The 282,886-nt window shown below is 46.4% G+C and overlaps 3 protein-coding genes across 6 annotated transcripts; all 3 read right to left on the minus strand.

Moving 5' to 3' along the window:
• Nucleotides 1–10,351: 10,351 nt before the first annotated feature.
• On the minus strand, nucleotides 10,352–47,844 carry pa2g4a (proliferation-associated 2G4, a). Of its 2 annotated transcripts, none has more exons than XM_085972813.1 (13): nucleotides 47,765–47,844; nucleotides 41,778–41,906; nucleotides 39,198–39,303; nucleotides 37,372–37,441; nucleotides 28,950–29,042; nucleotides 25,979–26,042; nucleotides 22,711–22,789; nucleotides 19,297–19,375; nucleotides 17,746–17,879; nucleotides 17,438–17,532; nucleotides 15,948–16,075; nucleotides 14,063–14,122; nucleotides 10,352–11,659 (listed from the first exon to the last, which is right to left on the minus strand). In XM_085972813.1, the coding sequence occupies exons 2-13, from the start codon at nucleotides 41,893–41,895 to the stop codon at nucleotides 11,594–11,596; spliced, it is 1,092 nt and encodes a 363-aa protein (XP_085828939.1). In that variant the 5' UTR covers nucleotides 41,896–41,906; nucleotides 47,765–47,844; the 3' UTR covers nucleotides 10,352–11,593. The 2 variants fall into 2 exon arrangements, with proteins under 2 accessions (XP_085828939.1, XP_085828938.1); XM_085972812.1 differs by lacking the exon at nucleotides 47,765–47,844 and adding an exon at nucleotides 47,463–47,724.
• A 9,814-nt stretch (nucleotides 47,845–57,658) lies between these two features.
• erbb3a (erb-b2 receptor tyrosine kinase 3a) lies at nucleotides 57,659–232,116 on the minus strand. Of its 2 annotated transcripts, none has more exons than XM_085972814.1 (28): nucleotides 231,660–232,116; nucleotides 149,940–150,091; nucleotides 125,715–125,901; nucleotides 121,179–121,313; nucleotides 117,694–117,759; nucleotides 116,099–116,220; nucleotides 114,713–114,854; nucleotides 112,775–112,888; nucleotides 109,065–109,185; nucleotides 108,027–108,100; nucleotides 107,140–107,230; nucleotides 105,343–105,551; nucleotides 99,648–99,780; nucleotides 95,899–95,989; nucleotides 93,645–93,799; nucleotides 91,952–92,023; nucleotides 86,082–86,223; nucleotides 85,620–85,742; nucleotides 82,828–82,926; nucleotides 76,889–77,074; nucleotides 76,531–76,686; nucleotides 73,709–73,784; nucleotides 68,961–69,107; nucleotides 67,261–67,358; nucleotides 63,347–63,508; nucleotides 61,310–61,372; nucleotides 59,063–59,348; nucleotides 57,659–58,035 (listed from the first exon to the last, which is right to left on the minus strand). In XM_085972814.1, exons 1-28 carry the CDS (start codon nucleotides 231,724–231,726, stop codon nucleotides 57,743–57,745), a joined length of 3,762 nt encoding a protein of 1,253 aa, XP_085828940.1. In that variant the 5' UTR covers nucleotides 231,727–232,116; the 3' UTR covers nucleotides 57,659–57,742. The 2 variants fall into 2 exon arrangements, with proteins under 2 accessions (XP_085828940.1, XP_085828941.1); XM_085972815.1 differs by lacking the exon at nucleotides 91,952–92,023 and adding an exon at nucleotides 92,093–92,137 and having other exon boundaries at nucleotides 231,660–232,114.
• Nucleotides 232,117–245,359: 13,243 nt separating this feature from the next.
• On the minus strand, nucleotides 245,360–248,731 carry rps26 (ribosomal protein S26). 2 transcript variants are annotated; one of them, XM_085972820.1, is made up of 4 exons: nucleotides 248,705–248,731; nucleotides 246,510–246,687; nucleotides 246,212–246,342; nucleotides 245,360–245,456 (listed from the first exon to the last, which is right to left on the minus strand). In XM_085972820.1, exons 1-4 carry the CDS (start codon nucleotides 248,714–248,716, stop codon nucleotides 245,418–245,420), a joined length of 360 nt encoding a protein of 119 aa, XP_085828946.1. In that variant the 5' UTR covers nucleotides 248,717–248,731; the 3' UTR covers nucleotides 245,360–245,417. The 2 variants fall into 2 exon arrangements, with proteins under 2 accessions (XP_085828946.1, XP_085828947.1); XM_085972821.1 differs by lacking the exon at nucleotides 248,705–248,731 and adding an exon at nucleotides 248,076–248,195.
• Between the last annotated feature and the right edge of the window lie 34,155 nt (nucleotides 248,732–282,886).

Consider the following 282,886-nt stretch of genomic DNA (forward strand, 5'->3'; position numbering starts at 1 on the left):
ATTATAAATTGCTGTGTCCACATTTAGAATGGAAACTGCCAAGGTTAGCCTGACACGCTGGAATAGCACCTACTCCAGTGGTGGCACTTCCATTTTTCATCTCCTTGCTGCAGCACAGAGAAACTCCCATGTTCCAACCAGCTCTACGTCTCTGCTTCCCAAACCACCTGTAAGTTTTCTACTGAGCTACAAAGTATCCTACAAAAATCAAAGCAGTATACAAAATAATTACAGAATATATGACTTTAAAATGGGGGCGGAATTACATCTGTGTGCCCTGTGTCCAACTGTGCCAGGCTCCATGAACTCCACTTCACTTGAAGACTACACTCGGCCAATGCGGGACCATTGAACTCAATGGACAACACTGCAAAGGTAATATCAGTTCTTCCTACTTGTTAGAGGTGGCACTGTAACCTCTTGGCCTGTTACAACAAACACAGCTAGAGGGACACATTTCCTCTAACTAACCATGGCCAAAGCTGGGAAATGGATTAGGTAAATATGTTTATTTACTGGTCCAGAAACAGAGGAGGAGACGCACAGGTAAAGAGAGGTAGAGGCAAAGAGGTAGAGACACAGAACAATCTTTATGTTTGCATTGCTCATCTGACCCCTCTCCTGGTGTTGCCAAATGTCATGCTGTCCCCACAGTGCTGCTATAGCCCAGTAATCACCCCCTGCTCTCCCACAGTGCTGGGAGACTCCAGGGGAGCTAAATTCGGTTGATTTGCGCTAACGGGGCGCAAATCAACTAGCGCCCGGGCGCGGCGCCACGAACACCTCCCGCAAAATTCAGCGGGAGGTTAGCGGCGGCGTTAACCGTTAGTGCTGCGCTGCGTCGCCGGTGATGACGTCATCGCCATGCGCAGCACCCCGCTCGCGCCCCGACTGTAATATTGGGTGGCGCCCCCGCGACTTACCGCCGGACGCTACGTCCACCGGAGTCGGGGGGGCCTACCCGCGGCCGGGGCGGCGCTAGTTAAAGGGGAGGTGGCGGGTGGCCATTTTGTTGCTGGCCGCCTGTCAGCACCTGCCCCCGTTGCTGTCCCCGGCCCCCGTGAAGCCCCCCCCGCGGGGTGCCGGCTGCTCTCCGTGAGCAGTGCCGGGCTCGTTTGCCGGCACTCCCGATCCCTGGTGGCCCAGCTGGGCACCGGGACGCGCTGTGCCAGGCCCCTCCCCTTTACTAAGGGCACGTCGTGCCGCGGTTTTGGCTTGCAGCGCCCCAAGAGTCCCTCTCGGGCGCTACCTGGGAAAATCGGCCGTGGGGGGCGCTAACTTTTTCGGGGCGCTACCTCAGTGCTGCCAAACTCCAGGATCCTCTAACCCCAGTGCTACCAATGTCCAAGACCCCCCAGTAATCCCACAACTACCTCCTTTCCAGTGCTGCTAAATGCCGACCCAGCCTGGTACATTGTGTCTACCATGGACTTTAAAAATGTTGAGATAAAATTGAGTACCCAGCTAAAGGAACATACTAGAGTAATTAAGGCCACTGATTTCCAATTTTTATGGAAAAGTGAACAGGATCATGGAAATTTTGAGGATTGTCCTATGAGGAGAGATTGAGTAAAATGGGCCTATATCCTCTGGAGTTTAGAAGAATGAGAGGTGATCTCATTGAAACATGTAAGATTCTGAGGGCGATTGACAGGGTAGATGCTGAGAGGTTGTTTCCCCTGGCTGGAGAGTCTAGAACCAGGGGTCACAGTCTCAAGATAAGGGGTCGGCCTTTTAAGACTGAGATGAGGAGGAATTTCTTCACTCAGGGTTGTGAATCTTTGGAATTCTCTGCCCCAGAGGGCTGTGGATGCTGAGTCTTTGAGTATATTCAAGGCTGAGATCGATAGATTTTTGGACTCTAGGGGAATCAAGGGATATGGAGATCAGGCGGGAAAGTGGAGTTGAGGTTGATGATCAGCCATGATCTTATTGAATGGTGGAGCAGGCTCGAGGGGCCGAATGGCCGACTCCTGCTCCTAATTCTTATGTTATGTTCTTAATTGATCCGGTAAAAATCCCAGAATACCGTGTCGTATAAAAAATGCCATTTCATTTATTCAGTCATTGCTTAGGTCACAGAGTACAGTGTCCAGATTTGGAACCAAATGGATAGCTCCATTAGAGAACAGGCTCAGGTCTAATGGGCCAGGCAGTCTCCTTCCTTGCTGTAAAATTCTATAATTCTACTAATAATAGATTGTGTGCGACATGGCACAAGACCCCTGCTGTTAGAGAACAATGGATCCTCTGACTTATTCTCAGCAACGTCATGGGAGATCCACTAGAATACAATTAAAGTTTTAAATATAATTACAAGTCCTTTATCTAGCGTGTGCCCATCACAGTGGAAATGTCAATCTTAGAGAAAGAATGCTAGCCATATCATCTTAGATTCTTGTACGCTGAAGGCGGAGATTGACAAACAAATTGCAAACCTCCAATTAATCAAGTTACAGAGTGCATTTGAGCAATGGCTTCAAAGGGACAGGCCAGGTTCACGGCTAAAATCATAGCCTTGCACCAGACTCTAGTTGATCCATGTCAACACTACAGATCATCAGCTATCATAGAATTAGACAGAAAATACAGCACAGTAACAGGCCATGGTGTTTATACTTCGCATTCCAACTACCTCATCTCAGCCTTTCAGCATATCTTTCTATTCCCTTTTCTGTCCTGTACTCGTCTAGTTTCCTTTTGAAAGCAACTAAGCTATTCGCCTCAACCACTCCCTGTGGTAGCGAGTTCCACATTCTAACCACTCTCTGGGTAAAGAAGTTTTTCCTTATTTCCCTATTGGATTTATCAGTAACTATCTTGTATTTAAGGCCCCTGGTTTTGGATTCTCCCACAAGTGGAAACATTCTCTCCACATCTGGAAGTGCAAGTTAGAAAAGTAGTCAGCAAAACTAGTAGGGAGCAGAAACAAAGGCCAACAGTAAAGAGGGTCAAAGTGCAGAAAAATATTAAACAGGCAAAGTTGAAGGCACTTTATCTAAATGCACGTAGCATTCGCAACAAGGTGGATGAATTAATGGCACTAATAGAAGTAAATGGGTATGATGTAATTGCCATTACAGAGACATGGTTGCAGGGTAACCAAAGCTGGGAACTGAATGTTCCAGGGTACTCAACATTTAGGAAGGACAGACAAAAAGGAAAAGGAGGTAGCGTAGCGCTGTTACTAAGGGATGAGATCGGTACGGTAGAGATAAAAGATCTTTGCTTGGCAGATCGTGATGTAGAACTGGAATCAGTTTGGGTGGAGCTAAGAAACAGCAAAGGGCGGAAAACATTGGTGGGAGTTGTGTATAGGCCACCAAACAGTCATGGTAATGTAGGGCAAAGTATCAATCAAGAGATTAGAAGTGCATGTAACAAGGGCAATACGGTAATAATGAGGGACTTTAATCTACATATTGACTGGGCAAATCAAATTACCACTAATGGTGTGGAGGACAAATTCTTGAAATGCATGCGAGATGGTTTCCTGGATCAGTATGTGGAGGAACCAACCAGGGAACAGGCTATTCTGGATCTGGTACTGTGTAATGAGAAAGGGCTAATCGATAATCTTGTGGTAAAGGGGCCTTTAGGGACAAGTGATCATAATATGATTGAATTTTACATTAAGTTTGAGAGTGATGTAGTCCAATCTGAAACTAAGGTCTTCAATCTAAACAGAGGAAACTACAAGGGTATGAGGGACAAGTTGGCCATGGTAGATTGGGAGACTACACTAAAAGGTATGAAGGTGGACATACAATGGCTAACATTCAAGGAAATAATGCATAATTTGCAACAAAAATATATTCCTCTAGGACATAAAAACGCAAAAGGAAAAGTGATCCAACCATGGCTAACAAAAGAAATTAAAGCTAGTATTAAGTCAAAGGAGGAAGCTTATAAAGTTGCCAGAAAAAGCAGTCAGCCTGAGGATTGGGATCTTTTTAGAAATCAGCAAAGGGGGACCAAGAAATTGATAAAGAAAGGGAAAATGGAATATGAGCACAAACTAGCAAAAAATATAAAAACGGATTGTAAAAGCTTCCAAAGGTATGTGAAAAGGAAAAGACTGGCGAAGGTAAATGTAGGTCCTTTACAGTCCGACTCCTGCTCCTATTTCTTATGTTCTTATCTACCCTGTCCAAACCCAATCATAATTTTAAAGCCCTCTATCAGGTCATCTCTTTTCTAAAGAAAAAAGCCCCAACTGGTTCAATCTTTCCCGATAGCTGTAATCACAGCGCTCCCCTGTAACCTTGCTCAATGTAGGTTGGATACTGTGCTATTTTATCCCATCTAACATACATTACATTATCGGGGCCACTGGTTTATGGTGATTGAATAAAGATGCAACTTGCATAACTGAGAGTCTTGTGGGAATGTCAGTGGTATTTTCAGGCTTGAATTCCATGACTGTGCATATTTGTAGCTAGTGTGTTGATAATGAAGAGGGGACAAGTATGTAGCGCAATGGAGAACGTGCTGCTACAATTTAGGGGTTGGGGGGGGTGGGTGGGGAAAGCAACGTTGGATCAAAATAAAATGCAAAATAAAGCAAATGGATGGAAATTCTATAGAAAATAAATGTAATTTCAAAAATATGAAATTGAATATTGGAAGGTTGGTGTATAATTGCTAAGATTTATGAATAAACGGAAAGGGAGTTAAAATAAACACATGTACTGACACACCCACTGTCAGACACTCAGCAACAACTAGCAACCTTCCCCTCCACACACAGACACGATCAAAATGGTGTAGTTATATACAAATTATAATCAAATACAATCATAAAATATTTACACAAATGACATACATTACAGCACAGCGAATGGCCCTGGAGTTCAGTAACACTAAGGGCACAGTCCTGGAGTTCAGTAACACTAAGGGCACAGTCCTGGAGTTCAGTAACACTAAGGGCACAGTCCTGGAGTTCAGTAACACTAAGGGCACAGTCCTGGAGTTCAGTAACACTAAGGGCACAGTCTTGGAGTTCAGTAACACTAAGGGCACAGTACTGGAGTTCAGTAACACTAAGGGCACAGTCCTGGAGTTCAGTAACACTAAGGGCACAGTCCTGGAGTTCAGTAACACTAAGGGCACAGTCCTGGAGTTCAGTAACACTAAGGGAGGATCATAAGAGAGGGGGGAAATGTTATTAATGGGGAGTGTTACAAAAGGGAAAAATGTTATTCAAGGAAGAGGCATTATTCAATGGGAAGTTTTATGAAAGGAATTGTGTTATGAAAAAGAGTCTTACAAAAGGTGAGCAATATTACATAGCAATGCACTTTTTGTTAATACCAGCATTATTGGAACTCCTCCCCACCCCCCCAAACAACTCAAACGCAGTTGTTAATGATTCCTCACAAACTCGACATTGCCTCGATGGATGCCGTGTGGACAGTTATAAATGGGCTGTCTCCTTTATGATTCCTTAGATACTGGGTTCTTAGCTCAACTGGGCCCTCTGGTGGAGTCAAGATATTTGTCTCTTCCTTGCTATGTGCAACCAGGGCAGGAGGGAAAAAACTGAAGGCGGGAACCTCTCCTGGAGTACGACAGCTTCTAGAATTAAACACCGAAGGCATCTCACATACTCTGACAGTGAGCACCTTGCTTCAGAGGCAGACTTACTCGTGTGACATTAGAAATCAGCACAACTGACACTAAAAGAGACCTACTGCAATGCCTAGGGATCCATAAACTCACATTATACATGCCTGCCCCACATTGTGGTTCTGTATTATCTTTGAGCACTAATAACTCACTATAATCATGCAATCAACATGCTAGGCTGTGCATCACCCACATCCTTCACCTCACCATTGGCGGCTATGCCTTCAGCCGTCTCGGCCCTAAACCTCTCTCTCCTTTAAGACGCCCCTTAAAGCTTCAGCTGTGGCTCAGTGGGCAGCACCCTTGCCTCTGAGTCAGAAGATTGTGGGTTTAAGTCACACTCCAGAGACTTGAGCACAAAAATCCAGGCTGACGCTCCCAGTGCGGTGCTGAGGGAGTGCTTCAGTCGGAGGTGCCGTCTTTCAGATGAGACATTAAACCGAGGCCCCGTCTGCTCTCTCAGGTGGATGTAAAAAACAAGACTTGCATTTATATAGCGCCTTTCATGACCACTGGACGTCTCAAAGCGCTTTACAGCCAATGAAGTACTTTTGGAGTGTAGTCACTGTTGTAATGTGGGAAACACGGCAGCCAATTAGCGCACAACAAGCTCCCACAAACAGCAATGTGATAATGAGCAGATCATCTGTTTTAGTGATGTTGATTGAGGGATAAATATTGGCCAGGACACCGGGGAGAACTCCCCTGCTCTTCTTCGAAATAGTAAAAGATCCTATGGCACTATTTCGAAGAGGAGCAGGGGTGTTCTCTCTGGTGTCCTGACCAATATTTATCCCTCAACCAACATCACTAAAAAAGATTTATCTGGTCATTATCACATCGCTGTTTGTGGGAGCTTGCTGTGCGCAAATTGGCTGCCGCGTTTCCTACATTCCAACAGTGACTACACCTCAAAAAGTACTTCATTGGTTGTAAAGTGCTTTGAGATGTCCATTGGTCATGAAAGGCGCTATAGAAATGCAAGTTTTTCTTTAAAACTTACCTGACTAAACTTTTTGTCACTTCTCCTTTGGCTCAGTATTCATTTTTGTCTGATTATGCTGCTGTGAAGCACCTTGGGACATCTTACTATGTTGAAAGCTAAATTATAGACTGAAAGATCTGGAGTGCGTAGCCACATAGATAGCTCAAAAAGGACATTCTAAAAATGCAGCTTTGGAGCTGGTACACAAGTCAAAGCGAACCATTTCAATCACCTTGTGCAACTGTTCCAAACTAAGGAGAAACACTTTCACCCACCTCTAGTCAGGCTATTGTTAGCTACATGATCCATATTTTTATGAATAAAATAGAATTGTTATCCAAAAGGTTGTTTTATATTTTTACTGACACCAATAATGTGAGAATCTGACGTTAACAGGACATTATTCGAGAGCTAAACCCTGTTCTCCCTGTTCCTTTACCAACTCTTCTCTGCACTTTACTCGATTCCTGCGCAATACACTAGTTAAGAGAAACGTTTTCTAATGGCTGAAGGGTCGATAATCAGAGGGCACAGATTTAAGGTGATTGGCAAAAGAACCAGAGGCGACATGAGGGAAAACTTTTTTACGCAGCGAGTGGTTAGGATTTGGAATGCGCTGCCTGATAGGGCGGTGGATAGATTCAATCGTGGATTCCAAAAGGGAATTGGATAAATACTTGAAGGAGAAAAAATTGCAGGGATATGGGGAAAGAGCGGGGGGAGTGGGACTAACTGGATTGCTCTTCGAAAGAGCCGGCGCAGACTCAATGGGCCGAATGGCCTCCTTCTGTGCTGTACTATTCTATGATGCTATACACGTTGTCTGTGGGCAGGGTGACTTATTGGTGGTTCAGACATTTTCTGTACACAACTCAGGCCTGGTGGTGTGCGTGATCTCTGCAGGTGAAAGTGTGGGAAAATACCTAAACCACTGATATCAGATTAATAGAGGTCTCGCCTGCCATGGTCTCTCAGCACTTGGCTGTGGGCTCTATTAAGCCACTGTCAAGACAACATACTTGCAATTTTAATGAGAAAATAAGTATTACAATTCCTTTGCTGTTGCTACTTTACTTTGCATACCAAACATTCCTCAGATGAAGATTAATTCTAGAAACCAGTTAATGATGGAAAGTGTTGCGTTTGCCACCACTGGGAAGATCGAGTTTAATGTCATCTGTGGCTCAGCGGGTAGCACTCTTGCCCGAGTCAGAAGGTTGTAGGTTCAAGTCCCACTCGAGAGAGTTGAGCACAAAAATCTAGCCCGATACTCCAGTGCAGTACTGAGGGAGTGCTGCACTGTCAGAGGTGCTGCTAAACGGAGGCCCTGTCTGCTCGCTCAGGTGGACGTAAAAGATCCCATGGCACGATATAAAGAGCAGGGGAGTTCTCCCCGGTGTCCTGGCCAATATTTATCCCTCAATCAACATCACTAAAATAAACAGATTAGCTGGTCATTATCACACTGCTGTTTGTGGGAGCTTGCTGTGCGCAATTGGCTGCCGCATTTTCTACATTACAACAGTGACTACACTTCAAAAGTACTTCATTGGCTGGAAAGCATTTTGGGACGTCCTGAGGTGTTGAAAGGTGCTGTATAAATGCAAGTCTTTCTGTCTACCACTGTTAGTGTACATAGTGTAGTCGTACTTTTATTTGGGTTACAGTCATGAATTTTTCTTCAGCCTAGTAGACTAAATTCAATTTGTTACAAGTTTTCTGTTGAACTTTTAGTTTGCACAGACCCTAAAACAGAGAATGGTGGCAGTCAGCATTTAATGATTCTGGGGGGATGGCTCCTAAATGACTGCTACAATTTTCTATTAAACTCTGAATTGGCATTCGGGGTTTCCCTGGTAGGGAGACATTTAGTCACTGCCCTGGCAGGACTGTTCATCTCATCATCAGTTACTGTCTTGACCAAAATCATACATGAAGCTGGTGCACAATTCACTGACAAAAGGAGCAGTCGTTCTGCATGTGGACCTGCCCAGGATGTGTAGGATCATTGGGCAGGGGCCTTTCCAACATTTCAATCTATGTCGCACACCCAGATGGCCAGAGACTACAATCACACGGGACAGGAATGGTACCCAATTTTTTCGGGGGGGGGGGGGGGGGGGGGGGGGCGGCCCATTCACAGGTTCTCGCACGTACGAAATTTAGCACTGGAAAAGCCGATCCTGGGTATGGATTGCTTTATTGGCACAAACGTCCAAATTCAGATTTGAAGATTGCATGAGTCGGATGCTTTAGTTTGTACAGGCTGTTTTTAAATCAGTGGCGCCCTTCCTCAAGATGGGGTTTTTGCAAACGTCATGGTAGCATTAGGCTTGCCCAACAGCATCCCATTAACCTGAACACATATGCACAGAATTACTCTAAGCTGGAAACAGCAGGTTGGAAAAATGTAGCATCGTCTCTGCTTAAGGTAAAGCAGGTTAAACCACACAGTTATAAGCCAGTTAGTCTAACATAAGTTGCGGGCAAATTCAAAGAATTCATAATTCAGAAATAAATTAGTAAGCATTTAGAGATGCTTGGGGGTAATTAATGGCCGCCAGTGTAGATTTGTTAAAGACAAGTTGTGTTTGACAAATTTAATAGAATTTTTTGAAGTAACTAACTGGATAAATAAAAAGAATGCCACTGATGTACAAGAAACTTTTGATTTACCGGCACCTAAATAACCGGAAATCTCGGTTAACCGGCAAAATTCAGGAGTAGGTTCAGATAAGTTTTACTTCTGCCTTCCTCCATCTGTTGCTGTGCAAGGGTGTGGCTGCAGCTGTTGCTAAGCTACAGAGACGCTTGGAACTTGTGGCCATTGTTCTGAACTTGTTGCTAAGCAACAGGGTTTGTTGCTTTATACGGAGCTCTCAGCTCCGTATCTTTTACTATAGCGCTCGGTGATCCGGAATTTTTGATGAACCGGCACCACGTTGGTGCCGGATAAAAAAAAGTTTCCTGTAGTGCAACTGAGGATATACGGTCAATTAAAGCAATGGATGACATACTGGGTCAATTCACCAAGGATGGGAAACTATGCTTATGAGGCGAGACGAGATACTCAGTCTATTTCCACTATAGCGGAAAAGGCCAAGGGGAGCTTTCATAGAAGAGTTGAAAATTCTGAGGCGTGAATCGAGAAAGAGCATTGCCCACTGGTTTGAGTTAGTGATGAAAGGTCGTGAATTTAAAATTGCTACCAAGAGACAAAAGACTAGGAGAAATTCTGATAATATATAGAGTTGCAACAGACTAACTGCCTCCAGATGCCATGTCTCAACTCAGTATTAAAGCACATCAAACATTCCCTTCTGACCTAGCACAAATTATTCTCCTTAAAATGACACAAAAAACCCTCATTGCAAATGCCTTCAGCTCAGAATTTTTATTTAATGACTTAAAATGTATAGGCTGAATATCAAAAGCAGAGGGTACCCAGCTATGCTGCACGAATAGCGCCAGTTTGCTGCTAACAGCACCACCAGGGTCATCAGGCCAACATACATGAACAAGAAAGCCTGTGAAGGCTGTGTGCAGCAAGAGGTAGTTACTGTACAGTTTGGTACAATCACAATGGCAGCATTACGACGACAGTTGCAATGAACAACATCCTTCAATGGCAGGAACCATATATTATACCATGTCAAACCAAGGGTGCTTTAATGATTGGAAGTCATTGCAGTAGTGATGGGGAGGTGGCAGTGGACATAAAGCAAGACAAACCAAGTGCAGGATTAATATTCAGTTATTTATTTAATCCCCACAGTGACCCAAAACAAATCATGGTATTACATGGAGCTCCTATATCACACAAACACAAAGTCATTGACGGCAAGGGCTAGCACAACAAGAGTCCTTATACCAGCTTCGTACGCACGCTGCATACGTTTTTTTTTTTTTGGTTGTTTTAAATAAAATGGTAGGGGCAGCATTTCCGAAGGTCAACAGAACGATAGCCATTCTTGAAAGACACCAACAAAAAACAGGCAGAACCACACAATTCGTTGTATTATAATATAAATCTGCATCAATTCAGCCTGTGCCCACACGTGCACTTACAATCCTGCAAATCAGATCAGCAAAACTGAAAGATCCCCCTTCCCCTCCAACGAAAAAAAAAATTCCCAGTTCAGAGTGCAGAGACAATGGACGTAGACTCTGAACTGGTCTGGTGTCAATGGTTATTATTTGGCCCACTATTCACAAGAGGGTTAGAATTAAAATTGTATATTTAAAAAGTTGCCCAACCGCCTGGGGATCTCGTTCGGAATAATCTGGGATCGTTAATAATAGTTTCGCAATGTACGTTTCAGTTTATCCTGAGCTGTTTCGAGTCGACGGAAAACTCTACTGGAGAAAAGACCACCAAAATGTGCAGCATGTTTCTTTAGAACCACAATAGGTATTTGGGGAAATTGGCAACAGTTCATAAAACAGGATACAAAAAGGTGGAAACGGACTTCTAATCTATACAGTTCAAAATGGTTTAATTCAGGACCGCACCCCCCCCACCCCCAGGTCTGACCAATCAGCACCAAGTGGCTATAATGCTGTCTCAATGAACAGTAACAGCTGACAAGTTGGGTGACTGTACCAACACCTGAGGAAAGCTACGGCAATGCAAAAGAATGAGGCTTGGGGTTCGAGTCGAGGGGGGAGAATATAAATCTAACAGATACCTTTCAATCTTCAATACCAATTACTCTCACCTCAAAGTATGCTCTCGTTAAAATAGAAAATATAAAACCATACAAATAGCACAAAGTTTTTTTGTTTTTTTTTTATTTTTTGGAAGTAGTCTGCAGTCGTAAATGCGAGTCCTGTGGTCCTCCCTCAGTGTAAGAATATAGGAGCTGGTGAAAAAGGTCCCACGAGCTGCACACTAAACAGCGCTGGGGGGATGGATCTCGCTGTCAGGTACAGACACTAAGTCAAAGGTCAGGTCAGTTCTGGGGCTATGGTTACGAGAGGTCAGTCTTCAGCCTCATTCTCTTCATTGGTGCTGCCAGTGGTGGCAGAGAGTCCAGATTGGGAAGCCTGGAGATGAAAAACATACAAGTGGATTAAATTACCCCTTTGGCCAACACATCCCGTTTATCACTACGAGCCAAGCCTTTTGGCAGAGGGGACTCAAAACTTAAAGCCCATGATCAGAACGTTTCCTGCCCGACGAGGAAGGAGGCATTGCTGGATCTGGTTCTGGGGAATGAGGTGGGTGAAGTGGAGCAAGTATCAGTAGGGGAACTTTTAGGGAACAGTGATCATGGTATCATAAGGTTTAGATTAGCTATGGAAAAAGGACAGGGAGCAAGCTAGAGTAAAAACAGAGGAAGGCCAATTTCAGTGGGCCGGGTAAATTGGAATCAAAGATCGACAGGCAAAACTGTAATCGAACAATGGGCTGCCTTTAAAGAGGAGATGGTTCGGGTACAGTCGAGGTACATTCCCAAGAGGGGGAAAGGTAGGGCAACTAAAGCCAGAGACCCCTGGATGACGAAAGAGGTAGAGAGTAAGATGAAAGAGAAAAAGAACGCATATGACAGATGTCAGGTTGAGAATACAAGTGAGAACCAGGCTGAATATAGAAAGTTCAGAGGGGAAGTGAAAAAGGAAATGAGGGGCAAAGAGGGAGTATGATAATAGACTGGCAGCCAACATAAAAGGTAATCCAAAAGTCTTCTGTAGGCATATAAATAGTAAACGGGTAGTAAGAGGAGGGGTGGGGCCAATTAGGGACCAAAATGAAGACCTACGCATGGAGGCAGAGGGCATGGCTGAGGTACTAAATGAGTAATTTGCATGTCTTCACCAAGGAAGAAGATGCTGCCAAACTCAGTGAAAGGAGGTAGTTGAGATACTGGATGGGATAAAAATTGATAAAGAGGAGGTACTAGGAAGGCTGGCTGTACTTAAAGTAGATAAGTCATCAGGACGAGATGGGATGCATCCTAGGATGCTGAGGGAAGTAAAGGAGGAAATCGCAGAGGTACTGGCCATAATCTTCCAATCCTCCTTAGATACCATGAACAGAGAGACCTGGGGTTGTATGTGCACAAATCGTTGAAGGTGGCAGGGCAAGTTGAGATAGCGGTTAAAAAAGCATATGGGATCCTGGGCTTCATAAATAGAGGCATAGAGTCCAAAAGCAAGGAAGTTATGATGAGCCTTTATAAAACACTGGTCCCACCTCAACTGGAGTATTGTGTCCAACTCTGGGCACTGCACTTTAGGAAGGATGTGAAGGCCTTAGAGAAAGTGCAGGAAAGATTTACAAGAATGGTTCCAGGGATGAGGGACTTTAGGATACTTTGATAGACTGGAGAAGCTGGGGTTGTTCTGCTTAGAGCAGAGAAGGTTGAGAAGAAATTTGATAGAGGTGTTCAAAATCATGAGGGATCTAGACAGAGTAGAGAGAAACTGTTCCCATTGGCGGAAGAGTCGAGAACCAGAGGACACAGATTTAAGGTGATTGGCAGAAGAACCAAAGGCGACATGAGGAAAAACTTTTTTACGCAGCGAGTGTGGTTAGGATCTGGAATGCACTGCCTGAGAGGGTGGTGGAGGCAGATTCAATCGTGGCTTTCAAAAGGGAATTGGATCAGTACCAGAAGGAAAAAAGTTTGCAGGGCTACGGGGAAAGGGCGGGGGAGTGGGACTAGCTGAGGTGCTCTTGCAGAGAGCCGGCACGGGCTCGACGGGCCGAATGGCCGCCTTCTGTGCTGTAACCATTCTATGATTCTATGTCTCAGATCAGGAACGGAGGGGTACCAAATGTGGTAAAAACTAACTTGCTAATGGCGGCATCTTGATATAAACAGAACTTCCTGCATTCCAAAAAAACGACTTGTTCATTTGAATGTTTTGTTACTGAGCTAATTGGTCTGAAAACTTTGCCGTACGAGAGGGGGCTGTGCTTTCTGCGATGGAAAAAAAAAGTGTGTGAATGTGGTCAAGTTTCACAGATGAATGAAGGTTCTTATTCGGAGAGGTGCATTTGTTGCGTCGTCACGCTGCAGTTTAAGAATGTAATTATTGTTAAGTTTAGCTGACTGCAAGGAATCGAATAGATAAAAAACAGAAAGTCTCTTCCATCCAATTATAAAACAAATGTATTAATTGCTTCAGCCTGAATGAACTCTGGTCCATGTGCAAGCTCCACCTAATTGAAGAATGCGTGCAGCAGGACAAGACTACATTTACCCCAGTATGCAGATTATTGCAATTGGGTTTCTTTCTTTTACAAAATAATAGAATCAGCAAGGTTATAAAACGCCGCAAGGGAAGATTAATTCGAAGATACAGCTTCCAGATTGTTGGGAACAAGATCCACTTACAAGAAGTGCAGTGCAGTGAAGCCACCGAGAGAAAGATTGCAAAAGTAGTTGTAATATCAACAAGCTCTGTGTACGGTTCGCTCCATTGTGAAAACATGCTACTTACCACCTTCTTCTTCTTCCTCCTCTTCTGGTTCCTTCGGCTAACAGAACTTTGAAGTAGGGCCTGAAAAGGGCAAAAGGAAATCAACTTCATTGCACACATGGGTAGAAAATCAAAAATGAGAAAGCTATACCATTCTAGATTGCTCCCTGGGATGAGCACGCTGTCCTATGATGAGAGGTTGTGTAGAATGGGCCTATACTCTCTGGAGTTTAGAAGAATGAGAGGTGATCTCATTGAAACATAAGATTCTGAGGGGGATTGACAGGGTAGATGCTGAGAGGTTGTTTCCCCTGGCTGGAGAGTCTAGAACCAGGGGACACAGTCTCAGGATAAGGGGGCGGCCAGTTAGGACTGAGAAGGAGGAATTTCTTCACTCGGGGTTGTGAATATTAGGAATTCTCTACCGCAAAAGGGCTGTGGATGCTGAGTTGTTGAATATATTCAAGGCTGGGGATCGATAGATTTTTGGACTCTAGGGGAATCAAAGGATATGGGGATCGGGCGGGAAAGTGGAGTTGAGGTCGATGATCAGCCATGATCTTATTGAATGGCGGAGCAGACTCGAGGGGCCGTATGGCCGACTCCTGCTCCTAATTCTTATGTTCTTAAGTTCTAACTTCTTGTACATCAAGAATCCTTTAAGTGCAGAGCAAAAATAAAAATAGTTATCATTGGAAATACAGACTTCATCATATAAACTTTATGCAAGAACAAAAGCAGCTAAAATACCCAAGAAACATGTATTAAAATACTGAGAGGGAGGATTCATCATTTAATGTGCATGAAGTTACCCAGGACTCAGCAGCAGCGATAGATTTGACTTGTACACACGTGTTCTCGTTTCTTAAACACAGCCAGCTTGGAAAACAGTTCAGCATAGGTTTATGAAATAGTACTGAGTGAATATAATTGACACCCAGAGACAAGTAGCTTAAAGAAACAAATCTGAAATATTCCCATGAAAGCTTTCCCGATGTGGTTACTGGAGTGTGGCAATGGTGGCTGTGATGTGCTGATTATAGTCTTCCAAAAAAAAAAATTAGGCGACTTTCTATTAGAACAAATTGGGCTTTGTAGGGATTCGAATTGAGTCTAGTATTATTGATATTCATGAACCGATTAGATGCCAATTAGTCACCGCTAGTTTTGAGAGATGCTATTCATACAGCGGTTAACTTTTCTGGTTTCCACATCACATTTGGCAGAATTTCCATAATCGGCTTAAAATTCAGTGCATTCTAAGACTGGGCATTTTAGGATAGAAACAGAAAATGCTGGAGATACTCAGCCGGTCAGGCAGCATCTGTGGAGAGAGAAACAGAGTTAGCGTTTCTGAAACGTTAACTCTGTCTCTCGCTCTCCACAGAGGCTGCCTGAGCTGCTGAGTATTCCCAGCAGTTTCTGTTTCAATCTCGGATTTCCAGCATCCGCAGTATTTTGCTTGGGTATTCTAATTGCAGTTTTTTTTGGACATGGGAAGACGTAGGGCGATAATGCTATCGAGTGTGCCAAATCTTTTCCCGTTAAGCGGCCAAGACAGTGCAGCCCGCAGATATTTCTATAGATGTGGCCAATCAGCACAGGGCCACACGAAGGAAGCCAGTTCGGGCCTGGGAAATGCATCTCCCCGGAGAAAGCCCTTGTATGCCAGCTGTCGACATGGTGCTCCCGGGTTCTGGCAATCCCACCCGCAGGAGACTCGGACTCGGCAACATTGCCGGTTATTGAGGTGTTGTTTTCGGAGTGAGAATTTTGCCGGTTAATACAGAATTCCGGATATTTAGGTGCCGTTTAAACGAGAGTTTCTTATTGTGCAATCTGTTTTTGATTGCAGAAGAAATTTGAAGCAAAGTAGATTTTAAAGAGACTCGTTTCCATGACTTGCCTTTAGGTCAGGATCCTTCACATCCAAGTCAGACTTGTAGAGTTCGGTTTCAAATGTTCCACTGGTGATTCTCATTGGACCATTCGGCATGAGTAGGACTGTGAACTTAAACTGAGCCACAAACTCCCCTAGAGAAGCACAAACACGAAATAGATATCAGGTAAAGAAAGAGCGGCATTTCAAATTCAGATATCAAATTAAGATACAATGTCATTTCAGGTATCAGAGAATCTGATTTAAATGGAAATGCTAAATGTCCCCAATATTTAATTGAACCAAAAGTCTGTTGAGATCAGCGCTCAAGGGTGTTAAAACTATCTTCGTGCTCCTAGTATCCTTTTGTGGAGCGTATGTGGGTGGGGGGGGGGGGGGGGGGGGGGGGGGAGAAAAGAGTGGGGGCAAGGGGGAAGAGAAAAGGCAGAAAAAGGAGACCCCTGCTGGAAAGTGCGTGTGAGGGTGTCAGGCGTGGCTGTGATGTACATTGCAGAGAACAACCTGTTGACATTAATGCTAAAGCAAAATACTGTGGATGCTGGAAATCTGGAAAACAGAAAATGCTGGAAACTCAGCGGGTCAGGCAGTATCTGCGGAGAGAGAAAGAGTTAACGTTTCAGGTCGAGGACCTTTCGTCAGAACTGGAAAAAGTTAGAGATAGAACAGGTTTTAAACAAGTACAGAGGCAGGGAAAGGGTGGAGGGAGAAGAACAAAAGGGAAAATCTGTGATCGGGTGGATGGCAGGAAAGATTGAATGAGAAAAGGGAGGATGGTGCGAGGCAAAAGGGGAAGGTAATGGGACAAGTAAAGAAACAAAAGATGGGTCGAGAGGAGGTGGAAATGGGAATAGCCTGTTGACATTCACTGTCTTAAGATCAACACGTGAATAATGGTCACCTACACAAGGCATCAGAAGGTGCCCAGCACCTGTGGAACCTTACCCAGCAGGTGGCCAGTGGTTTTGGGGGAAGCAGAGAAAATTGGTAGAAAAGAACGGGAAAAATAACCTGACAGCCATGTGTTTCTAGTGCTCAATCTACTATGGCCAGCACTTTATAAAAAGAAAAAAACTTTGGTTCCTTGTAGCTCATAAAAAGTTTGGAAGAGTGTACTATTGTACAGTAGCACGTTTCTGGTTGCCTGGAGTTCCACGTTCTTTTATCATTTCCCCCTCCTCTCCTGAAGGCAGCAAATGTTACTCAATTACAGTTCCAAAGATGTTAGAAAACCGGTGTTACTTCATCCACGTGATGTGACCATCCTTCATGTGAGCCACAACAGCGAGCAGGCGATTTGATTGTGGGAGCAAAATGGCCTCTTACTACAACAGGCAGTCCTTTACTTACTAATCAGCCATGATCTCATTGAATGGCGGAGTAGGCTCGAGGGGCCGAATGGCCTACTCCTATCTTCCATGTTTCTAAACGATCAGGTGAAGCAAAGTTCCACCTTTAATTTACTCATAGGTATAGATAATTCACACAGGGGGTCTTACCTTCCTTCTCGTACAGTACAGTGAATGGCTGAAGGAGTTCATGCTTGGCGCATTCCATAACCCCCATCCTAGCTTTTTTCTCATCCTCAAATGCCCTTTGGAAAGACAAGTCTTAGTTTTACAAGCATTCTAAATGAAGTCTCAATTGTAAAGCTCGCTGTTCAAGGTTGAGAAAACCCAACAATTTAACTTTCTTTAAAAAAAAAAAGGACAAGAGAACTCTGCACATTAAGCTGGGTCAAATTCATTTAATCAATTCAACCCCAGGTTAGATGAAGTAACTGTCACATGCTAGACATCAGACATACCTCAGAGTGAAGGGCATAGCATCAAATCGCCTTTCAACCTCACTAAAAAAGGCACGAGATGTTTTCATTTTTAAACCATATTGCTGCGTTGGGTCCCTCTTGTACACAGTTGTTCTCTGACCAGCATCCTTCGCCTGTAGACATACCATACAGTTAGAAGAGATTTGTTTCATAGATACACACATCCAGAGTTAAAAGACAAATCGACTCGACATCATTTTTTTGCAGATATTTAAAATCTATTCCTTCCTTTGCACTGCTGCAAACTATGCGACCAAATCCACACTTATTTTCATGTGTACTATGCAATTTTTCTTCTCTTTAAGCAAAGGCCACCTGGAGTTTAGGTTGCACTGGGTCAATACATAAATGACTGGTTAGACTGTTTGAAGCTTTTACTACAATTAAACAACACCCCCTGTAGTCAGAAACCAGAAGTGCAAATTAAGCTGTGGCAAGGTCTCCAGACAGGGGATGGTTTGCAAAGTAACATACCCATGGACATTAAAAGAAAATCATAGTACAAGGCTAGGTCTTTGCAAGTGTGTTTGTTGCAGCTCGCTCAAGTGTTTAATCAAAAAGCAGGAAGGGGCAGTAGCCAAATATTAAAACGGTACAAGTTGCATAGAAAATGCAAACAAAATTGCATAAATCATTTTAATCCAGCCATGGTACCAAAAACCATTACAACCTCAGGGAGGACAATGAGGCTTTAATGCAGTGATTAACTCCACAAGTGCTGTTTGTGATCTTTTACTCCTAAAAATTAGAACTGAGGTATTCCTAGAATTGTGCGTCAGGGACCAGGATAACTGGATTCTAATGGCCTTGCTACATTTACAGAAATACTTCGAAGCCTGTGTATTTATCGCACAATACAGGAAACTTTCGTTTAACCGGAGGTTAAATGTCCGGAAAGCTCGATCTACCGGCAAAATTCAGGAGCCGTTTCCTATAAGTTTTTTTTTTACTTCTCGTTGCTTTTTTTTTTCCCCAGTCAGGCTCTGCAAGGTCTAGCTGAAGCTGTTGCTTAGCTACACAGAGACGCTTTTAAGCTGCGGCCGACTGTTTTGGAGCTGTTGCTAAGCAACAGGGTTTGTTGATTCACACGGAGCGCGAAAGCTCCGTATGTTTTAACATTAGCGCTGGTTTGTACGGCAGTTTTGATGGTACGGCACCAGCTCGGTCCAGTCAGTGCCGGATACCAGAAAGTTTCCTATAGTATAGTTTCTATATAAAAAGGTTTTAAATCTCATGAAACAAATGAAGTCATAATTTTGGATAACTAGACTTTAAAATGTAATAATGCAACTTGATGCCCAAATGCAGGAGTATAACAGCCCTCCATGGAGGCTTTTAATTTGGTGGCGAAAAGCTACTGCTACAAGTCCACGCTGTATTACCACTCACTCGTGAGCAAGGTTTGCAACCCCATTTTTCAAGCCATTGATTCAGAGCATTTTCCCTTCATAATTCCAACAGTTAACAAACCTTTCACCCTACCCACAATGAAGAAACAAATTCAAGATCGGTTATGAACCAATTGCTCACCTTGCCTTCTCCGGTACTGATTAACACATCAACAGCATAAACTTCATGAACTTCAAACGCCGTCTTTTCGTGGTCTTTCCTGTACAAAGAAAAAGAACGGAAGAATTAAAAAAAAAAAAAAAAAATTATATATATCCATTGGGACTTGAGCACATCCCTACCACCGGATTGCCCCATGTTTCAGTAGACTGTCTGCTGTGGGTATGTAGATTGAGATGCTCCTTATGATCAGGTTACTCTGGTAGTTTGGAGCAGACCCAACATTGACCTCAAATCCAACCCTCCGAATGCCAATATAAATTCATCAAATCCTGTGGCACAAATCACCTGGTATAAAAGACATCCATGTACAGTTAGAATTGTCAGAGATTTTTAAATGTTTGTGGGGAGAAAGGGGAGCTTTCCTGCAGTGCCCCCAGGAATGTTTACTCACTGTTGCAGGAAGCACTACGTGACCCGGTGCTGGACAATAAAAGTGGGCGACCTAAAAGTTGGGGAACATTTGGGAAGCAGTAACCACAATACAATTTGATTCAGTGCAAGAATAGAAAAAAGAAAAAGTTACGGGACAAGGATTCTTGAATGGAAAAAAAGCAAAATAAAAATGGATAGTTGTCCAGATTAAAACGAAGGAAGAACTGAATAAACAGGAAGACTAGATCACATTTGAAACGAAGAAGCATTTAGCACTAACAGGACAGATCAGAAAGCAAGGCCAAATAATGTAGAAAAGCTACAAAAAGGGAGCTTAGAAAGGCAGAGTCCCAGGTGAGGTTAGCTTAAAAAAAACCAAACAGCAATAAAAAGCCATCTTACAGGCCTATCAGTAAGACGATAGTCACGGTAGGGGTATGACTGCCAAGAGATGGAGAAGGTAAGTCTGTAGTGGAGAATAAGGCAATGGCAGAGATGAGCGTTGCATTTGATACGGTGCCATGTTGCAAAGATAATATCACGTGGAATTAAAAGGGAATGTGACCATATGGAAAGTGGGATGACTGAAGGTACACAAAGCAAAGGGGAGGGCTAAAAGGAAGTGTCTCAGACTAGAAAGATGTGGTCAATGATATTCCACAGGGGTCTGTGTTGGGATCACCTCTCTACTGTATACATAAATGATCTGAACTTAAGAATTAACAAAATATGATTGCACCGAATACAGCAAATTGTGACGAGGATTGCAGGAGGCTATAAATAGGCTAGCAGGATGGGCAGATGCAGCTGAATGTAGAAAATGTCAAGCAATACCTATTTTCACTCAAAATGAAAAGAAAATGCATCCTAAATGGTAACAATTGAAATGGAGTAAAGAAGCACCTCGGGGCTGCAGATACACAGATCTGGTGGCAACACAGGTCATTAAGACAGAAAACAGAACCCTTGGTTTTGTATCTAAAGGCACAGGACACGATCTTGAACTTGTACAAGACCATAGAAGTATTGTGTCGTTTTGGGCACCTCAATATAAAAGCAACTGAAAAGATCCAAAAGAAATAGAAAGACTTGCATTTCTATCGCACCTTTCACCACCTTGGGACGTCCCAAAGTGCTCTACAGCCAATGAAGTACTTTTTGAAGTGTAGTTGCTGTTGTAATGTAGGAAACGTGGCAGACAATTTGCGCACAGCAAGGTTCCACAAACAGCAATGTGATAATGACCAGATAATCTGCTTTAGTGATGTTGATTGAATGATAAATATTGGCCAGGACACCGGGGAGAACTCCCCTGCTCTTCTTCATAATACAGGAAACTTTGTGCTATCCGGAGGTGAGCTATCCGGCAATCTGGAGCCACCGGCAAAAATCAGCAGCCGTTTTTTATTCTTTTTGTTTGTTTTTTTTGCTTTGTTTGAACAGTCAAGCTGTGCAAGGTCTGTAGCTATAGCAACAGCTTCAGCTACAGAGCTTTAGGGCCACACCCGAGTGTTTAGAAGCTGTTGCTAAGCAACAGTGTTTGTTGTCAAATACAGAGATAAGAATCTCCGTATCTCTCAACATTAACTCTGGAGAATACGGCAGTTTTGAGGCAACGGCAGCAGCTCGGTCCCGTGGGTGCCGGATAGCACAAAGTTTCCTGTAGTGCCGTGGGATTTTCTTTGCATCCACCCGAGAGGGCAGACAGTTTAACGTCTCATCCGAAAGACGGCACCTCCCTCAGTACTGCACTGGGAGTGTCAGCCTAGCTTTTCGTGCTCAAATCTCTGGAGTGGGACTTGAACCCACGACCTTCTGACTCGGAATGCTAGCCACTGAGCCACAGCTGACACTCCTAACGTAGCTTCACAAGGAATTAGTTAGAAGAGAGCAGAGTACAGGTTAGGCTCCTTCCACCGCTCCCTGCCACCTCACCCCCCACACCGCCAGAACCAAGACGACCAGGGCGACCTGAAAGAAGTCAAGATAATAAATTGTTAATAAGATAAATATTGATCGATTGTTTCTACTAATCAATGAGACTGGAATGAAAGGGTAAAAGCGAAAAATATTAAATAGAAGAAAATATTTCTTTGCAGATTGTAATTAGAATGTGGAATTAAGAGCCACAAGCTATTGTTGAAGTAGAGTCCTAAGTACTTTCCAGAGGAAATTAAAAAATTGCTTGAAAATTATTAAAAAAGGTATGGGGAGAGAGCAGGAGTGGGATTAGACTTGGTAACTCATTAGGAGAGGGGAAAACAGCAGCACAGATTTAAGGGCTGAATGGCCTGTTTCTATGCTGCAATATTCAAAGATTCTATGCCAGGATCAATTCTGAGCCATGACAGTATATACAGGGTCATCCTCTGTTAAAATAGATTGGCATATCTTTCTTTGAACAGCCATCCCACTGCAGTTAGTAAAGTGCAAATAAGGCAGCCCCACTCGATCACCCTACAAAGATTTAGATGCCAAATTGAGACAACAGGATTGAACACAGACATGATTTTACTCTATTTAAATTGATGAAGGAGCATTCTGAGTTTTTGCTCATGCCCTTGCTGGCTGATGTAAAGTGTCCGTGTCTAAACTGTAACCATCATCCTAAATCATCCAGCGCAGTGCCCACAAGCAACCTTCCACTACCAGAAACTATATTCAAGAAGGAGTTAGATATATTTCTTAAGGCTAAAGGGATATGGGGAGAAAGCAGGGACAGGGTACTGAGTTTGGATGATCAGCCATGATCGCATTAAATGGCGGAGCAGGCTCCGAGGGGCCGAATGGCCTGCTCCTACTCCTATCTTCTTTGTTTCTATGTTTCTCAGCATAGAGCAGGAACTATTTAGGCTAATGTCACTTCTTTTAAAGACCAATTTTTAAAAACGTTTCAATAAAAGTACAAATTAAATGATTAAATAAATTGAATGAAAACCCAATCTTTTAGAGCACAAGTGAAGAAAACCTGCCATGAATAGTCTCCCTGATCAGACTTACTTTTGCTGATCTGTAGGGTTCTGAATGATCGTTTTCTCCCCATCAATAACATGTTGTTTGAGTTGATGTGACAGCATGCCTGGAAGAAAAAAAAATATTGCAACTTAAATTCTGGTTTTGGACCTCGAAAATATAACCTGCATTTGCATAACATCTCACGGTGTCCCCATCACAGAGGCTTTAACTACAATGAATTACTTTCTGAATGTCAGCATTGTAGTTACGTAGGCAACAGCCAAATTATGCACAGCAAGATGCTACGGTCAGGAAATGAGATGAAGGACCAGCTAATTATTGGTGGCATTGTCAGCGTTGACAATCCCACTCCCGAGACTTGAGCACAAAAATCTAGGCTGATACTCCAGTGCAGTGCTGAACTGTCGGAGATGCCGTTAAACCGAGGCCCTGTCTGCTCTCTCAGATGGATATAAAAGATCCCATGGCACTATTCATAGAAGAGCGGCAAAGTGCTCCCTGGTGTCCTGGCCAATGTTTATCCCTCAACCAACATCACTAAAAAGCACATTATCCGGTCATTATCACATTGCTGTTTGTGGGAGCTTGCTGTGCGCAAATTAGCTGCCGCGTTTCCTACATTACAACAGCGACTACACTTCAAAAGTACCTCATTGGCTGTAAAGCACTTTGGGACGTCCTGAGGTTGTGAAAGGCGCAAGTCTTTCTTTCATTAGTTAATGATGGACTATTGGCCAGGACACTGGTCTTTGAAATGGTGCCATGGGATCAATATCCACTTGGACAGACAGACGGGGCTTCGGTTTAACATTTCATCCCAAAAACAGACAATTCAGCGCACTCTCGCCCCAGTGTCAGATTAGCTCAGTTGGTAGCATTCTTGACCAAGTTAAAAGATTACGGGTTCAAACCACACTCCAAGATTTGAGCACAATCTCGGCTGACCCTTGCACTGCATTGGTGCATTGCTGGATGTGTAATCGTTCAGAGGAGACATTAAACTAAGGCCCCAGCTGACTCAAAAGTTCAATCTGCTTCAGGAGTAGCTGAGCGATACAAAGTAGGACTAGACAGACTAGATGCAGGAAGGATGTTCCCGATGGCCGGGGAGTCCAGAACCAGGGGTCACAGTCTAAGGATAAGGGGTAGGCCATTTAGGACTGAAATGAGGAGGAATTTCTTCACCCAGAGAGTGGTGAACCTGTGGAATTCTCTACCACAGAAGGCAATTCATTAAATATATTCAAGAAGGAGTTGAATATATTTCTTAAGGCTAAAGGGATCAAGGGATATGGGGAGAAGGCAGGGACAGGGTGCTGAGTTTGGATGATCAGCCATGATCTCATTGAATGGCGGAGCAGGCTCGAGGGGCCGAATGGCCTACTCCTGCTCCTATGTTTCTATATTTCTAGGAATGTCCCAGGTTCAATCATAGCTAACCTCCGCTGGGGCAAGAGTTGGGTGCTGCAATCGGCCTCAGCACTTCAAATTGAGCGAGGAAAGGCGACAGCCGGGGATCCTGCTCTTGACTGCTATCTAGTGAACCCTGGTGGAAATCTGCATCTCAACAGTTTTGGACTCATCCATGATGTCTGTTGATGCATACCATCAAGGTTTCGACCTGATGAATGACCACTTGGGTGAGGTACGAGAGGGAGCCCCAGTATCCATGGAACCAGGCCCAAAGAGTTGATGCCTCCCAGAGTGGCTGGGGCGGGGGGCTGAGAAAGAGGAGCAAACTGCAAGGGGATTTTTTTTTTTTTTTTTTTTTTTTTTTTTAAATCAAAAATTCAATTTGGGTAAGTGATTTCAGAAAATTGATCTGAATTCTTCAAAAAAACATTTCAGTCTATACCAAGAGTCTCACTATTCCTACTTTAGGAGGTGAACAAAACAGGATTCACATATTTATAATGATCTCAAACTCCTAGCCACCATTATTGAATGGCAAACCTCAATACTACTTTAGCAAAATACTGCGGATGCTGGAAATCTGAAATAACAACAGAAAATGCTGGAAATACTCAGAAGGCCAGGCAGCATCCGTGGAGAGAGAAACAAGAGATAACGTTTCAGGTCTGGGAACCGATGAAGGGTCCCAGACTGAAACGTTAACTCTGTTTCTCTCTCCACGGATGCTGCCTGGCCTTCTGAGTATTTCCAGCATTTTCTGTTGTTATTTCTCAATGCTACTTCATTTAATAGCCATGGTGAATGATACATTATCTTTATTTCCAACATTCCCAGTTAATTAGTTTTAATACTTGCAGCATATGGGAAAAGGAGGCTACAAAGGCACCAATCTTTTTTCTCCCAAATGGAGCGGATTGAACAGATTACTGCTCCTCAATTTGAAAGCAGGTAAATACCAATAATGATTACTTCTCGGACCTCAAAAATCCCTCCATTCAGGAGCCATGTATCGAGACGCTTCAGGCAACAGAAGCAGGATGTGCTGGAGCAACATGGACAGGAGGACCTACCTGCATTGTGTCTATACCACATAACTGTAGGGAATGTTTTTTTGGTCGCCTTTGAGCTGCCAGTAATTTTCTACTTCAGACCGCGAATATGCAGTCTGCTGGAAAGCAGATTCACTGTATGTACCATATCCCTAGTCAAGGGGGGAGGTTGGTGACTGACTAACCAAGCCTGGGTTCACTCAGCCTCCCAATGCTGTGACACAGCGTGAACTCCCCCTGTAGTTAATGAAAAGTGCAACCGGCTCCCTACTAGCCAAGCGGGGATGTGTCTCAGGTTCTTTGGATGTAGTATTCCCTACAGTGAAGGGCTGTTCCAGTTTATAAAACACTTAATACAGGTAGACTACCCTTTATCCGGACTTCCGAAAACCGAAACCCTCTAAAAACCGAAGGTTTTTTCGTTCAGCGTAAGTCGTGCGTACGAACGAAAAAACCTTCGGTTTTTAGAGGGTTCCAGTTTTGGAAGTTCGGATAAAGGGTAAGTCGTGCGCACGACCCCCCGCCGGCCCCGACAACCGCCGACCCCCCCGCCGGCCCCGACAACCGCCGACCCCCCCCCCCCCCCGCGTACCCCGCCGGCCCCGGCCCCGACCCCCGCCGACCCCGACTGACTTACGCTGAGCGTCAGCGTAAGTCGTGCGCACGACCCCCCGCCGACCCACCTTCCGAAATCCGAAATTCTCCTTTATCCGAAACTCGGCTGGTCCCGAGGTTTTCGGATAAAGGATAGTCTACCTGTAGTTGGAAAAAGTGGGATTTGAAGACTGGAAGTAAAACGTTAATTATCTCTTCAGAATTGGTCATCTCACCTTCTATTGGAGTGCAATTAAAGGACTGCGCGATCTTGTTCCAGGCTTCTGTCACTTGAGTGTTCTGAGGTTGAAAAGAAATCAAGAAAACTCCCTTTAATAACAATGCTCCTATAAAAGTCAATAAATAAGTATATTTTTGGCATCAAATAGTAGTTTATTGTGCTCCAAATAAAACCGATTACTTAAAGAAGCAACTTTACAGCACAGAGAAAAAGAAAGACTCAGCCTATTCATTTCAAAAAGTTTTACTGGATAAAAATTGTCAACCCAAATCAAAAGCCGATTTTGAAGTCTTTTAAGCAGAGCCAGTGAAAAGGCGGTGACTTTTTAAACTTCTCCAGTTTCCCCCCAGATATCAAATTCCATCCCCATCTTCCAGGGCCTAAAACTGCTTCCACAACACTCAACACAGCCACCAGTCAAGGGCTAAGCATTAAACTTCCAGAGAACTGCTGCCTCAATTAAGGAGCCTTTTGGTCACAATTAATGTTCCCTCTAATTTTTTTCTGGGTGCGCGGCCCCTTTAACGGGCTGCACAGCCCAATCACATTTCCGCGGCTGCGCGGTTTTTCCATTGTAAAGCCGCGAGCCGGCTGCGCGGGACCTCCAGACCGCCGTGCGGCTTAACGGGAACATTGATCACAATCACTCTTAATCTTCAAGAATTAATCTCCAAAAAGATGTAGCACTTTATTAAAAAAAAAGTGTGGTGGCATTATCTCACCCAAAATGACCAGTTATGCTACAGTCTGATACATAATGCAAAAACCACCACAAAACAAATCAACATTTTCAGCTCCAGTTTTGAGGATATCCATTTACAGGAAACTCTCGATTTACCGGCACCCAAACAACCGGAAATCTCAGTTAACCGGCAAAATTTAGGAGTAGGTTCAGTTAAGTTTTTCGTCATATCAGTGACCGTTTCTTGATTCTTGGCTGTGTAATCGGGGGTTCCTGCACTTGTTGCTAAGCAACAGGGACGTTTGGTCTGTGGCCGGGCTTCTTGCACCTGTTGCTAAGCAACAGGGAAGCCTGGATTTGTTGCTGTGTACGGAGCTCTCGTACCTTTTAACTATAACTCTCTGTAATCCGGACTTTTTGATAAACCGGCAGCACGCCGGTCCCGGATAAAAAAGAGAGTTTCCTGTACTTCTATTCCATTTATTTCATACATTCCACAAAAACTGCTTGATCCATGAATACACTTTGTGACAGAGGAAAGAAAAATAGACCTTGCATTCTTGGAGGAAGTGGCATCCCAAATGGACTATGGTAATCCCCATGACATGTTGTACCTAGCCTTACAGAAGGTATTTGACCATGTTCCACAAAAAGCTCAACGCTGCGGACAGGGCAAATCTGGAGTATGGATAAGAAATTAGCCGAAGGATAGAAAACAACTGGTCCTTGTTAGCCGAGTTAGGTCAGGGTGGGGGAGCAAGGGATCGGCGGCGAGTCCGGTACTATTCCTAATTTACATCAATAACTTGAACAAATTGTTCCTATTTATAGAGGATACCAAATGCTATGGGACAGTGGAATCAGGAGGCAAATCAGAAATGATAGAATGAGTTGGATAAAATATATAAGTGGGCAGAACGGTAGATGATGAAATTTAATACATACTGCACATAGAAAGAAAAAACAGGTACCACGTGCTCCATAAATGGTGTTGAAACAGCTACGGGTGAAGTTTAAAAAGTCCTGCAAATCTTAGCTCAACATCTCAAGGAGGCTGGAACAGACACAGGAGGAAGCAATGCTTCAGCTGTAGGGAGCCTTGGCGAGACCCCACCTGGAGTAACGGAGTTAAATTCTGGGCACCGTACCTCAGGAAGGATATATTTGCCTTGGAGTGGGGGCATTGCAGATTCACCAGAGTGATACCAGGGCTTAAAGGGTTAAATTATGACAGGTTGCACAAACTTGGCTTGTATTCCTTTGAGTTTAGAAGATTGAGGGGTGATCTGAGCGAGGTGTTTATCATTGTAAACGGATTTGATAGGATAGAGAAACTATTTTGTGGGGGAAATCAAGAACAAGGCAACAATTGTGCAGCACGGTGGCATAGTGGTTAGCACTGTTGCCTCACAGCGCCAGGGACCCGGGTTCGAATCCGGCCTCGGGTGACTGTCTGTGTGGAGTTTGCACATTCTCCCCGTGTTTGCGTGGGTTTCCTCCGGGTGCTCCGGTTTCCTCCCACAGTCCAAAGATGTGCGGGTTAGGTTGATTGGCTATGATAAATTGACCCTTAGTGTTAGGGGGATTAAATACGTGGGGTTACGGGGATAGGGTGGGATATGTGTTGGTGTAGGGGTTACGGGGATCGGGTGGGATATGTGTCGGTGCAGGCTCGATGGGCCAAAATGGCCTCTATCTGCACTGTGGGGTTTCTGTGAATTGTAAAATTAGAGCTAGTAGTTATTAGTTACTAATTATTCAGTAGAAATCTGGAACTGCTCCTGTTCCTAATCTGCATCACTTTCATTTCCCCGACATGATTACTCACGTCGTCAATCAATTGGAGAGCGGGACAGCAATCACTGGTCTTTGATGGGCCAGCACAGATGTCTCTGTGGGGTGGAACTGGTCTTCCAATAAGCCCCTCTTCCCTAGCCTCAAACAGTGCTATTATCACTGGTGTCCCATTCAGCAGTCTAGTACAAGCAAAATCTTCACCCCCCTCCACCTCACGCCCCCACAAAGACGACAGCCAGGTCAATATCAGAGCAAGAGGTGAACTCTGGCATAGTTGGGAGTCCAAAGTTCAACTACTGCAACCATCAAGCCACCATCCTCAGGTTAGATGGCTCCAATAAATAATTTCACCTGCAAACTTAAGCTTGTGTTTTTCTTGGGGATAGGCGACAGAAACTTCAATAGACAATTTCAGCAACTACTGTCAATTAGTTTCAATGGGATAAACAATGCTACTTTTAATTTGTCTCCTTTTCCAGTCCCTTACCTGATTGCCTGGCTTCACGAGTCGCAGAGCTGCTTCTGCGCAGTAGTGAGCAGCTTTAATGACATCAGCTTTGCGACCGGATATTGGAGTATCCTGGAAGAGAGAGAGTTTGGAATAAGGAAAAATGACAGGTGAAAGACATTTAAATATTAACCAAGAATTCTTTCCCCCAAACTTGCCCCAGCGCTCTGCCTGGATTAGAACCAGACGACTTCATTCCAACCAGGGTTGCATTAAAGCTGGTCCAGTCCATTGCTGAAGGGAGAGACTAGCTCAAGAACACTAAACACTAGTGAAGCCAGTCTCGGGCTGGCAATCAGTAACTAGTGGTGTTCCGCAGGGGTCAGTGCTGGGACCCCAACTCTTTACAATCTATATCAACGATTTGGAGGAAGGGACCGAGTGCAACATATCCAAGTTTGCCGACGATACAAAGATAGGAAAGCAGTGAGTGAGGAGGACATAAAAAAACCTGCAAAAGGACATAAACAGGCTAAGTGAGTGGGCAGAGATTTGGCAGATGGAATATAATGTTGGAAAGTGTGAGGTTATGCACTTTGGCAGAAAAAAATCAAAGAGCAAGTTATTATCTAAATGGAGAGAAACTGCAAAGTGCTACAGTACAAAGGGATCTGGGGGTTTTGGTGCATGAAACACAAAAAGTTAGTATGCAGGTGATCAGGAAGGCCAATGGAATCTTGGCTTTTATTGCAAGGGGGATGGAATATAAAAACAGGGAAGTCTTGCTGCAGTTATACAGGGTATTGGGGAGGCCACACCTGGAATACTGCGTGCAGTTTTGGTTTCCATATTTAAGAAAAGATATACTTGCTCTCGAGGCGGTTCAGAGAAGGTTCACTCGGTTGATTCCAGAGATGAGGGCGTTGACGTATGAGGAAAGGTTGAGTAGGTTGGGACTCTACTCATTGGAGTTCAGAAGAAGGAGAGGCGATCTTATCGAAACATATAAGATTGTGAGGGGGCTTGATCGGGTGGATGCGGTGAGGATGTTTCCACTGATGGGTGAGACTAGAACTAGGGGGCATAATCTTAGAATAAGGGGCTGCCCTTTCAAAACTGAGGAGATGAGGAGAAACGTCTTCACTCAGGGTAGTAAATCTATGGAATTTGCTACCCCAGAGAGCTGTGGAAGCTGCAACATTAAATAAATTTAAAATGGAGATAGACAGTTTCCTAGCAGATAAGGGAATTAGGGGTTACGGGGAGAGGGCAGGGAAGTGGACGTGAGTCTAGATTCGGATCAGCCATGATCCTATTGAATGGCGGAGCAGGCCCGAGGGGCCGTATGGCCTACTCCTGCTCCTACTTCTTATGTTCTTTATTAGCAAAGTGAAAATCCCCAGCATGGTTCCAACGCACATTTAGACTATATAATTTTTTTTTACCCTACTTAAAAGGAGCTGTATGTTGGAGCCGCACAGCACTGGTAGTAAAATCAATACAATTCCACCAACCCGTTAAATAAAAATAGGTTGGAAAAAAACAAAATGATCTGAAGCAGAGCACTGCTCCAGCCACACGCTCACTATTTGGTCAGTGGTCAAGTCAAGTGAAGTGAACTACATATTCTCACCCATCTGTTGCTGGTCCCATTTCCAAGGCAGTGCACAATAGCCATGGCAATGAACCCATCACGTGTCACAATGTCAAGGGAAGCAATTAACATTTTAATAATTGAGCAATGGGTTCAAAAACAAACTGAACCTGATCCGTGTCCATTAAAGCAGATGTTATGAATCTCAGTGCGAACTTAACCGGGTCAAGGGAAGCAGAACCAGCTGGATTAGCGACATCAATTTCTAAATGAGCAAAGGGGAATGTAAATGTAGGAATGCATACTTACTGCTGCACGTGTCCCACAACATTATGCTTTAAACAGAACTGCAACTGCTCCCAGCAGTATTTTATTTTAATACAGATTAAGTGAGGACAGTCAGATTATGTAGGGTGGGGAATTCCAATAGAGTACAACTGCTCAGTCAGCACCGAGATTCATAGCATCTGCTTTTATGGACACAGATCAGGACCAATGTTCCCTCTAATTTTTTTTCCTCATCTGCGGCTCCTTTAACGGACTGCGCGATCCATTCAAATTTCCGTGCGTGCGTGGTTTTCCCATTTAAAAGCCGGTGTGCTAAGTTATGGCCTGCGCGGGACCTCCAGACCGCTGCGCAGCTTAACGGGAACGTTTATCAGGGCCAGTTTCTTTTTGATACCATCGCTAAGTTATTAAAGTGTTAATTCATTGCGGAGCGTATTGGAGTGCCAACTTCTGGCGCCAAGGGATGGCAGGAATCAGACTGGTACCCATGATCATCACTGCGTTTAGTAACTGATCTTGGCCACACTGTTGTGGAGAAGCTCAGAGGAGGACAAGAGCTTCTTCCCATTTCCCCTCCATTCTTGTGGGAGCAGGCCACTGCTGTTCACCTGCTAATGGATAGTTTCACATCACTACTGGAAGAGGCCTGACAACAGATCATCTGCCCTCCCTGCTCGGAACAAGGCACAGGGTGCGTGTGGGTTTTTTTTTATTTAAAATATACAGGAAACTCTCGTTTAAACGACACCTAAATATCCAGAATTCTCTATTAACCGGCAAAATTCTCACTCCGAAAACACCTCAATAGCCGGCAATTTTGCCGAGTCCAAGTCTCCCGCAGTGGCAGAGTTAGTCAGTGGGGGTAGTTCTCCAGACTGCCACTACTCGGCTTCTTGGCGCTGTCGGAAGTCGGAACACCTCAATACCCCGTAACAGGAGTCCGATTCTCCCGCGCTGCCAGTAGTCTCTTCTGATCCACCATTTTACAGGGGTACTGTGTGTCTCCCACGCTGCTGGTAGTCATTGCATTGCATTACCCTCACCTGCAGTACTGTACTTAATCAAGCATCTTCCACCATCCATGTAACACAACATTCTGTAGGTGAGTACCCAATTACTGTATACTGCACATTTCTTAATTTCTTTATTTTTCTTTGTTAAAAATAGCCTCGGTAGATAACCCTCTCCGTCATCCGGAATTTTTGATCAACCGGCAACACACCGGTCCCGGATACCAAAGAGTTTCCTGTAAAAGGGAGGCTTGTCCTTAAAAAAAAAAAGTAATCCAATACAACATTTTTAAATTTAAGGCAGTAAATGATCACTTCAGCTTGCAGCAATTTGAAATGGGCAAAAATTACACTTACACTGCCAAAAACAAACTCATTAATCTAAGTGGCTTCATTAACCACCAAGCGGAGAACATCCATACCAGGCAGAACGTACCTTCTACAGAAATAGTGTTACAACCTACGACAGAGCGTCGGCGGGTGTTTCAGCGGCAGAGCGGGGCTACAAAAGGCTCCAGAGACCCAGGTAAGGCCTCAGAACGTCGGCGGGTGTTTCAGCGGCAGAGCGGGGCTATAAAAGGCTCCAGAGACCCAGGTAAGGCCTCAAAGCGTCGGCGGGTGTTTCAGCGGCAGAGCGGGGCTACAAAAGGCTCCCGAGACCCAGGTAAGACCTCAGAGCATCGGCGGGTGTTTCAGCGGCAGAGCGGGGCTATAAAAGGCTCCCGAGACCCAGGTAAGGCCTCAGAACGTCGGCGGGTGTTTCAGCGGCAGAGCGGGGCTATAAAAGGCTCCAGAGACCCAGGTAAGGCCTCAGAACGTCGGCGGGTGTTTCAGCGGCAGAGCGGGGCTATAAAAGGCTCCCGAGACCCAGGTAAGGCCTCAGAACGTCGGCGGGTGTTTCAGCGGCAGAGCGGGGCTATAAAAGGCTCCAGAGACCCAGGTAAGGCCTCAAAGCGTCAGCGGGTGTTTCAGCGGCAGAGCGGGGCTATAAAAGGCTCCCGAGACCCAGGTAAGACCTCAGAGCATCGGCGGGTGTTTCAGCGGCAGAGCAGGGCTACAAAAGGCTCCAGAGACCCAGGTAAGGCCTCAAAGCGTCGGCGGGTGTTTCAGCAGCAGAGCGGGGCTACAAAAGGCTCCCGAGACCCAGATAAGGCCTCAGCGCGTCGGCGGGTGTTTCAGCGGCAGAGCGGGGCTATAAAAGGCTCCCGAGACCCAGATAAGGCCTCAGCGCGTCGGCGGGTGTTTCAGCGGCAGAGCGGGGCTATAAAAGGCTCCCGAGACCCAGGTAAGGCCTCAGAGCGTCGGCGGGTGTTTCAGCGGCAGAGCGGGGCTATAAAAGGCTCCCGAGACCCAGGTAAGGCCTCAGAGCGTCGGCGGGTGTTTCAGCGGCAGAGCGGGGCTATAAAAGGCTCGCGAGACCCAGGTAAGGCCTCAGCGCGTCGGTGGGTGTTTCAGCGGCAGAGCAGGGCTATAAAAGGCTCGCGAGACCCAGGTAAGGCCTCAGCGCGTCGGTGGGTGTTTCAGCGGCAGAGCGGGGCTACAAAAGGCTCCCGAGACCCAGGTAAGGCCTCAGCGCGTCGGCGGGTGTTTCAGCGGCAGAGCGGGGCTACAAAAGGCTCCCGAGACCAGTCTCCGAACTCGGAACACAGAGGGAAGGAGAGAGGTAAAAAGAAATCGAAGTGTGACGTCACCAGAAAGCAGGTAAGTGATTGGTTGGTGAGTATTTCTCTCTTTTTAAGCTTAAACTCTGGTTTATAGTTTCTAAGGTGCGATATTCATCATCTAGAATCGGGGCAGAGGGTATTTAAAAATAATATTAATAAATTTAATTAATTACATAGAATGGGCGAGCAGGTGATGTGTTGCTGCTGCAATATGTGGGAGCTGGTGGAGACCATTGATGCTCACGGTAATCACATTTGCAGTAAGTGTTGGCTGCTCGAGGAATTCCGGCTCCGTGTTGAACAGCTGGAGTCCGAGCTTCAAACACTGAGGGGGGGGGGGGGGGGGGGGGGAAGTTACCTGGACTCTGTGTATCAGGAGGTAGTCACGCCAATTAGATTAATTAATTCAGATGTAGTCCGTGGCCAGGGTCAGGATGGTGTGACTAGAAGTGAGGCAGGTACGGGGATCCAGGAGGTAGTGTTGGAGGAGCTGCAGCCCTTGCTCTTGTCCAACAGGTTTGAGGCTCTCACTCCCTGTGAGGATGGGAACGGGGACTGCGGTGAGGATGAGCAACCCGGCCACAGCACCGTGGAGCAGGGGGGGCCATTCAAGTGGGGAGAGTTAAAAGAAATGTTGTAGTGGTAGGGGATAGTATCATTAGGGGGATAGATAGAGTTCTTTGCAGCCGAGAGCAAGAGTCCCAAAGGCTGTGTTGCCTGCCCGGTGCCAGGGTTAAGGACATCTCCTCTGGGCTGGAGAGATACTTGGAGTGGAAGGGGGAGGATCCAGTTGTCGTGGTCCATGTTGGTACCAACGACATAGATAGGACAAGGAAAGAGGTTCTGCTGAGGGAGTTTGAGCAGCTAGGGGCCAAATTAAAAAGCAGAACCACAAGGGTAATAATCTCTGGATTACTACCCGAGCCACGTGCAAATTTGGCTAGGGTAAATAAAATTAGAGAGTTAAATGCGTGGCTCAAAGACTGGTGTGGGAGAAATGGGTTTTGCTTCTTGGGACACTGGCATCAGTACTGGGACAAGAGAGAGCTGTTCCGTTGGGACGGACTTCACTTGGCCAGTGCTGGGACTAGAGTCCTGGCGAATCGAATAACTAGGGCTGTAGAGAGGGCTTTAAACTAATTAGTGGGGGGGAGGTTTTAAGAGAGCGCAAAATAAAAATGACAGCGGAGAAGGCAATAGAGCAAGGTAGCAGTGGGGGAATTAAAAACCAGAGCGTGTCAGGAAGGGACAGAATGTATAATGGTGAAGTAGTAAAGGGGGTAAAAGCAGGAATAAATTGTCAGAAAACATATTTGAAAGTTCTTTATCTGAATGCACGCAGCATTCGTAACAAAATAGACGAGTTGACGGTACAAATAACTACACATGGGTATGATCTGGTGGCCATTACGGAAACATGGCTGCAAGATGATCATGACTGGGAACTAAACATACAAGGGTATTTGACAATTAGGAAGGAAAGGGAGGTGGGGTTGCTATGTTAATCAAGGATGGAATCACTGCAATAGTCAGAAATGATATTGGGTCAAAGGATCAGGATAGTGCAACAGTTTGGGTGGAGATAAGGATTAATAAGGGGAAAAAGTCACTAGTGGGCGTAGTCTATAGGCCTAACAGTTGCAACTCTGTTGGTCGGTGTATAAATCAGGAAATAGTTGGGGCTTGTAATAAGGGAACAGCTATAATCATGGGGGATTTTAACTTTCATATTGACTGGACTAATCAAATTGGGCATGGCAGCCTTGAGGAAGAGTTCATAGAGTGTATTAGGGATGGGTTCAAGGAGATATTTCACATCTTTCAAGATAAATATATTCCACTGAGGAAAAAGGGGAGTAAAAGAAGACAGCCATCCGTGGCTTAGTAAAGTAATAAAGGATAGTATCCGACTGAAAACAAGGGCATATAAAGTAGCCAAATCTAGTGGGAGGATAGAAGATTGGGAAGCATTTAAAAGCCAGCAAACAATAACTAAAAGATTAATTAAAGAAAGGGAAGATAGATTATGAAAATAAACTAGCAAAAAATATAAAAACAGATAGCAAGAGTTGCTACAGCTATATAAAAAGAAAAAGGGTGGCTAAAGTGAACGTTGGTCCCTTAGAGGATGAGACCGGGAATCTAGTGGTGGGGAACATGGAGATGGCAAAGATGCTGAACAAATATTTTATATCAGTCTTTACAGTAGAGGACACTAAAAATATCCCAACACTGGACAAACAGGGGGCAATGCGGGGGGGGGGGGGCTAAACACAATGAAAATCACTAAGGAGATGGTACTCGGTAAAATAATGGGACTTAAGGCGGATAAATCCCCCGGACCTGATGGCCAACATCCTAGGGTCTTGAGAGAAGTGGCGGTAGGGATTGTGGATGCATTGGTGATCATTTTCCAAAACTCCCTGGACTCAGGAAAGGTCCCGGCAGATTGGAAAACTGCTAATGTAACACCCTTATTTAAGAAGGGAAGTAGACAAAAAGCTGGAAACTATAGACCAGTTAGCCTAACATCTGTGGTTGGCAAAATGTTGGAGTCCATTATTAAGGAAACAGTAACAGAGCATTTGGATAAACATAATTTAATAGGACAGAGTCAGCATGGTTTTATGAAGGGGAAGTCATGTTTGACAAATTTGTTCGAATTCTTTGAGGACGTAACATGCAGGGTGGATAAAGGGGAACCAGTGGATGTAGTGCATTTGGACTTCCAAAAGGCATTTGACAAGGTTCCACACAAAAGATTACTGATCAAGATAAAAAAAAAAATCACAGGATTGGGGGTAATATACTGGCATGGGTGGAAGATTGGCTATCTAACAGAAAACAAAGAGTTGGGATAAATGGTTCGTTCTCGGGCTGGCAATCAGTAACCAGTGGTGTTCCGCAGGGGTCAGTGCTGGGACCCCAACTCTTTACAATCTATATTAACGATTTCCAAGTTTGCCGACGATACAAAAGATGGGAGGGAAAGCAGTGAGTGAGGAGGACATAAAAAACCTGCAAAAGGACATAGACAGGCTAAGTGAGTGAGCAGAGATTTGGCAGATGCAATATAATGTTGGAAAGTGTGAGGTTATGCACTTTGGCAGAAAAAATCAAAGAGCAAGTTATTATCTAAATGGAAAGAAACTGCAAAGTGCTACAGTACAAAGGGATCTGGGGGTCCTGGTGCATGAAACACAAAAAATTAGTGTGCAGCAGGTGATCAGGAAGGCCAATGGAATCTTGGCTTTTATTGCAAGGGGGATGGAGTATAAAAACAGGGAAGTCTTGCTGCAGTTATACAGGGTATTGGTGAGGCCACACCTGGAATACTGCGTGCAGTTTTGGTTTCCATATTTAAGAAAAGATATACTTGCTCTCGAGGCGGTTCAGAGAAGGTTCACTCAGTTGATTCCGGAGATGAGGGGGTTGACTTATGAGGAAAGGTTGAGTAGGTTGGGACTCTACTCATTGGAGTTCAGAAGAATGAGAGGCGATCTTATCGAAACATAAAAGATTGTGAGGGGGCTTGATCGGGTGGATGCGGTGAGGATGTTTCCACTGATGGGTGAGACTAGAACTAGGGGGCATAATCTTAGAATAAGGGGCTGCCCTTTCAAAACTGAGATGAGGAGAAACTTCTTCACTCAGGGTAGTAAATCTATGGAATTTGCTACCTCAGAGAGTTGTGGAAGCTGCAACATTAAATAAATTTAAAATGGAGATAGACAGTTTCCTAGCAGATAAGGGAATTAGGGGTTACGGGGAGCGGGCAGGGAAGTGGACGTGAGTCTAGATTCGGATCAGCTATGATCCTATTGAATGGCGGAGCAGGCCCGAGGGGCCGTATGGCCTACTCCTGCTCAGGTTCTTATGTTCTGATGCTCCCAAAATGAACATACCTTATCGACACCAACAATAAAACTGTGTGCCACATTCGCGATGAATCCGTCTACATGGACACCCAAGTCACTGTAAAACAAAACGTGCATATATCTCATCTGCAGCTTGTACACGTTGAATATTGCACCTGCGAGTGGGCTATTCTTTCACAACTTTGAAAGCTCCCCATCCACTATAAACACACGAGTGTCTCAGCTGGTGAAAGCATACAAGCCAACAACATCCCAGGGTCATTCCCGTCAGTCGAGGCAAGGGTAGGGGGAACTACAATTGGCTTCAGCGCTCGTGGATTTGAGGAGGTAGGGAAAGAAAAAAAGTGAAATGAATCAGGCAGTGTTCCCAGCCCTGCTCGGTGGCCAGTGACTGCAGCTGGAAAGTGGGTGTATGAATGTTGAGCAAGAACAGGATCAGAACTCCCTGTTGTTCTTCCAATAGCGTTGTGGAATCTTTTACACCCACCCGAGCACCCAGATTTGATTTAGCATCTCATCAAAACGACAGTATCTCCGATTATGCCGCACTCCCTCAGTTCTGCACTGAAATGCCAGACTAAATTATGTGCTCAAGTCCTGGAGTAGGACTTGAGCCCACAACATTCTGACCCAACAGTGCTACCAACTGAGTCAGGCTGACATTTAAAAGATCTTCCAAAAGATTTATGACTTTCTTTCTTTTGCTCAAACAGTAAATACGGACGACAGGGAAAACTTAACTTGCAAAGATTACGGAGTCCAACTGTACAAATGGAGTAGATGCAGTTACCACTGGAGTTTGTTAAATTTGATTCATTGCACAGTCAGACTCATTAGCTCCTCAAAGCTAGTTCCCCAATGAAACCATAAGCACGCACCGTCTATGTAAAGAAAGACTTGCATTTCTATCGCACCTTTCACAACCACTGGATACCTCAAAGCGCTTGACAGCCAATGAAGTACTTTATGAAGTGTAGTCGCTGTTGCAATGTAGGACATGTGGCAGCCAATTTGCGCACAGCAAGCTCCCACAAACAGTAATGTGATAATGACCAGATAATATACGTTTTAGAAAAACAAATCCAAAATGGTGTGGGGACGAGAGAGAAGGCGGCACTGAAAACAGAGACTGCCTCAAACAAGTTTAGCTATTAAACAACCGTGTTGTACAGGCCAAAAGAGACCCAGGATCAATCTGCAACCTGTTGCAAGATAGCCCGTATCAGCCGCCAGGGGTGCAACAGTTGGCCTCAGCTTAGCCAGGTTAGGGACAAGTGAGCCAAGTTTTCTACTCCTGCTCACTAGCCAGTGAACCCTGCTGGAACATGCACAGATGAATGTCAGTTGAGGATAGGATCAGGCTCTGCTGTGGCACCACCCTTCCCCTATCCCCAAAACCTGAAACTTGCCGTTAAGACTCGTATGCAACCAATGGTTTCTTGGCTTATGTAGAAGAGGGTGACTGAGGGCCATGGAACCGTACCCCAAAGAGAGTCAATGTCTTCAGGCAGGAGGGAAAATTAATGGCAAAAATCACCAATTCACAGCCGGTGTGGTACTGAACCATACAGGCAAGTTTCATCCTTGATCCGAGTTGCTTTAGCCAGCCTGAGCTTCTCTTCTGGGTCAGTGCCCAAGTTAGGATGGTTGGTGGGTGCTAATTTTTCTTGACAGTAGCACCATCTGACTAGAGGACCACCTGAAGTTCTATAAAAACACTATAAACCATTTCTCACTGATGACACTTCCAACTATCCATCTTTCTATCCAATTGAGACAATTTTACATTTTTATGAAAGAGACTTAATATACTAAATCAAAAACATAGTATGCGAGCTTGAAAATGTACTTACATTTTAACAAGATCTTCCTCCTTCAAGATGTAATCAGGGTCACTCTTGAGAGGAGAGTAGTGGCAGACACAGTTGTTCACCGATATACAGGTGGGAAAAGCAATTCCTTTAAATAAAAAGGGGACACATGAGCCATGTGCAGAATTAAATCTCACACAATCTTACAAAGAGACTGCCATTACAGTGTTGACTTTCTGACAACTCCGAGTCACAGGGAGCTCGCGGAGACTAAATTTCGACATTGTTCATTTACTAGAAGATTAAGGGGTGATCAAATTGAGGTGTTTAAGATGATTAAAGTATTCAATAGGGTATTATATTACACAAAAAAAATGTACAGCACAGAAACAGACCCAACTGGTCTATGCCGGTGTTTATGCTCCACACGAGCCTCCTCCCACCCCTCTTCATCTCACCCCTAACAGCATAACCTTCTATTCCTTTCTCCCTCATGTGTTACCTAGGTTCCCCTTAAATGCATCCAAGCTATTCAGATAGAGGGATACTTTTTTTTTAATGCAGGGAGTTGGTGTGATCTGGAATGCACTGCATGAAAGGGCGGTGGACGCAGATTCAATAGTAACTTTCAAAAGGGAATTGGATAAAGAGCAGGGGAGTGGGACTAAACGGACAGCTATTTCAAAGAGCCGGCACAGGCACGATGGGCCGAATGGCCTCCTTCTGTGCTGTATCATTCTATAACTTTATAACGGAAAGTATAAACTGAACAGACAATGGAAAACACCAGGCTATTCAGTTCATTCTACAACATGGCTACTCAGTGATTGTGACTGAAGGTCTTTCTGCCTCATCAGATAGATTACATGTCCCAAGGACAGCGACAGGATGTAAAACAAATCTGGTAGATTATAGCCAGGACCACTAGCTTACTTTGACTGACCCAATCAAATGTCATTTTTAAAATCAGATGGACGTTTACCAGTATTTCAGGGATCACATTTCACAATTACATCCATTTATTACAGGAAACTTTCGATTTACCGGCACCTAAATAACCGGAAATCTCGGTTAACTGGCAAAATTCAGGAGTAGGTTCAGGTAACTTTTATTACTTGCCTTCCTCGATCTGTTGCTGTGCAAGGGTGTGGCTGCAGCTGTTGCTAAGCTACAGAGACACTTGGAGCTTGTGGTCATTGTTCTGAACCTGTTGCTAAGCAACAGGGTTTGTTGCTTTATACGGAGCTCTCCGCTCCGTATCTTTTACTATAGCTTTCGGTTATCCGGAATTGTTGATGAACCGGCACCACGTCGGTCCCGGATAAAAAAAAAAAAAAGTTTCCTGTAGTCTATGCCAGGGAACACAGGCACTTTTACCACCAGTGGGTCTTCAGATTGAAGATTAATCACTGAAGCAAATTTAATGGCTTGGTATCCTTATGTAGAAAATGGGTCAGATTTCTGTGAACACCATGAGTCAGTCTGATGCCTTTACAACGAACCCTTTACCAATCTCGACATCCATTCCATGGATAGTAGAAACGGGCTTAAGCATGTATTGCAGTGGGTCACATAATTCACACAGCAGACTCACAGGCCATAGGCCGTCCTGCGAGCAGGTAACAGCAACAGCTCAGAACAAGCCTAGTTACCATGGCCCAGAAATTCGGGTCTCCACGGGTGAGTACGCACAGGGTACTCGCCCGTAAGCCCAGTGGAAGTGCCGGTTTCCTGCATGCACGTGCGAGGAAACCGGCACTTCCGTTCCCCTGAACGAAGGGGTTCAGAGGTCGAATGCGTGCGCAGGAGAGGCTGTGCATGCGCATCGAACTTACGTTTTTTTTTGCAGGTTTTCCCGGGAGGGTAAGTCTCCAGAAGTTACACATATAAAAAGCAGTCGCAAGGCCTGCTTTTTACAAGGTAAGTGGTGAATTAATTAAAATTAAAACATTTTTTTCCACAGGTTTATTATTTTTAAATACTTTAAAGAAAGTTAAGTTTATTTTTAGCCCCGTTAGAAAATTATTTTTTCAAAAGTTTAAAATAGTTATTTCATGTAATTTATAGTTTATTTTAAAAATGTGATGTTTTTAAAAATTTATTTGCGGTTTTAGTGATGTTTTGGGGCTTATAGTATTTATGGTTTTGACAGCTCTTCCTGTCAATTTTATGAATGAAGCATTCCCTGCTACCATTGGCTCTCCATGGCCCACATGATCCCAGGGAACGCATCGAACTAACTGCGCCCCCGGGATACGCAAACACTGCGCGTCGGCAGTTGGAGCAGGCCCAGGATCGGAATCCCACGCGGGCCCACAGCACAACGGCCGGCGCGCTAGGTAAGTGCAGGTCGGAGGCTTGCACCCGCGGGAAGCCTCCGACCCGAAGTTCTGGGCCCATATGTAATTTATACAATCACAATGACAGCACAACTTCCAGTTTGCTGCAATTTTTCTATCCGAAACTCAAATCCTCCACTGCAACCTTTATACAAGATTTGCTTCAGAGCAAAACTCCGAGAAAATATTACTGCAAAACCACAACAACCTCAAACGTATGCTTTGTTTCACACAACCCACCACGCTGAAATGAAAAGTTGGGATTGAGTGGCGAGTCATTTACCTTTTTTCATTTCTTTCTCCTTCTTGAAGATTTTCCCCGTCTCCTCCATGATCATTTCATCTCCTTTCTCGCACAGGGCCACAGCAGACACTCCCACCGTTGCTGCATCCACCACCATCTTCAAAACACCTACAACAAAAGGATACAGTGGGTCAGCAACAGCAACACTTGAGCACAACGATTCATTAGAGTTAAAGCTTCTATAAGCTAATTCAGCACAGACTGCAGAAATCAAACCCGCGGATCTTCCAGGTATGCATGGCTCAGGTAACAATGCCCAGGAATTTTCAAATTATACTCAGAAACCAGGGATGGGAAGCACGGATCAGGGGCACGAGTAGATAAAGCTTCTTGCCATAGCAAATAACTTCATGACTAATGACTCTCCACTTGTACTCGAGAAGAAATTATGTGTTACAGCTACAGGGAATAACGTTTTCTATGCATGTTAAAGCCACATCAACTAGTTTAAAAGTTGGAAGCCTGAAAAGGTTTGCTCAACTCTTGGCTGTGCTGAAGGAAGAAAAAGAAAGATGTCTGACAATACAGCAGGTTTGAGCATCAGGATAGGCGGTGGTAGAATAAAGGATACACCCTCCACACAAAAATAAACCTGGACCTAGCTATCGGGAATTGGCACACAGAAGAGAGCAAGTTTTAGTTTTAGTTTTTAAATGCTTAGATGGCATGTGACAAATGATGCAACGGGAAAGATTTTTTTTAAAAATTATGTTTTTCGTTTAAAAAAATGTGGCTCATCCGATAGCTAGATACAATTGAGAAGAGCTTAAGCCAGCTGCACCTTCAAAGACAGGCACATGGAAACAAACAACGACGACAGGGAAATGGTGGCAAGGAAGAAAGTTTGGACAAGTCAAACAATGCACCCATTCTGCAGCCAAAACATAAACTTGAATTTTCTTTTTAGCTTATACCTCCCATTTCATACATCCTTTTTTAAAAACAGGTTGGCCACCCAAGTAGCTGATAAATGGATAGATTTATAAAAACGGAGCATTGGTGAGAAAGTGCTGCTCGGTAGCACTTTTGACGGCTTCTTCCGCTCTTCTGATAATTGAGAGCAGGCAGATAGGGCAGCAATTGGCCCTGTTGGATTTGTCCTGCTTTCTGTGGACAGGATATACATGGAGAATTTTCCACATTGTCGGGTGGATGCCAGTGTTGCAGTTGTACTGGAACAGCTTGTTCTGGAGCACAGGCATTCAAGCACTACAGCCGGGATGTTGGCAGGGCCTGCAGCCTTTACTGTTTCTAGTGCGCTCAAGTGAATCGAACTGGCTGAAGACTGGCATGTGTGTGTGTGAGGATAGGGGCCTCGGGAGTAGGTCGAGAAGGATCATCCGCTTGGCACTGCTGACTGAAAACGGTCGCGAACATTTCAGCCTGGTCTTCTGCACTTGCGTACTTGGGCTCTGCCATCGTTGAGGATAGGGAGGCTCATGAAGCCTCCTCCTCCTCCGGTTAGTTGCTTGATTGTCCATTACCATTCAATGCCTGGATTGCAGCAGTGAGAGAGCTGAAATCTGGAACAGTGACATGGGGGCTAACCGTGGGTGCCATCTGACTATATCCAACTGAAATCTGATACTGCAGTTAATACTAGACACAATTTTAAAGAATGGCACCTCTTTATAAAAAAACAATGCAATTCTGCAACACCAAGTTATACCATTGATTCCACACTGCTCTCGGAGCGAAAAGCAGAGCACTGTGCACCCATAAGCTCAAGTATCAGAATAGTGGTGACTTTTTTTTTTTTTTAAACTGTTGGTAGAGAGAACTACACGGTCAGCTCTTTAACATTGAAAATGTAATGGCGGTCTTGCATTCTGCGCGGCAAATTAAAGTTTAAAAAGTTGGTTTCACGCCAGCTGCCGTGCTACTGCAGCCAAATGCAACGCCAAAGCACTGCAAGGTTATCTCGACACAGTTTCAAGCCAAATACTAAATCCCCAAAGTCATACCAGTTTAGCTGCACTTATCCTGCTTTGCAGTAGGATAACTACCGTATCAACTCAAGTTAGTACCGATAGGATGGAAAGAGCAAGAGGTACAAATGTAGGGGAGTATTTCTACCCAAGACAGCAACAGTTTTATTGTAGGTTGCACTTAAAACAGCTTATAATCATGGCGACAGGGTCCACGGTCCCTTGCATCCCAATTTCTTGATCTCCGAGAGTTGCTGATCTAAAGCTAGGTGCTCTCCCCAAGGAAGGGAATGAAACTAAATGCAAGCCCGACATCATCCAGGGCAGCTCTTACAAACCACCTTACAGCTGGATCTCTGCACAGGCCTCTCAACAGACATTCACTTTCTCATTGGTAAGATAATACAACCCAGGGAGAGAAAGTATTTTGCTCGAAGAATTTCACTTCAACTGTTTCTTAGTAATACTACAGAGCACCCAAATTTCACTCTCAAACCATGTAGATCCTGCAATTCTTAGCTTCTATTTAAAGAACAAGTATGTTTGAAAAACAAAATTAGGTTCTAATGACATTTAGAAACAGTCATCTGAACGCCTGGATTGTAACACACATGCATTGATTAAACTCCAATTGTTGCCATATTTATTCCAAAATAAAAGTCTTCCTGAAGCAACTCCAACCCAACGGGTTGAATTACCGCTATGCAAAATAGAGTAAAGAGGCAGTTGAGCAATTTTAGTTTTAAGACACCATAAAAATTTATGGAACAACCTTGGCACATTATTACTTTAATCAGCAAAATGTAATGTTTAGTTACTACAGTACAAACAGCTGCTCAATTACTGAGCACTGTGACTACGTTTTGCCAATTTTCTAGTTCTCCCGCCACCCCGCCCCCGGTACAGTTTCACAAGTATTGGCAGCCCTCCAGCACCGTGCCCAAGTGATTGCTCTTCACGCGAGACTAGACAGTGAACCAGCTAGTTGATCATGGGGCTATCACAGCCAGGGCCAAACCTGTCTGTACCTGGCATTCAGGCATAAACACTTCAAGCAGGGGTCACAGAAGTGACAAATAAAAAAGCTGCTTTTTTGTCCCCTAGAACAGGGGCGCTTCAGCCCATTGGAGCACCTTTACTGCCATACCAATATCAGTTAACACAGATTACATCAGGAATTGGACCTGGAACCTTCTGATCTGTATGGCTCAATTACACAGTGTATTACTAACCCAGCTATCAAGGGAGCTGTCCACAGTGGCTTTAAGTTAAAAATGATTGTTTTTTTCCCCCTCTTCATATCCTCCTCTCCTGAAGGCTGCTGCTGGAATACAATTCCACGGGCACCCTATGGCACCTTGACCAAGTATCCATTATTCATTTGACAACACTCGCATTAGCCAATTTGACCCATCTTCCCTGGTGAGCTTTGCTGGCGAGGAATGGCGAGGGAGGCGGGCTCCTTACAACTGAAACCAATCTGGTCCTTGCTTAATATCCATGCATATGTGCTTCCTGCAAGTCAATGGCTAGTGAGCAAGAGAACCCTGACCAATTTTAGACGCCTTCCAACACCTCAGGCACGATCAGTACTATACAAACGAGGTGTGGAGTCACTTTTACATAGACACTTCTCAGTTCAGATTCTGGAAAACCAGCATCCGTGAACTGGCTTACTGCTTATATATGGCTAAATTTGGCTCCTTTATCCTGGGGGCAGAATCGCAGACCAATAAAACAACTGGGTCTGCAATTTTACCACTGGGATAAGGGTGCCAAATTTATTATACAACACGGGAAAGGAATTCAAGAGAATCAGTCTCCTAGAATACGAACTGCAATAATCTCAACAACTTGCACTTAAACATCACCTCTTTAGAAACAAAAAAATGAACTGTTGTGCGCAAAGAATAAAAGAAAGACAGACTTGCATTTATATAGCGCCTTTCACAGCCACCAGACATCTCAAAGCGCTTTACAGCCAATGAAGTACTTTTGGAGTGTAGTCACTGTTGCAATGTAGGAAACGCAGCAGCCAATTTGCGCACAGCAAGCTCCCACAAACAGCAATGTGATAATGACCAGATAATCTGTTTTAGTGATGTTGATTGAGGAATAAATATTGACCAGGACACCAAGGAGAACTCCCCTGCTCTTCTTCGAAATAGTGCCGCGGGATCTTTTACACCCACCTGAGAGAACAGATGAGCCTCGGTTTAACGTCTCATCTGAAAGACGGCACCTCCGACAGTGCAGTGTTCCCTCAGCACTGCATTGGAGTGTCAGCCTAGATTTATGCGCTGGGTTAGGTGTTACAATACAAAACGGTAAGGCTCCACACTAGTCAGGGTGGCAGGACCATTTCAAGTTATCAGAACTACTGAATTGGGTTACAAATTTGTAACAAACTTCAAGCCTGCGATTTACCTTAGAACACACAAATACATAAATAAAAACCCTTTTGACATTGTCTGAAACATGGCTTAAGTGTGGTCAGTTGATTTTTTTTATTCACAGTATTGTACAGAATGCATTACTTTTGCATACAGATTTTTTTTATTCAAAAGAATTCACAAGGCCACCTTCTTTTATTGGCACCTGGGCCATAAAGTGAGCAATTACACTTAATCAATTCTGACCACAAGTAACTTATACTTTTTTCTCCACTTTCAAATTATTCCGAGTTAACAATTCTGTGATTCCATACAGCCAGTTCCCGTCTCTCCATGTGCTGTGCCATGTCCATGTGCAACTTCAGTTTGGAAGAAGAAACCTCATCAAAAACCCAGACTATGGTCTTCAATTCTAGATCTCCACACAAGTTCTACATAACTGTAGACTTAACATTAGACTGCATAATCTAAAACTATGTTTGGAGCAGTTGGCTGCAAAAGTGTTGAAACACATCTTAGCTATCAATCTGTAAAAAAAAATGTAATTTACAGAACTGAAAGTTCAAATTATTTGTCCTCCACATACAATATATATTTCGAACAAAACATTTTCCACCACTAAGGAAGGTCACTGGTGAATTGGGTGTCTGTGCGGAGCTGGTTGAGCTCAGTGATAGGAGTGCTACAATACGCCTGAACACCGCAGGGCTAGCTGAGGTGCTCACGATAGAGAAACTTGCTGAAAGGGCACACGTGATACCCATGTGGTCGAATAGCCCATGGCCATTCACGATCAAGACTCGCGGGGGTGCTTTGCCCCCAGCAAGGAGTCAGTGCCTTCAACAGGAAATAAAGGGGAATGTATTTTCGGAAAGAAAAACGTATTTTGCATCCACACCTCCTGGCCTCAAACTTTTAACTAACGGTCTTAGAAGCGATATGTGATCGAAATATTAAACAAGTTCGCTTCAGTTTTCTACACTTTAAAAATCGCCTTTAAAAATAGGGCATTTTCAATCCTGCTGATTGATTCCTTATGGGAAAAATCAGTGAAGGCTGACAGAAGGCGCCAGGTTCAGGCTCTTTGGCCCCGTCTCCGCGTGGCCAGACAGACTAAGGCTCCCGAAGGGGCTGCCGTGCTGCACTCTGCCCCAGTCGGTGAGCGGCTGCGTGGCTCAGCAGGAGCCCCAGGTGCCGAGGCCTGCTGCCTGCCCATGTGCCCCACATGGTTACCTCAGAGACCGCCTTCGGAGGTCCGGGGCCTGTCGCTTCAGGCCCGGCGACTGCACGTGCCGTGCCCCGGAGCCGCCACCTCACTGACCCGCCCCGACCCCGGGACTCACGATTAGCGATGTCACCACCCATCTTGTACTTGGTGACCACCAAGTCCTCGGCGATCGTCTGCTCCTGGCTCTCATCGTCCGACATCTTTCCCTCCTGTTACCCACAGTGCCCCGCCGAGCGCCGCCTCTCTCTCCCGGCAGCAGCCCGCGCCGCCAAGCTTCATGGGGGATGTAGTTCGGCGCCGCGGCCGGGCCCGGCTTCTTCGACAGCAACCGCGCCGGCGCCGAACTACATCCTCCAGAAGGCGCCGCGCATGCGGATAGGCGCGCTATACCCCTCTCTCTGCGTCGACTGATTTTACCTCACGCTTTTTGTGAGCTTGAAGTTCCAAGCGGCCGCCGCCACCACCCCCCGACAGTAAACACCCCCCACAGAGGGGCGGTGGATCAAACAAGATTGGAAGACCAATTTAAAATTATAGCAGTTTTATGCACTCAGCAAGTTAGTTATTTTTAAATTAAAAAATTGCTCGTAACAATACAGAGTAGCGCTAAAAGAGAACACCAAGTAGCTCGGTCTTAAATAGTCAAGAGTGGAAATTGGAACCTGCTGTTGTCAATAATAAGATTCCTTATGGTTTGAATAAAGCCAAAGGGACAGTTGACTTCTAAGCCACGACTTTACAAACAGCAGCATATTTAAGGCGGTATTGTCTTCATGAAAACGTTTATTCTTCCATTAATACTGATTTTCCAAAGCTTTTCTGTGGGAGACCACCTGCAAATACACTCTTGGAAAGCCCTTACTGACACAAGCCTAGGGAACTCCTAATGTCCGAAAAATCGGTGCCAGAGCCCTAAAGTTATTTTATTGGAGCAACAATTTGGTCAATCAACAAATACAAAAATTCTGACAACTTCACTAGGGACTAGGGACGCCAATTTGAAAATCTGCGTTGTAATATTCAATAGTGACTTACATTGCATCAAAATGTGTCCATGTCCTGCAAAAAAAATCACAATTTTGCTTCTTTGTGACTACCATAATAAGTTCACATTAAAAGAATGTTATCACACTGTTTTATAAAGTTGACATATAGATTCAGATCCTGGAACAGTCTGTTCCATAAACTCAGCTACCATTAGTTCCTGTCGGAGCAAGTACCAGATCTGCTACAGTAAGAACTTCAATGCTTTTTATAAATTTGTTTGTATTCAAAAATATTGCAAATATTTTATTATGTTATTGAAATAGTCCAATCCGATGAGAGTCCATCCGACTCAGTCATCATAGGATTCTCTATTTACCTCTTTTGTTCCATTCATAGTTGAAAATAGGCATTTTCGCTGGTGCCCAGGAAACTGTTGGCATCAGTAAGCACCCAGGACCACATTATCAAGCTGAGTCTTTGAGTATATTCAAGGCTGAGAAATAGATTTTTGGACTCTAGGGGCATCAAGTCATATGGAGATCGGGCGGGAAAGTGCAGTTGAGGTCGATGATCAGCCATGATCTTATTGAATGGTGGAGCAGGCTCGAGGGGCTGTACGACCTACTCCTGCTCTTATTTCTTATGTTTATGCTCCTGTAACCATCTTAGCCTCACCACTAAGGGTATTCAACTCTGCTTTAATATTCAGCAAATTAGCAAAGACTCCCATAAGCTGGATCAGAGGTCACTGCCAGTTGAGGCCGCAAACCTGTGATGTTTAACTGTAGATTCTTGAGACAATTTGTATATGACATAAATTTGAAGCAATTAATAAATTTACATATCAGCCCATCAGCTGAAAGTAATTTGTGTTAAGTTGGAATTAATTTGCATATCAGCCAATCTACTGCTAAAAATTTGCAGATAAGTTGTGACAAAAAAGTGTGACTCAGAAATTGTTATGAGACCGCGTGTGAGATTTACTGTTTTCAAAATACTACACGCGGATCTCTCGTGTTGCTGCTTTTGTTGAATTGGAGAGTATACCACTTTCTAACAATAGAGGTGTAATGCACAATGTATTATCAGGGCCACTTATTTACAGTACCTGAATATGTCAAATTGTGCATTTATTGCATGGTATTCTAGAATTTCGGGAATCAAATTCCGGGATTCATTTTCCCATTTTTCTGGGAAAACTAAATCAGTGGCCTTGATTATTGTATATTGCTGTACATATGTGTTGAATTTTATTTTTAAACCCAGGATACACAGCGAGATGGCAGGTGAGATGTACCAGGGTGGATATAGGCTCTTATTTTGCAGCATTGAGCAGTGGGCTGTCATGGTGTTACTAGCACTGGCGTTACTAGATTGATCCCTGGGATGAGAGGGTTGTCCTATGAGGAGCGATTGAGTAGATTGGGCCTAAACTCGCTGGAGTTTAGAAGAATGAGAGGTGATCTCATTGAAACATATAAGATTCTGAGGGGGAATTGACAGGGTAGATGCCGAGAGGTTGTTTCCCCTGGCTGGTGTGTCTCGAACTAGGGAGCATCGTCTCAGGATAGAGGGTCGGCCATTTAAGACTGAGATGAGGAGGAATTTCTTCACTCAGAGGCTGTGTGCATATTGCGTTAGAAAGAACAAGCCCCCCTCCCATTGTAGAGAATTAGTGGTATGGTCCTACATTTTAGCACGATACAGAATATTCCCATTCTAATTGTAATGCACCACAACTAGGAATTAACAGAAGCAATGGTGCATCTTTAATTTATACTTTGTCGTATCTTGTACTTTCTCTTGTATTGTGTGGGAAGAATTCCCTATTCTCCCTGGCGTTAGCACACTGGTACTGAGTGAAACAGAAGTCTGTATTGCCATAAACTATTTTAAAACCATATAGTTTGCATATTAATATTCCTGAAATTGATTCAGCCAGCAGATATAAATATCACAATCACACTGTTATAATCAGGTGTAAAATTAACTGATGGCTTTACTTTATAGCTATCCTTTTTTATTTCTAATTACGTGTCGGTCACTCATGTTCAGTTCTAAACATTGCCATTTAGTTTAGTGCTATATTTTACACCAATACACAAGCACTGTTAATCAATGTGAGAGCTCATTTAAAAATCTGCCTGGAGAACAGACTATCTTCATTATCCATACAGAGACAAAGCTGCTGCTCACAGCATCTGAATTGGGTCAGACAATTAGGCAAGTTTTGTATCTTGGGCCCAGTAATTATCTGACAGGATCGCGGCCTAGCCGCTTTCTTTGTAAGAGAGAAATTCTGGGCAGAAAATTCAGTCTCTTTCCTGATTCTTTTGACACGTTCCTGATTTCACGCAGGCTGTTAATCAGCAATCAGAGATTAGAGAGAGAGGGCAAAAATCAGAAACAGAAAAAGCCTGTTACTGCCTCCAGTCAGTTAGAAAGTGGCACTGGCAGAGGTCCCCTGGCAGCGAGACATCTGCCATCCTAGCGATCATAGGGAAGGGACCATGGCACATGGGCACATCAAAGGAGTGAGAAGATAAAAATTTAGGTCCTGAAATGACACTGAGGGGTACTAGTGCACGAACACTTAATTTTTTTTTAAATTCATTGATGGGATGTGGGCGTTGCTGGCTAGGCCTGCATTTAGTGCCCATCCCTAATTGCCCTTGAGAAGATGGTGGTGAGCCGCCTTCTTGAACCACTGCAGTCCATATGGTGTAGGTACACCCACAATGCTGTTAGGAAGGGAGTTCCAGGATTTTGGCCCAGCGACAGTGAAGGAACGGCGATACAGGTCCAAGTCAGGATGGTGTGTGGCTTGGAGGGGAACTTGTAGGTGGTGATGTTCCCATGCGCCTTCTAAGTGGTAGAGGTCGCGGGTTTGGAAGGTGCTGTTGAAGGAGCCTTGGCGAGTTGCTGCAGTGCATTTTGTAGATGGTACACACTGCAGCCACAGTGCGCTGGTGGTGGAGGGAGTGAATGTTGAAGGTGGTGGATGGAGTGCCAATCAAGCGGGCTGCTTTATCCTGAATGGTGTCGAGCTTCTTGAGTGTTGTTGGAGCTGCACTCATCCAGTGTGTTGTTGGAGCTGCCTTCATCTGAACTTCCCCACTGCTATTATAGCAGAAGCAGTAATCAATTTATTTTAAATGCGTTAACACGTCTTATGAAATAGGGGAGGAAGGAATTCCAACTGCTTGCATAAGCATTTCAGCTGTGGCTCAGTTGGTAGCACTCACTTCCGAGTCAGAAGGTTGTGGGTTCAAGCCCCACTCCAGAGACTTGAGCACAAAAATCTAGGCTGACACTCCAGTACAGTATTGAGGGAGTGCCGCACTGTCACAGACGTCTTTCGGGTGAGATGTTAAACTGTCTGCTCTCTCAGGTGGACGTAAAAGATCCCATGGCACTATTTCAAAGAAAAGCAGAGGAGTTATCCCCAGTGTCCTGGCCAATATTTATCCCTCAATCAACATCACAGAAAACATCACACTTCCAGTAAAACTGCACTATTGACATCACCATTGCAAACTCGTGTGTGTAAATATCTGCACCGTGGACACAGGCAGGTGAATTTTTCTGATCAGTATTGCTACGGCCAGCCCAATTCGAGCAAGCAGGGGCAAGGATATTGGGTGGCTACTGCACAGACATAGGAACAGCAGTAGGCTATTCAGCCCCTCGAGCTAGTTCTGCCATTCAGTCAGATCATGGTTAACCTGTACCTGAATTCCATTTACCCACCTTTGATCCATATCCCTGGATACCTTTACCCAACAAAAAAACCTATCAATCTCAGTCTTGAAAATGTCAATTGTTCACAGCCTTTCGGGGCCGAGTTTCCCAGATTTCCACTACCCTTTATGTGACGAATTGCTTCCCGATTTCACTCCTGAATGGTCTGGCTCTAATTTTAAGATTGTGCCCCCTTGTTCTGGATTCCCCACCACAGGAAATTGTTTCTCTGTATCTATCCTATCGAATCCCTTTATCATGTTAAACACCTCGATTAGATCGCCTCTCAACCATCTAAACTCAAGGGAATACAAGCCAAGTTTATGTCTTTCGATTGGGCACTTTACAACCTTCTGGACTCAACATCAAGCTCGACAATTTCAGATCATAACCACTGCTCCCATTTTTTCCAGACAGCAGGTGCTGGTCATTTAATCATGCCTGCCGTCCACCCTCTCACAGCCCTTCCCTTTTGTTCTTTCCTCCCCTACACCCTTTCCCTGCCCCTGTACTTGCTTAAAACCTGGTACATCTGTAACATATTCAAGTTCTGACGAAAGGCCATCGAGCTGAAACATTAACTCGGTTTCTCTCTCCACAGATGCTGCCTGGCCTGCTGAGTGTTTCCAGCATTTTCTGTTTTTATTCCAGATTCATGCAACCTGTCCTCATCATTGTTTATTGGGCAAGGCTTAATTTAACCCTTTTAAGCTCAGTAGAGTTGAAAGAGAAAAGGGGATCTTGGCGTAGAGTAGAAAAGGAAAAGGGCAATGTCAGACTGCCCCGCCTAACCTATGCTGCGATAGGCCCCGATTTTAACTCCAGGCGGATTCCCCGCTCAGGCCCGAGTTAAAATTAGTCGTGTCTCAATGATGTCATCGGGCCGCAACGTGCCTATGTACAGAAGGACCCCGTTGGCTCCGGGCGCGCGTCTTTGCTGCCTGCTCAGGAGAGCAGGTTAAAATTGCAGATGTTGTGATCATGGTGGCTTTCAGGCAGGCAAGACCCGGGGCGATTTTAACTGCCTGCCCGCCCGCCTGATTTCTGCTGAGTGAGTAGGGTTAAAATCTTATCCTTCTGGTGCGACTTTACACCTGTTCAATTCACTCCTGCTCCGCAGAGTCAAGAAAGATTAGCAAGAAAAAACATGGGAAAAAACACACATGCTTGATCAAAATGATTTTTAAGAGTTCTCGTCTCAGAAGACTAGTGCTGATTTTTTTTTTAAACAAACATTTATTTTAATTTCACTCATCAAGGGGCTGAACACTCCAGAGTTTCCAACCAATCCCTTAAGATTGTATAAAAACAGCATTAAGTACACAACAGAAATTAAGAAACTATCCTTATGGATGTATACAAGGAAGAGGTAATCTACCTGTCTCCCCCATTTTACACTACAATCATTTTTTGTATTTAATACTCAGCAACTCTTCGGTCACGAACTCATACTCTGAAAAACATAATCACTTCAATCCTGATAAATCTTTAAAAAATAGAACATTAATTAAAAAGTTTATTTTATTGCTGTGTTCTTCATCCCAATCCACTTAATATATTAAGCACTGTAGTCTCAGAAAATGAAAATGCGTCAGTCCTGTAGGTATTAGAACATGTTTGTGTACTTCAAGACACAATGGGTTTTTAAGTAATCACGGGGTTAATTCGGCACTAAACCCTCTGGAACATGTTACAGAACTGCGAGCAACAACAGAGTAAAGGCACTCTATTTTTAAATTCCCGTCTCCAATTTTCTCCCCTCCTTTCCCGAAGGCACTGCCTAGCTGCCCTTCAGTATCTCACTCTAGCAGCCATTCTTCATCTGCTAGTCCAGGCATTATCAGTGTGCTATTCAACCATGGGGATAATCAAAGCTGAGCCCAATCATGTCGGCACCCGACATACACACACACACTTGTATTTATATAGTGCCTTTATACACACACTTTCCAGCCGGAGGCACAGATCGTGATTAGGAATGGGAACCCTGGCTGATTTCGTCTTGCGCCTGCTCATTGCCTATACTCACACATGAAGAAGGGACGCTTGAGTGAGATGCTGAGGGCTGTAACTGTCCCCGCTAAGCAACAGTCAGCCCCTTCAGGAGAGAATGGGAGGAGCAGAGGTTAACAGAAAAGAATTTAGCTTCCTCAACAGTTGGGTGGATAAAGGCACCTTCTGTTGAACATAATAACATAAGAAATAGGAGCAGGAGCAGGCCAATCGGCCCCTCGAGCCTGCTCCACCATTCAATAAGATCATGGCTGATCTGATCCTAACCTCAAATCTTCTATCACTCTGCATCCACCCAAACCCATGTGATCTCCCAGGAGAGGCGAAAAACCAGATAAAAGACCCCATGGCCAATTTGGGAGAAAAAAATCTGGGAAACTCCTCTCCGACCCATCTAGGCGATCGAAATTCTTCCAGGAGATCACTCTGTCCCTATATTTTCTACAGTACTTACCTTCTGTAAAGGCGATCTCCACCCCAGCCAGGAACAGGAATAAAACCATCTCCTGAAATCTAACACAGAATTAGAACACAGTAGGAGCAGAACCAGGCTACACGGCCCCTGGGCCCACTCCACTACCCACACTAAGTCTAAGTCATGCAGACCACAAGACCCAGACTTGATTCCTGCACTGTGCTGAATTCGCTGATCCCAGCAAGAGCACCAGCAGCCCTGGGATGGGGAGTGGATAAGGAAACATGCCAGGTTTCTCACTGCTTATTGCCATCCAGTGACCCCCCTCCCCCCCTCTTTGCTGGTGCATGCACAAGTGAGACACACTGGGTGAGGACAGGATTAGGTGAGGGTGTGATTGTAGAATAGTCGATCAATAATCGCCCCCTTTTCTTACACATGAAGAATGGTTATTTGTGTGTTACTGGAGGGAACCATACCCCAAAGCCTTAATGAGAGGAAAATATATATATATCTATATACATATAAAAATTTGATTATATCAAAGACCCATAGATGGGTACTAAATTAAAAAATTGCACCTGATCAGACCAGACCAGTGAATTTTGGTAGTAGTCTTTCTCTGTCAAGTAACACCAAAAGGAATCTGACGTTAATTGGCTCGTATACATGTCACTGCTGCTTCATTTGAGAAAGGCAAGAAAAAACAGTATAGAACTTAATTCATGAAACTCTACAAATATCCACAATAGGTCCTCAGATCAGTGCCCTGTGATCTTTAGTCCCCATCAGGGTTACTTACTCAAACTATTGATCACACATCATTATCTTCAAGTATCCCGGCTCTGTATTTATATACATATAAAAATGTAGAATTTCTCTCACTGCAGTTCCTCATGATATTAGATACAATAGTGGAGGACATTTTGTTGGGGTGGGGGAAGTGAGTGAAGGCACTCCACAATATAATATGGTGGCTTCCATTAATGAGTTCTTCAGAAATACCATGCTCAAATGGAAGATAATTTAAGGAGCAAATCAGCTTTCTTACTACTTATTATTAAACAAATGTGGAAGTCAATGGCAACTGTGGAATCACATCCATTAAAGGTTTGGACATGCAGTGTGTACCATCTACAAGATGCACTGCAGCAACTCGCCAAGGCTTCTTCGACAGCATCTTCCAAACCCGCAATCTCTACCACCTAGAAGGACAAGGGCAGCAGGCACGTGGGGACACCATCACCTCCAAGTTCCCCTCCAAGTCACACACCATCCTGACTTGGAAATATATCGCCATTCCTTCATCGTCGCTGGGTCAAAATCCTGGTACTCCCTAACAGCACTGTGGGAGGAACTTCACCACACGGACTGCAGCGATTCAAGAAGGCGGCTCACCACCGCCTTCTCGAGGGCAATTAGGGATGGGCAATAAATGCTGGCCTTGCCAGCGACGCCCACATCCCGTGAACGAATTTTTTTTAAATGCCCGATCCGATTGAAATCTTTGGAGATCAAAATAAGCTATTGAAGATCCCGATTTGGACTTCTGCCCACCCATGATATGCCATGGAGTGCTAGCTCAATGACTCTTTGTTCTAGGCTTTTATTTTGTAGACACTCAGGCTCATTTTTGGTTCACGGGCCAGACCACCAAAACTCTTACCAAATCTGGCAAGGGACCCATTTGTTCCACTGGATTCTATAGGCCCACGTCTCCATTCACTTTCAGTGTCTTTGATTTTGGAATATTTTGTGAAGTTTTTCTGAAACTTCCTTGAAAACTCTGACACGCTCCCATCTTCCAGCGCTGCACACAATTTCACAACATGCACGGCTAACGGAAAGGGCCAGGCTGCTCCAGTAGGAATACAAATGGCCCTTCCTGACTGATAGTTTGAGCACAACCACTAGTTTAGGGTGGGGATGAGGGTACATCTCTCTTTCCACCCCCACCTCCCCCCAAATAATTTTTGGCATGTATTATATTCCCCCTTCAAGTTCCAGAATTGCCCCTGATGTTTCCCCCTCCTCCATATATGGTAGGGCCTCTACCTTTACACTTTCATCTTTGGATGAGCGTAATCGAAGATTATGAAAAAATACATTTAAGATCTGAGCACTTTTAAACATAATAAACAATTGCAATAGTAATTACAGAAAAAGAATATTGGTGCCCAATTTCCAGGCATTAACCTCGAATCACAATCCTTTAGCTGCCTTGAACAAGAACATCAAACTGTTGTAGCTCAGCACGGAGGCAAATGAACAGGCCAGTCAATGCCTTCATGGGTCTTGATTAAGTTTTTCAATTTGAGCCTCACAATCTTCATGTATCCCACGTGAGTGCTAATCTTATGAAGGGGGAGAAAATTATACTTCATTCCGCCCACTTGAATACACTGTCTGAATCAGTGCTCCCTTTTATGCTACAATATTGCCATCATATATTAACACAGTGACAGGTGGTGGTTCTTCAGCTGGATAATGAATACACCATTGGAATCTATGGTTCAATGGCGTGGTCGGTAAAGGCAATGGGTTTGCACGCCCAGCTTTATGTTTTGCCTGGCCAGCCTCCTTCCCAAAGTCCCCGACAGATTACTAAAACTGCATGTGCTGCAAGCAACAGCACCATGAACAAGTTAATATCAAGGCCCAAGGCACACTTTCACTGGAGACACTTGGGTTGGCCCTCTGTTTTGTTATGAGTCAACAGCACAGAACAATTTCTACTGAAAGGGCAAGGCATTAAAGCATCCCCTCCATCCTGAGCACTGCACATCAATGGCAGGAGATGGGAATGCCCCCCATTCGCTAAATGTAGGGGCTAGTTGGACAGTTTCCACCATGCTCCATGCAACAAGGTGCAAGAAGACCGTTCATTCGTGTGTTTGGCAATTATCTGGTTTACTCACAACTCTATCATATGTCATGTCTACTATACAACAACATTATTCCTGGACATTTACTGGTGTGTGTGTGTAAGTAAGAGAGAGAACGGGCATTATGGGTGGTGAATGGATAATCATGTACTGACACAAACTGGATGGCATTACACACAAGGGACATCAGTAAAGCAGCCGATCTCTCTAGTTAAGAGTGTAAACTCTTCTAATTCAGAAATCCAGGATCTCCCACTCAACCCCCACCCTCCCCCCCTACTTTCCAAAGTTCAGAAATCAACTTTTCACTTGTTGGGTTGCCAGCTATCTAAATAGGATCCTGAAGCTGGTCCTCTATGTCCTCTTTATTTCTGACTTTGCTGGGAGACTGCTGTGCCAGTAGTCTGGATTATCAAAGGCATGAATGTCGCCATCAGTAACAAACACAGTACTGTCATCCAGGTATTCAGGGTTCTGCACGACGCTCACACAGCCGTTGAGGTAGGCCCGTTTGTTCATGTACTCATATTCCTGGTGATCACTTGGTTTTGAGTCAGATTCCTTCTGACTCTCGGGTGACTGGGTATTGTTCACATCACTGGCTTTATTGCTCAAGGGATCCACTTCATTGGCAGGCTTCAGACTCTCTGCAAACACAACAGGAATACTTGTGAATCACTAGAAAAATGACAAGATGCTGGGAGATTTTTATTTCTTCCGTTTCTCTGCTCGTGCTGGGGTTCAGTTTCTTGGACATGGCTATCCTACCAGAGAGGCATTACAGCCAAGCACTATTCTGACCTCATCTGAATTCGGCACACAGATGTTTCCCGAAGTCATCACTGGGTAGCATTCAAGAGTGGAAATCCTGGCTGATTTATGTCTCCAATTAGAGGCCCTCATCGCTGGCCCAGGGCAGACCAGGTAACTCAGGACAGGCCATGGACTGAACCTTGGACTTTCCTGGTCTTTATGTCTCAGTACTACACCAGAAATTGTGTTTACCTCCTGAACCATTGGGGGGGGGAGTTACAATGCTGCAGGATTTCTGTATCAATTATATGTCGTGGAGAAAGAAAAGTGTGTGACTTACAATTAAATGAAAGAACAAGCTTGCACTTATGTAGCACCTTATCACATCCTCAAAGCACTTTGCAACCAATTAGTCACTGTTGTTATCTAGGCAAATACAACAGCCAATTGTACACAGCACGATCCCACAATCAGGAAATCAGATAAAAGACCAGTTAACCCATTTCTGATGGTGTTGGTTGAGGGAGGAATGTTGGCCAAGACAGTAAGTGAACTCCTTGCTCTTCGAATAGTGCCATGGGATCTTTAACACCCACTGGAATAAGTAGACAAGGCTTTGGTTTAACATCTCATCCTAAAGACGCACATCAGACAATGCAGCGCTCCCTCAGTACGGAGGTACTGCACTAGATTGTCAGCGTAGGTTACGTGCTCAGGTCCTGGAGTGACACTCGAACCCACAAACTTCTGGCTCAGAGGTGAGAATGCTACCACTGATCCAAAGTTCAATGGGACAATTTAGTTCCTTTTTAATAGAACAAGTCTTAACATTTTCAGTATTCTTGAAAAACAACATTTTATTTTTACTTTTGTGGTCAAAATGCAACCATCGTCCTCAAAGAGTGTACATTTGACACTTACCAGCCGTAGAGCTTCTTTGTTCTGGCATCACATAGCCATTGATGTCCACCTCTGCTTCATCAGATGGGGAAATCATCATGTTTGTGCCATTGGAGAAGCGTGCACTGCTGTCTCGCGAGCGGTGGCCACGGAGCTGCAGCGTTCCGTTCAAAGATATCTCTTCGTACAGATCAAGCGAGGATGCTGTACCTCGACCCTCTGAGGACTCCGAGATAGTTCGAGTCGTGGACTCATTCCGTATCCTTAGTGAGCGCTTTGACCCCAGATCTCCATTCTTCATCCCAGCCTAATAAATGAACAAGTCACTTTGTTATAACTCACTGTATCCTGGTAAACTACACGTTCTTCCTCTTACAGCTAGCATGGGTTAAAGAATTTCTTTGTGGTAGGGGTAAATACTTACTCCATGAGCCCCAGGTCATTTTTCCCTATTTATTAGGTTTCATTGTTGTTCTCTCAGAGTCTTAATTTCAGCTACTAAACAGTGAAGTGGACACTGGCCTAGGAGATCTGTTCACAGACCATCATAGGCCTTTGTTTAAAAAAAATGTAGTACATGTCCCTGTGCTTTTTTCCCCCAAGTAATATTCTCTCTCTCATACTCTTATTTCCCCCTTATACACAATCTCCCTGAACCATCAGACAATCTGCTCGCACACCTCAACTAGGTGGAACTCGCTTAGACCTAAGTAGTTACTATTGGTTCCACTCACACTCACACTAAAGTTCCCCTTTAAGCACATTTTCGGGATCATTTTCCGTGCTCCGGTCGCAGAACTTCATGCAAGGGGAGAGCGTATCGGGCAGCGTGCCCAATTCATAGCCCACAGTCTTTTCTGACCAAAATGAATGGAGAATCGTTCAGGTCACACAAATCAGGAGCACTGTCCTTCATGACCAAATTCCCGATACACGTTTTTGTTGCGCGAAACTCTGCAATGAGAGCACAAATTCAGAAACGTCCCCTTTTTATTTTAAATGTTGCTGTTGGAACCCCCTCAGGACAGCTTCTTTGGGCAGTGGACAGTGAGCTCTACTCTGCATCTAAACCTGGATAAGTGCCTTCATCACCTGTACTCCAGAATAGCATCGTACACCAATAAAATGCGAGTCTATGATTCTGCTCTCGGGAAAGGGGAGCCAGGTTCAGTCGAGTAAACGGGAGCAAGTCCCAAGGAGCAATGGCCCGCATTTGTGCTGGAACATTCTATGATTCAACTGAATGCTTCTTTCTAGCGCTATATATGTTTCACCTGTTTGGTGAGACCACCGGTAATCTTTGAAGGTGGTAGGACAGGTTAACAAAGCAGTTAATAAAGCATATTTCTTTATAAATAGAAGCCTAGAGTACAAAAACCAGGAGGTTATGCTAAACCTGTATAAAACAATAGTTCGGCCCGAGCTGGAGTATTGGGTCCAATTCTGGGCACCACACTTTAGGAAGGACATGAAGGCTTTGGAGAGAGTACAGAAGAGATTTACTAGAATGGTTCCAGGGATGAGGGAAATACAGTGACGTGGATAGACTGGAGAAGCTGGGGTTGTTCTCCTTGGTGCAGAGAAGGCTAAGAGGAGATTTGATAGAGGTGTTTAAAATCATGAAGGGTTTAGATAGAGTAAATAAAGAGAAACTGTTTCCAACGACTGAAGGGTCGATAACCAGAGGGCACAGATTTAAGGTGATTGGGAAGAGAACCAGTGGCAACGTGAGGAAAAAAAAATTTACGCAGCAAGTGGTTAGGATTTGGAATGCACTGCCTGATAGGATGGTGGATACAGATTCAATAGTGGCCTTCAAAAGGGAATTGGATAAATACTTGAAGGAGAAAAAACTGCAGGGATATGGGGAAAGAGCGGGGCAGTGGGACTGATTGGATTGCTCTTCGAAAGAGCCGGCGCAGACTCGATGGGCCGAATGGCCTCCTTCTGTGCTGCACTATTCTATGATTCTACAGAAAAAAGAATTCACTCAAAAAAATTAGAATACTACTTGGTGCTTGCTACTGACACTAAAAAACATCTATTATGTTGGTTAACAATTATAATAACTATACTAAATATTCAAACAATTAGGCGCTGAAAGATCATCCAAACACGTCCATTAAAATACTAAGATCAAGAATATTCGGCAAGATCCTAATTATTTTTAAGAGCTGCCTTTTTTGATGGGTTTTCTTGTGCAGTCAAGAAATGATACTTTTGGCACTGTTCGTCGGAGACTCCGAATAAACCTCATGCTGTACCTACCTGTCGAGTGCCATCTGGGCCAATCCCATTCATTGGCATGTACCCCACTGGCAAACTGTTACTCTGCAAAAAGAGACAGAAAACAAATTTGAAGTGGCACTTAATGACAAGAGCTTCGCAGTCTGTCATGAACCAACACTCAGGCCTTGGGATATTAGCATACAGACTCTTAATGGTTCGAAATTTCTCTCTCTGTGATTTAGCAGAGGAAAAATTGCAAAGAAAGGTATTTCCGATCAACATGTTAAGGATTTATACACGACTAACCCAAGGTATCATTTTAGGGCTGGGGTTACAACCAGGTCAGTTTGGGAATAGCCGACTAACCATTTTGGAAGTAGATTGGTGTCTCTTCCCCCACCCCTTCAATACTGAAGGCACCAACTCATGCTATGGTACAGATCCACTGGTGTCAGGCAATGTTCACTCAAGTGGCCAGTTTTTCACATACCAGCCTAGAGTGCTATTTGACCACAGAGTATGGGGAATCCAGCACAGCTGAACCTAATGTCACTCAATATTCACACACACTTATCAGCAGGGAGTCATCGGATCGTGACCAGGAGTAGGAACCCTGGCTTATTTTCCCTCTCCCCAGCCCAAGGATGCCAAGCCCTGACTGCTACTCCAGCTGAGATCATCTAACTGGGCTGTCAAATCTAGCATCTTCCTGGTCTGTACCTGGTAGTTCAGTTACCCGCTGAACCATCCGGGAACCCGCTGTTACTTTCTGATCAGCACACCTAAATGTGACAGGAGGGATCAGGCTTACAGCTCTGTGCTTTGCAATTGTAAGATACCCTTGTCATGTATACCTATATACGTAGGATTGGGATTTGGTTTAATCTCATATGATTAAAGTCTTTGGTTTCTTTTTACTGAATGAAATGGTTAAAGTTGTTCATTCCCAAGATGCTTTAGAGTTTGACGTGTCAAGGAACTATTTCAGTTGACACTGTTTCAATTGTTTGCTGAAACACAGGATGTAAGATTCGTGACTTGTTTTTGTGTCCATGTTAAGAGTTAGCCATGGTATGGAACAATGGTTAACAGGATAAAAACAAGTGGCATCTGTTGTCTTGCAGAAAATATGTCCTTTGTAGGAGTCTCGTTCAATAACACCGGTCATTGATGACTGATTGTTACTGACAAGTAAAAAAGGATTTTATTGCATCCGAAACCTGGAGTCAGGTATCGAACCTGTTACATAACTGGCCACTGGTTGATGCAAAAAGACCAACACAGGGTGACTTATCCTCAAATTCGCTTTAGCTGCTTTTACACTGGTACTCATTTAGTTCCGATTCTGGGAGACAAGTGTTCATGAGCTGGCTCCCTGTGTTTATACTACTAAATCTGGCCTCTCTAGCCCAGTAGCAGTCGTACAGTTTTCCGTGGGCCTTTGATTCTGCCGCTGGTTTTATTGGTCTAAATGTCAGGAGCCGGCTGGCGGATGAGAGTTTTCCGGAATCAAAATGAAAACACCCAGCTTCTCCCTCCTTGTGGAGAGTCTTATCTACTCTCTCTCCCCCTTGCCACACTTCTTCCTTCAGCATCCCAATCAACTGGCAGGAAGTGCATTTGATTCCCTGTAGTCCACTTGCTGGCTTGACTATGAACCAAGAAAAAAAACACCCAAATGAGATAGTCTGAGTGACAGGCAGGGATTCAAACCACAGCAAACGCTCAACAGTTTGAGCTGCCTTGTGACATCCACATTTAGGGTAGGTGAAAGAAGAGAACTGTCATGAATCTCATCATTCATGAAGAAATGACTCATGAAATAACACTGGGCGGCCAGCTGGTGGCGCCGTCCAAGGAGTATAAATACTCAGGCGTGGGCCCAGCTTGCCCCAGACGTTTTTGTAACCAGGAACTAGTGATGTAACTAGAATCTCATGGTTGTGAAACAGTTGATTAAAGCCTTGTTTTATACTCCACCAAGTGCTTAGTGAGTTTTCTTACGTCAAGAACCAATTGCCCCCAAAAAAATGCTCTCGCCACAAAATCCTTGGTTTTTATTAGCTTGTTTCATACCCTGCTGGATTCAATCCTCAATCTTACTCCGACAGACGTTGGGTTATCCAACATGGTCGCCATCAAATCCTCATCTAGGTCATCATAATCCACGAGTTCTTCCTCATACTCGTGTAGAATCCTCTGTTCACTAACGTGTGTGTTGTTGGCCCGGTCGTCACCCTAAGGGAAGACACAGAAAAGTTAGGGAAACAGCCGGTTATCGATAAAAGAGGCGCAGGGTCAAATGGCCAAAGATGCTGTTAAATCATCAGAGTATAAGCACCAATATACTAATCTGGAGGCAATCCAGGCGTTAACTAACTCTCTTCAACCTGTACAAGGGTAGATTGGGAAATTAGAATGGAAATAGGAAAACCTGGAAAAACAGTCCACCTTAGTTGCCACAATCAAAATATTGAAGGAACCAAAACAATCTGTAAGACTTGTGGGATGTCATGTTATTATTCTTATATAAAGGCTCAAAATGGCTCATCTAGTAAACTGCCTCTGGTTACTGTCTGCGCATCGTTGTTTGTAATAGATGAAAAATTGTTAAGAACCTCGACTGTGTGTATATATAATGCAAAGCAACATTTTAATGTTGACGCTAGTGGTTGTCTCAATTCTGACTTTGTTAAATAAAAGAAGTCAGTGGCAAATCGACATAAACTAGCACTGTAATAGGGAGCAGCAACAGTAATTGTTTAAAACATTGATTTCATGGGCGCCACTCACTCTCTGGTACCGCGCTTAAGCGATCCTTGATTCAGCGAGTGTCATCAGGCTATCTGATCATGAAGGTGCATTGCACCAAGCTTTATCCTGCCCTCACGTGACATCCATGCACAAATAGAACCAGAGACGTTCACAACACAGAGGGAAGCCATTCGGCCCATTGTGCCTGTGCTGATTCTTTGCTAGAGCAGTCTAAAACTAATCCCTCTGCCCTGTTCTCTTCTCCAGAGCCCCAAATCTTCCTCTTCAAATATTTATCTGCTGTTCCCCTATAGTATGCAACGGTCTCTGCATCAACTATTGCCTGTGACAAAGCATTCCATGCTCCAACGACCCTATGTGTAAAGGAATTTCTACGAGCACCAGTGCTCACTTTGTTAGTGATCATTTTAAATTGATGACCCCCCTCATCACTGATTCCACAATCAGAGGAAATAGTGTTTTGCTACTCACCCTATCAAAACCCTTCATCATTAAAAAAAAACCCTATTAAATCTCCTCTTAGCCATCTCTGCTCTAATGGAAATAGTCCCAGTGTCTCAAATCTTTCCTTGTAACTAGTTTCTCATCCTTGGCATCATCCTGGTGAATTTACACTGTACGCACTCTATGACTTTAATCCTCTTTCTATTATGGGGCACCCAAAAATGCACACAGTACTCTATCTGTGGCCTAATAATTGCCTTGTATAAGTGTATCATTACCTCTTTTTTCTTGTAAACAATGCCCATATACATGTACCTGCATTTGCTCTTACGCGGAATTAAGTATTTGAACCCCTCGGTCCCTGGCCCCACCCCCCGGTCCCTGGCCCCACCCCTCGGTCCCTGGCCACACCCCTCGGTCCCTGGCCACACCCCTCGGTCCCTGGCCACACCCCTCGGTCCCTGGCCACACCCCTCGGTCCCTGGCCACACCCCTCGGTCCCTGGCCACACCCCTCGGTCCCTGGCCACACCCCTCGGTCCCTGGCCACACCCCTCGGTCCCTGGCCACACCCCTCGGTCCCTTTCTATTGAGTGTATATTCCCGTTCCTTGATTTTCTTCTGAAAAGGCCTTACCTCACACTTCCCTGTATTAAATTGCATCTGCCACCCGTCTGTTCATTCACTAACCTGCCTATGTTCCCCCTGAAGTCTTTTACAGTCCTTACTGTTTGCCAAACCTCCCCCATACCATTGTGTCATCAACAAATTTTAATATTGTGCTTCCCTATGCCCAAGTAAAAATCATCTATATATAGAACAACAGTGGATCCAGCACTGACCCCTAAGGTCCACCACTTCCACCTTTCTCCAATCCAAGGAACACTCATTAATCCTTCTTTTCCTGTCTATCAACCAGCTTCCTATCCAGACTGCTACATTTCCTCATAGCAGATGCTTGAATGTTTGTAACAAGACTCTTGTGATATGAGCCGAAGTTATAGGGTATAGTCTGAGGCTACAGGAGGAAGATGGCTCCTGGGCTGGCAGTTCTCTACTGAGCTCTCCTTTGTAACTCCAACTATTGCTATCCTTTGCCCTTTTCCCCTCAGTCTGCTCGTCTCCACTGTTTAAGATCCCCTGCCCCTAATAGTGGGTACATTTTAGTTCAAACTACAAGTTTAAAGCATGAATTTATGGATTCTAAAGGGGAGAAATTGGGTGAGTAGCGCCACCTGTTAGCGCCTAAAGAGGCAGCCAGTGGCTGTAGCGCCACTGGCTGCGCCTCCCGCGATATTCAGCAGGGGCGCTAATGGTGGCGTTAGCCTGTTGCGCTGCGCCACCACCGATGACATCATCGGTGTGCGCAGTGCCCCATTCGCGCCCCGATCGCGATATTTGGTAGCGAACGCTGCTGTTGCGCCGTTCGCTACCCGCGCCCGGTTCACGGGGCCTTACTGCGCCGGCAGAGGCGCAAGTTAAGGTGGAGGTGCGGGGCGGCCGGTTTTTTTCGGCAGCCGCCTGCCAGCACCTCCGTCCCCGGCCTCCAGATCCCACCCCCCCCCCACGGCATTGCCGGCTGTTTCCAGAGAGCCCGGCACTTCTCCACGGTGACGGGCTCTTTTGCCGGCACTCGCGATTGGGGTTCGTGCTGCTGCAGGCCCCTCCCCCTTAACAATGGGAGGAAGGCCTGCAGTACCGCAGCGTGCCGTGCCGCAGCGTGTGGCGCTGCGGCACGTTGCGCTGCGAAATTCACTTTCAGCGCCCTAAGAAGGACACGGAGCGCCTCGAGCCGCGCCCCGTCTCCCTCTAGGGGCACTGAGGCTGAATATCTGACGATCGCTACTGCTCCGAACGCTGCGCAAAAATCTGCGCCCAGGCGAACTTGGCGCCAGTTTGGCGCCTCACCCCAATTTCTAGGCCTAAGAGTCTTACCGCGACTGCCGTAAGAGATGAACTCCCAGCAAGGGTCTCTGGGTAGGGATGACAAGTGGGAACCCTCGTTGATTAACCTCTCCTTAACTCAGGAGCACTGAGGTCCCCTACTGTAACTTTCGCTGAGATTAGGTAATAGGCCAGAGATCAAACTTGGGCCCTTTTACAAGGTCTGTATTGTTCAGCTCACCGGGTAAAGCTGCTAAGCCATAGTAGGAGCCAGGATCTGGTACCTTGAACCCCCAAGTATAATTCTATGATTTAGAATTTTGATTAGAATCTAATGAGATAACAAAAAAGATGAACAGGCTGGGTCTCTTTTCTCTTGAAAAAAGGTTGAGGAGTGACCTAATAAAGATCTTTAAAATTCTAAAAGGTTTTGATAGAGTGGATACAGAGAGAGTGTTTCCACTTGTGGGGAAGAGCAAAACTAGAAGCCATCAATATAAGATAGTCACCAAGAAATCCAATAGGGGATTCAAAAGAAACTTCTTTACCCAGAGAGTGGGGAGAATGTAGAACTCGCTACCACAGGGAGTGGTTGAAGTGAATAGTATGGATGCATTTAAGGGGAGGCTAGATAAGCATATGAGGGAGAAGGAAATAGAGGGTTATGCTGATAGATTTAGATGAGGAAAGACGGGAGGAGGCTCGAGTGGAGCATAAACGCCGGCATGGACTGCTTGGGCCGAATGGACTGTTTCTGTGCTGTACATTCGATGTAATTCTATGAAATAATTCTATTTTCAGAGCTCCTCAAATACAACATTTCCGAGTTAGCCACAGAATATTGTAGAATTTGTTTCAACAGTTTCAAGAGACTTCACGGGAACAAACCTCAATAACTAAGTATCTGGCCGGATCACGGGCCATGCGAGAAAATTCTGCACCAAGCTCTTTGAACGTTGGGCGACTGTCCTCGTCGATCATCCAGCCTGTTTTAGAACAATGAAGAAAATCACATTTGTTGTACCTAAATTGTTTATTGAGGGAGGAAAGCAGGAGAGAGGGAAGCTGAGAGAGGAGCAGGCCATGGGCAATAAATCCTCACTTGTGACTAATGAAGGCAGTCAGGAAACAATCTGAATCTTTTGGCGAAAGCATAGAAGTCTGAAACACTAGGGTCCAAGGAGAGAGGGAAAAGGAGGACGAAACAACAATCAGAAGCAGCGTTTCAATAAGGCAGCACGGAATTTTATTCAGGCTTAAAGGCCTGTCTATCGGAATCCACATCATGTTTTCCATCATGGCTGTTCATGTGAGGATGGGATGGGCCATGATCCTCTTCATAAATGAAATAGTCTGCTGATACTCACCGACTAGGCGCAAATATGGAGAATAACCACCTGGACAAAATATTAGAGGGCTTTGTAACTGTACACACACACAAAATACATATTATCTTGGTAAATCTTTTCTGACCTGTCTAATTAGAGCCTACATAGAATACAACAGCTCTTAGTGAAGCCTACCTCCTAACCTGTTCAGGATATCATGTCTTGATTTTGTTATTGCTATCTGAATGTGAATGTCATTTTACAGTAACTGGATGGGGTTAGCTAAATACACTTATTATTCAGTTAAGATTCAACTATTCTTTGCAACCTAAATGCACATTTCACAATCTATAATGTAAACCTTGGTTCTATATACTCCGATGCATTCTCTCTTTTAGTCACCAGTTACAATATGACTTTATACTCCATAGACAACTTCCCTTTCACAAATGTGTCCATGAATGTTATTCTCTCCGCTCCATGCCAACATCATTCCTAAAGTAAAAGATAAACTGATCCCAACTCGATTTCTCCCGACTCTGCTCATAACTCGGTGTTAGCTGGTTACGAGACTGGGCCTCATCAACTTGCCTTCCTTACTTTTTGTGTGTGGAAACTACTCGAGCCCAGATGTTCTACTTTTCACTGCCCATTTTGGAGCAGATTCGGGATGGAGGGGACGTAACGGGGAGTTGTTCCGCAGAATCTGCCGCCTCTTCCGTGATTTTCCAGGCAGGAACGGCGGATGTTGAATATGCCCGCCCATATTTGGATGGGTGTATGCAAATGATTGCTTGATAGAAATACGTCATCTGACATAGTTCCCCATATTAACAAGGCTGGGCATCAGGAATGATGTTGCATTCCTGGCATCCAGTGCTGCGAAGGCAACAGAGGAGGGGCGTCAGAATTTAAATTAAATAGAGTAATTGGATTACTTGCCTCGTTTGAGTAATAAAACTGGAAGCAGATGAATAATTGGATTAAAACGGCTACTTTCTGTAAAGTGATCTGTCCCAACATTTTGGAACAACTTAAATCGTATTACAAAACAGTGTCAGAATATTTCATTGCACTTCAGTAACTATTAGGGAGATCGATGGCAATTGAACTGTCTAAATGCCACTGCACTGTACAGGGGTTGTCACTTATTTACATCCAATTCTCTGGCCCTCACTCCCTGGCGATTAAACAGAAAGTCCTATAATCTGTGCTCCCAAGTTGCTTTCGACGTTATCTTTAGTCACATACTGTACTTACATTTCACCATGACCATGTAGACATCAATGGTGCAGATCTGAGGCTGTGGCAGGCGTTCCCCTTTCTCCAAGAGACTGGGGATTTCACGAACGGCAATTCCCTCATATGGTTTACTGCCAAACGTCATCAGCTCCCATACAGTGACGCCTGGAAAAAGCACACAGTATTTCAAAACTGGGAAGCCAGTGCTAGAAATCAGTTAAATGATCTGATAAAATCCATTACCTCCTATTTACTGTACAAGTGTAGTACAAGGTCACTTCCATAGCAATATGCACAAAGCTGGACATATAAGCCTAGAAATTGCTGTTGGTGCAATTAAAGGGTTAACTTGAGAATTGCTTTGGACTTGAGGGTTTCAAAGGAAGCTGCTTTACACAGGATTTTCCTCATTTTAGTAGGTGCAGTAAAATAGGTGCTTTGGTGCCTGCACAATGACCCAGAAGAAGCAATAATCCACATAACCGGCTGCGAACTGCAATTAGGAGCCATTCAAACAGCTGAAATTGCGCTGGAGAGGCCAGGGCAGCTGTTAACGAAGCAACAATGCTGAGGAATTGAGGGCCAGAGAGTAAGAAAAGCCAGGCTTTACCGAATGGAAAGAGTCAGGGCCGGGAGACATTGTAGGGGACTGATGGCCATTCCCCTCCCCTGTCCCCCTGGTACCGCAGACATGGGGGAAGGTGGCAGAAAGTGTGAATGCAGCGTCCAGGGCCCACAGGAACTGGAAAGAGACCAGCAAAAGGATGTCAGGGCTCAAGAAATGTGCTACGGCGAGCCACCAATACTGCTCTACATGATGGGGGCCTGGCCCATGTACACAAGCACAAGAAGTCCTCTCTGCTAACAGTCTAATCCTTGAATGCTGGAAGATGCTAAGCAGTTGGACCAGGTTATCTAGATACAGTCCAGCCGTAATAAAACCAGGGCAAGGAATGCTTTGTCTGAATTGGAACACCTACGATGTATAAGGATAATAAGGGCAACCTGTGTGTACAGCAACCATTCTTAATGGTGCTTCACAAATCCTCAATTTGTAGCATGCAGTGTGCCCATGAGGTGCACCTGTATCACTGCTCTCTGTACCTTTGATACCTATGTACTTTTAACATCTCTATTATTGATCTGCTTGCAGGACAGGATAGCTTGGAATAGGAGAGAACGTTCCCATACAGGAGGTGGTCCCAGGCAATTTAAGCCATTGACTGTCTCCAAGGAGGCCACCCTGGAATCAGTTGGCTGGGGGAGCATCGAGGGAGTGGGGGGATGACAAAGGCGGGCGTGTCCCATCAGCTTATAGCCAGCATCATAACGTTCATGTCCTGCAATACTCTACTGAGTGACTGTCACACACTCAACTTCAGTAGCATCATATTGCAATGAAAGCTGTGCTTAAAGGTGATTATTGTAGGCTGCACGGTGTCAGTTTTGTTCTCTTGTGTATTCCTGAGACTGGAAGAAGAGATGACAGCCACAGCCAGTATACCTGAGCAAGCCAGCACCTCACAACACCCTACGTTACTATCACCATCTTTGGCAAGCACAAGCACGGCTGCACCGATCCCGGAGGATGTAGGAGGTAAGGTCTGAATCCAGCGCCACAGCCGGCCCCTTAAGCATCTCTGCACAATGGACAGTACAGGTGCCAGAAAACAGGCTGGACCGGTCAGCCACAACAGCACCAGGCGTGGTAGAATCAGATACAGGGCCCTCACGGTGCACAGCACAAGAAGGTCCAGGGCCACCCAGCAGGTTGTCAGTGAAACTGTGCAGTCAGCCAGCACATTTACTCCTTCCACAAGGGAATCGCTTAGAAGGAGCAGTGGGTACAGTCATATCAGAGACAAAGTGCAAGCACTGTGGTAAATCACATTCACACACACACCACACAATGGATGAAATAAATGCACAACACTGGATTTGAACATTGTGCTTATATTTATTTGTAATTGTTTAGAATGATGACAAAAGCCCAGCAAAAGATGGGAATATAGATGTTATATGAGGAACTGCGCAGGACAGTGCTGAAGAAGGTGGTTTGGCCACAGTTACTTTGCAGATGCAGATTGCAGCTTTAAGAAGTGGCACACACTGGAATCCATCTTGAATTAGAGCCTGAAGCACCAGCCTTACTCGCTGCATTGATGGGTTGGCATCAGATTCATTGTCACTTGTGTGCTCCTGCTCTGCCATGGCTTTGTCGTGTTATTCTTCAACCTGCATGGCAAGCTCTCTCTGCAGGGTGAAGTAAAGGAAGATGCAGCAGACAACACTTGTTCATCAAACCCCAGGTGGGAGGGGGGGTGGTTGTACTGTAAAGCCACTGATCAGTCGAGGCCTCTGAAGCCCTGCTTTAAGATCCCAATGATTTTGATTCTGGTTGTAGCATGAGAATTTTGCTATCCGTGTACTGCTTTTGCACGAGGTTGGTGCAATGTCGTCTCCTGGGAGCCATCGTTGCTTTTCTCTTTCCCCTTCAAATAAGTGTGCCACGTGATTGCTTGAAAATGAAGGAATCAGGACAACATCTAGGGAAGCAGGCATTGATCTGCATGACTCTATGTTGATGGTCAAGTACCGGCTGGACATTATGAAGTGATGGGGATTTTCTTTTCTCAAAGAGCACAGCATTGTGCACAGGGACCCGAATGACAAGATGGGTGGAACCGATAACCCTGTGTACTCTAAGAAAGCCAACAGCGCTGTAGAATAAGAATAGCCCATCACGGTGCTGTTGTTGGGTCAATGGTGAATGTGATAAAGTCGCTGGGCCCTGCTGAATAATGCATCCGTGACCTCCCGTCACAGCATTTGAGAAGCAGATAGCAAGTGACAACACTCTCAAAATTACGGGTGTTTGGTTTAGCGCCAACAGCAATTTCCAGCCTATATTTCCCTCTTCACCCACACATCTTGTCCAATACATGTGTTGACTATTCCTGTCCATTTGCCTATAGCTCCCAGAATGTGCACAAGTGCGCTCCAGATAACTGGACCTTCAGTTTTCCTCACTACTTCCCTCGGAGAAGCACCTGGTCTCTACTCTGTACCTTCCCTGAATACTGATATGAGGAACGAACCATTTGAGAATCTCAACGGCAACCACGAAGGTGGCGCAATCCCCAAGGCAAACTGAACTGGATGCATCAACCATGTATGGCTGGCATCTGGCAAAATTTTCCAAGATGTAGAAATTGCTAAACTTCCACAAACTGGATGCCAGTGGGACACTCAATGCCAATCTGTATGAATGTCTTAGGTTGTCTGATAATCAATTACACTACCTGATACTGCATTTAGAGGAATTCAATCAAGAATGCTCTCCCTCACTGAGACGCGACTGAAGTAAAGAAAAACTAGAGTCACATTTCTCAGTTAGTGTAGTGTTTTATTCTGAAAACAGTTTGTCCTTTATGGCATTCACAGAAATATAGAAAATCTCAAGTCTGGAAAACACCATAGGTCTACCTAGTCTGCCATCCTTTAGAAATAGCAAGCATAATCGATGTGTCTCTCCAAGATACTTGTCCAATTTGACCTTGCAGTGATCTAAGCTACTTGCCTCTATAATGCCCCTTGGCAAGCTATTCCAAAACAAATGTTTTTTTTTTAATGTTCTGCCTGAATGTATCCTTTCCCATCTAATACCTCTATCCCTTTGTTCTGATAGCCTGTAGCACACCACATATCCCTGACTGAACCTGTATATCCATGAGCCTTATTAGATTTGAAGACCTCAATCAAATCCCCCTTCAGCCTTCACCTCCCCAAGAAGAGTCCAAGTTCGGTGAGTCTATTCTCACATGTTTTATTCGCTAGTCTCCTAATCATTCTAGTAGCTCCCTTCATCACCTTTTCCAACTCAGCTATATCCTCCCAGCAGTGAGGGTTCCAGAACTGCACACAATAGTCCAGGTGCAGTCTGACCAATGCTCTGTATAATGGCAGGATTACTTCTCGTGTCCTACACTCCATTCCTTCTGTTATACATCCCATTATTTTCCTTGACAGCAGTCAGACACTGACTTGATATCTTGAGGGATTTATCATGACGACTCCCAGATCCCTTTCCTGATTCATCCTTCTCAGTGTTTTCCCATTATTCCTATAATCCTTCTACTTATTTTGCATGACTTTACACTTATCTATATTAAACTGCATCTGCCAATTGTTGGCCCGCCAAATAGTCTAAGCCCCCCTGTGGGTTTTCCCCATCTTCCACCATGTTAACCACCCCTGCTATTTTGCTGTCATCCGCAAACTGAGATGAAGCTAGCAACGCACTCTTTCAGATATGTATGAAAACGTTGAAAAGTACCGGTCCCAATACTGAGCCCAGCGGGATCTCACCTGTCACACCACTCCGCACACAATACTTGCCATTTACACAAACCCTTTGTCTCCTATGGACTAGCCATGGTTTGATCTCAACTCATTGAGACACTTTATCACTTTACTAAAGTCTAAGTAAACCACATTTCCATTGTAGCTCCAAGCTACATCCTTTACAAGAAATTCTAAGAAATTCTTTGGGACTTTATTGCTATTCCCAGGATCTAAATTCCCTCTTCAGCATCTCTTAACTACAGAACAAAGTCCTCCACCCCTCCCCCCACCAGATTCGTGTTTTACTGCAGTAGTTAAGGTGTGTTTTTGGATCAGAAATATAAGTGGGTGAAAATGTTGTTTAAAAATGCAGCACTGCACCTTTAAGGAGAAAGTAATGCTTCCATAAGTATATGACTCACCATAACTCCACACATCACTTTGGTGGGTGTATCTTCTAAAGTGGATGCTCTCTAGTGCCATCCATTTAATGGGCATCTACAGCAGGCAACAGACAGACAGACTCAACAACAAGGCAACAACAGCTTGGGGCAATTTTCATAACAATGAGGGCAAAATTTTTGTCTTTACAGCTCTTTAGTGCAGAGCTCCACGCGCCTAGAGCACATACCAGGAACTCAGGCACGTGCCTCATTCATGATCCTCCGTGATTTTCTGTCCAATTAAATGAATGGGCAGAAAAATCATGGGCGCCATGAATCGGGTGCAAACCCAAATTCTCGCTATACGCTCCCAGCACATGAAGCTCCTCTACTGAGGAGCTTTTAAAAAAGTGGGTTTGCTAAAAAAAATCATCAAACCCTGAATCACAAATACGCAAGCAACGAATCCCTCAATAACATGGAAATATTTAAAGCTTTCAGATCCTGTATCATTGGTGGTCAAATTGAGGCTGTTGCTACTGTTCTCGGTGATTGTCAAGTGGACCAGCTCACACGACCTTTTCAACTCCGGACATCATCCATTGGAGCCTTTCATGCCCAAAAGGAGCAACACAATTTTGGCGATTTAAAAAATAAGTGCTGATCTGGTTCAGTGATCTGCTGAACAAACATTTTGCGCTTCTGTCGTTCGGATCATATCCGTTCACCAGCTGCCTGCGTTTACATTTTTAACACCAGTCCCCTTAACCTGATGGCAGAATGGGTGTCTATGATTCTGCCTGTGGGATTAAGGAGGCAGTTTCAGCAATGTAAAGTATGTTTTACTGTAAATCAGCAATTTTTCACCATCAAATAAATGTTGCTATATTTAAATGGAGTGCAAATTTAACATTAGCCCTGACATGAATCAGTCATTCATGAAAGAAAGACTTATGAAATAATACTGAGCGGCCTGCGGGTGGCGCTGTCCAGGGAGAGTATAAATACTCGGGCACGGGCCCAGCTTGCGCAGGACATTCTTAACAGGAACTGGTGAAGGACACAACTAGACCGCCATGTTGTAAAACAGTTGATTAAAGCTTTGTTTAACGCTTAGACCAAGTGCCTAGTAGTTTTCTTACGTCAAGCCCCATTACTGTGTTCACCCTAAATGTGTCTCAGTAAAGTTCATTTTGCGCAAAAGTGTTGCCAGCCCTAGATTGCGCAAAATATTCTTTCCCGATTTACAATTTGTATACAGAGAGAGTCCCTTGTAGATTAATGAAATGGGCTCATGTAGAAATATCACTCTTTACACACAGCGTATAGACACATAACATAGAAATGCGGATCAAACCACAGAATCCGTTAGGAAATAGGAAATGGGCACTGAAGAAGTGCAGCACATTCAGAACAAAAGAAAGCCTTGCATTTATATAGCGCATTATCACGTCTCTCAGAACTGTCCCAAAGTGCTTTATGTGCAATGAATAAATTTGAAATGCAGTCACTGTTGCTACGTAGGTAAATGGAGCAGCCAATTTGCGCACAGCAAGGTTCTACAAACAGCAATGTGTTAAATGGCCTGTTAATTGGCTTTTGGTGGTGTTGGTTGAGAGAGGGATGTTGGCCAGGATATCGGGGGAACTCCCTGCCCTTTGTTGAATAATGGCATGGGATCTTTAACGTCCACCTGATCCAATGGAACAGGCTGACAGGACCTTGGTTTAAGAACTCAGTTGAATGACACTGAACAATCTGCTCTTCACTCATGGCTATTTGCGCAACACCTATCGTATAAGATGGCACACAAACTTCCAGAACAAGGCCACTGTATCTCTTGCAAGTGCTTTAAAAAAAATATATGACTTTCTATATCTCTGCTGAAGTTAGAGTAGCGAGATCACACTTTGGAGCGGAGAGGATAACTAATTCACTCCTCCTGTTTGTAAGTAGCAGTGACGGAGACATACAGAGTATACTCAAGCCTGAGACCGATAGATTTTTGGACTCTAGGGGAAACAAGGGATATGGAGATCGGGCGGGAAAATGGAGTTGAGATCGAAGATCAGCCATGATCATATTGAATGGCAGAGCAGGCTCGAGGGGCCGTATGGCCGACTCCTGCTCCTAATTCTTATGGTCCTATGTAGCTCTTCCTCAAGAACAAACTCCCCATCGACATATGTTAATTTTATTTTTCCAATTTTCTCCCCTTTCCTGAAGCACCACCTCTTTCTGGAGTGTGGTTCCACGGGCATCAGGTACCTCACCCAAGTGCCTATTATTTATGTGAGCTTTCTTTCAGCGTAGATTTGGATCTTTCGGGATGGATGAATTAAGATGGGCTGAATGGCCTTCCTCGTCTGTAATTATCTTGAGTGTCATTTGATTGTGGCTGGTATAATAGGAAAGTCCAATCCTTTCCTCATCAGGTGTAAACACACACATACACTTTCAGTAGGGGTCATTAGGTAGCAATTGGGAGCAGGAGCCCTGGCTGATTGTCCCCTTTATAATCCAGGGATGCTGAGGCCGATTGTAGTGCCCCCTATCACCATCAACTGACGTAGCAGATGCTGGGAGTCAAAGCTGGGATTTTCCTGGTCTGTATGCCTTAGCTACTCACTTGGATAAGCTCACCAAACCATTGGAGAACTTTCACAATTGCAAGGTGGGGGTGAGAAGAATTTTCCCTTCAGATTCCACTAAGTCAATGAAAACTTTCGACATGCATCATAACACTCAAAGCTCACTGATATAGCAAAGCAGCATTTGAGAAAAAAGGGAGCTGATAAAATAAAAACTTATCTTAATATTTTCTGCTCAGAAGTCAATTACTTGACCAAAAAACTACTAACCTTCACTTCATCAAAGAAATACTTTTTCTCATCTAATGCCAAGAGGTTGGTGATGCCAAAGTCTGTGATCTGAATGTGGCTGGGAGATTTCACTAGTACGTTTCTGGCAGCCAGGTTCCGATGGATCATCTTCCTCTCCTCCAGGTATCTCATACCCTGTGGTAACAATGTCAATTGGTTTAATAGGGACATAAGCATTTGGTGTGTAATCATTAGCCCATGAGTCCATTATGAGCAAAGTTCTCCACTCGAGGCTCTTCTGCATATCCTTGGTGAAGATCAGTTGCTGAACTTATTATGCTCCTCCCGTGCCAATCGGGATCCTCACGTAAACCAATAATTTGAAGTTCTCACTTACCTTAGCAATCTGAACGCACCAGTTGAGAAGCAGCTGGGATTGGATATTATCCTTGTTTTTGTGGAGGTACTCGAGTAGAGAGCCAAGTGGCAGGAGCTGTGTGACTATCTGGAGTGGTGCCCCAGGGCAGATTCCGAGGAGCCGCAGGACATGATAGTGATCTAGACTGCCCACCATCGACACGTCCTACAAATGACAAACAACCAACACACAATATTAAATACCAACTCGAGCGCATACAAACAGTAGGCCTCTTCCCTCTAAATTCCCCAGAGGTAACTGGTGAGGTTAGAAGTACCGAGATCCATTTTCTTCACTAGTTGTTCATCTCCACACTCCCTCACTCAACTTGTAAGGCAGGGAATGAGTGGCAGACTCCCTCGTAGCTTCAGCACAAATCATTTTACACTTAGCTCACAGAATATGCCCACTATAGGGAAAGGCAGCTCCTTACTGTCCACTGTCCCACCCCCTCTTCTGCTTCAAGGGGAGATATTCCACCTTGATGATGCATTCTCTTTGCAACCTCTGCCCAACCAGGTCCTACTTGTGCTCCTCTCACTCACGCACACTTAGTACTAACCATTGCTGTAATTTTATCAATTCTCTGCACCACTACTAGTCCCAGAAAGATGGACGGAGCAGATTGAGGCTGTATCAAAACTGCAACATCTTTGGACCACTCTTTAAAAAAATATATTCATGTGACTGGATATGGCCCTCTAAAGGTCAGAAAACTGCAGGCTGGAGTGTGGAATTTCTCAGCAGCGCTGAAGTGGAACATCCTGGCCCATATATAAGATTGTCATCTACTGTCTAATGGGAGTTATGCAACCAGACTTCATGATGGAGGAACCAGAGAGGTTAACATGCCTTTGTTACCTCTAGACTTGACTATTCCAACACACTCCTGGCCGGCCTCCCATCTTCCACCCTCCATAAACTTGAGGTCAGCCAAAACTCTGCTGCCCGTATCCTAACTCGCACCAAGTCCCGTTCGCCCATCAGTTCGGATGAAGGGTCATCGACCTGAAACGTTGGGGTCGATTTTCAGTGTGCCGTGAGGCGGGCTTTTTGGCGTGCGGGGGGCAAAAATCCCGAATTCGGGGGTCCCGACACCATCCCGCCCAAAACCCGCCTCCACGTAAGTTTCAAAGGAGGCGGGTACCCGCCCCGCACTGGGACCCGCCGACCTGAGGCGGGAAGGGATTAGTGCCAATTAACTGCCTGTTAACGGGCAGTTTTTAGCCTAATCCCTATTTTGAAGGGTGTCGTGTGGGATTCCCGACGGCTCCAAACCACGCCAGGTTAGAGGAGGCGGGCCGAGATGTCGGTGTTCAGGTGAGTGATGGGTGCATGAGTGCAAAGGTAAGTGTGTTTGGTGTGTCTAAAGTGTGTAAAGAAGTTTAAATTACCTGTACTTACCTTTACAGCCTTCCTTCCTCTAGGTTTCGGGAGTCTATCATTCAGCCAGCACAGAAAGCAGAATGGCCGCGAGCTGTCAAAAGTGACAGCCTGCAGCTTTCAGTGCCAACGAGATTTCTAACTGAGTCTGCATAGAAGGACTCAGGTTAGAAGTCAGACCGTCAGTGTTTGACAGCTTCAAACAGCTGTGAAACACTGATATTTCATCTGTCAGCACGTCTTGACAGATGAAATTTCAGTCTGTGACGTCACCTGTTGCCGGGTGGCCCTTAATTGGCCTGCTGAGCCCGCTGGGCGGGCTCAACAAGGTCAATCAAGTGACAATCGCGTGGATTGGCCGCATCTCGATGGAGGCGGGACTACAACCCGAAAGTTATAGTCCCGCCTCCTTCCCGACTTCTGAATGAAAATCCAGCCCGTTGACTCTGTTTCTCTCGCCACAGATGCTGCCTGACCTGCTGAGTATTTAAAGCATTTTGTTTTAATTTCAGATTTCCAGCATCCACAGTGTTTTGCTTTTGATGTTATCATCACTGTTCCCTAAATGCTCTCCCATTGAAACATGCTTCAGTTGTCCCACTTCATTCCCTAGAACTAGATCCAGCACTGCTTTCTTCCTCGTTAGGCTGGAAACACACTGATCAAGAAAGTTCCCTTGTACACATTTCAGGAATTCCTCCCCCTCTTTTCCCTTTACACTGTTACTATCCCAGTCCATATTAGGATAACAGAAGTCCCCCAATATCACTACTCTGTCGTTCTTGCATTAGAAAAGAGTAACTTGCTCCATTAAGAGAACCCATTGCCTAATTATGTTCATTGTTGAAAATCCTTTTAGTGAAACTGGACACTTCCTCATATGCACTCCCTTCTGAACAAAAGATATTCAAATTGCAATCAGACTGCAGGCTTTCCCCTTGTATGTAAAGTCATCGCAAGAATCCTCCTCAATCGCCTTCTCCCAGTGGCCGAAGAGCTCCTCCCAGAGTCGCAATGCGGATTCCGCCCACAAAGGGGCACAATGGACATGATCTTCACCGCACGTCAATTACAAGAGAAATGCAGGGAACAGCACCAACCACTGTACATGGCCTTCTTTGATCTCACAAAAGGCATTCAACACTGTCAACCGTGAGGGATTATGGAGTGTCCTCCTCAAATTCGTCTGCCTTCAAAAGTTTGTCACCATCCTCCGCCTGCTTCACGACAACATGCAAGCCATGATCCTGACCAACGGTTCCATCACAGACCCAATTCACGTACGAACCGGGGTCAAGCAAGACTGTGTCATCGCACCAACGCTCTTCTCAATCTTCCTTGCTGCAATGCTCCATCTTACCCTCAGTAAGCTCCCCACTTGAGTGGAGCGAATTTACAGAACAAACGGGAAACTGTTCAACCTCCATCGCCTCCAGTCCAGATCCAAGGTCGTCCCATCCTCTGTCGTCGAATTACAATATGCAGACGACGCTTGCGTATGTGCACACTCGTAGGTCGAACTCCAAACCATCGTTAACACCTTCACCGAAGCGTACGAGAGCATGGGCCTTACACTAAACATCCGTAAGACAAAGGTCCTCTACCAACCTGCCCCCGCCACACAGTACTGCCCTCCGATTATCAAAATCCACGACAAGGCCTTGGACAACGTGGAGCACTTTCCATACCTCGGGAGCCTACTGTCAACAAGGGCAGACGTCGACGACGAAGTCCAACACCACCTTCAGTGTGCCAGTGCAGCCTTCAGTCGCCTGAGGAAGAGAGTGTTTGAAGGCCAGGACCTCAAACCCGGCACTAAGCTCATGGTCTACAGAGCAGCAGTGATACCCGCCCTGCTGTATGCCTCAGAGACATGGACCATGTACAGCAGGCACCTCAAAGCACCGGAGGGGTACCACCAACGCTGCCTCTACAAGATCCTGCAAATCCATTGGCAAGATAGGCGCACCAACATCAGTGTTCTCGCTCAGGCCAACATCCCCAGCATCGAAGCTTTGACCACGCACGATCAGCTCCGATGGACGGGTCACATTGTCCACATGCCCGATACGAGACTCCCAAAACAAGCGCTCTACTCGGAGCTCCGGCACGGCAAGAGAGCCCCAGGTGGGCAGAGGAAACGCTTCAAGGACACCCTCAAAGCCTCCTTGAAAAAGTGTAACATCCCCACCAACACCTGGGAATCCCTGGCCCAAGACCGCACAAAGTGGAGGAGAAGCATCCGGGAAGGCGCCGAACACCGAGTCCCTTCGCCGGGAGCAAGCGGAAGTCAAGCGTAGGCAGCGCAAGGAGCGCACGTCAACCCAAGCACCCCACTCACCCGTCCATTCAACCACTGTCTGCCCCACCTGTGACAGAGACTGTAGGTCCCGCATTGGACTCATCAGTCACCTGAGAACTCATTTTTAATGTGGAAGCAAGTCATCCTCGGCTCCGAGGGACTGCCTAAGAAGATGAAAAGGATAAGGAAGTTATAATGGAACCACAAACTCCCCCTCCCACCCCCGTGTCATTTGACTAGGCTTCCCTCTGTATGGAAAATAATTCCATAGCAATAATGGAACACCAGGCTAAATTTGACTTCCGAATGCCTGTATCCAATGCCTCTTTGAACTCTGATGACCTAGTGAAATCCTTTGTCAACACAAAAGTAGGTTAGCTCACAGATTTCCTTGTGAATATGAGGTGAACCTGCCAGATGTGCACTGCCAGAATGACCGATGCCCTCACCCAGACTGCTGTGCTACCCTCCCTGCCCCTGACAAAAGTCAGCACTCGAGACAGAAATGCTTTGGATTACTGCTTGTGCCCCATTATCAGAGGCCAATTATTTAGTAAATTGCTCCAGATCTATCGAATTCTCTCTTAAAACTAATTCCTAACTCACAATACCTCACACTTTAGCTTTAAAAACCATCCTATAACCCTTCTCTTTGACCATACCTTCAGCCTCTTTTCCCCCCCTCAATTTAAGGAAGGATATACTTGCATTGGAGGCAGTGCAGAGAAGGTTCACTCGGTTGATTCCTGGGACGAAGGGGCTGTCTTATGAGGAAAGGTTGAGCAGGTTGGGCCTATACTCATTGGAGTTTAGAAGAATGAGAGGTGATCTTATTGAAACATAAGATTCTGAGGAGGCTTGACAGGGTGGATGCTGAGAGGATGTTTCCCCTCGTGGGGGAATCTAGAACTCGGGGGCACAGTTTCAGGATAAGGGGGCACCCATTTAAAACGGAGATGAGGAGGAATTTCTTCTCTCGGGGTCGTGAATCTTTGGAATTCTCTACCCCAGAGAGCTGTGGAGGCGGAGTCACTGAATATATTCAAGGCGGAGATTGACAGACATTTGAACTACAAGGGAGTCCAGGGGTACGGGGAGAGAGCGGGAAAGGCCAAGATTGGATCAGCCATGATCTTATAGAATGGCGGCGCAGGCTCGAGGGGCCGATTGGCCTACTCCTGCTCCCGTTTCTTATGTTCTTACACCCTGTGCTCGCTGACCTACATTGACTCCCAGTCCGGCAACGCTTTAATTTTAAAATCCTCATCCTTATCTTCAGATCCCTCCATGGCCTCGCCCCTCCCTATCTCTGTAACCTCCTCCAGCCCTAAGATCTCTGCATTCCTCCAATTCTGGCCTCTTGTGCATCCCCAATTATAATCGCTCCACCATTGGTGGCCGTGCCTTCTGTTGCCTGGGGCCCTAAGCTCTGGAATTCCCTCCCTAAACCTCTCCGCCTCTCTACCTCTCTTTCCTCCTTTAAGATGCTCCTTAAAACCTACCTCTTTGACCAAGCTTTTGGTCACCTGTCCTAATATCTCTTTATATGGCTTGATGTCAAATTTTGTTTGATAATACTCCTGTGAAACGCCTGGGGACGTTTGACTACATTAAAGGCGCTGTATAAATGCAAGTTGTTGTTCAACACTCCAGCTGTATGTTCTAACTGGGCTCTCAATGGTACATTTGTACGGGTGAGAGCAAAGTCAGTTTTGTTTCTCCTTTTTCTACCAATATTCTCCTCTCCTCTGGAAGGACCATGGGATATAGTTCCACAAGTACTGGACAGTCCATGTGCAGGAAAATAAAATTAAATCCAAATTCTCTAATACTTTGCGAGGACATGCTCTCCTGGTGGCTCAGTGAGTGCATGCACCACCTAGTGTGGTACCAAGCCACCAATCAGTTTCAATTACTGTACCTGGTCAGTGATGAATTGACTGATATCAGCCAGGTCTGCACTAGGGGCACTGCCCTTGGTTTCAGTGGCACTTGGGTTAGAGAAGGGAAGATCAGTCAGGGCTCTTATCTGTGCTCACTATCCAGTGATCCCTGCTTGGGCTCGGATGTGATGCCCCCCCCCCCCCGAACGGTCGAATAGCCTGCCAATACTCATCTGGGCTTACACGGCATGGACGAGGAACCAGAGGGCTGCTAGTTGGGAGCCCCAGTTGGGATTTTATACATATTAGCGTGTGAACTTTCACATATACCTGTAGGAAGGCAGACTTACCTCACTCACACCTCTTGACGTCTCACAGCCACGCCCTTCCTGCAGGACCTTGATGGCCACTGGAATCTTCACAGACTCTCCCTCGGGGATCCAGAGTCCCTAGGAGCAGAAACGTGATCAGATCATCAGGAATAAAAATAAGTAAAGGAAGGCATTGGATTTACACTAGCGCTGGATATGGCTCGGGAGAGTCGGCACCATATGGTCTTGGACCAGTCTGATACGGTTGTTCGTTAAGCTAACCGTCACGTCACCTCACAACTGTTTCCACAAAGATCTTTTCCGGCTCCCTCACATCCAGTCACTGAAATGCCTTCCAATGTATCACAGTTTCTTACCGAAAGATAGCAACACATTTAAATTGGTAAATGAGCAACCAGATTTTATTCTTGCATCATTTCTGTACTGACACCATTAGTTTGTCTCGGCTTAAATGGCTGTGCCTCACCGAGAATCTAAAATTCATTTAGACTAGAATCTGTTTTTGTGCAACAAGTCAAAACAGTCCAGCACTGCAAGCAAGCTTTACACGCCAGCCGTGGCTCAGTGGGCAGCACTCTTGCCTCCGAATCAGAAGGTTGTGGGTTCAAGTCCCACTCCAGAGACTTGAGCACAACAATCCAGGCTGACACTCCAGTGTAGTACTGAGGGAGTGCTGCACTGTCGGAGGTCCTAAGGAGGCTGAAGGGATGTAACCTGTCACCCCTGATCCTCTCTAACTTTTACCGCTGCACAATAGAGAGCATCCTGACGAACTGTATCACAGTATGGTATGGCAGCTGTAGCTACTATGACCGGAAAGCCCTGCAGCGGGTAGTCAAAACTGCCCAACGCATTACCGGCACCCGGCTACCGACCATAGAGCACATATACCAGAAACACTGTCTACGGAGGTCACGGTCCATCATCAAAGACCCTACCCACCCCAGCCACAGTCTGTTCGCCCTCCTGCCATCTGGGAGATGCTACAGATGCATTCGCACCCGAACGACCAGATTTAGGAACAGCTTCTTTCCCAGGGCTGTCATCCTACTGAACTCCACAAATAAACTCTAAAGCCTGCACATCTGCCAATGCACTTTATTATGGTTATGTTTATGTTAATGTATTACAAGCCAAATGTATGTTGAATGTTTAAATGTCTTAATCCAAATGTACACTCTCGGGAGCCGCAAGCCTACATTTCGTTGTACTGCACTTGTGCACTAACAATGACAATAAAGTTGATTATGATTATGATTATGAAACCGAGGCCCCGTCTGCCCTCTCAGGTGAACGTAAAAGATCCCACGGCACTATTTCGAAGAAGAGCAGGGGAGCTCTCCCCAGTGTCCTGGCCAATATTTATCCTTCAATCAACATCACTAAAACAGATTATCTGGTCATTACCACCTTGCTGTTTGTGGGAACTTGCTGGGTGGAAATTGTCTGCCGTGTTTCCTACATTACAACAGTGACTACACTTCAAAAGTACTTAATTGGCTGTAAAGAGCTTTGGGATGTCCTGAGGTCATGAAAGACGCTATAAGTCTGTCTGTCTTTTTACAACAATACCTCTAATTCCAGCACCGTGCAGATCAACCAATATCAGTGCCAGATCTAGAGGATTGATCCTTAGTTTAGGTCTGTTTAACATAAGCTGCTTGGACATACTGGGCAGAAATGCATCATTCCTGAAGAATTATTTTATCCTAGTTTTTTTTAATTAAAAAAGTGAGTAGTACGCTTAGACTCCGGGCTTCCGCACGTGACAATTTTCTAATCCCAGTTGAGCTGAGACCAGCGGGTATATTCTTTTGCTCGCTAATGCTAGCAAAAAAAGGGCGCGTGAGTATAAGGCGGATAAACCCACAAGTGGTTCCACATGGAGAGAGGGCAAGAGAAAGGACCCGCCCCCTTGCCCAAGTGCAAGCCCTGTCGCTTGATATAAAAGGATGATTCTGCGATACGGTGCTCCCAGCAGTGAGCGCAGGTCAGGAAATCGGTCTGCAGTTTACACTAGGTCATGTTATCACCCCTTTTATGCCTGGATGAGTGCAGCTCCAACAACACTCGAGAAGCTCGACACCATCCAGGACAAAGCAGCCCCGCTTGATTGGCACCCCATCCACCACCTTCAACATTCACTCCCTCCACCACCGGCGCACCGTGGCTGCAGTGTGTACCATCTACAAGATGCACTGCAGCAACTCACCAAGGCTTCTTCGGCAGCACCTCCCAAACCCGCGACCTCTTCCACCTAGAAGGACAAGGGCAGCAGGCGCATGGGAACACCACCACCTCCAAGTTCCCCTCCAAGTCACACACCATCCTGACTTGGAAATGTATCGCCGTTCCTTCATCGTCACTGGGTCAAAATCCTGGAACTCCCTACCTAACTGCACTGTGGGAGCACCTTCACCACACGGACTGCAGCGGTTCAAGGCGGCGGCTCACCACCACCTTCTCAAGGGCAATTAGGGATGGGCAATAAATGCTGGCCTTGCCTGTGACGCCCACATCCCCTGAATGAATTAAACTGAAAGTCACAGGGATTTTATCCTGGAGGTGGTTTTTTTTTTCTCCTGTCCCCTCCCCCTTTGGAACCAGCACTGTTTTCTCATTTTATACTCACAACATTTTGGTTTTGTTCTATCAGAATACAAAACTGTACATAACAGACAACTTAAGTGACGTTCAGAGCTCACCCACAATAGTAGTTAGAATTCAGCTGTCCGAAGTATCACAGCACTAGATCAGAAATGTAACATTGGACTGGGAGACCATTGTGGCGATGTCCTTCCCTAACTCACCTTGTACACTGTTCCAAATACTCCAGACCCCAGCACCTTGACTTTCCGCAGTTCCGTCTCTTTCAGAATTCGTGTGTTTACCTGGCTGGGTGAGTCGGCACCGGGATCAAGGGGATCGAGCAGCTAATGAAGAGACAAAAATCACAGAGGCAAAGTGTTATCCTTCGGCCAGTAATGGAAATTGTGCCATTGGTCTCAGTGCCATTAATGTTGTTGAGTGCATGAAGTGAAAGAAGGGCCCTTTAAAAAAGAAATTCCCCAAAAATGCTAATAAACTTCAACAGTTTTTTCCTTAGTGTCGGAACTTGGCCCAGACTTGCAAGGAGATTCAGTGGAGGTCCACGCAATATCACTCTTGGAACGCAATCTCAACCCCAACACAGCTCCTACTGCACTCTCAGCCTGCACACTGCCCCCCCTGAAAACAAACCGCTCTGCTTCAACCTCAGGATGACCTCTCACCTCAGTCCCAGTCTCCAGGAATCGCCGCATTGCCCTCTTCTTCCGAATGATCTGCCTTCTCCAGTAAATGACGGCCAGCAGCACCACAAGCATCACGGCCATCAGGCCTCCAACCACTGCTGCCACAATCTGAGGGATTTGTCTGGATTCAAAACAAGGCAAGTCAAAGCAGGATGGGCCATACACAACGGAACGTGAAAGTCACGTCATTATATTCACCTTGAATATGAAGTCTGCAACTACGTGCTAGAGAGAGGTTAGATCAAGGGCAGCCACAAAGAGCTTTAAAGGTCACTTATCAATTTCATTGTTTGAAAAAAAAGTTCAGAAAAGTGTCCAGTTGGTTACAATAGCGCAATTTAGAATTATACAATAGTATAGCACAGGAGGCGGCCATTCGGCCCATCGACCCTGCGCTGGCTCTTTCGAAGAGCAATCCAGTTAGTCCCACTCCCCCGCTCTTTCCCCATATCCCTGTAATTTTTTCTCCTTCAAGTATTTATCAAATTCCCTGTTGAAGGCTATTATTGAATCTGTATCCACCGCCCATAGAGAACTCCTGGACACATCTGCGGCACTGTGAAGCTACTCTGCAGCCTGGTAGTGTGTTGGTTACACTGCTTGTTTCACGCCAGCATGTTGCAGGTTCAAGCTCCAGAGGGAGCGACACCTGAAAGCACATGGAGGGAACGAGGAACTTGTGCTTGTCCCCAATCCTCTTCCCTCCTCTCCTGACGGCACTGATTCTTGCAGGGATAGCACGGGTGCCAGCTGCCCGCCAGTATCTCCACTAAGTGGCCATTTTTCATGTGTGACTCTACACAGCGAGTGTCGGCAGGCTATTGGCTTATATGGGTGGGGGGGGGGGGGGGGTGAGCGGGAAGAGGGGTGCATCAGTCGAGCCAGACCCTGTCCTCCAAATGACATCTACACACCTGAACTTTCCAGCAAGGGTCACTGGATAATGGCTGGGAGCAGGAACTCTGGCCGTCAGCGTCAGCCATGGCTCAGTGGGTAGCCTCTCGATCAGAAGGGGTTGTGGGTTCAAGTCCCACTCCAGACACTTGAGCACAAAAATCTAGGCCGACACCGAGGGAGTGCTGCATTGTCGGGGGTGCCGTCTTTCGGATGAGACGTTAAACCGAGGCCCCGTCTGCTCTCTCGGGTGGACGTAAAAGATCCCTCGGCACTATTTCGAAGAAGAGCAGGGGAGCTATCCCCGGTGTCCTGGCCAATATTTATCCCTCAATCAACATCACTAAAAGAAATGTATCATAAATGTTGAAGTTCTATCAATTTATAATACTGTAATCCACATGAATCTTTGGCACCCCGAAGACCTTGGAGTGAGAGTGTGGAGAGAGGGAGGTGGCACAATGATAAATTGTCGACTTCACCCCACAGCGCAGATGTTGGCCCCATGCTATGAATCAGCTCTGTGCTAGTACTCACACAACACAGCAATCCTAGCCGCAGCTAGGAAGTGTTTGAAGTGAAGCACTGTAATTAAATTGATTAAACGTGTCCTTTAAAGCTCTGGGGAAAAAGCAGAATGAGGCGTGCAGCAAAACCCACAGGGACTGTCAGACGTACAGCAAACAAGATGTTCAGGATCCAGTGAGTTGGAATTCCCCAACTGAGGGAACAGAAAACTTTGCTGAAGAAATGTCGTTTGATCTGGAAATGTCATCTTTTTCCCCTTGTGGGGTGGGAATTTTTGGATTGTCGCGGGGAGGGATGTTAGCGTTGGGAAATGGAACGTGCTTCCATTTCATCACCCAGTGTCAGCATCAAATACTCCCAGGTCGGGGACAGCGTAAAGCTCCCTCTACTCTGCCCCAGCACGCCTTGGCCCCAGCCACAGGTGGGCACTTCCTACTGCACAGTGTGACGTTTCCCATTCACCACATCAGCAGTCCAATATTTTAGCCAATTATGTATGATATAGATCTGAATCTTTCATAGAGCCATAGAATCTTACAGTGCAGAAGGGGGCCATTCGGCCCATCATGCCTGTGCCGGCTCTCTGTAAGAGCTACCAGCAACGTCCACATCCCATGAACGAATTTTTAAAAAATTAGTCCCACTCCAGTGTTCCTCATAGCCCTGTAAATGTTTCATTGTTAAGTACGTATCCAATTCCCTTTTGAAAGCTCCTATTATCCCAATAATGATTTTGTTTTTAAATGTGTCAATCTAAATTCTGAGTCTATAATATTTGTAGTCTCCAGATTGCATTCATCATCGTAGTTTATATAACCTGAAATCCTTTTTATTTTTGAACTCTAGTTGTGAAAAAATGTAATCATTCTGCTGTCTGTTTCTCTCTTTAATGGTTAGCATATGTCGCACTTATGCTACTGGGTAACTGATATGTTGCACTATATTTACGCACTTTAATAATACAGAAATAACTGGTTGAACACAGTAAGAGAATCTGTTTAGAAATGGCACAAAACTACAGCAAGATATTTCTAATGGGACTTGACCAATTGGGGAAAATAACCGGCGGTTTATTTGGAATCAGGGCAGCTTGATTTGCATTAAACACTTGAGCTCACTTGTTCCTGTCCTGACAATCTGGCAAAACAGGTGAGAAGGTTTTTACAAAATGAAGACACGCTTCCTGTTTTTCCCAGTATTAGGAATATCCTGGCCATTAGATACAACAGAGTGCTGAGAAAATCCCAATGAAAATGGAGGATGATTCCAGTCAAACATTAAATTAAATTAGGGTTTGCTTTAAAAAAACACACAATAACTGGCATCATCAAATGAGTATATTGTCAATTATGGAAGGTATGCAGTTTTTTTAAATACAAGTTCTTTCTTTGGTCCCTACATTTTTCTTTTTGATCAGTGCTCTGTTGAAACTTCAGAATTCTGCCCTTTCTTTGTATCACTAAAGATTGGCAGTAATAAATTCAGTCTTCCTACTTAAGCCACCTTGAGCAATGTTGCACGAGTTTTTCTTGGTTGCCCTTTAACAAGAACCGAAGCATTTTTTTTTTTTTTTTTTTTTTTTTTTTTTTTTTGAGAGTTAGCTTTCACAAACACATTTTGGAATGGGAGCAAGTCTTTTGAGTGGCGGTAAAAACAGGACACTCTGTTACTGCTTTGTACTGGTCTTACTCTCCTGTTTGTTCAATATACTTTTCTGTTAAGCTTTACGCACTAAGTTCCCTCAAAACCATTTCGTTGTGCTGCATTTCCAGTGGCAAGGATAGGGGGCAGCGTGGGGGGAGGGAGGAAGAGTGAGAAACGCAAGCGGTTTGGAGAATTATATTTTGCTTTTGATAGCACACACGCTCCTCTAGACATACTAAACTTGAGCGTAGCTGAAAGGCTGGTGGAGGAGTCCAGGATATTTTAATGTAATGTGAGCAGGAGATTTTTCCACAGGCAATGAAAGGGTTTGAACAGCGAGGCTGTAACACGAGAGACGAGCATGAATGGTGTCTGCAGCAAAATGATCTGATCTCATTCAGTAGAAGAAAGGACCACTCAGGATTTCACATGCATGGTTAAGGGGAGACATACTTTTTGTCATTCCATTTTTTGCACCTTGGACGTTGCGTTATGTTTGCACTTAAATCCACACAATGGAGGAGGGAAATAATTCATGTTCCCCAGAACTTTATACCATTCTACCAACTGAGATGGCAGGCAGGGCACTTGCCAATGCTGTTCTGCATTAAGGCGGTGTGAGAGAGGAGGATGGGTTGACTTCACCCCCATTTCCTCCCCCCTCCCTGCCTCAGGTTAAGTGACTCGCCACCAATCCCTTGGCAGCTTGGTGTGGGGAGAATCGCGGGCACAGACCCAACATCTCCCGTCCTGTGGCCCAGAGCAGTGGCACATTGCTACACGGTGCCATCCGCTGCCTGCTTCATGTTGGCAAATTTCTAAACTGAAAGGCAGACCCTTTCACACGAAACGCCTGGTGCAATATAACAACAGAAGGCTATGTTGCCACCCTTAATCACGAATTCATACCAAACACTGCACTCCTTAAAAGGTGCAAGTCAACTTCACGCTGTTTACTTGAGTGTAAAGCCAGAAATACCTCATCTGTACGAACTCTCTGGAACCAACTGAAACTGCGCTCAGTATGAACGGTTCAGATTAGCAAAGGATGCAGCAGAATCCATCTACTTCGTTTTTTTCCTTCCAATTTCTCCCCTCCGGGTTGACATCAGCTAACGTAGCTCAGACCTGGGATCGAATGTGGGGCCTGCGTGGCTCAGTACCACAGTTGGCCGTACAACCGAGCCACCAGGGCAGCCCATTACAAAGAACATGTAACCCAAATGTATTCTAGAGAGTCAGCAGTTGAGTGATTCCCAGCCCGCTGTCATTAAGGAATCCTTACAGATGAGGTCCGACTGAAGGAGGAAACACCAGCCACCAAAGCAGGCCAAAAAGACCAATGGGAAAGCATGTTACTGAGCAGTGATGAGAACAGTGGCTAATGAAAGCATTGGCAAAGACACACGGGGAGCATCACAATTCGGGGGCAGCAGGCGATGTCATTGAGTGGCTGTTAAATTCTACACAGATTATTAGTACAAATAAATAGTTATTCCTGTACTCTGATCGACAGGGATGACTTATAGCGAGTGCCGTGACATGGAGTGAAACAAAGATTTGATTGACACATTATTCATCTCTTCATATCCTACCAAGTATCAGAACTGAACACAATCTCCTTTCTGGTCTTGGCTAATATGAAGTCTGGCCGCGTCTGAAAGAGGCGGCTTTTCATTTTCAACCCAGGGACATCATCAGATATTGGACAGATAACCTGCAATGCAGGACTCCCTGGCACTATTTCAAATCCCAGCCTCTAGAACTACTGCACTAATGCAGAACCTCCTTTCTCCGGATACTGTTCTGAGTACTTAGGAGCCCATCTGTTGATTTGGGGTGCACTTATATTACAGGTTTAGTGCAGTGTGTCACAAACGCTCTCCTAATGTAGCAATACATGTCTGTCCACTTCACTCTGCCTGCCCCTAAATGTTGCCCGCTCCTCTTTCCATTTGACATGACGCTCGTCACCAGGAAGCTGCCAAGCACAAGAGGATGATTTCATTTTTCCTTCTGTCCCTTCTCCTCCTCCTCCTCAAGGCTTTGCCTCCTCGCTAGGGTTTAGTTTTACAGGCACGAGCTATGCTACGTCGCCCAAGTGGCCGTTATTCATGTACGAGCCTAGACAGCGAGGGGGCCATTTTAACCCTACTCACTCAGCAGAAACCAGGCGGGCGGGGCAGTTAAAATCGCCCCGGGTCTTGCCTGTCCGAAAGCCGCCATGATTACAACATCTGCAATTTTAACCCGCTCTCCTGAGCAGGCAGCGAGGACAGGCGCCCGGAGCCAACGGGGTCCTTCTGTACATGTGCATGTTGCGGCCCGATGACATCATTGAGACCCGACTGTAATTTTAACTCAGGCCTGAGCGGGGAATCTACCTGGAGTTAAAATCGGGGTCTCGAGTGTCATTGGGTAATGTTACAGTTGTGCCCACAGACAAGTAACTGGATTGTGAGCAGGAGTGGGAACCCTGGCTGATTTCCCACCCCTTCATAACCCAGGCCAAAAGTAGCATCCCAATTTCCAAGTCGATTGAGATCAGCTAGCTGAACACGGATCAGGGATTAAAACCTGGATCTTTTGCCTGTGTGGTCGGGATACGTTACTGCCTTTTTAACCACGAGCCACCAGGGGGAGCTCCTAATTACCATTCAACACAACAAAAAAGTGAAACTTTCTCCTCAAATCTGTCCCCTTCCCCACCCAAATCTAATGTTGCACTCCCACATCACAGCTCTGATCTGGAGGCGAGGGGGGTGGGTTTGAGAGGATGTTACCTATTGTGCAATGCTTTGATGGGAGCCATCCAAGGATAGCGAGAGCAGTCCAGCACAGTGGGACCCTTACACCTGGATTTAATCAGAATAAAAGATGAAAGTCACAAGGAGGCATGCACACACGCACACAGTCAACTATACCTATGGACAACCTCGCCACAGTCCGCAGCGTCTGAACCTCGGCACCTGGTGTCATGGCAACACAAAAGAAAACAAGTAAAAACCACAAAGCAGTTCTCAGGCGGACGTTCAGGAAAGAAGCGACAACTCGATTTAGATGTAGCAAGTGCACCAATAGGTCTATATTTCCTAACGTTTAGAAGAATGAGAGGTGATCTCATTGAAACATTTAAGATTCTGAGGGGGATTGACAGGGTAGATGCTGAGAGGTTGTTTCCCCTGGCTGGAGAGTCTAGAACTAGGGGTCACAGTCTCAGGATAGGGGGTAGGCCATTTAGGACTGAGATGAGGAGAAATTTCTTCAGAGGGTTGTGAATCTTTGGAATTCTCGACCCCAGAGGGTTGTGGAGGCTCAGTTGTTGAGTATATTCAAGACAGAGATCGATAGATTTTTGGACTCTAGGGGAATCAAGGGATATGGAAATTGGGCGGGAAAGTGGAGTTGAGGTCAAAGATCAGCCGTGATCTTTTTGAATGGGGGAGCAGGCTCGAGGGGCCAAATGGCCGACTCCTGCTCCTATTTCTTATGTTCTTATAAAACAGTGTGGAGCAAACCTCAGGGATTTAAAAAAAAATACACATTGCAGTAAATGTTCATTTTGCTTTGGCGCTCATGTAAAAACAAAATCTGCAAACGCTGTCCAACTGAGAGGTCCGTCAGGTGACCGGGTCTGGCATCGCCTGCCAGGAAGAGGTGTGCCAGCGCAGCGTTGCCTCACCCACCCGCTCCGACAGGCTGGCCTGAGGTCGAGAACGTGCATTATACTGTGGCACAGCACGGTGGTACACAAACCCAAGGCAGCATCACAAAACGAACACACTGGAAGTGTAACCAGACTTTCTAAGTTCACTGTGCGATTGGCTTCGTGATTTTTTTTTTTTAATATTCCAATTTTCTCTCCCAAGAGTAGCGAGTCCTTGCTGGGGTACCGTCGCAGAAGTCCAAGTGGCTGTTATTCATGCATGAGCCTTAACAGTGAGTATTGCCTGGCTATTCGACTACGAGGCACCGGGAACATGTCAGATCCTGTCCTGACCCGATGTCCATACGTGCACTTCCAGCAGGGGGTCTGTTGCATAGCAATCAGACTTGGGAACCCTGGATGATTTTCCCCTCCCTAGCCCAGGGTTCCCAAGAGCAATTGCGGCCCCAGCGGGAGGAGGTTGGGTTGGGGGGGGGGGGGGGGGGGTGGGGAGGTCAGCTTATTCAGCATAGAGGTGATACTTGCATCCAGTGGGACCACCACCCCCTCTCATCGTATGGGCTGCGGGAGCCCACAAAACCCTCCCGCTGTACAAGACTAACCCCCCCACCCACCCCTATCGACTGGTATGAAGATGGTTACACCCATGGAAGGAGTGTTCCCATTACAACCTGTCAGACTGTTGATCAGTTTTCAAATCCTCCCACGACTGCACACGGTTCTCCAAGGGAAGAATGTGAAGACACAAAAACAACAACGTTTGAAGAATTTAAATGGCGAGAAGTCACAGGCAGTTACTCTGTACCCACCCCTGCGTACAGTTCTCATGGCAGGGTTTGCATTCTTTGTTCTTGTCCGGGTATTTGAAGATGAGGCCCCTCTCTCCCTGGATTCCCTCGGGACACTTTTCCACACAGTTGGGTCCGTCTTTGTAATGGGCACACTGAAAGCAGTGAGCAGGTCCCTGGAGAGAACAGAAAAAGAGATGAGGTTGGATCGGACAAAATGAGTGCCGTGTTGGACAAATCTTCCCTGGGCTCTCACTATGTTGCAATCAAGACTCATCGCTCCATCTCCTGTTGCAACTCCTTTCCTCGGACCTCACAACTATGGAACTCCTCATTCCCTCAGTCTCCCTTCCTCCCACAATCCAAGTTTCATATCGCCTCATTGCTACTTACTGATTTACCCAATCTTCTCCCCTAATCTTTTCAATCCAGGAGGTGTCCTGCACTGTGGGCCATGGGCGTTCACCTGGGTTTCCCCAAGAATTATTTTTGAGCAGTGAGCCTGAATCAGATTACAATATTCTTGTAATTGCACTGAAAAACGGCGTCATTTCCTTGTTTTCGAAAACCAAGTAGATGCTGTGACCTTGCGGTTGAGGTGACCAGAGCAGTCCAGTCACTCAATGATGGCTGGTTACTGGTGGGTTCTAGCACACTGTGCCACGGACTGGTAGCACATGCCTGCCATTGCCCAGACACCGTCACTGTGGATAGGTATCAATCTGAAGTCGGACACATCACCGCAGTCGAGATCCTTCTTATGCACCTCATGGTGGGCAGCAATCAAACAAGAACGGCAAAGGCTTGGGAGGAACTCACCCGTCACCTCGTTTGGCCAGCGATAACGCAAAACACAGGGAGAAAATAAATAAAGACTATGAAAAAGGAGAAAAAATGTTTGTTTTCCAGCTGACTGAGACTCGATGTGAAACGTGTTCTTGATATTGTATCCGTTTGGGCGGTAAACCGCTGGAGCGGATCACCCACCTGTTATAGAACCTGCCCGAGTGGGGGAGTGGGACCAATCGGATCGCTCTTTCAAAGAGCCGGCACAGGCACGATGGGCCGAATGGCCTTCAGTGCTGTGAGATTCTATGATTTTCATTCCATTTAAATCAATGGAAATAAAAATTGGGTGGCCTATCGTGGCCTATTGTGTGCAGTTTTGGTCGCCTTATCTGAGGAAGGATGTTCTTGCCATGGAGGGAGTGCAGCGAAGATTCACCAGACTGATACCTGGGATGGCGGAAATGACGTATGAGGAGAGATTGGGTCAATTAGGCTTATATTCGCTAGAGTTTAGAAGAATGAGAGGGGATCTCATTGAAACTTATAAAATTCTAACAGGACTAGACAGACTAGATGCAGGAAGGATGTTCCCGATGGCGGGGGAGTCCAGAACCAGGGGTCACAGTCTAAGGATAAGGGGTAAGCCATTTAGGACAGAGATGAGGAGGAATTTCTTCACCCAGAGAGTGGTGAACCTGTGGAATTCTCTACCACAGAAGGCAGTAGAGGCCAATTCATTAAATATATTCAAGAAGGAGTTAGATATATTTCTTAAGGCTAAAGGGATCAAGGGATATGGGGAGAAGGCAGGGACAGGGTACTGAGTTTGGATGATCAGCCATGATCGCATTAAATGGCGGAGCAGGCTCAAGGGGCCGAATGGCCTACTCCTGCTCCTATGTTCTATGTTTCTATCCGCTTGGAAACCAACTATCTGCGTGTTATACAATGCGGAACATCCTGCTGTTGATGTTCCAGAACACAGTGCAAATGTTAATTGCAAAGCCCAGTGCCAGCAGTCTGTTAGAATGGACTGACCCAGGCAGGGGAGAAGAGATCACTAGAAGAGGAGGTCAATATTGGCGGATGTACTTTCAATGTAACATCATATCAAAGTATTGCCACCTTTAAATCTGATCCCTGCAGCTTCCTGGGATTTTCCTTTCAAACTTGACAAAGAGACAGCCAGTTGATACACACGCCAGGCTCAGATACCTGCAGGAGTGGATGCTGGGTGACGGAAACTCGGTTCAAAGTCTGCAGCCAGATGGTGTTGAACTGGGATTTGCTGATACCTCCTAATTAGTAATGTGGGACCAGAGAGTATATTGATCCCCACTACATCCCCCTCCCTTCCCCCTTTCTCCACCCACAATGCAGAAACATTCTTCAAAATTAATTTTTTTAAATGAATATGAAAACCAAAGCAAGACGAGCCACTTGTGGTCAGTCTGACCCACTGTCGGCATACCAATTTTCCTCCTACCGTTCCATTGCAGGTGGGGCCTCCCTCGATGATCTTACACTCCGGGTGACACTGCACGCACATGGAGCCATCGGCGTATTCTCGCTGGTCTCTGTATAAAGAACAGTAGAACACATATTGATTCTGCACACAGCTCCCTCCCACCCCTTACTGCAACAAGTTTAAGACCCCTAAGTCACATGACTGATATTCAGCTCCCATCAACCTGCAGTTCCTTGCATTCATGAGTTACACGTTCACCATATTAGATTGGATGAAGAAGCCTATTTGCTTCACCCTACCTGAATACCAGCCCTACCATCTTCCATATACAACATCGACACGTTTCTTAAATGAATCCAGTGTCCTGGCCTCAACCATTCTTCCTGACGACCCTCTCCAGTTGCTGAGATACATGTTGAATAAACAGACACCTGGGAGGGTGTTACAAAATGTCCGTTTGGCTCACTCAGTAACACCTTTGCCTCTGAGTCAGAAGGTTGTGGGTTCGAGCCCCACTCCAGAGACTGGAGCACAGAAATATAGGCCAACACTCCAGTGCAGTACCAAGGGAGTGCTGCACTGTCGGAGGTGCCGTCTTTAGGATGAGGTGTTAACCCGAGGCCCCATGGCCTGGTTCTAGACTCCCCAACCAGGAGAAACATCCTCCCTGCTTCTACCCGGTCAAGCCCTGTAAGAATTTTGTATGTTTCAATGAGAAACATCATTGAAATCAGGTGGACATTAAAGATCCCATGGCACTATTTGAAAAAAAAACAGGGAGTTGTCTCGGTGTCCTGGCCAATATTCCTCCCTCATCCAACACCACCACCACTAACTGATCATTCACCTCATTGCTGTTTGTGGATTCTTGCTGTGTGCAAAATGGTGCCACATTTCCCCACATAACAAAAGTGACTGGGATGTTTTAGGAGGTACATGTTAAAAACGTGACATAAGCAAGTGCATGATAGAAACATAGACGATAGGAGCAGGAGTAGGCCATTCGGCCCCTCGAGCCTGCTCCGCCATTTAATGAGATCATGGCTGATCATCCAAATTCAGTACCCTGTCCCTGCCTTCTCCCCATATCCCTTGATCCCTTTAGCCTTAAGAAATATATCCAACTCCTTCTTGAATATATTTAATGAATTGGCCTCAACTGCCTTCTGTGGTAGAGAATTCCACAGGTTCACCGCTCTCTGGGTGAAGAAATTCCTCCTCATCTCAGTCCTAAATGGCTTACCCCTTATCTTTAGACTGTGATATCACTGATATGACTAGTGAAAGGGCATTGAAATTCTATGCAGGGTTCAAAGATCAGAAGGTAATTAAACAATGCGCTGTACTCAGTTCTTCATTCTCCTTCCTCATCTGCGAGCATTTCTCACTTTCTACACATCCTCATTTGATGAAGAAGTCTTCCCCACAACCCAGTTGTGGATGAGACTCCCGGGAGTGTCCAACAGGGGCACTCTGTCACAGGACAAGAGGGTACAGCCCAAACCAGAATGCCAATAACCCGAAAAAGGATTTCATTTTTAAAACTCAGGAATTTCTTGCCTTGCGAGACAATTTAATATTTTTATTTACAGGCGATCAGAATCAAACTCTCTCTTTTGAGGTACGATAAGTATCAAATATACAATGGTTGAAAGTGTGTTACAAGGCTAGATTTAGGGTATGTCCCTAACAGTGGGAAGAACAAAGCTTCAGCAGTTGACCAATATTATCCGAGTCCTGAGGTACAATTTCCCGTTGAAACACCCTCCTACTCTTTACATCCCGCACACAGGGTGATCTTAATCAGCTTTCGGTATGACAGGGCCGGAATGGACCTGTGATCAATTACATGAGTTGAACTGAAGTGCTATTGCACCACAGGGTTTGAGGAGCAGTGACAGAGGAATCACTCCCTGTATAAATGATAATGGAGCCAGTTCACAGGACAAGGGGAGTCCAGCAGGAAGTCTCACCTAGGGGCTAAATCTTTCAGAGGATTTTTTCCCCACCTCAGACTAAATTAGTTAGGACTGCAGGTAGCCATAAGGACATAGTATGTTGGCCTTCGTAGCGAGAGGGTTTGAGTACAGGAACAAGGATGTCTTGCTGCAGTTGTACAGGGCCTTGGTGAGACCACACCTTGAGTATTGTGTGCAGTTTTGGTCGCCTTATCTGAGGAAGGATGTTCTTGCCATGGAGGGAGTTCAGCGAAGATTCACCAGACTGATACCTGGGATGGCAGGAATGACGTATGAGGAGAGATTGGGTCGATTGGGCTTGTACTCGCTGGAGTTTAGAAGAATGAGAGGGGATCTCATTGAAACTTATAAAATTCTGACAGAACTGGACAGACTAGATGCAGGAAGAATGTTCCCGATGGTCGGGGAGTCCAGAACCAGGGGTCACAGTCTAAGGATAAGGGGTAAGCCATTTAGGACTGAGATGAGGAGGAATTTCTTCACCCAGAGAGTGGTGAACCTGTGGAATTCTCTACCACAGAAGGCAGTAGAGGCCAATTCATTAAATATATTCAAGAAGGAGTTGGATATATTTCTTAAGGCTAAAGGGATCAAGGGGTATGGGGAGAAAGCAGGGACCGGGTACTGAATTTGGATGATCAGCCATGAGCGCATTGAATGGCGGAGCAGGCTCGAGGGGCCGAATGGCCTACTCCTGCTCCTATCTTCTATGTTTCTATGTTTCAAAAGCAGAGGGGAAGATTACTGGAAATCTCTGGATTATTATGTACAGTTTTGGTCTCCTTACCGAAGGAAGGATATACTTGCCATAGAGGGAGTGCAACGAAGGTTCACCAGACTGGTTCCTGGGATGGGGGGGATTGTCCTATGAGGAGAGATTGAGTAGACTAGGCCTATATTCTCTAGAGTTTAGAAGAATGAGAGGTGATCTCATTGAAACATACAAAATTCTTACAGGGCTGGACAGGGTAGAAGCAGGGAGGATGTTTCCCCTGGCTGGGGAGTCTAGAACCAGGGGTCACAGTCTCAGAATAAGGGGTCGGCCATTTAGGACTGAGATGAAGAGATATTTCTTCACTCAGAGGGTGGTGAATCTTTGGAATTCTCTACCCAGAGGGCTGTGGAGGCTCAGTCGTTGAGTATATTAAAGATCGAGATCGATAGATTTTTGGATATTAAGGGAATCAAGGGATATAGGATAGTGCGGGAAAGTGGAGTTGAGGCAGAAGATCAGCCATGATCTTATTGAATGGTGGAGCAGGCTCGAGGGGCTGAATGGCCGACTCCTGCTCTTATGTTCTTTAGCCCCCAGTCCATACAGGATAATGAAATTAGATATAGCGGCATGTGAGGTGAATTGGGGAGTGGGGGGGGGGGGGGGGGGGGGGGGGCTGGCGGTGGAGGGAAGTCATTGCTAACAGTAGGGCATTCCAGGAAGTGATAACAGTGGCTGAAGGGTCGATAACGAGAGGGCACAGATTTAAGGTGATTGGCAAAAGAACCAGAGGCGACATGAGGAAAAACTTTTTTACTCAACGAGTGGTTAGGATTTGGAATGCACTGCCTGATAGGGTGATGGATACAGATTCAATAGTAACCTTCAAAAGGGAAATGGATAAATACTTGGAGAAAAAATGGCAGGGATATGGGGGAAGAGCGGGGGAGTGGGACTAACTGGATTGCTCTTCGAAAGAGCCGGCGCAGACTCGACAGGCCGAATGGCCTCCTTCTGTGCTGTACTATTCTAGGATTCTGTAAGATAAAACAGTGAGTGCCACAGCCACCTACCCCTCCAGGAAATGACAGCTTTTCACACAGGTTCCACCACGACTATAGAAGCCACAGGACAGGCACTGACTGGGGCCTGGCCCCCAACAGCCATCACTGGAACACAAAAGGTCACACACCTTTCCTTCATCCCCTGTGAAAGAGAGAGGAAAAAAACACACGTCAGTACAGGCATACAGCAGGTTTGATCCAAGATTTCGATCCAATACATCTCTACGCACAAACTTCAGTTCCAAGCTCAAACACCCGTCAAGAGCTTGCACAGTTGTTCGTAAAGGACTCGGAGCAGATTGCCTCCTGCCCACTTATGGTCACATCTGGCTTCATAAGAATTAGGAGCAGGAGTCGGCCACACGGCCCCTCAAGCCTGCTCCGCCATTCAATAAGATCACGGCTGATCTTCGACCTCAACTCCACTTTCCCGCCCGATCCCCATATCCCTTAAATAAAAACAGAAAATGCTGGAAACACTCAGCAGGTCAGGCAGCATCTGTGGAGAGAGAAACAGAGTTAACGTTCAGGTCGATGACCCTTCGTCAGAACTGGAAAAAGTTAGAGATGTAACAGATTTTTAAACAAGTGTAGGGGCAGGGAGAGGGGGGAGGGGAGGAAAGAATGAAAGGGAAGGTCTGTGATAGGGTGGAAGGCGAGAGAGATTAAATGACAAAAGGGGTGATGGTGCGAGGCAAAAGGAGATGGTAACGGGACAAGTTAAGAAACAAAAGATGACTCTAGATGAAGTGTAAAGGACAACAGCAGAATGAGACAGCTGCCATGTGAGAGAGAAAAAAAAAATGGAAAAAAAAGATAGGGGCCGAGGTTATAGTCTGAAATTGTTGAACTAGATGTTGAGTCCAGAAGGCTGTAAAGTGCCCAATCGAAAGATGAGGTGCTGTTCCTCGAGCTTACGCTGAGCTTTATTGGAACAGTGTAAGAGGCCGAGGACGGAGAGGTCAGAGTGGGAGTAGAGCGGAGAATTAAAGTGACAGGCGACCGGAAGCTCGGGGTCCCTTGATTCCCCATGCGTCCGAAAATCTATCGATCTCAGCCTTGAATATACTCAACGACTGAGCAGCCACAGCCCTCTGTGGTAGAGAATTCCAAAGATTCACCACCCTCTGAAGAATTCCTCCTCATCTCAGTCCCAAATGGCCGACCCCTTATCCTGAGACTGTGCCCCCTAGTTCTAGACTCTCCAGCCAGGGGGAAACAACCTCTCAGCATCTACCATGTGAATCTCCTCAGAATCTTATATGTTTCAATGAAATCACCTCTCATTCTTCTAAACTCCAGCGAGTATAGGCCCATTCTACTCAATCTCTCATCATAGGACAGCCCTCTCATCTCAGGAATCAATCTAGTGAACCTTCGTTGCACCGCCTCCAAGGCAAGTATATCCTTGCTTAAATAAGGAGACCAAAACTGTGCACAGTACTCCAGGTGTGGTCTCACCAAAGCCCCGATGGCAGTGAATAATTGCTCTGTGTGGAGATACAGCCCATTAAGGTCCAAGTTTGTACTGAGATTGCTGATCTTAGGTGGGGCAACAGTGGAAACATTACAATTGATCTCAGTGTCTCAGGGACAGGAAGGGGAAAAGAAATCAGCCAGGATTCCCATTTCTGATTGCTTTGCAATGAATCCACCCCCCACCCCGGAAATATGTGCAGGTAGGGACAGGATACTCCACAGGGTCAAAGAGCCACCCTGCACTCAGTGACTTGGGTGAGAGCTCAGAGGGCAACATATGCCCAAGTGATCTAACCCCAGCAAGGTGTTAGTGCCTCTACAACAGTGACGACACTTCAAAAGTACTTCATTGTGTGTCAGCCGTGGCTCATTTGTAGCGCCCTCGCCTCGGAGTCAGAAGGTTGTGGGTTCAAGTCCCACTCCAGGGACTTGAGCACAAAAATCTAGGCTGACACTCCAGTGCAGTACTGAGGGAGTGCTGCACTGTCAGAGGTGCCGTTTTTCGGATGAGACGTTAAACCGAGGCCCCATCTGCCCTCTAAGGTGGATGTAAACGATCCCATGGCACTATTACGAAGAAGAGTGTAATAGTAAAAGGTATGATCAGCAAGTTCGCAGATGACATGAAAATTGGTGGGGTGGTCAATTGCGAGGAGGAAAGCCTCAGGCTACAGGACGATATAAACGGGTTGGTCAGATGGGCGGAAAAGTGGCAAATGGAATTTAACCCTGAAAAGTGCGAGGTGATGCATTTTGGACGGACAAATAAGGCAAGGGAATACACAATGAGTGGTAGGACCCTAGGAAGTACAGAGGGTCAGAGGGACCTTGGTGTACATGTACATAGATCCCTGAAGGCAGCGGAACAGGTAGATAAGGTGGTTAAAAAGGCATATGGGATACTTGCCTTCATTAGCTGAGGCATAGAATATAAGAGCAGGGAGGTTATGATGGAGCTGTACAAAACGCTGGTGAGGCCACAGCTGGAGTACTGTGTGCAGTTCTGGTCGCCTCACTATAGGAAGGATGTGATTGCTTTGGAGAGGGTGCAGAGAAGATTCACCAGGATGTTACCTGGGATGGAGCGCCTCAGCTATGAAGAAAGACTAAACAGGCTGGGGTTGTTTTCCTTGGAGCAAAGAAGGCTGAGGGGGGACCTGATTGAGGTATACAAAATGATGAGGGGCATAGATAGGGTAGACAAAGAGGAACTTTTCCCCTTAGTAGGGGGGTCAATAACAAGGGGGCATAGATTCAGGGTAAGGGGCAGGAGATTTAGAGGGGATTTGAGGAGGAACTTTTTCACCCAGAGGGTGGTTGGAATGTGGAACTCAATGCCAAAAGGGTGGTAGAGGCAGGAACCCTCACAACATTCAAGAAGCATTTGGATGAGCACTTGGAATGCCAATGCATACAAGGCTATGGACCAAATGCTGGAAAATGGGATTAGACTGGACAGGGATGGATGGGCGGCGCAGACACGATGGGCCGAAGGGCCTCTTTCTGTGCTGTAAAACTCTATGACTCTAAGAGCAGGGGAGTTATTTCTGGTGGCCTGGCCAATATTTATCACTCAATCAACATAACATGAATGAATCGTTGAGTATATTCAAGGCTGAGATCGATAGATTTTTGGGCTCATGGGGAATCAAGGGATATGGGGATCAGGTGGGAAAGTGGAGGTCGATGATCAGCCATGATCTCATTGAATGGCGGAGCAGGCTCGAGGGGCCGAATGGCCTACTCCTGCTCCTATTTCTTATGATCTTATGAAGCCAGATGTGACCATAAGTGGTCATTATCACATTGCCGTTTGTGGGAGCTTGCTGTGCGCAAATTGGCTGCTGCGTTTCCTACATTACAACAGTGGCTACACTTCAAAAGTAGTTCATTGGCTGTAAAGCGCTTGGGACGTCCGGTGGTCGTGAAAGGCGCTGCAGAGATACAAGTCTTTCTTTTTATTGGCTGTAAAATGCTTTGGGACGTCCTAAAGCCGTGAAAGGTGCTGTATAGACACAAGTTCTTTCTTTCTAGGAGAAAATTGAGGGGGGAAATAAGCATCTAACCAAGGAAATCGGGATGAACCACAGCAAGGCCTCCAAAAGGTCAAATGCAGGATAAACAAAGAAGGAAGAATGGGAGATGGAGGGAGCAGCACTGACGAAACAAGCTGGCAGCCCACTTGTTTTATGTCGGGAGGAAGGTATTTCACCAGCAACTGGCGAGCGAGTGGAATTCTCCACCCCTCGCTGACTTCACTGCTGAAACAGTGACAGCAGTCTTCTGCAGCCCAGGCTCTGCATCAGATATCAACGCAGAGTGCTGCAGGGCTTCGGGGCTGGCTTAATGACACAGCTCCTTGCTTAATCATCTCGTCACTGATGTAACGAGGCGATCATCAACTGAGGGAAGTTATGGGTTTAAGATACCAGCGTTTGCTTTGGGAACAACAAAAACAAACAGAAAGCAGTTTGTTGCTGCCATTAAACTCCAGCCTGCAATAGTTCATCCAAGATGTAACAGAAAGCCAAGGAGCTGGAGTCGAGCCGTGCGGTCTGAGGAGAGTTATCAATCACCGTGCCAGATAAATAGAGCCTGCAGCACATAACCCCACATTACCTGTCAAATTTGTCTTCTCCGTTTAAGCTGTTTCTCTAATGACACATTCGGGACTCGTCACAGGTTTGAGATATTGCTGCACCCCAGTTTCCTCCCCTCCTCTCCCAAACGTACCGACTCTGACTGGGGTACGGTTCCACAGCACCAGCCGTCCCCTGCTACCTCGCTCAAGGGGGCTATTATTCACGTCTCAGCCTATTCAGCGAACGATGCCAGACGTCGTCTTCACCTGATGGCCACACACCCGCACTCCCAGCAGGGGTTGCTGGATCGTGATGACCGAAGCCATCGTCTTCCGACCCAGCCACAAAGTCCGTTCCCCGCACCACCGATTCCAGCCCCCTCCCTGGCTCAGGCTTAACGAGACTATTCGCAACTTCTGCATCCGATTTGACCCCAAGGTGAGCTCCGACCCCGTATCCTCTCCATCACAAAGACTGCCTACTTCCACCTCCGTAATATCGCCCGTCTCCGCCCCTGCCTCAGCTCATCTGCTACTGAAATTCTTATCCATGCTTTTGTTACCTTCAGGCTCAACTACTGCAATGCTCTCGTGGCCGGCCTCCGATCTTCCACATTTCATAAACTTGAATTCACCCAAAACTCTGCTGCCCGTATCCTAACTTGCATCAAGTCCCGTTCACCCATCACCCCCTGTGCTCGCGGTGCACAAATGCCTTGATTTTAAAATTCTCATCCTTGTTTTTAAATCCCTCGATGCCTCGCCCCTCCCCATCTCCTCCAGCCCTACAACCCTCCGAGATCACTGCACTCCTCCGATCCTGACCTCTTCTGCATCTCCCACTCCCTTTACACCACTGTGCCTTCAACCGTGTAGGCCCCAAGCTCTGGAATTGCCTCCCTAAACCTCTATTTCCTCCTTTAAGACAATCCTTGAAACCTACCTCTTTGACCAAGCTTTTAGTCACCTACATAAGAAGTAGGAGCAGGAGTAGGCCATACGGCCCCTCGGGCCTGCTCCGCCATTCAATAGGATCATGGCTGATCCGAATCTAGACTCACGTCCACTTCCCTGCCCTCTCCCCGTAACCCCTAATTCCCTTATCTGCTAGGAAACTGTCTATCTCCATTTTAAATTTATTTATGTCGCAGCTTCCACAGCTCTCTGGGGTAGCAAATTCCATAGATTTACTACCCTCTGAGTGAAGAAGTTTTCTCCTCATCTGTTTTGAAAGGGCAGCCCCTTATTCTTAGATTATGCCCCCTAGTTCTAGTCTCACCCAGCAGTGGAAACATCCTCACCGCATCCACCCGATCAAGCCCCCTCACAATCTTATATGTTTCGATAAGATCGCCTCTCATTTTTCTGAACTCCAATGAGTAGAGTCCCAACCTACTCAACCTTTCCTCATACGTCAACCCCCTCATCTCTGGAATCAACCGAGTGAACCTTCTCTGAACCGCCTCGAGAACAAGTATATCTTTTCTTAAATATGGAAACCAAAATGTCTCCTTGGTGTCAATTTTGTTTGATAATCACCCGTGAGGTGCCTTGGAACGTTTTACTATGTTAAAGGCGCTGGTATAAATGCAAGTTGTTGTTGTTGTGCTGCAGAGAGAAGTGTGTGTGTCCCCCCCCACTTACTGCAGGCGTCTTCTGGTTTGTTCTCTTGATGATGGACGTCGGGGCCGGTGTCTTCCTGCGGGTACAGCACTGTCCAGTTCAGCGTGTGATAATAGCAGAGCAGCTTATTGAAAGCCACATACACCTGCCCAGCACCGATCTCCTTTAGCGACTGAAACCCAAGAGAGGTCACTTGCTTCAGCTTCATGATCATCAGAGACAAACCACGGCTGCAAAAAAAAGGGACAGCAAGGAGCACGGTGAGAGGTCTTGGAGCATGTTACGGTAGCACGTCACTTGATTTCGCCCATCCATTCCGCCCCCACTCCATAAGAGCACAGTTCTGATCAGTAGCTCGCTGCGCAGGGAATCAGAGGCACACAGCCGTGTTCCAGTACACCAACGCACTGCCCGTTAACCCGTACATTTTCAGGCATGTTCCCACAGTGTGCCACTGCACGATGGCAAGAAACTAACCAGAAATCTCGGCAATATCACAGCGGTGCCTCTCCCCCATTCCCTCCTCTTCTGACGGCACTGACTCACGCAGGGGTGTACTCCACATAAGAAATAGGAGCAGGAGTCGGCCATTCGGCCCCTCGAGCCTGCTCCACCATTCAATGTGATCATGGCTGATCTTCTGTCTCAACTCCATTCACCGGCCCTATCGCCATATCCCTTGATGCCCTTACTAGTCAGAAATCTATCGACTTCTGTTTTGAATATACCCAATGACTGAGCCTCCACTGCCCTCTGGGGTAGAGGATTCCAAAGCTTCACCACCCTCTGTGTGAAGAAATTTCTCCCCATCTCAGTCCTGAATGGCCTACCCTTTATCCTGAGGTTGTGGCCCCTGGTTCTAGACTCCCCAGCCAAGGGAAACATTCGCCCAGCATCCACCCTATCAAGCCCTGTAATAATTTTGTATGCTTCAATGAGATCCCCTCTCATTCTTCTGAATTCAAGAGAATACAGGCCTAAGTTACTCAATCTCTTCTCATACGACAGTCCCACCATCCTAGGAATCAATCTCGTGAACCTTTGTTGCACTCCCTCTATGGCAAGTATATCCTTCCTTAGGTAAGGAGACCAAAACTGCACACAGTGCTCCAGGTGTGGTCTCACCAAGGCCCTGTATAATTAGAGTAAGACTTCTTTACTCCTGTACTCAAATCCTCTTGTAATGAAGGCCAGCATACCATTTGTCTTCCTAATGGCTTGCTGCACCTGCACATTCACTTTCAGTGACTCATGTACAAGGACACCCACATGCACCAGTGCCTCACCAAAGAAGCCACTCTTCACGTTTGAGTCCAGAGAGTGAGGGTGGGCAGGCTATTTGACAGTGGGAGGGGGGCAATCCAGCTGAACCCAATCCGGTTCACCCCTGATATTCCCCCTCCCCAACCAGGCCTAGGGAGCTGAAGCTACTTGTAACAACATAAGAACATAAGAAATAGGAGCAGGAGTAGGCCATTTGGCCCTTCAAGTCTGCTCCGCCATTCCATAAGATCATGGTTGATCTTCTACCTCATCTCCACTTTCCTGCACTATCCCCATATCCCTTGATTCCCTTAATATTCAAAAATCTATTGATCTCTGTCTTGAATATACTCAACGACTGAGCCGCCACAGCCCTTTGGGGTAGAGAATTCCAAAGATTCACCACCGTCCGAGTGAAGAAATTCCTCCTCACCGCAGTCCTAAATGGCCGACCCCTTATTCTCCAGCTAAATGGCCGACCCCTAAGTCCTCCAGCTATCCTGCTGAGATTGGCCAACTTCACATTACTAAACTTGTTTTCTTTGGAGTGCTTACTTGTAGAGTGTCCTGCCTCCAATAGTAGTTAGATTGGAAAAGACACCGAAATCCGTCATGTTTTGTGGCCAGGACTGAATATTCAAGTAACCTGGAAGCAGAGAGAATGCAGGCGTGACTTTAGACAACTTCAGCAATTAAAAGACCCCATGCTCACACACTCCATCAGATAACATCACAGTATTGCAGCAGCGTCATTTTCAATCATTTGAGTAAATTTTTGTCCGAGATCATTCCAAATGCTCCCGAGTAGATTTTTGTTTTAAATCCTCTCTTGCTGTTTGCTTTCTTGGCTGAAAATTCAGGCAGATTGTGCTCAGTCCTCGGTCAATGTCACTTTATAACTGGGCACAGACGAGTGCAAGAGAGGCCCAGGGCCAATTATCCCTCCGTGTTTTCCTTCCTGTCTAGTTTTGGAGGCCTGAAGGTGTTCGGCAGCCCTTTGGGTCTATGCCCAGAATGAGCCTTGCTGTGGTCAACTGGGCATTAAATAAACGGCTCAGTAATCTATACTCAGCCTCTCAGGCCGGTACCTGGCAGAAGCTGTACTGGCATCATACTGGCACAAACTCGAGCACTGTCAGGGCTGTATCTGGGCTGGGCCACATGGGCACTACATAAACTCTGCAGATACCCAAGGCAAGGCAACACTGGCGTCACATGATGGGCCTGCACCCGGAATGGGCTGAGATGGAGACGCACCAATACTGGTATGAACCTCATAGCCCTCAAGCAGATACCCAGAATGAAGTAATCTAGCACTGCTTGGAGCACGAGAGTTAATTTAGCTTGAGAACCAGCCCTTAAATCAGCGAACAGTACATTACGTTATCACCAACCTACCAGGCCCCACGTCATGATTTTCGCCATCTGCTTAAGATGCTCACCTGTTATCTCTTGAACAGTTCCAAATGCTTTCAGTTTTTCTGGATCCAGAGGTGCAATTTTGTGATACAGGTCCCTAAAACCAAAAAAAAGGCCCGAAAGAAATGAATTCTAAAACTAACGCCTCTTGCAGCATCTACAAAGCAAGTGAACCTTAAACCAAGGCAACCATCAGCAAAGCCAAGTGCAAAAATCTCACTTTGTCGGTGTTACACAACTTGGGTCGAAGTAGCACTTTTCTGTTAAGTCACAAATATAAAACGATTTCTAAACCTCAATATGCAAACAAGCTGAAAGCGGGAAGAACAGGACAGCTTTGCAACCAAGCTTAATCCACGGTGGGTGTGAATAATCTTGGTGCTCAGAAATGCAATCCTTTATCGCAGTGAAGTTAGAAATAGTTCGCCAACGTGAAAGAGGACTCAAAGGAGAAGATAGAGCTCCCCTAGTGGCTCAGTTGGGAATGGCCAAACCATTCAGACCGAAAGGTCCCAGCCTCCCAGGTTTGATCTCAGCCAGGCAAGCAGTTGGAACGTTCGAACTGACCTCTGGGCGAGGGAGGGGGAAACGTTAGCCAAGGTTGCTATTCAATGATTGTGGCTGAAAAGTCCACCTTCCAGAAAGGGGGGGGGGGGGGGGGGGGGGGGGGGGGGGGGGAAGAGAATTGAAAGACGGTGAGGATGGGGTTGTTGTAAGATGTGATTTGGTGAAAGACTTTCTTCTTATCTGTCCCATTCAGTATTGTCCACCATCCCCCAACTGAAAGGATCACTTTGCTCCCAGGTCCCTGCAAATGACAAACTTAAGCCAAGAGGTGCACAAGATGGGATGGGCTACAACTCTTCTGACAATGTTTCCCCCCCCCCACCTCCCCCGACCCCATGGTCTCCACTCAGTACTTCCCAAGTGGCTAAGATGGACGACATACACCATCCCGCAATCACTCTTCGCAGCCACTAGGGTTGCATGGCATTCACATGATTACAGTTCCTTTTTAGCCATTGGTCTGACCCCATTTTCTTCTGAAGGGACTTCCTTACCCATTGATACCAGTGATGAGAAAGTCAAGGTTGCCGGTGATCTTCGTGCAGTTGATGAACTGATCGATGTTGTTTGAATCCACTGTCTGATAGCGACTCCCAGCCCCAGTCCCTTCACAAGCTGGTCAGACAAGAAAGCAAAGGACACATTTGAGTAAAAGCACTGGATGGATATTCGCCAAGATTTGAAGCCAACAGTAAAAGCCCTTCAGAGTCAGACAATCGGTACACTGACAGCCAATGTTTTGGATGAATGCTGTGTGCAGCAACGTGAGGGGTGTGCGTGCTGCCTAATGGGAGACTTTCCAGATCAGGCACTCGGTGTATGGAGTGAGCCTTTGGCACAGTGATAGCAGCCCCGCCTCTGGGCCTGAAGGTGCAGGGTTCAAACCCCACTCCAGACAGTCCCGGTGAGTGGAGTCGGAGATCCGGCTCGGAATTCTGGGTGGCCATCCAGCGGGATACTCGCGTCCCCCCCCCGCCCTCATCGTATGGATTGTGGGAGCCCATAAAACCCTCCCACCATATAGGACTGACCACCCTAAAGAGAGTTACGGCCATGGAAGGAGTGTTAACTGTTAATCGACCTGCGAATCCTTCCACTACTTCACAGTTCCCCAAAGGGAAGACACAATAAGACTCAGTGCATTCCTGGAAAAGGTCACCTAAAAAAAGTTCCCTGATGAGTTAGAAGGTGGTGGGTTCAAGTCCCACTCCAGAGACTTGAGCACATAACTTGACACTCCCGGTGCAGTGCTGAGGGAGTGCTGCGCTGTTGGAGGTGTCGTCTTTGGGATGAGACGTTAAACCGAGGCCCCATCTGCTCTCAGTTGGACATAAAAAATCCCATGGCACCATTTTGAAGAAGAGGTGTCCTGGGAGAAATATTTATCCCTCAATCAACATCACAAAAACAGATTATCTGGCCATTATCACATTGCGGTTTGTGGGAGCTTGCTGTGCGCGCATTGCAACAATGGCTACACTTCAAAAACAGTACCTCATTGGCTGTGAAGCACTTTGGGACGTCGTGAAAGGCGCTATATAAATGCAAGTTCTTTAAAGGCACACAGGCCAGAAGGACCTAGGTCTGTTCTGAGTTAGCTGGTCGCAGCAACTTGGCAATCGCCTGTCATAAAGTGCACCAACATTCACGGTCTAGTCTCACACAATGTACTGAAGGCCTGCAGAACTGTATCCAAGAAAGAGTCAGCAAGGGGGAGATTGCCAAAACAAAATAAAGAAAAAAAGTGAAAGCAAAAAAGTTGCACTAGTAGCAAAAGCACTGTTGAGTCTGCAATTACTGCGATGATTGTACACTCGCCTTTTATAAAATGGATACTGTGGAATCCATGCTGCACAGCCTCGAAGTGCCTGAGGGTGGTGCTGTTGGAGAGTAGTAACTTCTAGAAGCTCCACGTCACCACCCACAGACAGAAACGGTACTGCAGTTTTGGAAAGTTCCTGTAAGGAAGGTCCTCTGACTTTGTCCGCCTTCAACATTTAGTGCTAATCAGAACTAAGTTCCTCAGTGCATCATATATGCCAACCAGGAGAACTAGGACAGGCTGAGTAACGGCTTGGAAAAAAAGGTGACACATCTGCCCACAAAACAGTCCTATAGGCCGATGACACAAGATGGATGCAGATGGGCAAGTCCATTCTGCCCATCTTAGCTCATTCATCCAGAAAGACTCTGTCGTGCTCCACATCACAACATCCAACTGTTTCTTGCCTCCACTACCTAACCTAAAGTCCACATGTCGATCACTCTGTGTGAAAAACATTCTGACGTTAGTCCTAAATTTGCCTTCGTCAGTTTGAACCCATGACATTACAAAATGACATCAATATTGATAGAGATGCCATGCCCCCTTGTCCGACTATCATGGTTTCTTCCGAAGTAATGTTCTGTATTTACTTTTTCCACACGATTTACTATCTTGTATGCTTCGATAAGGTCAACTTCTTGCAAAGCTGAGGAGCTCAATTTCTTCCCTAATAATCCAATCCTTTCACACTGGGAAACAGCCTGGTGACTGTTCTCTGCCCTGCCTGCAGGATTTGAATGGTTCCCTTGTGTCTAGGTGACCAAAACTGGACACAGTACTCAATGTGCAGTCTGACCAGGGCACGGTACCACTTTAGCATGACCCCCCTCGGACTTGTATTCTCCTGATTTAGCAATATAGCTCAGCGTTCCATTTACTTGGCTGATCACCGCTCCACAGTGACTGGACATGTTAAGTGCCAAGCCTACAAACATCCGAAGATCTTTCAACTGAAAACAAGTGACTCTCGACGTTTGTACCAAATATCAGCAGGTGACACAACAACTTGCATTTATATAGAAAGAAAGACAGACATGCATTTATATAGCGCCTTTCATGACCACGCTTCACAGGTGTAGTCACTGTTGTAATGTAGGAAATGCAGCAGCCAATTTGCGCACAGCAAGCTCCCACAAACAGAAATGGGATAATGACCAGATAACCTGTTTTTGTTATGTTGGTTGAGGGATAAATATTGGGCCAGGACACCGGGGAGAACTCCCCTGCTCTTCTTCAAAATAGTGCCATGGGATCTTTTACGTCCACCAGACAGGGCCTCAGTTTAACATCTCATCCGAAAGACGGCACCTCTGACAGTGCAGCACTCCCTTCAGCACCGTACTGGAGTGTCAGCCTAGATTTTGTGCTCAAGTCTCTGGAGTGGGACTATGAACCCACAACCTTCTGACTCAGGGGCGAGGGTGCTACCCACTGAGCCACAGCTGACACAATATAGCGCCTTTAACGTAGTAAAAAAGGTCCCAAGGCAGTTAAAGTGAACAAAAACAGTCGGGCAAACTGCAGCTAGATGCTGCCTGACCTGCTTGGCTGTTTCCAGATTTTCAGCATGTAGGTTTTTTTTGGTGAGAAAACCACAAATCATGTCCATCATAATGATTTTTTTTTACAATGTAACTTGATATTGCTTCTGTTAAAACCACAAATTTGGCAGAAAGAAAAAAAAAAAAATCGTTGGCTTGCCACCGACCTCTGGGTAAAGGCTGCACCCCTTTAATGCTGGACCGTTCACGGTTAATTGGCAACAGGGCACCTTGGCCGCTATTTCTGCGGCCAGTGGTTTGACGAGACACAAAACTACTAACACGGGGGCTGGGGACAGAATCTGCAATTGAGAATTTCTGGGAAGCGAAGTTTCATGCAAATTCACTGAGTTGCTGCCAGGTTAATCTGCCACTGCATGCCGGCAGCAAACACGTTTACCGAGTGGAAAATATTCACCTCAAGTGTCTCTTAATTATGCGTACATTTTAAAATGCCAGGGTAAATTAAACGACTTAATCTAAAACTAAACAATTATGAGTTTTAAAACTACATTTCTCTCATGTTTTAAACTGGGCGCCTCAATAGCAGATCGCGCTGCAGGCAGTTCGAACAAGCCGGTAAAGATTATCTGACTTGCCGGTTTTTCCAAGTCATCTCCGGCTCTAAGTTCCAAATTGCATCTTTTAAACGTATCAAGAGTTTGAGAGGCCGCGTATAATTCAAGTGACAGGACTCGAAGCCCGATCAGCTACCGACTGGTAAAAACATTTCCCTCCCCCCCACTCAGTTAATATTGTAGCTTAAAATGTATCTGTTGCCCGGGTAACCTGGTGAGGGAGGGAGTCTGACCTGCGCTGTTCACACTTCCACGCTCACCTTTTGGACAGAGGCCGTCGCACGGCTCGCACATTTTCACACCGTTTTTTTCAACCTCCATCTTGTCGCTGGGACAGGCGCGGACACACGAGCTCTGATCGACGATAAAGTTCGCTGCAGAACAAAAAAAAGAGAGGACGACCCTTCCAGCTACATTCCACGAGCTCTTGCCTCAAAGGGCCAGCAATGATTTCCAGGAGTTAAAAAAAAAAAAACCCGTTCACCACAAAGTGGATTGGGCACTGGGGTCACGCAAAATGGCCGACATCGAACAGGCCGCCGGTTATACACACCGCCTGATTTTCCCTCGCTTTGACTTTAATGGAAAGGAAAATCTGGTGGTGTGTATAATGGGCAGCAAATTCAATATTGCCCACAGTTAAAATGATCCCCCAGGAGTCATGGAAACACCGTAGGGTTTCCACTGGTAGGAGGGTCGGTATCCAGAGGGCACAGATTGAAGATAATTGGCAAAAGAACCAGAGGGGAGATAGAATGCACTGCCAGAGAAGATGGTGGTGGCAGAGCCAATCGTAACTTTCAAAAGAAATTGGATATATACTTAAAAAAGGAAAAATGTGCAGGGCTATGGGGAAAGAGCAGAGCGGGACTAATTGGATCGCTCTTTCAAAGAGCCGGCACAAGCACGATGGGTCGAATGGCCTCCTTCTGTGCTGTGCGATTCTATGAAACTTCCCCAAGGAAGGTTCCAGGTTCCACCCCCCAGTCTGTTGAGTTAGCTGATGCGAGCCAGGGCACCAATTCGGGTGGTCGGGGGGGGGCTCTGTCGGGGAAAAAAAATCAAGCACGGGCAGGGTGGGACGAGGGAACTAGATGTAATATCTCCAAATTTGCAGACGACACAAAGCTGGGTGGGCGTGTGTGCTGTGAGGTGGATGCCGAGAAACTCCAGTATGATTTGGACAGGTTGGGTGATTGGGCAGATGCATGGCAGATGCAATAGAACGTGGATAAATGCGAGGTTATCCACTTTGGTGGCAAAAACAGGAAGGCCGATTATTATCTGAATGGCAATAGATTGGGAGAAGGGGAAGTGCAACGAGACCTGGGTGTCCTTGTGCACCAGTCGCTGAAGGTAAGCATGCAGATGCAGCAGGCGGTTAAGAAGGCAAATGGTATGTTGGCCTTCGTAGCGAGAGGGTTTGAGTACAGGAACAAGGATGTCTTGCTGCAGTTGTACAGGGCCTTGGTGAGACCACACCTTGAGTATTGTGTGCAGTTTTGGTCGCCTTATCTGAGGAAGGATGTTCTTGCCATGGAGGGAGTGCAGCGAAGATTCACCAGGCTGATACCTGGGATGGCAGGAATGATGTATGAGGAGAGATTGGGTCGATTGGGCTTATACTCGCTGGAGTTTAGAAGAATGAGAGGGGAATCTCATTGAAACTTATAAAATTCTAACAGGACTGGACAGACTGGATGCAGGAAGGATGTTCCCGATGGCGGGGCACTCCAGAACCAGGGGTCACAGTCTAAGGATAAGGGGTAAGCCATTTAGGACAGAGATGAGGAGGAATTTCTTCACCCAGAGAGTGGTGAACCTGTGGAATTCTCTACCACAGGAGGCAGTTGAGGCCAATTCATTAAATATATTCAAGAAGGAGATAGATATATTTCTTAAGGCTAAAGGGATCAAGGGATATGGGGAGAAGGCAGGGACAGGGTACTGAATTTGGATGATCAGCCATGATCTCATTGAATGGCGGAGCAGGCTCGAGGGGCCAAATGGCCTACTCCTGCTCCTAGCTTCTATGCTAAGCCATGTTCTCTCAGGAAGGCGGGATCGTTACACCACTTTGTCTAATGGTTGGTTGCAGACACCGCTGAGTGTTGCCGGAGCTCTCCTGACAAATCCATGATTCCGAGAGAATGAAATGAGAGGAAAACAAATTTATTTTAGAAGCTAGGTGTACTCACCAGGGCAGCTCTTCACACAGAAAGCTCCGTACATGTACTTGGTGTCTGGATTGCGCTCCAGCTGATAGGACTGCTTGTTGTAAATTAATGGTTGTGGACAGACTGGGACACAGGCATTGCTGTCATTAAAGCGCCGGCATGCCTGTGGGAACATAGCCGTCATGACATAAGAATCAAACTGGCTAGAAGAATAACCATTTCACACTCTAACGCTTATGGATTGAGATGAGGAGAAATTTTCTCACTCAGAGGGCGGTGAATCTTTGGAATTCTCTATCCCAGAGGGCTGTGGATGCTCAGTCGTTGAGTATATTCAAGGCTGAGATCAATAGATTTTTGGGCACTCAGGGAATCAAGGGATATGAGGATCGGGCAGGAAAGTGGAGTTGAGGTCGATGATCGGCCATGATCTCATTGAATATGGCGGAGCAGGCTCGAGGGGCCATATGGCCGACTCCTGCTCCTAATGCGTTTGTTCTCACTGTTAGCCCTCATCACTCTCACTCACTTTCATGCTCGGTCTCTCAGCCTGTCTCAATCTGTCAGACTCGCTCACTGTCTGCTAATCCCTATCAGTCACTCTCCGTCCCCCATCACCGTTACTTACTCTCTGCCTCTCAGGCCTCGTCATGCTCACTCGGTTTCTGTTACTTTCACTCTGTCAGTCAGTCCCATCACAGTTGCTCACGATCATCCTCAGTCTCAGTTCCCATTGCACTCGCCCACTTTCATTCCATTAGTCCTGATCAGACATTTATTCACTCTCTCTCTCTCTCTCTCTCTTCCACACTCATCACACTCTCTTTTGCGTTCACTCAATCAATCCCTGTCACGTTTGTTCTTACTCTCATTCATCCCTTGGTTTCAGTGTCATTTTCCTGAAGGAGAAAGGAGACAGTGATATCCAACTGTGGTTGTGAGTGTTAGGATGAGCAATCCATCACTGTCTGACACTCAAATCAACCAGAGCTAGGACAGTTTTGACTGTGAGCCAGCACTTCCTGAAGAGAAAACAGACAAGCCTTTTGCTAGGCTTTGGCTACGTCACCACCTCCTAACAAAATGGCATAGGTTCAGTTCTCAGTCCTGCCCGAGCCAGGTACACACTTAATAAAAACAGAAAATGCTGCAGATACTCAGCAGGTCAGGCAGCATCTGTGGAGAGAGAAACAGAGTTAACGTTTCAGGTCGATGACCTTTCATCTGTTCTGACGAAGGGTCATCGACCTGAAACGTTAACTCTGTTTCTCTCTCCACAGATGCTGCCTGACCTGCTGAGTAGTTCCAGCAATTTCTGTTTTGATTTCAGATTTCCAGCACCCGCAGTATTTTGGTTTTGTTTTAGAATTCGCCCATTGACAAAAAAAAAACCTTTCGAATACTTACAAAACAGTCCGTATCTTTCGGCCCTGAACAGCCACCGGCGCACTCGCTGTGGCAGCACTCGCTGGGGTTATGTTGTCCAAAGCATCGGCCATTGCACTGAGGAGCACACACTGATTTAGTCACTGTGGGGGAGAAAGAAAGGGAGAGAGCGGTGAACAGGACAGCATGCGTTATCTGCGAGACAGGTTGACAATTCCAACTGTCAAGAGAACAGTCGAAATCATTACAGCTTTTTTGTACACCCCTTTTCTCCCGTGATTCCTGCCAGAGTTCCACAGAGGCCAGGTACCCTCCAGTACCTCACACAAGTGAACATTTTTCATAAGAACGTAAGAATTAGGAGCAGGAGTTGGCCATACGGCCCCTCGAGCCTGCTCCACCATTCAATAAGATCACGGCTGATCTTCGACCTCAACTCCACTTTCCCGCCCAATCCCCATATCCTTTGATTCCCCTAGAGTCCAAAAATCTATCGATCTCGGCCTTGAATACACTCAATGACGGAGCCTCCACAGCCCTCTGGGGTAGAGAATTCCAAAGATTCACAACCCTCGGAGTGAAGAAATGTCTCCTCATCTCAGTCCTAAATGGCCGACCCCTTATCCTGAGACTGTGACCCCTGGTTCTAGACTCTCCAGCCAGGGGAAACAACCTCTCAGCATCTACCCTGTCAATCCCTGTAAGGATTTTATACATTAGAAGAATATTCTAGTTCAGGTCATAGAATCTGAAGTAATTGTAAACACCCAGACACAGATACTGCAGGTGCCAGGTTTTCTGCAGAGTAGACCTCAGCTTGCCTCAAGCTGAATTGACTCTAGAATTAATCTGGAGTTTACACCCTTACACTGAAATCCCCTCTTTGCGGTTTATACTGCTGCCCCACCCCCAGATAATTGAGTGTAAAACCCCAGATGCAGATGGGACTTCAGTTTAGCAACTAATCCAAAAATAATACCTCTGACAGTGTAGCGTTTCAACAGACTCTGCATTCAGGAGTCAGCCAAGTGTATGCGCCACAACCTTCAGATTCAGATCCGAGCCAAGCTGACACTAATTTATAATTATCTATAACTAATTTGATTTTTGTATGTCTGCAAAGACTTGGGTATGTTTATGAATACCCCCGTTCATGTTGGGAAGAACACGACACCCTAGATTGTGAGCGAATCATTCCAACACTGATGGTTTCAACCCGAGGCAGGCTGCTTGTATCAGCTAATCAAACGGTGAGAACAGCCATTTCGCATGTTTGAACCGTCAAATGTTTACTTGGGAATGCCCTTCCTGTACGAGCTGTTAACAAAATCTCGAACATAGAACCTTAAAAAAAAAAAAATTGTCTTCATCTCTTCATACCTGTATTCTATTTGTGTGTTAAGTTTGTAAGTGCCACAGTGCTTCAGAAACATATGCTATACCTGGGTTGAGTTGCTATGGTGCATCCACATGCACTCCTCTGTTAGTGTTCTGCCCGGACTGCACAGCAGTCTTATACCACTTCTCGCAGTCTAACTCAATGGACTGTATCCTTGTCTGAACCTCACTAGCAATACTGTGGCGATATATTCAGCAGACGCACAGAATGTACTTACAGGTCTGACAGTCATGCTCACCAGGGCCCCAGCAATGTCCGTTACAAGACGCGTGACACTTGGAACCTGGTAAAACAGGAGATCGATCATCACTGTGGGGCAACACAGTTCAAACTAAACCGACTGGTCATTAAAATAACAGAAAATGCTGGAAGCACTCAGCAGGCCAGGCAGCATCCGTGGAGAGAGAAACAGAGTTAACGTTTCAGGTCGGTGACCTTTCGTCAGAACTGGAAAAGGCTAGAGATGGAACAGATTTTAAGCAGGCGCGGAGGCTGGGAAAGGGGGGAGGGGAGGAAGGAACTGAAGGAACAGTCTGCGTTAGGGTAGAAGGCAGGAGAGATTAAATGTTGCAAATGGAGATTGGAAGAATCATAAACTGCCTTCAATTTGGGGACCCCTGGCTTTGGTCTGCAAAGAGTATGGGCTGAGGTAGATTCATAGAATCTTACAGCACAGGAGGAGGCCATTCGGCCCGTCGTGCCTGTACCTGTACTGCAGCTATACCCTGACTGTGTGTTGGGCTGTGGAATCTGCCAATACCAGATTAGGTGGGTGGCACCTGGGCTGACAGTTAAGCTCAAAAACTCAACTCCGGAAAATGACTTTAAATTCTTAAATTGAGAAAAGTAGGACACGGGGTTACAGGCTCAAACTAGTAAAAGGGCATTTTAGGACCGATATCAGGAAATTCTTCATCATTTAAGAAACAATTGAATGCTGCAATGGGGGGACTTTATCACAGAATCACAGAAACCCCACAGTGCAGATAGAGGCCATTTCGGCCCATCGAGCCTGCACCGATACATATCCCACCCAATCCCCGTAACCCCTACACCAACACATATCCCACCCCTATCCCCGTAACCCCACGTATTTAATCCCCCTAACACTAAGGGTCAATTTTATCATAGCCAATCAACCTAACCCGCACATCTTTGGACTGTGGGAGGAAACCGGAGCACCCGGCAGAGACCCACGCAAACACGGGGAGAATGTGCAAACTCCACACAGACAGTCACCCGAGGCCGGATTCGAACCCGGGTCCCTGGCGCTGTGAGGCAACAGTGCTAACCACTATGCCACCGTGCTGATCATTTTGGATGGATGAACGAACTAAGATGGACTGATAGACCTTTCTCGTCCATAATTATCTTGTGATCGTCAGTAGTTTTGGACACGTAGGCGAGGCCAGACACAGGGCTGCACCCACAAACCCCACAGTGCAAGTTTTTATCCTCTGCTATCAGGTGGCTCAAGAACGTTTTGGCAGAGGCCTATCAGAAGCCGTCTAGGTCGGGGAAAGGCATGTGCTCCCAGGGTATGTGGGGGGAGGGAAGGACTGAAAGGAAGAGTAAAACTCAATGAGAGTTCCACCTTCAATCACATTCCAGCCCCTTCAGGTGCACTCCCCAGTTGATTTCTTTGCTTATTTCTACAATTTTATATTTGACACAAAAATTCCAATATTTTTAGGTTAACTAAAGAATGAATAGCAAGATTTTTTTGTGTGTTAATAAGAACATAAGAATTAGGAGCAGGAGTCGGCCATTCGGCCCCTCGAGCCTACCCTGCCATTCAATAAGATCATGGCTGATCTTCGACCTCAACTCCACTTTCCCGCCCGATCTCCATATCCCTCGATTCCCCTAGAATCCAAAAATGCATGTGGACTTTAACATTAAATATTTTAATCCCAATTAGTTTAAAACGAATTAGATTTATGGCTTTTTCCTTTTCTTCGAGATGTTCTTTTCCACATCAGCGCTTATTAGAATTTTTGAAGTATTCGGTCTTGACGAGTTCACAGTGACCGAGCCTCGTGGGAATATGAACTGTGTGAATTGCATAAGGTTTTTGTGTCAGCTTGTCTAAGTGGTTCAAGTCCCACTCCAGGGATTTGAGCACATAATCTCGGCTGACAATCCGTGCAGCACTGAGGGAGCGCTGTCTTTCAGATGAGATGTTAAACCAAGGTAAGAGGCACATAAACAGTCCACCTGCTTGGAATCATAGAATAAAATTGACCCTTCGTGCTAGGGGGATTACATACGTGGGGTTATGGGGATAGGGTGGGATATGTGTTGGTGTAGGGGTTACGGGGATCGGGTGGGATATGTGTCGGTGCAGGCTCGATGGGCCGAAATGGCCTCTATCTGCACTGTGGGGTTTCTGTGATTCTGTGAATACTCCAGCACAGGAGGCCGCCATTCGGCCCATCGAGTCTGCGTCGACTTTTTCGGAGAACAATCCAGTTAGTCCCACTCCTCCGCTCTTTCCCCATATCCCTGCAATTTTTTCTCCTTCAAGTATTTATCCAACTCCCTTTTGAAGGCTACGATTGAATCTGCCTCCACCACCCTATCAGGCAGCGCATTCCACATCCTAACCACTCGCTGCGTAAAGAAGTTTTTCCTCATGTCGCCTCTGGTTCTTTTGCCAATTACCTTAAATCTGTGCCCTCTCATTATCGACCCATCAGCCATTGGAAACAGTTTCTCTCTGTCTACTCTGTCCAGACCCCTCATGATTTTGAACACCTCTATCAAATCTCCTCTCAACCTTCTCTGCTCTAAGGAGAACAACCCCAGCTTCTCCAGTCTATCCTTGTAACTGGAGTCCCTTCGGTGGAGATCAAAGATCCCGAGGCACTATTTGAAGGTGTGCAGGGGAGGTCTGATGTTTTGGGCAACTTTTATCCCTCAACCAGCCCCACCGAAACACCAACTGGTCATTTATCTCATTGCAGTTTGTGGAACTTTGCTGCGTGCAAATTCGCTTCCGCATCAGCCTACGTAGCGACAGTTCAAGAATACTTCAGTGGCTGTGAAACACTTTGGGACATCCGAGGATGCGAGAGGTGCTGCATAAATGCCAGTTTATGTACCTATCTTATTATTAGAAAGCAATGTGGGGCGGGGCTGGGAAAAATCACAACAAATAAATGTTTTAATGATCATCCAAACCCAACAGTCTGAACAGAGAACAGGAGCCAGCTGGAGGGAAACACCAAGGGACAGCTCAACCAGGCTGAAACTGAAAGTCTTTTTTTGTTCACCCCTACCCACCCCACCCAGTTAAATAGTGCAGGGGAGAGCAGCGCATCTGAACCCACCCCACACCTCGCAATGTAATTGGCCTCACTGTCCCCGGGCTGAAAGGGGGCATCAGGTGAGGGCAGGATCAGGCTCATCTGATCTGTGATGCCTCTGCAGTTGAATAGCCAGCCTTTCATCCAGATTCACACATGAATAATTAGGCAAAGTACTGGAGGGCATAGTGCCCATGGAAGCGTACACCATGCCAGAGCCAGTGCCCTCAGGAAAGGAAGGGAGATTAATAGGAGAAAACGTATACAAGGAGAGAGTCAGAACGTATACGCGACAGTGTTTGACATTTTGAACATTAGGGCCTTTGTCTTTCACAATAAGGACCAACTTACTGTGCAAAGCTGGTGGCCCCAGCTGATTGGAGGCTATACTTACAGCGTTTTATGCTATCCTTTGTCTCATTGAAGTCCAGTCGCTCCTTCGGGTTGTGAAGGATGTCAGCCCAGTTGATGGCCTCTGTGTGACACAGGAACTTGTTGGTTTCTAAATACACGCCTCCCACCAGAATCTCTACACAACAAAAGGGCAGAAAAGGAGGAGGTTTAGCCACAAGGTGATTAACTAGCCATCAAAAGTGGAAATCCAGATATGCGAGGGGGTGGGAAAGGGGGGATTCAATCAATTGTTCACAGCTCCATTCGGGACAAAAGCAGGGAACGAAAGTCACACTGACAGCAAGTGGCAATGCAGCCAAACTCTAATAAACATGGTCCTCAAAATATTACAGGTGAATTATAAAAACTACAGATGCTTTTTTAAAAAAAACATCAATTTGAACTATTGACAGCACTTTAGTCATTCGTCTTTCGAATCAAACATTTCTTTTCAAATACCCTCAAAATCCTATGAAGAACTCATTCTTCCGGAGTGTTGGTTATTTGAGTAAAAGAAAACAAACACCTCCCCCAGATGGCTCAGTGGGTAAATGCACCGCCCACTGTGGTTAAAAAGAAAGATGTGCATTTATCGAGTGCCTCTTGCTAATGGGGAATTTGCTCAAATGGTAGCGCACTCGCTTAGCATGCGCGAGCGAGCAGGACCGCTGCCCGCATTCGCCACTCCCCTTCTAGATGCTGGAGTTTCCCCTGGCTGGGGAGTCTAGAACCAGGGGTCACAGTCTCAGAATAAGGGGTCGGCCATTTAAGACTGAGATGAGGAGAAATTTCTTCACTCAGAGGGTGGTGAATCTTTGGAATTCTCTACCCCAGAGGGCTGTGGAGGCTCAGTCATTGAGTATATTCAAGGCTGAGATCGATAGATTTCTGGACTCTAGGGGAATCGAGGGATATGGGGATCGGGCGGGAAAGTGGGGTTGAGGTCGATGATGAGCCATGATCTTATTGAATGGCTGATCTTACGTTCTCATCACTCCTCCCCAAAGCCGTCTCTCAGCATATTACAGGAAACTTTGTGCTATCCGCCACCGACGGGACCGAGCTGTTGCCGTCCCATCAAAACTGCCGGACAAACCAGCGCTAATGTTGAAACATACGGAGATTTTGAGCTCCGTATCTGGCAACAAACCCTGTTGCTTAGCAACAGCTTCTAAACAGTCGGCCGTACCTTGCAAGCGTCTCTGTAGCTTAGCAACAGCTTCAGCGAGACCTTGCAGAGCCTGACTGGTGGAAAAAAAAAGCAACGAAAAGAAAAAAAACCCTAACGAAACGGCTCCTGATTTTTGCCGGTGGCTCGAGCATTCCGGACAGTTAACCTCCGGATAAACCAAAGTTTCCTGCACATCCAATAAATTGGTCTGAAGTGCAGTGACTGTTGCTGTGTAGACAAATGCCTCAGCCATTTTTGCACACAGCAAGACCCCTTCAATCGGCCCTGCACATCAGGAAAGCCCCAGGCTCAATTACTGGCTTGTGCTGAGTTACTTGATCTCAACAGTGGGCCTCTATTCCCGAGCGAGGGAAAGTAAAAGAGAAAATCAGCCTGGGTTTGTGGTCCTGATTGTGATCTTGTGTCCTTTCCCAGTGGGGGTTACATGTGTGGTGAGATCTCTGCGCTCCTCCAATTCTGGGCTCTTGAGAATCCCTGATTTGAATCGCTCCACCACTGGCGGCCGTGCCTTCAGCTGCCGAGGCCCTAAGCTCTGGAATTCCCTCCCTAAACCTCTCCGCCTCTCTTTCCTCCTTGAAGATGCTCCTTAGTGTCAAGTTTTGTTTGGTAACACTCCTGTGCAGCGCCTTGGAACATTGTACTACGTTAAAGGCGCTATATAAATGCGAGTTGTTGAACAGGATCGAGCTCAGCTATGATGTCTCTTAATTTCCCCCCCCACCCGACTGAATAACCTGCTAAAGATTCTCTGTCTAGGGTCTAGGCTCAGAGATGACGAGTAAGCACTTTGATGCCATGCCATGCTCCAGCACAGAGCGCGATCGTCAACAATAGCTTGCAGCTACATGGCACCTTTCACGGAGAAGGAAACGGTCCAAGGTGCCAAACAGAGACGTAAAGGAAAAAGATGGATGCCGAGAAGGAGGAGAGATTAGCTGGTAACCAAAAGCTCAGTGAAAGAAATGGGCTTGGGGGGGTCTTAAAGAAGGAGAGAGCGGTGGAAGGGTTTCGGGGAGAATTCCAGAGAGTGGGATCTGGGAGAGGATGGGGGTGGGGCAGATTGCCCTCTGGTTCCAGACATGTCATTTATTCTAATATATACAGATAGCCAACAACTGGTGGCATTACAAGCCAAAGGCAGGCCAGCCTTGAAAGGAATGAGCACAGGAGGGTGGGGGAAATATTTGTCAAGGTTTGTAGCTACGTAAACACACAGACATAAGTACTTGATCACTAAAGACGATTACTCACCACTTGCATTAATGTGATACTTTTTGCCTTAATCTTTTAAGTAGGGATCTTTGTAGCTGCCACCAGGTGAATAGCTCACAGGAGCCGGTCTACACTACAGGGGGCTGGAGGCAGCAATCTAGGGATAAAGGCTCTTTCCAAGGAGCTGGTAAAAGAATACAATTTAAGTCCTCGTTACGCAATGACAAGAGTGCTGCTGGAGGCCACCCTGAAGTATAAATGACCACACACTAGTGACATTGGAGGCACCAATACCTTGCTGTAGAGGGGGCTTCACGCCGTACCTCTGACCAAAAGTGCCAGCAACCGTAAAGCTGAACAGTTGCTGACACTTCGCTTGAGGTCTATCATTCCGATTCAGAGCACAGGTGGGCTAACATCCCCGCTCACAGACCAAGAGCTTACTTTCGCCCCCACAACCTCGGAGATATCTGCACTCCTCCAATTCTGCCCTCTTGAGCATTCCTGATTATAATCACTCCAGCCGTCAGCTGCCGAGGCCCCTAAGCTCTGGAATTCCCTACCTAAACCTTTCTGTCTCTCTCTACCTCTCTTTCCTCCTTTAAGATGCTCCTTAAAAACCTACCTCTTTGACCAAGCTTTTGGTCACCTGCCCTAATTTCTCCTTATGTGGCTCGGTGTCAAATTTTTGTCTGATAACGCTCCTGTGAAGCACCTTGGGACGTTTTGCTACGTTAAAGGTGCTATAGAAATAAAAGTTGTTGTTAGGTCCAGTTGCTTTAAAGTCTCATTCATGCATGCGCAGTCTCCTCGCTGTTACTAAATTTGCCCTGCAGTTGTAACCAGGGTGATGGGCGACCTACAGGAACTGGCTCGGCCACTGGAAGGACACTTGTAAAGAGGCTGTTAATGGCGAACATAACGGCAGGGCAATTCAAGGCGTATACTCTGCAGCAACACTTGGGGTACGCTCCCCTGATAGCCATTGTGTAGTACTAAGCCATATAGACCAGAAAGTTTCCAGAATCAATCTCTGGTCTGTGAACAGCAACTCTCAAGCTGGGTACCAACTGGGACATTGCAATTAGCCTCTGGCTAGGAAGAGGAAAACTAGCCAGGGTTCTCAGTATTCAGCACACCCCTGCTGCAAAGCGCGCACGTGTGGGCATCGGATGAGGGAACAGAATCAGGCTCAGCAGTGATGCCTCCATAGCCGAACAACCCACTGACAGAGACTGTCGAAGCTCCAACTTGAGTCGTGGCCACTTAGCTGAGGTACCAGAGGTGTGCCAGGCACCTGTGCAAGCAACCCCCAGTGTCAGGCAATGCCTTCAGGGGAGGGGTGGCGTGGCGGGGGGAATCACAGAAAAGCTTCAGGGTGGCTTTCTGCTGGCTGAGGGAGCAGAGAGCAGCTTTCACCATACCTCTCCCGCTTGCTGCCTTGTTTTGTGAAGTTTGGCTCCAGTCCTGCTCCTCAGCTGAAAATCTGGTTTGACAGAAACTGCGCTTTTCTCACTGACTCATTGCAAAAGTCGCAAGAAATAAATCTTTTAATTACACCTGTCAAGGATCATCCAAACCCACGTCTTTAACAGGGAATTGGAACCTGCTGGAGGGAAGCACTCGGGAGACAGTTTAGGCACAAAACAACTTTTTCCCGCCTAGCTCATTGGTGAGGAAGAGGGGCCTCAGATCCGAACCCACTTCCACCCCACCTCACTTCACTTTACCTCACCTCACTTTAATTTACCTCACTATCTCAGGATTGGGAGGGGGATATTGGTCTCGCCTGAGGACAAGACCGGGCTCGGCTGTGATGCTTCCTGTGGTGAATAGCTGCCGACACTCAACGTCGACGGTTCACACCAGTCGGCGACGACCGCCGATGGAACTCTACCCCGGCAAAAGGCACTCCCTTCAGAACAGGCCAAAAGTGCAAAGAAGAGAGAAACGTCACAATGTTTGCAAAGGCGGTGGGTGGGGGCTTCGCCGAGTGCTGAATCGTCCACTGTTACGGCGGACTGCTGTTCTCAAGCGGTATTTTTAAGTCTTGCTCTCTGTAGAGTGAACTCGCCTATCCTCCCAGCAGCTCCTCTGGAACCCCATCCACCCCCATCAGTACAACAATCCTACCTGTCAGCTGTTTAAATCCAAGCTGCTTCAGCCCGTGAACTCCATCTTTCCGGTAATTGAGAATCACCGAGAGCGCGTACTTGTCATCGTAGAGCGTTGTACCACGGATAATTCGTAGATTTTCCAAAGGAAGATACTCGAACTGATTCAGTGCCACCAGCAGGTATCCAGTCACCTCCCGGATCGACTGTGGGGAGGGAGAGGGGGGGAGAGAAAGCAAAATTACTTCAGCACAGACGGTGCACCATCACACAACAGAAATCTTCCATTTAATGAGAAAAATTCAGCGCCCCAATGGTTCAATTGGCAAGTGCACTCGCCAGTGTGAAGCTGAACCCGAAGGAACTCGGGTTTCATTCCCTGGTCTGTGACCATAAGAACGTTAGAAACAGGAGCAGGAGTCGGCCATTTGGCCCCTCGAGCATGCTCCCCATTCAATAAGATCATGGCTGACCTTCGACCTCATCTCCACTTTCCCGCCCTATCCCCATATCCCTTGATTACCTTAATATCCAAAAATCTATCGATCTCTGTCTTAAATATACTCAACGACTGAGCCTCCACAGCCCTCTGGGGCAGAGAATTCCAAAGATTCACCACCCTCTGAGTGAAGAAATTTCCCCTCATCTCAGTCCTAAATGGCCGACCCCTTATTCTGAGACTGTGAGCCCTGGTTCTAGACTCCCCAGCCAGGGGGAACAGCCTCTCAGCATCTACCCTGTTAAGCCTCTTAAGAATTTTTTACATTTCAATGAGATCACCTCTCATTCTTCTAAACTCTAGGGAATATAGGCCCAGTCTACTCAATCTCTCCGCATAGGACAATCCCCCCATCCCAGGAATCAGTCTGGTGAACCTTCGTTGCACTCCCTCTTAGGCAAGGAGACCAAAACTGTGCACAGTACTCCAGGTTTTTCTCACCAACTGTGCTGAGTTAGCTGATCTCAGGGGGCACCAGGAAGGATGATAGAATTGGCCTGGATTACGAAGGAAGGGGAAAATCAGGCAAGGTTCCCATTTCTGATCACTGTCCAGTGACCCCTGCTGAAAAGTGCCCGTGTGTGGCTCTCGGGTGACGATCGTGTTTGGCGCGGATACCCTCACAAATATCCTGCTGATTTTCACACCTAAGATTTTCCGATCAGCATTACAATAACAATAATCAGAAATCTAGGTCTGACTGTCTAAGCTCACACAAGTGGGCAAGATAGCAGAGGGCAGCCAGCGCCCTTAGAATTGCAAGGAGTCAGTGTCTCCAAAGGAAGAGAGAAAGCTGGGGGGCCAAAACTAAACAATGTCCTGAGCTCCCCCGATTTGTTTGTGCTGTATCTACTGCCTAACCACATGAATGGCTGACTACAATACTGTCCCATCAAAGACTCCCACAGCAGGTAAAGCATAGGTTAGATACAGAGTAAAGATCCCTCCACAATGTCCCATCAAACACTCCCAGGGCAGGTACAGCATGGGTTAGATACAGAGTAAAGCTCCCTCTACACTGTCCCATCAAACACTCCCAGGGCAGGTACAGCACGGGTTAGATACAGAGTAAAGCTCCCTCTGCACTGTCCCATCAAACACTCCCAGGGCAGGTACAGCACGGGTTAGATACAGAGTAAATCTCCCTCTACACTGTCCCATCAAAGACTCCCAGGGCAGGTACAGCACGGGTTAGATACAGAGTAAAGCTCCCTCTGCACTGTCCCATCAAAGACTCCCAGGGCAGGTACAGCATGAGTTAGATACAGAGTAAAGCTCCCTCTACACTGTCCCATCAAACACTCCCAGGGCAGGTACAGCACGGGGTTAGATACAGAGTAAAGCTGCCTCTACACTGTCCCATCAAACACTCCCAGGGCAGGTACGGCACGGGTTAGATACAGAGTAAAGCTCCCTCTGCACTGTCCCATCAAACACTCCCAGGGCAGGTACAGCAAGGGTTAGATACAGAGTAAAGCTCCTCTACACTGTCCCATCAAACACTCCCAGGGCAGGTACACCACGGGGTTAGATACAGAGTAAAGCTCCCTCTACACTGTCCCATCAAACACTCCCAGGGCAGGTACAGCACGGGTTAGATACAGAGTAAAGCTCCCTCTACACTGTCCCATCAAACACTCCCAGGGCAGGTACAGCACGGGTTAGATACAGAGTAAAGCTCTGTGTACTCTTAACATTTTGTCTTGGCCACAGAAGGGCACTCCTTACTGTCCCAGTGTAAACTTTCTACTTCCTGTACACCAGCCATGCAATGCAATGGCCAATTTAACACCTTTATTTTGAGTTGTGAGACGTTCCCCACCTTCTCCCCTTCTTTCTTCACTGAGATAGCCTCGGTATTAAAGCAAGAGAATGTCTTTACCCACAAAGCCATGGAGGGAGTTTTTTTTCATTGCAAATCTTCACCCAAAAGAAACCAGGTTAAAATTACCAACTGTGACTAAGTTTGGGCAAAGAGGGCAGTCTTTTGTCATTTTAGTGTAAACTGCATTGGAACCCAGCTCCCAGAGGCTAAGGGACAACATGCTAACTCACTGTGCACCCCCAGCCCCTCCCCGTCTCCTGAATTTGAACCTATCTGACTTGTGCTACAACAGTAACACAAGTATCTTATTACAGTACAACGTATCTGTCAGACCAGTTATTGTGTTGCCTTGATAGGAAATAACCCAGTGTAAATATTAAACTGCACGCTGACACGCGACCCATCAGCGGTGACAGTACCTGCAGGCACAGCGAGGAGGAAGAACAAGCTGAAGTCAGGTATTGACGTGACCCATTTCAGGTTAATTCATGACAAGTGGCCTGCCCCTCAGCCTCCCATCGCTGAAAGAGTCATGAGGAAGTGCCCGACTTGGAACACAAGCTCGCTTCAGCATCCTGCAGGACCATTTTAAGTTGAAGCAGGTGCACAATGCAAACCCCAAGATCAGAGAGAGAAGGAAGCTTACAGCGGGCTGTCCAGGATATGGCCTCATCCAGTTACCTAGGAACCTACACAATAGCAAAATACTGCGGATGCTGGGAATCTGAAATAACAACAGAAAATGCTGGAAGCACTCAGCAGGCCAGGCAGCATCCGTGGAGAGAGAAACTCATTGAAACTTATAAAATTCTAACAGGACTAGACAGACTAGATGCAGGAAGGATGTTCCCGATGGCGGGGGAGTCCAGAACCAGGGGTCACAGTCTAAGGATAAGGGGTAAGCCATTTAGGACTGAGATGAGGAGGAATTTCTTCACCCAGAGAGTGGTGAACCTGTGGAATTCTCTACCACACAAGGCAGTTAAGGCCAATTCATTAAATATATTCAAGAAGGAGTTAGATATATTTCTTAAGGCTAAAGGGATCAAGAGATATGGGGCGAAGGCAGGGACAGGGTACTAAGTTTGGATGATTAGCCATGATCTCATTGAATGGCGGAGCAGGCTCGAGGGGCCGAATGGCCTACTCCTGCTCCTATCTTCTATGTTTCTATGAAACAGAATGCTCCTTCAGTTGCCTTCTGGACTCAACATTGAGTTCAACAATTTCAGACTATAACCCCTGCCCCCATTTTTCAGGCTGTTTATGATTCTGCCATCCCCATTTGCAACATTTAATCTCTCCTACTTCCTACCCTAGCACAGAATGCTCCTTCAATTCCTTCCTCCCCTCCCCCCCCCCCCCCCCACCTTTCCCTGTCTCTGCACCTGCTTAATATCTGTTCCATCTCTAGCCTTTTCCAGTTCTGATGAAGGGTCCCAGACCTGAAACGTTAACTCTGTTTCTCTCTCCACGGATGCTGTCTGGCCTGCTGAGTATTTCCAGCATTTTCTGTTGTTATGCCTAGGAACCTACGTTGGGAATGGAGGGGGGGGGTGGGGTTGCTGGATCGGCCATGAATTACACCCAGTCAGCCTTCGTGCCCAGTGTCTTGCCAGTGTAGGAGAGAAGATATACAAGTATGGCCTGTTGACACTACATTTGAAAATCTGTCCTTTAAGAGTTCAGGTCACCTCCAGACATGACAGCACACTGTGTAAATTCCAATAACTAACGGATGTCTTAATACGTCGGTCCTGGCTAACGGATCACAGCCGGGGCAGCAGTTGGAATGCTACAACTGGTCTCAGAAGAGTGGGCGAGGGAGGGGGAATATCAGCGAGGATTCCTGCTGCTGATCACGATCCAGTGACTTCCGCAGGGACGTGCACAGGGGTGCGGAGGTCACGTGAAAGCGGGGTCAGGCTCAGCTGCGATCTTCTCCACGGCTAATGAGGCCATATGGGTAGAACTTAAAAACAAAAAGGGGGCAAGCACTTTGCCTCTCCAAGTGGAGATTAATTTTGTCCCTCAGAATTAGGCCCCCAAACAGTCAGGGGGAGATAGAGGAACAGATATGTAGGCAAATCTCCGAGAAGTGCGAAAATAATAGGGTAATAATAGTGGGGGATTTCAACTTCCCCAATATAAATTGGGACAGTCAGAGTGTGAAAGGCTTAGAGGGTGCAGAATTCTTAAAGTGCATCCAGGAGAGCTTTTTGAGCCAACATGTAGAAAGTCCTACAAGAGAGGGGGCGGTACTGGACCTAATTCTGGGGAATGTAGCCGGGCAAGTGGTGGAAGTGTCAGTAGGAGAGCATTTTGGCGACAGTGACCATAATTCGGTGAGATTTAAGGTGGTCATGGAAAAAGACAAAGACGGCCCGGAAATAAGGGTTCTAAATTGGGGGAAGGCCGATTTTAATATGATAAGGCAGGATCTGGCCAAAGTGGACTGGGAGCAGCTGCTTATAGGAAAATCCACATCAAAACAGTGGGAGACTTTCAGAAGGGAAATAGAGAGAGTACAACGCCAACATGTTCCTGTAAAGGTCAAGGGTGGGACCAACAAGCAAAGGGAACCTTGGATGACAAGGGATATACAAAAATGCATTAGAAATAAGAGGGGGGCTTTTGGCAGTTACAAAAGACTAAAGACAGAAGAAGCCCTAGAGGAGTATAAAAAGTGCAGGGGCATACTTAAAAAAGAAATTAGGAGGGCGAGGAGGGGCCATGAAATAACACTGGCGAGCGAAATAAAGGAAAATCCTAAGATGTTTTATAAGTATATTAAGGGCAAGAGGATAACCAGGGAAAGGGTAGGGCCCATTAGGGACCAAAGTGGCAATCTGTGTGTAGAGCCAGAGGATGTAGGCGGGGTTTTAAATGAATTTTTTGCATCTGTGTTCACTATGGAGAAAGACGATGCAGACATAGAAATCGGGCAAGGGGACTGTGACATACTTGAACATATTAGCATCGAGAGGGAGGAGGTGCTAGCGGTTTTAGCGGGCCAAAAAGTGGATAAATCCCCAGGCCCGGACGAGATGTATCCCAGGCTGCTGTGGGAGGCAAGGGAGGAGATTGCAGGGGCTCTGACACTAATTTTCAGAACCTCTCTGGCCACAGGGGATGTACCAGAGGACTGGAGAACAGCTAACGTAGTACCATTATTCAAGAAGGGTAGCAGGGATAAACCAGGGAATTACAGGCCAGTGAGTCTAACATCTGTGGTGGGGAAATTATTGGAAAAAATTCTGAGGGACGAAATTAATCTCCACTTGGAGAGGCAAGGATTAATCGGGGATAGTCAGCATGGCTTTGTCAAGGGTAAATCATGTCTAACAAATCTGATCGAATTTTTCGAGGGGGTGACTAGTGGGGTGGATGAGGGAAATGCTGTGGATGTGGTGTACATGGACTTCAGTAAAGCTTTTGACAAAGTCCCGCATAGGAGACTGGTCAAGAAGGTAAGAGCCCATGGGATCCAGGGTGCCTTGGCGCGTTGGATCCTAAACTGGCTGAGGGTGATGGTCGAAGGTTGCTTTTGTGACTGGAAGCCTGTGTCCAGTGGGGTACCTCAGGGATCGGTGCTGGGTCCCTTATTGTTTGTGATCTACATAAATGATTTGGATGAAAATGTAAAAGGTATGATCAGTAAGTTCGCAGATGACACGAAAATTGGTGGGGTGGTAAATTGCGAGGAGGAAAGCCTCCGGCTACAGGACGGTATAAACGGGTTGGTCAGATGGGCGGAAAAGTGGCAAATGGAATTTAACCCTGAAAAGTGCGAGGTGATGCATTTTGGACGGACAAATAAGGCAAGGGAATACACAATGAGTGGTAGGACCCTAGGAAGTACAGAGGGTCAGAGGGACCTTGGTGTACATGTACATAGATCCCTGAAGGCAGCGGAGCAGGTAGATAAGGTGGTTAAAAAGGCATATGGGATACTTGCCTTCATTAGCCGAGGCATAGAATATAAGAGCAGGGAGGTTATGATGGAGCTGTACAAAACGCTGGTGAGGCCACAGCTGGAGTACTGTGTGCAGTTCTGGTCGCCTCACTATAGGAAGGATGTGATTGCTTTGGAGAGGGTGCAGAGAAGATTCACCAGGATGTTACCTGGGATGGAGCGCCTCAGCTATGAAGAGAGGCTGGACAGGCTGGAGTTGTTTTCCTTGGAGCAGAGAAGGCTGAGGGGGGACCTGATTGAGGTGTACAAAATAATGAGGGACATAGATAGGGTAGATAAAGAGGAACTTTTCCCCTTAGTGGGGGGGTCAATAACAAGGGGGCATAGATTCAGGGTAAGGGGCAGGAGATTTAGAGGGGATTTGAGGAGGAACTTTTTCACCCAGAGGGTGGTTGGAATGTGGAACTCAATGCCTGAAAGGGTGGTGGAGGCAGGAACCCTCACAACATTCAAGAAGCATTTGGATGAGCACTTGAAATGCCATTGCATACAAGGCTATGGACCAAATGCTGGAAAATGGGATTAGACTGGACAGGGATGGATGGGCGGCGCAGACACGATGGGCCGAAGGGCCTCTTTCTGTGCTGTAAAACTCTATGACTCTATGAATATCTTTGCTGACCCCTCACTCTCGAGGTTCACCCATGAAGACTGGCCATTTGGGCAAGGCCCTCGAGGGTGCTTGGCAACCAGCAAGGAGTCGGCGCCTTCAGGGGAGGAGGGGAGAAAATGGAGGCACAATTGAAAGGAAAAAATAAAATTGGCTAACGAGTATTTTAGTAGCTGTTGCCAGCACCTCCTATCCAGGTATTATTTGATCAAAGACATCCTTTGGAAAGTTGGGGGGAAAAAACGGGCCTTCAGTGCTTGAAGCAGAGTTCGGCCTTATAAAGGAGCATATTTTGCACGGGTTTGATTCATAAACCAACGCAAGACTTTCTGCATCTCTTGCATCCACTCCAGACATTTTTAAACGTCCCTGGCCCTGAGCTACACTGGGCAGGTCCAGACAGGCAGCACCTTACCTGTGGTTTGAGATAAAGATTGCGTGTTATTCAGCCCTCCATATCGTGATGAATGTGGCAACATACCTGCATTTCAAATGGGAAAGCGACTTTTTTTCCCACAGTCTGTTTTGCTGCAGGGACAGTGTAGAAACTATACAAAAAAAACACACCAGCAGAAAGACTTCATAAACCTCAGTGCCGCACTTTGCATTTATATAGCTCCTTATCACGTCTTCGGGACGTTCCAAAGTGCTTCACAGCCCAATGAATTACTTTCTGACGTACAATCAGTTTTGTTATGTAAGCAAATGCAACAACAACAACTTGCATTTATATAGCACCTTTAACTCGGTATCTGGTCATGATCACATTGCTGTTTGTGGGAGCTTGCGGTGCGCTAATTGGCTGCCGCGTTTCCTGCATTACAACAGTGACCACACTTCAAAAGTACTTCGTTGGCTGTAAAGCGCTTTGGGACATCCTGAGGTCGTGAAAGGCGCTATATAAATGCAAGTCTTTCTTTCTTTCTGTAGAGAGTATAAAGCTTTTTGCTGGCTTTGTAAATGCACCACCGAGACACACCGATCAAGAGGTCCCAGGTTAAATCCCTGGTCTGTGCGGAGTTAGCCAGTCTTCAGCAGGGGCAAAGTTTGGGAGCTATAAATTGCCCCTATGGAAATAAGTAATTGAGTGACAGCTCCTTCTCCCGTAATCCCCACTGGAAAATGCACGTGCGTGGATGCTGGGCGAGGAAAGGATGGAGCAGGTGTGATCCTATCCATAGCCAAAGAGCTCGCTGCCATTCAATGTCCGGGCGAACACGTTAAGACACCAGGACGTGCAACTTTGATGGGCAGAGTCAGCAGCAGGCACTGAGTACGGATTAACACAGATCATGGTCCCTGTGAATCCTGAGTGACAGCTGCAGAGACGTCGGCTTTGGATGGACAGCCACCATGCTGTGTGTATCGGCTTCACACATGATGACCTTGAAGTACTTGCGTCCCAGCTGCCATGATACTAAGTTTAAAAATAGGGAACTTTTGCCTGGACAAAATAAGTCAAGTAAAAATAGAACTGGATCTCCCCCACCCCCAAATTTTCTAGTCTTCTCTCAAGATCCCTGGGCAGTACTTTTTGCATGTTGTTAAATGAAAGCAATTTAATCAAAGGATCTCTGCTCATTATATTTTGTTGCAGGTTTTTCACAATGATTTTTCTATAAGGGGATCTGTGAAGCTGCAAAATAAAGTAAAATAATTTTTAAAAAGAAAAGCACAAAATGTCACCTTAATTTTTAAGGAACAGTAACTCAGTGATTAAGTTCATTATTGATGGGTGCCACTTGTTTTATAATCATTTACAGATTTGCTCTGTATAAAGATCTTTCAATTTGGATGGAGGAAGCTGGAACAGATCGTCATCTTCATGCTAATGGAGTTTACTTTTATTAAAGAAAGCAAGAACATGATATGAGGGAGAGTGAATCCACTCTAATAATGAATTCATTCTGCTTTTACAGTATCCGAGCTATTGGGAGCAGCAGCGAGAGCGGACCGACCTGTGAGGGAACAGGCGAAGGAGGAGCGAGGAAATAAAGCCCGAGGCCCAGACCGAGCTATTGGGAGCAGCAGCGAGAGCGGACCGAAACAGGCAACATTCGAAAGTGACGTCAGAGATTTAAAGTGATGTTGGCACAAGGGAAGGAGCTGATTGGTAAGTAGGACCTGCTGAGTATTTCTACAGTCCAGTTGTTAAAGTAAAAGTAAGGTCTCTAGTTCAGAGTAAGTAGTGTTTAAAGTGAAGTAAGGTTCCTAGTGTATTTAATATTCTTTAATTTAAAGGAAGTAAAGGGAGTAAATTAAGGGTAGGACATGGCAGGGCAACTCAGCAGCGTGGAGTGCTCCTCCCGTGCTATGTGAGAAGTCAGGGACACTTTCGGTGTCCAGGGCAAACACGTGTGCAGGAAGTGTCTCCAGCTGCAGCTACTCGAAATCCGTGTTTCGGAGCTGGAGCTGCGGCTGGAGTCACTGTGGAGCATCCGCGAGGCTGAGATCTTTGTGGATAGCACGTTTAACGAGGTGGTCACACCGCAGGTAAAGAGTGCACAGGCAGACAGGGAATGGGTGACCACCAGACAGAGTAAAAGAACTAGGAAGGTAGTGCAGGAATCCCCTGGGTCCATCTCCCTCTCCAACAGATTTTCCGGTTTGGATACTGCTGGGGGAGATGGTTTCTCAGGGGAATGCAGCAAGAGCCAAGTCCATGGCACTACGAGTGGCTCAGCTGCACAGGAGGGGAGGAAAAAGAGTGGGAGAGCAATAGTGATAGGGGATTCTATCGTAAGGGGAACAGATAGACGTTTCTGTGGCCACAGACGTGACTCCAGGATGGTATGTTGCCTCCCTGGTGCCAGGGTCAAGGATGTCACTGAGCGGCTGCAGGACATTCTGAAGGGGGAGGGTGAACAGCCAGAGGTTGTGGTCCATATCAGTGCCAACGACATAGGTAGGAAGAGGGACGAGGTCCTGCAAGCAGAATATAGGGAGCTAGGAAATAAATTAAAAAGCAGGACCTCAAAAGGTAGTAATCTCAGGATTACTCCCAGTGCCACATGCTAGCAAGAGCAGAAATAGGAGAATAGACCAGATGAATGCGTGGCTGGAGAGACGGTGTAGGAGGGAGGGATTTAAATTCCTGAGGCATTGGGACCGATTCTAGGGAAAGTGGGACCTGTACAAGCTGGACGGGTTACACCTCGGCAGAAACGGGACCAACATCCTCGCAGGGGGGTTTGCTAGTGCTGTTGGGAAGGATTTAAACTAGTTTGTCAGGGGGCTGGGAACCTAAGTGTGGGCCCAGAACGGAGAGAAACAAAGCTGGAAGTGCAAGTTAGAAAAGTAGTCAGCAAAACTAGTAGGGAGCAGAAACAAAGGCCAACAGTAAAGAGGGTCAAAGTGCAGAAAAATATTATACAGGCAAAGTTGAAGGCACTTTATCTAAATGCACGTAGCATTCGCAACAAGGTGGATGAATTAATGGCACTAATAGAAGTAAATGGGTATGATGTAATTGCCATTACAGAGACATGGTTGCAGGGTAACCAAAGCTGGGAACTGAATGTTCCAGGGTACTCAACATTTAGGAAGGACAGACAAAAAGGAAAAGGAGGTAGCGTAGCGCTGTTACTAAGGGATGAGATCGGTACGGTAGAGATAAAAGATCTTTGCTTGGCAGATCGTGATGTAGAACTGGAATCAGTTTGGGTGGAGCTAAGAAACAGCAAAGGGCGGAAAACATTGGTGGGAGTTGTGTATAGGCCACCAAACAGTCATGGTAATGTAGGGCAAAGTATCAATCAAGAGATTAGAAGTGCATGTAACAAGGGCAATACGGTAATCATGGGGGACTTTAATCTACATATTGACTGGGCAAATCAAATTACCACTAATGGTGTGGAGGACAAATTCTTGGAATGCATGCGAGATGGTTTCCTGGATCAGTATGTGGAGGAACCAGCCAGGGAACATGCTATTCTGAATCTGGTACTGTGTAATGAGAAAGGGCTAATCAATAATTTCGTGGTAAAGGGGCCTTTAGGGACAAGTGACCATAATATGATTGAATTTTACATTAAGTTTGAGAGTGACGTAGTCCAATCTGAAACTAAGGTCTTCAATCTAAACAGAGGAAACTACAAGGGTATGAGGGACAAGTTGGCCATGGTAGATTGGGAGACTACACTAAAAGGTATGAAGGTGGACATACAATGGCTAACATTCAAGGAAATAATGCATAATTTGCAACAAACATATATTCCTCTAGGGCATAAAAACCCAAAAGGAAAAGTGATCCAATCATGGCTAACAAAAGAAATTAAAGCTAGTATTAAGTCAAAGGAGGAAACTTATAAAGTTGCCAGAAAAAGCGGTCAGCCTGAGGATTGGGATCTTTTTAGAAATCAGCAAAGGGGGACCAAGAAATTGATAAAGGGAAAATGGAATATGAGCACAAACTAGCGAAAAATATAAAAACGGATTGTAAAAGCTTCTATAGGTATGTGAAAAGGAAAGGACTGGCGAAGGTAAATGTAGGTCCTTTACAGTCAGAGATGGGAGAATTTATAATGGGGAATGAGGAAATGGCAGGGAAATTAAATAAATACTTTGTTTCTGTCTTCACGGAGGAAGACACAAAAAACCTCCCAGAAATATGAGAAAACCAAGGGTGCGATGAGAATGAGGAACTTAAAGAAATTATTATTCGTAAAAAAGCAGTACTAGCAAAATTAATGGGAATAAAAGTCGACAAATCCCAAGGACCGGATAACCTACATCCTAGGGTTTTGAAAGAGTTGGCCATTGGAATAGTGGACGCATTGGTTGTCATCTTCCAAAATTCTATAGAACGGTTCCTGCAGATTGGAGGATAGCAAATGTAGCCCCGCTATTTAAGAAAGGAGGGAGAGAGAAAACGGAACTACAGACCTGTTAGCCTCACATCAGTAGTTGGGAAAATGCTGGAATCTATTATAAAGGATGCAATAACTGGGCACTTAGAAACTAATAGTAAGATTGGGCAGAGTCAACATGGATTTATGAAAGGGAAATCCTGTTTGACAAACCTATTGGAGTTCTTTGAGGATGTAACTAGTGGAGTAGACAAAGGGGAACCGGTAGATGTGGTGTATCTGGATTTTCAGAAGGCCTTCGATAAGGTCCCACACAAGAGGTTGGTGAACAAAATTAGGGCACATGGAATTGAGGGTAATATACTAGCATGGATTGAGAATTGGTTAACAGACAGAAAACAAAGAGTAGGGATAAACGGGTCTTTTTCAGGATGGCAGGCTGTGACTAGTGGGGTACCGCAAGGATCGGTGCTTGGGCCCCAGCTATTCACAATCTATATCAATGATTTGGATGAGGGGACTAAATGTAACATTTCCAAATTTGCTGATGATACTAGGTGGCAGTGTCAGTTGTGAAGAGGATGTGACGAGGCTTCAAGGGGATCTCGACAGGCTCAGTGAGTGGGCGAGAACATGGCAGATGGAATATAATGTGGATAAATGTGAAGTTATCCACTTTGGTAGAAAAAACAGAAAGGCAGAGTATTTCCTAAATGGTGAAAGATTGGGGAATGCAGATGCTCAAAGGGACCTGGGTGTCCTTGTACATGAGTCACTGAAAGTGAATGTGCAGGTGCAGCAAGCCATTAGGAAGGCAAATGGTATGCTGGCCTTCATTGCAAGAGGATTTGAGTACAGAGTAAAGAAGTCTCACTCCAATTATATAGGGCCTTGGTGAGACCACACCTGGAGTACTGTGTACAATTTTGGTCTCCTTACCTAAGGAAGGATATACTTGCCATAGAGGGAGTGCAACGAAGGTTCACGAGATTGATTCCTGGGATGGCGGGACTGTCGTATGAGAAGAGATTGAGTAAACTAGGCCTGTATTCTCTTGAATTCAGAAGAATGAGGGGATCTCATTGAAGCATACAAAATTATTACAGGGCCTGATAGGATGGATGCTGGGGAGTCTAGAACCAGGGGCCACAGCCTCAAGATAAAGGGTAGGCCATTCAGGACCGAGATGAGAAGAAATTTCTTCACACAGGGGGTGGTGAATCTTTGGAATTCTCTACCTCAGAGGGCTGTGGAGGCTCAGTCATTGAGTATATTCAAAACAGAAGTCGATAGATTTCTGACTAGTAAGGGCATCAAGGGATATGGCGATAGGGCCGGTGAATGGAGTTGAGGCAGAAGATCAGCCGTGATCTTATTGAACGGCGGAGCAGGCTCGAAGGGCCGAATGACCTACTCCTTCTCCTATTTCTTATGTTCTTATGTTCTTAAGGCAGACAAAAACCAATGTAATATATTGGAAAAAAGCTAATTTTGACAAAATGAGAATGGAATTAAGGAAGGTAAACTGAAAGCAAGGACCTCATTTGACTGACTGGAACCTGAAGGCAAGTGTGTCGGATTCATTACGGTCGGCAAAAGAACAGAGGCGACAGGAGGGAAACCTTTTTTATGCAGCAAGTGGTTAGGATTTGAAATGCACTGCCTGCCAGGGTGGTGGATACAGATTCAATAGCAGCCTTTAAAAGGAATTGGATAAATACTTGAAGGAGAAAAAATTGAAGTGGTAAAGGGAAAGGGCGGGGGAGTGGGACTGACTGGATTGCTCTGCGAAAGAGCCAGCACCGACTCGATGGGCTGAATGGCCTCCTTCTGTGCTGCACTATTCTATGTTGAGAGATTGTGTGGAATGGGCCTATACTCTCCGGAGTTTAGAAGAATGAGAGGTGATCTCATTGAAACATTTAAGATTCTGAGGGGGATTGACAGGGTAGATGCTGAGAGGTTGTTTCCCCCCTGGCTAGAGAGTCTAGAACTAGGGGGCATAGTCTCAGAATAAGGGGTCGGCCATTTAGGACTGAGATGAGGAGGAATTTCTTCACTCAGAGGGTGGTGAATCTTTGGAATTCTCTGCCCCAGAGGGCTGTGGAGGCTCAGTCGTTGAGTATATTCAAGGCTGAGATCGATAGATTTTTGGATTCATGGGGAATTAAGGGAAAGTGGAGATGAGGTAGAAGATCAGCCATGATCTTATTGAATGGCGGAGCAGGCTCAAGGGGCTAAATGGCCTACTCCTGCTCCTAATTCTTATGTTCTCCTTAAGGGCCTGGTCAGAGTTTTCCATTTCTGTGCTCACCAGAACTCAATTGTCTGCCCGTTCCCTTCAACAGATGGATGGTCATGGGCTGGCGAGCGCAGCAGAACCCCCCGGGTACTGACTGTTTCCTGGGCTAACAGCAGCCCCCTGAGCTGCCTCACCCAAGTGGCCATTTTAAACACATGAACCGAGATCGTGATGTTGGCGGGATACCCGACTGTGAAGGGCATCACCGCCGGGGCGAACTGTTCTCACGGGATGGTCTTGCACAAAGGCACTTCCCAGCGGGATCACTGGCTAACAGTTAGAAGCACGAACCGTGGATCATTTTTCCCTCTTCCCTAGCCCGGGGCGCCGAGGGCCAATTGTAGCGCCCCACGGCTTCTGCAGAGTATTTCAGCTGATACAGAACAGATGGGAGATCCAATCTAGGACTTCTGGTCTGCACACTGCAATTTAGTACGATGCTATGTGGTGTTGTTACCCACTGGCCCAGCAGTGGAGCTCAAATCAGCAATGTTTGAACTGGATTCGGGGATTAAAGTCACTCAGTGGCGAGCTGCTCTGAAGCATCAGTCCGTGAATGGACTTCACAGTGAGATATTGAGCCGTACAGACCAGACCACGTTCAATTCCTGGCTCAATAACTGGGTTAGCTCATTTCAGCTGGGGCCACAGTGGGGGTGTCTCAATCTCCTGCAACTGGGTGGGAGGGGGAGTCAGAAAACGGTTTGGCTTCCTGCTCCCGGTTGCTGTCGAGTGACACCTGTTGGAGAATGCAAATGTTTGGACGTTGGTTGAAGGCACGATTGGACTCAGTGTAATCCAGCCCCATAGTAAAATGGCCCATTGATATTCTTAGTCTAGGGTTCTAATAACCCAACAAGTAAAGAATCAGAAAAGGCCATTCAACCCACAAGCTCATCCCTCTAGTCTAAACTAACTTCCAACTCGATTCTGAACAATCCTAATGTCTGGTTCCACTCCCTTACCAGGTAGATCATTCAGAACGTTTTTCCACAGTTTGAGGAAAGACAGTTTCCCCCCCCCGCCTCCCCACAAGATCTGTTTTAAGATAATTTTCACTAATTTAAATTTATGACCATTGGTCCAGCTGGCCCGATCAACCTCAACATTCTAGGTTCACCTTAATACGCCATTTAATACTTTACATACCTTGGTGAGATCCCACCTTAACACCTCCCCTCTAGAGTGTAGACCTCAGGTTCTCTAATCTTTGTTCATAGTCCATCCCCTTTACACTTGTTGCTCTTTGCACCCTCTCCAATGCAGGCGAGTCTCTTGAAAAACAATCGATTTGCTTTCTTAATTGGTTCTCTGCATTATCTTGAGCTGAAATGATGTTCCCAAGCCTCTTTTAAAGTCTCCCTGTTCTGATTCTGTTCATTGTTTAACTATGGCATTGAATCATTCCTGCAATATCCAATACACGTGTTGGTATTAAGTGCCATTTGCCTGCCCAGTTAGATAGCACGTTTGAATCCTTCTGCAAAACCTTAACTACATCCTCTGTCCCTACGACACTCCCCATTTTAGTGTCATCTGCAAAAGTCTGCCATTGCTGGCCATTTGCCAAAGTTGCTGGCGGGCTACTGGGCCCATAGAACAGTGTTCTCGCTCAGGCCAACATCCCCAGCATCGAAGCTTTGACCACGCTCGATCAGCTCCGATGGACAGGCCACTTCGTCCGCATGCCCGATACGAGACTCCGAAAACAAGCGCTCTACTCGGAGCTCCGACACGGTAAGAGAGCCCCAGGTGGGCAGAGGAAACGCTTCAAGGACACCCTCAAAGCCTCCTTGAAAAACTGTAACATCCCCACCGACACCTGGGAATCCCTGGCCCAAGACCGCACAAAGTGGAGGAGAAGCATCCGGGAAGGCGCCGAACACCTCGCGTCTCTTCGCCGGGAGCAAGCGGAAGCCAAGCGCAAACAGCGGAAGGAGCGCACGTCAACCCAGGCACCCCACCCACCTGCCCCTTCAACCACCGTCTGCCCCACCTGTGACAGAGACTGTAGGTCCCACATTGGACTCATCAGTCACCTGAGAACTCATTTTTAATGTGGAAGCAAGTCATCCTCGGTTTCGAGGGACTGCCTAAGAAGAGGAACAATACTGCGGCACGAGTCACTGTCTTTAGGAGAGGAGGGGGAAATTTAACAGTAAAAACTTTGTTAGTGTGAAGGGACGGCTCATTTCTCTGTTTAAACTGCCTAGGCGTCAGATGGCCAGGTGAAGTATTGAGGAGTGATGACGTCGCTCCCTGTTCCATGATTAAGCATGAAATCGGTCACATGACTAACTGGATGCAGGCTCGTTACATGCTGGGAAACACTCCTCTCATTTGGCTCGGTTTAATAAAGAATGTCTGTGCCCTGTGTGTTTATTTGCCAAAATTATTTAGTTTCTCGTCGAAGGTGCAAGAGCCACAAAACCCTCAGAAAGAACCTATTTATAGTCAGTCAGTAGACAGAGAAAAAAAAAACATCCAGTCAGCCCTGGATAGGAACCCACGCACTGCTGCCAAGAAGCAGAGACGCTTCATCAGTTAAGATTTTAAAAAACAAGATTGAGGGGAGTGAAGTAAAAATGGTCGCACAGCACCTTCCACGCACCGCTTCATGTGGTCGCGAGGACCGCGGTAAGTTGGTGTGGCCAGCTCATCATCATGAGCCAGATGTGCAGCCAGCACTACCCGCGCTGGTGATTGGAGGGTGGGGGGGGGGCGGGTGAAGTGGGAAATCGCTTCACTGAGGCCACTTAAAGGCGGCCATCACCTCTTGAAGGGGAGGTGCACTCTGACTACAGACAGCAAGGAATGCTTGTGAAAATAGAAATGGCTGCAAGAAGTCCAGAGAGGGCACTCGGGTTCTCTGATGAAGCGTTCAAGGCCCTGGTCAGGAGGAGGGAGATCCTGTTTCCCCCCCCCCCCCCGAGAGGGGCGAGGAAGAAAGCCTTCCAGGCAACACCTCTGTCGCCAGTGGGAAGAGGTCGCTGTGGAGATTAATGCCAGGAGACCTACATCAGAATGCTGTTCATAGACTACAGCTCAGCATTCAACACTATCGTCCCCAACAAGCTGGCCACCAAACTCCAAACTCTTGGCCTGAACACTTCCCTCTGCAACTGGACCCTGGACTTCCTAACAAACAGACCCCAGTCTGTCAAATTAGGTAACCACACCTCCCCCCCCCTGACCCTGAACACGGGGGCCCCACAAGGATGTGTGCTGAGCCCCCTCCTCTACTCCCTCTTCACCCACGACTGTGTGGCTGTTCATGGTTCCAACACCATCATCAAGTTTGCGGATGACACCACGGTAGTAGGCCAGATCACCAACAACGATGAGTCAGCCTACAGGGAGGAGGTCCAGCATCTCGTGAAGTGGTGCGCCGATAACAACCTGGCCCTTAATATCAAGAAAACCAAAGAAATCATTGTGGACTTCAGGAAGTCTAAAGGCGGAAGTCACACCCCCATCCACATCAATGGGGCTGTGGTGGAAAGGGTGGACAGCTTTAAGTTCCTCGGAGTCCACATCACGGAAGACCTCTCCTGGTCCCTCAATACCTCCTCTCTGGTGAAGAAGGCCCAGCAGCACCTATATTTCCTAAGGAGGCTGAAGGGATGTAACCTGTCACCCCTGATCCTCTCTAACTTTTACCGCTGCACTATAGAGAGCATCCTGACAAACTGTATCACAGTATGGTATGGCAGCTGTAGCTCCTATGACCGGAAAGCCCTGCAGCGGGTAGTCAAAACTGCCCAACGCATTACCGGCACCCGGCTACCGACCATAGAGCACATATACCAGAAACGCTGTCTACGGAGGTCACGGTCCATCATCAAAGACCCTACCCACCCCAGCCACAGTCTGTTCGCCCTCCTGCCATCTGGGAGACGCTACAGATGCATTCGCACCCGTACGACCAGATTTAGGAACAGCTTCTTTCCCAGGGCTGTCATCCTACTGAACTCCACAAATAAACTCTAAAGCCTGCACATCTGCCAATGCACTTTATTGTGGTTATGTTTATGTTAATGTATTACAAGCCAAATGAATGTTGAATGTTTAAATGTCAATCTAAATGTACACTCTCGGGAGCCGCAAGCCTACATTTCGTTGTACTGCACTTGTGCACTAACAATGACAATAAAAGTTGATTTGATTTGATGATTTTTTTTTTTTAACTCCCAGAACATGGCTGCAATGTTGAGGAAGAGGTCGCTGTGGAGATTAATGTCGGGAGCCTAACTCCCAGAACATGGCTGCAATGTTGAGGAAGAGGTCGCTGTGGAGATTAATGTCGGGAGCCTAACTCCCAGAACATGGCTGCAATGTTGAGGAAGAGGTCGCTGTGGAGATTAATGTCGGGAGCCTAACTCCCAGAACATGGCTGCAATGTTGAGGAAGAGGTCGCTGTGGAGATTAATGTCAGGAGCCTAACTCCCAGAACATGGCTGCAATGTTGAGGAAGAGGTCGCTGTGGAGATTAATGTCAGGAGCCTAACTCCCAGAACATGGCTGCAATGTTGAGGAAGAGGTCGCTGTGGAGATTAATGCCAGGAGCCTAACTCCCAGAACATGGCTGCAATGTTGAGGAAGAGGTCGCTGTGGAGATTAATGTCAGGAGCCTAACTCCCAGAACATGGCTGCAATGCTGAAATAAATTCAATGACCTCAGCAGAGTTGTCATGGTAAGAATCTTACTTCTCACCTGAATTACACTCTCCTCACACCTGCAACACTCGCAGCCCCTGTACTCTCAACACTCCCCTCCCCCACTTCACTTCACTCTCCAACAATCACTGCACCACACTTCACGCCATCTCCTTCTCCTCCTACCTACACTCTGTACTTCCGACTCTCGCCACTATCGCAACCCTCAATTCCCCACACCTCACATCTTACACACTACATATGAACTATTCAACCATGGCAGGCACATTCGCTAAACACCTCAAGGATGCCACTAACACACTCCCTTCCTCCTTTCTTGCAGGAGAAGGTTGCACACAACTTGTAACAGGAGGCTGTGACCGGAGAAGATCAAGCCTGCCAGCGCACCCTCTCCCTCATGAAAGAAAATGTGCTGGCCATCATGGGCAGGGGGAGAGTCAAGGCCATGGCGAGTGGCAACACCGGAGGAGACATCATGCAGGGTTTCTTCACACCCTTCTCTCTTTCCCTTCTCACTTCTTCTATCTCACCCGTACACTCTGCATGACAAACTGGCAGCTGCTACCAGCAGCCACTTCTCTCTCTGCTCTCCCTTCACACTCTCTTTCATCTCAGCTGCTGAAGATGTGGTCACCCCTGTGCGACTTCAGGAACAGGAGCCCAGCTTTCCTGAAGATGAAATGTCACTCGATCTGACCCTCTCAAGCACCAGTTCAAAGACTGGCACCACATGTACTTTAGAGGGTAGGCTAGAGGAGAAGTCTTCACACGGTGAATCACCGGGCACAAGTGTGCAAGAGCTAGGGCAGGGGAATCGGACGCCACAGGTGCCAGCTTGCCGGAGGGCGAGATCACACACTAGCTCTGCTGCAGAGGACTCCGATGCTGACTTCAAGGGCCAAGGCTGCCAAAGAAGGCTAATGTGCATACACCAGGAAGTGTTAGGTACACTGGGCAGCCTGCCAGCGAGCTTGCACGCAGTGGCTCAGAGCATGGAGGAGTCCAGCTCCAATTTGCGTCAGGGCTTCGTGCAGAGCACAGAGACACTTCTGTCCAACATGGAGCGAGTGGTCACCTCCATGGACTCGACAGTGGCGCCCACCATGATGGAGTCTCTGCTGACAGCTCGGACAGCCTCCATGGCAGCACAGAGGACTGGCGTGGGATAAACAAATCATGACTGCTGCCAGGAAACTGGACATGGACCTGTATGATGGGCTGCCTGTGGTCGCAACTCAGCTGGGCATCAAGGGAGGGGGAGTGCTTTTGTATTCAAGATGCCAGGATGGTGATGGGAAGCATGCAAGGCAATATGGTGCAGTCTATGGCACCTTGCACCCTGGGGAAGCCTGCCAAGTGAGCAAAGCCGAGACCTGCTTTGCTCTGTCCATTGGGAAAGAGATGTAGGTGCTCCTCCTGATGTAGAGAGCCTCGGTGATCTCCCTGATACAACGGTGAACAGAAAACTATGAAATGTCACTGATGTCACCTGCTGCAGCCTGGAAGGAACCTGTTGTTTAAAAGTTAAGGGCGACAACGATCTTGACAGCCACAGGCCGTGCTGCCCATGCCATGGTTCGAGGCTGAAGTTGTAGCTGCAGCTGGTGACATAGCTCAGTGGCAGCAGCCTCCTTTTTGTGACGTGAAATCACTTGACACATTGCTCCTCCCAAGAGGTTCCTGCAGGAGAAGCAGTCCCTGAAGACCCGCTGTGGGTGTGGCCTCCTGCGCAGCGCCCTCTTCCTCCTCCTCCTCCTCCCAGCCGCTCATGCTCTCTCCCGTCTTCATGGCTGCTCCCCCTCGTCTTCCAGCCCCAAAGGCAGACCTACCAGACCACCCATGACTGCAGTGAAACTGTTCTGAGGGCATCCAAAAGCAGTCCAGCAGCAGAAATCCGTGTTAGAAGTGTGAAAATAGGCCAAAAAACACCTCAAAGCACAAAGCAGCAACTAACCAGTCGTGGATGAGCCTTTAAATAACACTGCTGCAGGGTCCTTGTTGCCCGTTAGTGCCATGAGTTGCTGTGCGAGTTTATCACGTGGCTAATCAGGCGCTGGGCAGACCCATTTCACAAAGGGGTCCTACAACAAGCATTAGGTCCATAGTTAAATATTTGAATGAGCGCGTTAAATGTTTCTGGCTCATGCCTGGACGCCTACGGAGCAGCCTGATCCAATATGGCGGACGGGGCACTTCCCGTCTGGAATGAGCGCATGTGCGTTGCCCGCCATATTGGACATTTAGACGTCCGTTTTTCGCCTGCAAAACGGATGCAGCGCCAACAGATTTCTAGGCCCTCACATCTGAAGTGCAGCCTTGGTAGTCATTTGCATTCAAGCTTCCTTCAGATTTTCACCAATTTCAAGGAAAAGTGAATAGTCCAACCCACACTGAACAAGTGGAAATTGGCAAGGGAGCAGCGTTCATGATAGCCTTAGAAATGTTCATTGGCTGGAGGCTTTTGACTGCCTACCGTAGGTGTAGGGCATTAAATGTGGAGGGAGTGCAAAGAGGGCAGGAGTTACAGATGCTTTTGGTTTTATTCTCCCTCCAACTTTTGTCCCTCCTCCCCTCAAGGCAGTGGACTTGCTGGGGTTGGGTTTCACACGTGCTGGTAAACCTCTGGAACCTGACCCTAAGTAGCCATTCCCCATATCTGAGCTTTGATGGGGAGTGTTGAGCAGCTATTCGACTGTGGGGGCATCACAGCCAAGCTAGACATCCACATACGTGTACTTTTCGGATGGGAAGGGGAGGGAGTCACTGGACAGCAGCCTTGCATATTCATTCCCTCTTGTCCAGGCACACCAAGATCAACTGTGGTGCCCATAGCACAGCGAAGGTTTTCATTTCCTAATTCAGGACCTTTGTAGCCTCTCAGATCCTATGGTTATCCTGCCTCTGGCAGTCAGATTGGAGCCCATATCATTTGAATTCAAACTCAGCATATCTTAGTCAATTTACATGTGGAATTGGTGTTGGTTTACACAAGAGCCTCCTCAAGCCTGGGTTTCGCCAGTGCCAGTTCACGTTGGTATAACTTGCTGGCACACTTAGAACAGAATCTCCCCTTCCAGAGCATTTACCACATCTCCCCTTCCAGAGCATTTACCACATCTCCCCATACTGCTTTTCAGGATAGGAGCCATTGAGCTGAGAGCGCTCGACACAGCGGTTCTGGGGATGGGGGATCTTAGCTACAAGGACAGGTTGGAGAAGCTGGATTTGTTTTCATTAGAGCAAAGGAGGTTGAGGGGTGATTTGATCGAGGTGTACAAGATCATGACGGGTTTGGATAGGCTAGACGGGGAAAGGCTGTTCCCACTAGTTGATGGTACAAGGACTAGGGGACACAGATTTAAGGTTTTGGGCAAGAGATACAGGGGGGGATGTGAGGAAAAACTTTTTTACTCAGTGAGTGGTGAGGACCTGGAACTCGCTGCTGACGGAAGTGATGGAAGCGGAGACACTCAATGTTTTCAAGGGGAGACTGGATAGGCACTTGAGGGAAATAAACTTGCAGGGCTACGGGGATAGAGCGGGGGGAATGGGACTGACTGGATTGCTCGACAGAGAGCCGGCACGGACTCGATGGGCCGAATGGCCTCCTTCTGTGCCGTTATGACTCTGTGACTATGACAAGTGGGAATTCGAAAAGGTAAAAGACGCCCAGAATATGTGACCTACATTCAACATATCTTTGATGCAAATAATGAGCGTTAATCACAATTATTAACCCTGAAAATACACGACGTTTTATGTTGGTGAAAGAGCCTACATTGTGAAATAAATTTTAAAAATCGCCAATTGCAAACACAATCATGCTTGCGTTTGAGCCGGTGAAAGCTTGTGAACATAAACTGAAATTCAATGAGACCGTTAATATTTGCATTTATATAGCGCCTTTAACGTAGCAAAACGTCCCAAGGCGCTTCACGAGAGCGTCATCAATAAAACCTCGAGCCACAGATATTAGGACAGGTGACCAAAATCTTGGTCAAAGAGGCAGGTTTTAAGGAGCATCTTCAAAGTATGGGAGAGAGGCGGAGAGGTTTAGGGAGGGAATTCCAGAGCTTGGGGCCCAGGCAGCGGAAGGCACGGCCGCCAATGGTGGAGCGATTCAAATAGGGGATGCGCAAGAGGGCAGAATTGGAGGAGCGCAGAGATCTCGGAGGGTTGTAGGGCTGGAGGAGGTTGCAGAGATAGGGAGGGTTGTAGGGGGCTGGAGGAGGTTACAGAGATAGGGAGGGTTGTAGGGGGCTGGAGGAGGTTACAGAGATAGGGAGGGTTGTAGGGGGCTGGAGGAGGTTACAGAGATAGGAGGGTTGTAGGGGGTTGGAGGAGGTTACAGAGATAGGGAGGGTTGTAGGGGCTGGAGGAGGTTACAGAGATAGGGAGGGTTGTAGGGGGCTGGAGGAGGTTACAGAGATAGGAGGGTTGTAGGGGGTTGGAGGAGGTTACAGAGATAGGGAGGGTTGTAGGGGCTGGAGGGGGTTACAGAGATAGGGAGGGTTGTAGGGGGCTGGAGGAGGTTACAGAGAGAGGGAGGGTTGTAGGGGCTGGAGGAGGTTACAGAGATAGGGTTGTAGGGGGCTGGAGGAGGTTACAGAGATAGGGAGGGTTGTAGGGGCTGGAGGAGGTTACAGAGACAGGGAGGGTTGTAGGGGCTGGAGGAGGTTACAGAGATAGGGAGGGTTGTAGGGGGCTGGAGGAGGTTACAGAGAGAGGGAGGGTTGTAGGGGCTGGAGGAGGTTACAGAGATAGGGAGGGTTGTAGGGGGCTGGAGGAGGTTACAGGGATAGGGAGAGTTGTTGGGGACTGGAGGAGGTTACAGAGATAGGGAGGGTTGTAGGGGGCTGGAGGAGGTTACAGAGATAGGGAGGGTTGTAGGGGCTGGAGGAGGTTAGAGAGATAGGGAGGGTTGTAGGGGCTGGAGGAGGTTACAGAGATAGGGAGGGTTGTAGAGGCTGGAGGAGGTTACAGAGATAGGGAGGGTTGTAGGGGCTGGAGGAGGTTAGAGAGATAGGGAGGGTTGTAGGGGCTGTAGGAGGTTACAGAGATAGGGCGGGGCGAGGGCCATGGAGGGATTTAAAACAACGATGAGGATTTTAAAATTGAGGCGTTGGCGGGCCGGGAGCCAGTGTAGGTTTAGCGAGCACAGAGGTGATGAACGAGTGGGACTTGGTGCGAGTTAGGACACGGGGCAGTGAGCACAGGGGAGATGGGTGAACGGGACTTGGTGCGAGTTAGGACACGGGGCAGTGAGCACAGGGGTGATGGGTGAACGGGACTTGGTGCGAGTTAGGACACGGGGCAGTGAGCACAGGGGTGATGGGTGAACGGGACTTGGTGCGAGTTAGGACACGGGGCAGTGAGCACAGGGGTGATGGGTGAACGGGACTTGGTGCGAGTTAGGACACGGGGCAGTGAGCACAGGGGAGATGGGTGAACGGGACTTTGTGCGAGTTAGGACACGGGCAGCCGAGTTTTGGATGAGCTCAAGTTGATGTGAACTGCCTTTCACAGCGGGCGTCTCCTTGTCCCTACCCTCAGGAAGGTGAGGTTTCGATTGGCATCGATGTTGGTGATCTCCAAGTTGCCCATCACAACCTCGCAGTCCGTGTACATCTTCTGTAGTTGCTGGTACTGCTGCTCCTGGCCAGAGAGGGAACTCAACTTGTTTTCTGTGCCAGCGCACACTGCAAAAACACAAACAAATACCTTCAGTAAACAAGAGCTTCAATTCATTAGCTAATTTACAGTTTCTCGCCGCCGTTGATTTTACTGGAGGCGCCGTACACCCATTCGGTAGAAAGCAGGAGTGCCACCTCCTTCGCCACCCATTCTGCCCCACTCTCAGCCATCGGCTCCTCTACTGAGGTGGCTATACATTTCAGCTCACTGTGCACAAGTACAGTGACATGAATCAGTCATTCATGAAAGAAAGACTTATGAAATAATACTGAGCGGCCTACGGGTGGCGATGTCCAGGGAGAGTATAAATATTCGGGCACGGGCCCACCCGTAGGTTAGAGACGGAATAGAAAAAGCAGTTATACAGAGTGCTTGTCAGACCTCATTTTGAACGCTGTGTTCTGTTCTGTTCTGGGTGTCCCACCTTAGGAAGCATGTACAGGCCTCGGAGAAAGTCCAGTGATGATTCACCAGGAACATGGGAACAGCAGGAGGCCATTCAGCCCCTCGAGCCTGTTCCACCATTCAATGAGATCATGGCTGATCTGCGACCTAACTCCATCTACCCGCTTTTGCCCCCTAGCCCTTAATACCTTTGGTTAACAAAAATCTATCAATCTCAGATTTAAAATTAACAATTGATCGAGCATCAATTGTCGTTTGCGGAAGAGAGTTCCAAACTTCTACCACCCTTTGTGTGTAGAAGTGTTTCCTAATTTCACTCCTGAAAGGTCTGGCTCTAATTTTTAGACTCTGCCCCCAGTCCTAGAATCCCCAACCAGCGGAAATAGTTTCTCTCTATCTACCCTATCTGTTCCTCTTAATATTCTGAAAATTTCAATCAAATCACCTCTTAATCTTTAAATTCCAGGGAATACAACCCTAGTTTGTGTAATCTCTCCTCGTAACTTAACCCTTGGAGTCCGGGTATCATTCTGGTAAACCTACGCTGCACTCCCTCCAAGGCCAATATATCCTTCCTAAGGTGTGGTGCCCATGATGGTATCTGGGATGAAGAAATTGATCATAATGAGAAATTGGGTAAACTTAGGTTATATTCCTGGGAGATGAGGAGACGAAGGAGTGATCAGATCGCAGTGTTGTAGATAATGAAGGGAACTGACAGTGTAGATAGAGGGAATGATTGTTCCTTCAAGTAGAGGAATTCAAAATAATGGTAGGTAATCTTAGAATTCAAGCTTAACTGGTTAGAAGTGAATCCACTAAAAACTTATTCCCACAAAGAGCTCGAGAATGTGGAATGCACTGGCCCGGAAGACCTTAGCTATCAAGTCAATTGAGGTGTTTCAAAGTTAAGATACTTACTTGGGATAGAAGTAGATATTGAGAAAGGGCAGGAAATTGTGATGAAAAAGATAAAGAGCTGGCACGGCTAACAAAACGGCAGAGCAGGATTGATAGGACAAATGGCCTCTTGTTTAAAATAATCCTTCCCTATCTGTAGGTCCTGCCCATTAAAGATGAACAGGTATGTGGGTGGTTAATACCACAACCTCCTAAACAAGACACAACACGACGGCTTTCCAATCAGGTGTTCCATTGTGATTTCAAAATTCGCCTCATCATTTCACCTGCTCATCTCAATTAATAGCAAATGTGAAACTACACCCGGTAAAATGTGTTAAAGAAAGACTTGCATTTATATAGCGCCTTTCACCACCTCAGGACATCCCAAAGCGCTTTACAGCCAATGAAGTACTTTTTGAAGTGTAGTCACTGTTGTAATGTAGGAAAGACAGCAGCCAATTTGCGCACAGCAAGCTCCCACAAACAGCAATCTGATAATGACCAGATAATCTGGGTTTTTGAGGGATAAATATTGGCCAGGACACTGGGGAGAACTCCCCTCCCCTGCTCCTCTTTAAAATAGTGCTGTGGGATCTTTTACATCCACCTGAGAGAGCAGACGGGGCCTCAGTTTAATGTCTCATCCAAAAGATGGCACCTCCGACAGTGCAGCGTTCCCTCAGCACTGCCCCTCCGACAGTGCGGCGCTCCCTCAGGACTGCCTCTCCGACAGTGCGGCACTCCCTCAGGACTGCCTCTCCGACAGTGCGGCGCTCCCTCAGCACTGCCCCTCCGACAGTGCGGCGCTCCCTCAGTACTGCCCCTCCGTCAGTGCAGCACTCCCTCAGTACTGCCCCTCCGACAGTGCGGCGCTCCCTCAGTACTGCCCCTCCGACAGTGCGGCGCTCCCTCAGTACTACCCCTCCGACAGTGCGGCGCTCCCTCAGGACTGCCCCTCCGACAGTGCGGCGCTCCCTCAGTACTGCCCCTCCGACAGTGCGGCGCTCCCTCAGTACTGCCCCTCCGACAGTGCAGCGCTCCCTCAGTACTGCCCCTCCGACAGTGTGGCACTCCCTCAGTACCGACTCTCCGACAGTGCGGCGCTCCCTCAGTACCGCCCCTCCAACAGTGCGGCGCTCCCTCAGTACTGCCCCTCCGACAGCGCGGCGCTCCCTCAGCACTGCCCCTCCGACAGTGCGACGCTCCCTCAGTACCGCCCCTCCAACAGCGCGGCGCTCCCTCAGTACCGCCCCTCCGACAGTGCGGCGCTCCCTCAGTACCGCCCCTCCGACAGTGCAGCACTCCCTCAGCACCACCCCTCCGACAGTGCGGGACTCCCTCAGTACTGCCCCTCCGACAGTGCGGCGCTCCCTCAGTACCGCCCCTCCGACAGTGCAGCACTCCCTCAGCACCACCCCTCCGACAGTGCGGGACTCCCTCAGTACTGCCCCTCCGACAGTGCGGCGCTCCCTCAGTACCGCCCCTCCGACAGTGCGGCGCTCCCTCAGTACCGCCCCTCCGACAGTGCGGCACTCCCTCAGTACTGCCCCTCCGACAGTGCGGCGCTCCCTCAGCACTGCACTGAAGTGTCAGCCTAGATTTTTGTGCTCAAGTCTCTGGACTGGGGACGTGAACCCACAACCTTCTGACTCAGAAATGATAGTGCTGCCCACTGAGCCATGGCCGACACATGCCACAGCTTGACTTACGTGCAGAACAAACAAACAAAGTAGATTTGCATGCGGGCGATAACATTGCTGTATCTGTGTTATCTGTAAGGTCCATCAAAACATGAAGGATGAGTGGTGTCAAATCCCAGATTTGGCCACTTTACAGCTGTACCACACAGTACCACACTTTTGCATAGAACCAAAATGGACTGAAGCCCCTGGGAGCAATTTTTTTGGGAGACTTTTCCAAATTTGCTGCCCTCCTTTCCTAAAGGCCCTCCTGTACCTCACTGAAGTGGCCATTCTTCACAAGTGAGCTTCGGCAGCGACTGTCGTCCGGCTGTTCAACAACAGGAGGCGTCAGCGTCAACCCCAATTTCGTCCTCACCCAGAAGCTACACATGCCCACTTTCCAGCAGGGCTCACTAGACAATGAGCTGAAGCGAGAACCCAAGATGACTTTTCACCTCCCCAGCCCAGGGACGCTGAAGCCAGTTGTGCTGCTCCTATCACCACCCAGGTCAGTTGGCTAAGTGATGTTGATTGAAGGATAAATATTGGCCAGGACACCGGGGATAACTCTCCTGCTCTTCTTCGAAATAGAGCCATGGGATCTTTTACGTCTGACATGAATTCATGAAAGAAAGACTTATGAAATAATACTGAGTGGCCTGCGGGTGGCGCTGTCCAGGGAGAGTATAAATACTCAGGCACGGGCCCAGCTTGCGCAGGACATTCTTAACAGGAACTAGTGAAGGACACAACCAGACCTCCATGTTGTAAAACAGTTGATTAAAGCTTTGTTTAACGCTTAGACCAAGTGCCTAGTAGTTTTCTTACATCAACATCCACCTGAGAGAGCAGACGGGGCCTCGGTTTAACGTCTCATCCGAAAGACGGCACCTCAGACAGTACAGCACTCCACGTGGAGTGTCAACCCAGATTTTTGTGCTCAAGTCTCTGGAGTGGGACTATGAACCCACAACCTTCTGACTCAGAGGCGAGGGTGCTACCCACTGAGCCACGGCCGACACCCATGCCGGCTCGTCAACCATGGAGGGGATCACCGCCAAAGCCAACCCTGTCCTCTCGCACTCAATGTCCAACAGTGGATAATAACCAGAGAGCAGCAGGCTCGTCTGACTATTCCCCCTCTTTACACCAAGGCGCCCTGGCCTACTGTCTGACTTCCAATGCTGCCCTAGCCGAGAGCAGTGCAGGAGGTCAAATCTGGGGGGGGGGCTTTCTTGGCTGTCTGGGTCGCACGCTGTTGTTTCTGCCTGAGCCATGGAGGCAGCGTCCCAGTTATTTTAAAATGTAGCTCGACCGCTTTGAAAGCATTATCGCTGGGGGAAGAGCAGGAAATACCTCAATTAAAAAGCTGTCAGATACCCACTGAACCGCAATGCAAAATCTACATGAAAATCATGGACTAGAATGGGCCTGCCTCTTGGCACGAAGCTACTCTCAGTACCACCAAAAAAAATACATAAAACTAGGTGTTCAGCAAGAGTGTGCTCGTTTCATGGAAGGGTGCGCCCTGCAGATTTTCTCGTATGTCACCTGACTAGGTCAGGTAATGGTGTGTTTGTGTACATGTGAGAAAGACGGTAAATCACCGGAACATTTTTGAAAACAGTGAATCCGGGCAGCCCAATGAGCTTCATGCCGTGCGACTCTGGGACAGTGTTCTTGGGGAGCATTGGCAGCAATTAGAGGTCAATGTGGCACCTGGACCGGATGGGCCACACCCTAGCATCCTCAAGGAAATAGGTGAGGCTTTGGTTAATAAACCCTGGAGCTGTATCTGAAGACTGAAGGCAAGCAGGAATTATCCTGATATTCAAAGCCATTCAACACCTCAGTGGGTTGAGGAGCTTCTTTTTGAAGAGAGGATTGCGTCAATTAGAAACAGAAAAATAGGAACAGGAGTCGGCCATTCGGCCCTTCGAGCCTGCTCTGCCATTCAATATGATCATGGCTGATCCTCTATCTCAATACCATATTGACTTGTTTTATTGCGGGGGCGGGAGGCAAGTATTTTGGCGGCGGGGGGGGGGGGGAGAAGAGGTATGAGGTAGGACGCGATTCAGGCCTTCAAAGTGCTGAGTGGCGTCAATGATGCAGACGTACAGGGGTTATTTGATTTGGACCGTGTGAGTCCAGAACTACAGGTATTAAATATAATCTATTTTCATTATCACTTGGACTTGGATCAGTGATTGACGGGGCTCAAAGTTCGGATGACAGACGGATATAGAAGGAAAAATAGCGCAAACAGTGGCTCGTGCACTCTTGATTTAGTCGGTTCAGCACTTGTGTTTTGTAAAAGTGTTCAGACAGCCAGTGCGAGATCTCCCGACTGTCGGGTATCGTGCTTTTAGGGAAGGACTGATAAACATCCTGTGCGGTGGCGATTGTGAAGATGTTCTGGCCTATTCAGCACTGAGGGGTGTAAATACATGGGGTTAAATGGGGGGGGCGGATAGATGTCGCTTGTGAGGATTCTCATTTTTAAGTGCTCTGCAATCTCAACCTGTACACACCTGGATTTCCAAGCAGAGATCCTGGAGTTTGAAGTTCCTGGCCTGACCAGCGTTCAAACTCTTCTCCAGGAGACTGTCACCCTCTCTTGGCCAGAGCATTAGATAGGGTCTGTGGAACTTATTTTCACTTCTCGTTGGGCAATAGCAAAATGACATCGACAGTGCCTATGGATGAGTCACACATCCCAGACTGTTCCACCTACACAATTACTGCAAGCCAAGATCTGGTGGGACTGGAAGTGGCCACTAATAAAAGGTGACAGGCCTAGTTGAAAAAAACAGTAAAATGTATCAGGTATCGATATATCTATAATTCTCCCAACATATTGAGGTAAAGCTTGTGGCAGATGCATCCACACCATCATTTCATTTCCAATGTTCATCCCCTCCTGTCCTGAAGGTGATAACTCATGCAGGGTTAGAATCCTTCAAGGACATACTGAAGATTCATAAGAACATAAGAAATAGGAGCAGGAATAGGCCACTTGGCCCCTCGAGCCTGCTCTGCCATTCAATAAGATCATGGCTGATCTTGGGCTCAAAGCCACTGCCCTGCCCGCTCCCCATAACCCTTCACTCTTTGGAATTCTCTACCCCAGAGGGCTGTGGAGGCTCAGTCGTTGAGTATATTCAAGACAGAGATCGATAGATTTTTGGATATTAAGGGATATGGGGATAGTGCGGGAAAGTGGAGTTGAGGTCGAAGATCAGCCATGATCTTATTGAATGGTGGAGCAGGCTCGAGGGGCCAAATGGCCTACTCCTGCTCCTATTTCTTATGTCCTTATTATAATGGACACCCGTCTCCTACAGTCTGAGGTAAACTAGCAGCAATGTGAAAGCAGGTTCTCCAAAAGTAAGTAACGCTTCCGAACAAGGAGTTTAGCGTGATCTCAATGGAGGGAAAAACAGGAAGAAGAAGGGGAGTGTCAACATTTAGGTCTGAAAAAGCTGCAGATGATGTAGATGTGAACAGATGAAAGAAAACGACGGCCCAACCCTCCCCCAAAGTGGCAAATATCTGGAACAGAATCCCACCAGAAGTACTTAACGCTACATTGATTAGCTCCTTTTAAAGTAGTGAAATTTACGGTTATGCAAGGGTTTGGAGGTGATAGGGATAAGTATAGCCAGAGATAAAACCCAACGTGGAGCACTGCGGCTCCAGTCTCATTGGGAATGCCGCCTGTGGAATGTAACCAGTCAGGGGTGAACAGTGTTACTACTTCTCCAGGGCCTTTGGCAGCATCAGTAAGTCTCCTCGAGCTGCTTTTATACCGCCAGTCGCTCAGTTCCGGTCTTTCCGGCAGCTGGTTTGAGCGAGGCCCAGCAGTTTTACAGTTGGCCGCGTGAGGCCCTCACCGCAGGACACCGGCGTCTCCAACACGGGTCTCCCGCAAGATTATAGCACCTTGCTGCCGCCCCTTGTTTACTTTGGACATGGTGTGGAGATGCCGGAGTTGGACTGGGGTGGACAAATGTAAGAAGTCACACAACACCAGGTGGCAGCACGGTGGCATAGTGGTTAGCACTGTTACCTCACAGCGCCAGGGACCCGGGTTCGAATCCGGCCTCGGGTGACTGTTTGTGTGGAGTTTGCACATTCTCCCCGTGTTTGCGTGGGTTTCCTCCGGGTGCTCCGGTTTCCTCCCACAGTCCAAAGATGTGCGGGTTAGGTTGATTGGCCATGATAAAAATTGACCCTTAGTGTTAGGGGGGATTAAATACGTGGGGTTACGGGGTTACGGGGATAGGGCTTGGGGGTGGGATGGCTGTCGGTGTAGGGACCGGGTGCTAGGGTTTGGATGATCAGCCATGATCTCGTTGAATGGCGGAGCAGGCTCGAAGGGCCGAATGGCCTACTCCTGCTCCTATCTTCTATGTTTCTATGTTATAGTCCAACAGTTTTATTTGAAATCACAAGCTTTCGGAGCGCTGCTCCTTCGTCAGGTGAAGTGGAGAAATGCATAAACACACAGCTTATATAGTCAGAGAATCATGTCAGATGTTTACAGGTAATCTTTCCAACTGCCATTTATCACACCTTGGCAGAGAGATAATCACAGCAATCAAAGGTGTGAATGGTGTCCAAACAGGTCAGTCAGGAAAACATTACATCAAAGAACAATGAGGTGGGGTCACAAGGGGTCAAATATTGCAGATGCTGGGGTCTGTATGAAAAACAAAAAAAGACAAAAAACTTTTTTTGCTGGAAATCACAGCAGGTCCAGCCGCATCTGTGTAGAGAGAACAAGCCAACGATGACTCGAGTCTGGATGACCCTACGTCAGGTGGGGTTACATGTAGCATGACATGAACCCAAGATCTCGGTTGAGGCCGTCCTCATGGGTGCGAAACTTGGCTATCAGTTTCTGCTCGATGATTTTGCGTTGTCGTGTGTCTCGAAGGCCGCCTTGGAGAATGCTTACCCGAAGATCGGAGGCTGAATGTCCTTGACTGCTGAAGTGTTCCCCGACTGGGAGGGAACACTCCTGCCTGGTGATTGTTGCGCGGTGTCCGTTCATCCGTTGTCGCAGTGTCTGCATGGTCTCGCCGATGTACCATGCTCCGGGGCATCCTTTCCTGCAACGTATGAGGTAGACAACGTTGGCCGAGGCACATGAGTATGTACCATGTACCTGGTGGGTGGTGTCCTCACGTGTGATGATGGTATCTGTGTTGATGATCTGGCATGTCTTGCAGAGGTTGCTGTGGCAGGGTTGTGTGGTGTCGTGGTCGCTGTTCTCCTGAAAGCTGGGTAATTTGCTGCGAACGATGGTCTGTTTGAGGTTAGGCGGCTGTTTGAAAGCGAGTAGTGGAGGCGTGGGGATGGCCTTAGCGAGGTGTTCGTCGTCATCAACGACATGGTGAAGGCTGCGAAGAACATGGCGTAGTTTCTCCGCTCTGGGGAAGTACTGGATGACAAAGGGTACTCTGTTGGTTGTGTCCCGTGTTTGTCTTCTGAGGAGGTCTATGCGATTTTTCGCTGTGGCCCGTCGGAACTGTCGATCGACGAGTCGAGCGTCATATCCCGTTCTTACAAGGGCGTCTTTCAGTGTCTGTAGGTGTCCATCGCGTTCCTCCTCGTCTGAGCAGATCCTGTGTATTCGCAGGAGTTGGTGAGCTGGCGACCAGCATTTAACTGAATTTGGTCCAGGAGTTGGTGAGCTGGCGACCAGCATTTAACTGAATTTGGTCCTCTTGCCTGGCAGCAGAACCGTTGACAGATCTGCCACCAAAATCATGGAGGCGAACTTAGCAATGTAAATGCCAGGAGCCAGTTCACAGGCGGGGATCTCCCATAATCCGAACTGAACGATCGCTGGGGAAGAAGTGGCTTAGGAGAATTTAACAATAACTATTTGCCTCCCTTAAAGAAACCAGGGAGAGTCTATGGCTGTACAAATTGTACATGCGCCACTGGAAAGCGGGGGATTGAATGGGCCGAAAGTTTAGAAGAATGAGAGGGGATCTCATTGAAACTTATAAAATTCTAACAGGACTAGACAGACTAGATGCAGGAAGGATGTTCCCGATGGCCGGGGAGTCCAGAACCAGGGGTCATAGTCTAAGGATAAGGGGTAAGCCATTTAGGACAGAGATGAGGAGGAATTTCTTCACCCAGAGAGTGGTGAACCTGTGGAATTCTCTACCACAGAAGGCAGTGGAGGCCAATTCATTAAATATATTCAAGAAGGAGTTGGATATATTTCTTGAGGCTAAAGGGATCAAAGGATATGGGGAGAAAGCAGGGACAGGGTACTGAGTTTGGATGATCAGCCATGATCTCATTGAATGGCGGAGCAGGCTCAAGGGGCCCAATGGCCTACTCCTGCTCCTATCTTCTATGTTTCTATGACCTCTTGGAGCCGCTATCCTCAGCAAAATCTTTACTCTCTCCCATCACGGTCCCTCCCCCCTTGGTATGGCACCCATCTTTGCTCCTTCAAGTCCAAGGTGTGCAGATATGAGCGTACCTGGCGCACAACTGACTTAGCCATCCACCACCAGATCTGGCTGGACCACATCTCATGCTATCGGGCCTCACTCCTCTGTATAAACTGCCGTCTATTCCATGATCAGCCTGGAGAACAAAGACAACCCCCGGCATCTGTTCTCCACTACCAACCTCTCCTGAAACCCCTTCACCCTCCCCTCCACAGGAACAGGTGGAGGCCATTCAGCCCCTCATGTTGAAATCCCTTCATGGCCTCGCCCCCTCCCTAACTCTGCAACCTCCTCCAGCCCTCTTCCCCCCCAAGCTCTACATTTCTTTGACTCAGGCCTCTTGTACATGCTGCCCTCCCTTCGCTCCACCATTGCCGCCGTGGCTTCAACCATGTAGGCCCTACACTTAGAAATTTCCGCCCTAAACCTCTTCACCTTTCTCCTCCTTAAAACCCACCTCTGACCAAACTTTTAGTCACCCCGCCTAATACCGCCTTCTTTGGCTCTATGTTACGTTAAAGATGCTATGTCAAAGCAACTTGTCGATCTTGTCCCATGTTTTCTCAGATTGCCTCCTTTCCTGAAAGCAGTGACCCGTGCCCGAGTACACTTCCACAAGCTCCAGTACTTTTCCCAGTTGGTCATTCGTCATGCTGGAGTCTGGATAGTGAACTTCATCAAGCTATTCAGCATCACAGCTGAACATGATACTATCCTCACCCAAAGCCCACACACACCAGCTGAGATCAGTCAACTCACCACAGACCAGGAATCAAACCTGGGACCTTCTAGGTCTGTATAGTTTGGTCCATCAGGAAACCGGTCATGTTTCCCGAAGTCCTTAACCCACAATGTCCTGTTCCCGATGGCCGGTGAGTCCAGAACCAGGGGTCACAGTCTAAAGATAAGGGGTAAGCCATTTAGGACAGAGATGAGGAGGAATTTCTTCACCCAGAGAGTGGTGAACCTGTGGAATTCTCTACCACAGAAGGCAGTTGAGGCCAATTCATTAAATATATTCAAGAAGGAGTTGGATATATTTCTTAAGGCTAAAGGGATCAAGGGATATGGGGAGAAAGCAGGGACCGGGTACTGAATTTGGATGATCAGCCATGATCACATTGAATGGCGGAGCAGGCTCGAGGGGCCGAATGGCCTACTCCTGCTCCTATCTTCTATGCTTCTATGTTCTCAAAAAAATAGCTCTTCTGCCTTGTTGGGCACATAATCCCAAAAGATGATATCTTCCTTCTTTAGGACCCTATATTCATTCATTTTGGAACCAAGACACATGCACTTTTCAAAGAAAAAAAATTTGCATTTATAAAGCGCCTTTCATGACCTCAGGACGTCCCAAAGTGCTTTACAGCCAATGAAGTACTTTTGGAGTGCAGTCACTGTTGTAATGTAGGAAACGCGACAGCCAATTTGTGCACAGCAAGCTCCCACAAACAGCAATGTGATAATGACCAGATAATCTGTTTTAGTGATGTTGATTGAGGGATAAATATTGGCCCAGTCTTCAAAATAGCACCGTGGGATCTTTTATATCGACCAGAGAGAGAAGACCGAGCCTCAGTTTAACGTTTCATCCGAAACGCCACCGCCGACAGTGCAGTGCTCACCTCAGCACTGCACTGGGAGTGTCAGCCTAGATTGTTGTGCTCACGGTCTCATGGAGGGACTTGACCCCACGACCTTCTGACTCAGAGGCGAGAGTGCGACCCACGGAGCCACCGCTTTACAGGTCACTGAGATTGAAGGAACTGGATGAACATTTTCAGGCACCTGTCTGCAAATCACAGCTGCCCAGGCAGGTGGAGAGCTGAGCCCTGCAATTTGATATTCTTGGCAAACACAACCTCACGTAGAACCTATAAATGTGTAACTTGTAGGCGTGATGCTCCACATTACACACCTGGCACAATATAACCATCTTCGTTTTTGTCACACACAGATTATCGTAGCTTTCTTTTTCCAATTTTCTCCTTTACTGCTGACCTACAAGACCTAGATGAACAAGCCACCTGTAGGTTTCCATAGTGGATGAGACGTGTGGTTGACAGCTTCAAGAGTTCCCTTGGGGGGCGGGGAAGAGATCAGTGTTTATGAGGTCTGGTTAGACGAGTCTTAAATATTTTCTTTGTTTTCGTTGTGTTTGCAGGTCCTTCTGGCTGTTTCTCATATTTATTTACAGTAATATCTGATGTCATTGGCATCAACTCTGGACTGGATGAACGAGTCCTGCCTGCACCAACACAAACCCTTTTCTGTAGAAAACAGCCAGGCCGCACCATGCAAATGACAGCAGCTCTGTGGGTTTGAGTCTAGCAAGGATCAGCACTCAGACCTGGCGGCTGCATGTGTAAACAGCCTGTTGATGTCTTGTTTGAGCTGCCAAATACAGTCATTGCAGTGTTGGTTCTTACCCCCACCCCCCCTCTCGTTTCTCCTGAGAGATGCTGATTCATGCCGAGGTGTGGATCCAGTGCCTGCAGCCCTCCCTCAGCACTTGCCCAAGTGACCGTTCTTCACACGTGATCCTGCAAACCAAGTCTCGGTGGATTATTTGACAAAGGCAAACACAACGGCTGAACTAACCCCGTGGTTGCTCACGTGTGTGCCTTTTCCGGAAGGGCGCACTGTCTGGTGATCATGCACAGAGACCCTGGCTGATTTTCCTTCTCCCTGGCCCAGGGAGGCTGAAGCCAACTTTAGTGCCTCCAGCGCGACCATGATTGGGATCAACAACTCAGCAGAGACCAGGGTTAAACCTGGGACTTGCTTGGCTAAAAAACACATCACTTGATCCATTTACTGAATGAGCCATTCTGGCCTAGTTTTAATGGGGTAGATTTTAAGATATTCATTTTCCTTTCTAGTCTCTATCTTTGCTTTCTCGTGCTCCACGATTTACATTTCCCAAAGTTGACCGAACGTTAGAAGATAAAACTGAAGAGATTCAAGGACTGAAGTGACTTTAGTATTCCAGGAGAGCTCCACAACCTCCATGTGGCATTCTTCCCTACTTACCTTGCAATCCTACCCCACTCCATCTGGAGGCCCACCAGAGACCTGGGTTTTGTGACTTTGACACATGCAAACTGGGGAAGGCGCACCCATGATGTGATGCACCCAATGGAACTGGCTCTGCACATCCATAACAGAGGCAGAGTGGGTGGAGAATTCAGTGGCAGCTTTTAAGACCCAGAACTGTTCAGATCTCCAACGGCAGTGGGATTGCCGAGCTCGAGTTCCTTTTGTATCAGGGTGCCGTTGACCATGGGTGTAGCACACACCTCGTCTCATTAGCACGCCGAGTGTAAACGTGCCTTCGAACTCCACTGAAAGAAAGCACAGGAGCATCATTGTATACAGCCATCTCCGTCTTCCCAGGTTTCTCGAACCGAAGTCCAGAAAGCAACCATAATCCTATTGCCACTGAGCCATGTCCCATTGCCCAGAATCCAAGATACAGGGTGACTCTCAGTCTTTGTTTACATGATAGCATGGCAGATGCATTGGGCAAGTCACTGCATACAGGCTCAACGAGGGCGGAAAACAGGTGACAATGTGATTCACATTTGGATCGACCGGTGCTGGATGCGGTCATGTGCCACATCTTCCCTCCCCCACTCAAATTCACTCCGAAAATAATAGACTAGCTGAAGAGTTGTGGGATTCAACAGACCAGTGAGTGATGCTGAGAAAATGTAAACCATTTGCCTGCAGAATTAAGTTGTGGTACCGGACCACTCGGAAATGTGTTGATCTGTTAATACCACGTTTCAGTAAAATATTTCTGTTTACCCCTTGAAAGCCCAATGAATTTACCCAGTGAGTGATTGAGCCACAAAGATGAGATCTATCCCTGGTTCAATCTGTGCCCCGTGTCGAGTTAGCTTATTCCAGCCAGGTCAGTTCTATGATTTGACTCCCTGCTTCTGGATTATGGAGGGGAAATTTGGCCACAATTCCTCACCCTGATCGCTAGCCAGCAATGCCCGCTGGAAGTGCCCCGTGTGGGCATCGAATGAGGATTATATTAAGCTGTAATGTGTCACTGTCAAAGTCACACGTGGCCTCGCCCCTGCCTATCTCTGTAACCTCCTCTAGCCCCACAACCCTCTGAGATCTCTGCGCTCCTCCAATTCTGCCCCGATTTGAATCGCTCCACCACTGGCGGCCGTGCCTTCAGCTGCCTGGGCCCTAAGCTCTGGAATTCCCTCCCTAAACCTTTGTACTTCTCTCTCCTCCTTTAAGAGACTCCGTAAAACCTAACTCTTTCTCCAAGCTTTTGGTCACCTGTCCTAATGTCTCCTTATGTGGCTCAGTGTCAAATTGTTTTTGATAATCGCTCCTGTGACGCGCCTTGGGACATTTTACTACATTAAAGGCGCGATATAAATGCAAGTTGTTGTTGTTGTCACGCATGAACAACAGCCACTTGGGTGGAATACCAGCGGGCGCCTGGTGCCTATGGAACAGCATCTTTGTACGGGTCACTGGTTTGGGGAGAGGAGGGGAGGAGACAATTAGTGAGTTATTCGCTCCTTTGTTCTCGTGAATGGACTCATGCTGGGGTACGGTTTCATGGGCATAAATAGCTCTCACCAAAGGCTTCAAATCAAATCAAAATCAACTTTTTATTGTCATTGTTAGTGCACAAGTGCAGTACAACGAAATGTAGGCTTGCGGCTCCCGAGAGTGTACATTTGGATTAAGACATTTAAACATTCAACATACATTTGGCTTGTAGTATATTAACATAAACATAACCATAATAAAGTGCATTGGCAGATGTGCAGGCTTTAGAGTTTATTTGTGGAGTTCAGTAGGATGACAGCCCTGGGAAAGAAGCTGTTCCTAAATCTGGTCGTACGGGTGCGAATGCATCTGTAGCGTCTCCCAGATGGCAGGAGGGTGAACAGACTGTGGCTGGGATGGGTAGGGTCTTTGATGATGGACCGTGACCTCCGTAGACAGCGTTTCTGGTATATGTGCTCTATGGTCGGTAGCCGGGTGCCGGTAATGCGTTGGGCAGTTTTGACTACCCGCTGCAGGGCTTTCCGGTCATAGTAGCTACAGCTGCCATACCATACTGTGATACAGTTCGTCAGGATGCTCTCTATAGTGCAGCGGTAAAAGTTAGAGAGGATCAGGGGTGACAGGTTACATCCCTTCAGCCTCCTTAGGAAATATAGGCGCTGCTGGGCCTTCTTCACCAGAGAGGAGGTATTGAGTGACCAGGAGAGGTCTTCCGTGATGTGGACTCCGAGGAACTTAAAGCTGTCCACCCTTTCCACCACAGCCCCATTGATGTGGATGGGGGTGTGACTTCCGCCTTTGGACTTCCTGAAGTCCACAATGATTTCTTTGGTTTTCTTGATGTTAAGGGCCAGGTTGTTATCGGCGCACCACTTCACGAGATGCTGGACCTCCTCCCTGTAGGCTGACTCATCGTTGTTGGTGATCTGGCCTACTACCGTGGTGTCATCCGCAAACTTGATGATGGTGTTGGAACCATGAACAGCCACACAGTCTGGGGCTGTGTCTGAGGCTTATGTCTGAGGATATAGTAAATATCAACGAGCTATTCAGCTGTCGGAGAGGAGGAGGGGGTCATCATAACCAAGCCTGATCTAGTCCTCACTGGACATCCACACACAGCAGGAATCACTGGATCAACAAGAAAATCCAGACTAATTTCTCTCCTTCGTGGCCAAACGATACTGAGGCCAACTCCAGCATTGCCACTGCTGAGATCAGCTAACTCATCACAGACTAGGAAGTGAACCTCTGGTCCAGATGACCCAGTAGTCCACCACGTGGTGCATTCTCCCAATGAGTATTCAAGCACGTTTCCAGGTAAACAATGGATTCTCTGAGGTCCAGATGTAGGAACAAGACAGCTAGAAGAGAAAGCGCAACTTAAAGATTCCGCAGTACAAATCACGATCATCACTGTTCTTGTGTGACCGTTGGACTCTCTCATACCAAATTCCATTCTGCGCTATTTTAACATAGGCAATGTAGCGCAGGGAAGAACATAGGAACAGGAGGAGGCCATTGAGCCCCTCGAGCCTGTTCCGCCATTCAAGGAGATCATGGCTGATCCGCGATCCAGCATCAATTGCCGTTTGTGGAAGAGAGTTCCAACCTTCTATCACCTTTTGTGTGTAGAAGTGTTTCCTAATTTCACTCCTGAAAGGTCTGACTCTAATTTTTAGACTATGTCCCTGGTCCTAGACTCCCCAACCAGCGGAAATAGTTTCCCTCTATCTACCCTATCTGTTCCCCTTAATATCTTGATAACTTCGATCAGATCACCCCTTAACTTTCTAAATTCCAGGGAATACAACCCTAATTTGTGTAATCTCTCCTCATAACTTAATCCTTGAAGTCCGGGTATCATTCTGGTAAACCTACGCTGCTCTCTCTCCAAGGCCAATATATCCTTCCTAAGGTGTGGTGCCCAGAACTGCTCACAGTACTCCAGGTGTGGTCTAACCAGGGCTTTGTACAGCTGCAGCATAACTTCTACCCCCTTGTATTCTAGTCCTCTAAGAACTTGGCATAAGCACGTTAAGCATTCTTAGAAGATCAGTGCCAATCAGAATTTCTATTGCCCCATTATCGTCTCTCTGCCCTTTCACTGGTGGCTGGGTCTCAATCCAGCACAAATTGATGAGATGAAAGTCTCTCAGCTGTAAGGGTCCTACATGAAATGGATTTAGGTCAATCGCAACCCACATTATAACAGGCAGGAGCCAAAACTGCCCCTGATTCAGCAGTAATTGTTCTTGCTCAGGCCAACATCCCCAGCATCGAAGCTTTGACCACGCTCAATCAGCTCCGATGGACGGGTCACGTTGTCCGCATGCCCGATACGAGACTCCCAAAACAAGCGCTCTGCTCGGAGCTCCGGCACGGCAAGAGAGCCCCAGGTGGGCAGAGGAAACGCTTCAAGGACACCCTCAAAGCCTCCTTGAAAAAGTGTAACATCCCCACCGACACCTGGGAATCCCTGGCCCAAGACCGCACAAAGTGGAGGAGAAGCATCCAGGAAGGCGCCGAACACCTCGATTCTCTTTGCCGGGAGCAAGCGGAAGCCAAGCGCAGGCAGCGCAAGGAGCACACGTCAACCCAAGCACCCCACCCACCCGCCCCTTCAACCACCATCTGCCCCACCTGTGACAGAGATTGTAGGTCCCGCATCGGACTCATCAATCACCTGAGAACTCATTTTTAATGTGGAAGCAAATCATCCTCAGTACCGAGGGACTGCCTAAGAAGAGAAGAGAAGAATTGGTAACCTCCCTCAAAGAGCCCAGAAGTATGGGTGTGTACAAATAGATTCACCCTGAGGGTGCTCTTCTGGGTTGGGGGCTGAAACCTATTATTGGAGCAAGCAAAAGGGAGCTTTACACTGTTGTTGCTTGTGCTATCTTGATGAGAGAGTGCTTGATGCCGACATTGGGTGGAAGAAATGTTCCAATCTCCATTCTTCAGAATATTTCTTCAGAATACCCCCCTCCCTACACACACACACTCAAAAAATAAATTTCAGTCATCATTAAAATGCTAAGTTTTCATTATTTACGAAAAAGCAAACTTTTTTTTTTGTTTTTTTCCACTGGCAAACACCCTTTGAAAAGGTTTTTATAAAGGTTTAACTGTAAGTAGCAGTGGAATGTGTGTTGGTGTAGCCCTAACAACAAGGTGGATTGTTTTACCAAGCCACCATCACGAGTTGTTTATCCAGTTTCGAACCACACTGGTTAGTGAGTCAATAAATAGTTCATCGGTGGCTTATGGTACAAATAAACTGCCAGGGAGGAAAAAATACAGCAACTGTTCGAGCCAGCACACCGTGTGGTGCAGAGCAAGTTTGCACTTTCGTCCCTCGAGTCAATTGCTATCCAGTTCTATCTATGTTCCTCTCCAATTTTCCCTCTCTCCTGAAGGCTCTGACACACACTGAGCCAACAGCCCTTTGATACCTCGCTCAAGTGGCCATCCCTCATCTGCGAGTCTAGACGGAGCGTCAGCAGGCTATTCAACACAGACGGCCTCGCCTGACTCGATACCGTCATCACCCGAGAGCCACACAGCAGCCATATTTCGAAACCTACCGAACAAGACTCGACATTCTGGCAAGTCATTTCTACTGGTACAACAGATAAAGAAGAGCAACACAGACCAGGAAGGTTCCACGGTCAATCCTTGGTCTGTGGTGTATTTAGCTCAGCTCAGATGGTTCTGGGGGTGCTCCAGTTGTGTTCAGTGTCCCAGGGCTAGCGATACAGGCTGCCACTTTTCATTGCTACCCTGCTGAAACTGTGCACACATCAGGTGAGGACAGCTTGGGGCTCTGCTGTGATACAACTCTCAGTTGAATCGCCTGCTGACACTCACCAGGTAGGCTCACGCACGTGATGAATGGTCATTTGGATGAGGTATCAGAGGGCAGGCAATGTTCAGGAAAAAGAAAAGACTTGCATTTCTATAGCGCCTTTCACGACCAGACGTCCCAAAGCGCTTTACAGCCAATGAAGTACTTTTTGAAGTGTAGTCACTGTTGTAATGTAGGAAACGCGGCAGCCAATTTGCGCACAGCAAGCTCCCACAAACAGCAATGTGATAATGACCAGATAATCTGTTTTAGTGATGTTGATTGAGGGACAAATATTGGTCAGGACACTGGGGATAACTCCCTTGCTCTTCTTCGAAATAGTGTCGTGGGATCTTTTATGTCCACCCGAGAGAGCAGACGGGGCCTCGGTTTAACGTTTCATCTGAAAGACCGCACCTCCGACAGTGTAGCGCTCCCTCAGTACTGAAATAACAACAGAAAATGCTGGAAAAACTCAGCAGGTCAGGCAACATCCGTGGACAGAAATTTGAGTTGACGTTTCGGGTCGAACCCTTCTTCAAAACTGGAAAGAAAAGATAGATCGGAGGCAGGGCTGCGATCGGACAAAAGAATAAAAGAAACAAAAGAAGTAAAAAAGAGACAATAAAAGGTGTTAGAAGCTAGACGAGATGGTAATAGGCTGAGATTAGGTGTAAAGTGTACTGGCAGGGCAAGGGATAGCTGCCAGGTGTGAGAGCGAAACAAAATGAAAGGGGGGGGGGGGGAAAAGGAGTGGAAAAATTACAAGACAAAATGAAATAGGGGCCGAGGTTATGATCTGAAATTGTTGAACTCGATATTGAGTCCGGAAGGCTGCAGAGTGCCTAATCGGAAGATGAGGTGCTGTTCCTCGAGTTTACGTTGAGCTTCCGTGGAACAATACAAGAGGCCAAGGACGGTGAGGTCTGAGTGGGAATGGAACAGTGAATTAAAATGACAGGCGACCGGAAGCTCGGGGTCACCCTTACGGACTGAACGGAGGTGTTCCGCAAAGCGGTCACCCAATCTGCGTTACTGAACTGGGAGTGCCAGACTAGATATTTGTTCTCAAGTCCCTGGAGTGGGACTTGAACCCACAACCTTCTGACTCAGAGGCAAGAGGAGAGGAAAGTGGAGAAAATTGGAAAAAGCACATAATAGACACAGAAATGATGAAAGGTCTTAAATCGAGTGGTAGCTGCACTGTCTACTCATCACGTGACTCCTTTGTTGCTTCACTGGTGCCATCATCGACCAGTATGGTCGTTCTGTACCACTATTCATTCTACACATGTTTTTCAGTTCAAACAAAACAGTACATGAAGTTACTCAACTGATTAATGAGTCAACGCAGTGTCACTTTTGGATGGTCTGTGTGATTGTCTCAAACTGATCTCCAGCTAATTGTCTCCGTGTGAAATTGGAATGTGGTGGCTGTTTCTTGACGAATGTGTTTAGTACCCAATTGTTTTGTCTCTGGTTTGGAATGAAAGAAGGAAACGCCTGCACATTGCCATACATGCACACACACAGAGAGCAACAACGTGAAGGGAGGGCGGCAAATAAATCACAACATATCCCAGAGCTACATCTAAGATAACTTAGCATTGTGAAAATGTCACAACATCCACAATTAAGCATGTCATATGCTCCCCTGCTCCCCCCCCCCCCCCCCCCCCCCCAGTGCCAATGATTGATAGTTTTTGGTGAAGTCTTCTGTTCTGTTGCAGTAGCACTGGTGAATGGAATGCTTTCCTATCTAGCAGTAGCATCAAAAGATTCCCAGGTTAGATAGCGGAGGTCCAACGACACCAACCTGCACTTTTACTGCGCCTTTTAACATAGTAAAACATCTCTTAAGGTACTTTACAGGGACCAACGTGGACACCAAGCAGTAATAGAAGAGTTATGGGGTGGCGACTGAAAGCCTGGTGCAAGAGTTCCATTTTTTGAAGGTGGGGAGAGAGGTAACAATGTGCAGAAAGAAAGACTTGCATTTAATAGCGCCTTTCACGACCTCAGGACGCCCCAAAGCGCTTTACAGCCAATGAAGTACTTTTTGAAGTGTAGTCACTGTTGCAATGTAGGAAACGCGGCAGCCAAGTTGCGCACAGCAAGCTCCCACAAACAGCAATGTGATAATGACCAGATAATCTGTTTTAATGATGTTGGTTGAGGGATAAATATTGGCCAGGACAGCAGGGATAACTCCCCTGATCTTCTTAGAAATAGTGCCCATGGGATCTTTTACGTCCACCTGAGAGAGCAGACGGGGCCTGGGTTTAACATCTCATCTGAAAGATGGCGCCTCTGACAGTGCAGCACTCCCTCAGCACTGCACTGGAGTGTCAGCAGCCTGGATTTATGTGCTGAAGTCCCTAGAGTGGAACTCGAACCCCCAACCTTCTGACTCAGGTGGGGGAGGGGGTGGCGGGGTGCTACAAACTAATCCACAGCTGAACACTAACATAGTAAAACATCTCAAAGTGCTTCATAGGAACGAAAGTGGACACTGAGCAGTAATAGAAGAGTTAGGGGGTGGTGACTGAAAGCCTAGTCAAAGTGTTAGTTTTTTTTTAGAAGACGGGGAGAGAGGTAGGGAGAGTGTTCCAGTTTGTGGGACCACGACTGAAGCCTCTGCCACTAAGGTGCAGTGTGGGGAAAGCGTGGGGGCAGAATTGGAAGAGCACGATGCTGGCACATAGGCCTGGAGGAGGCTGCAGAGGCAGGGTGGGGTGAGGCCGTGGAGGATTTTGCAAAGGTGGACAAGGACCTTGAATTCAATGCATTTGGGGACAGGGAGCCAGCGGAGGTTATTGAGAACAGGGGCGATAGGGGACAGCATAGCACAGGATGTGGGCAGCGGAGTTTTGGACAAGTTGGAGTTTGTGTAAGGTGCAGCTTGGCAGGCCAGCTAGGGGGGTGTTGGAGAAGCCATGGTAAAGGATCCCCTGCTCTGCCCCAACCTCCAAAAAGCACCTACTGCAGCTGTCTCCGTTTTCCATTTCACACACCAGTCAGCCTTGTGCTCTTTCTGAATTAGACTATTCATGTAGTTCTGAATCATGGATAGCGAACCAAGTCTCACCAGCTTAGGTGACTTAGGATGCTTTCAGTAGACCATGAAACTATCCCTTATTTCAAAGGTGACACCCAGATTTATTAAATATTTTTTAAATATATGTACACTCATTACTTAATTTACTTGTCTTATTTTGTATCAAACAGAATAAATGTTTGTGGCAACTCAAAGCTTCTAGGGGCTTAAAACAGTAAACTTGGCTACGTCTCACACTTGGCTGAATTTTCAACCTCATAACATTTCCGGCAGGTTGTAAGGTCCATTACAGATGGGTCCCAGGAGGTGGAGGGAGTGTTTTCTAACCCATAGGAACAGGAGGAGGCCATTCAGCTCCTCGAGCCTGTTCTGCCATTCAATGAGATCATGGCTGATCTGTACCTCAACCCCATTTAGCCGCCTTGGTTCCATATTCCTCCATGCCCTTACCCATCAAAAGTCTACCAATCTCAGACTTGAACATCCCAATTGACCCCCAGCACCCACAGCCTCTTGGGGGGGGGAGGTGGGGGGGGGGAGCGAGTTGCAGAATTCCACTACCCTTTGTGTGGAAAAAGTGCTTCCTGATTTCAGTCCTAACTGACCTAGCTCCAATTCACTCGGTTCCTCCCTCCCCGCTCCTTGCCCTGATGTTTAAGAAGCCCTCCGTGCTTTGAGAAAGCTCGCCCACATTCATGATTAATGGTATATTTCCCTTCCCGGTGAAATGACAAGGTTCCTTTAATCTAGTAACAAAATTCATCGAGCAGCATTAACTAGTTTGTCCGCAATCCCATGGGGTTTCTAAAATGACACCAATCACCTTGATGTTTTAATAGCACTGTAAAGAAGCCAGTAAATTGTCTCGTTATCAGCTCAAACACGGTCCTTAGTTCATTCACAGAATACAAGGTCAGTCAACAGGTCTGCAAAAATCCTGGTGAAGTCGCATTTGCTGGAGTTTCTTTACGAAACACCAGACCACAGAAGTTAACTGTGGCAATGCTTTCCTCATCCTCTTGGCGATCTCCTGCACCACCCTCCACTGTCCAGGCAGACTGCATCCTCCCACACGGTGCGCAATCTGGGTGCATAGTCTCTTGACTACAACAAAAAGCCATCGACCTCTTGCTGTACGCGAACCAATCCCAGGGTCGATTCAGTCTCATCTTCCTTCCCTCTCTCCAGTCAATACTGAGGAGGACTGCAACAAGTTACAGGAGGACATTAATAAACTTGCAGAATGGGCATATAATTGGCACATGAAGTTCAACACAGATAAATGTGAGGTATTACATTTCGGTAGGAAGAATAAGGATGTCACTTATCACTTGGAGGGTGCGAGTCTAGGTAGAGGAACAAAGGGATCTCGGAGTACAAATACACAAATCACTGAAAGTGTCGACACAGGTTAGCAAGGCCATAAATAAAGCAAACCAAGCACTAGGGTTTATTTCTAGAGGGATAGAATTGAAAAGTAGGGAAGTTATGCTAAACCTGTATCGAACCTTGGTTAGACCACACTTGGAGTACTGCGTACAGTTCTGGTCGCCATATTATAAAAAGGTTACAGAGACACTGGAGAGCGTGCAGAGAAGATTTACAAGGCTGATACCAGAAATGTGAGGATATACATATCAGGAAAGGATGAACAGGCTGGGTCTCTATTCTCTTGAAAAAAGGCTGAGGGGTGACCTAAATAGAGATCTTTAAAATTATGAAAGGTTTTGATAGAGTGGATAGAGAGAGAATGTTTCCACTTGTGGTGAAGAGCATAACTAGAGGCCATCAATATAAGATAGTCACCAAGAAATCCAATAGGGAATTCAGGAGAAACTTCTTTACCCAGAGAGTGGTGAGAATGTGGAACTCGCTACCACAGGGAGTGGTTGAAGTGAATAGTATCGATGCATTTAAGGGGAAGCTGGACAAGCATATGAGGGAGAAGGGAATAGAGGGTTACACTGATAGATTTAGATGAGGAAAGACGGGAGGAGGCTCGAGTGGAGCATAAACGCCGGCATGGACTGGTTGGGCCGAATGGCCTGTTTCTGTGTCGTATATCCGATGTAATCCTGTGTAAAACATCTAATCTGTTGTGGTGCATCTCCTCCTGACAGGATGGCAGACACAAGAAAGCCACCACAGCTTTGAGTGCAGTTTTGGACCAGGCTTTCCTGTTTTTGAGTGGGTGGTCTAACATAAATTGGACACCAAAACCCTGGCTTATAAAATAGAGAAGTGTGTTTAATCTATTTAATTCTGCACCTTAACATTAAAGTATTCAGTGAATTTTCCATTGTAGCAAAGATAACAGCATGCAAGCCGCAATCCTAGCCTCCCTGTTCTATTTTGAACCTGACAAAAGGTGACAACCCTCTTTGTAGGGAATCATGGGCGTGGGCTGCACATTCTAACTATTTGCAGCACCTTTGTTAGTTATAAAGTGCTAATGTGACCACATCTATAGCATTTTACTGCTCTCAGTTGCTATTGACACTGCCTTAAAAGAAAGACTTGCATTTCTATAGCGCCTTTCATGACCCCAGGATGCCCCAAAGCTGTTTACAGCCAATGAAGTACTTTTTGATGTGTAGTCACTGTTGTAATATAGGAAATGCGGCAGCCAATTTGCACACAGCAAGCTCCCACAAACAGCAATGTGATACTGACCAGATCATCTGTTTTTAGTGATGTTGATTGAGGGATAAATACTGGACAGGACACCGGGGAGAACTCCCCTGCTCTTCTTCGAAATAGTGCCGTGGGAACTTTTACATCCACCTGAGAGAGCAGGTGGGGCCTTGGTAAAGACCGCACCTCCACCCGTGCAGCACTCCCTCAGTACTGCACTGGAGTGTCAGCCTAGCTTTATGTGCTCAAGCCTCTGGAGTGGGACTCGAACACACAACCTTCTGACTCGGAGGCGGGCGTGCTACCCACTGAGCCACAGCTGACATGGCCGCTTCGTGTCCACAGTCTAATGGCCAGACTGGAAACAACAACCGCTTCCAGTGCGATTTGGAGCATTAGTTTTGCATGGGTTAGCCCGCAAGGACCAGTAGAATGTGTTTTACAGAGAAATGGAGCCAAACCTTCCGGTCATAAAGCACCTAATTTGTCTGGTCACTGGCCAATGGTTTATTGCACTTTTGCAAAATATTAATGACTCCAGTCGATTTTAAAACTCTCATCCTTGTTTTCAAATCCCTCCAAGGTCTTGCCCCTCCCTATCTCTGTAACCTCCTCCAATCCCACAACGCCCCCCCCCCCTCCCAGAGATATCTGCGCTCCTCTAATTCTGCCCGCTTGTGCATCCCTGATTATAATCGCTCCACCATTGGTGGCCGTGCCTTCAGCTGCCGAGGCCCCTAAGCTCTGGAATTCCCTCCCTAAACCTCTCCGCCTCTCTACCTCTCTCTCCTCCTTAAAACCTACCTCTTTGACCAAGCTTTTGGTCATCTGCCCTAATATCTCCTTATGTGGCTCGGTGTCAAATTTTGTTCGATAACGCTCCTGTGAAGCGCCTTGGGACGTTCTACTACATTAAAGGCGCTATATAAATGCACGTTGTTGTTGTTGTTGTTATAAGCTTCGCCTAGGGTCCAACATTGCAGCGTTTGAGAATGGATTTAGAGGCAAACTGTTGTAGAATTAGATTCTCGCAAATCTCCCCGACGTGTGGACAATGGCCCTTTAGTAACACTGTTCCTATCCACCATAACTTCAACTTGAGACGTAACTCGATTAATTATTAGCTTGGCAGAACGCAGCGTAGACACAGGAAAGCTTTCGCAGGGAACAGCTGCTGGGCTATGGTTTTGTGGTCTCCTTCCAGTGACCAAGTGGCCATTCTTTATGTGTGAGCCAGACAGTGAGTGCCAGCAGGCTGTTTTCCCCAAAGTGCATTTATATGCACCACAGCCAAACCCAATATGGACCTCACCTTAGGTCCACACACGTGCATTCTCACCAGCGAGGCTGGATAGCGATCAGGAGCAGGAACCCGGATTTCCCCCCCCCTCCTTACCCTCGAGGCCAATTGGAAGGCCCCAAGTTAAGATCAGCACAGATCAGGGCTCACACCTGGGACATTCATGGTCCTTATGGCTCCCTACTCACTAACTCAACCAGCTGAGCCATCACGGGAGCCCAGATATTCCACAACTTACAGGACACTGCATCTGTAACACCCGTCAGATCGGCCGAAGCTCACCCCAATATCAGAGGCAAACATGAGCTACAATGGGAGGAGAGCCTGTGACTATGTGGCCAAGAGGCCACTATATTCCATCGCAGCTTAACCCAGGAGTGACCCAGTGGAAAATATGGTTGTCCAGCTGGTTGGTTCAGATTTCCATCTACCAAGTGTTTTGAGCCCAAAATCCAACTATCCGATTGAACGTATGAGCAGTTGCAGGATTTCAGGGGTTGTGCTTTGGGAGGGAACCCTGGAGGTATATTTTTTTCCATTTGCTAGCCTTAGGAAAAAAAGTTGGTTTGAGTATAAAATGTGGAGACCTACTTCAGAGGAACTTTCCTCCCCATCCCCTCCCCGATGTAGACATACATATTTTTCAGCCAGGATTATTAGATACAGTAGCAAAATACTGCGGATGCTGGAAATCTGACACAACAACAGAAAATGCTGGAAACACTCAGCAGGTCAGGCAGCATCCGTGGAGAGAGAAACAGAGTTAACGTTCTCAGGTCTGGGACCCTTCGTCAGAACTGTTCTGACAAAAGGTCATCGACCTGAAACGTTAACTCTGTTTCTCTCTCCGCGGATGCTGCCTGACCTGCTGAGTATTTCCAGCATTTTCTGTTCTTATTAGATACAGATGTGGAGCAGGAACCCTGGCTCATTTTCTGCCCTCCTCCAGCCCAGGAGGTCATCAAGGCCAATTATACAGGAAACTTTCGATTTACCGGCACCTAAATAACCGGAAATCTCGGTTAACCGGCAAAATTCAGGAGTAGGTTCAGGTAAGTTTTACTTCATATTGTACTTGCCTTCCTCGATCTGTTGCTGTGCAAGGGTGTGGCTGCAGCTGTTGCTAAGCTACAGAGACGCTTGGAACTTGTGGCCATTGTTCTGAACCTGTTGCTAAGCAACCGGGTTTGTTGCTTTATACGGAGCTCTCAGCTCCGTATCTTTTACTATAGCGCTCGGTTATCCAGAATTTTTGATGAACCGGCACCACGTCGGTCCCGTCGGTGCCGGATAAAAAAAAGTTTCCTGTAGCATCTCAACTTGCCGCACCGGCTCAGATCAGTTAACTCAGCACAGACCTCAAGACTGAAGCTGGAACCTTTAAGCAGATTTTCCTTGGCCCTCTGTCACTTTGGGGTAGTGTCTGAAACACCTTCTATTTACTCTGTACCCAACATTCTTACACAGGTAGCTGAATGTGTGCCATGAGAGGATATTTATAGATGGGTATGTGTGCAGGACTGTGTGCTTTGGCAAAATGTGAATGAATGGCTCTACTTTAACTGTCCCATTGCTTTTTGTTCAGAAGTTGGACTGTCAGTTGGATGACCACAGGCCAGTTCCACTTCAGTGACAACCTGACCAGGGAAGGAACTATTTCTGTTGCACAGCCTTCAGATCATCCCCTTTCTTTGGGACCGATCAGTTGGACGACAGAGCCTTTGCTGGACCTGTGCTCTTCGATGTAAATCTCCATCTCCAGTCAAGACAGTAGACAGGTGACCTGCTTCCAGATCTTTCTGCGTGCCCCAAAATCATTCACAACGAGGTGTGCAAGAATGACTGGCCCAATAATACTTCCTCCCTCCACTGAAGCGTCGAGCCTCTTTCCACTTTCCCCCGGTGGCACTGTCGAGATGGGCGACAACAAATCAATTACCCAAGATAAGATAACATAAGAAATCGGAGCAGGAATAGGCCACTTGGCCCCTCGAGCCTGCTCCGCCATTCACTAAGATCATGGCTGATCTTGGGCTCAAAGCCACTTCCCAGCCCGCTCCCCATAACCCTTCACTCCCTTATCTTGTAAAAATTTGTCTATCTCCACCTTAAATGTATTCAATGACCCAGCCTCCACAGCTCTCTGGGGCAGAGAATTCCACAGATTTACGACCCTCTGAGAGAAGAAATTCCTCCTCATCTCAGTTCTAAAAGGGCGACCCTTTATTCTGAGACTGTGCCCCCGAGTTCTAGATTTCCCCACGAGGGGAAACACCCTCTCTGCATCTACCCTGTCGAGCCCCCTCAGTATCTTATATGTTTCGATAAGATCACCTCTCATTCTTCTAAACTCCAATGAGTATAGGCCCAACCTGCTCAACCTTTCCTCATAAGTCAACCCCCTCATCTCTGGAATTAACCGAGTGAATCGTCTCTGAACTGCCTCCAATGCAAGTATACCCTTCCTTAAATAAGGAGACCAAAACTGTATGCAGTACTCCAGGTGTGGTCTCACCAATACCCTGTACAGTTGTAGCAGGACTTCCCTACTTTTATACTCCAACCCCCTTGCAATAAAGGCCAACATTCCATTTGCCTTTTTGATTACTTTGCACCAATAAGATGTGGTGGGGAATGCCCACACAGAGAACTATACCTACAAGATGTTCCTGTGTGATCTTCAGTATATCTGCATAAAGGAAGATTTCACAAAAATATTTGACATGTGGGAACTATGGGTGTCAGCCTGCAACCCAATACTCTGTGGCACATGGCATTGGTATGCCACCATACCAGCCCTGCCAAGCAGAGAATGATCAAACCGATTCCAGACCCACCCGCAGTATAAAACTCTGATGCTAGATCGCACTGCCATACAGAATCTTCACCCCAAGTGTAAAATGTTTCCAATTCTTTGTTTAGTAACTCTCTGGGTACTGAATGTACTCAAACAACTGCCAGCGGACAGGGCAGTTGAATTCGGATCCACTGGGCCTGCTTCAGTGAGGGACCAGCCTTTCACTAAAGCAAAACAACAGGAAAAACAACACAATACAGTCGGCCCATTCTGCCCACTGTGGCAGAGTAGGGTCCACTTTAACACCTCAACCAAAATACACATTCCACAGCTCCACAAGCAAACAAACCACACTGAAGGAGAGCAGCCCAGTTTCACAGGCTGAGTGAGTGAGCACTATCCCCAAGCACCAAGCAAGCCCCAACAAAAGGCAAAACCACACGGATACTAACCTGCACTTGCAGCCCCCTTTGCACCAATAGGAATGAGCAAGCATTCCTTCCTCCTCCCATCGTGAAGGCGCCGACTCTCGCCGGGGCATGGCGCAATGGTGTCGTAATCCCTCTCATACATAAGAGCATAAGAAATAGGAGCAGGAATAGACCACTTGGCCCCTCGAGCCTGCTCCGCCATTCAATAAGCTGATCTTGGGCTCAAAGCCACTTCCCTGTCGCTCCCCATAACCCTTCACTCCCTTATCTTGCAAAAATCTGTCTATCTCCACCTTAAATGTATTTAATGACCCAGCCTCCACGGCTCTCTGGGGCAGAGAATTCCACAGATTTACGACCCTCTGAGAGAAGAAATTCCTCCTCATCTCAGTTCTAAAAGGGCGACCCTTTATTCTGAGACTGTGCCCCCGAGTTCTAGATTTCCCCACGAGGGGAAACATCCTCTCTGCATCTACCTTGTCGAGCCCCCTCAGTATCTTATATGTTTCAATAAGATCACCTCTCATTCTTCTAAACTCCAATGAGTATAGGCCCAACCTGCTCAACCTTTCTTCATAAGTCAACCCTCTCATCTCAGGAATCAACCGAGCGAATCGTCTCTGAACTGCCTCCAATGCAAGTATACCCTTCCTTAAATAAGGAGACCAAAACTGTACGCAGTACTCCAGATGTGGTCTCACCAACGCCCTGTACAGTTGTAACAGGACTTCCCTACTTTTATACTCCAACCCCTCCAAGTGGCCGCTCTTCAAGGGCGAGCTTAGCTGGCGAGTGTTGGTGGGCATCAAAGCAAGCACGACCCCTCCTCTATACCAGCATGGATACTGACTCGACCTGACATACACATTTTGGGGGAATAGAACTGATCTCCCGGGTGCCCCAAAAAACACTGCTGCTTAGCAGAGGGCATTCAACAGAAATAGAGCCCGAGGGGTAGGCTGGGCAGCACAGCATGGTATGGGGGGTGGGGGGGTGGGTGGAGAGCAGGGGATAGGGGAGAGAATGCCTGTCAGGTAAAACAGAAAGTCTGATCTGTAGGGCTCATTGCCTTTCTCCAACCATCCCCCTCCCCAACTTTGTAACATTTTCTTTTGTAAAAGGATTCAGGAAGAGATTTCGAAGGGTTAAACTCCACAATCCATCACAGATGGATGGTGCCCGTTTTAAGCTAAGGTCTTCAAACTTTCAGCTCTGCCTTTTCAGCAGTATTCCTCCACTAAAGGTCAGATTCCACAAGCCCCTCAAACTGCCACAGCTAATAGTAGAATAATTTGGTCCTTTATTCAGAAACAATAGTCTTCACACAGAGCAGCCAGTGGTGGCCCTTTGTGAATTGGCACATCGTACAGACCAGGCTTTGTCAGGCTGTGAGGGCAAATACTTAATCGGACTTAAACTTATCTTTTCTCCTTCTGAAGAGAGGAGCCAGAATCTCTGACCATTTGGAAGTGCTGGCAAAGTTCGACGGAGTCACCCGCAGGCATTTTCTGCAGTCAGCAATCAAACAATTCAGTGTGCGAGGTACTTTAACACAATTGTCCTATCACAGCAGTTTTTAACGCAACTGTGTGCCTTTTCCTCACTCAATTATAGATCCACATTAATTACTTAACTGTGCAAATGGGAATAGTCAACTTCTTTCAGCAGCAAATCTTTCATTTTCCGTTTAAACGACATTTCCTCATTTCGCACATTAAAAAGTTAACCAAATGTGCAAGAATCATAGAATGGTTACCGCACAGAAGGCGGCCATTCGGCCCGTCGAGCCCGTGCCGGCTCTCTGCAAGAGCACTTCAGCTAGTCCCACTCCCCCGCCCTTTCCCCGTAGCCCTGCAAATTTTTTTCCTTCAGGTACTTCTCCAATTCCCTTTTGAAAGCCACGATTGAGTCTGCCTCCGCCACCCTTTCAGGCAGTGCATTCCAGATCACAACCACTCGCTGCGTAAAAAAGTTTTTCCTCATGTCGCCTTTGGTTCTTCTGCCAATCACCATAAATCTGTGTCCTCTGGTTCTCGACCCTTCCGCCAATGGGAACGGTTTCTCTCTATCTACTCTGTCCAGACCCCTCATGATTTTGAACACCTCCATCAAATCTCCTCTCAACCTTCTCTGCTCTAAGAGAAGATAAATGTGAAACATTTTTGTAATTTGCCCAAATGATCTCCTCCTCCTCCCCCACTTCTACACTGTCCTCCAAAGTCCAGCCCTACATTGCCACTGCCCTGATAACAATATAATAATAATAATCATAATCAACTTTTATTGTCATTGTTAGTGCACAAGTGCAGTACAACGAAATGTAGGCTTGCGGCTCCCGAGAGTGTACATTTGGATTAAGACATTTAAACATTCAACATACATTTGGCTTGTAATACATTAACATTAACATAAACATAATAAAGTGCATTGGCAGATGTGCAGGCTTTAGAGTTTATTCGTGGAGTTCAGTAGGATGACAGCCCTGGGAAAGAAGCTGTTCCTAAATCTGGTCGTACGGGTGCGAATGCACCTGTAGCGTCTCCCAGATGGCAGGAGGGCGAACAGACTGTGGCTGGGGTGGGTAGGGTCTTTGATGATGGACCGTGACCTCCGTAAACAGCGTTTCTGGTATATGTGCTCTATGGTCGGTAGCCGGGTGCCGGTAATGCGTTGGGCAGTTTTGACTACCCACTGCAGGGCTTTCCGGTCATAGTAGCTACAGCTGCCATACCATACTGTGATACAGTTCGTCAGGATGCTCTCTATAGTGCAGCGGTAAAAGTTAGAGAGGATCAGGGGTGACAGGTTACATCCCTTCAGCCTCCTTAGGAAATATAGGCGCTGCTGGGCCTTCTTCACCAGAGAGGAGGTATTGAGGGACCAGGAGAGGTCTTCCGTGATGTGGACTCCGAGGAACTTAAAGCTGTCCACCCTTTCCACCACAGCCCCATTGATGTGGATGGGGGGGTGACTTCCACCTTTAGACTTCCTGAAGTCCACAATGATTTCTTTGGTTTTCTTGATGTTCTTGATGTATGGCAGCTGTACCATACATTGGCCAAGCTTCCAGTCAAATGGAGCTGTCGAGTTCCATGGGAAGGAGAAGGAGACCACAGTCCCACATTCTGATCCCAAGGTTTTTCTTCTCTTCTTCAGATGACCAGACCCAAACTTGCTGTGGCTCAGTGGGTCTCGCTCTCGCCTCTGAGTCAGAAGATCATGGGTTCAAGTCCCACTCCAGAGACTTGAGCACAAAATTCTAGGCTGACACTCCAGTGCAGTGCTGAGGGAGTGCTGCACTGTCTTTGTTGAAAGGCCAGTCTTTCGGATGAGGCGTTAAACCAAGACCCCGTCTGCTGTCTCAGGTGGATGTGAAAGATCCCACAGCACTATTTCGAAGAGGAACAGGGGAGTTCTCCCCGGTGTCCTGGGCCAATATTTATCCCTCAACCAACATCACTAAAACACATTATCCGGTCATTATCACATTGCTGTTTGTGGGAGCTTGCTGTGCACAAATTGGCTGCCGCGTTTCCTTCATTACAACAGTGACTACACTTCAAAAAGTACTTCATTGGCTGTAAAGCACCTTGGGACGTCCTGAGGTTGTGAAAGGCGCTGTAAAAATGCAAGTCTTTCTTTCAAACAGGCAAACAAAAACAGCGGCGTTGTTCCGAGAAAAGTCTGTTGAGTTGGAGTTTCAAACATCAAGCCTTTGTTGACATGGCCAGTGCTCGAATATTGGAACTACTGGGCTGTAAAAATATCGATGCAAATCAGGCACAAAGAGTCGTCAACAAGAATCATTTGTATTTTTTATGGCACCCTGCACAGAAGGGAACCTGAGAGTTCGCGTCTGAGGAGGTGTAAACTCAAATCTCTACGTTTTTCAAAGCACCTTCCTTGGTTTATATTCTTTCTCACTCGCTGAAAGAACCTTTTGAGGAGATGCACTTTGAGATCTGTGTTAAAGGGCAACCCACAGATAAAATTCCCAGGCAAATCTCTGAAGAAGCTAGTGGTTTTACAAGTGAGAGAGGGGGCACCAGGCAGGAGGCAGGAAGCATTGCGGGAGGAGTGGGGAAACACAACACACGGTTAGGGAGGGAGTTCCAGGATTTTGACCCAGCGATGATGAAGGAACGCCGATATATTTCCAAGTCAGGATGGTGTGTGACTCGGAGGGGAACTTGGAGGTGGCGGTGTTCCCATGCGCCTGCTGCCCTTGTCCTTCTAGGTGGTAGAGGTGGCGGGTTTGGGAGGTGCTGCCGAAGAAGCCTTGGCAAGTTGCTGCAGTGAATCCTGTAGATGGTACACACTGCAGCCACGGTGAGTCACAAACATTATAAAACAAGGAAGTGGTTTGTAAACCTTAATGAGATTTTACTTTACGCCTTTTCTGATGTCAATGTAGAACCACTACCCAACGATACAAAGATGGGAGGGAAAGCAGTGAGTGAGGAGGACATAAAAAACCTGCAAAAGGACATAGACAGGCTAAGTGAGTGGGCAGAGATTTGGCAGATGCAATATAATGTTGGAAAGTGTGAGGTTATGCACTTTGGCAGAAAAAATCAAAGAGCAAGTTATTATCTAAATGGAGAGAAACTGCAAAGTGCTACAGTACAAAGGGATCTGGGGGTCCTGGTGCATGAAACACAAAAAGTTAGTATGCAGGTGCAGCAGGTGATCAGGAAGGCCAATGGAATCTTGGGTTTTATTGCAAGGGGGACGGAGTATAAAAACAGGGAAGTCTTGCTGCAGTTATACAGGGTATTGGTGAGGCCACACCTGGAATACTGCGTGCAGTTTTGGTTTCCATATTTAAAAAAAGATATACTTGCTCTCGAGGCGGTTCAGAGAAGGTTCACGCGGTTGATTCCGGAGATGAGGGGGTTGACGTATGAGGAAAGGTTGAGTAGGTTGGGCCTCTACTCATTGGAGTTCAGAAGAATGAGAGGCGATCTTATCGAAACATATAAGATTGTGAGGGGGCTTGATCGGGTGGATGCGGGGACGATGTTTCCACTGATGGGTGAGACTAGAACTAGGGGGCATAGTCTAAGAATAAGGGGCTGCCCTTTCAAAACTGAGATGAGGAGAAACTTCTTCACTCAGAGGGTAGTAAATCTATGGAATTTGCTACCCCAGAGAGTTGTGGAAGCTGCAACATTAAATAAATTTAAAACGGAGATAGACAGTTTCCTAGCAGATAAGGGAATTAGGGGTTACGGGGAGAGGGCAGGGAAGTGGACGTGAGTCTAGATTCGGATCAGCCATGATCCTATTGAATGGCGGAGCAGGCCCGAGGGGCTGTATGGCCTACTCCTGCTCCTACTTCTTATGTTCTTATGTTCTTATATATAAAATTGTGTAATCAGTTAACTTCCTCCTATAGTTAGAAATACTCGATCTTATATAATAAAAAGTTATCATCAGAAATTTAGATTTCTCTCGTTAATAACGTGTCCAAAACCTGATGAAATGGTCTTAATCCATTGGCCTTTTTCTCAGAGAACCTGTGAAACAGTAAAGTCACTTTTTTGCAGTTTATTAAATGGTTGACAGATAACTCATTGGAAGAAATTATTTGAGGTCCAACAATGTAGGCTATTGAAGTAAAATGACCTCATTAGCATCTCACTTCTTACGAACAGGCTACTAAAACATTCGGAGGTTTAAATTGGGACTATGGATCATTAACAAGTGATTAATGGTGCAGAGTGGAGGACAAAAGAGTGCAAGGCCACAACTTCCTGTGCCCAAAGGCTGCACTGTGGAGAGGATAAAACTTGTTTCGGAGCAAAAATAACTCAAGCCGTCAACAAAAATGAGAGCATCAAAGAAACGATGAAAATCTGTAAATCAAAAAGTGTCCTGATGAATCTTGCTATGTAAGCATCGATTCATTACAATGGTTGATTGCGGTAGTAAAAGGTGAGAAAAAAACGACTTGCATTTCTATAGCGCCTTTCACCACCGTCCCAAAGCGCTTTACAGCCAATGAAGTACTTTTTGAAGTGTGGTCACTGTTGTAATGTGGGAAACCCAGCAGCCAATTTGCACACAGCAAGCTCCCACAAACAGCAATGTGATAATGACCAGATAATCTGTTTTAGTGATGTTAGTTGAGGGATAAATATTGGCCAGGACACCGGGGAGAACTCCCCTGCTCTTCTTCAAAATAGTGCCGCGGGATCTTTTACGTCCACCGGAGAGAGCAGACGGGGCCTCGGTTTAACATCTCATCCAAAAGACGGCTCCTCCGACAGTGCAGCGCTCCCTCAGTACTGCACTGGAGTCTCAGCCTAGATTTTTGTGCTCAAGTCTCTGGAGTGGGGCTTGAACCCACGACCTTCTGACTCAGATCATCGGACTCAGAGCCTCATCCTGCGCCAGTTGCATGGCAGGTCCTGGATGATGTCCTCTACGACAAACATGAACAGCTTTTCATTTCTAAAATACAAAACTGACTGAAAAATGTCGGTGGGGGGGGGGGGGTGGGAGGGAAACAACTCTATACTCATACTAAAAAATGATAAACGGGAATCTACATGAGATGACAGGTAGAATCTCCTGGAGCTAAACTTTCACCGCAAGTTTACAGTGTTATCTGAATCCTTTGATTAGATTACAGGTTTGGAATCATACCAAGGCATTCATTATTCTATATACAAACCACCTGAACATCCCCCCCAATTAATTACAGCCTGTAGCTCCCTCCCAGGTATCCACCTCACTCTCTATATAATTGCTACCACTCCCCGACTTCCAAGTTTTCACCACTTACTTCAGGCTGATCTGCTGAGAAACAGATTGTTTTGGCAGATTTATCAGAGCTTCGCCAACCCCCCCCCCTACTGTTGCCTTAGCAACTGTTCTGGAAACATATGGATTAAAAATTGCGAAAAGCTGAGCCTAAAGAATGGAGATGGGTTAAGATTGCAAGAAGAATGGTGGTTCAGCCAACCCAGATCAAACGAGGGGACAACGCTGGGTTAACGAATGCTACTGCACATCTCCTTGTGCATATTGGGAAATAGCACACTCCTCAGACCGTGATTTTCATTTATTAAAGTTAATGGACAGAAAATGGGACTGGGCAATTTTCTGGTGTGCACTCCCGACTGTGGCAGGAGAGATTTCAGTGGAATTATTAACTCTTTGCTACTTCAGTGATCCTGACGACACACATCTCCCTATGGAAACATGGAAACATGCCTTCCAAGACACCACGAGTCTGCCAATGGTCTTTTGAACAGAAAGAGCAAAGCCTCTCGGAAATAGAGCCAAGGTCTCTTTCAGAGGGATCTGGGGGTCCTTGTACATGAATCACAAAAAGTTAGCATGCAGGAACAGCAAGTAATTAGGAAGGCAAATGGAGTGTTGGCCTTTATTGCAAAGAGAATGGAGCATAAAAGTAGGGAAGTCCTGTTACAACTGTACAGGGTGTTGGTGAGACCACACCTGGAGTACTGCGTACAGTTTTGGTCTCCTTATTTAAGGAAGGATATACTTGCATTGGAGGCAGTTCAGAGACGATTCACTAGGTTGATTCCTGAGATGAGGGTTGGCTTATGAAGAAAGGTTGAGCAGGTTGGTCCTATACTCATTGGAGTTTAGAATAATGAGAGGGGATCTCATTGAAACATATAAGATTCTGAGGGGGATTGACAGGGTAGATGCAGAGAGGATGTTTCCCCTCGTGGGGGAATCTAGAACTAGGGGGCATAGTTTCAGAATAAGGGGGCACCCATTTAAATCGGAAATGAGGAGGAATTTCTTCTCTGAGGGTCGTGAATCTGTGGAATTCTCTTCCCCAGAGAGCTGTGGAGGCTGGGTCATTGAATATATTCAAGGTGGAGATAGACAGATTTTTGAACGATAAGGGAGTCAAGGGTTATGGGGAGCGGGCAGGGAAGTGGAGTTGAGGCCAAGATCAGATCAGCCATGATCGCATTGAATGGTGGAGCAGGCTCGAGGGGCCGAATGGCCGACTCCTGCTCCTATTTCTTATGTTCTTATGTAAGTGTGAGCGGGTTATTGCTACTGGACTTAATCAACCGTTTAATAAACACTCACATTCCGAACACCTAACTCACACGAGGCAAAAGGTACTCCTGAGAGTATAGGCCCAGTCTACTCAATCTCTCCTCATAGGACAACCCTCTCATCCCAGGAATGAAGGTTATGAAGGTAAATGCCGCAGCCAATGTGCACAGAGTAAGATCCCACCAGCAGTAAATCAACAATTAATCTAGTTTTGATTGTGTTGGTTGAGGGAGGAATTAGCCAGGACATTGGGTGAACTCCCTGGTCTTTTTTTGAATGGTGCCATAGGATCTTTTACGTCCACCTTAACAAGTAGCTGGGGCCTCAACTTAATACCTCATCCAAAAGAGAGCACCTTCAGCAATACAGCCCTCCCTCAGCACAGCACTGAAGGGTCAAGCTAGAGCATGCGCTCAAATCCTGAAGTGGGGCTTGAATCTACAACTTACTAACTCCGACGAAAAAGTGCTAACAACTGGCACCTAATCAGGGTTGAATCGTTCCATCATCTTATGAATTTTCTTCCTTCAGCAGAGCAAATCAGAAAACATGAAAGAAGAAGAGGCCATTCAGCCCATCAAGCCCATTCCTGCCACAGCCCCTGTACAATCTACCCGATCAACTCTACCTCACTCATATAAATCGGAGGGAAACCTATGCACAGCTTCTCCCTGAAGCCCTCCAACTTCCAAGGATAGTCAGTCAAATCTGCAATACCCACCAAACTTCTACCTCTTTTATTCAGCTGGTTGCAGGGCTTTCTATAAATGATATTTCTATTGTTCCAACAGCACAGAAATATTTCTGCTCCGTGGAGTATTTAATGATCTCCGTCTACACCTCTCGCATTTCAATTCCATCCTGAATCTGATTTTTTTTTAAATGGATTTGATTTGCCGTCCTCACATAAAAGGGGCACGGCCAAGACACACTGTGCGTTGCAGTGGGGGCGGGGAACAAAGCCCTTTGATTTCTAGGACGTGGGTCTGAATGCAGCCCAGAATAATGGGATGGCAGCGCCTTCCCTGTGATGATCGTGGGCCCTGAATGAGATGAGCTTGGGTCGATCTCAGCTCCGTCTCTCGTGGCGGCAGGACCACAGCACAAAACTGCCCAGAGTTCGGTGTCAACTTGCATTAAAATTGCCAGTCTCACTTAAAGAGAGCACAATGGGAGATAGAAAGGTTACACCAGTGGAGCAGCAGGTGCTCGGAGGTTGGAGTTGGCACTTTGTAAGGACAGCGTTAGAGGAAGCTTTGACATTATTTCATTTCAGTCTGACATAAAGAGCACTGGCCTGTAATTATTCATAGGAGTGCTACACCTGACCTGGGAGTGCTTAGCGCTGGCAACAAGTACAAAACTCAATAGATAGATGCTCCATTTACCCAGTACTAATGTCCTTGCCTTGATGAGCATAACATTCTCAGTTTACTGACCTGGTAAATGATCTTGCAAGAGAGAATGGGGAGTCAGAGAAACATGTACAAATAGATCTCCTGCCTGCTGACTGGTGATTTTGGAGTCAAAATGCATTTTTAAAATGGACGGAGGGAGGGAAAAAGGTTATGGTGCCAATAAAGAGGGTCTGCTCCACAGAGAAACACTGAGGAGGGCTGGAGATGTGTTGCGGCTGAAACAAATGGACTGTTGGCAATATGTTAATTAAGATGGAGTCATGACCCTATGCTGGCCTTTATTCTCCTCTGCCGATCAAGCTGGGAGATCTTCCTCAGGCTATGCATGGAATTCTCAATTGTCTTTTTTAAAAAGACATTCAGTACAATCAGGATAAAAGGCAACTAGTTGTACACGGCTGGCACTGTGTGACTCAGTGAGCCCTATCATGTCGGCAATTTGAATCTGCTGTTACTCCAGCACACCCACCCACCCCGAACAATGGAGGTAAGAATGACTCTCGGATATAAAAGAAAGAACTTGCATTTTAACAGCGCCTTTCATGTTCTTAGGACGTCCCAAAGAGCCAATGAAGAACTTTTGAAGTGTAGTCACTGTTGTGATGTAGGAAACGCAGCAGCCAATTTACGCACAGCAAGCTCCCACAAACAGCAATGTGATAATGACCAGATCATCTGTTTTAGTGATGTTGGTGGAGGGATAAATATTGGCCCAGGACACCAGGGAGAACTCCCCTGCTCTTCTTCGAAATAGTGCCACAGGATCTTTTACGTCCACCTGAGAGAGCAGACGGGGCCTCGGTTTAACGTCTCATCTGAAAGACATACGCCCGGCAATAGAAGGTTACGATGAGCACATACCCTCTACGTTATTCCTCCACTCCTGAATGGTCAGACTCACACAGCACAGAAACAGGCCATTCGGCCCAACTGGTCCATGCTGGTGTTTATGCTTCAAGCGAGCCTCCTCCCACTCCTCTATCTCACCCCATCAACAACAACAACTTGTAGTAAAATGTCCCAAAGCACTTCACAGGAACGATTATGAAACAAAAATTGACACCGAGCCACATAAGGAGATATTAGGGCAGATGACCAAAAGCTTGGTCAAAGAGGTAGGTTTTGAGGAGCGTCATAAAGGAAGAAAGAGAGGTAGAGAGGCGGAGAGGTTTAGGTAGCAAATTCCAGAGCTTAGGGCCTCGGCAACTGAAGGCACGGCCACCGATGGTTGAGCGATTATAATCATGGATGATCAAGAGGCCAGAATTGGAGGAGCGCTGAGATCTCAGGGGGGTTGTGGGGCTGGGAGGAGGTTACAGAGCTAGGGAGGGGCGAGGCCATGGAGGGATTTGAAAACAAGGATGAGAATTTTGAAATCGAGGCGCTGCTTAACCGGGAGCCAATGTAGGTCAGCGAGCACAGGGGTGATGGCTGAATGGGACTTGGTGAGAGTTAGGACACGGGCAACATATCCTTCTATTCCTTTCTCCTTCATGTGCTGATCTAGCTGCCTCGTAATGCATCTACGCTATTCGCCTCAACCACTCCGTGGTAGCGAGTGCCACACTCTCACCACTCGCGCGCGGGATACCGCTCCACATGAATCACCGCCCCTCTGGTATCTCACCCTAGTGGCCATTGTCCATTTGTGGAAGTTGGACAGTGAGAGGCAGGAGGCTCTTTGCCTCTGGAGTGCCTCACAATTGAGCTTCTCCTCTCCTCACCGGATGTGCACACAGGATGGTGATGAGAAGTAACTGGACCTTCGGCTGGTTTTTTTCACTAGCCCAGGACAGTGAAGCTGACTTGAGTCCTCCCCTATCACCACCCTGCCCGAATATGGTTATCTCAGCACAGACCCAGGATTAAACCTAATGACATGAATCTTGTCATTCATGTGGAAATGACTTATGAAGTAATACTGGGCGGCCTGCTGGTGGCGCTGTCCAGGGAGAGTATAAATACTCGGGCACGGGCCCAGCTTGCTCAGGACATTCTTTAACAGGAACTAGTGAAGGGCACAACTAGATCTCCATGTTGAAAAACAGTTGATTAAAGCCTTGTTTACTCAGACCAAGTGCCTAGTAGTTTTCTTACGTCACCTGGTGTATCCGAATCTGTATAGCTCAGTACCGCACCAGACAGCGCCTCTGCCCAGTGAGCCATCAGATCATCTCTGGGACAGACCACTCAGTCCTGGATTAAAGCTGTGAAACATTAATAATGAGACAGATTATCTGGCACACTCGTTCAGCTTGAGCACTCACTCAGCCTGCAGTCTGTAGATTATTAACACGGAGGCAACATGAAGTTTGTTTAAACTAATTTCTTCATATAGTAGGGTGTAGAAATGCTAATTTCAGTATTGGCGGGTGAGTCATGTTAAGTTTCAGTACAAAACAGTATTGTGAATCGACGGCAATCAGACAGACCCCAAGAACGATCTGCTTTCAGTCACTGCAATGTCATGGGAGCTTCCCAGACAATAAGCTCAGTGTAAAGGTTAGCTGCTAGATATTTGCAACAGAGTGTAATGCACAGTCTTGGCTAATACCTATCACAGATCTTGCAGGGAAAGGAGTCTGGACCAGAGCGTCTGCCCAGACAGACTGATACAGCCAGAATGTGCATTGCTGAAGGAACACTGAAGTATAAAGTAACTGTGTTACACCGCCCCCCCCCCCCCATTCATCTGTCCACACTATCCTACTCGATCAGGAAAACAGGATAATCAGCGCAGGGAAACCTCCACAAACACATTCAGTTCTTTTCCCACAGTGTGTGTGCCTACACAAACAGTGACCGCATTTCAAAAGTAATTCAGAACAGGTGATGTACTTCGGGACGCTTCCGAGGACATGGTAAGGCGTTATATGCACGCAGCCTATTTCTTCCCAGTGACACAGACTCCCAGAGAAAGCAGTCAAGAATGAGTCGATCGTTCAACAAGGGCACAATGGCTCACTGCTGCTGGGGGTGGGTGGAGGATAATGGGGAATGTTCTCTGTGGAGGGGCAGCAGGCCAACGCTGAATGGCAGCGCTAGATTTTTGTGCTCGAGTCTCTGGAGTGGGCCTTGAACCTTCTGAGAAGGTTCAAGTCCCACTCCAGAGACTTGAGCACAAAAATCTAGACCGACACTTCTGAGGGAGTGCTGCACTGTCGGAGGTGCCGTCTTTCGGATGAGATGTTAAACCGAGGCCCCGTCCGCCCTCTCAGGTGGATGCAAAAGATCCCAAGGCACTATTTCGAAGAAGAGCAGGGGAGTTCTCCCTGGTGCCTCAGCCAATCCCTTACAAAGCTGGCGGAGTGTAGCTGGACTGCATATCCCGACTCAACCGAGACACGGCCATCTGAGTGGGGGTGCTATCGGCATCATCCAAAGCCGCTTTTATACTGGCACGCATTTAGTTTGTGTTTTACGCGGAACTCTGGCTCCCTTCTCCTGGCAGCAGAATCGCAGTCCCACAAATGAAAAGAATAACATAAGAAACAGGAGCAGGAGTCGGCCATTCGGCCCCTCGAGCCTGCTCCGCCATTCAATAAGATCATGGCTGATCCAATCTTGGCCTCAACTCCACTTTCCCGCTCTCTCCCCATAACCCTCGACTCCCCTGTAGTTCAAAAATCTGTCTATCTCCGCCTTGAATATATTCAATGACTCCGCCTCCACAGCTCTCTGGGGTAGAGAATGCCAAAGATTCACGACCCTCTGAGAGAAGAAATTCCTCCTCATCTCCGTCTTAAATGGGCGACCCCTTATCCTGAAGCTATGCCCCCTAGTTCTAGATACCCCCACTAGGGGAAACATCCTCTCTGCATCCACCCTGTCAATCCCCCTCAGAATCTTATATGTTTCAATAAGATCCCCTCTCATTCTTCTAAACTCCAATGAGTATAGGCCCAACCTGCTCAACCTTTCCTCATACGTCAACCCTTCATCTCAGGAATCAACCCAGTGAACCTTCTCTGCACTGCCTCCAATGCAAGTATATCCTTCCTTAAATATGGAGACCAAAACTGTACGCAGTACTCCAGGTGCGGTCTCACCAACACCCTGCAAAGTTGCATCAAAACTTCCCTACTTTTATACTCCATACCCCTTGCAATAAAGGCCAACATTCCATTAGCCTTCCTAATTACTTGCTAGAGAAAATGGGTCTCCAATTCTGCTGCCGCGACAAAGAAACCAGATTGAGCAGTGTAAATGCTGAACTAAAACAGGGGCAGCTTTAAACCGCAGTGCAGCTCATTAACCTTGGAGCCAGCAATCAAATGCCATCATTAAGAGGGCTGCCCATTCGTGAACTCCTTGCTGTCATTCCCTCTGGTCAAAAAGTTCTGAGGAGACTGATGCTCATCCAAGCAAAGATCATCACTGTAAAAATTCTGAAAGGAATCGAGGCATTTACTCTTTTTTAAAAATGATTGCAGTAAAAGTTGGAAATACGTTTTGATGGGACGCACAGCAGAGATGCGAGATCTTACTCACGGTGCGACCCTGATGACAGCAGCAGGTAAGACAATCAGGCAAAAAAGTACACGGTCAGATATCCCGTTCCTGTAGATGGACCTGGAATTTAATATTAGTTGAATAGGGGACCGTAGCCCTTGGGATTCTCTAAAAAAATATATATAATGTGTGTGTCTGTAAAAATCTCTGATCAATGACAAATTATTTCCCATCTACCGGTTGTTCTGTAATGCACTCCATTTGTAATGTAATGTCACTTATAACAACAACAACAACTTGTATTTATATAGCACCTTTAACACAGTAAAATGTCCCAGGGCACTTCACAGGAGCGTTATAAGACAAAAATTTGACACCGAGCCACATAAGAAGAAATTAGGGCAAGTGACCAAAAGCTTGGTCAAAGAGGTAGGTTTTAAGGAGCGTCTTAAAGGAGGAGAGAGAGGTAGCGAGGCAGAGAGGTTTAGGCAGGGAATTCCAGAGCTTAGGGCCTAGGCAACAAAAGGCACGGCCACCAATGGTTTGTGTACCTCCAGGCAAACTTAGACAGCCTCCAGTGTCACCAGGGGAGAGGAAGACAGCAAAAAAGCCATTGTAACGCCAACCACATCTCACGGCTTCAAACTCTTCCTTCTGTTTCATTCTTTTTTTTCCTCCTTTTTTCAGTCTCCAATGCAATAATGTGCTGCGCTCCCCCCATGGCCCAGTTGGGAAAGTCACTGCATTGTGTGGCACCGAACCACACTGCGCAGGAAAGCCCCCGGTTTGATCCCAATCCGTGCCAAGATAGGTGACGACAGACAAGCAGCATTAGACAATTTGCCTCAGCACCTCATAGAAACATCGAAATTTACGGCACAGGAGGAGGCCATTCGGCCCATCGTGTCCGTGCCGGCTGAAAAAGAGCTCTCCAGCCTAATCCCACTTTCCAGCTCTCGGTTCGTAGCCCTGTAGGTTCCGGCACTTCAAGTGTATATCCAAGTACTTTTTAAATGTGGTGAGGGTTTCTGCCTCTACCGCCCTTTCAGGCAGTGAGTTCCAGACCCCCACCACCCTCTGGGTGAAAAAGTTCTCCTCAACTCCCCTCTAATCCTTCTACCAATTACTTTAAATCTATGCCCCCTGGTTATTGACCTTTCTGCTGAGGGAAATAGGTCTTCCTATCCACTCTATCTAGGCCCCTCATAATTTTATACACCTCAATTAAATCTCCCCTCAACCTCCTCTGTTCCAAAGAAAACAACCCCAGCCTATCCAATCTTTCCTTGTAGCCTGTCGCCTGAGGGGGAAGGAATCAGCCCGCATTCAATCGCTATCCAGCAGCGGCTAGTGGAAAGGTCCGTGTGTAGGCTCTACTCTGGTGCCTCCCCCTCTCCTGCTCAAATAGCTCCTCAATACTCATTGCCTCGGCTCACACATGACCACTTGGGTGTGGTACCGGAGGACTGCGGACTCCCCTGGGATCGCATCTCAGTATGAGGCAAGGCCTTTAAAGGGAGTCGAGCGCAAAATTGGATAATATACAGACTTGCTGTTTGTAATGTGGTTTATATTTTTGCAGTGCCCCTCAATCGTTCCGCCGTCCCCATCTCTCACTTGTCTGCTCTTACTCTCTTCCACAAGCTGAGGTGCTGCAGCTGCGTGGGGTATAACGCCTCCGACAGCTACATCGCAAGCCTCTCCTGGCACAAGCAGCCCGTTTCTGCGACTCCAAGCACACCCACAATCAGTAACTCGCTCCACTCTGGTCAGCTTTGCCCCCACTGAAACTTGGCCTTCTCCACAGAATGCGCAGTACAAACACAGAGCATGACTCGGGGTCAGCATCTGATGTCAAGCCAACCCATTGAGAGTCGGCCTACGCAAGTAGCTCAAATTTTTGGTTTGTGAGCGGTTACTTTGTCACACATTATGATAAACCATTGAGCCCGGACACGTATCCATTACACACACACAAAATCCTTCGGCACCTCATATTTAGCAACCTCATCAATGTGCCTGTGAAGAATTCTTCTGTTCATGCATTTCCAGCACAATTGCAAACACATTCCTTTGGATTATGTGCTCAAGACCTGTGGGATAAGCTTGAATCCACAACCTTCTGACTCAGAGACAAGAGCACGACCAACTGAGCCAAGCTGACACTGCACTGCATTAATCTGCGTGTTTATACACCCGATACCTGCATTCTACCTCAGAGGACTTGGAATCTCATCTAGAACAAAACCACACCAAGACAGTTCAAAGCTGGGAAGTGCAAATAACGAACCCAAAGCGATGAAAGGTCAGCGACCTGAAATGGCCTCGATTTTAACTCCAGGTGGATTCCCCGCTCAGGCCAGAGTTAAAATTACAGTCGGCTCTCAAAGATGTCATCGGGCTGCAACATGCACGTGTAAAGAAGGACCCGGTTGGCTCCGGGCGCCCACGTTCCCTGTAATTTTTTTGGGGCATGCGGATCCTTTAACTGGCTGCGCGGCCCGTTCAATTTTTCGTGCACGCGTGGTTATTTCCATTGAAAAGCCGGTGAGCGGCCTGCGCGGGAATGTCAGACCGCGCAGCTTAGCGGGAACGTTGCCGGGCGCGTGCCCTTGCTGCCTGCTCAGGAGAGCAGGTTAAAAATCGCAGGCGTTGCGGTCATGGCGGCTTTCGGACAGGTAAGAGCCGGGGCGATTTTAACTGCCCGCCCGCCTGGTTTCTGCTGAGCGAGAGCGAGTAGGGTTAAATTCGCCTCTCTCAGCCAATGCTGCCTGACCCGCAGAGTGTTTCCAGCATTTTCTGTTTTCATTTCAGATTTCCGGCATCCGCAGTATCTTGTTTTGGGATGATGTCATTAATGAGCGGACGGTAATTTTGGGGTGTTCCCTGACAACTCATTTGTTTCCACCAGCAAGGTGTTGCCAGGTAAGTAACTGTTAGAACAAGTTTGCTCCATCCAAGAGCTACCTCAGTCCTGTTTACTCCCTTTATGCAAGAGGTTACATCACCCATGGCTGCTGACATGAATCAACTGAGCGGCCTGCGGGTGGCGCTGTCCAGGGAGAGTATACTCGGGCACGGGCACAGCTTGCGCAGGACATTCTTAACAGGAACTAGTGAAGGACACAACTAGACCTCCATGTTGTAAAACAGTTGATTAAAGCTTTGTTTAACGCTTAGACCAAGTGCCCAGTAGTTTTCTTACGTCAGCTGCAACTCCAGGTCACTATCCAGCGGGCCCCTGATGGACAATCCATATGTGTGGGCATCGAGCGAGGACAGGACGCTACCCGATAGCCTGCCGCCTCGTACTGTCCATGCGCTTGACTGCTCGGGCAAGTAGACTGCCAAAAAGTGGATTGCAGCAGAGTTAAAGCTGCAGTGTTTCACAGTTGTACACAATATTTTTTTTCTGAAGCCGTGTTGGACATTTTTTGCCAGCTGCTGTCCGTAACATAAGAATTAGGAGCAGGAGTAGGACATACGGTCCCTCGAGCCCGCTCCACCATTCAATAAGATCATGGCTGATCATCGACCTCAACTCCACTTTCCCGCCGGATCTCCCTATCCTTTGATTTCCCCTAGAGTCCAAAAATCTATCGATCTCAGCCTTGAATATACTCAACAACTGAGCCTCCTCAGCCCTCTGGGGCAGAGAATTCCAAAGATTCACCACCCTCTGAGTGAAGAAATTCCTCCTAATCTCAGTCCTAAATGGCCGACCCTTTATCCTGAGACTATGCCTCCTGGTTCTACACTCTCCAGCCAGGGGATCAACCTCTCAGCATCTACCCTGTCAATCCCCCTCAGAATCTTGTATGTTTCAATGAGATCACCTCTCATTCTTCTAAACTCCAGAGAGTATAGGCCCATTCTACACAATCTCTCATCATAGGACAGCCCCCTCATCCCAGGAATCAATCTAGTGAACCTTCATTGCACCGCCTCTAAGGCACAGTAAATACATGCTTTGACGGTGCTGATCAATTTCAGGACCGCGCAGTTTGTACTCTGATCTCTGACCTCTTTGGCCCAGGTGCCCTGGAGGTAAAGAGCAGTCAGAGTGTACAAACTGCAAGGTGCGTGATCCCCATTTCCTTGGTTCCAGAATAGACAGTGCACCAGGGAGGTGGTCACCAACTGACGAGCTTTACGGCGCACTCACCAAAAGATAAATGGTGCGTGGCACAACGGCATTAAAGGCCCGACTATGTTGTCGCTGCATCCAGGGTCATTGAACATAAGAACATAAGACATCGGAGCAGGAATAGGCCACTTGGCCCCTCGAGCCTGCTCCACCATTCAATAAGATCATGGCTGATCTTGGGCTCAAAGCCACTTACTTCCCTGCCCGCTCCCCATAACCCTTCACTCCCTTATCTTGCAAAAATCAGTTAAATGTATTCAATGACCCAGCCTCCACAGCTCTCTGGGGCAGAGAATTCCACAGATTTACGACCCTCTGAGAGAAGAAATTTCTCCTCATCTCGGTTCTAAAAGGGCGACCCTTTATTCTGAAACTATGCCCTCGAGTTCTAGATTTCCCCATGAGGGGAAACATCCTCTCTGCATCTACCTTGTCGAGCTCCATCAGCATCTTATATGTTTCAATAAGATCCCCTCTCATTCTTCTAAACTCCAATGAGTATAGGCCCAACCTGCTCAACCTTTCCTCATAAGACAACCCCTTCGTCCCAGGAATCAACCTCGTGAACCTTCTTTGAACTGCCTCCAATGCAAGTATATCCCTCCTTAAGTAAGGAGACTGCTTTCAGTAAACAGCGGCAGGTTCAGCAAGCAGGAAGCTGCTGTCCGACAGGTTGATTCAGTTCGTGATTGCGTGAGATGATGTCTTCTTCTGCATTGTCTCCAGTCGTCACTGACCCATGCTGTGGTACGGGTTCCACAGGTGTCAGCCCCTTCCAGTGCCATGGTCACTCTCCACATGGGAGTCCAGACAATGACTATCAGTCATCTGTACATGGCACCAAGCCAAGCCCTCATCCAATATACCTGCACCACACTTCCCAGAAGGGGTTACAGGATAGTGATTGGGAGCAGGCAGCCTGGCTGCTTCTTTGCATCCCGGACCCAGAGGCGATGAAGCCAACTGTAATGCCCTAACTCCATTGTTTATTGTACAATTGTAACCAATATGATCCATTTTTATGACAAAATGAGTGGTTAGGGCCAGCAGCAAGGTTTGAACTAGAAACATAGAAGATAGGAGCAGGAGTAGGCCATTCGGCCCCTCGAGCCTGCTCCGCCATTCAATGCGATCATGGCTGATCATCCAAATTCAGTACCCGGTCCCTGCTTTCTCCCCATACCCCTTGATCCCTTTAGCCTTAAGAAATATATCCAACTCCTTCTTGAATATATTTAATGAATTGGCCTCTACTGCCTTCTGTGGTAGAGAATTCCACAGGTTCACCACTCTCTGGGTGAAGAAATTCCTCCTCATTTCTGTCCTAAATGGCCTACCCCTTATCCTTAGACTGTGACCCCTGGTTCTGGACTCCCCGACCATCGGGAACATCCTTCCTGCATCTAGTCTGTCCAGTCCTGTCAGAATTTTATAAGTTTCAATGAGATCCCCCCTCATTCTTCTAAACTCCAGCGAGTACAAGCCCAATCGACCCAATTTCTCCTCATAAGTCAATCCTGCCATCCCAGGTATCAGCCTGGTGAATCTTCGCTGAACTCCTTCCATGGCAAAAACATCCTTCCTCAGATAAGGCGACCAAAACTGCACACAATACTCAAGATGTGGTCTCACCAAGGCCCTGTACAACTGGACCAAGACATTCTTGTTCCTGTACTCAAACACTCTCGCTACGAAGGCCAACATACCATTTGCCTTCTTAACCGCCTGCTGCACCTGCATGCTTACCTTCAGCGACTGGTGCACAAGGACACCCAGGTCTTGTTGCACTTCCCCTTCTCCCAATCTATTGCCATTCAGATATTAATCTGCCTTCCTGTTTTTGACACCAAAGTGGATAACCTCACATTTATCCACGTTATATTGCATCTGCCATGCTTCTGCCCAATCAACGAACCTGTCCAAATCATCCTGGAGTTTCTCGGCATCCTCCTCACAGCACACACGCCCACCCAGCTTTGTGTCGTCTGCAAATTTGGAGATATTACATCTAGTTCCCTTGTCTAGATCATTAATCTATATTGTGAATAGCTGGGGTCCAAGGACCGATCCCTGCGGTACCCCACTAGTCACTGCCTGCCACTCAGAAAAAGACCCATTTATTCCAACTCTTTGCTTTCTGTCTACCAACCAGTTCTCTATCCAAGTCAATACCTTGCCCCCAATCCCATGTGCCTTAACTTTACACACTAATCTCTTATGCGGGACCTTATCGAAAGCCTTCTGAAAGTCCAAATACACCACATCCACTGGTTCTCCCTTATCTATTTTACCAGTTACATCCTCAAAAAATTCCAGTAGATTAGTCAAGCATGATTTACCTTTTGTAAATCCATGTTGACTTTGTCCGATCCTGTCACTGTTTTCCAAGTGTTCTGCTATTGCATCTTTTACAATGGACTCTAGCATTTTCCCCACTACCGATGTCAGGCTTACCGGTCTATAATTCCCCATTTTCTCTCTACCACCTTTTTTGAATAGTGGGGTAACATTAGCTACCCTCCAATCCATGGGTACTGTTCCAGATTCCATCAAATGTTGGAAGATGATCAGCAATGCATCTACTATTTCTAGGGCCACTTCCTTAAGCACCCTAGGATGTAGATTATCAGGCCCTGGGGATTTATCGGCCTTCAATCCCATCAATTTCCCTAACACCATTTCCCTACAAATACTGATTTCTTTCAGTTCCTCCCTTTCATCAGACCCTATGTTCCCCGACATCTCTGGGAGGTTATTTGTGTCCTCCTTTGTGAAGACAGAACCAAAATATGTATTTAATTGGTCTGGCATTTCTTTGTTCCCCATTATAAATTCCCCTGATTCTGACTGCAAGGGACCTACGCTTGACTTCACCAATCTTTTTCTCTTCACATATCTATAAAAGCTTTTACAGTCAGTTTTTATGTTCCCTGCAAGCTTACTCTCATGTTCTATTTTCCCCTTCTTAATTAATCCCTTTGTCCTCCTTTGTTGAATCCTAAACTGCTCCCAAACCTCAGGTTTACTGCTTTTTCTGGCCAATTTATATGTCCTCTCCTTGGATCTTATGCTATCCCTAATTTCCCTTGTTAGCCACAGTTGAGTCACCTTTTTTGTTTTATTTTTATGCCAAACTGGGATGAACAAATTCTGTAGTTCATCCATGCGGTCTTTGAATGTTTGCCATTGCCTATCCACCATCAACCCTTTGAGTGACATTCCCCAATCAATCCTACCCAACTCGCGCCTCAGACCATCGTAGTTTCCTTTATTTAAATTCAGGACCCTAGTCTCTGAGTCAACTACTTCATTCTCCATCTTAATGAAGAATTCTATCATATTATGATCGCTCCGACCCAAGGGGTAAGATATCTCAATAGCACAAATAAACAGAAGAATGGGGGTGGGGCTTTTGCACTGCACTTCCAGCTTTCCTTTTCTACCCGACACTCAGGCACTGGTAACAGGCCTATGTTCCTCTCTGCTCCTGGGCACTACTCCCATTGACAGGTGGATATTGACAGTCTATTGCTGGCATTCTGAACAAATCCATCAAATATTTATCACACGGCCAGTTCCCAGCAACAAAAAAACACTTTTCTAAAGCTTACAGTTTAAATATTAACAGCGATAGAATACTACTGTATTGTACAATATAATGGAGTTCAGTGTAGTATAGTATTGTGCAGTATCGCTTTTTTAATCATTCTTCTGGATGTCGCTGGCAAGGCCGGCACTTATTGCCCATCCCCAGTTGACCGGAGAAGGTGGCGGTGGGCTTTCTTCTTGAATTGCTGCAGATACAGCCGTTTGATATAATTGACTGGCTTGCTAGACCACATCAGAGGACAGGTAAGAGTCAACCACGTTGGTGTGGGACTGGAGTCACATATAGGCCAGACCGGGTAAGGACAGTAGATTTCCTTCTTAAAGGACATTAGTGAAGCAGATGGGTTTTTACAACAATCCAACGACTTCATGGTCACTTTTTATAACAACTTTTTATTTCCAGATTTTCTGAACTGAATTCGGAATCTCAAACTGCCATGGTGGGGTTTGAACTCCCGGTCTCTGGATTATTAGTCCAGGTCTCTGGATTACCAGTCCAGTAACAGAACCACGACAGTGCAGTATAGTTATAACTTGAAACAACAACAAAGAAAATTACCAGGAGTGGAGCACTTTGAGGAGATACCAGCTGCAGGGCAAACCTGTTCCTGGAACTAGGGACAGGGTCACTGGCAAGGCTTGGAAGCTAAGCAGAGCCAGGCCTGGTTAGTACCTGGAGGAGTGACCATCAGGGAAGACCAGGTGCAGAAGGTCACGGAAGGAGCCCCGAGGAGGGGCGGTTGGTGAGAAGGTCACGGAAGGAGGAGCGGCTGGTGAGCAGGCCCGGGCGTTGGGCTGAAGATTGTCGGACAGGAGGAATGGTGGAAATGGAATGGCGGCGCGCACCGACGCAGCGGCTTTGCTTCTCCCAGTCATGGGAGCTTGCAAGATCACATTTCGTTGTTCGTGTACTTGTGCAATGACAATAAAAGTTGAATTATTATTATTACACTATAGGGAGTTCACTGCAAGTCTAGGAAATACACTGGCTACACAGAGGCTCATCCTGTTGAACCTATAGCTCACTGATTATATGTAAACACTCACACAATCTAGACGAACATGGCTTTTGTATAGCATGGAACACACGGCATACAACAACATAGCACCTGTAACTTGATTATACTCATCATCCCAGAATCTTTCAGTGAATGGGTCATGTTTAATCGGGATGTTAATTCAACTCCACCTCCTCCATTTACACGTGCTGTAGGTATAAGATTTAGCCATGGCCTATCTACGAAAATTATCTCATTGGATTTTAAGCTTCTGATGGCTTTGGTCAATCAGATTGGTGAATCAAGAACAGTAAGTGGTGCATGCAATCTTGTGCCAAGAACTAACATCTACTGTAGGCAGAGCGCTCAGTTAACATTGCAGGACTCACCATAGGCATGACTGAGAGGAGACTTTCATCCCGACAGAGTGGGCTGAATCCAAATCCGCATCCCAAGGGTGAAAGGTCTTTGTCACAGCCCACTGCACCAGCAGTTGCTCATCACAGAGAGGAGATCTCGCATACCAATGGCTCATTTGGTAAATGTCTTTTCCAGCTGAGCCATCCAGATTGGGAAAGTCCCAGGCTCGATTCCCAGCTTGTGGTGTTCGCCGATCTCAGCCAGGGCAGTGAACACAGGAACCGGAGGAGGCCATCCAGCCCCTCGAGCCTGTATGGAAGCTGCGATAAGCCTGCCTGCTAATGGTTTCCTTGGTGCCTCAGTGAGATTCTCCAGTGACTAGCTGAGTCCTACAGACTATGAACATCCCTGGTTCAATCCTTGGAACACAGGAACAGGAGTGGGCCATTCAGCCCCTCGAGCCTGTTCCGCCATTCAATGAGATCATGGCTGATCTGCGACCTAACTCCATCTACCCGCCTTTGCCCCATATCCCTTAATACCTTTGGCTAACAGAAATCTATCAATCTCAGATTTAAAATTAACAATTGACCCAGCATCAATTGCCGTTTGCGGAAGAATGCTCCAAACTTCTCCCACCCTTTGTGTGTAGAAGTGTTTCCTAATTTCACTCCTGAAAGGCCTGGCTCTAATTTTTAGACTATGCCCCCTGTGGTAAGGATACTACAATTGGCTTCAGAGGAGGGGGGGCGGGGAGGTGGTGGTGGGGGGGGGGGGGGGAGCGAAATCAGCCTTTAATTGTTGTCTAACAACGCCTGCTGAAAGTGTGCTTGTGTTGGGGAAGGACAGGATCGACGTGGCTGTGATGTGCCCCGGTGAGTGGATAGCCCGCTGACACTCGCTGTCTGGGGGGCTCACTCTTTCATAAGGACCACTTTGGGCAAATTATTGGACAGAAGCCAGTAACGCTAGAATCGTACAGTAGAAAGAGGCAGCGCCTTCAGGAGAGGGAGAGAGAATCTGGGAAAGAAAAAGCAAAGAGAAGACCCCAGGATGAAGAAAGGACTGCAATCTGCTCCAGAGCTGGACAACCGTGTGGCGTTTTGAAAGCAAGCTCCGAAAGGCTGTCCCTTTAACAGAAAGCAGGGCTGTGCATACCATTCTGTACCGAAATAGAAGCACTCTGATAGCTGCGCCTTGCTGCCGATGTAAAATGGGCATTACCCTCCATTAATGGAGAATGACTGCATCGTTTTTCTATAGCCATCAGTGTCAATCAGCAAGTTATAAGAAGCATGCATTCCAACAGAGACACTTGTGTACAAGAATTACAGGTCAGATGGTGGGGTTAGACACTACAGAATTAGATTGACAGGAATTATTCAGCGGATAGACCTACCTATAGGTTTGGAATATATTGTACAAAGGTTTCTCCTACAGCATTCAGATATATTAAGACACAATTATGTTCTATAGGATATAAATTCCAGTGAATTACTGCAGAAAACTTTATGATTAATGAAGGCGATTGTTCACTTAAATATAAAAAAATGTCAGTAAGTTAAGGATAAATGTGTACATAATTCTAGGGAATGAATGGTAAAGGAAAGAACTCATTTATATAGCATTATTATTCACATCCTTAGGACGTCCCAAAGCGCTTCACAGCCAATGAAGTTCTTTTGAAGTGTAGTAATGTAGGGAAATGTGGCAGCCTGTTTGTGCACAGCAAGCTCCCACAAACAGCAAAGTAAGATGAATGATCAGATCATCTGTTTTGGGTGGTGTTGGTTGAGGAATGAATGTTGGCCAAGACATCGGGAGAACTTTTTGAAAAGCACCATGAGATCTTTTACATCCACCCGAGCTGGCAGACAGGGCCTCATTTTAGACTGGTTACAGCACAGAAGGAGGCCATTCGACCCGTCAAACCCGTGCCGGCTCTCTGCAACACGTCATAAACACGTCATCAATAGCACCTCCTTCAATATTGCCCTGAAGGGTCAGCCTAGAGTTGCCCCAGTCTGTAATGGGCCTCAAACTCATAACCTGTTGAGTGAGAGGCAAGAGTGCTACCATAGACATCAATGGAATAGAAAATCGGGCGGGTGTAAAAAGGGCAGCTGATCTGTCATCAGCCCATTTTGCCAGACTGGCATTGGCCAATTTCACCCCCAGCAGTCGTCCAGGACCTGGATCATGTCATCGATGAGTTGAGACAGCGAGTGTTGGTAAGGTACTCCAGGGCCAAGGAGACACCAGAGGCTGGCAGGTCCTGTCCTGACCTGATGTTAACACAGTGCCCTCTTCACTTTCCTAACTGACCTCAGGGAGTGGCAGTTTTCCAATTGGTCTCAGCACCTGCAGGCAGGCTAGGGAGGGGAAACAACATCAGCCAGGGTTCCTTGCTCCTGATCAATACATATTGACCAATGCTGGAAAGTGCACGTGTCTGGACATTGGCTATGGACAGGATTGGGCGCGACTGTAATGCCACCTTGATTGGTTAGCCCCTGCCGGCCTCACACTGGACGAATGGCCACCCTGGTGAGGCATCAGAAGGCTGCTAGCACTCACCAAACCATACCACAACCTTCTGGAGAGCACGAAGCGTCATCATTTGTACCCATTTTGAACTAGAACATTGCATAGAAGAAAATAAATGAATTATAGGGTAATAATGGGGAACGACACTTTAAGGGTCGATGGCATCTATTCTCATTAGGAGTGAGAGCACCAATGTCATTAAGTAATGGTGTATGGAAAGTCAGTACACACCAGCACATCAGATTGATTGGCTACCACTTCACAATAAGCAGCATCTACCATGCACTCTATCTCAAATCTACATACAAAAACATGCACCTGTAAATATCCCACCATATAAAAATGAAGCTCATGAGGCCTTGCCAGGTGTGTAAGGATGGTGATCTATGCACTTTTGCCGTTCTTCATATTGGGCACAGTATTAAAGTCCTAGTCCTCAACCAGGAACTTGGAGAATAAAACACACTGTTCAAAACATGTTTATCTCGGGACCAAGTTACCACAGCAACCATGGATCAAAGAGTCATTACAATAAAAAGTTATGGCTCTTTGAAGGTCACACGTTCTATAAAAAGATTGGGAGTATTCAGCAAGTTTCTCCCAGTAAGACTCAAGTCATTTTTATTTAATGTTCTTCCACCCCATCTCTCCTGAAGATGCTGTCTGAGGCTGGAGTGCAGTTCCATGGGCACAGCAGCCCTCTTTGTAACCCTGTACCCTGCACAAATGGCCATTCTTTACATGTGAGCCTCCTTGACAGTGAGTAATGTGACTGTGGAGAGCGTCACAGTCAAGCCTGAGCCTGTCTTCACACGTTGCCCACACACCCTTTCTAGCAATGGAGCGGGGACCCTGGTTGATTTTACCTCTCTCTTGCTCAGAGGTGCTAAGAACATAAGAATTGGGAGCAGGAGTCGGCCATTCGGCCCCTCGAGCCTGCTCCGCCATTCAATAAGATCATGGCTGATTTTCGACCTCAACTCCACTTTCCCGCCCGATCCCCATATCCCTCGATTCCCCTAAAGTCCAAAAATCTATCGATCTCAGCTTTGAATATACTCAACAACTCAGCATTCACAGCCCTCTGGGGTAGAGAATTCCAAAGATTCACAACTCTCTGAGTGAAAAAATTCCTCCTCATCTCAGTCTTAAAATGGCCGACCCCTTATCCTGAGACTATGCCCCCTAGTTCTAGACACTCCAGCCAGGGGAAACAACCTCTCAGCATCTGTCAATCCCCCTCAGATGCCAATTGTAGCAGCCTGACTTTTTAAAAATTTGTTTATGGGATGTGGGCGTCGCTGGCAAGGCCAGCATTTATTGCCCATCCCTAATAGCCCTTGAGAAGGTGGTGGTGGTGAGCCACCTTCTTGAACCGCTGCAGTCCGTGTGGTGAAGGTACTCCCACAGTGCTGTTAGGGAGGGAGTTCCAGGATTTTGACCCAGCGATGATGAAGTATCGGCGATATATTTCTAAGTAAGGATGATGTGTGACTTGGAGGGGAACTTGGAGGTGGTGGTGTTCCCATGCGCCTGCTGCCCTTGTCCTTCTAGGTGAAAGAGGTCGCGGATTTGGGAGGTGCTGCCGAAGACGCCTTGGCGAGTTGCTGCAGTGCATCTTGTAGATGGTACACACTGCAGCCACGGTACGCCGGTGGTGGAGGGAGTGAATGTTTAAGGTGGTGGATGGGGTGCCAATCAAACAGGCTGCTTTGTCCTGGATGGTGTCGAGCTTCTTGAGTGTTGTTGGAGCTGCACTCATCCAGGCAAGTGGAGAGTATTCCATCACACTCCTGACTTGTGCCTTGTAGATGGTGGAAAGGCTTTGGGGAGTCAGGAGGTGAGACACTCGCCACAGAATACCCAGCCTCTGACCTGCTCTTGTTGCCCTTGCCTATATCAGCGAACCCAACTTGAACCTGGGACCTTCTGGTCATTATAGCTGCTCTCAGGTCACAGGAGAGTGACCAAGTGCAACGCCCCCGGTGTTTATGCTTGAACAAGGCAGTCAGTCTCCGTGCAGAGTGGCGGTCAGTCCGCGCGCGCAAAAAGTCCTGGCGGCGTAACGTCAGAGCACGCGGGAGTGAGGGGGCTCGTGCAGCCGCACCGCCTGGGTATGCCTGCCTCGCTTTACGCGGGACTGAGGGGGCTCGTGCAGCCGCACCGCCCGGGTCTGCCCGCCTCGCTTTACGCGGGACTGAGGGGGCTCATGCAGCTGCACCGCCCAGGTGTGCCCGCCTCGCTTTACGCGGGACTGAGGGGGCTCGTGCAGCCGCACCGCCCGGGTCTGCCCGCCTCGCTTTACGCGGGACGATGTTTCCTGGAGCGACGGTCAGCTCAGAAAAACGGCCGCCGCTCTTCACCAGTACGTTGAAGTCGGGTTTGCCGTCGCCTGCCATTGAAAGCTCGTGGAACAAGATCAGCATAACAATCACCTCTTGGCCCAGTACTGGGGGAGCTCAGTACCAATAAATTCAAATCTTTGCCTCAAAAAGATTCCCGGGGTTAATACTGAAGCAAACATTTGTGAATAGGGCGGCAACTACATTCTTGTGCACCAAGATCCCGTGCGTGTGAACTTCAACAGCCTTGTAGTTTCCAAAAGTAATGTTGTTTTGGACGTTATTTCTCAAGCCAGCTCTGTTGATCCTCACCTGCATTTCAGAAGTTGTGCTCAGTTCCCATTAGTGAGGGCGTCTGGGCTGGAGTTCATCAAACACACGTCAGGAAATAGCAACTCCCATCCAGATTGGTCTCCAATTGATTTGCCCAGATACACCCTGGGCACAAATACTTCAAGCCAGTTCTGCAGGTGCATAAACTCTTTGGGGTCTGGCCCGCTCGTTCTGCCACAGAAGGTTCACATCGTAAGGCTACGACACGTCAACCATTTTGAAGCCATTGCTCATCCAGATCATTTCTAAAGGCCACACAGTTTGGCCCGGTGAGTAAACGGACGGGGGTTGTGTCAGGCTGACCCATACAGGCCAGGAAGGCCCAGGTTCAATTCCTGGTCTGTGCGGAGTTGCTTTATCTCAGCTAAGGGTGGCGCAGGGGAGGAGGGGGATTGCAATTGGCCGCACTGACCCTGTGCGAGGGATAAGGGAATAAAACAGAAAACAAAACAGCCAGGATTCCTGCTCCAAATCCAGTGACCTCTGCATGAGTGTGGGCAGCAGCTGAATAGCTTTGCCCAACCCTGCCCTCGCCTCAGCAGCTCTCGGCTTAGAAATTCATCTTGGGCGGTAGCACAAAACGGGCGGTATCGGATTGGCCGCCCATTATACACAGCGTCGGATATTCAGTTGCATTGACTGCAATGGATTTGAATATCAGGCGGCCGATCCGATACTGCCCGCTTTGCGCCACCGCCCGAGACGAATTTCTAGGCCAGCATGTCTAATGTCACACACGAAGAGTGGCGACTTGAGAGAGGAACCAGAAAGCGGTCAGCGCCCGTAGAACGAGACGGGAGATTGGGGAGGGGCGGGGCTGGGGGGTGACATGAATCTTGTCATTCATGTGGAAATTACTTATGAAGTAATACTGGGTGGCCTGCTGGTGGCGCTGTCCAGGGAGAGTATAAATACTCAGGCATGGGCCCAGCTTGCTCAGGACATTCTTTAACAGGAACTAGTGAAGGACACAACTAGATCTCCATGTTGAAAAACAGTTGATTAAAGCCTTGTTTACTCAGACCAAGTGCCTAGTAGTTTTCTTATGGGGGAAGAGCATTGAATGAGAAAAAGCTCACTCCTTTCACAGACAATCTACAATCTGCTCTGACCTTCGAGCAATCCACTCTACATTACAAAGGGGATCAGAAACGCCAGTGGAGTATTTGTCTATACTGGGGTTCAGTTTATCCACTCAGCCACACAGGCCAGCAAAGCCCAAGGCTCCCTGGTCTGTTCTGCATTAGCTGAACTGTGAGGCCGGACAGTGCCCCTGGGTTAGGGAGGGGGGAAATCAGCCCGGGTTCCCCGAAAACCCTGCTGGAAGTGCCTGCCTGTGGATTCTGGAAGAGGACAGAATGGGGCACAGCTACGACGCCCCTCATGTTGAATAGCAGCTCGCTGGCATGGTCAAGGCTCACACATGGGTGAGTTATCAGAGGGTGACTGGTACCTCAACAACCTATTACCCCACCGAAGAATCACCCAGAGCTCCTAGATTCACAATCATTGGAAAAAGATCTCGAGGGGCGATGAGGAGAAATATTTTCACACGGAGAGTTGTCGGGATCTGGAGCGCTGCACCTGAAGAGATGGAGGAAGCTGATTCATCAATAATTTTAAAAGGAAGTTGGACAGACACTTGAGGAACCGACAGGGTTACGGACAAAAAGCAGGGGTGTGGGACTAAGCACGACTGCTCGTTCAACGAGCCGGCGCAGGCACGACCGGCTGAATGGCCTCCTTCTGTGCTGTAAGATTCTGTGATTCTATGAACACATTCAGGAGCGGAAAGGACAGAGGGAGAAATCCCTATCAATACTGATTCCAGAACCTTCCATCTCACATGCAAGATATTTATCCCGCTTTTTTTTTGTAGGAGCTACTAGCCACAACATTAAATTGCTGTCAGCAGGCATCTGTTCCATGACTGTGTGAAGGGGAAAAGAATCCCACTAATCACTGGTCTAATTTAAGGCATGTTAATGTTGGAACTGCGTTCTCAAGTCCAGTGCTCACAGTCCAAGTTAAATAGCATGACTCCACTTTACATTATCGATGCCTTTCAGCCTTTTGAGTGTCAGCCGTGGCTCAGTGGGCAGCACCCTCGTCTCGGAGTCAGAAGGTCGTGGGTTCAAGCCCCACTCCAGAGACTTGAGCACAAAAATCAAGGCCGACACTCCCAGTGCAGTACTGAGGGAGCGCCACACTGTCGGAGGGGCAGTACTGAGGGAGCACCGCACTGTCGGAGGGGCAGTACTGAGGGAGCGCCACACTGTCGGAGGGGCAGTACTGAGGGAGCACCGCACTGTCGGAGGGGCAGTACTGAGGGAGCGCCACACTGTCGGAGGGGCAGTACTGAGGGAGCACCGCACTGTCGGAGGGGCAGTACTGAAGGAGCGCCGCACTGTCGGAGGGGCAGTACTGAGGGAGCGCCGCACTGTCGGAGGGGGCAGTACTGAGGGAGTGCAGTACTGAAGGAGCGCTGCACTGTCGGAGGGGCAGTACTGAGGGAGCGCTGTAGTGTCCGTGTGTAGATAAAGACACTGAAGACAGGAGTTGGTTCATAGGTATTTACTAAGCAAGTCTGGGGGGGGGGTTTCTAAAGGATATACACAATACACAGGCTTATATAGCCCAAGTGGCAATTACCGGCATTACGCACACCTGGGGCTCTTAAAGGCACATACACCATAATTGCTCTTAAAGGCACATACACCACAATTCCTCCCCTTCTAGCTAACTAGTACATCATATTTTAAGTAATTATTAATTACATGTTATATGCAAAATAATATACATTGCTGTATTAATTAATTATAAGTTAGTCTCTCAGGAGGCTTCCTGACTCGGTCCGGATAACGCCTCGGGGGTGTAGTAGTTTCTGGTGGTGTAGTAGGTTCTTCTGGCAAGGCTGATTCGGCTTGAAGGCCAGTGTCGGGTTCATCGGGCTCCAGTATCACCGGATCGGAGGTAGATATGGGTATCTCTACTTCATCGTTAGATGTATAGAGTGGTGGTGTAGGTTGTCCCTTTTCGGATGACTTGATGATTTGGTCAGCATGGCGCCTTATTATGTTGTCTCCGATGTCCACGGTATACATCAGTGGTCCTAATCGTGTGCAGATAGTTCCAGGCTGCCATTTCTCGGTACGGTAGTCCCGGGCCAAAACCGGTTGGCCTATCTGGAAGGCCCTAGTTGGCCTTTCATTCATGCCCTGAAACTGCCGGTTCTCCACGTCCCTTCGGATGTTGGGCTTGACCAAATCCAGCCGGCATCTTAGGTTTCTATTGTAGAACATCATGGCGGGAGTTTGGTTAGTAACCATATGCGTTGCATTTCTATATGCAAATAAGAAGTTATCCACCTTGTGCTGAAGTTTTATGTCTTCATTACCCATGGCCTTGATGGCCTTCTTGAAGGTCTGGACAAACCTTTCAGCCAATCCATTGGTGGCGGGATGGTATGGGGCGGACGTGTAGTGCTTTACCCCATTGTTCTTTAAGAACTTTCTGAATTCTTCGGACACAAATTGCGGTCCATTATCAGAACATATCTGCTCCGGCAGCCCATTCCTGGCAAATATGGTCCTTAATACTGTGATGGTTTTTTCCGTGGTGGTGGAGGACATCTTTATTACCTCCGGCCACTTGGAGTGTGCATCAACTGCGATTAAGAACATTGAGTCCATAAATGGACCAGCAAAGTCGATGTGCACCCTTTGCCAGGGAGATGAGGGCCACTCCCATGGATGTAGAGGGGCCTGTGGCGGAGCATTTTGGACCTTCTGGCATCCTAGGCAGCTCTTGGTCATGTCTTCGATGTCTCCATCGATACCTGGCCACCATACAAACGCCCTAGCTAGGTTCTTCATTTTCACTCCACCCAGATGCCCCTCGTGAAGCTCCTTTAGCACTTTATCCTGGAGTTTGGGTGGAATCACCACTCTGGATCCACACATCAAGGTTCCTCGGCACACTGACAGCTGTTCTCTTCTTTGCGAGAATGCTGGCAACAGTGGTTCGCCATGTGCTGGCCATCCCTTCACTGTTAAATCGTAGACCCGTGAGAGAGTAGGGTCATTTCTTGTCTCCCTTTCAATGGCAGAATTTGTCACCGGTAGACATTCCACTATGGTAGAGTGGAATATCTCTACTGGGTCTACTGTAGGTGCCTCTTCTATCGTTGGCAACGGTAGGCGTGATAAACCATCAGCATCCCCATGCTGTTTTGACCCTTCGTATTCAATGTTGTATTGGTGTGCCCCTAGAAAAAGGGACCACCTCTGTAGTCTTTGTGCCGTCATAATGGGGACACCTTTTTTAGGGTTGAATATGGAGATGAGGGGTTGATGGTCAGTCAGCAAGGTAAATTTTTGTCCGTGTAGGTAATGGTTGAATTTCTTCACTCCCCATACCAGGCTGAGTGCTTCCCTGTCTATCTGGGCATAGTTACGCTCAGCTGAGTTCAATGAGCGTGACGCAAAAGCTATCGGCCGTTCCGAGCCATCAGGGAATCTATGGGACAATACCGCTCCTATGCCATAAGGGGATGCATCGCACGCCAGTCTGATTGGTAGTGATGGGTTGTAATGAGCCAAAATTTTCTCGGATGTGATTAAGTCTTTACATTTATGGAAGGCACGTTTACAGTCTTCGTTCCATTTCCAAATCACTCCTGTCTGTAGAAGATCATTAAGAGGGTGTAGAATAGTTGATAAGTTCGGTAAAAATTTATGATAGTAATTTATTAATCCCAGGAATGACCTTAATTGTGAAACATTTTCAGGTGCTGGGGCTTTTATAACTGCTTCAATTTTCTCAGGTGACTTATGCAACCCTTCCTTATTAATTATGTGGCCACAATATGATATCTGATTTTGGAAAAATTCGCACTTGGGGCGATTTGCTCGTAGGCCCCGTTCTTTCAGCCTAGTGAGCACCTGCTCCAAATTGGCAAGGTGCTCGTTGTCGTTTCCTCCTGTTATAAGGATGTCGTCTAGGTAGCATTGAGTCCCCGGAATCCCTTGCAGGACTTGCTCCATAGCTCTTTGCCAGATAGCTGGAGCTGATGCTATTCCAAAAACCAGTCGATTGTACTGGTACAGGCCTTTGTGTGTGTTTATTGTGAGATACTTTTTAGAGGTCTCCTCAACCTCCATCTGTAGATATGCCTGTGCCAAGTCAATTTTTGTGAAACGTTTCCCTCCGGATAGTGAGGCGAAAATATCTTCTATCCTCGGAAGAGGATACTGTACCGTGTGAAGGACCGGGTTTACAGTCACCTTAAAGTCCCCACAGATGCGAATTTTTTTCTGTTCCTCAGTTATTTTTCAATGTTTTTTTCATGACTGGAACGATGGGTGTTGCCCATTCGCTCCAATCTATTTTGGATAATACGCCTGCCTTTTCCAAATTCTTCAGCTCTGCCTCGACTGCCGGACGTATTGCGTATGGCACCGGTCTTGCCTTAAAAAATTTTGGAATTGCTGTATCTTCCACTTTTATTGAGGCGGTGATGCCTTTCAAGGTTCCTAGTTTCTCTTGAAACACTTCTTTGGCGTTGGCCAAGATGTCTTTTAATCGTTCAGGTATGATGTCATCATTGTTTTTTTCCCTTACTGGTCACCGTCAGTGCCTGAATGGAGTGCCAGTCTAAACGTATCTTCCTTATCCATTCACGTCCCAACAACGGTGGACCACCATCTTGTAGAATGTATAAATACAACTTTTGTATTTCTTTGCCGTTGTATACCACAGGCACCCTTATTTTTCCTTTGGGGTAGACTTTCTGCCCCGTATATGTTTTTAAGATAATGGATGTGTCTTTTAGAGGTATATGCGAAAATAGCCTCTCGTAATCTCGTCGATTTATTACGGTTAGAGCTGATCCTGTATCTAGCTCCATTTTAACTGGGGACCCTGCTATTGTGAGGGTAACCCAAATGGTTTGGTAATCCTCTTTGGCAAGTACATTATGTAATTTGAGACAGCTTAGTCTCTTGTTTCCGGAGTCGCTATCGCTATTCTGGTCTTCGGAGCTATTGTCCATCATCGTTTGTACCTTCCTGTACTTTTCTTTATTGATTTTTTGTTTTCTGTCAGTGGATTTATTTTGTCCAGATTGGCATACCCGTGCAATGTGTCCAATCTTACCACATTGCCTGCATGCTTTGCCCTTGAACCAGCAGTCCCTCTGGTTATGGGTGGATCTGCCGCAGCGATAACATCTTCCGAACTCCTGTGTCATTTTATGGGTGCCGAAGTCCTGTGTCTCTTGTTGTATCTCTGCTGCTCCTTTTGCTGCTGCTTCGTATGATACAGCCATACTGAAAGCTTTGTCCAATGTTAAATCTTTTTCAGAAAGCAGTCTTTTTTGTGTTCCTTCACTTAAGAGACCGCAAACAAATTTGTCTCGAAGATAATCCGATAGTCCTGCTCCGAATTGGCAGTACTTTGATAGCTTTCTTAATTCGGTTAGGTAATCAGCGTTACTTTCATTCTTGTGTTGATTTCTCTTGAAGAACTTGAATCGTTCCGCTATCAGCAGCGGTGTTGGGTTTAAATTCTCCTGCAGGGTATCAACAATTTCTTTAAAAGTCTTGTCCTTTGGTTTGGCTGGAGTGATTAAATTTCATAACAGCCCGTATGTCTTCGCGCCCATTAAGTTCAGAAGTACTGAAGCTTTTTTTTCATCTGTTATTCCATTTGCAGTGCAATAAACCTCTACTCTTTCCACGTATGTGGTCCAATCTTCTATTTCGCCATCAAAAGCCTCAATATTACCAGATTTAGGCATTTCAGAAAAGATATGGCGCTTCCCGCGCTTTTTTTTCTTCTCTCTGTAGCAACGATATGGCGCTTCCCGCGCTTTCCCGCCGCTGCTACCGATAACAACGCTGTTTTACTGTGGTTTCCGTTTATTCACTGTTGGAGACTCGTTCCCAACGGAGGTCTAAACGCTGACCTGCTTGCCGCGCCGGCCGTCTCTCGAGTGCACCCTCCCAGTCCGTTATTGCTTGCCTCCGATTTCGCTGCCTGTCTCAGCTGTAGAGCCCGCCGCTGGAGCTCCAGCCTGACGCCCAGGAAGGATTAGCGCAGTACCTGTCACCAGCTTGGCCAGCTGGTGAAACCACAGTTTCTCTTACTTCCTTGAGTCTTCTGGACGCTGGAGGAATCGATGTCCTTGAGGTGCTGCCGAATTGCAGGTAAGTCCGTTTCCACTTTGTCGCCACTGTAGTGTCCGTGTGTAGATAAAGACACTGAAGACAGGAGTTGGTTCATAGGTATTTACTAAGCAAGTCTGGGGGGGGGTTCTAAAGGATATACACAATACACAGGCTTATATAGCCCAAGTGGCAATTACCGGCATTACGCACACCTGGGGCTCTTAAAGGCACATACACCATAATTGCTCTTAAAGGCACATACACCACACGCACTGTTGGAGGGGCAGTACTGAGGGAGTGCTGCACTGTCGGAGGTGCCATCTTTCGCGTGAAACGTTAAACCGAGGCCCCATCTGCTCTCAGGTGGATGTAAAAGATCCCACGGCCACTATTTTGAAGAAGAGCAGGGGAGTTCTCCCCGGTGTCCTGGCCAATATTTATCCCTCAATCAACATAACAAAAACAGATTATCTGGTCATTATCACATTGCTGTTTGTGGGACCTTGCTGTGCACAAATTGGCTGCTGCATTTCCTACATTACAACAGTGACTACACTCCAAAAAGTACTTCATTGGCTGTAAAGCGATTTGGGACGTCCGGTGGTCGTGAAAGGCGCTATAGAAATGCAAGTCTTTCTTTTCAATAGCTCAGAGTTTGTAAATGTGTGCACTTTATTATGGTTATGTTTATGTTAATGTATTACAAGCCAAATGAATGTTGAATGTTTAAATGTCTTAATCTAAATGTACACTCTCGGGAGCTGCAAGCCTACATTTCGTTGTACTGCACTTGTGCACTAACAATGACAATAAAGTTGATTATGATTATGATTATGGATGCACTTTATGTTCAATAATCTGCAAAACATTTCAAAATGTTAACTGGCACTGCAAAATTTGCTGTAACTAATAATTGATTTTTTTCCCTCCAATCCTCACGCAGCAGAGGTTCGTTCATTGCCTCAGAGTAATTGTGGGCTTGGACAGGCAGATGCACCAAACGCTCACTTCACATGTGAAGATGGTTCCTGCTGGACATGTAATTGAAAGGCCATTGTCACCACAGCAACAGTTGTTGATTTCCCTTCGGTGAAATTAAACAACATGTTGACAGCAGTTATTGTGCCGAGCACGGAGAAGCTGCGGGTTTGGACAGAGATTAAACGTCAGGGTTTGGATTATGCAGGGACAGATCAAAGGTTGGTCAGGGAATCCACATAGTTTGCTGCAGTCCACAGACCAGACACGCACTTGCAAAAGCCCCTTTAAACTGATCACAATCAGCGCGCCAATGGCTCGGTGGCTCTGCTTGATGTGGCTATGGGGACCACCAGAAAAGAAAGACTTACAAATCATAGAGTGGTTACAGCACAGAGGGAGGCCATTCGGCCCGTCGAGCCCGTGCCGGCTCTCTGCAAGAGCACTTCAGCTAGTCCCACTCCCCCGCCCTTTCCCCGTAGCCCTGCAAATTTTTTTCCTTCAGGTACTTATCCAATTCCCTTTTGAAAGCCACGATTGAATCTGCCTCCACCGCCCTCTCAGGCAGTGAATTCCAGATCCTAACCACTCGCTGAGTAAAAAAGTTTTTCCTCATGTCGCCTTTGGTTCTTTTGCCAATCACCTTAAGTCTGTGTTCTCTGGTTCTCAAACCTTCCGCCAATGGGAACAGTTTCTCTCTATCTACCCTGTCCAGACCCCTCATGATTTTGAACACCTCTATCAAATCTCCTCTCAACCTTCTCTGCTCTAAGGAGAACAACCCCAGCTTCTCCAGTCTATCCACGTAACTGAAGTCCCTCATCCCTGGAACCATTCTTGTAAATCTTTTCTGCACCCTCTCTCAGGCCTTCACATCCTTCCTAAAGTGCGGCGCCCAGAATTGGACACAATACTCCAGTTGAGTCCGAACCAGTGTTTTATAAAGGTTCATCATAACTTCCTTGCTTTTGTACTCTGTGCCTCTATTTATGAAGCCCAGGATCCCATAAGCTTTTTTAACTGCTTTCTCAACCTGCCCTGCCACCTTCAACAGTTTGTGCACATATACCCCCAGGTCTCTCTGTTCATGCACCCCCTTTAGAATTTTACCCTTTAGTTTATATTGCCTCTCCTTGTTCTTTCTACCAAAATGTATCACTTTGCACTTTTCTGCATTAAATTTCATCTTCCACGTGTCCGCCCATCCCACCAGCCTGTTTACATCCTCTTGAAGTCTATCACTCTCCTCCCCACAGTTCACTATACTTCCAAGTTTTGTGTCATCTGCAAATTTTGAAATTGTGCCCTGTACACCCAAGTCCAAGTCATTAATAAATATCAAGAAAAGCAGTGATCCTAGTACTGACCCCTGGGGAACACCACTGTATACCTTCCTCCTGTCCGAAAAACAACCGTTCACCACTACTCTCTGTTTCCTGTCACTCAGCCAATTTCGTATCCATGCTGCCACTGTCCCTTTTATTCTATGGGCTTCAACTTTGCTGGCAAGCCTATTATGTGGCACTTTATCAATGTCTTTTGGAAGTCCAGGTACACCATGTCAACCGCATTGCCCTCATCAACCCTCTCTGTTACCTCATCAAAAGACTCGATCAAGTTAAACACGATTTGCCTTAAATCCGTGCTGGCTTTCCTTAATTAATCCACTCCTGTCCAAGTGACTGTTAATTTTGTCCGTGATTATCGTTTCTAAAAGCTTCCCCACTACCAAGGTTAAACTGACTGGTCTGTAGTTGCTGGGTTTATCCTTATAATTTGCATTTATATAGCGCCTTTCACAGCCTCAGGACATCCCAAAGTGCTTTACAGCCAATGAAGTACTTTTTGAAGTGTGGTCACTGTTGTAATGTAGGAAACGCGGTAGCCAATTTGTGCACAGCAAGCTCCCACAAACAGCAATGTGATAATGACCAGATCATCTGTTTTAGTGATGTTGATTGAGGGATAAATATTGGCCCCAGGACACCGGGGAGAATTCCCCTGCTCTTCTTCAAAATAATGCCATGGGATCTTTTACGCCCACCTGAGAGAGCAGACGGGGCTTCGGTTTAACGTCTCATCCGAAAGACGGCACCTCTGGCAGTGCTGCACTGGAGTGTCAGCCTAGATTTTTGTGCTCAAGTCCCATGGGTTCTGCTGCCGATTACAATCCAGCAATTCCTAATTGAAAATTGTGGATGAGGAGAAGATTGGGGACCTGACTGTGATGCCCCGACTGTTGAATAGCCCGCTACTCACTGTCTAGACTAACAAGTGAATAATGGCCACTTGAGTCAGTATCAGAGGGCTGGCAGTGCCTGGAGAACAGTCTCCCAGCATGACTTGGCACCCTCGAAGGGGAAGAGGAAGTGGAGGGAAGAAAAAAAGCAGTTGAACCATAAATAGAATTTTCAGAAAAGCAAGTTGGGCAGGTTTTTCCAAGATTATTGATTGTTTCATTGCTATTGGCTATTAATGAAGAATAAATCTGCACTCAACTAAAAGAACAACATTGCAAGTCACAGCCAAAACAATCAGTGTCATGGCACTTAGGAGTACATACAGGAAACTCTCTGGTATCCGGCACCGACGGGACCGGGATGGTGCCGGTTGATTAAAAATTCTGGATGACGGAGAGGGTTATCTACCGAGGCTATTTTTAACAAACAAAAATTTAAAACATCAAGAAATGTGCAGTATACAGTAATTGGGTACTCCCGGCAGCGCGGGAGAGTCAGACTCCTGTTATTGAGGTGTTCGGACTTCCGACAGCGCCAAGAAGCCGAGTAGTGGCAGTTTGGAGAACTACCCCCACTGACTAACTCGGCCACTGCGGGAGACTCGGACTCGGCAACATTGCCGGTTATTGAGGTGTTGTTTTCGGAGTGCGAATTTTGCCGGTTAATAGAGAATTCCGGATATTTAGGTGCCGTTTAAACGAGTTTCCTGCAGAAAAGAAATCACGGTGCCTTTGTGAATGTAGAGCCTGAGTTACGTTTTCAGGCATTAGTCAGTTTTGCTCAGTATCCGATTCATTGCATCAAAAACAACTTTTTAAATTTCATTCAGGTCGAAACAAAACAGGCAGCTGCCAAAGCCCAGGAATAAAATGAGAAATGACAGTCTTATTATCATTAAGGGATCAGGGGGGGTGCGAAATCACAATTTTTTTAAAATGTGGGCCCGGTTTATTCTGAATGGATCCCATCAAGCAGGACAAACCCCAATCAGCTGGCTCGGCTCCCCCCAACCCAGTGTCAAAGGGGAAGCAGATGCAGGGAGTGGCCATCACAAATTGGCCAACTCCATCCTCCAATGTAATTTCATCATGACGCCAATAACTAGTGATGGCAAGATGCTCAAAATCAATACAAAATCTGGGGGAGAGGGATAAGATACTTGAGAATATCATGACATGACTTCATGGTGTCATCAAGATCATGCTGCCTTCACAGTTAGACCGGTGGCAGGCACCAAGACCCAGGGAGACTCAAGTCTTCCAACCCACCGGTCTAACACACTCCAGCAGTCCTAGCTTCAACTGGTTGGTGGCTGTAGGAGACCCCTGTGAATCTTGTTGAAATATTACACACCACCATTACGGAGCCCTCCGACATCAACATCTTGGGGGTCACCATTGTCTAGATGCTTAACTGGATCAACCACATCAACACCGTGGCTACAAGAGCAGGTCAGAGGCTGGGTATTCTGCGGCGAGTGACTCACCTCATGACCCTTCAAAGCTTCTCCACCATCTACAAGGCACAAGTCCGCAGTGCGATGGGTGCAGCTGCAACAACACTGAATAAGCTTGACACCATCCAGGACAGAGCAGTCTGCTTGATCGGTGCCCCAGCCACTGCACTCCTTATCCACCACTGTGTCTGCAGTGTGTACGACCTACAGGATGCACTGCAGCAGCTCACCAAAGTTATTTCGGACAGCACCTCCCAAACCCCAAACTACCGGGAAGGACAAGAGCAGCATTGTCGTGGGAACACCGTCACCTCCAAGTCACACAGCATTCTGACTTGGACACATATCGCCCGTGCCTTCATCGTCGATGGGTTAATTCCCAGGAATTCCCTACCCGACATCAGCATAAAAACTGCATTGGTGGCAGACTATGGCCCACCACCAGCTTCTCAGGGCAACTCAGGATGGGCAATAAAAGCCAGCTTTGCCAGTGATACCCCCATCCCGAGAGCAAATAATGAAAAAAGGGTCGAATTCGCCATTTTCAGCGAACAACATTGTATCATTTTGAAATTGGCCACCAGTCCTTCAATAGTTAATCACTGTTAAGATGTTGCACAATTCCACGTACAAGGAAGCTTCCTCCAATACAACCTTTTATTTGGATTGTGACACATTCTTAAGCACAAATACACAAGTACAAACTGAACATTGGCACTTCTGAGAAAGAAAACTGCAAACAGGTGTGTTGTAGCTGGATAAAACAGAACAAACTTAATCTCTGTTTAGGGAGGTCATGGGGGAGGCCGGGGTATTGGAGTGATGGGCTGTATGTGAACCCGTGATATTTAGATTGTGAAGATACCGCTTCAATTGACTGCCCCTTCCCCCCCCCTCCCCCCCCCCAAAGGTTTTGATGGTTTCTGAGTCACTGCAGCACCAGTCTCTGGGGTGGTTTCACTCAGTAACTTTTTGTAATGAGCCACAGTCCCAACCATTGTCTTTTCCGGGGAGAACTTGCAGAGAAACTACAAAACAGAGTGATGGCTTGTGGGTCTATGCCTGTGACATCCCCCCACCCCCACAGAGTGAGCTGCTTATTTCAATCCTGCCTTTGTGGCCAGTTGCCAAGTGGATTGCAAGCATTTCTCCACAGGCGAAGATCGAAAAATAAAACTATAGGATCTATTTTAATGGAGCCCTCTCACTTACTGTATGGAAGCTGCGATAAGCCTGCCTGCTAATGCTTTCCTTGGGGCCTCAGCGGGTTTCTCTAGTGACTAGCTGAGTCCTACAGACTATGAACATCCCTGGTTTAATCCTTGGAACATGGGGACAAGAGGAGGCCATTCAGCCCCTCGAGCCTGTTCCGCCATTCAGTGAGATCATGGCTGATCTGCGACCGAACTCCATCTACCCGCCTTTGCCCCATATCCCTTAATACCTTTGGTTAACAAAAAGCTCTCAATCTCAGATTTCAAATTAACAATTGATCTAGTATCAATTGCCATTGTCTTGTGCCGAGTGAGCTGACCTCAGCTGGGGCAGTGATAAAGACAGAACAATTATCGGGTTCGGGATGAGGAAATTGGTCACTCCTGATCACTATCCAATGACGCCTGCTGGAGGTGTCCATGTCAAGCAAGGCTGGATTGTGATCAAATAGCCTCCCAACAGTCCCCATTTCCTCATAGCAATCACCTGCCTCTTTTTCTGAAGAGGAAACAGCACTGAACTTTGGCTCGATCAATTTGCCATGTCTGTGCAGGCCATGACTGCAGATCGAGAGCCACGTGCAGCAGCAAGTCTACTTGGGGGTCACAGGTCGAGGGCAGGACACCATAAGTGGCTCCCTGCCAATATTATGAGCACCACTGTTTTAGGGACACGGAATAGTAGATTTTAAAAAATTCATTCTTGGGATGTGGGCGTCGCTGGCAAGGCCAGCATTTACTGCCCATCCCTAATTGCTCTGGAGAAGGTGGTGGTGAGCCGCCTTCTTGAACCGCTGCAGTCCGTGTGGTGAAGGTGTTGAGGATGGTGGTGAAGATACAGCACGTTCTCACCAAGGCGACTTCAGAATTTGATTGGATCTATGATTCTGTCGTCGGGATAAAGGAGGTGGTTTTAGCTATTGAGACTTGGGAACCTGCCCCACGACAGAAGCGCCAAAGGTGACCCCAGAGAAAGAGCTCGGCAGTCTCCACTCAGGGTTACTGGGTCTGGCAGATCAATCACAGTATCGATGATGTCCACAAACCACCTCACCCCCTAGACAGATTTAAAGTAACACCAATCCAGAGCAACTGAGTGAAATATACTTTGATCTCCCGGTTCAAAAAAAGCTCTTCATGTAACACGACAAAAGACTAAACATAATGGGATTTAAACTAAACTCTTAAACACAGCCTGTACAATTGTTCTGCACTGCCAGTCGTTAAAGCGAGAAGTATTTTCTCACAATCTTAGCTCTGGGCCCTTGGATTCTGGCCCAACCCAAATAGCAGGGTGAGGTCATGCACTGCACACAGCTACAGCGACCACAGATAATATTCCGTGAATGGCATCAATGTTAAACACGTTACTTACAGGCACTCACAGCCACAGATAACCCAGCAAGCTTTTCCTGCACCCAGTCGGCAGAATCTAGGGTCAGATATGGGCTGGATATACTTGCCAAAAAGAAAAAAATTACAAAAATAGTATTACGTCTCAATGACTCGGACTAAATCTTCTCGCTATAAACCCTCTCCCTGTAATATGAGAAAGAGGATTCTCACCAGCGTTCCCTCTAATTGTTTTTTTTCATGCTCGGTCCCTTTAAGTGGCTGCGCGGCCCGTTCAGATTTTCATGCACGCACAGATTCCTCCGTTGAGATACCGGTGAGCGGCCTGGGTGGGACCTCCCGATGTCCTTAACCCACAATGTCCTGTTCTCAAAAAAATAGCTCTTCTGCCTTGTTGGGCACATAATCCCAAAAGATGATATCTTCCTTCTTTAGGACCCTATATTCATTCATTTTGGAACCAAGACACATGCACTTTTCAAAGAAAAAAAAGACTTGCATTTCTATAGCGCCTTTCACGACCTCAGGACGTCCCTAAGCGCTTTACAGCCAATGAAGTACTTTTTGGAGTGTAGTCACTGTTATAATGTAGGAAACGCGGCAGCCAATTTGCGCACAGCAAGATTCCACAAACAGCAATGTGATAATGACCCGATAATCTGTTTTAGTGATGTTGATTGAGGGCACTGGGGAGAACTCCCCTGCTCTTCTTCGAAATAGTGCCATGGGATCTTTTACGTCCACCTGACGTTCAAAAGACGGCACCTCCGACAGTGCAGCGCTCCCTCAGCACTGCACTGGAGTATCGGCCTAGATTTTTGTACTCCAGTCTCTGGAGTGAGACTTGAACCCACAACCTTCTGCCCCAGAAGCGAGGCTGCAACCCACTGAGCCACAGCTGACACCACAGAGTGAACCTAACAGATACGGAGGGATGAGAATCAGTAAAAGAGGCTGGTGTAGAGGGAGAGGATCTCAGACCATGATCAGCAAATATACAACAGTACAGGAAACTCTTTGGTATCCGGCACCGACGGGACCGGGATGGTGCCGGTTGATCAAAAATTCCGGATGACGGAGAGGGTTATCTACCGAGGCTATTTTTAACAAACAAAAATTTAAAAAATCAAGAAATATGCAGTATACTGTAATTGAGTACTCACCTACAGAATGTTGTGTTAAATGGATGGTGGAAGATGCTTGATTAAGTACAGTACTGCCAGTTGAGGGTAATCCATAACTCTTTAATTATTTAACAGTAAAACAAAACTTATACAGTAAACAGAAAAATGGCGGATCGGAAGAGACTCCCGGCAGCGCGGGAGAGTCCGACTCCTGTTATTGAGGTGTTCGGACTTCCGACAGCGCCAAGAAGTCGAGTATTGGCAGTTTGGAGAACTATCCCCACTGACTAACTCGGCCACCGCGGGAGACTCGGACTCGGCAACATTTCCGGTTATTGAGGTGTTGTTTTCGGAGTATGAACTTTGCCGGTTAATAGAGAATTCCGGATATTTAGGTGCCGTTTAAACGAGTTTCCTATAATACTCATTGGGTGGAATGTGTATAAAGTGCTGTACTATGGTACATCTACATCAATCCCCACATTTTCATACAATCTATTCGCTGTGCCAATGTGTGTGAATTTGATTCTAAGAATGTCACAGTCACTTGGCTTACGAATTGGGTTCTCATGCCCCAGTCAAGTTATCTGTAGCTGAAAGGGCAAACAGCCTTGGCTCAGCTCGGCGCTCTGCGAGGCTGGGTCTTTGTTGGTTGTACACCTGTTCCTCGGTCTTGTTTACCTTCTCAACAATGATGTAGATAAACAGATTAGTGCAATGAGTCAGCGCGCACATATTCAGGTGCAGGTCCCAAACAGAGAGTCCTCTTTAGATAATGTTGCATCCGGATTTACCAATCCCTCAAATTAAACCGGCATTGTAGGAGTGTGAGAATACATAATGCAAAACCTCCTCTTTCAGGCAATGACCCCCATAACAATCCCAGTCTATCAGCAAACTATTGTACAAAGCTCTTTCTTCCCATCGTGACAAATTAAACAGGGTGCCAACTTGAAATGGAAACTGGTGAATGTAGAAGCGAAGGGGATTCCTCGCACATCAATGCAGCAGGCAATAAGCTGAATGTGAATGGCGGATTATAATAGAACATATCACATCCAAGGGATGATAAATTTTCAAACAATACACCTGATCATTTTAAATTGCACGTGCTGAAGATGGTCAGTGTTTAGATGATGTTTTTCCACTGTGCTGCTCTTGTGCACTGACAGGCGGCCAGACAAAAGACAGGGACGTTGGCAGACGCCCTGGGTGGGAGTAGTTCGGCAAGGTGGCCTGGCAGTGACCAATCCTGTCCTCGCCCGATCTCCACACGTGCGCGTCCAGCAGATAAGAAGAAGGAGCAAGAATCCTAGCTCGTCTTTTTTTCCGCTGAAGCTAATTGTCGCACCCCCGACTGCCACCCCACCTGCAATACAAAGCAGGTCATCGGACCTGTGACCTTCCGTGTCTGCGTGGAGCAGCCACTAACTACATAGATTAGGTGAGCAATGTATGTAACTCTTCAAAATAAATACAGGCTCATTTGTGGTCTGTCTCTTTTTGATTATAATTCCACTCTCAATATTTCATTGATGTGAATGGCTGTAAGAAAATGTGGTTACACTTTGAAACCAAAGGTGATGTTCCGCCCATACTATTCACCAGTGTCAAACAATTACACACCATCACCGAGCAAAATTTCAGCACATCTCTAAGGGGAACAGATAGGGTTGATAGAGAGAAACTATTTCCGCTGGTTGGGGAGTCTAGGACTAGGGGGCACAGTCTAAAAATTAGAGCCAGACCTTTCAGGAATGAAATTAGGAAACACTTCTACACACAAAGGGTGGTAGAAGTTTGGAACTCTCTTCCGCAAACGGCAATTGATGGTAGATCAATTGTTAATTTTAAATCTGAGATTGATAGAATTTTGTTGACCAGAGGTATTAAGGGATACGGGGCAAAGGCGGATAGATGGAGTTAGGTCGCAGATCAGCCATGATCTCATTGAATGACGGAACAGGCTTGAGGGGCTGAATGGCCTATTCCTGTCTCTATCTTCATATCTGCCAATGATAAATATTGAAAAGGATAAATCTTCTCTTGTTGTGATCAGTGTTTACTTCCATAAAGAGCTAGACTACTGAAAGGAAACAAACAAATAACTAAGATTAACACTTGTCTGTAGTGAGACTTGGCTGGGGAAGGTCCCCGAGGTGTCTGTCATAGAAACTAGGAGCAGGAGTAGGCCATTCGGCCCTTCGAGCCTGCTCCGCCATTCAACGAGATCATGGCTGATCATCCAAACCCTAGCACCCGGTCCCTACACCGACAGCCATCCCACACAAGCCCTATCCCCGTAACCCTGTAACCCCACATATTTAATCCCCCCTAACACTAAGGGTCAATTTATCATAGCCAATCAACCTAACCCGCACATCTTTGGACTGTGGGAGGAAACCGGAGCACCCGGAGGAAACCCACGCAAACACGGGGAGAATGTGCAAACTCCACACAGACAGTCACCCGAGGCCGGATTTGAACCCGGGTCCCTGGCGCTGTGAGGCAACAGTGCTAACCATGCCACCGTGCTGCCCTGTCGTGGCTCAGTGGGTAGCACTCTTGCCTTTGATATCAGATGGCTGTGGTTTCAAGCCCCATTGCAGGACCTGAGCACTTAACCTAGGCTGACAATTCATTGAGGGAGTACTGGACTGTCAAAGGCATCATCTTTCGAATTAGATATTAAACCAAGACCCCTCCTGCCCTCGCAAGTGGATGTAAAAGTTCCCATAGAAGAAGAAAGAAAGAAAGACTTGCATTTCTATAGCGCCTTTCACGACCACCGGACGTCTCAAAGCGCTTTACAGCCAATCAAGTACTTTTGAAGTGGAGTCACTGTTGCAATGGCACGATTCGAAGAAGAGCAAGAAATTCACCCGGTGTCCTGGCCAGTATTTATTTCTCAACCACCATCATTAAAACAGATGGTCATGTCATTTATCTCATTGCTGTGGGAGCTGGTTTTGCACAAATTAGGCTCACACGCAACACGCCTACAATTCAAAAATACTTAAATGGCTTTGAAGCACTTGGAGACATCCTGAGGTTGTGAAAGGCACTGTATAAATACAAGGGGGGAGAAATTTGGTGGGCTGCGCCACCAGTTAGCGCCTAAAGAGGGCACTCAGTGGCTTTAGCGCCACTGGCCGCACCTCCCGCGATATTTAGCTGGGACGCTATTGGCGGCGTTAGCCTGTTGCGCTGCGCCACCACCGATGATGTCATCGGTGTGCGCAGCGCCCCGATCGCGATATTTGGCAGCGACCGCCTCTGTAGCGCTGCTCGCTAATCGCACCCAGTTCACGGGGCCTACCTGTGGCGGCAGTGGCGCAAATGCAAATTAAGGTGGAGGTGCGTGGCGGCCGTTTTTTTCGGCGGCCGCCTGCCAGCACCTCCGTCCCCGGCCTCCTGATCTCCCACCGCGGCAGTGCCGGCTGTTTTCCGAGAGCCCGGCACTTCTCCTTGGTGCCGGGCTCTTTTGCCGGCACTCGCGATCGCTCATCGCGCTGGTGCAGGCCCCTCCCCCTTAAGAATGGGAGGAAGGCCTGCAGTACCGCAGCGCGCCGTGCCGCAGTGTGTGGCGCTGCGGCACGTTGCGCTGCGATATTCAGTTTCAGTGCCCCAAGAGGGACGCAGAGCGCCTCGAGCCTCACCCCGTGTCCCTCTTGGGGCGCTCAAGCTGAATTTCCGGCGATCGCTGCTGCTCCAAACGCTGCGCTAAATCCGGCGCCCAGGCGAGCTTGGCGCCCCGTTTGCGGCTCCACCCAATTTCTCCCCCAAGGTCTTTCTTTTTTTCATTTACTTTGTTAGAAATTTAAGTCTGCTGTAGATACCTTCTCAGGTCAGTGGCACCAGTCACTCTCGGAAGTGGTCCGAGCATCTTAACCTTGTGGGAGTTGACTCGCCCTGCTCTATATCTACTTGTACAATAGTGTAACCCAGGGCGTAATAACATTACCTCCTTGTGACCTGAACTAGATAATTGGGTCTTTCAAATGGGTGCTTCTTCAATCTCTTCACATGCAGACTGAGCAAACACTTGATGAGACAAGGCACAATACAAATTGATATAAGGTGCTTTATTTCACAGGAGGATGAACAGAAGTTATGCTCAGATTCACTTTAATTCAAACAGCACATCCTTGCATAGTCAATACAAAATAAAGAACACGCCACACTTCCCCATAATCGTCATCTTACTTGATTTAAACAACCTTCTCATAGCCTTTATTGTCAGACTGCCTTGCAACATTCTATTTTGAAAAGAAACCTGCTTGTTTTACCGACTGCTCTTCACAACCCAAAAGGAAAGGCTTACCAAAGCGCAGGACCAGTAACTCCCCAACACAATGGGTGTGAAGTGTTTATCGATTACCAAGACAAGCTAACAAATTGCCTATTATTTACAATCTATGAGGAAACAGCATCAAAACTAGCTCATAAACATCTTAACCAGCTCTCGGCTCAAACGTTTTGTTTAAAACTTGCATGAATGCGCTATGCTTTAAAGCACATTTAAAGTAACTCTTTTCCTAAAGCCTTTTGTGGGAAAATGGTCAAAAGATGCTGAAATTAACCACTTGTCTTCCCTGAAACAGAAGTTGTTGTTTCCAATTTTCTCCCTTCTCTCTGGAAGGGGCTGACACTCGCTGGAGTGCAGTTCCATGGGCGCGGACAGTCCCAACCCAAGCGACCATTCTTCACATGTGAGATTAGACAACGAGGCTATTTAATCAAAGGGCAGAGGGAGCCTCACAGACAAGCTTAACCCTATTTTCACTCAATGTCCAGGCACACGCACATTTTCCAGCCAGAGCGACTGAGTAGCAATCAGGAGCAGGATCTCTGGCTTTTCCCCATCTCAATTGTCATGGACTGTACATGCTGACTCGAGCTCCCCAACAGCTGTCTGGGCTTAAATCAGCTAACTCCTTACAGTCTGGGACCTCCCGGTCTGTACAACTCAGTTCCACACTGAGCTCTTGGGTGCAACTTCCGCTCGAGATTGAAGACACATACTGAACTGCCCTTTAGAGACTGTAGGGGGGGGGGGGGGGGGGGCTCAATAAATCTGCTAAATGGCTCTTTTAGCTTCTGATAGAGGGCTTTAGTAGATCTATTGAGCAAGAGAGTCTAAAAGGACCTACTGGAACTTAACTGCAAAGGAAGATGGTTGTGGTGGTAGGAAGTCACTCATCTCAGCCCCAGGACATCGCTGCAGGAGTTCCTCAGGGCAGTGTCCTAGGCCCAACCATCTTCAGCTGCTTCATCAATGACCTTTCCTCCATCATAAGGTCAGAAGTGGGGATGTTCGCTGATGACTGCACAGTGTTCAGTGCCATTCGCAACTCCTCAGATAATGAAGCAGTCCATGCCCACATGCAACAAGACCTGGATGACATTCAATCTTGGGCTGATAAGTGGCAGGTAACATTCACGCCACACAAGTGCCAGGCAATGACTATCTCCAACAAACAAGACCCTAACCACCGCCCCTTGACATTCAACGGCATTACCATCGCCGAATCTCCCACCATCAACATTCTGGGGGTCACCATTGACCAGAAACTTATCTGGACCAGCCACATAAATACCGTGGCAACAAGAGCAGGTCAGAGGCTGGGTATTCTGCGGCAAGTGTCTCACCGCCTGACTCCCCAAAGGCTTTGCATCATCTACAAGGCACAAGTAAGGAGTGTGATGGAATACTCTCCACTTGCCTAGATGAGTGCAGCTCCAACAACACTCAACAAACTTGACACCATCCAGGACAAAGCAGCCCGCTTGATTGGCACCCCATCCACCACATTAAACATTCACTCCCTCCACCACCGGCGTACCGTGGCTGCAGTGTGTACCATCTACAAGATGCACTGCAGCAACTCGCCAAGGCTTCTTCGGCAGCACCTCCCAAACCCGCGACCTCTTCCACCTAGAAGGACAAGGGCAGCAGGTGCATGGGAACACCACCACCTCCAAGTTCCCCTCCAAGTCACACACCATCCTGACTTGGAAGTATATCGCTGATCCTTCATCGTCACTGGGTCAAAATCCTGGAACTCCCTCCCTAACAGCACTGTGGGAGTACCTTCGCCACACGGACTGCAGCGGTTCAAGAAGGCGGCTCACCACCACCTTCTCAAGGGGCAACTAGGGAGGGGCAGTAAATGCTGGCCTTGCCAGCGACACCCACATCCCACGAACGAATAAAAAACAACCTAGGGAAACTTTAAAAAAAAACTTACATTATTTTATTGCCTCATTAAACAATTCAACTTCACTAAAGAAACAAGGGATGTGTAAGGAGTCAGGAAGCAAAATAGATTGTGCTTAACTAACTGGACTCGGGAATCTGAACTCAGGAGGATGACACTGCATCACAGATAGACTGCAGCATCAGAGAAAGCTGCTCCAAGGAGAAAGTAGAGCTTGAAAATTAAATGCACCAAAGAGACCATTAAAAAGCTTCATTGTACTGCATGTCACCCAGGGCAGAGAGGTCACAGGCCCCCAACCAAATGCTCATCGTCTGATATTAAATCTGAACGTTTGGCAAGTGTATAAGGGCAGTTCAATTAGTTAAAGATTCTTCTCCAGAGAAAAGGCTGAAACCAATTTCTCCATTGTGTAATGATTTTTAAATAGTACAAAATCATTCCTATGTGTGATTTGACATCGTTTGGGCAGGTGATTTGTTATCACTCTCCACGCTGAAACCTTATTTTTACTGCCTCCAAGAGTTTTATGCAAAACTGTGGTATTGAAGAGCAAATTGCGCGACACATGGCAAGTGCAGAAAGCGGCAGGATTTACTGCTGAGCCAAGTCACATCCCATATGCATAGTACGTAAAGAGACACTGCCTTTATAAAATACAAGATAAAGAAACAACTGCTAAGGGGAGGGGAAGAGAAACAACAACATGCATTTATATAGTGCCTTTAACATAGAAAAATATCCTAAAGCCACAGTCACAGAGGATGTCATTGATGACTTTTGATTAGGGCCGTTTCAGTGGGAAGCTTGACTGGAGAAATCCTAACATAGGCCAGTCAGCCTAACCTTGGTGGTGGGCAAATTACTGGAAAAAATTCTGAGGGTCAGTATTAATTGTCATTTAGAAAGGCACGGATTAATCAAGGACAGTCAGTGTGGATTTGTTAAGGGAAGGTCGTGTCTGACTAACTTGATTGATTTTGAGGAGGTAACAAGGAGGGCCGATGAAGGTACCACGTTTGACGTAATCTACATGGATTTTAGCGAGGCTTTTGACAAGGTTCCACATGGCAGACTGGTCAGAAAAGTAAAAGCCCATGGGATCGAAGGAAAAGTGCCATGTTGGATCTAAAATTGGCTCAGTGGCAGGAAGCAGAGGGTAATGGTCGACGAGTGTTTTTGTGACTGGAAGGCTGTTTCCAGTGGGGTTCCGCGGGGCTCAGCACTGGGTCCTGTTTTTTGTGGTATATATCAATGATTTAGACTTCATGTTTGAGAAGTTTGCAGATGATACAAAAATTGGCCGTGTGGTTGATAATGAGGAAGAAAGCTGTAGATTGTAGGAAGATATCAATGGACTGGTCAGATGGGCAGAAAAGTGGCAAATGGAATTCAATCCGGAGAAGTGTGAGGTAATGCATTTGGAGAGGGCTAACAAGGAAAGGGAATACACATTAAATGGTAGGACACTGAGTAGTGTAGAGGAACAAAAGGACCTTGGAGTGCATGTCCACAGATCCCTGAAGGTAGCAGGACAGGTAGATAAGGTGGTTAAGAAGACATACGGAATGCTTGCCTTTATTAGCCGAGGCATAGAATATAAGAGCAGGGAGGTTATGCTTAAACTGTATAAAACACTAGTTAGGCCACAGCTAGAATACTGCGTGCAGTTCTGGTCACCATATTACAGGAAGGATGTGATTGCACTAGAGGGGGTGCAGAGGAGATTTACGAGGATGTTGCCTGGGCTGGGGAATTTTAGCTATGAGGAAAGATTGGACAGGCTGGGTTTGTTTTCTTTGGAACAGAGGAGGCTGAGGGGGGCATCTAATTGAGGTGTATAAAATTATGAGGGGTCTAGATAGAGTGGATAGGAAGGACCTATTTCCCTCAGCAGATAGGTCAATAACCAGGGGGCATAGATTTAAAGTAATTGGTAGAAGGATTAGAGGGGATTTGAGGAGAATTTTTTCACCCAGAGGGTGGTGGGGGTCTGGAACTCACTGCCTGAAAGGGTGGTCGAAGCAGAAACCCTCATCACATTTAAAAAGTACTTGGATATACACTTGAAGTGCCGTAACCTACAGGGCTACGGACCAAGAGCTGGACAGTGGGATTAGGCTGGAGAGCTCTTTGTCGGCCGACACGGACACGATGGGCCGAATGGCCTCCTTCTGTGCTGTAAATGTCTATGATTCTATGAAAATCAATGGGAATTACTGACATTCTTAGGGGAAAATAGTTCAAAGACAGATAAGTGAATAAGTGGAGACATTGTTCTTTTAGTTTAATGCAGAAAGATTTGCATCTATATAGCACCTTATCACATGTAGTGAATTGCTTGGAAGTGCAAAGTACACAGGAGCCAATTTGCAAACAGCAAGACGCCCCAAACAATGAGATAAAATGCTCAGATAATCTGTAGATGTGTTTGCAATTTTTTTTTTTTTAATTACGACTCTGTAACGTCAGCTCCTGATGCACGGGGGCTCCTTGCAGCCAGAGTGCAAACGTGCCAGGATTCACGGAGGTTGACAGTCACTCTTGCTGAATCACAAGTTCACCTGCAGGTTGCAGTCAAGTGTCCTGAGCGCAGATCTTGGCACACTCCAAAAGCAGCAGGCACTGTATTGATCCAGGGAGGATCCCCCATGTTCCTCTGGGGGGCCTGCACTTCGTAGTGTTAACAGACCCCTGAGTTCCCTCCTCCCACTGGCGTGAGAGACCCCCTGAAACTGTGGATCGAGAATAAAGGGGGGATTCTGGCCACGCAAGGTGGGAAAGTTGGCAACTGGATGTCACTCTCTCACCTACAGGAGCACCAAGTGTAAAAGTGCCTCTGGACTTGAAGAGCCAAACTGACACTAAAGATCAAGGGGAATGGCTTTTTAATGAAAGTTGCGCTGGACCCGTCTTTATCATCAGTCTAGTCACCTAAAAGGTCAAATGAGTAAAACTCTGAATAATTAAACACGCGCTGTGTCCAACACGGTGAAACTCCCAGCCTCCCACGATGTCTTGACTCTGATTTCTGATTTGAAAAATCACAGCCTGAAGTCTGCTTAAGTGTAAAGTCTAAAGCTTGGCCCCGTTCACCAGCGACCTGTGAGCAGCTCACGCACGCACTTTGCACTCGCCCAGCACTAGCTGCCCATTAACCTGGGTTTACAACCTGTTAACGCGTTAACTGCCAGCCGACAGGAAGCTTCTGCCGGCCCCAGACACTCCCACCAAGCAGTTTATCGTTACATGATTGCGCAAAGAAAAACCTTAAACAAACAGGTTTTTATAACTCCCAGTTTCCGTCTTGGAAAGAAAAAGCTCTCATCTGATTTTTCTTTTCAAAACGACAAGTTCCAACAGTCACTGCTGCAAGAACCCACCAAGTTCGTTTGACCTGAAAGACTTACAGACAAATCACTTTTGTACATTAAAAGACATTTTTTTTAAAGCAGAGGGTCGACTCCACCTACCTGACTGTGAGGAAACACCATTTACAGTCCACAGCAAGTATATTCCCAACACCTGCAAACTGGTCATCTTCTTTCCCAAATTGCGCTCGTCCTTGTGATTTCCTTCTAGGAAATTATTTCCATGACTTGGATTTTTTTTGAAAGAAACAATTAGATCATCGGATTCCAGAGTTTTGAAAACTTCGAGAAATGTTTTCAGTCAAAGTTTCTCATTCCCACTCCTTGAGTTGAAGCTCGTGCAACCCGCTCTCGCCAGTTTCACGCTGAGTACTGTCAATTACACTGAGCTGATATGACACATGGGATTGGCTGGTCTCCAGCCTTCTGCAGCCAATCGCATCATCGGGAAGGTGTGAAACTGCAGCACAAAGTTGTCGATCGTATTTTAACACATCTGAGGGATTGGAGACGGAAATAGACTGGATTTAAAGAACGAATCTGGCGGTATTCTGAAGAAACACGGGGAGTGTTTAAATAGTTCCTATTTTAGCTCATTTTGTGAATTACCCTTTCTAAAATTTGAGTTGTCCAGTTTATCAAGTCACTTTACAGCAAATTGCTCAGTGTGCAGGGCTGATTTATAAGTGTCAGGGGCGCAAGAAAATAAGATAATCTCAATTAAAATAATATTTCAATATAAAGATTAAATGAAATGAGTGGGAGTCATTGCAGGATTCATGAATAACCTGATTTCATTTTGCGGTACAAAGTCTTAACCTTTCCCCAAATCTAAAATGTAAGGCAATAATTTCTGTCGAACGACTAAAAATTAAAGTGCTGTAAATATAGAAGCAACTCAAGAACCCTGCGACCGCAGCTTCCAAAGTTTCTTGTTCCCCGTTCTCTCCTGAAGGCGCTGATTCAAAGTGGATTACAGTCTTGTGATTGTAAGCACTGGAGTCAGGACCGCAAGGGCTTCACACCTAGCCTCGCAGGTACTTACCAGGAGGGGTGTCACTGGACAGGGGTCAGGAGTGTGAACCATGGCTCATTTTACTCCTCCCTAGATTTGACTATTCCAACACACTCCTGGCTGGCCTCCCACATTCTACCCTACGTAAACTTGAGGTCATCCAAAACTCGGCTGCCCGTGTCCTAACTCGCACCAAGTCCCGTTCGCCCATCACCCCTGTGCTCGCTGACCTACATTGGCTCCTGGCTAAGCAACGCCTCGATTTCAAAATTCTCATCCTTGTTTTCAAATCCCTCCATGGCCTCTCCCCTCCCTATCTCCAAGTTTGCAGACACAAAGCTGGGTGGGCGTGTGTGCTGTGAGGAGGATGCCGAGAAACTCCAGTATGATTTGGACAGGTTGGGCGATTGGAAAATATGCCCTGAATTCAAAAATTTGAATTACCACCAAAAGCTTCCATATCTATTAGGGGAACAGAGAAAATGTGTAACTTTAGCGGCAAACTATGTTACAGCTTGCCATAAGCAGAGGGACAACCAGTGACCATTGAATCTAAGAAAAGATTATATGTATATTGTTTGTGTGTGTATTTATGTATACATGGGTATATTTGTCTATACACTGTATGTCTAGATCTGCGTTTATGTGTTCAATTATATATGTTTTTCTGTGCTTTGGCAACATAAGATGTATCTTGTCATGCCGCTAAAGCAATTTGAATTGAATTGAATTGATTGGGCAGAAGCATGGCAGATGCAATATAACGTGGATAAATGCGAGGTTATCCACTTTGGTGTCAAAAACAGGAAGGCAGATTATTATCTGAATAGCAATAGATTGGGAGAAGGGGAAGTGCAACGAGACCTGGGCGTCCTTGTGCCCCAGTCGCTGAAAGTAAGCATGCAGGTGCAGCAGGTGGTTAAGAAGGCAAATGGTATGTTGGCCTTCGTAGCGAGAGGGTTTGAGTACAGGAACAAGGATGTCTTGCTGCAGTTGTACAGGGCCTTGGTGAGACCACATCTTGAGTACTGTGTGCAGTTTTGGTCACCTTATCTGAGGAAGGATGTTCTTGTCATGGAGGGAGTGCAGCGAAGATTCACCAGGCTGATACCTGGGATGGCAGGAATGACGTATGAGGAGAGATTGGGTCGATTGGGCTTGTACTTGCTGGAGTTTAGAAGAATGAGAGGGGATCTCATCGAAACTTATAAAATTCTAACAGGACTAGACAGACTAGATGCTGGAAGGATGTTCCCGATGGCCGGGGAGTCCAGAACCAGGGGTCACAGTCTAAGGATAAGGGGTAGGCCATTTAGGACTGAGATGAGGAGGAATTTCTTCACCCAGAGAGTGTGGTGAACCTGTGGAATTCTCTACCACAGAAGGCAGTAGAGGCCAATACATTAAATATATTCAAGAAGGAGTTGGATATATTTCTTAAGGCTAAAGGGATCAAGGGATATGGGGAGAAGGCAGGAACAGGGTACTGAATTTGGATGATCAGCCATGATCTCATTGAATGGCAGAGCAGGCTCGAGGGGCCGAATGGCCTACTCCTGCTCCTATCTTCTATGTTTCTATCTCTGTAATCTCCTTCAGCCCCAGAAACCCCCCAGAGATATCTGTGCTCCTCTAATTCTGCCCTCTTGAGCATCCCTGATTATAATCGCTCAACCATTGGTGGCCGTGCCTTCTGTTGCCTAGGCCCTAAGCTCTAGAATTCCCTCCCTAAACCTCTCCGCCTCTCTCTCCTCCTTTAAGACGCTCCTTAAAACCTACCTCTTTGACCAAGCTTTTGGTCACCTGCCAAATATCTTCTTATCTGGCTCGGTGTCAAATTTTTGTCTTATAACACTCCTGTGAAGTGCCCTGGGACGTTTTACTATGTATGTTAAAGGCGCTATATAAATATATAAGTTGTTGTCGAGTTATCAAGGCACTGACAATACTTAAGTTTTAAAAAGGAATTGTCACAGTTATTGAGAAGGAGGATTGGTTTGGAAGAGCCAAGTGCCATTTCCATCATAAAGACACTATGCATATACAGTAGTGTAGTGGTTATGTTACTGGACTGATAACCCAGTAGGTCTGTGTAGTTCATATCCCACCATGGCAGTTTGAGATTTTGAATTCAGTTTAGAAAATCTGGAAATAAAGAAAGGGAATCAGTAAAAAATGACCATGAAGTGTCATGAAAAGTTGGATTGTTGTAAAGAAACCCTCAACTGGTTCACTAATGTCCTTTAGGGAAGGAAATCCAGTCTGGCCTACATGTGACTCCAGTCCCATACCAACATCCTGGCACAGGCATGATGGGCCGAATGGCCTCCTGTTCTATGACTCTTAACTGACCTCTGAAGTGGCCTTGCAAGTTACTCAGTTGTATCAAATCAAGAAAACTCAGGATGAGCAATAAATGCAGCCCAGATGCTGACATAGAATATAAGAGCAGGGAGGTTATGACAGAGCTGTTCAAAACGCTAGTTAGGTCACAGCTGGAATACTGTGTGCAGTTCTGGTCGCCACACTGTAGGAAGGATGTAATTGCATTGGAGAGGGTGCAGAGAAGATTCACCAGGATGTTACCTGGGCTGGAGTGCTTCAGCTATGAAGAGAGACTGGACAGGCTGGGGTTCTTTTCCTTGGAGCAGAGAAGGCTGAGGGGGGACCTGATTGAGGTGTACAAAATTATGAGGGGCATAGATAGGGTAGATAGAAAGGAATTTTCCCCCTTAGTAGAGGGGTCAATAACCAGGGGACATAGTTTCAAGGTAAGGGGCAGGAGGTTTAGAGGGGATTTGAGAAAAACTTTTTCACCCAGAGGGTGGTTGGAATCTGGAACTCACTGCCTGAAAGGGTGGTAGAGGCAGGAACCTTCACAACATTCAAGAAGCATTTAGATGAGCACTTGAAATGCCATAGCATACAAGGCTATGGAACAAGTGCTGGAAAATGGGATTAGAATGGACAGGGCTTGATGGCCGGCGCGGACACGATGGGCCGAAGGGTCTCTTTCTGTGCTGTATAACTCTATGACTCTTTGACTCTAATGAAAATGCAAAGATATATAATACTGCGAATGAGATCCTTGTTTTAGTAAATGAGTTATTGCATCTGATTTTGATAAACAGCGCTCAAAAAAGCTGTGACTAATAATTACCCAATAAAGACAAAGCATGTTCCCATGCAATGATATGATGTGGGCTTGTGCCCATGATATCCACACAGTGGATCCCTGATCTTGATCAGAGTATCGGGGCAGAGGGAAGGGATCTCTATTGCTCTTATGCTCCATCTAGTGGCCAGTTGTAGAATAACATTATAGAGCGATTCTGAGCGCTGAAAATCACCTTATGATCAGATGATTGATTGAGCTCCTAACTTCAATCTAATAGTGTCAGCTGTGGCTCAGTGGGTAGCACACTCTGCTTTCTGAGTAAAGAAGGTGTGTAGGTTCAAATCCCACTCCAGGGACTTGTGCACATAACTCTAGGCTGACACTCCAGTGCAGTGCTGAGGGAGTGCTGCACTGTCGGAGGTGTTATCTTTCAGATGAGACGTTAAACCGAGGCCCCGTCTGCTTTCTCAGGTGGATGTAAAAGTTCCCATGGCACTATTTTGAAGAAGAGAAGGGGAGTTTTGCCTGGTGTCCTGGCCAATATTTATCCCTCAATCAACATAACCAAAACAGATTATCTGGTCATTATCATATTGCTGTTTGTGGGAGCTTGCTGTGCGCATTGGCTGCTGCGTTTCCTACATTACAACAGTGACAACACTCCAAACATACTTCATTGGCTGTAAAGTGCTTTGAGATGTCCGGTGGTCGTGAAAGGTGCTATATAAATGTAAGTCTTTCTTTAAAAAAAGGTGAGAGTTGTCAGCCATTAACAACTTGAATTTATACAGCACCTTTAACATAATGTTCCAGGATGCTTCAGCAAAATGGATGCCAAGCAAGGGAGAGACGAGGTAGGCGACCAAATGCTCGGTCGAAGAAATTCGTTTGAGAAGGTTTTTAAACGAGGTGTGGTGAGCGGTCCGGAGAGGAATTGCACAAAGCTCACAATCAAGCTGGAGTCTGTTCTCGCCTCACGTATACATCAGTCATTTCCGCAGAGATTTAGGTGTCAGCCGTGGCTCAGTGGGTAGCACTCTCATACTGAGTCAGAAGGTTGTGGGTTCATAGTCCCACTCCAGAGACCTGCGCACAAAATGCAGGCTGACACTCCAGTGCAGTACTGCGGCTGGAGCACTACACTCAGAGGTGCTGTCTTTTGGATGAGACATTAAACTGAGGCCTCTCGGGTGTATATAAAAGATCCCATGGCAGTATTTCAAAGAGCAGGGACGTTCTCCCCGGCGTCCTGGCCAACATTTATCCCTCAACCAACACCTAAAACAGATGATCTGGTAAGTTATTTTATTGCTGCTTGTGAAACCCTGCTGTGTTAACGTTAAATGCTGCCTGATTTATTGAGCGAAATCCACAGCAGTGACTATTTTACAGAATTTGAACTGCAAGGTTGGTTTAGTGAGGTGCAGTTCATTCAACGAGAACAGGTGAGGGGGACGTCATTGCAAGTGCCATCACTAGCAGAACTGTCGATCTTTAGCATGCACTGAGAATGACAGCGAGTGGCCCGGCTCATGCGTGGGATGATATCAAGGGACAACTGAAAGCCGGAGGTACCCACACTGTCGCTAATCATTCCGTCAAACTAAACACTCTGGGTGAGAGCTGTGGTGACTGATGGGGCATTGTGTGTGTGTCATGGATTGTTAACAGGTTTATTGGGTACAAAGTGAATAGTGACAGCGTCATGACTTCCGGATTTCGTCCAGTCCAATGATTCACTTGCCACAGATGGTCCAGGCTTTCCGAGAAATCAACTCGCTGACGTTCATGGTCAAGTGCGTGATCCAGGTCTGGGGGGGGGTGGAGAAGGACAAGGAGTACGTAGTGTGGGTATTGTGTGCAGTTTTGGTCGCCTTATCTGAGGAAGGAAGTTCTTGCCATGGAAGGAGTGCAGCGAAGATTCACCAGGCTGATACCTGGGATGGCAGGAATGACGTATGAGGAGAGATTGGGTCGATTGGGCTTGTACTCACTGGAGTTTAGAAGAATGAGAGGGGATCTCATCGAAACTTATAAAATTCTAACAGGACTAGACAGACTAGATGCTGGAAGGATGTTCCCGATGGCCGGGGAGTCCAGAACCAGGGGTCACAGTCTAAGGATAAGGGGTAGGCCATTTAGGACAGAGATGAGGAGGAATTTCTTCACCCAGAGAGTGGTGAACCTGTGGAATTCTCTACCACAGAAGGCAGTTGAGGCCAATACATTAAATATATTCAAGAAGGAGTTGGATATATTTCTTAAGGCTAAAGGGATCAAGGGATATGGGGAGAAGGCAGGAACAGGGTACTGAATTTGGATGATCAGCCATGATCTCATTGAATGGCAGAGCAGGCTCGAGGGGCCGAATGGCCTACTCCTGCTCCTATCTTCTATGTTTCTATCTCTGTAATCTCCTTCAGCCCCAGAAACCCCCCAGAGATATCTGCGCTCCTCTAATTCTGCCCTCTTGAGCATCCCTGATTATAATCGCTCAACCATTGGTGGCCGTGCCTTCTGTTGCCTAGGCCCTAAGCTCTGGAATTCCCTCCCTAAACCTCTCCGCCTCTCTCTCCTCCTTTAAGACGCTCCTTAAAACCTACCTCTTTGACCAAGCTTTTGGTCACCTGCCAAATATCTTCTTATCTGGCTCGGTGTCAAATTTTTGTCTTATAACACTCCTGTGAAGTGCCCTGGGACGTTTTACTATGTATGTTAAAGGCGCTATATAAATATATAAGTTGTTGTCGAGTTATCAAGGCACTGACAATACTTAAGTTTTAAAAAGGAATTGTCACAGTTATTGAGAAGGAGGATTGGTTTGGAAGAGCCAAGTGCCATTTCCATCATAAAGACACTATGCATATACAGTAGTGTAGTGGTTATGTTACTGGACTGATAACCCAGTAGGTCTGTGTAGTTCATATCCCACCATGGCAGTTTGAGATTTTGAATTCAGTTTAGAAAATCTGGAAATAAAGAAAGGGAATCAGTAAAAAATGACCATGAAGTGTCATGAAAAGTTGGATTGTTGTAAAGAAACCCTCAACTGGTTCACTAATGTCCTTTAGGGAAGGAAATCCAGTCTGGCCTACATGTGACTCCAGTCCCATACCAACATCCTGGCACAGGCATGATGGGCCGAATGGCCTCCTGTTCTATGACTCTTAACTGACCTCTGAAGTGGCCTTGCAAGTTACTCAGTTGTATCAAATCAAGAAAACTCAGGATGAGCAATAAATGCAGCCCAGATGCTGACATAGAATATAAGAGCAGGGAGGTTATGACAGAGCTGTTCAAAACGCTAGTTAGGTCACAGCTGGAATACTGTGTGCAGTTCTGGTCGCCACACTGTAGGAAGGATGTAATTGCATTGGAGAGGGTGCAGAGAAGATTCACCAGGATGTTACCTGGGCTGGAGTGCTTCAGCTATGAAGAGAGACTGGACAGGCTGGGGTTCTTTTCCTTGGAGCAGAGAAGGCTGAGGGGGGACCTGATTGAGGTGTACAAAATTATGAGGGGCATAGATAGGGTAGATAGAAAGGAATTTTCCCCCTTAGTAGAGGGGTCAATAACCAGGGGACATAGTTTCAAGGTAAGGGGCAGGAGGTTTAGAGGGGATTTGAGAAAAACTTTTTCACCCAGAGGGTGGTTGGAATCTGGAACTCACTGCCTGAAAGGGTGGTAGAGGCAGGAACCTTCACAACATTCAAGAAGCATTTAGATGAGCACTTGAAATGCCATAGCATACAAGGCTATGGAACAAGTGCTGGAAAATGGGATTAGAATGGACAGGGCTTGATGGCCGGCGCGGACACGATGGGCCGAAGGGTCTCTTTCTGTGCTGTATAACTCTATGACTCTTTGACTCTAATGAAAATGCAAAGATATATAATACTGCGAATGAGATCCTTGTTTTAGTAAATGAGTTATTGCATCTGATTTTGATAAACAGCGCTCAAAAAAGCTGTGACTAATAATTACCCAATAAAGACAAAGCATGTTCCCATGCAATGATATGATGTGGGCTTGTGCCCATGATATCCACACAGTGGATCCCTGATCTTGATCAGAGTATCGGGGCAGAGGGAAGGGATCTCTATTGCTCTTATGCTCCATCTAGTGGCCAGTTGTAGAATAACATTATAGAGCGATTCTGAGCGCTGAAAATCACCTTATGATCAGATGATTGATTGAGCTCCTAACTTCAATCTAATAGTGTCAGCTGTGGCTCAGTGGGTAGCACACTCTGCTTTCTGAGTAAAGAAGGTGTGTAGGTTCAAATCCCACTCCAGGGACTTGTGCACATAACTCTAGGCTGACACTCCAGTGCAGTGCTGAGGGAGTGCTGCACTGTCGGAGGTGTTATCTTTCAGATGAGACGTTAAACCGAGGCCCCGTCTGCTTTCTCAGGTGGATGTAAAAGTTCCCATGGCACTATTTTGAAGAAGAGAAGGGGAGTTTTGCCTGGTGTCCTGGCCAATATTTATCCCTCAATCAACATAACCAAAACAGATTATCTGGTCATTATCATATTGCTGTTTGTGGGAGCTTGCTGTGCGCATTGGCTGCTGCGTTTCCTACATTACAACAGTGACAACACTCCAAACATACTTCATTGGCTGTAAAGTGCTTTGAGATGTCCGGTGGTCGTGAAAGGTGCTATATAAATGTAAGTCTTTCTTTAAAAAAAGGTGAGAGTTGTCAGCCATTAACAACTTGAATTTATACAGCACCTTTAACATAATGTTCCAGGATGCTTCAGCAAAATGGATGCCAAGCAAGGGAGAGACGAGGTAGGCGACCAAATGCTCGGTCGAAGAAATTCGTTTGAGAAGGTTTTTAAACGAGGTGTGGTGAGCGGTCCGGAGAGGAATTGCACAAAGCTCACAATCAAGCTGGAGTCTGTTCTCGCCTCACGTATACATCAGTCATTTCCGCAGAGATTTAGGTGTCAGCCGTGGCTCAGTGGGTAGCACTCTCATACTGAGTCAGAAGGTTGTGGGTTCATAGTCCCACTCCAGAGACCTGCGCACAAAATGCAGGCTGACACTCCAGTGCAGTACTGCGGCTGGAGCACTACATTCAGAGGTGCTGTCTTTTGGATGAGACATTAAACTGAGGCCTCTCGGGTGTATATAAAAGATCCCATGGCAGTATTTCAAAGAGCAGGGACGTTCTCCCCGGCGTCCTGGCCAACATTTATCCCTCAACCAACACCTAAAACAGATGATCTGGTAAGTTATTTTATTGCTGCTTGTGAAACCCTGCTGTGTTAACGTTAAATGCTGCCTGATTTATTGAGCGAAATCCACAGCAGTGACTATTTTACAGAATTTGAACTGCAAGGTTGGTTTAGTGAGGTGCAGTTCATTCAACGAGAACAGGTGAGGGGGACGTCATTGCAAGTGCCATCACTAGCAGAACTGTCGATCTTTAGCATGCACTGAGAATGACAGCGAGTGGCCCGGCTCATGCGTGGGATGATATCAAGGGACAACTGAAAGCCGGAGGTACCCACACTGTCGCTAATCATTCCGTCAAACTAAACACTCTGGGTGAGAGCTGTGGTGACTGATGGGGCATTGTGTGTGTGTCATGGATTGTTAACAGGTTTATTGGGTACAAAGTGAATAGTGACAGCGTCATGACTTCCGGATTTCGTCCAGTCCAATGATTCACTTGCCACAGATGGTCCAGGCTTTCCGAGAAATCAACTCGCTGACGTTCATGGTCAAGTGCGTGATCCAGGTCTGGGGGGGGGGGGGTGGAGAAGGACAAGGAGTACGTAGTGTGGGTATTGTGTGCAGTTTTGGTCGCCTTATCTGAGGAAGGAAGTTCTTGCCATGGAAGGAGTGCAGCGAAGATTCACCAGGCTGATACCTGGGATGGCAGGAATGACGTATGAGGAGAGATTGGGTCGATTGGGCTTGTACTCGCTGGAGTTTAGAAGAATGAGAGGAGATCTCATCAAAACTTACAAAATTCTAACAGGACTAGATGCAGGAAGGATGTTCCCAATGGCGGGGGAGTCCAGAACCGGGGATCACAGTCTAAGGATAAGGGGTAAGCCATTTAGGACAGAGATGAGGAGGAATTTCTTCACCCAGAGAGTGGTGAACCTGTGGAATTCTCTACCACAGAAGGCAGTAGAGGCCAATTCATGAAATATATTCAAGGAGTTAGATATATTTCTTAAGGCTAAAGGGATATGGGGAGAAGGCAGGGACAGGGTACTGAATTTGGACGATCAGCCATGATCTCATTGAATGGCGGAGCAGGCTCGAGGGGCCGAATGGCCTACTCCTATCTTCTGTTTCTATAAAGGGGGTGGAGTTGGAAGAACATGATCAACGTCCAACAGAGGTGGGAGAACGTGATCCATCTTCCCATCTCAATCAGGTTCTTGCTCGCATCACCTCCCCTTCGACCTGGATCACATTCTGCCCCCACCCTTCCCCCACAGGGAGGAACCATGGTTCAGGCCGTAGCCCTTCGGCTAGGTGCATGCACGGTTGGAACGTCATGTACACACGCACAGCTCGGGGGGGGGGGGGGGGAAAGAGAATAGTGTTTAGGCTCCGCCCCCCTACAGTGGGCATGCGCAGAACTTGTTCGTGCAAATAATCAGTCTGATTAAACATTGGGAAGACAGAAGTTATGGTCTTCAGTCCTCACACCAAAAACTCCGTTCCCTACCCACAGATTCCCTCCCCCTCCCTGCCTACTCTCAGGCTGAATCGACCTGTTTGCAACCTCGCTGTCCTATTTGACCCTGAGCCGAGTTTCCAACCCCATATCCTTACCTACTTCTACCTCCGTATCACCAGTCGCTGTCTCATTCCTACTTATCTCCAGACTCAACTATTCCAAAGCTCTCCTGGCCAGCCACCCCTCCATAAACGCAAACGTATCTAAAACTCGTGCACGCTTACCTACATTGGCTCCCTGTCCACTGCCACCTCGATTTTTAAATTCTCATCCTCATGTTCAATTCTCTCCATGGCCATGCCCCTTTGTAACATCCTCCAGCCACCCAAGAACTGTGTTCCCAACTCTTGTGCAACAGTCACTGTCCGCTCAGCCGTTAGACTGTAAGCTCTGGAATGCCCCCCCCACTCAACTCTCTCTCGTCCTTACGAAGCAGCTCATTGAAACCTACCTCTGACCAAGCTTTTGATCACCTGTCAAAATGTCCCCAAGGAAGAGACATTAGACTATGTTAAAGGCACTATATTAAAAGTTGAGCTCTCCCACTGTCTTGGCCAACATTTCTCCCTCACCCAACACCACCAAAAATAGGTTAACCTCATCTCATTTGTTTGTGGGATCTTGTATTGTGGGTATAGCAGCCAATTTGCACGTCAGTGACTTGGGCATATACCAGTTGCTTCATCATAGCTGGATCAATATCCTGGAATCCCCTACTTATTGAAGGCCCAGCACCACTTCAGGGCAAGTGGGTAATGCGATCCACCACCCATGAGAAAATAAAACACTGTTGCAATGGCTTCACTGACAACCGATTCCATCTTTTGACATTTTTCTTTCCTACATGTTGCCTCTTGCTGTCATCCTCCATATACACAAGGTCAACATCCATATGTTGACAACAGCCAGCTCCACACAAGCAGCTGTGTGTCAGCATTAGCAAGAATGAGAACAGTGCTCAAGTCCTGCCAAGCCCCTTCCCTGAGTGGTGGGTAACCTCATTAGCCAGTTGAGCCTGAACCTTGCACCCCCATATCCTATCCATCATCAAGCCCAAAGATCAAGACATTGCAGTGAGGGGAATGGAGAACAAGAGCATGGCAGGCTTTAACAGGTAAACAAGGAATTGGGGAGCAAACGCAGATCCAACAAGGAATGATGTAATAGGTAAGCAGGACAGGGTGCCCACAGCCAAGTTTATGGAGAGCAAGAAGCCAGCAAGGAGTGTTTGAGCAGTTGAGGCTAGAACTCAGGACAGGTACAATGGCTAAGGTGGTGAAGGAGCTGAGGCAAGTGGAAGCAGTGCTCATGATGGAGCAGAGACGACATGGGAGCGGAGGCTCAGCTTACGATCAAACAGGAAGTGTGGCTCTGCCTTTTCCATTATCAGCTGTATCGACCTAGACTTCTGTAACCTCCAGTCTGCACTTCCAACACTTCTTGGTGACCCCCTGACCACCACCCTCACATTTTCTCAGTGGGTGGAGGGGAAGGAGATAAGAGAATTATAATTGAAGAAAAAACAATATGGTTAATCACTGATCCGGTCACCAAATGCCAATTTGGCAGGATTCCATCCTCACCCAATACCCCCGTACAATTTCAGCAGGGGTAACTCAACTAGGTGCAGGAACTGTCCCCTTCCACCGAGGCTAAATGCAATCCCCTTACCATCCCGCATCGTTACCTCTGGTGTCCCCCCTGGATCTATCCTTGGCCCCCCTCCTATTTCCCATCTACATGTTGCCCCTTGGTGACATCATCCGAAAACACGGTCAGTTTCCACATGTACGCTGATGACACCCAGCTCTACCTCACCACCACTTCTCTCGACCCCTCCACGGTGTCTACATTGTCAGACTGCTTGTCCGGCGCACAGTTCTGGATGAGCAGAAATGTTCTCCAATTAAATATTGGGAAGACCGAAGCCATTGTTTTCAGTCCCCGCCACAAACTCTGTTCCCTAACCACTGACTCCATCCCTCTCCCTAACATCTGTCTGAGGCTGAACCACACTGTTCGCAACCGTGGTGTCATATTTGACCCTGAAATGAGCTTCTGACCACATATCCGCAGCATAACTAAGACCGCCTATTTCCACCTCCGTAACATCGCCCGTCTCCACCCTTGCCTCAGCTCATCTGCTGAAACCCTCATCCATGCCTTTGTTACCTCTAGACTTGACTATTCCAACACACTCCTGGCTGGCCCCCCACATTCCACCCTACGTAAACTTGAGCTCATCCAAAACTCGGTTGCCCGTGTCCTAACTCGCACCGAGTCCCGTTCGTCCATCATCCCGTGGCTCCCGAGTTAATCAGCGCCTCGATTTCAAAATTCTCATCCTTGTTTTCAAATCCCTCCATGGCCTCATCCTTTCCCATCTCTAATCTCCTTCAGCGCCACAAGAGATATCTGTGCTCCACTAATCTGCCCTCTTGAGCATCCCTGATTATCAATCACCTTTGGTGGCCGTGCCTTCTGTTGCCTAGGCCCCAAGCTCTGGAATTCCCTCCCTAAACTTCTCCACTTCTCTTTCCTCCTTTAAGACGCTCCTTAAAACCGACCTCTTTGACCAAGCTTTTGGTCACCTGCCCTAATTTATCCTTATGTGGATCAGTGTCAAATTTTTTCGTCTTAAAATACTCCTGTGCAGCGCCTTGGGACGTTTCACTACGTTAAAGGCGCTATATAAATACAAGTTGTTGTTGTGTTCAGTTAACTCCCACAGACCAGGAATAAAACCTCCTGATCCATGCACGGTAACTCACTACTGGAAATGATGGGGGTTGGGAGAAAGGGAAACTTCAAAGTTAAGCAACAAAATAAATAGCAAGTTCGAAGCACAATCTCCCCCCCCCCCCCCCCCCACCTTGCTGTGTAAGCCCCTTCCGTGTCTCCAAGCAACCAATCAGAAACCACAACAGGAAGAGGTCCAATATAAATATGCAGACAGACTTTTCAGTGGTCCAACATTTTTATTATTTCAAACCAAATTATAGGATTGCGCTAATGTTTACATCGGCTTGGGAGGAGGTCCACGTGGGATGTTGGCCTGGAAAGAAGAAAAGTAAAAAGATTACAGGTCAGCATCCATCCACGAACAGCAGCCTGTTACACAGCCAACAAGGCCTGCTCATAAACCCGTCCAAACTAATGCCGCTCAGACACGGGTGTCCAGCACATCCTGAAAATACAGCAAACAACCCAATCCCAAACCACAGAAGAGTCATTAATCAAGCCACGAATTGAGATTTACTTGTTCTGGCAATTTTAGTTAATACAAACTAGCTACTAAAAGTGGATTTACAATTTTGCATATCTGTAAAAATCATTTATACAGCACCTATCATGATCTCGGTGTCCCAAAGTACTTCCCAGACAAATTAATCACTTTTGAAGTGGTCACTTATCCTTTGTGAAAATCATAAATCATAATCTATACCATTGACCCCCTCCCCTCCTGAAGGAACTAATTTGGTTCCTAGACAGAATTTTATAGGTTCCAAAATTGTGAATTACGATGACAACCCTGGGCATTCTGATGGCGTGACGAGAATGGCCCGATTTTCTCCCTCGCCAACACTCTAGGGTTGCAGCTAGTAACCAGTTGAAGAGCTTCATTGGAAGAAGCCTTGAATAGCCTGTGAGTGATCACTGGAGCCCAGTGTCACACCTCTAGTGAAATACAGTAACTGTTTGGTTTAAGATCAAGTCACGAGGGTACGTTGATTTCACTAAGCAACCTAGTCTGGTCAGAGACATTACACCATCACCAGCTCAACTACCAGCAGCAGTTTCAACACTTACGCCTGGCCTGAAACGCGGAGGGGGGGTTCGGTCCTTCCTGGCCTCCCGCGAACGATTTCTCACCACTTTGCTGTGAATGGCACAGCTGACACAGTAATGCAATTTCACGTAGAGTTTGGGCAGCACGTATGCTGGAAACAAAGAAAGGAGAGTCAGGACAAGCAACAGCGGCACAGAAACTTCGACCAGAATCATCGACGATCAGGCCTTTAAACAGGTCGACAATCTTACAGATTTACTTAATAAATCAGAACATTGGGAAAAATGGGTGAGCAAGTCGGCTATCACAGAAACTCACCATCAAAGACGCTGGCCTCCGAAATATCTCGGACTGCAGCAGCCTCCACAATGTTTCGGATGACAAACTTCTTAATGGCTTTGTCTTTGGGGACGCAGCGGGCACAGTTTGTGCACCTGATGGGCTGGACATGGCCGCGGCCCTTCTTGGCACGTCCGTTATTCCTTCGCTTCTTAGTCTGAAAGAAAGCATGGCCCCAATTAAAAACAATTGAACACCACGATACAATTCACCAGGACTATAAATGTCAGACACACTCCCGTCGTGTGCAAGTGCTGGCTTGACAAGGGAGTGAAGACAAATATAGCCAAGGCCAGTCTCCCAACACACAGCAGAGGGTAACTGGACCGCGACCTGAAACCATTGAAACTTATAAAATTCCAACAGGACTAGACGCAGGAAGGATGTTCCCGATGGTCGGGGAGTCCAGAACCAGGGGTCACGGTCTAAGGATATGGGGTAAGCCATTTAGGACAGAGATGAGGAGGAATTTCTTCACCCAGAGAGTAGTGAACCTGTGGAATTCTCCACCACAGAAGGCAGTAGAGGCCAATTCATTAAATATATTCAAGGAGTTAGATATATTTCTTAAGGCTAAAGGGATCAAGGGATATGGGGAGAAGGCAGGGACAGGGTACTGAATTTGGATGATCAGCCATGATCTCATTAAATGGCAGAGCAGGCTCGAGGGGCCGAATGGCCTACTCCTGCTCCTATCTTCTGTTTCTATGGCTGAATTATATCATCTCCTCCAGGTACATAAATGGCAGCATCCTACTTTGTCATGGTCCAGATCAGCAAAATCCAGCACACATCAGGGATCAAAACACAGCTTTCATAAAATCATAGACATTTATTATGCCACCATTCGGCCCATTGTCTGTCAGCTGCTGTTTCTTGGTCTGTACAGCTCAGTATCACACTGAGCAATGCATTTAGCACCCAGTCGAGCTGGGGAGCCAGGAAAGCAGCTCATTTATTTAACTAGATTCTCCCAGTACAGCTCCCAGCATCTAGAGGCCTTGGCCATTCGATGTGTGGGGTGCCTGCCTGGCCCCCCACAATACCCAGCAGACAGGGGATCAAAGACCCGGAGTGGATGCAACCCCTAAACCCGAAGTCGATCCAATCGCCAAACCCGGAGGAGTGGATCCAGTCAAAAAACCCGGAGTGGATCCCCGGGCCGCCTGCTCCCTTTGGACGGGGGGATGAAGTCGCCGCAGCTCGGGCGGACGCCGCACGTTGCCGAGGGCGGAGACTCCACCTTCCGCTTGGCAAGCGGGGCCCCCCGCCGCAAAAAATAAACCTCAGCCCGGCTTTCCGAGGGGCTGCCGGCGCCGGGCGGACCGCGGGGCGGCCGGGCCATTCAGGCGGCTCGCCGCCAGCGGTAGGCCTCAGGCTTGAGGGCCTCCCCCCGCCCGCGAGCAGCGCTTCCCCGGGGAAGGAAAGGGACAGGGGGGTGGATCCGAGCTGTCCGACACGCAGGACCCCGGGGTAGGGCCGAGAGCCGGCGATCACCCCCTAGCTCCCGGGCCAGGCGAGCCCCAGGCCAGAGACGCCACTCACCATCTTCAGCACGAGTCAGAAAGAGAAACGGAAGCTGGCGCGCCGCTCCTTTTATACCTCCGCGCGCAGGCCCAGCAACTCGCCAAAACCGCCCCACCCCACTGCACCTTTCAAAGCTACGCAAGCGCCGGTACTGCCTCGCCGTCTTAAAATTGCGCGGCCTTCAGCAAAACGTCCTTTTTAGAAACGGACGAGTTACAGCGTTCACGGCCGGGGGGACTCTTTTTTATGCCGCGGATGAGCACACGTTGTCGCGGCGGTGCAGCCGCGCTTTCCCAGCAGGCAGCGCGCCCAGCAGAAGCGGCCAGAGCTGATTGGTCACGCGGCCTGTCAATCACCAGATCCACCACTCATTCAGCCAGCCGCCCCCCTCTACAGATGCAACTCCAGAGGTATCTGTACAGCAACAACAACTTGTATTTATATAGCGTTTCTAACGTAGTAAAATGTCCCAAAGCGCTGCACAGGGCGATTGTCAAACAAAATTTGACACCGAGCCACATAAGGATAAATTAGGACAGGTGAACAAAAGCTTGGTCAAAGAGGGAGGTTTTAAGGAGCGTCTTAAAGGAGGAAAGAGAGGTAGCGAGCAATGCGTGACCACACAGTAACAGGAAAGGTTAGCTCACCGGCTTTCCCATTGCAAGTACCACGCACGTACTGAAATTTAAAGGGAGCACGCAGTAAAAGAAACAGGCCACGCAGAACAAAGCGCAGCTTACAGAGAACATTGGCGGAGAGGTTTAGAGAGGAAATTCCAGAGCTTAGGGCCAAGGCAGCTGACGGCACGGCCGCCAATGGTGGGGCGATTAGAATCGGGGATGCTCAAGAGGCCACAATTGGAGGAGGGGTGTAGGGTTGGAGGAGATTACAGAGATAGGGAGAGGCGAGGACATGGAGAGATTTGAAAACAAAAATTAGTTTTTTTTTTAAATCGAGGTGTTGGTGGACCGGGAGCCAATGTAGGTCAGTGAGCACAGGGGTGATGGGTGAACGGGACTTGGTGCGAGTTATGACACGGGTAGCAGAGTTTTGCATGAGCTTAAGTTTATGGCCAATGGAAGATGGGAAGCCAGGAGAGCGTTGGAATAGTGGAGTTTGGAGGTAATAAAATCGTGGCTGAGGGTTGCAGCAGAAGATGGGCTGAGGCAGCGGTACAGACAGGCGATATTACAGAGGTGGAAGTCAGTGGTCTTGGTGGAGAGGCTATGGGGTCCAAAGCTCAGCTCGGGGTCAAATCGGATGCAGAGGTTGCGAACGTCTGGTTCAGTCTGAGACAGTGGCCAGGGAGGGGGATGGAATCGGTGGTTAGGGAACGGAGTTTGTGGCGGGGGCCAAAGACTATGGTTTTGGTCTTCCCAATGTTTAATGGGAAGAAGCTGCTGCTCATCCAGGGTTGGATGTTGAACAAGCAGCCTGACAACACAGAGGCAGTGGAGGGGTCGAGAGAGGTGGCGATGAGGTAGAGCTGGGTGTCGTCAGCGTACATGTGGAAGCTGACGTCGTTTCAAAGTATGCATTGTATGTGAAGTGCTATATCAGTGCAAGTCTGTTCTTTCATTCTTTACCCTGTGTTTGAATAGCCTGCTGATGCACATTATCTGGTCTTGCACATGAATAGCCACTTGGATCTGTAGAACTGTACCTCAGCATGAGCCAGCACCTTCAGGGTATTGCGGGGAGGGGGAGGAATATGTTTGTGTCTGTCGTCACTGTGGGAGCTGTCAATTTTCTTCTTCATTAGCTAAGTGTCTTTTTCCTTTCTAATTTATTAATTTCTACTTTCATTATTAACCAATTACACAAAATCTTTCTTCCCACACATATGCAAAGAAAATTCTGCAATTTGCAGCCACCATATTTTCTCTTCCACCCCACTGTATTCCCCTAAAAAGAAAATTCATCACAAATTTACAGAACAATCTCAAATATATCCATAAACTAGGCTCCATAAGCTCCTTCCCCTTCCACCAACAGCAGGAGACAGCCCATCAGACCGTTAACCATTCTGGACTCTGAGTAAACCCTTTCTTCCCCTCCCCAAAACATATTTCACAATCCCCACCTGGCCAGGTGACTCCCCAAGTTCAAAGGCCTGATTCAAATAACCAACATTTGTGCATGGAGAAATCCATCTCAAATTCCCAAGTGTCGCCAATTGGCCGAGGCGCCACATGGCAAACATTCAAAGATCGAATGGATGAGCTACAGAATTTGTTCATCCCTGTTTGGCATAAAAATGAAACAAAAAAGGTGACTCAACCGTGGCTAACAAGGGAAATTAGGGATAGCATAAGATCCAAGGAGAAGACATATAAATTGGCCAGAAAAAGCAGTAAACCTGAGGATTGGGAGCAGTTTAGGATTCAGCAAAGGAGGACAAAGGGATTAATTAAGAGGGGAAAAATAGAGTATGAGAGTAAGCTTTCAGGGAACATAAAAACTGACTGTAAAAGCTTTTATAGATATGTGAAGAGAAAAAGATTGGTGAAGTCAAGCGTAGGTCCCTTGCAGTCAGAATCAGGGGAATTTATAATGGGGAACAAAGAAATGGCAGCCAATTAAATACATACTTTGGTTCAGTCTTCACAAAGGAGGACACAAATAACCTCCCAGAAATGTCAGGGAACATAGGGTCTAATGAGAGAGAGGAACTTAAAGAAATCAGTATTTGTAGGGAAATGGTGTTAGGGAAATTGACGGGATTGAATAAATCCCCAGGGCCTGATAATCTACATCCTAGGGTACTTAAGGAAGTGGCCCTAGAAATAGTAGATGCATAGCTGGTCATCTTCCAAAATTTGATAGACTCTGGAACAGTTCCCATGGATTGGAGGGTAGCTAATGTTACCCCACTATTCAAAAAAGGTGGTGGAGAGAAAATGGGGAATTATAGACCAGTAAGCCTGACATCGGTAGTGGGGAAAATGCTAGAGTCCATTATAAAAGATGTAATACCAGAACACTTGGCAAACAGTGACAGGATCGGACAAAGTCAACATGGATTTACAAAAGGTAAATTGTGCTTGACTAATCTACTGGAATTTTTTGAGGATGTAACTGGTAGAATAGATAAGGGAGAACCAGTGGATGTGGTGTATTTGGACTTTCAGAAGGCTTTCGATAAGGCCCCGCATAAGAGATTAGCGTGTAAAGTTAAGGCACATGGGATTGGGGGCAAGGTACTGACTTGGATAAAGAACTGGTTGGCAGGCAGGAAGCAAAGAGTTGGAATAAACAGCTCTTTTTCCGAGTGGCAGGCAGTGACTAGTGGGGTACCGCAGGGATCGGTGCTAGGACCCCAGCTATTCACAATATATATAAATGATCTAGACGAGGGAACTAGATGTAATATCTCCAAGTTTGCAGACGACACAAAGCTGGGTGGGCGTGTGTGCTGTGAGGAGGATGCTGAGAAACTCCAGTATGATTTGGACAGGTTGGGTGATTGGGCAGAAGCATGGCAGATGCAATATAATGTGGATAAATGCGAGGTTATCCACTTTGGTGGCAAAAACAGGAAGGCAGATTATCTAAACGGTAACAGATTGGGAGAAGGGGAAGTGCAACGAGACCTGGGTGTCCTTGTGCACCAGTCGCTGAAGGTAAGCATGCAGGTGCAGCAGGCGGTTAAGGCGGCAAATGGTATGTTGGCCTTCGTAGCGAGTGGATTCGAGTACAAGAACAAGGATGTCTTGCTGCAGTTGTACAGGGCCTTGGCGAGACCACACCTTGAGTATTGTGTGCAGTTTTGGTTGCCTTATCTGAGGAAGGATGTTCTTGCCATGGAGGGAGTTCAGCGAAGATTCACCAGGCTGATACCTGGGATGGCAGGAATGATGTATGAGGAGAGATTGGGTCGATTGGGCTTATACTCGCTGGAGTTTAGAAGAATGAGAGGGGATCTCATTGAAACTTATAAAATTCTAACAGGACTAGACAGACTGGATGCAGGAAGGATGTTCCCGATGGTTGGGGAGTCCAGAATCAGGGATCACTGTCCAAGGATAAGGGGTAAGCCATTTAGGACAGAGATGAGGAGGAATTTCTTCACCCAGAGAGTGGTGAACCTGTGGAATTCTCTACCACAGAAGGCAGTGGAGGCCAATTCATTAAATATATTCAAGAAGGAGTTAGATATATTTCTTAAGGCTAAAGGGATCAAGGGGTATGGGGAGAAAGCAGGGACAGGGTACTGAATTTGGATGATCAGCCATGATCTCATTAAATGGCGGAGCAGGCTCGAGGGGCCGAATGGCCTACTCCTGCTCCTATCTTCTATGTTTGTATGAAAAAGACATCTTTTTCTTCATGTAACTATGTGCTCCTGAGGCTTGGGCCATCCCACCTCAGCACAGGCCTATACCCTTTTGTTCCATGTTGCAGTAGCGATGTTGGCTTGCTCCTAGGAGGATAATGTGGTCCACAGTGTTAAAGGCTACAGACAGGACAAGGGGGCTTGATGTACCACAATCACAGAGGATGTAATTTGTGACTTTGGTTAGGGCTGTTTTAGCCTCATCGGAGAGATTCAAAGAAGAATCCGCAGGAAAGATAGGCATGGAGTTGGTACTTTGCAAAGACAGAGGCATCGAGGGTGTTTTTTTTTTTTTTAGGGTGAGGGCGATGACAGCAGTTTAGAAAGGAAGGGGGACAATGCCCGAGGAGAGGGAACCATTTACAATGTCAGAGAGCATGAGGGGCCAGGAAGGGAAGTTGGGAGATCAGCAGTTTAGTGGGAATGTGGTCAAGGGAGCAGGAAGTGTGTTTCATGGACGAGATGAGCTCGGTGGGGGAATGAGGTGGAGGTGGAGGTGGGGGAAGATAAGACACACAGATTCAGGGCTAGGACAGGGGTGAGCCGGGTGATGAGGGGAGGTCTGGATTGGTGAGAATCTTTGGTAGGCCGGGTCTGATGTAATCAACAACAGCTCCATTATACACATGTCCAGGACTTATTCTCCAATGAATGAACTGACTTGAGAGAGAAAACCCAAGAAACCCTGTTGAGCAGAAGCAATGAGAGAGGTACCTTGTTGTGGGGGTATGTGGTAAACCACTGTTATTGTTGTTCACAGTTGTTGTTGTTGTTGTTGCACACTGTTGTACCTATAAATGCCTCAGCATGTCTCTGCTGGCTCCGCCCCTGGCTCCACCCACAGGCCCAGGTATAAAGGTGACTGCTCTGCAGCCCCCTGCCTTCTTGAAACCCAGTCAACCACGAGAGGCATGCTCTGTTCTTTGCTAATAAAAGCCTTTTAGTTACTCTCCTAACTCTCCGTCTTTTGAGTAATTGATAGCGCATCAATTTTATTAGCAAAAACAAAATGTTGGCAACAAACGCTGAGCAGCAGGAGCTGCTGCGAGCCCTCAGACCAACATGCCTGGACCTAGACCCCCAAGAAACGGGTTCGGCTACCAAATTCGCGCATTGGCTGCGTTGCTTCGAGGCTTACCTGCAAGCCTCAACTGTGACCCTGGACGAAAACAAGCTGGAAATCCTGGCCTCAAAGGTGAGCCACCAAGTTTATACAATAATCCAGGACGCGACGACCTACGCGGCGGCTATCGATCTGCTAAAAGGGCAATACGCACGCCCGGTAAATACGGTCTATGCCAGGCACCTCTTAAGATCCCGCAGACAGCAGCCCGGGGAATCGGTGGAGGCCTTCCTACGGGCACTACGGATACTCGGCCGAGGCTGCGATTGCAAAGAAGTATCAGCCGCAGCACACACGGAGGGACTGATCCGAGATGCTTTCGTTGCGGGTCTAAGGTCCGACTACTCCTGGCAGAGACTGTTGGAAAAGGGAGAAATGGACCTGAGAAAGGCAGTGTCCCTCGCGCTCTCGCTCGACGCGGCCCACAGGAATATGGACGCCTTCTCCCCTAACCGCTCCGCAACGTGGACGCCACAACCTTGGGTCATGGGACCGCCACCTTCAACTGCCGCTGCGATGTCCAAGGCACAGAAATGTTATTTTTGTGGCCAGGCAAAACACCCCAGAGCACGCTGCCCGGCGAGAAACGCTACCTGCTCCGGCTGCGGGAAGAAAGGACACTATGTCAGCGCCTGCAAAGGTAAAACCGCTAACGCCAGCAGCGCCGCGTGCGAACCGTGGGGGCAGCCATCTTGTCCGCCATCTTGGGCTCCCCCAGCCGCGTGGGGATCGGGATCATGGGCGCCGCCATTTTGTCCGCCATCTTGGACGTCTCCAACTTCAACCACGGGGGACCCGGACTCAACCACCGCCTCATCTGACGACCACATCGACTCGCTCGACCATACGCTGGCCTCCGTGACGCTGGACCAATCTCTCCCTCATCAACTGTCCAGGTCCATGATGGACCTTACGGTAAACGGCCGCGCCACTACCTGCCTTTTCGACAGCGGGAGCACGGAGAGCTTTATCCACCCCGACACGGTGCGCAGTTACTCTCTCCCGGTCCTGCCGACGCGCCATCGGATCTCTTTGGCTTCCAAAGCCCAGTCAGCGGACGTCGGTGGCTACTGTGTAGTGACCCTTTCAGTAAGGGGCACAGAATACAAAAATTTTAAACTTCTGGTTATGCCACATCTCTGCGCTGCCGTTCTACTGGGGTTGGATTTTCAGTGCCACCTTAAGAGTGTCACATTAGCGTACGACGGACCCCTCCCCCCACTCACAGTCTGCAGCCAGCAGCTTTTAAATCGCCTGCCGCGCACCATTTGCAGCCTCTCCACCCTTAAAGTCCCCCCCCCTTCCTTGTTCGCTAACCTCACCCGCGACTGTAAGCCCATCGCTACCAAAAGCAGGCGTTACAGTGCCGGGGATAGGAGCTTCATTAAATCCGAGGTAGTGAGACTCCTGAAGGAAGGGATTATTGAAAGTAGCACCAGCCCATAGCGAGCACAAGTGGTGGTAGTGAAGACTGGCGAAAAACAGCGCCTAGTTATTGACTACAGCCAGACGATCAATCGCTACACCCAGCTAGATGCATACCCACTCCCCCGCATATCTGACATGGTCAATCAGATAGCACAATACCGGGTGTTCTCGACGATTGATCTGAAGTCGGCATACCACCAGCTCCCCATCAGGGCTGAGGACCGCCAGTACACAGCTTTTGAAGCTGACGGTCGTCTCTACCACTTCCTCAGAGTTCCCTTCGGCGTCACCAACGGGGTCTCAGTCTTCCAACGGGAGATGGACCGGATGGTTGACCAGAACGCGCTCCAGGCCACTTTCCCCTATCTAGACAACGTCACCATCTGCGGCCACGACCAGCAGGACCATGATGTTAATCTAGAGAAATTCCTCCGTACGGCCCAGCGGCTGAACCTAACATACAACAAGGACAAATGTATGTTTCGTACCACGCGCCTTGCCATTCTTGGCTGTGTAGTGGAGAACGGAGTCATCGGCCCCGACAGGATGCGCCCCCTTATGGAGCTCCCCCTCCCCCACTGCCAAAAAGCACTGAAGAGATGCCTAGGGTTTTTCTCGTACTATGCTCAGTGGGTGCCCAACTATGCGGACAAAGCCAGACCCCTCATCAAGTCCACCTCCTTCCCCCTGACAGCAGAGGCCTGTGCAGCCTTCACTCTCATAAAAAGAGATATTGCGAGGGCCACGATGCACGCAGTGGATGAGTCCATCACTTTCCAAGTGGAGAGCGACGCATCCGACTTTGCCCTAGCTGCAACCCTTAACCAGGCGGGGAGACCCGTGGCCTTTTTCTCAAGGACCCTCCAGGGCCCCGAGATTCGACACTCCTCTGTCGAAAAGGAGGCCCAGGCCATTGTGGAAGCTGTGCGACATTGGAGGCATTACCTGGCCGGAAAACGATTTACCCTGCTCACTGACCAGCGTTCAGTAGCTTTTATGTTTAATAATAAGCAGAGGGGCAAAATCAAGAATGACAAGATCTTGAGGTGGAGAATCGAACTCTCCACCTACAATTACGATATCTTGTACCGGCCCGGGAAACTCAATGAGCCCCCAGATGCCCTATCACGTGGTACATGCGCCAACGCGCAGGTTGATAGACTGAAGACCCTCCACAATGACCTCTGCCACCCGGGGGTCACCAGGTTTTTTCACTTCATCAAATCCCGTAACCTGCCCTACTCCATCGAGGAGGTCAGGACCATGACCAGGAACTGCCAAATCTGTGCCGAGTGCAAACCGCATTTTTATAGGCCAGACAGAGCAAGCCTGATCAAAGCCACGCGCCCCTTTGAACGGCTGAGCGTCGATTTTAAAGGGCCCCTCCCCTCCTCTGACCGCAATGTGTACTTCCTCAACATAATTGATGAGTACTCCCGTTTCCCGTTTGCCATCCCTTGCTCAGACATGACCAGTACCACGGTCATTAAATGTCTGAATGACCTCTTCGCCTTGTTCGGTTTCCCTAGCTATATTCATAGTGACAGGGGCTCATCCTTTATGAGCGACGAACTTCGTCAGTACCTGCTCGCGAGAGGTATTGCTACAAGCAGGACCACCAGCTACAACCCCCGGGGGAATGGCCAGGTGGAAAGGGAGAATGCGACGGTCTGGAAGGCAGTCCTTTTAAACTTGAAATCTAAGGGCCTTCCGACCTCTCGCTGGCAGGAGGTCCTCCCTGCGGCGCTCCATTCCATTCGGTCACTGCTCTGTACAGCCACCAATGCCACCCCTCATGAGAGAATGTTCTCCTTCCCCAGGAAGTCCACATCGGGGATCTCGTTACCGACATGGCTGACTTCTCCAGGACCCGTCCTACTGCGGAAGCACGTGAGGTCCCATAAGACGGACCCCCTGGTCGAGAGGGTGAGCCTCCTCCATGCCAACCCTCAGTATGCTTACGTGGTGTACCCGGACGGGCAGGAGGACACAGTCTCCATACGAGACCTCGCACCTTCGGGTGCTCCCGAAACACCTCCTTCGCCACCCACCACTACCCACGCCTACCCCCAGTACGCTTACGTAGCGTACCCGGACGGGCGGGAGGACACAGCCTCCACACGAGATCTCGCACCTTCGGGTGCCCCTGAAACACTACCATTGCCATCCACCACTACCCACAACCCAACCCCGCTAGACGGCATGCCGCAGCCCCAGGACCCGTCATTGACCACCCAACCACTCAATGAGACGCCTGATTCAACGTTGGATGCTGCACCATCACCGCCGCCACCACGACGATCAGGACGGCATACAAGGCCACCTGATAGACTTACTTACACGAACCTTTAGTACACTTCACCCCGCCGGACTCAATTTTAAACAAGGGGTGAATGTGGTAAACCACTGTTATTGTTGTTCACCGTTGTTGTTGTTGCTGCACACTGTTGTACCTATAAATGCCTCAGCATGTCTCTGCTGGCTCCGCCCCTGGCTCCACCCACAGGCCCAGGTATAAAGGTGGCTGCTCTGCAGCCCCCTGCCTTCTTGGAACCCAGTCAACCACGAGAGGCATGCTCTGTTCTTCGCTAATAAAAGCCTTTTAGTTACTCTCCTAACTCTCTGTCTTTTATGAGTAATTGATAGCGCATCAGGGTAAAGACAGAGACCCTGTTGAAGTGGGGTGAGAGTAGAGAGAGGGAGAAAAACCTTGTTGCAGGAAGGGACAATGGCTTCTCTGGCTTTGCTGGGAGCAGGAGAGAGGATTGCTGTTGGGGCTCAGCCGTTGTCCTCGCTGAACAAGGTTTCTAAAACAGCAGTTACTCCAATTCATTGCGAGCTACACTATGGGAGCCCTACTAATGTGCGAAAAACTTGACCCGATATGTTTCTTATTTTAGCGAGACATCTGACTAAGTTTTATTGTCTTTCTGAATGTAGAGTTCCTCCTAGCTTTCTGATTGGTCCCTGTAAAGCACACGATTAATAATTCTTTTTTGTTTAGCGTGGACCTCACAGATCCCCGAAGCACAAAAAGAAAGCAGCCACAAAGGTCCAATCCCCCTGACCTACCTAACTCTACAGATTTTGTTTTGCCACTGCTAAACATGGTGACTGTCAGACCTGGAGCTTGCAAATCAACTCCACAACAACGCCCCCCCCCTTTCCTGTCCGACCCAGCCCAGCCTCTCTGCTCTGAGTCTGACCCAACTTGACAGCAGAGTCTCTCCCGCCCTCGCCCTCGCCCTCAACTCTGGAACTGCCCTGCTCCCTCACCACCTGTGAGCAACACCACAGAGATCTACCAGTACATGTAAAAAGTTCAAGCCAACGAGAGATGCAAGCTGTGGGCTTGCGGTCGAAGTGTACGCGTGGAAGAAAAATCATGGACATCGTCAAACATTAAATCCCAATTGCAACAATATAGAATCATGTAGCGCAGAAGGAGGCCATTCAGCCCATCGTGCCTGTGCCGGCTCTTTGGTAGAGATAGCCAATTAATCCCACTCCCCCCACCCCCCCCCTGCTCTTTCCCCCATAGCCCTGTCATTTTTTTCCCTTCAAGTATTTACCCAATTCCCTTTTGAAAGTTATTATTGAATCTGCTCCCACTGCCCTTTCAGGCAGTGCATTTCAGATCATAAACACTCGCTGCGTAAAAAATTCTCCTCATTTCGCCTCTGGTTCTTTTGCCAATTACCTTAAATCTGTGTCCTCTGGTTACCGACCCTTCTGCCACTAGAAACAGTTTCTCCCTCTCTACTCTATCAAAACCCTTCACGATTTTGAACACCTCTATCAAATCTCCTCTTAACCTTCTCTGTTCCAAAGAGAAAAAAAAACCCAGCTTCTCCAGTCTCTCCACATAACTGGCCCTGGTAGCATTCTAGTAAATCTCCTCTGCACCCTCTCTAAGACCTTTACATCCTTCCCAAAGTGTGGTGCCCAGAATTGGCCATAATACTCCAGCTGAGGCCTAACCAGTGATTTATAAAGGTTTAGCATAACTTCCTTGCTTTTTCGTACTCGATGCCCCTACTAATAAAAAAAAAGCATACGGGATCCTTGGCTTTAACAGCCTTCTCAACTTGTCATGCCACCTTCAAAGATTTGTGTACATAGGGGTTATATATTGGACAGAAATGTATGTCACTTGACCTACAGCAATTCATGTAATTTGTAGAACAGGGCCCTCTAGAGGTGAGACTAAAGAACAACCAAGCTGGACAAACCAGTTCATCAGAGAATCACAGAGCTTTCAGCGCAGAAGGAGGCCATTCAGCCCACTGTGTCTGTGCCGGCCGACAAAGAGCTCTCCAGCCTAATCCCACTTTCCAGCTCTTGGTCCGTAGCCCTGTAGGTTACGGCACTTCAAGTGTATATCCAAGTACTTTTTAAATGTGATGAGGGTTTCTGCCTCTACCACCCTTTCAGGCAGTGAGTTCCAGACCCCCACCACCCTCTGGGTGAAAAACATTCTCAACTCCCCTCTAATCCTGCTACCAATTACTTTAAATCTATGCCCCTGGTTATTGACCCCTCTGCTAAGGGAAATAGGTCCTTCCTATCCACTCTATCTCGGCCCCTCATCATTTTATACACCTCAATTAAATCTCCCCTCAGCCTCCTCTGTTACAAAGAAAACAACCCCAGCCTATCCAATCTTTCCTCATAGCTAAAATTCTCCAGTCCTGGCATCATCCTCGTAAATCTCCTCTGCACTCCCTCTAGTGCAATCACATCTTTCCTGTAATGTGGTGACCAGAACTGTATGCAGTATTCTAACTGAGGCCTAACTAGTGTTTTATACAGTTCAAGTATAACCTCCCTACTGTTATATTCTATGCTTCGGCTAATAAAGGCAAGTATCCTGTGTGCCTTCTTAACCACCTTATCTACCTGTCCTGCTACCTTCAGGGATCTGTGGCCATGCACTCCAAGGTCCCTCTGTTCCTCTACACTTCTCGTTATCCTACCATTTATAGTGAGCCTGTGGCTGACTGCACACGTGGATCTCTGCCCAACAGTTGCACTCCATAGTGTAAACATTCCGACATTCAGTGAACCAATAACATTGTAAGTCTACAAAAATGCAGCTGTACAAACATACTGTTGGGTTAAATTCACTCGTTTCAATAAACATGATAAGCCAGTCCTGCAGGTTTGCACTTGGGAGTTTCCATGTATTGTACAGTGGCGGCTAGCTCCCAATGCAGTGACGTCGTTCTTCCAAAACAGGATCATAAAAGGCAAAAGGTATAAAAGCGACAAAGTCTGTGAGCAATTCTTTCAGAAGCCGTCCATTTGCAAGCACACAGAGCGCTCATAGGACGGGGGTTCAGTGTCCCACACACATCTATATCTAGATTATATAAACATTTTGCACATGGTGCTTGTCCACCTCAAAAGTGTGCACGGGGTCAAAAAAAATCTGAAGTGGCTGAAATAACCACTGTCTGTTTAATTAATGGTGCCAATTGGCCGAAGTATCGCACTGACTAAATGTGAAGCAAAAAAAACCCACACACACTTCTGTTCAGCAGCAAGCAGGCCTCATAAAACTGATCAAATCACTTCATATTTTTCAAACTCGGCAGTCTAGAACCAGCAACGACCACAAAGATGAACCAAACCGCTTCAAACTATTTTCAACTGTCATTATCCTTCCTCACCCAGGTTGGTGTATACAGCTAGCATTTAGAACATCAAAATGGCGCAATGCTGAGAAAAATAAATCACCGAACTTCCCCATAAAATGTGTTATTTAAATGTTTAAATCATATAATTATATACAGCACAGAAGGAGGCCATTCGGCCCGTCGCGCTTGTCCAAATTAGTCCCACTCCCCAGCTTTCTCCCCCATAGCCCTGCAAATTACTCCTCTAAGGTGTTTTCTACACAGTTGTGACATGTTCTACAGAGCTTGGAGCCCAAGTTCTGCTTCGGTTTAAGACGGAAATTTCGCCTGGACCATGGATGCTGGGAATCGCCACCTCCTGCTGACAAATTCTCTTTGTGAAGGATGCCTCACGGGAGTGCTTTTCACCCTGCTCCCAAGACCGGAGCCACAAGACCCAAAATCTACTGCGACAATCCTCATCACATAACAACCAGACAGAAAATTTACAAACTGTGAAGTGAGCAGCAGGGGCAGGAGAAATCCAAATTATTGGATTTTTTTTTTGATGGTTTAAGCCACTAAATAAAAATTCGGAACCACTGGAATTCTTTGGGGCAAAGGGATTTTTTTTTGCGTCACTGAGGGGGAAACCAGTTTGCGCCGGGGTCACAAGGGGATATTTCTGAGGTGCTTTGATAGTGAGCTCAAACAATGTAGCCAGGATCAGTCGGGGCACAGCATGGTGAATTAAGATGTTTAAGATGCTGTTTATTGAAGACACGTGTTGGGGGAAAAGACTTCCCTGTTCCGCACTACTTCAGCATTTTATACAATCTTTCATAAATAATTCAATTAACAGTTTTCTCGAAAAAAAACATGACTTGGGAACGGGAAAAGTAAACAAAGTGCATGGATCTTAAGCAAGTACTATTAATCCACTGTGGAAGGTAGAAGAAAACAAATATTTTATAATGTGAATAACCGGTTTTGATGAGGGAAAAACTAAATTATTTTCATCTTAAATAAGTTTTGTAGAGTGTTAGGTAAATAGTTTAAAAATTGTATATCTGTGAGCAGAGGAAACGCTTCAAGGACACCCTCAAAGCCTCCTTGAAAAAGTGCAACATCCCCACCGACACCTGGGAATCCCTGGCCCAGGACCGCACAAAGTGGAGGAGAAGCATCCGGGAAGGCGCCGAACACCTCGAGTCTCTTCGCCGGGAGCAAGCGGAAGCGAAGCGCAAGGAGCGCACGTCAACCCAAGCACCCCACCCACCCGCCCCTTCAACCACCGTCTGCCCCACCTGTGACAGAGACTGTAGGTCCCGCATTGGACTCATCAGTCACCTGAGAACTCATTTTTAATGTGGAAGCAAGTCATCCTCGGTTCCGAGGGACTGCCCAAGGAGAAGATCTTTCATATCAGTTGGGGGGGGGGGGGGAGGGGTAAAGTTTTACCTCGAGTCATATGATATATTGCTTCAGTAACTTTGCTCCATTACTGCGATAGGCAAGCTACACGTTCAGGCTGACCCATGTAATCATCAGAAATTGCACTCCAGGTCCCAGACTGCACCTGAGCAACACTGCATGAGGTTGAGTCATTTTTTAAAATTACATATACGTACACATATATAGGAGGGGGAAGGGGCAAGCTTTGTGGGTCTTTTAAAATAACATATGCCTGCTTTGAGGGACTGGAGAAGGTGCAAAAAAGATTTACTAGAATGATACCAGGACTGAGAGGTTATACCTATCAGGAAAGGTTGAACAGGCTGGGGCTCTTTACTCTAGAAAAGAGAAGGCTGAGGGGTGACCTAATCAAGGTCTTTAAGATAATGAAAGAGTTTGATAGGGTAGACGTAGAGAAGATGTTTCCACTTGTGGGGGAGTCCAAAACTAGAGTTCATAAATATAAGATAGTCAGTAATAAATCCAATAGGCAATTCAGGAGACACTTCTTTACCCAGGGAGTGGTTGGAATGTGGAACTCACCACCACAGGGAGTGGTTGAGGAGAATAGCACAGATGCCTCTAAGGGGAAGCGAGATAAACACATGGAAAGGAATAGAAGGATATGCTGATAGGGTGAGATAGAGGGGTGGGAGGAGGCTCGTGTGGAGCATAAACACCAGCATAGACCAGTTGGGCCGAATGGGCTGTTTCTGTGCTGTAAATACTATATAGCCCGTATTTTCCGATCCCTACGGGTGTGCACGAGCTGTGTACACACCCGTAGGGGCCTCGCAAATGCCGGTTTCAGGAATGCGAAGCGCATGCGCTGAAAACCGGCACTTCCGCTCTGTCAAGAATCCTCTTGACAGATCGGACGCCTGCCCGGGAGAAGGGCCTCTGCGGGAGGGAAGAGTTCCGCTTTCTGCAGAACCTCCGCCCGCTGAAAACCTTCAAAAATCTTATGCCTGGTAAAAGCCTGCGTAAGGCCTGCTTTTACCAGCATAAGAGTTTAAAAAAGCAAAAAAATAATTTCTTTTCACTCATTTATAATTTTAAAATACTTTTAAAAAAGGTAAGTTTATTTTTAGCCCTGTAAAAAACTTTAATTACTTTTTTCAAAAAATTAATTTTGTTTAAAATATTTAATGTAATTTTAACTAATTTTAAAAACGTGATTAAAAAAAATGTATTTAATGTTTTAGTGTGTTTTTTGAGTGGTTCCCATTCATACTTTTGACAGGTCTAAGCTGAGAGACCGGTCAAAAAGTATGAAGGGGGATTCCCTTCTTCCATTGGTTCCCCATGGCCCACGTGATCCCAGGGACGCTTGCAAACCGCCTGCGCTCCTGGGATACGTGGGCCTCTGCGCGCGCGGACCAAGAGAGGCCCAGGAGCGGAAATGTCCGGACCTCGGCAGCCCTCAGGTAAGGGCGTAGATTTTTTCTAGATCGAAGGCCTCCGCACGCAGGAAGCCTCCGATCGGAAAATATGGGCCAATGTATCTACTATGTAAATAGAAACTTTTAAAATTTAAGCAGGACTTCACCTAAATTAGAGTTCATATTTTTCTTCACTTCTCAAGGTATTGACTCTTTTTGGCGCACAGCTCCACTGATTCCATCCGGGTTGTCATTATTCATTTGTGAGCTTCAACCGTGTGAGCAGGACATTTAACCACAGGGGCATCACAGCGAGGCCCAATCCAGTCCTCACCTCACATGCACTCTTCCAAAAGGTATCAGTATCTCTGACAATTGAAAGCAATGAGGAATGGGAACCTATCCAATTTTTCCCTCATTAGCGGAGGCCAATTGTAGTGCTCCGATCGGCACCCAGCTATGATCAGCACAGACGAAGGATGGATCTGGGACTTTCCAGGTCCTATGGGTCAGCTGCTCAGTTGAGCCATCAGGGGAACAAATAGGAGCTCTTTGAACTTAAGCAGTATGTGACTAAATCAGAGTCCATCTTAAGACGATTCTGCTGTACTTAAAAACAGCAATTCTAGTGCCGAATTCCAACTACCACAGATAACAGGGCATGTAAAAATAAACAGTTTCATTTGTATTTTCATTAAAAAAAAAGGTTTATGAATTGAAACGGATTTGAATTACACTTAAATTATCTTTCTACAGATTGACATTCAGTTGTGGGAAGAAAATGAAAACCTCAGTTTCCAACCTTTTATCTCACCCATTTCAGGCTCATTTTTCCTTTCTTCAGATTTGGTGCTTTTTGTGCTATTTTTAGGAAATAAAATAATTCAGTTAAATTTGGTTCAAAATTTTAACCCTAAGTAATGGTTTATATATTTAGATATATTTCTTAAGGCTAAAGGGATCAAGGGATATGAGGAGAAGGCAGGGACAGGGTACTGAATTTGGATGATCAGCCATGATCTCATTAAATGGCGGAGCAGGCTCGAGGGGCCGAATGGCCTACTCCTGCTCCTATCTTCTATGTTTCTATGTTATAATCGTGAATATTGGGCAGCTTTACAAACCTTCTTAACAACTGCATTGTTCAACCGGTACATGGCATATGGACCAGAAGGTCCCAGATTTGATCCACAGTCTGTGTAAAGTTAACTGATCACAGCCAGAGGGCAGCAGTTGGGGCTCAGCACCCCAGATTAAGGAGGAGAAAAGATCAGCTCGAGTGAGCCTTGCTGGAAAGTATATGTTTGTGAATATTGGACAATGACAGGATTGGACAGAGCTGTGATGCAGTTCAGGGTCAAATAACCTGCTGAGAGTCACTGCCCGGGCTCACCCAAAGAATGGCTAGTTATGCAAGGTACCAGAGGGTTGCAGATGCCCATAAAACTATACCCCAGCATTATCAGCATTTTCAGAAAGAAAGAAAACTGGAAAAAAGTAAATACACAAACCAAATTATTGCCAAAAGGCAAGTTAAATTATAACACCCAAAAGTCTAAAATGATCACTGCCCACTAACCTCACCACATGCAGTTTAGTGAAACACTTTGTATTAATGGTGTGGAGATGCCGGAGTTGGACTGGGGTGGACAAATGTAAGAAGTCACACAACACCAGGTTATAGTCCAACAGCTTTATTTGAAATCACAAGCTTTCGGAGCGCTGCTCCTTCGCCTGACGAAGGAGCAGCGCTCTGAAAGCTTGTGATTTCAAATAAAGCTGTTGGACTATAACCTGGTGTTGTGTGACTTTGTATTAAACAACAGGAGCAAAATCACTGACAAACTTTGCGTTCATGAATTTTCTTTCCTTCTGCTCCTCTTCTGAAGGTTATGACTCATGCTAGGCTTGCCTTCAGGTCCATAGCACCCAAGTGTGGGAGTCTAGGTCGTGCATTTCCACAGGCCGTTCAACTGTTGCGGGGTGGGGATGACAGACAAGCTTTGTTCTGACCTCACCGGATAGTCACACACACACATACACATCCCAGCAGGTGACTGAACTGTAATCAGGAGCAGGAACTTTGGTTGTTTTAAAAAAAATTCATTCTCAGGATGTGGGCGTCGCTGGCAAGGGCAGCATTTATAACCCATCCTGAATTGCCCTCGAGAAGGTGGTGGTGAGCCGCCGCCTTGAACCTTATTATAGTTTTTCGTAGCTGTTTTGATACAACTGAGCAGTTTCTGTGGGCCTGGAGTCACATATCGGCCAGACCGGGTAAGGGCGACAGATTTCCTTCCCTAAAGGACATTAGTGAACCAGATGGATTTTGCGACAATCCAGTAGTTACATGGTACGGATACTAGCTTTTTATTCCAGATTTATTTAATTAACTGAATTTAAATTCCTCAACTGCCTTGGTGGGATTATGAACTCGTGTCTCCGGATCATTAGTCCAGGCCACAGGATTACCAGCCCAGTAACATAACCACTATGCTACTATATCCCCTCCCTCAAATGGAGCAACAGTTGCATCATAATATCCCATATACTGTGAGCAACCACCCTGGCTGAGGTCAGGTAACTCAGAAGAAAGAGAACCGAACCCTGACTTTAGGACTGAGATGAAGAGAAATGTCTTCACTCAGAGGGTGGTGAACCTGTGGAATTCTCTACCACAGAAGGCTGTGGAGGCCAAGTCACTGAATGTATTTGAGGAGATAGATAGATTTCTAGACACAAAAGGCATCAAGGGGTATGGGGAGAGAGCAGGAATATGGTATTGAATGGCAGAGCAGGCTCGAAGGGCCAAATGGCCGACTCCTGCTCCTATTTTTCTATGTTTCTCCCTGGTCTGCATGGCTCCGTACAACACCTGGTGGATAATTTACCCACTGAGCTATCAAGGAGAGACCTTAACCTGCAATTATAGTGCTGTTCTTTTACTATCTGGAACATCGTTTTTAAAGTACATAAACTTACTGAAAGTACTTTTCCAGTTCTCAATATACTGTAGCCTCTGAAAAAAGTGATTTCCCCCAAATCAGTTAGAAAAATGTGCAAAAGCACTGAGCATGTCTTTATTGACAATATTCTCTGCATAATAACTGCTGTGGTAACTCGCTGGTGTTTTTCTTGGAGTTGAGAGGAGTGCATATTGTGTACCAGGACAGTGCAGAAATGTCAAATCTTAGATAACCATCATGACAAGTTTGTATTCGTTACCACATCAAAGAGGTATCGAAGTCTTTCTGAACATTGCGGTTTGGTGTACCCAGGGACAGTACAGATTCAGAACACTCAACACCCAACTGCACTAACAGACAGGCTTCAGCTGTTTAAACAGCCATCCTGCTGCAGATGTTCATGCTGTGGTGTTTCTGTATAAATCAGTTTGTCTGAAACCTGGTATTTTGGGTTATCTGGCCTTTCAATTAACCCTTTCAAACCCCACCCCAATAAAATGTTGTTCTGATCCACAAAATCTGCTAAAATAGTCAACAGTTGCATCATAATATCCCATATACTGAGTACTGCAACAGATACTGTATATTGCAACATTTGCAAATTAAAGAGCGATGGCTTCATTACCTCTTCGATGATGAAGGTTGCAAGTCTTGAACAGCCATTACTCAAAGCTTGTTCCAGCCACAGTCCACGCCATCGTCGACTCCATCCAACCCATTTAATCTCCTGAGGATTGAAACTGGGATCCTTCTGGTCTGTATGGCTCAGTGCCACAACATACCTAGCCGAGTAACAGGACTTTTTATTTGTATCAAAAAATTGAATGTTACAGCAACACTTAAAATCATTGCCCCACCCCATCAAACTGCTTATTCAGAGAATGATGAAAATGTGAGACATGTCCGTAAGATTCATATTTTTAAATCTGTTACAACAGTGACTACACGTCAATAGTACTTCATTGGTTGTGAAGCGCAATGGGACACCCAGAGGGTGTGAAAAGAAGCTATATAAATGAAAGTCTTCCTTTACTTTAATATTCATTAGGCATGATTTTTAACAATACAAAATAAACTTAATTTGATTTTTTTCCATTTAATATTTGGTAAATTTGTGCTTAAAGTGAGGGATTTTCATGGCTAGGGATTCCATCAATCTGGGGCTGGATGCAAAACCTGCTCCCGAGAGAGCGGTGTTCTATTCCATTGCAATTTGTTTGAAAGGTTCAGGGTCATTTTATACTCATACGGTTGGCAATTGTTTATTCTTTTCCATTTTTCTCCAGCTGCATGCAATCTCCTCCAGGAGATATGATGTAGTCCATGGACCAGCCTGTAACAAACAGGATTCAAGTGGGCAGGGTCAGCTGTTCCTTTAGGGTGAATTTTGTGCTCAAGGTGAGGGACATCATTGGTGGAAATGGAAATCCTCTACTTTCGACAGTCAAACAGTCCAAAGTTAGGTGTTGTGCAGGTTAAAAACAAAATAAACTTTTCTACTCTACCCAATCAACTTAGAAGACTACAGTTTAAATTTTCTATTTCCACATTCGCCAACCTTACGCACTCAGTGAAATTGTCAGTTGATGGAGTTTTTGTGCTGTGGACTCATCAGAAACTAGGCTGATGCTAAACAAACCTCACTTTTTATAGGACTGTTTATAGCCAGCAGAGAAGGCTTTTAACTTGAATTCTGCCCCACGTGCAAGCAGAAAGTCTGCTAATCCACTGTGCCACCCAGCAACCCCTTGCTCCTCAGTAAAAAAGTCAGGCAAGTTTGAGCATCATTCTTTAAAGGAGACCACAATCGGTACAGAATCATACAACATTTACACTTTTCAGTGTGCATCCTTCTCCTTTCCCGCCATGTTATTTTTTCCTCATTTACACAAGGCTCCCCCAAGTTTTAGTTGAGAATGCTTACAAACAGGAAACAAGCATACACATAGAATCATAGAATGGTTACAGCACAGGAGGCCATTCGGCCCATCAAGCCCGTGCCAGCTCTCTGGAAGAGCACTTCAGCTAGTCCCACTCCCCTGCCCTTTCCCCGTAGTCCTGCAAATTTCTTTCCTTCAAGTACTTATCCAATTCCCTTTTGAAAGCAGTAATTGAATCTGCCTCCATCACCCTTTCAGGCAGTGCATTCCAGATCCTAACCACTCGCTGCATAAAGAAGTTTTTCCCCATGTCGCCTTTGGTTCTTCTACCAATCACCTTAAATTTGTGTTCTCTGGTTCTTGACCTTTCCGCCAATGGGAACGGTTTCTCTCTACCTACTGTCGAGACCCATCATGATTTTGAACACCTCTATCAAATCTCCTCTCGACCTTCTCTGCTCCAAGGAGAACATCCCAGCTTCTCCAGTCTATCCACATAACTGAAGTCCCTCATCCCTGGAACCATTCTTGTAAATCTTTTCTGCACTCTCTCGAAGGCCTTCACATCCTTCCTAAAGTGCAGTGTCCAGAATTGGACACAATACTCCAGTTGAGGCCAAACCAGTGTTTTATAAAGGTTTATTATAACTTCCTTGCTTTTGCACTCTATGCCTTTATTTATGAAGCCCAGGATCCCATATGCTTTTTTTAAACTGCTTTCTCAACATGCCCTGCCACCTTCAATGATTTGTGCACATACACCCCCAGGTGTCTTTGTTCATTCACCCCCTTTAGAATTTTACCTTTTAGTTTATATTGCCTCTTCTCGTTCATCCTACCAAAATGTATCACTTCGCATTTTTCTGCGTTAAATGTCATCTTCCACGTGTCCGCCCATTCCACAACCCTGTCTATGTCCTCTTGAAGTCTATCACTATCCTCCTCACTGTTCACTATACTTCCAAGTTTTGGGTCATCTGCAAATTTTGAAATTGTGCCCTGTACACCCAAGTCCAAGTCATTAATATACATCAAGAAAAGCTGTGGTCCTAGTACCGACCCCTGGGGAACCCCACTGTATACCTTCCTCCTGTCCGATAAACAACCATTCACCACTACTCTGTTTCCTGTACACCTTAAACTATTGTTTAAACATGAAACTTCTAGCTAGGAGCCGTGGAAGCTCAAATTCAGGTTAAAAAGTTGACTGAAAGAAATGCAGAAATGCTACTTAATAGTGAGCCTTTGTTGTAGCTTCCTCAATCACTGCATTTGGTGCTGTTTAGTTGAGGCAGGGATCATTTGACCCACACATCATGCAGACTGTACAGGCTTTGTTGACAGTATAACTGTACCAGTTATTTAGTTGTTAATTAGTGGCTCAAGAAACATTATTTTCAGTGTTCCCAACATCAGTGTCAGGTTGGTTCAGTGGTAGCACTCCCTCGAGTCAGGTTTTGGGTTAAAGCCCCACTCCAGAATGTAAGCACATAATCTCACTGACACTTTAGTGCTGTATTGAGGGAGTGCTGCATTGTCAGAGCTGCCAACTTTCAGATGAGATGTTAAACCGAGATCCTACCTGCCCTCTCAGGTGGATGTAAAAGATCCCATAGCATTATTTGAAGAGGAGCAGGGGAGTTCTCCCCGGTATCCTGGCCAACATTCTTCTCCTAACACCATCAAAAACAAATTAACTGGCCATTCATCTCATTTGCTGTTTGTGGAACCTTGTGCGCAAAATGGTTGCTGCATTTGCCGATATAAAAGAATGACTGCACTTCAAAGCAATTCATTTTACGTGAAGCCGTTTGAACATTTCGGAGGGATGTACTAAAGCACAATATAGACGCAAGCGCTATATAAATGCAAGTTATCCCTCAACCAAAACAGATTATCTGGTCATTTATCTCATTGCTCTTTGTGGGAGCTTGCTGTGCGCATATTGGCTGCCGCATTTGCCTACATTACAACAGTGACTACACTTCAAAAAGTGTGGCATGCTTTGGAACGTCCTGGGATGTGAAAGGCACGATGTATGCAAGATCTTTATCAGTCGCGAGGAAAAAAATGACACGGTAGGCTTCTTTGCATTTATGGTACAGGTGTGTGTGTATCTGGCCATGTTCATACAAAATAGAGCACAAAGTCACATGTAGTCTCATTTTGAAAATAACCAACATGTCAACGGGTTCCTGAGTTTCTCAAGTTTATTTTAGTAGACCTTCAGCCATGACAGTACAAAACTTACAGTAGTTTTTCTCCAGTACACAAATATATATAATTATAATATAATACATGTACAAAGGCTCTGGAGCAGTTTTTAAAAGCAACATAATGCAATTCATATTGATCACAGGAGAAAAAAAAGTCAAGACAATAACGGTCTGTTATCGTACTTACACACGAACGTATACGAATAAGTCCATCAAGAAAACTACTGTAAAGAGGGACAGTGGAGTATTGCACTTGGAATTCCGTACATTTGTATAAAAACACAAGATTCACGCATTTTAAACACGTTATGGGTCAGCTTTTTTGAGGCAGCACATCTTTATTAAGATTACACTTTACTGTCCTCAGACCAATTAATAACGGTTTCAAACTAAACAAAATTTACATCTAAAGGTTAAAAAACTGCTTGCAAAAATCAAATCAGCAAGGTACAACGATTGCGATTATTCATAATTGATAGTCGATCCAGAATAGTCAGTTCATCATTGCCAATGTCATATTCACATTTTCATGAGGTATATAAGAATATGTGCATGTTTTTTTTAATTTAAAAAGAAAAATCAAAGAAATTGAGGGACTGGGCTTACCTCCTTCCTAATCAGAAGTGTCTAGGAATTTCGCTAAATAGCCAAAGACATGCAGTCTACTCCACTTCAGCATGTATCTAGTGTACATACTACAAGTGTATAAACTTTAAAAGTTTCCCTCCAAACCATGGAAGCTTCTTCTTTAGGTTAGTGAAGCATATCGTTATGCAGTCCACACATACACAGTGTGAAATAAAAACAGAAAATGGTGGCAATACACCGGTCTGTCCACACTTGGAAAGAGAAAGTTAGTTCTGCCAGTTCCCAGATGTTGATTGACCTGCATTTCTACCATTTAGTGTTTTTATTTTCGGTTGCTAGCGTTTGCACGTTTCATTTTTATCGACGCATACAGCGCACAACTAAAATAAATGTCTCTCATTCTCCCCACTACAAATGACAATGTCATCATTTGTTTAAATAGATCAGTTCAACACCTTAAAGGAATATACTTCCAGGCAAGCCTCATAAAACTTGTGCTTGTGCACCATACTCTAGTATTGACCAGTTCCTGGGGATAAAAGTGAGCTTTAAAAATGGGCTTTCACTTTATATTTATTGAATATCAGGATAATTATGACCTTCACATCATCCCTCAATTGTTGTGTCTCCAATCCAAGAACAGAATCTTACAAAAACCATATATTGCATTCTTAGCTGTCCTTTTCAGGTGATAAGAAATATAAAAGGACCACCCATTGCTGACTTTAGGCTTATTTAGTTTATTGGTACAAACACAGGGTAGCAAAAAATAAAAATAAATCACATTTGTGCCAATATGCTTTAATGTTGTGCAATACATGAATTCACCAGCTAAAATAGTGACACACTGGTAACCTCCGGTACTTTACCCTCACGTCAAGCAGCTCAAAATGCTCTTTCCAGTTCCCAAAGTTTGGCATGGCAGACTGGCACACTATTGAAATGCTGGTGACAACAATGCTGTCTCTGTTAGGAAGGTGATCAGATTTTATTTTAGGGAAACCCATCACGTCGCACTAAAATCAGGCAACTGAAGAATGTGTTCAGCATTTCCATGTCCTCTATTTAGGAATGCGCAACTCCAAAAAATGAGCATGGACACAGTTTGGTGACTGCCACTATCCTGGATATGCAGGAAGACTGGTCATTTGTAAAATATAAAATGCATTAATGCGTACTTTTCAACATTAGGAACTGGCAGACAACAGGGTAACTTTGACAAATACAATTATATGTGAGCAAAAAGGCTACTCATATATAAAAATATAAGGGCCAATTTTCCTGACCCTTGTGCCTAGGAAATGAGCATTCTCGGTACACGGTCACAGGGTCTGCACCCTGTAACACTGCTTCGGCATTTCCAGAGCTTTCCTGCTGGGGCGAATCCTGGTCTGCACCTGCAGAAGGCCAGGCGGTACACAAGGCAGGAAGGGGCGCTTACAGCCGTCGGCCTTATTTCCCGGTGGTGATGCTTGCTGGGCACCCAAGTGCAAGGGCGCCCAGAATAGGCTGATGCTGTGGCCTGCCACTGAATCCCGGAAGTTCCCGGGGCAGGCCAAAGATCTGAAGTTAGGCCTCAGTAATTTTTTGCTGTTGTTAATCTCCAACAGCAGCCAGGAGGTCCCAATCACCGAGGCCGGAGGCAGCTACAGGTCGGAGAAGCCTACAGCTGCTCTTGATTTTCCTGCCTCTGCTCTTGGACTCTCCCAAGGGCGCTCCCGGGCCATTTAAATGGCCTGGAACAGGAAGTAGGGGCGAGTCTGGGGTTAGACAGCTGTAGTGCACTTCGGGTGTGTTTAGTGCCTGAACAGAGGAAAATCAGTTGTTAAAAAAAATGCTAGTACATTTAAGCTTAATTTCAAACCTTTAGGAACTGGCAGATACCAGAGTAAAGCAGACAAATACAATTATGTGAGATTTCCTTTTAACAGTCTAAAGATCATATTTCTAAATTCTTTTAGTGCTAAACAGCTCAGCTGAATCCTGGATAGGTTAGTTTTTGTACTGTAGCATACTATGTACTGTTCTTAAGTGCAAGATAAAAACAGCTTAAGGAGGGCAAAGCTTTCTGTGATGCATGGCTTAAAAGCAGCAAAATAGAATATTTGGAAAAATGCACACAATTACAGTGGAGAAACGTTTAAAATTCAAACAAAATCTGTGATGCACCCTTTTTGAAAGAATACTTCTCTCATATCATAGACAGCATGTGCTTGATGCCGACAGTAGAAGACTGAAGCACACACAAAATTGCAATGGTTTCCAGATGCATTGAGAAGATCAAATGAGTTCTAACAAAAAGTGACACAAGGACTATAACTGGAAAAAATCCATTATACTCCTAACAACAGTGCACTGCAGTCATGTAGATGGTAACTTTAATGGACAGCAGTGAAAGGAGGTTAATATTTGCACAAGTAAAGCAGATAATCACTTACAAGTGTGCAGATATTTATGTGCCTGCTGGCCACAACTTCTTTTAAAACATGCACTATGAAATAATCGGTTTTGTAATTTTAGTTGTTTGGTAATATTTTTGCGCTCTCAATGCAAAGGATGTCAGGGGTTGTGAAATTCACTCTTCACCAAATACTGAAATTGAGCTCTCCCAGGTCGAGTATAAAACAGCCAGATCCAGAGTAAAGCTGCCTCTGCAATCCACTTCACCTCAACTTTAGAAGAGCATGCCTCACTGCACCAGTGCAAGTCTTTTCATTGTCCACATCAGCCTGTGGACTCAGTGAGATTTGCGCAGTTTCATGCCACAGACCTGTGCCTGCTAGCCTCTGGGTTGAGACTACCCAAACAGATTTCAAATAGGACCCGTACAGCTGGCTGAGGAGAGAGACTTTTGTCCCTGTGACCGTGTCCAGATTTCAATCCGGTTCTCAGAAGCAAAAGGCTAACGGGTAACGGGCACCAGCCTAACCTCGTATAAAATCTGTTGAAAATTGTTCTTGGGTCATCACAAGTGTGGAGTGTTTTTTTTTTATACAAGGTGGTCTAAAAAGCAAATCAAGTACAGTCACTGTAAAGCACCTCACTGCCACATTTTATTTAATACTTTAAACTGATTTGAAATGCTAGCATTATTGTCAGAACAGATACACTAAGCTCAGCGGATATTCTGGGATACGGCTATTTTCCAATACAGCTTTCTAAGCTGAGCAAGGACCAGACTGGCCATTGGGAAATAAGCAAATGCTTCACTCAACTTTTATCTAAAGCTCTTCCTTTGAGGACAGTGAAACTTTAATTACTGGCAAAGTTAAAAAAATCCTCCAGATACACCTCTTTGACCAGGCTTTCAGTCACCCCTTCCTGACTAGGCATTCTTTTCCTTACACCCAGTTGTGAAGTACTTTGGAACGTTTCTTTATGTTAAAAGCGCTATATAAATGCAAGTTAGGAGCTATTAATCCAAGACATTTTTATGTAAAATTAAAAACAGCTAAGAGTCATTGCTAAAATTTAATTTATCCTAAAAGGAATAAAGTCAATATTTGAAAATATGTAACTTTAATTATAGAGGATGAATATTTTAAAAAGGAAATTTAGTAATAAAATAGAGTTGTTTTTGGTGTTTTAAGTGAAAAATGACAAATTCAGAGAATAATCAACTGACAATAGAAGTGATCGATTATCAAGTTCTTAAATAATTCAGCTAAACAACCACTAATCACTGCACCAGCTATAAATATTGACAAAGTGCTTTGGAAAGCTGTTCGAAAAAGATTCAAGTTGTTAGCTCTCGAGTGCGTGACCTGCAAAAGCTTGATTACTTCAGAAATCAAACACTTTTTTTTGTATAAAACTACATCTTTCATACAAAGACCAGTGTCCCAAGGAAACACAGGTAGAACCACAGATTTTTTTTTTGTTTTGTTAAGTTTTATGATTTACAATCAAAAGAGGGCAAAATTAAAATTGATGACTATTTAAAACTCTTTACTGCAACAAACACACACGTACGAGTGGGCGTTATTTGCGTTTTCTGCTCAATCAACATGGTTACAGTCACAGTAATACAGCATCCCTATTTTGCCCTCCTCATTCATAAACTAAATACATACATACACACATACATAGTCAGTAGATAGAAAAACAAGAAGCTTAAGAATAAAAGGAATCATTTCATTCCAGATTTAAATACTACAAATGAAAAGGCTGGGGTACTGCAAGACAGATAGATGCCTTTTTGTGTTTGTTCTGCACAGAGGAGCCTCCATGCTTGATGATATACTGCTGACTGCATTGAAGAGTGACACAACCCAATAGAATCACTTCTTTTTCCTTTTTTTGATCAAACAGCAAGGATAGAAGGCGCAAATCCTCAGAATACGTGCTATTAAAAAGTCACTTAATCCAAACATAATCCACCCTCTACCCATAAATGGTTAAGCTGCAATAAACTGTTACAACAGACCAGAAAGAGATATATAAATTACATAATATACTCTCTATATTATATAATTATATATACAGAATATAGTAGTCATTAGGTGACGGTAACAAAAAGATGGTCTTTCATCACTAATTCAAAACAGGCTTGACGTTTTCTGCCACATGTAAATTATTTTTGGAAATACTAGATTATGGTAAAAGGAAAAACTATGAACATCATTATTTGCAGTTTAACTCACATTTCAGTTATCTTATTGACTATAATCAGGGATTACAGCAAAGTCTACAAGTAGCCTTTAACAATTCCTATCTTCCATTTTCTTTGATGCGCCCTTTAAACACTGTTTGTTCTTTGTTCGATTTTATGTCATTGAGTATCCTTAAGAGGGCTCCCTCTCCCCTCCTAACAAACATACCCAGAATTTTACATTTTTTTCCTACAAAGTAAAACTGGGGGAAGTGCGGATGTATGAAAGGAAGGTAAAAGGGTTTCTTGGCTTAAACCAACATTGTAAATGCAAAAATTGCTCTCAATTTATAGTTCCAAATCAAACTGAACTACCTAAATGGATCAAGTTAACCTTCGTGCAACATTACTTGAGAGGTCGAAAATTCCCAAGGGCCCATTCAAATTCTGATCCTAGATATAAAACGAGGCCTCCTGGCCCATAGTATGCACTAATGCATGCATTAAGACCTATAATTTGATCCAACACATGTGCAGATCCAAGGCAAAGTATAAACAGTATATAGGTGGGATTCAGTTCAGATCCAATGTAACAATTTTGAACCAGATTATTCCCCCCCCCCCCCCCATCCCCAGTGTAAAATAGGGCACAGTGTTCAAATAATAAAAACACGGGGCTCTCTCTCCTGCAGTTCCCATTTATCAGTAGTAGGTATTTGCCCTAAATGCTTTAAGTGGGCAGTTCTTCAAGATTATATACAAGTTAGTTCACTAATGGAGCAAGGCGCTGAAGAGCAATTTACATCATGTACCAATTTTTGGATCAAACAGCAATAAGTATAAAGGCAAAACTCTCAAGAATCATTTCAAAGAAAAGCTTTTTTTTTTGCTGTTGCTGGAAAATCTACTTGCTCCCTAGAGGAATTGACTATTTTACAAAATCACTGGCAAGCTATGGCAGTTGTTGAATATGGGAAAATTCCAGTTGTGGTAGCAACAATCACAAGATAGTTATGTACTGGTTCTTGATCTGTGGCTTTATTTACAGATTTTGCAATTTAAAAAAAGTTCCCCAATTTATGCTCCCCCCAGATTTTCTCCCCTTACTCCATTCTTGACGGCTCATCTTTGTGGTTCCTCCCATCCCAGTTTTCACGCCATAAGCGGGTCAGAGACTGCAGACTGCTCTATAGGTTCATGTAGGAATATTAAGTGGTACAAGAACGGCATTTGCATCAGACCAGGGTCAGTCTAAACTCTTTGTCCCCCACAAGGTTGCATGTGGAGAGAGTGGGGATGAGAAGAGTTAACAGAAAATAGACTGTATAAACAGGGCATTGAGAGATTTAAAATAACCAATGATGCCATTATTGACAATGGCATGGGTTGTTCGGACAGCAATTTAACAACCCCCAAACCACCACAGGATAATAAGGGACTTTAATACCTGAGGATTTTCAAACTAAAACTATATTTTTTGGTGCCTTGCTCAGCATATTATATAATGCTCTTTGGAAATTGTACAAAAATGTGCATGGGGGAGGGGTAGGGAAGTATATGTGTTCTCTAATGTATAATATACACTGTATGCACTACCTTCCAGCAATCAATCAGATACCAAAATATCTCAGTACCTGTCATGTTGTACATTTTTTTTCCCACATTGCCATTACATCTGAAGACTTCTGCCATTTCCAAGTTCTCACATTTAAAAGATCAGACTAGAAACAAAATCACCAAAACATGACTGAGTGACAAACACTACATATAATACAACGGCTTTAATACGGAGGAGGGAAGCAAAGGCAATAAACTTTGCTGAGCTCAGAAAACAATGATAAACGATTCAAGCTTCATTCTGGTAGCTTATGCGGTCATCTGAACACCTGCTATTGTCTTGTAATTCACTCCCCAGTACCTATTACTGTACAATACATCAGAGGTCACAGCATATCAAAGAGCCTTTTCAAGGGCTGAAAGGGGGGGGGGGGGGGGAAAGATAGGGGGTATCTGTGGTTGAAAGCAATGCTCCAAAAAAAGCCAGGGGGAGGAACTTTAAGACCACTACACAATGGATTATCACAAAAATGATTTATTAAAAAAAACTGCAATAGTTGAGGAACTCAAATGTCAAATCCCTCTAGCCACCTGAAATTTTTAGTTCAGACTGGACTTGTAAGGGTTAACTTCGAATCAACCAACCAGTATTCGAACTGTTGATCGCGAGCTACTCCCTGGTATTTTAAAGTTTTAATATTTTTCACTCTAGGACAATTGCTCAAATTATAGATGCCTTAAAGTAAAGCTACAAGGATTAAGCAGTGGACTGCTAACTGGGGAGAACCAAGTTCACATCTTAGCCTCGACTAGTGTCCATTCTTGGACTTTCACAGTCTGAGCAGAGATGCTTGAAGTATGGTGCAGCCTTCCAAGTTTTCTAATGCACACATGCAGGTAGGATGGCCAAGGAGCTGGACTTCTTGACTGAGGCTAGTGGAGATGGGCACAGGAAGAAATAAAGAAAACTAAAAATGGTACAAAGCAGTGCACTTCTGGGTATCCATGGCTACACAGAAGTTATATAAAAGCTGTAAATGCCCCAGAGATGCCCATCAATCTGAACAATTTGCTTTTCCACAACTCGAGAGTGAACTGGTTGCATTAATAGTCATTTTATGGGCTGCTGTTCTTCAGGTGTATTGATACACATATCTCAACAGCACAATAAACCTCACGGGCATACAGAAAAATTAAACACGTGCAAGCAGCTGGTGGAAATCAAAATGTCAAATCTACTAAGGAGAACCTTCAAGTAATGTTAAACATACATAATGAAAATATGCAAAGACACGGATGTGAAAATCCGCTTGTGCAAAATTCATTGGCACATATGATTCCATTGAAAGTTTTACCAGTGCAGATCGTTTATTTCATCAAACCAACAGCCCAATTAATGCCCAAATCTAGTGTTACTGAGCTTTTTAAAGTTTCATCCAAAGAAATCCTCAAGTGACTGCTGGAAAAATGTAATTTTCTATATGTTTTTGATCATCTCCTTTAACTTTCAGAAACACACAAAAACACATTGCATTAAGAATTAGCCATTTTGCAAGAACATGAATGGATCTAAGAAAGCCCATGCAACCATTAGGACATATCGTCACAACAATCCAACTACCATTATGTGCAAAGCAACATACAAGTCACTCATGAATTAAGTCTTCTGCACTCATCAAATAAGCTCTCTATCCAGAGTTCCCCAAAGATCTTCAAATTATCCCCAAAATAAGAAAGCCAACCAAGTTTTCCCCCCCCCCCCCCCAGTTTTATGGGGGTAGAGGATGTGGTGGTGATTTGAATCTCAAGGTTCCTTGAGTGAACTCTTAACAACACAAAGCAAGACAGTTGGAATTGATTTAGAAAGTAGTGGTGAGGAGGCTGCTGGAAGGTCACAGCAGTTACTACAAAGGTCAAAAAGATGAAGATAGTTTCACTACTGAAGATCAATTTATGCAGAAAAAAATGTCTATGATGAACTTTACTGAGGCCAAGATTTATCACTGTTTTGATACACTGGATACAGGGACCACTTTGCTCACAATGATTTGCGCAGCTCTGAACACTTTCAATACAGCAAAAATGAAATGGTGCTGCAGCTTAAAGCTGCAAGGCATTGGCCCACAATCCGAAATCTATTTTTTGGAAAAAAAAGTCAACCAACTCCCTTTAATTAAAGAATAGTATTGCATCTGCTCATCTCCAGTGTAGTCAGTCACACAGGTGTGACTAGGTAGGGCCATAAGCTCCAACCAGATCAACAGCTTGTGATCCTAACTCAGTCCCACTTGGGGTTGAATAATACGTCTAAAGATGACAAATACAAAACATCGTACTACGCTATCTCTATAATTAAAGGCACAGAAGGCTATTTGTTTCAAGTTATGATTATTTTGGAAAGTGCTTCAAGATTAAAAATAGGTAAATTGAGATTTAAACTTGAAAGCAAGTTTCCTTGACATGGTTTGTGGCTGTGGACAACATCCACTGGGTTACTTTATGTTGGGTGAAGACCCCTTATTAATAGGAAACAAAACCTAATTTAATCTGGTCTAAATGTACATTACCTGATTCAGACACTTACTGGACTGCTGGTTTGGTGCAGGTTTTCCTCCTTTAGATAGATCTGCTCAACACCACAATGAATAACCATTTTGGAAAGGAGACTCCTTTTAAGGTCAGGTGCAAGCAGAGCTACATTGCCTAAACAATGAGCCCAGATTCCAAACCTTCAAAACATGTTTACTGCACTCTGGCGATATTCCCACTTCGTAAATGCTCGATCTTTGTAGCCTTTTGCAGTAGGATTGCAGTTTTAGCGCAACACTTAATTTGCCAGAATACAATAGTACCGTTAAGCGACAAGTGCAAGCACAAAAAATGGCGCAAGAAAGCATGTCGGACAGATGAACTTACAGTCTCGAGCACAATCCTCCTACGCTGAACCATCATCCACCACCACTGCCCAGGATTTCCCATGGTTCAAAGCAACCTCTCAATTTCCACAAGGAACCACTTTTTCTCATTTTTCATTTTATTTAAAAGTTGGCTCAAACAACAACAACCAAATTTAAAACTTGCTCCCTTTGCATCTAACTCAACTGTGAAAGGACAGATTAAATTCATTTCCTGGTTTCTCTGTCCCTACAGCTTAGAGGACTAGCAGTGTTACAGGGACTCGAGGCTCCCCTTACCAATCTGTAGCCAGTCCCGTTCCTTCAGAGACTAGAAATACAAGATTGCATCAGAGCTTGGATGTAGAAATTTCTACTAATATAGCAGGGCTTTTTAAAGTAGGTTTTAAATAATTGTACTTTGCACAGATTAGAGACTTAAATCTTAAGAGTGCTTAAAATAACTGGGATGAGAAAAGAAGAAAGGCATTGAATTTAGATATTGGATCTACACAAGAAAGTGGCAGCTAGTTTGTGCTACCCCAACAGTGTGCAACATATTTGTGTGTTGGAAACTAATGTGCAAAGACAATTTAAATACACAAATTCAGAACAATTCTTAGAAGTGTCAGTTCAAAACAAATTAATTAAATAACTGAAAATCTGAAAAAGGAAACTGATTAAGAACTAGGGTTGGACAAAAAAAACTATGACCCAGTGAGCTCCCTCAAAACTCACAACCTAGAGCTTGCACTGGGGTCTTGAACTGATGATGTCACAGAGTGTCCTTCTTTATAGAAATCCATTAACTCCACAAAACCATCCTTTTGGAACAGCAGATGAAGAACCTATTAAAGATATTCCATCACGGCTGTGTGCATCAATGCAATATCCTTTATTCAAGACAAACAGATTGTAAACTCTCTTCTTCTTCCTCTCTCCCCCTAAAGAAAATCTTCCCTGGAGCGGAGTAGCTGGCAATATCCAACCCCCACAAGATGTCCCATCCAGTAATCAGACTGAGAACTGGTTACTGTTCACCATAATTGTGGCTGAAGTGGCCCAGTTCTGGGACTTGAGCCTACAACCTCCGGAGTGTGAAGCATGTGAATTTTTACACTACAGGATTTTAAGATTATAAATATGAATGCGGACAATATTCAAAAACCTCAACATTTGGGAAAGTCCTTTTAATAGATAAGAACACATTAATTGTTTAAAATATATTAACCCTCTCCCTGCAACCATATTTGGTCAAAAGTAAAATATTTATATTATATGATTAAAGTTTTAAAAACTGCACATTCCTACATAACACCCAGACTTCTTCACAGCTTCCAATACAAATGCTGCTCTCCAGTGTTGATGAGCATGAACACAGATGGCTACCTCTCCCCATAGAGCGTTAAGCACAGAAGTGTCTCAGCCAAAAACTAACGAAACTCAATATGCACATGGTAGTTAATGAATTGGGAGATTGACGTTGGAGAAGGTTTGAACTTCAGACAGTACTGCCAGGCCACAAGTCAATATTTTATGAAAACAGGGCTCTGGTGCGCTCAACCGTAGAAAGTACTGAACAATAGAAACCATCATGCACCAATAAGTCTGAGCATTTTATTTTGTGTACACTTTCTAAGTGGTTGGCTACACTGTGACATCATCAAACAGCTATCTTGGTGGTGAGGTGAAGGGGGAAATAGGGAAGTATTAATTACCCATGACCATTAGCCACCAATTCAAAGCCTCTCGCCACCCAAGGTTGCATCATGGTAGTTATTATATCCAACAGTGAGAACGAGGTAGTTTGGATTACCTATGACACTAATTTCAGAAATGGTCTGATTCCATTACAACAGCTCCTCGAATTCCACTCATCCTCCATGGCTTCATGACCCTGTATATTGCCAGGGCACTCCGTGGCTCAGCAGACAGGCTGGTCACTTTGCACAGGACAAGATGGGGCATCGGTTCAACTGGGATTTGACAAAGCTCACCACATGTACAGCAGGCAAGTAAACGTGAACCATCGACAGGATTTGAATTTGTAACCACAGTGACAAAGGAGGCACATTCACTACTACATTATTGGGCATCTTCAAATTGAAGCAGTTAAAAACTTTTGTTCTTTTAAAAAGGTTACTCTTGCCAGCAAATTCCACCACCCCTCACCCCCATACTATCACAGAATCTGTCTGGACACCCTAGTTGTGTAACTGGGTAGCCAAGTCACAATACTCTGGGATTAATCCACAGTTTTTGAACTGGGACTTGCAAAAAAAAAAAATGGGCAAGTCATCTCTTGCATCATAAAAGTGTCAAAATTGCCAAGATGTTCAAATATTTTAACTCCTGGGCTCATTGTGAAAAATGGGCATTTGTAAAATCTCAAACTTTGAAGACAAATGTCACCAAGACCTAAACATAGGTAGTTCTCTTTGATACAGGTCATGTGGATAAATTACTGTTATTTATCTAGGTTAAGAATTCATTGGACTCAAAGGGTCAGTAGTTTCCACCAGATCATTCTCTTCTAAAGTTACACGAGGTCTTTTAGGATTTAATAACAGTTGAGCACCCTACTATCTAGAAGGTTAAAACACAGTTGAAGCCCATTAATTGGGGTGCTTTGGTAGGAATGAAAATCTCATTTTCAATTCATCCCTATTAAGCAAAACCCACCTATACTGCCTTATATACATAATAACAAATAAATCAGTGCTTAAAAAAAATGTACCATAATCTGAATCTTCATTAACTGGCATCAACTGTAAAATTGGGCCCCTAGAAATATG

The sequence above is a fragment of the Somniosus microcephalus genome, chromosome 33, assembly GCF_052327205.1.
Source record: "Somniosus microcephalus isolate GS21.2 chromosome 33, FLI_Smic_1.0, whole genome shotgun sequence".
NCBI classification, from domain to species: Eukaryota; Metazoa; Chordata; class Chondrichthyes; order Squaliformes; family Somniosidae; genus Somniosus; species Somniosus microcephalus.

Coding starts and splice junctions, on each gene's coding strand:
- pa2g4a (XM_085972812.1), bottom strand. CDS start 47,547: ATGTCGGACGATGAGAGCCAGGAGCAGACGATCGCCGAGGACTTGGTG. Junction 37,442..39,197: donor GAGGAAGATCTTGTTAAAAT/GTAAGTACATTT, acceptor TTTGTTTTACAG/TGACTTGGGTGTCCATGTAG. Junction 14,123..15,947: donor TGAAGGATCCTGACCTAAAG/GCAAGTCATGGA, acceptor TGCCCTTTTCAG/GCCCTACTTCAAAGTTCTGT.
- erbb3a (XM_085972814.1), bottom strand. CDS start 231,726: ATGACCAGTTTGCAGGTGTTGGGAATATACTTGCTGTGGACTGTAAAT. Junction 114,855..116,098: donor CGAAAGATACGGACTGTTTT/GTAAGTATTCGA, acceptor ATGTTCCCACAG/GCATGCCGGCGCTTTAATGA. Junction 77,075..82,827: donor CGTCAAGAGGTGTGAGTGAG/GTAAGTCTGCCT, acceptor TGTCATTTGTAG/GACGTGTCGATGGTGGGCAG.
- rps26 (XM_085972820.1), bottom strand. Junction 246,343..246,509: donor GGAGGCCAGCGTCTTTGATG/GTGAGTTTCTGT, acceptor CTTTGTTTCCAG/CATACGTGCTGCCCAAACTC. Junction 245,457..246,211: donor CTCCGCGTTTCAGGCCAGGC/GTAAGTGTTGAA, acceptor TCTTCTTTCCAG/GCCAACATCCCACGTGGACC.